At 46.1% G+C, this 288,358-nt stretch overlaps 4 protein-coding genes, 1 long non-coding RNA gene and 1 pseudogene across 13 annotated transcripts; 4 read left to right on the top strand and 2 right to left on the bottom strand.

The window, feature by feature from the left end:
• The first annotated feature begins 39,522 nt into the window (after positions 1 to 39,522).
• On the top strand, positions 39,523 to 44,847 carry WFIKKN2 (WAP, follistatin/kazal, immunoglobulin, kunitz and netrin domain containing 2). Its single transcript, XM_032872053.1, has 2 exons — positions 39,523 to 40,050; positions 42,744 to 44,847. Exons 1-2 carry the CDS (start codon positions 39,850 to 39,852, stop codon positions 44,262 to 44,264), a joined length of 1,722 nt encoding a protein of 573 aa, XP_032727944.1. The 5' UTR covers positions 39,523 to 39,849; the 3' UTR covers positions 44,265 to 44,847.
• An 18,396-nt stretch (positions 44,848 to 63,243) lies between these two features.
• Positions 63,244 to 67,391, bottom strand: TOB1 (transducer of ERBB2, 1). Its single transcript, XM_032872052.1, has 2 exons — positions 67,092 to 67,391; positions 63,244 to 65,197 (listed from the first exon to the last, which is right to left on the bottom strand). Exon 2 carries the CDS (start codon positions 65,050 to 65,052, stop codon positions 64,015 to 64,017), a length of 1,038 nt encoding a protein of 345 aa, XP_032727943.1. The 5' UTR covers positions 65,053 to 65,197; positions 67,092 to 67,391; the 3' UTR covers positions 63,244 to 64,014.
• A 606-nt stretch (positions 67,392 to 67,997) lies between these two features.
• Positions 67,998 to 85,221, top strand: LOC116876079. Its single transcript, XR_004384320.1, has 3 exons — positions 67,998 to 68,274; positions 81,422 to 81,527; positions 84,929 to 85,221. It is a non-coding gene; the product is annotated as an uncharacterized LOC116876079 (long non-coding RNA).
• A 61,023-nt stretch (positions 85,222 to 146,244) lies between these two features.
• Positions 146,245 to 284,587, bottom strand: SPAG9 (sperm associated antigen 9). Of its 9 annotated transcripts, XM_032872042.1 has the most exons (31): positions 284,127 to 284,587; positions 249,624 to 249,744; positions 228,454 to 228,524; positions 222,500 to 222,594; positions 216,690 to 216,840; positions 197,307 to 197,514; positions 196,705 to 196,804; positions 190,622 to 190,743; positions 186,228 to 186,239; positions 184,477 to 184,534; positions 182,464 to 182,616; positions 181,878 to 181,929; positions 180,006 to 180,136; positions 177,996 to 178,052; positions 176,586 to 176,759; positions 175,463 to 175,592; positions 173,112 to 173,201; positions 172,559 to 172,726; positions 171,950 to 172,121; positions 170,533 to 170,751; positions 169,843 to 170,038; positions 168,207 to 168,332; positions 166,938 to 167,018; positions 166,080 to 166,147; positions 163,435 to 163,583; positions 162,095 to 162,266; positions 160,118 to 160,231; positions 158,646 to 158,684; positions 157,532 to 157,708; positions 154,993 to 155,142; positions 146,245 to 149,854 (listed from the first exon to the last, which is right to left on the bottom strand). In XM_032872042.1, the coding sequence occupies exons 1-31, from the start codon at positions 284,427 to 284,429 to the stop codon at positions 149,739 to 149,741; spliced, it is 3,975 nt and encodes a 1,324-aa protein (XP_032727933.1). In that variant the 5' UTR covers positions 284,430 to 284,587; the 3' UTR covers positions 146,245 to 149,738. The 9 variants fall into 9 exon arrangements, with proteins under 9 accessions (XP_032727933.1, XP_032727935.1, XP_032727934.1 ...); XM_032872044.1 differs by lacking the exon at positions 158,646 to 158,684 and having other exon boundaries at positions 284,127 to 284,586; XM_032872043.1 differs by lacking the exon at positions 186,228 to 186,239 and having other exon boundaries at positions 284,127 to 284,586.
• Positions 237,698 to 238,470, top strand: LOC116876076 (cystatin-C-like). Its single transcript, XM_032872051.1, has one exon. The coding sequence runs from the start codon at positions 237,749 to 237,751 to the stop codon at positions 238,196 to 238,198; it is 450 nt and encodes a 149-aa protein (XP_032727942.1). The 5' UTR covers positions 237,698 to 237,748; the 3' UTR covers positions 238,199 to 238,470.
• On the top strand, positions 264,872 to 264,972 carry LOC116876126 (annotated as a pseudogene).
• Positions 284,588 to 288,358: the final 3,771 nt, after the last annotated feature.

Genomic DNA, 288,358 nt, shown 5'->3' with positions numbered 1-288,358 from the left:
TGTCATGATCCCAGGTTCCTGGGATCTAGCCGTGCATTGGGCTCTCTGCTCAGCGGGGAGCCTGCTTCCCACAAACCACTGTCCCCCCCCCACCCCCACAGCCTGCCTCTCTGCCTACTTCTGATCTCTGTCTGTCAAATAAATAAACAAAATCTTTTAAAAAAAAAATCTCTCTTGAGTGTATATACAGCAGTGGAAGTGCCCGGTCATTAGATCACTGTATGTTTAACATTATGAGGACCTTCCAGCCTGTTCTCCCAGTATCCACTCCATCTTGCACGGCTACTAACAATGTAAAAGGGTTCCAATTTATCCACATCCTCGTTCATACTTGTGCATATCTGTCTGAGCCATCCTAGTGGGTGTGAAGTGGTTGTCCTCTTTGTGGTTTTGCTTTTCCCTAATGACGAATGACTTGGAGCATCACTTCGCATTCTTGGCCATCGTATATCTTCTTGGGAGAAATGGCCATCCAAATCCTTCGCTCATTTTTAAACTGGGTTGTCCTTCCATGATTTGAGTCTTGAGAGATTTTTGGATGCATCATGAACACAAGTCCCTTATCCAGGTATATGATTTGCAAATATTTTCTCCCATCCTGTGGATTGGCGTTTGCTATCTTGATGGACGTACTTTTTTTTTTTTTTAAGATTTTATTTATTTATTTGACAGATAGAGATCACAAGTAGGCAAAGAGGCAGGCAGAGAGAGTGAGAGGGAAGCAGGCTCCCTGCTGAGCAGAGAGCCCAATGCGGGGCTCGATTCCAGGACCCTGGTATCATGACCTGAGCCGAAGGCAGAGGCTTAACCCACTGAGCCACCCAGGTGCCCCTGGACGTACGTTTTTATGTTATGTTATTTGGTGCACGGTGCATCCTCGGGGGTCTTGTCCCCCCCTCAGCATTATAAAGAGATCTGCTTTGTCACATGTAATTTCTTCTGAGTTGAATTCAACTTCGATCTTCGGGTCGTGACCTTGGTTTTCTTCTGGTTCTCTTGCGTCTGTGTATCGAAGCCTTCGGTCAGTGCTCAGTGAAGGTGGTTTTCCTTCCTCCTGTCTGCCCTCAGAGAATGCCCCTCCCCAGAACGAGCCCTCCTGGAGTAGCCACTTTGTCCAGACCCCACAAGCACCCAACATGTGGCCTGTCTCCGCGCCTCTTCCAAGTCACCCCTCTACTCCCCGCTCAGGGTCCTGGGCACGGTCAGAGCCACCGGGCTGCTGTTCTCGTCACGTCCACCAGGGGCCGCCCCGCTCCTGCCAGAGTTCCTTCCGAGAACCTGCGCTGTAATTTACCTCGTCCCTCCCAGGCCTCCCATCTCCCAGCAACACCTTCGGGTTTAAAGCCCCAGAGCAGTTTTCCCGGTTACCCCAGGAGCCCACTTTTGCAGCTGCCACGATGAAAACCGTCCTGTGGGAGATCAGCCCGCTGCATCCTGTCTCTCTCATGCAATACCTGTGTGCCAATGGTTTTCTCATCTGTGGAATGGGAATGATTTCCCACCTTGTTCAGAAATAACATGGACAGTCTTAGCATGGTGCCTGGCATACAGTAAGAGCTTAATAAAAGCGAGGTCTTTCTATCAAGCCTTCAAAGTCTGTCGAATGTCTCCGCAGCCCTCCTTAAACAGCCCACAGGAAGATCTGTTCTCCCTTTGTTCTTGTGGGCAGTGACTGTGGTGAGGTTCTGTGGCGGGGGGACTTTGCAGTCAAATGTGTGGACGCTTTTGTTTCCCATAACTGACTTTATTTTTATTATTTTTTTAAGATTTTATTTATTTGAGAGAAAGAAAGCATGCACGAGGAGGACGAGGGGCAGAGGAAGAGAGACTCTCCAGCAGACCCTCCCCCCATAATGAGGGCAGAACCCCACGCCAGGCTGGATCCCAGGACCCTGATACCATGACCTGAGCCAAAACCAAGAGTGGATGGTTTAACTGGTTGGGCTTTGGCCCCACTGGCCTGTACGAGCTGGTGTCTGTCCATGCTGGTGTCCACCCCCGTTGGTGCCCACAGCTGCCAGCATTCACCAAGAAGGCCCGTGCTCCCTCCAGCCCCCTTTGTCATCGTATCCTGCAGACTCCCGGCCCCTTCTGGCCCCAGAACCCTCTCTCAGCCACTTCTGTGGGAAACGGGGGAGGGGGCCGCCTCGGGCCCTCTCTGCCCAGGCAAGCCACGCTACCACATCTGCTTTACTTGTAAATACATGTCGGGCATTCGAAGAGGGTGACAGCTCTACGCCCTCACCCAGGCAGCAGGCCCCTCTCCTGCCTGAGTTCTGTGTGCCCCCCACTCTGGCCTGGAGGACAGGATGGAGTGGGGTGGGAAGAGAATGCTTTTGCAGGGTTGCTATTGTTCCTGAGGCCAGGACCTTGGTTTTGAAGCTCGAGGTTCAAGACCTAGCTGCTTGCGCCTCTCTCTATGTCTCCTGGGAACAGCCCTGCCCTGGAGACATCCTCACTACCGTCTGCAGCCAGCTGGGGTGGGTTCATGTACCAGGAAAGAAGTCTGATGGATATTTCCAAATATCAGCCTGCCACACCCCTTCCCCTGTGTTCTGGGGACTCTGAGTACTGTACAGACTGACTCACGGCCTGGAGCTCTCCTGGGGAGTCTTGTGCTCCTGGTAATGCGTGGGGTGGAGTCCAGGGGGGACGGTGGAGGTTTTCTGAGTGTTGGTGCTCAGCCCCTTTGGGGAGGGTGGACGAGTCAGAATTCCTACTTGCAACAATAGAAAACAACTCAAGTGAATGACGGCCTGAAAGGAATTCTCTGGAAGGATAATGGGTGGCCCATCGAATCATAGGACAGGCTGGAGAGCCAGGCTCATTATCTGGGCAGGAACGCAGGAGTCTGGGAGGCAGAAGCACGGGGAAGGACTAATGAGAATGACAGCCACCCCCTGCCCCTTGGTGCCCGGACACCAGAGGAGTGACATCTCAATGGTCCGAGCTTCTCCATGACCCTCAGTCAGTGACAACATCCTCTGTGGGATGAGCCCAGGTTGAGTGCCCCACGCTCTCTCTGCAGTGATCTGGGAGAGGGAGTCTGGCCTCACTGGGCTTCCGTAGGGGAACCCTGCCTCCCGCCCCTCTAGGGATTCGTGCCCCACCCCCCACACGGGTATTTGGATGCTAAGCAACCGAAAACAACAAATGACATACATCTCTCTTATTTCTCCAAATGGGAATTTGCCAAGAGGCAATTTCAAACCTGCCTCATCTAGGCAGTCTGTACCTGGAGTGCTGCTTGTTTATGGCGCTCAGAGAGCTTGCCAAATATAGTTAAATCATGTAAACAAGACTACGTTCTTCTAGATAATTCTTACAATGGGCTCCTTTCCATGGCTAGCAGAATAACTAAAGTTTGTGGAACGAAGGCCTGGGCACCGAGCTCAGTGCTTTATGTCAATGATCTCATTGGGTCTCGCCCTTAAAGTTGTTGCCATGTTTTCAAGGAGGAAACTGAGGCCGGTTGGTTCAGTGGCGTTTGCAAATTCACACAGGTTTTAAATGGGAGGAACAGACACTTGAATCCAGGCAGCCTGTCTCTGGAGATTGGCTAGGAAGGGGCCATGCTACCTGTGGTCCAATGGAGACAGACATCAAACCAGTAAGCACAGGCTAATGTATATTATTACAATGAGCATGGGAAAGGGAAAGAGCAGGGTGGAAGGAGGAAGAGCAACAGGACAGATAATCTATAAAAAGGGGTAAAAGGGGCTCCCAGGAAGGTCTCTGTGAAGTGCTTTTAAGCTTTGACCCCATGATGAGATTTAGCCAAGCAAAGACCAAGGGAAAGATTCAACAGTAAGTGCCAAGGTCCTGAGGCAGGGGAGAGTTGAATGTGTTTGCAGAAGGAAAAAAGGCCAGTGGAGAACCTCTGGGTGGGACCGCAAGGCTGTTCAGGCAGGATGTCCCGGCTGTCTTCAGCTCAGAACTCCTGCCGCGCTCATGGACTCACCTCCACCTTCAGTCCCTCTGCAAATCTTCTAAGCTCAGAGCTTCTAGCACACCAGGAATCCGGTCTCTTCCCCCCACCTCCACGGTTGCCACCTTGGTCTCTGTGCGACACCCCCGGCCCCCTGGTTCCCCTGCTCCGCATCACCTTGAACCTGCCTCCTAGCAGCACTAAAGCAATTCATTCAGACCCCTAGGTCAGATCACACTGTCTTGGCTTCTCAGCTCACTCAGAGGAATAGCTTGTGTCTTCCAAGAGTCTACAAAGCCCTCGATCATCTGGCCCCCGCGACCTCGTAAAGCTGTGCCCTTCCTCACGGGGCTGCAACCACACTGGCCTTTGTTCTTTCAGACACATGGGGCGAGCTCCTGCCTTGGGGACCTTTGCATTGGCTGGTCCCTTGGCCCAGGATGTTCTATCCCACATGCTCACAGGTCTCTCATATCCCGCAGGCTTGCCCCGCTCGCCGGAGGCACGAGCAGAAGGAAATTCGAGGCTCCCTGCTCCTGTCTTGTCTGCTGGCATCCTACTGGCCAAAATGCCACATGGCTGAGGCCATATCCGGGGTGGGAGTGGGGGTAGGCACTGGGAGCACGGATGGCCCACGGTGAGGAGGCAAGGAGGGAATGACAGGTGGGGGTGCGGGCTCTTGTGCTCTTGACCTGAAATCCAAACCCCACCCCTCCCTCTGGTGCATAGGGACGTCGAGGATGTCTCCTGTTCTCACCCAACAGCTGTCTGTGGTGCATTTGCAGCCGGGGACACAGCACACAAAGTTCCTGCGTTTGGGAGCTTATATTTTAGAGGTTGTGACACACAGTAAATGGAGAAACAAAGTCCAGGAGGTGCTCTGGAGAAGCGGGAAGCAGGGATGGGCCCTGCTGTAGACAGAGAAGCCAGAGAAACCCTTGCTCATGAGAAGTTTGGGCTGGGACTTCATGAAGTGAGAGGGTGAGCTGCAGGGATGTGTGGGGCAGAAGGTTCCAAGCCGGGACAACAGCAGGTGCAAAGGCACGGAGGCAGCATGTGCGTGGTGCACTTGGCATGCTTGTGGGGCAGCAAGAAGCCCGGCAGCTGGAGCAGAGTGTATGAAGCAGAGAGAAGGAAGGAAGATTATGGAGATAACGAGGGCCAGCCACATGGGGCTTTGTGGGTCTGGGGAGCCCACGCCTTCCAGGTGTGAAGGGAGCTGGCAGAGAGTGGCCAGTGGGGTGGTGAGGCCATCTAAACGCCCCTTCCCGAAGGCCGCTCTGTCAGGGAAGTGGGGAGCCCTGTGGGAGGTTGCCGCATTTGTCAGGGGGAGTTGGTGGTGGTGACGGGTGCCATGGGAGGAGGTGGGAGTTCAGCACATACCTGGAAGACAGAGCTGATACCATCACACAGGAGGAAAGGGAGGCAGGAGTAAAGAGGACCAACGTTTTGCTAAACAGATGGGTAAAGGGGGTCACTGTTTCTTGGGTGGGAGCTGGGAGAGGGGCTGAGTCTTGGGTATGAAAATTCCCTGATAGCAAAGGATATTTGGAAATGAAGAGTGACGGGTGTGTGTGTGTGTGTGTGTGTGTGTGTGTGTGTGTGTAGGCTTGTGGAACCCCACCTTCCATGGGGGAAGCAAGAGGCCATCAGAGTGTCACTAGCCTCTGCATTCATCCATCCATTCACTCACTCATCAGCAAATATTTATTTATTTATTTATTTATTTATTTATTTTAAAGATTTTATTTTTTATTTGAGAGAGAGCGAATGAGCACAAGCACAGGAGAGTAGCAGAAGGAGATGGAGAAGCGGGGTCTCTGCTGAGCAGGGAGCTTGATGTGGAGCTCAATCCCAGGACCCTGGGATCATGATCTGAGCTGAAGGCAGACGCTTAACTGACTGAGCCCCCTGGGTGCCCCATCAGCAAAAATTTATGGGGTGCCACGGGGAAACCAGATACCTTCCTGGATGCTGGAGAAGCAGGGGAAAAAAGGGACAATATTCTCGTTCTAGTTTGGTATCTTGCTTTCTAGTGGGAAGACAGGTGATGAGTAAGCACACGTATGTTTAAGATAAGATGATTTCAGAGAAGGATGGGTGTCACAGGGAACCCCTTGGAGAATGGCAGAGCGTGACCAGGGGAGTCAGAATTAGACAGAATGGTCCTCCAGGCAGCACTGAGGACCAAACCCAGGTTCTCCAGGAGGACCCTGGCCCAGTTCGGTTTCTTTTTGTCCCTCAAAGGGTCATGAGCAGGGGCAGAGGAAGGAGTGGACCTCCGGTGACCCTCAGGGGTCTTTGGGAAGGGTTTTGCCCTCGAGGAAGCCTCTGGGACAGCTTCCCTCTGTGAGAGCGTCCCGGGTGTCAGGCTGTGGGAACTAGGCATCTCGGACAGACAGAACAGGTGCGATGAGAGGCAAGGGGACCGAACCCAGGAGAGGTCCATGGCTGCATCCCTGCAGAGCAAAACAGCTCGGACCATGGTAAAATTCTTCCCTGAGGGTGCAGAGGGGGCCGCTCCCCTTGTACTGCTTTGAGAGTTTCTGCTATGCAAAGAATTTTCTTTGTGCTTCCTGGAGGTTTATCCTGCAAAGAATGGGGGAGTGGAGCGATGGGGCTTTGAAGGTTCATAAGCCGAAGTTCCCGCCTCAGTTCGGCCATTGCATAGATGGGTGGTCAGGTGACATGCCTGCGTCCTTCGGGACAGCACGGAGTTCATGCAGGGGAGTCGTATAGGCCCACCAGGTTTTGAAGACGCCAACCCAGAGCACCAAGGGCCAGCTTTAGGGGTCGTTAGGGTCCTTGCTGTGAGTGGAGAGGCTGACCCAGGCGCCACGGCAGGGTACAGACAAGAGCGGGGCCGGTGGGGGACATGTAAGTTGAAGTGCACGTGGAGAGCATGGCTGTGGGGCGGAGGGAACGGGAAGGTCACAGGCAATCCTGAGTTTTCTGGTTTGGGCCCTTCGGTGAGTGATTTCCGAACCGCAGCAGGAGAAACAAGAGCTGAGGGAGAAGCATCAAGTCCTGTTGGAGGACGGGGAGCGTGAAGCGTTGAGCTCCTGGCTGGAAATACGGATCTGTAGTCAGGAGCCCCAGGGCCTGGAGGGCCCCAGAGACACTGGTGGGGACTGCCCGGGCGATGACTCTGCCTCGTTCGTTCCTCGGCCTTCTGGGGGCACGCTGAGAACACACTTGCCAACCTCTCTGACCAGGGCTGGAGGGGGGGGGGGGGGGGCAGGTGCACGTGGCTGAGTTCTGCCCAATGGAACAAGAGTGAAATCATAATGGCACTTCCAGGCCTGGGCCCTGGCCCCTCAGAGCGCCAGCACCACCCCTCCCCCCGCCGCAGGGGTTGGCAGACGTTTTTCCTGCGAAAGACTGGATAAGTGACTGCTTTAAGCTCCGTGAGCCCTACAGCCTCGCCCGCCCCTGATCAGCTCTGTCCCTGGAGTGTGAAAGCAGCCCTAAACCATATGTGAACAGATGGGTCTGGTCCTGCTCCAGAATCAGGCTCACCCCGGCTCTGCTCCTGTCTCTGTGCCTGGATCCTGAGGTTCAGGTCTCCCTTAGAAGCCATGTACTGAGAATGGCCCCGGCTCAGTTTGTCTGAGTCATCCAAGGGCTGTAAAGAACAGAGGGCCCTAATCCCTCCCCCCGCCCCCATTCTGCCTTTTATGCGAGTGGAAAAAAAAAAAAAAAGAGCTTGTTTAGCAAATAAAATTTGGGGGTCTCTCTTACTTTTTTTTTTTTTTAAGATTTTATTTATTTATTTGACAGACAGAGATCATAAGTAGGCAGAAAGGCAGAGTGAGAGAGGGGCAAGCAGGTTCCCCACTGAGCAGAGAGCCCGATGCGGGGCTCGATCCCAGGACCCTGAGATCGTGACCTGAGCCTAAGGCAGAGGCTTTAACCCACTGAGCCACCCAGGCACCCCAGAAAATGTTACTTTAACAAAGAGGGAAATTGGTACTAGATGCTGGGTGTTACCATGATGGGGATCTAAAATGTAGGGTATTGGTTTGGAATCAGGGTCTGGAAGGGAGGAGAACCATCCTGGGCGGTGACTTGAGGTAAGCAGGACCGCTGTCCTCTGCGCCTGTCATTCCCAGGGAAGAGGCTGTGTGACACAGATGGTCACAGGCAGCATCTAGCAAGGTTATTCGGAGACTAAGATGAACCCAGGCCGGAACTGGCCAGTTTGCAAGCACGACTAAACTGAAATAGTACAATTCCAGAAATGTGGGGCCTCGGTTGGGAAAGTAGACCGCTTCTACTTGCCAAACAGAAGGAAATCACATGAGCGGCGAGAGCCCATTAAGCCTCAGCCCTGTGCAAGGTCAGGGCGAGGGAACGTCCTCCCTCCCTGGCCCGTCTCAGGATCGCCATTAGTGCACTGAGAGAAAAGAGCCCGAGGCCAGGGAGGGGAAAAAAAAAAAGCCTGGAGAACTGTGTCTCAAAATGAATTTTGCATGTGGTGCCTGGCACCTGGTGCTGACAGGAAGCAACGAGAAGGCTTCTCAGGTTCTAAGGGAACTGTATTGTCCCATAAGCCAGAAACCTGAACCAAAGACAAGCCTTTAACCCTTTGGGCCTTAAAACGAACTTGGGGCCTCCCAACTTTGACCCACTGGGGCGGGAGGCTTCAAATGATGAGCGGCTCCCAAGGAGGGCCCGTGCCCACCACACCCACTTCGCACCGGCCCTTGGAGCAAAACGGCAAGAAGCTCTGGAAGGTGGAGTGTGGGGTCCCAGGGAGCGGGAACTCCTGCTTAGGGTTCCCCTGCCCCCGCAAATGCCTGCGCCCATCCTCCGTTCTTCCCCTTCGGTTGTTGTGTTGTGGCTTCTCTGAGCCCTGCCATCCGGTACTGCCTGTGCTGCGGGCTTGGGAGGGAGGACAGGACGCCGATAACCTGTCCTTTCAGTTCATGGGTTCCCCGATCCCAAGGACACACAGGGAGCCCAGAGGGAGAACCACGCCCCTCCTGGAGGTTCCGGATTGCGGTCAGATCCCGGGTGACAGTGAGGGCAGGGGACTCGGCTGTCTCTCTGGGGAGCCATGAGCGTGCTCCATGCAGGAGAAGGAGAGGACAGTGGCTTATCAGAGACCAGATGGGGAGCCTGTGGCGGGGACTCACTAGCCTCCTGCCCAACCTAAGCCCTTTGCCGCGAACGCGCCCCCCTAGCTTCCTTGTAGTTAGGTGTGCCATCGGCTGTAGGCTGAATGTTGTGTCCCCCCTGCCAGATTCATATGTTGAGGTCCTAACCCCGGGTGTGTTGGGATCAGGAGCTAGGGCATTTGGGGGGTGACTGGACCATGTGGGTGGAGCCCTGGTGAATGGAGTTAGTGCCCTTAGAGAGAGACCCCAGAGGGGCTCCCGGCGCCTCCCGCCTGTGAGGACGAAGCACTTGATCTTGGCCTTGCCAGGTTCAGATCTGTGAGAATAAAGGTCTGTTGTTTATAAGCTGCTCAGCCTATGGTATTTTGTTGCAGCAGCTCAAACAGACTAAGGCAGGCGGAGATCTGGCTGATGGAAGGCGGGTGGGAGTGAGGTACGGCTCATAAACCCTCCTCGCCCTCCGTGTGCTCTCCGAGCTGCTGGACGTGAATGCCCAAGGCCACTTGGAAGCCACGTGGTAAAGATGGCAGGGCCTGCTCCTGGATGGCTTTGCGGAACACAGTGCCAGTTGGGTTTATGGGAAAAAAGGCAGTTCTATTGTGAGACCTTGCGGTTGGATGTCAGGGAGGCTGGAATCCCTCCACCGAGATCAGGCTGAAACAATGGAAGCAGAGAAACCCATCTGGGGAGGGGGTGGCAGGAGGCGGGCAGGGAGTGAGGCAGGACTCTGGGGAACACTGGTGCTCTAAGGGCCGGGGGGAGGCCGGCAAAGGGAGGTAGAGGCAAAGGAGACTGAGAAGGAGGCAGGAGGTGAAGGAGGGCAGTGTGGGGTCAGGGAAGGGACACTATTAAGACTGTTTTGCAAACGAGTCCTGGGTCTGGCTGCACGATGCGGGGCTGGAGGGGAGAGCCTGGGAGAGATGCTCAGTGCCAAGAGGGCAGTGTGCTAAGACCCAGGGTGCAGGGACTTATGCGGGCGTCTTGACTTCTGGACCCCTCTGCAAACCAGAGAAAGACTAAAGACCGTCCCCTCAGAGCAATGCTTACAGCAGGCACACACTATTCTCCCTCCAGCCCCAGTGCTCTCGTGGACGCCAGGAGGGAACAGGCATGTGGGTGGGATGAGCTCAGAGTCACACAGCTAGTCATAGAGCCCGGGTTTGAAGGCAAGTGCTTGTGGTCCTCCTCCTGCTCTCTTTACAGCACATGATGGGGCCTCTTCTGCTGTCCCGAGGCACTGCCACCGCAAAGACGCCAGGAGAGGGGCCCCGGGTAGGTTGTGGCGAGAAGGAGATGTCTGGGCTCCGCTGGTGGAGCAGACACAGGAGAGAAGCCAGGGCTTGGAGATGGGCAGTGCCTTGCTCAGGTCATGGTAGACACGGCTAGCTCTGGCCTAAATCTGCAACCCATGAGATGGGGCAGCCCTAGGGGGACAGGAGGTGGTCTGTGTGAGGCTGGGGCAGAGGCCGCACTGGGGCCAGGGTGGCGGGCTACAGGCATGAGAAGACGCCGGCCCTGGTGTGCCCACTGCTGGCTTTCTCCTCTCCGTAAACAAGGAGTGGTCCAGGGGCCTGGGATCCCCAGACGCTCTGCCTGGCAATTCCATTACTTGGCCTTTGCCTCTGTTGGCTTCACGAGAAAAACAACTGGGGACAACAATGTCCCTAGATGTTCAAAAAAAAATCACTGCAGGTAATCAGAGACATCTCCCCCAAATCCAAGACCTGCCCTTTGCCCTGTGTCTTTGGCCCCAGGGCTGAGGCAACAAAGTCCCACAAAGTGGGTGACGTCAACAAATAGAAGTGTGTCGTCTCACGCCTCTGGGGTCAGACTCCTAGGTCAAGGTGCTGGGGGTGCCCAGCTCCCTCTGTACCCTGCTGCGGAGCCTCCTTCCCTCCCCCTTCCTTGATCCTGGACTTGCCGGCCCTCCTTGTGCTCCTGGGCTTGTGGCAGCAAAACTCAGTCTCTGCCTTCGTGTATCTGTCTCTCTTCTGTTCTTACAAGGACAGCAGTCATCCTGCACGAGGGGCAACCCTACTCCAGTATGACCTCACCTTACCTATTACACTGGTAACAACCCTATTTCCCAATGAGGTCACATTCCGAGGACTGGAAGTCAAGATGTCATCATATCTCTCTGGGGACACAGTTCAGCCCATGAGCTCATTTGGCCTTCCCTAACAAGCCCTCACCCTGAACACCCTCTGGACGTTGGCATCTCCCTTCCCCTCCTCCCTGCCCCCACCCCAACTGCAGGAGGTGGGCAACCACGGACCCTCCCCCTCCCCTAGGAGGAAGGGTGGGGGAGGGGCCTTACCTAGGCCTGGGGAGGCGGGGAGCTGTCGTTTGGGATGACTACTGAGAGGTGGACGGGGCTCTCCTGGAAATCAAAAGAGTGGAGACCCAGGTGCCTTCAAGGGCACAAATCACTCTGAAGCCTGGAAGAACCAGAATGAGGGCAGGGCCAGCAATGCAGGTGAGGGTGGAGGTGGGGTGGGGAAGAAGAGACAGGAGAGGCCAGATGCTGAGGACTTCTGGACCCTGGACCCTGGAATGAGTCCTCTTGGGCGATGGGATGGCATGCAGGGGTTTGAAGTGGCCTGAAAGACTAGATCCAGTTTGTGAATGAGCTTATCCCAGCTGCTGTGGGCAAGCTGCTGGGCACTGGTAATGACCTTGGAGTCATCGGCGTGTGAGGTCACCAACCCTGTGGAGGGGTGGGATCATCTGGGGAGATGCACAGAGGAGAGAAGAGGCCCAAGGATGGGTCTAAGAATGTCAGCATGGAAAGGGAGGGTAGAGGAGGAGGGGCCGGCCAAGGAGGCTACGGGAGTGTCTGGAAGCGATAGGAAGTGGCATTCACGGGGCGCCTGGTGGCTGAGTTGGTTAAACGTCCGACTCTTGATTTCAGCTCAGGTCTTGATCTCAGGGTTGTGAGTTCGAGTCCCTCATTGGGCTCCACTCTGGATGTGGAGCCTGTGAAAGAAAGAATGAGTGAGAGAGGAAGGAAGGAAGGCAAGCAGGCAGGCATTCCGAAGGCAGGAGGGAGCAGTTTGGGCAGACGTGCTTGTCAGCGGCTCATCAGTGAAGGTTAAGAAGTGAAGTGTCTCTGGGTTTGGCAATTGGCAGAGTGGTGGCGGGGGAGGGGGGGGTCTCAGAGCTGCCTGGCTTGTCATAGGCCGGTGGCGGCTGAACCTTGTCCTTCCTTGCACGACCGTTAGAAAGTGGGGGAACGCCCCCGTGGAGGAAAGGGAAGAAGACCCAGAGAGTGGGGCCACACAGGAGCCACAGCTGCCTGGGGACTTCCTCTCTGGCCAGAGGTCCGCGTGCACGGTCATCTCTAAGCCTCGAAGTGCGCCCTCTGGACGCAGCCAGGAGCCCCCAGCTAGAACAGCAGCCCCAAGCCTGCAGGCCTGGTGAGCACCTGGCTCCGTTCACGCCATCTCCTCCTACTCTTGGAATTCCGTACAGAGGTATCATCCCCCTATTTTGCTGAGGTTTGGCGAGGTCAGCAGCTTGAGCCGAGAGAGCCAGCTAGGGAGCGGCAGGGAGGGCGTTCGAAGTCAGGATTCCTCGTAGCCAAAGCTCTTTGACTTTATCCCACTCTCGCCTCGACTCCTGAAGGATGTGGCTGAAGAGTTCTTTTTGGTCATTGGGTATTGGATAGTGAGTAGTGGATGGGGGAATAGGCTTCTCCCACCTGGGGTAGGAACCGTGACTTCAGGTGGCTGGAACATTCGTGGAGAGAAAACGTTTCCACAGGGCAAGTGGCATTGGCGGGAGGTTGGCGGGGGTCAATTGGGGGATGGGGGTGCTCTCAGGGTGGTGACATAGCCATGGAGCCGGTGGAGTGTGGATGAGAGGCTCATCAGAAAGCCCTTAGCCATGGTACCCTAGAGCAGCTCTCCATTTGGGGTCAAGGTCAAGGCTCACAAGCACTCGACTGGGTCCTACATGAAGGGCAGGGCATCTAGAATGAGAACCTAACTGCTCGGTGTTTATGCCATTAGCATTCTTGGGTTGTTTCCTGCAGCATTAACGTAACCCAATAATACTGGCGGCCATGAAGCTCGAAAGCCACGAGATCTCTTAGCTTCTGTCCTCAGCTCTTCTTACATCTGCTTCCCAGCTTCTAGCCGATGGGGAAATGTTTGAAGAAAGGTGCTGACCTCACTGGACACAGGCCAAGTCCCTTGCCTAGGGTGGCTGGGCTGTGGTGGTCTGATGTCCCATCTTGGGGTGGAGGCTCAGGGCCCTATGAAATGGTCCATCTGCCCTCTGAATGTGACCTGAGTTCCTCGTACCTGGGACCCTGACCTCGTCGAGGATGGGCTGTCTCCAAAGAGACAGTACACCTGTGCTTGGACCCTGTTGAGATCTTTTGTCACCAGCAACGCACAAAAGGCACCACCCTCGGTGGGGCTAGCTCAGAGAAGACCAGGGGGGCACAGATGTGAACAGATGTGAACAGACTTCCCAGCTCCCACTCCCACCCCTGGGGGGCCTGTGGCTATCGCTCAAGGCTGGGTCTCCTTGTCGGGGAGACTGGCGATCGGGCCGTAGGGCTGTGGGAATGGTGGCAGAGTTTCTCTTGTCTCTGTGGATCCCCAGAAACGTTGGGGTGTCTTTGACAGGATCTACTCAAACTGGTCAAAACAGAGCAAGGGACCCCTGTTGGTAGGACAATGGGGAGAGCTCCAGAGTAGCAGCAGCCGGGGCATCTCTGAAGAGCACGGCAAGGGTGTTAGGGATGCCGTTCCGGTGGGGGGGGCATGCTTTCAGCAGCCCCACGCCCGCCAAGCCTTCCATCCCCTGCCGCTGAGATGTCGGGGGCAGAGACAGGTCCTGATGGGGCCGGCTTGGCAATCACTGTAGCCAGAACGGGGTTCAGCCTGTGGCACGGCGTCACCCCGCAGCCTGGGCAGGGTCTGGGTGAGGGAAATAAAAGCTTTGCTTTCACTAACATTCAAAAATAGCGAGAGGCACCTTTATTCTAAAACCAGTATCTGCAGATAATAGCAGACTCAATTGCTTTTCTTCTCGATCTTTCTTAGTATGTGAAACAAAGGAACCTAGTTTAGATGGAAAAAAAAAAAAAGGAAAAGCATCTAGTGAGTTCCCTGAGCTTCTTTTTGTCTGAAGCGATTGGCAAAAGCTGTCGTTCATGAACAATCTTTGCATCCTGTCCTATCCATGTATTATGATTTTGTACAATTATCAAAACTGTGTTTTATAATCTTTTTTTTAAGACTTTATTTATTTATTTGACAGACGGAGATCACAAGTAGGCAAAGAGGCAGGCAGAGAGAGAGGAGGAAGCAGGCTCCCTGCTGAGCAGAGAGCCCGATGTGGGCCTCGATCCCAGGACCCTGGGATCATGACCTGAGCCAAAGGCAGATGCTCAATGACTGAGCCACCCTGATGTACCCCCCCCCACAACAAGGTATGGTTCTTAAGTGATGTCTGGTTCTTAAATCCTCAAAATATTCCTATGGAGTAAGTAGGAGCCCCTACTTCTCCCATTTTACAGATAAGGAAACTGATGTGTAAAGATATTAAGATTTATATTAGTAAGGAAAAACGGGGGCACCTGGGTGTCTCAGTTGGTTAAGCGCCCCACTCTTGATCTCAGCTCAGGGTTGATCTCAGGGTTGTGGGTTCAAGGCCCGCATTGGGCTCCATGTGGACCCTACTGAAAGAAAAGGAAGGAAGGAAAGAGGGGAGGGAGGAAAAGCAGACTCTAGAAAAAAAAATGACAACAAGAAAATTCTCATCTTTTTAAATAGAGTGGTGGGACAACAGTCAGTCTCTTAATGACAGAGGGCAGAGAAGAATCTCCTTTAATTGTCCTTGGGCCCTTTGTCTGCTGAGTCAGATAATCAGGGCTCTCTGGAGTCTATTAGCTCATTAATATTCTCCAGCTTTTCTCACTAGCACAAAGTAAGCACACTATTTTAATAACCACAATACTTCTTTTTTGGGGGAAGCCAAGGAAATTGCTTGATCCATTGTTCCCTTTTAAAGAAAACTAAATGAAAGAAATTTCTATAATTGTCGTTCTGCACTTCTCGTCTTTAAAGGGAAGACTTACACTTTCTGATTTCACAACTCGTTACAGGGAGAGATGGGGAGGGTTGCTGATCAAAGGCAATCGTGTGGGTAGGGAATCCACCTCAATACCCAGCTTTAGGCCCCAGCTTTTCCTGGAGAGGCCCTGGTGAGACCCAGCAGGGCCCAGGGGGTCAACATTTGGGACCCACAGGCCTGAGGACTGGTTGGCTCAGAAGCCCCCCTGCCCTGGCCTGGGACTCCTTCAGGTCACATGGGACAGTATCCAGGGAGTTTCTCTGGGTGCATGGTGACCGATTGCAAGGTCCCATTTGTTACCCATTAAATAACATGAGGACTGGGGGGTGGAAAAAGCTTCGGAGTTCTGCATCAGTAGGACTCTGGGAGGGCACAGCAGCCCCACTAGGACTACGGGGTTGGAAGAAGGGTGGTTGTTCACTGAAGGAGGGAATGGGGAGACCGGAAAGGTGGGTGTGTGTCTCAATAAGGCCATGTTATCATGGCCACACTCTTTGTGTTGGATTAAGGTCAAGTCCTGTTTGGCACAGAAGCTCCCGGACCTATAGGCAATAATACTGCCCTAATTCAGGGGTGGTGGGTGTAGGGTCCTGTGGGACTCTGGGGTTTCCAATCAGGAATGACCAAATGTAGAAAACCACCCAGGTGTCCATCAACTGACGAAGGGATGAACAAAATGTAGTCTTTACAAACAATAGAATATTATTCAGCCATCAGAAGGACGAAATATGGAAATGTGCCACTATCTGGATGAACCTTGAAAACATGACGCTAAGTGAAAGAAACCAGGCACGAAAGACCAGCATGGTACAGTTCCCTTTGTAGGAAATATCTAGAATAGGCAAATCCATGGAGAAAGAAAGCAGATTAGGGTTGCCAGAAGCCAGGGACAGGGGACAGGGAGTGACTGGGTCTAGCTAATGCTGATAGTTGTGCAACACTGAGACTGTCCTTGATGTCGCTGATGTGTACATTGTCACATGGCTAACACGGTAACATTTATGTTAGATGTCTTCTGGCTCAATAAGAATAAGAAGATGAGCCTTCTTCAGACAAACACGTGGGGGCTTAAAGCATCAAGTCTTGGATGAGGATGGGAGTGGGGATTTGGAGTGGGGCTCCAAATGGACTCCCTGCCTGGGGAAGTTGAGGAACCATGGTGCACCAGTCACAGGGCCTATCATGGGGCGAACGTGGGGTGGGGTTGGTGGACTGCCATTGGATGGGCCCTTATATTTCCAGAAGGCCTCATATTTCCAAGAAGATTCAGGATGTTCTCTTGAAGCAAGGTTGTCCATGCAGGAGCAGAGAGGCACGGGCAGGACTGGAAGATTCTTGAACAACCTTGAACCACAGCACCCCCAAGAATGAATACACTTTCCTAGTCCTATAATCATCTGTGCGCAGCACTGTTCTGGTGCAGGCTAGTTTTAAGAGGTTGAAGTCTGTTGTTCACTGGTGTGTGGTGGGCTGAATGAAGGGTCCCCAGGAAATCATGTCCTAATCCTTGGAATGTGTCAATACTACTTTCTCTGGCACAGAACGTGATTAAGCTCAGGATTTTGATATGGGAGATTATCCTGGATTATCGAGGTAGGCCCTAAATACCAGCCCAAGTATTCCCATAAGAGGGAGGCAGCAGGACTTGAAATGGTTCTGGCCTCTGAAGTGAGAGACAATAAGTTCTGTTGAGTGAAACCACTGGGTGAGGGGGTCATTTGTTACAGCAGCCACAGGAAACTAATACAGCGACACAGAGTTATCATTCAGTCCCAACTAGTAAAATACGCTGTTTTACCGGAAATGCAAAATTGATGTAATTTTGCTGCAAAAGTTCTGACATTTTGCATCTCTCAAAACAGCATCAATTTTTACACTTCTGGGACATTGCTTGTGTGTGTGTGTGTTTGTGTGTGCGTGCATTGGAAGTAATGATTTAAGAAAGAGAACATTTAAAAAGCTGTCGTTTTAGAAACTTTGTTTGGATATTTCTTGATTTTTAAAGTAATAGATTGGAGCCTCAGAGAAGGGAGGTGGCCTTTCCCTCTCTGGACCTCTTAGAGCCCTGCCTGGTCAAGACAAGTGCCCCCCACTCCGACCCAGGGTTCGGGTAGGACAAGTTTGTTGAGGGTAGAACAAATGGGAATTGAGAGACCAGGAAGGTGAGTCAAGCCTGGTGGTTCAGAATGGAGACTGTGAAATGCCTGGCCATACAGAGGCTCCATGCAGTTATCCCGGTCCTGGGTTATTCACAGAGCCTCCACTCTAGTCCCAGCTGGTCACACTAAGTGCAGGGCTGACCCTTAACCTCAAGGCACTGACTTTTTAATAATCCACACTTCTCTATCTGCAGAGCCCCATCACAGCACTTCTGATGCCCTTAGCCACTCTTCCTGGCCCATCTGGATGAGTGCAGGGGATGTTTTCTCTCCCCCAGGCCCTGCTGTACTCCCAGGGATGGGGCGGAGAGGTGGGGGGTGAGGGGGTTCTTTGCTTTGTTTCCATACCACTCCTAGCCACAGCAGGGGCTGTGAGGTCCACCTTGACTTTCCACGTGAGTGACAACTAGAAATTCTTCCCATTGTACAGGGTGCCATCAACTCCAAGTTCACCCCCCATCTGGCAGCAGCCCCACTTAACTATTTCATACCTGGTGTATATACCTGGAACTTCGCTGTGGTTTCCCCCTTGTCAAAAAGAGAGGGGCAACTGTGATGTCAAAGCCAGTCAGCATGGGGCAGGGGGGAACGCCTGGGTGTCTCAGTCATTTAAGCATCTGACCCTTGGTTTCGGCTCAGGGCATGATCTCAGGGTTGGGAGATCCGGCCCCGCCTTAGGCTCTGTGCCCAGCATGGAGTCTGCTTGAGAATCTCTCTCTTCCTCTCCTTCTGCCCCTCCTGCTGGGGCTTGCTCTCTTTCTCTAAAATAAAATAAATAAATCTTAGGGGAAAAAAACTGGCCAGCGTGGGGGGGGGGGGTATTTGTGTGCGCACGTGTGTGTGCAAGCGCACGTATGTGTGTGTGTGTCTGGTGGGGGCTGTAAACAAGGATGAGCAGAAGCAGCTGCTACTAGAATGACAGCCAACAGGGCCCCGAAGGCCACAGGTGGGGACTGACAGAGCAAAAGAGAACGGAAGTCATCTGCAGGCCAAAGAACCCATGAGACGTTTGCCATGGGAAATACAAGCCCAGCTCCAAAGGGGCCGATCACGAGGAAGCCCGTGGGTCCAAGGCTGCTAACTCCAAGGGTTATCCTCTCCCATCTCCCCAGGACTCAGGCTGGTTGCTTGTCTCCTCTGCCCCACTCCCTTGCCTGCCATCTTGGATTCCTCCCCTGGGCTCACGAGACAGACTCTGCAGGTTCATTGGCTGGAATGGCTTCGCCTGCCCCTGCCTGACCAATCATTTGGCAAGAGAACTCACCTGGACCGCTTTGGACCAATTAAAATTCATGGGGGGTTGGGTGGGGCTTGGCAGATCCCAGCCTCCCCTGCACATCATGGCTGTTTGAACCAAACTGGGGTCCAGCCAGCAGGAGGACACAGACCCTGGAGGCACTGGTCAGGCAATGGTGTACGACATGGAGAACAAGCGGGTGGCCTGGGCGTTTAGAAACAACACAGGAGCTGCGCAGAAGGGTGGCGCTTGCGGCTGAGCCAGAATTCCGTTCACTGGGCATCGCTTTGATCCCAGCTACTGTGACTAAGGCGACGAGGGCTGTGGTGATCATCCTGTCCCAGATTATTCCAAGGACAGCGGGCCACTGAACGCCCTCGCTCAGTGCCACCCCTGAAAGTGGTTCTGAGTGAGTTTTGTGGAAACATGGCTGCCACCATGTTAAGGCAGGGCTAGTAGAGTTTGGGGGAAATTCAAGCATGGTGGTGCTGGTGAAAGAAGGAAGGAAAGGAGCCAAGGGGAATGGCCTCTTAGGTCTGTGGGTTCCAAGGATTTGGGGGGAGCAGCTGGGGGATTTGAAGACCCATGAGCATCTTTGCCATCCAACCCAGAGGGGCCCCAGGCACCTTCCCAGAGCAGGAGCTGTAGAGAGAAGACCAAGTCTTATGCGGGGGAGAGAAAAAGGCAGGCACAGTCTGCTGAATCTTTCTCCAGCTTCAGGGGACCCTCAGATCCTAACGGTGACCCCTGGAGACCATGCTTGGAAGACACCTTGAAGCCGGGGACCTGAGTGAGGCTGACAGGATACTGCCTCCATGGACCCCGGGGATGTCCACATCCTAATCCCCAGAACACTTGTGTATACAACCCTTGTGTATCTTACCTGGTACAAGGAACTTTACAGATTAAGCTAAGGATCTTGAGATGGGGAGATTCTCCTGGATGACCCAGGTGGGCTCAGTGTGATCACAGAGATCCTTATAAGGGAGGTAGTTCAGAGAGATGACACGCACTGGTGTGTGAGGAGGGAGGAGGGAGCCAGAAGGCAAGGAACGTAGGTGGCTTCTAGAAGCTGTGAAAGGCAAGGAACAGATTCTTACTGTACTCGTTTCCTGGGGCTGCTATAACAAATCACCCCAAATTCGGTGGCTTAGAACAACAGAAATGTCTTCTCTTACAGCTCGGAAGGCCAGAAGTCCAAAATGGCGGTGTTGAGATCAAGCCCCCCTGGAGGCTCTAGGGGAGCTTCCGGTCTCTGCCACTTCTTGCTTCCCGTGGCTGTGGACACTGTTTATGGCCACATGGCTCCTGTCTCTGCCTCTGTGCTCACTGTGCCTTCTCCCTTCTCTGTGTCCTCCTGTCTATAGGTCTGTTTTGTAAGGATGCATAGGATGGCACCCAAGCCCACGTGGAAAAGCCAAGAGAAGCATCTTTCAAGGTCCTTAACTTAATCACATGCATTTCCAGAAAAAGTTATTGCTATTCCTTCTTTTGCCATATATGGGTCTCTGTGAAGGTTCCAGGAGTTAGGACATGGACAAGTCTTTTAGGGACTACCATCCAGCCCACTGTACTCACTAAGAGATTCTGGGAGGAATCTCTTGCTGATAGCCTGATTTGACTCCTATAAGATTATTTTGGATTTCTGATCTCCAGAATGGAAGGAGAGTGAGTCTGTGTTGTGTATTGTATTATACTGTATATTTTATTTTACTTTATTTTATTTTATTTTAATTTATTTTAATTTTTTAAGTAGGCTCCACGCAGGGCTTGAACTCAGACGGTGAGATCATGACCTGAGCCGAGAACAAGAGTCAACACTTAACCGACTGAGCCACCCAGACACCCTGGGTCTGTGTTGTTTAAAGCCAGGAGATTTGTAGTAGTTTGCTTTAACAGCAGCCACAGGAAATACGTGGGATGTGAAAAGACATGCTGTTGGGTGACATTAAGGCGGGACACTGCGTGGTCTTAGAGCAGGACCCCGTTGATCCAATAGACTGTGGGTGGGCTGCCCTGGCTGGGAGGCGGAGTGGAGGTGGAGACCCTGACGGGCTGCTGGCTTGTAACCCCCACCCCTCTGGTCCTCCTTCATCCTCCCACCTCTTTCAGAAGATATGCATGGATGCCCTCCACCTCCCCAGGTTCTATTCCTCTCTTCTCTGCCCTCCTCAATTCCCCCACATTTCCCCAGGCCACTGGGGGAGGGCAGCAGGCAACAATGAAGATGAGCAGGGACAACGTGGGCCATCGAGGAGCACGTTAGGAGGTGGTCCACTCTGAAGGGTGCCCTGCTTCTCAGCACCAGGGAAATAGGTCCCAGGGGCAGACCTTCTCCTTACCTGCTGTTTCCCAGTCCGCATCCCCCATCTTGATCTTGCTGAACCCACTCCCCCCAGGGGGCTGCTACCTCGTGAGTGGGGAGGGCAGGCCCCAAGGCCTGGGTTCTGCCCCTTCCCACAGTGGCGGACCCAATGAGCAGAGTGCTCTTTGCTCCCCCTGATAACCTTCTCCCACCTGCACGCACCAACCTGATCCCCCTCCCTGGGAAAGCTCCCAAGTCACAGATTTCTCATGAAGGGACTCAAGGCTCAGCTCCCCCAAGAAAGCTGCTTCTGGGACCAGACTCGCCGACTGCACTGGACCATTTCCAGTTCAGAGGAAGGTGTTGAGAAGAGACACTCGATTTTGGAAGAGATGGGTCCCCCTCCTAGAAAGGAAGGGCCCGTGTGCTTCGGGGTGCCACGGGGTGCCTCGGGGTTCCCAGTGGGGCCAGCCAGCAGCGGACAAAGTCTCTGCTGTACTCATCCCACAAGGGCCTGCTTGGCTTAAAGCAAAGCTTCCACTGGCTTTTAGAGAGAGGCAAATTTGTCCAACCCAAAGGCAGACAATTTTCATTTATTTAAAAATTCTTTCATGGCCGATTAGGGGGTGCGGAGACGGGGCTGGAGAGTGACAGCTTTGTGGGTATAAGGTTTCCATTGGGAGAGATGAAAATGGAACTCAACAGAGACGGCGGTTGCACATTTGTACTAAATGTCACTGAACTGTTCACTTCAAAATGGCTATTTTTATGCTATGTGTGAATTTCACGTCAATTTCAAAAATTATCCTTTTCTTTTCCAACAAAAATTTGTCGCGTGTTGACTGTTCCAGGTACTGTTACGTGTCATGGAGACATGGTGAGAGGAAGATACATAAGATGCTGAGCCCCACAGAGTGTAAGATCTAGTGGAACATACAGACAAGAGTAATACAGTGAGGCAGAACTTGGCACAAAGGAGGTGACCAATGAATATTTATTAAATAAAATATAAGTGGATATGGGAGCTCATAGGAGATCCATGTAACCCAGTTTGAGGATCACGGGGGGCTTCCTGGAGGAAGTGGCACCTAAACCAAGACCTGACAGATGAGTAGGAGTTCGCTTGGCTAGGCTGTATGATGTGCAAATGTCCAGGGGTGAGTGTGAGTAAGGCAGGTTCCAGGAGTGGAGAAATATCCAGGAAGACTTGGAACTATTGCTGAGGGAGGGGGGGAAGGACTGCGACAGGAGGCTTGAGGCATAGGTGGGAGTCGGCCGAGAGGCCTCAGAATTATGCTATCATTTGTTTGCATACCTTTCCTTCTGCCAACAGCACCTTGAGTTTTCCTTTCAGGAATGTATTTCTCCCCCATCCCCAACCATGTAGTAGAATAATCAGGAAATGATCCATTTTGAGTATTTATTACCTTTATGTGAGTCAAATTCATTATAGATAGATGAACAAGTGAGGTGTTGGGCGGGGAGAGATGAGGACTGGTTATTAGCCATTTGCCAGCACACCCCTGTCTGTACGGGTAGAAGACACGGCTCAAAACTGATATAAAGACCCATTTGGTACATGATTCTGGGCTCCCTGTGTGTCCCTTCCCAGCCGATGCCGGAGTTGCTTCTTGAGTAAGGGAGAGTTGCAAATCCCCCTTCCACCATGAAGGGCGAAGGGCACAGTCAGAGTTGGGGTTTGTTGGGGATGGAAGCGTGGCAGTGTCCAACTCCAATCCCAGTACTAGGGGAACCAAGCCAAGAAATGCATCAGCACTCCATTTCTGCGAAACTGTTGGCAGGATGCTGTTGAAAAGAGAAAATCGACAGAGCAGGAGTTGTGGGCGTCTGGGATGACTCTCTGGATGAGGAATGTGTGGTCTGGGCACGGGGCCGCCGTGACATTCAGGATGGATGCTGAAGTGTGGCCAGGGCTGGAGGATGGGGCAGGGGTCTCCATGCACCTTCGGTGAGAGACGCTGCAGCAGAAAGCCTGTGGGCCGGGGCTACATGTCGGTGGCACCCAACAAAGATTTTTTTTAGGGTGGATTTGCCCTGGAGAGGGGAGGGAGCTTTGTGAGTAAAATGCAGAGTTCCCCCGGAAGTCATGTGACCTGCTGCTTCCTGCCGATAGCTGTCCCCGCCTTCTTACCAATAAAGCTTGGGTTCTTTCTCATGTCAGCAGTCCTGGGCTTCATGGGCTCCTTCCCAGCAGGGGAATCATAATGTCTCACTCCTTGGGGCAGTGATTAATTTAGGCTCGGGACCCGAAGAGAAGCCTGTGGACATGCCTTTGGGAAGGACTTTCTCCTCTTCTAGAAATAGCTGTTGAGGGAAATACCCCAACACTTTCTGGGTGTTTTAGTCTCTGTGGGGGGCTGGAAAGGTTGAAGTTACTTGGTGACCATGAGGAGTCAAGGCAACATGGCAAGTGCAGGTGACATCCCATCACAGCCTTGATCTTGGAGCCATCCCTGGGGGATGGGGGGTGGGAAGAGGCCAAGAGGCCTTGGGGCTAGTCAAGGGGAAAGCTACGAAGGCTACGGCAGGGAGGCTGAGTGCCCTCCACGGAGCCAGAAAGGAGATAAAGCGAGTAGAGGAGCCACTCTTGGATAGAACGAATGTGTCGTAAACCAGATGCATAACAAGGAAGAGAGAGAGACCTGGATACGCAACAGGTATCTTGGAAGCAACTTGGTAGTCACTGGACTAGAGAGGATGAAGCAGAGAGAGTCCGGTTTCCCTACCGCAAAGAGCAAAGCCCTCCTCACCGTGGACCCACCACACAGCCCTGTCCTTCATGGCTCCAGCCCATCTTTCCCCCCTCATCTCCTTGGTTCCTAGAATCCAGTTGAGTTGTGGACATCTTTTGGTTTCTCACAGGTTCCTCTGCTCTCTGTCCTCAGCCTGGAACACTCCACTCACCCCTTACCTGCCAGACTCCGACTCACCTTTCAACCTGCTTCCTCTGCAGGGCCCTGGACCACCCTGGTCTGGCTCACCTGCCATCCCAGGCTTCCCCAGTGCCCCCTCCTCTGTGACAAACCTGAGTCTGCTCTGTCCAGTCTGCTGCTCCCTCAGAGCTCTGCAAGTGCCCCAGTGCCAAGGTCAGCTCCTGAAAGACTCCCACCAGCCTCCCGGGAGGGGAGGCTGTGGATTGAGTTCATCACTAATGGCCAATGACTCACTCAAGCCTGCCCAAGTAATGAAATCTCCATCACCCCTCACTGCAGATTATGGGATGGGCAGGGGGTTCCGAGAGCTTCTGGTGCTGAGCACATCATGGGCTGGGAGGCTGGTACTGTAGGCGAGGGCACAGAAATCCCTCTGTATCTTGTGCCCTGCGTCTCTTCCGTCGGATGGCTCCTGAGTTGTATTGTTGATAATAACCCAGGAAGAGTAAGTGAACTGTTTCCCCGGGTTCCGTGAGCTGGTCCAGCAAATTCTCCAGCCTGGGGAGGGGGTTGTGGGGACCCCCTGAATTTATAACCGTTCTGTCCTGAGTCCTGATGGTCTAAGTTTGCAACGGGCATCCAGATTAGGGGCAGTTTTGGGGGACGGAGCCCTTAGCCTGTGGGGTCTGATGTGACTACAGATATTCGTGTCAGAATCAAATTAAATGGCAGGACACTCAGCTACAATGGTGTTGGAGAACTGGTTAGTCTGGGGACCTCCCCACACACATTTGGTGTCAGAAGTGTTCTGTGGGTAGAAAGAAACCACGGTCATGGGTGACTGGGAGGCACGCTGGTGTTTTTGGCTTCTGAGAGCCCTGGCTGCCGCCCTGGTTTGGGGAACCAAACCAATGCCTGGGCTGAACTCCTAAGCTTCTGAGCTGCCCAGTGGTGCCCAGCCCTGGGGGTTCTCACAGAACCACGGGGTGTCCAAAAATGGTGTTAAAACACGCATAACATAAAAGTTACCATTTGGGGGCACCTGGGTGCCTCAGTTGGTTAAGTGTCTGCCTTCGGCTCAGGTCATGATTCCAGGGTCCTGGGATCAAGTCCTGCATCAGGCTCCCTGCTCCGTGGGGAGCCTGTTTGTCCCTCTGCCTCTGCTTCTCTCTGTCTCTTGTGAATAAACAAATAGAATATTTTTTTTTTAGTTACCATTTTACCCATTTGTAAAGTGCTCAATTCAGTGGCATTTAGTACATTCACAATATTGGGCAACAGTCACCATTATCTGGTTCCAGAACATTTCCATCACCCCCGAAAGGAAATTCCATGCCCATTAGCAGTCATTCTCCGTTCCTCCCAGATCCTGGCAACCACTAATCTGCTTTCTGTTTCTCGGCGTTTGTTCTGGACGTTTTATTTAAATGGAATCATGTAACACATGACCTTCGAGTGCAGCTTCTTCCACTTAGCATAACGCTTTTAAGCTTTTAAATGCTTTTAACACCCATGTTAGAGCACACTTCCTGTTCTCAGGGTTCAGTGATCTTCCATTGCATGGGTAGACACCGCATTTCCCTGTCTGTTCTGGAAGTCACTGGAAGGGAGAAGAGTGTCCCTGGCAGGGCAGGTGTATGCTGGGGGCTGGTGAAGACAGACAGGAGCACCATGATCCTGGAAGCACCTTTGAACCCCGCCTTGTCTCCATGACTTACTTGAGCCTCCTAGGAGGGATAGGAGGTCTCTTTCCCCACCAGGGGAGGCTGCTAGATCTGTGAGCCCTGTATGCCATCTGGGGCCTCCCTTCTGTGCCCACGTGGGGTTTCCCCACCCCAGCAGGGGGCGCTGGGACAAGCTTGGTTCTAGAAAGTTGGCTCCTACCTGGGCTACTGAAGAAACTCCACCCTGCAGTGTTCCCCGCCCCCCTTCCCCCAATTTACTTCTCAAATATCTGAGTGATGGAAAGGTTGCCCTTGGGAAGTTCCAGGCTGCTCCTCAATTCTGGTCTTCAGCTGGTGGGAGTGTGTGAAAAGACCACTCCCCTATCCCGGTAGGATCTGGACAAGTTCTGCAAGGCCTCCAGGTGATTCTTCCGTGTACCAGGCTGGGGATTCTCTGCAAGTCCATCCTTCAAGTTCATCCCCAGAGGAGGACCTTATACTTTCTGCAGATAATATAGGCCAAATTCTAGCTTCGAGGCTGAGATCTCATGTCTTCTCTTTATGAATCCAGCCAGGGAAACCAACCAGATTAAGTGCCTTATTCTGTGGGCTACACCTGTAGAATTTTATTCCTCTATTCATTATTCAACAAAACTTTACTCCAGGCACCATGCGAGGGGTGGGAGACACAGTAGTGACTAAGGCACGGTCCCTGCCTTCAAAGATCTTGAAGTCTGGTGGGGGAGACACGTAGTCCCATTCCAGGGTGATGACTGGGACTGGCAGGATGAGCAAGATGGTTTCCCGGGTCAGGGAAGTGTGAAGCAGAAACCAGTGACGCTTTTTTTTTTTTTTTTCCTTGAGAGAGAGAAACTGAGAAGCAGCAAACTACACCAATGTAGTCAAAGGCATTTTAGCATTCTAGATTTGTTTCATTGTGATCAAGACATAAAAATGATCCCTTTGGGGCTGCCTGTCTAGCTCAAGGGGTAGAGCATGTGACTTTTGATCTTGGGGTCATGAGTTCAAGCCCCAAATTGGGCATAGATCTTTCTGGAAAAAAATAATAAACTGGGTTCTGGACATGCTGTTAAGGTCTTAGGCCAGAGAGGAAATATCTTCCCTATTAGTCCATTATGGAAGATTCCCCATAGATGAAAAGGAGAACAGTATGACCTTAGTGTTAGAAGAAGCTTTTGGACTCTGGAATGGGTGGTAAGCTGAATTGACTTCCTATATGAGAAGACATCTGGCTAGATGCCTTTGGGGAACCAAGAATATTTCTGGATGTCACCGGGTTGGCAGAGATGACTCTGAAGCTTCCTGGCATGGACATGGTCATGAAGTTGTGGCATGAAAGGTCACCTAGACAAGTGGCTAGAAACCCTGGCTTGCCTTCAGAATCATCTGGGAGCTTGAAAGCAGTCACATCTGCGCCCTACTCTTGTGACTTTGAGTTAATTAGGGTGGCACTCAGGTGCTGGTACTTTTCAGAAGCTCCCAGATGATTCTCCAGGGCAGCCTGGAGGGGTGGGGGGATGGGGTAGCACTGTGTAAGAGGAGGGGTGCCGAGGATGCCCATGGCCTTGACATACCCCTCTGCACAACAGTGTGGGTAGTAAGGAGAGGGGGGAGGGACATGGGTGGGAAAGAGAAGGGGGGTCGTAACCCTAGAGCAAAACATCAGAAGGTCACACGCTCTAGAGAGATGGAGAAAACCAAGTTGACTGTATCATTTAGGGTCACGGCAGCCCCTGGTGCAGGTTCATTGGCAAAGTGTATGTGGGGAGCTGGATGGGAGCTTGTGGACTCGGGAGGGGGCAAGAAAATGCACATAGAAAATGCAGACTGGCTTTGCAGGGGTGAGAGGCAGGGTTGTGGATGGAGGGGGAATATGGGGTGGAGGGAATGGTTTCCTTGTTTATGATAGATGAGACTTGGGGGTGTCCGAATACTAATGGAAATGATCCAGTAGAGAGGAGGCATAACTGATGGTTCCAAGTGGCTAAGAAGGTGCAGGGGGAGGAAAGGGAAGGAGGGGAGGGGAGAGAAGGGGAGGCATCCACGCCCTGGGGGCAGTATTAACCTTAAATGGAGGGTCACCGCATCTGTTGTGACAGGACTGACGATGGAGAGGACGGGACAAGAGAGGAAGGTGGTTCATCTTACGGGGGAGCCCCAAGAACACTCATTCACACCCAGCTTACTCAGGGATGGGGTTATTTACTAAGGCACTTAGCCTTGACACATGCCCTCTCTCCCCTTCTGTTCTTCCATGGAAACAGTCTCTGGTCGTTTCTCTTTCCTTTCTTGTCCCCATTGGCAGCCAGACCAGGAGCCACTGTCCCAGGATGGGTTAGCTGGTGGAGGCCCCTGCCGATCCCCCTTTCTGGCCCATCTTGCCCACCTGCATCTGGGGGTCCAGTGAGTCAGCCCCTGTCGACCGCGCGGTGCGCACCCTGGGGAGGAAGCTGGGAGGTTGAAGCCTGCCCTGAGGCTCCTGGCCGGAGCTCCCTCCTCAGTCAGGCTCTACTTTACTAGGGATTCTCTGCAGACAGGAAGGGGCTCGGGCACAGCCCCTAAGACACTAACATTGATGGTCGTGGTACTGCACTAGGTCTTTGTCTTTTGTGCGTGCAGTCCCTGGTCGGAAAACCCCAAGGGGAGGAGGGTTCAGCCATGGAACCCTCATCCCGACATAATGCCCTCTGCCCTCAGTTGGAGCGGTCTTTGCCTCCTCTGCTCCTGGGATACCTGAGGCCACACTGGACAGACATGCAAATTCAAAGTCACTGTCCCTGGGCTTCAAGGCTGCTGTCCCTGGGTTGCAACCTGAAGTTATGGAGGGTCTGACTCCCTTAAACAGGCATCCAGTGCTCCCTCTTCACCTTCTGGCTCACCCCCATGTCCTTGCTGCTGACTCCCAGGAGCATGAAGAGTTAGGAACAGGGCCTCCCAAATCTTCCGGGAAGCGCCCCCCCACCCCCATCTTCTCCCAGATGCAGAGACCCCCGTGGGGCGCAGTGTTCAAGAGGCACCTTCCTCCAGGCCCCTCGCTGGCAGGGAGTTCTCCTGGTGGCTCCTGACAAATGGGCCTGGTCCCCTTTCTGCCCCTACCCTGTGTCCAGCTGACCCCAGCCTACTTCATGCTCCTGGGAGATTCCCAAATACTGACACAGTGAGCGGTCCTTACATGTTCGATCGGCCACAAGCTAGAGTAAAACCTACGCAAGAGGTCTCCTGGGGTCTACCCTTCACTCAGCTGCACACTGGGTTTGCTTCATGTGTTTGTTTTCTCAAATTCCCACCCCCACACCTTCCCAAACGAAATCCAAAGTGCAAAGGGAACATGTTTTTAAATGGAACATGAAATCAGGGCCTCCTTCCTGGTGGTGGTTGTAGACATGGGTTAGAGACTCTCTCCTCTGAATCGAGCCCATGGAGACCAGTGTGGACTCCCTCCTCTCCAGTCTCCATGACCGTCGTCCTGTTCTTGAATGTTCCATGTGGGTCACCTGCCACCTCACAGCCTGCGTGTGCACTGTTCTCTCCTTGCCTGACTCCCCATGGCTCATCGTTAAGGAAGCCCGACGTCCATGCCACTTCCTCTGGAAGCCCTTCCCTGACCCCAGCTCCGAACTGGAAACAGGGATCCTAACCCCTGACACTTCTCCCTGGAATCTGAGCCAGCCAGGTGCTCGGTGGCGGCTCCCGCTGATCCCTGCGTACGTGGAGAAATGGACCAGGACGAGGAGGCCGGCCTGGCCCCAACAGCCTGGTAGATCAGGCACCTTCACGCACCCCCAAAATGTACCATTCACATCGGGTCGGCATTTGTCCAGGATCTGGCTCCTACTCCAAAATTCCGAATCCACGACCAACGAGGCCATTTCTTTGACTCCACCCGTCTGCCCGGGACTGAGGACAGCACAGGACACAGCATGACCTCGCAGAGATGCTTGCTGAGTAAATAGTGAATAATTGTCATCTGAGGGGTGACTTGGGTCTGTTGGCTCAGGGGCTATTGAAGGTTAAAAGGAAAAATAAAAGTTGTAAAACTCTGGTTTCCGTTGTGTGTACACACGTGTGTCCCAAATCACAACAAAGAATGCGTTTCTTGCTGTGTGCTTTAGTCAAGACAATTGGGGGTCCCGGCCGTCAAGCAACTTTCTTCCCCAGGGGTCACAGATGGCGGGAAGGCTGGGTCTGGAGCTGCCTCTTCCTCAGCAAGGGTCTCCAGAAAGCCTGTTGGAGGCCAGCAGCCCTCTTGCCCTGTGGGATAGGTCAAGGCCTCCCGCTGTTGAGCTCAGGCGCGACTGCTCTGGCAACCCACGTCCTGCTGGGGGTTTTTACTTCAAGACCGTCTTGACCATGGGTTTCTGTTAAAGAGGAAACCTATGATGAGAACACACCCCAGGGAAAGCTATGAGTTGAGTCGTCTAGGAGGAGCTGAAAGGGGCTGGTCCCGGGGGTTATGCGAAGGAAGCGTGGACCCCTGGCCTTCTGGAGTGGGTAGCCTGGGTCCACGGGTTTGTATAGAGTTGATTTAAACAAGACCCATTGTCTGCTGGACAGGAAGGTCTTTGGTGAGGCCTGGCGATGGCCTGGCATCTGAGTCACTCGGACCCCATGGTCCTTCCTGAGCCTCGGCTGCCTGGAGGGAGTTGTGAGGAGACCCTCCCATTAGTCTTGACTGTCCCAGCAGAGTGCCATCCTCCACAGATCATGTCTCTTCTTTGCTTGTGGGGGGCAGTCACATCCTCCTCCTCGTTCCCTTCCTCGCCTCCTCCCCTTTCTTCCCCATTTTCATGAACTGAAGGAAAGCGATCCTGGGCCTGTCAGCCAAGCCTCTCCACTGAGCCACTTCCCTGTGGGCCCCGGTCATGGACAGCACACGGGCCATGCCCCAGCACCCCTCCTTCTTCTCCACTGTCCTTCCGGTCTTGCCCAGAGCAGAGAGCCCGCCTTGCCCCCTCTTCTGTGGTATGAACCCCGGGCCTCCCTGAGAGCATTCTGCTCCAGGCCCTAAGCTCCCCCACTCTCTCCCCATCACCTCGTGGCCACATTGGACCTTCACCACCTTTCAGAGTCCCGGTGGCATAGTCCAGCCTTACTGTTGAGTCTAAACTCCTCACCACCATCTCTAAGCCCAGCAGGGTCTAGCCACTGCCTGCCTTGGCAGCCTCAGCCACTGGCTACTCCTCTCTCTTTCTGGGTTCCAGCCGCACCAGCCTTGCCATGAACCCGGTTAAGTCTCTCCTCACCTCAGTTCAACCCTGTTTCCTCTGCTTGACCCACTGCTTCCCCTCCCCAGATGTTCCCAGCCTCCTGACCTCCTTCCTAGCATGCACCACTCGTAGTTGGATTCCTGAGTCCATAATGGGCTGCTCCACACCTTTCCCTCCACCTGGACTGTCCAATTCCTGAGTGCAAAGGTTATACCTGGTTCATATCCCCAGTGTCTCATAAAACACCTGGCACCAGCAAGTATCAAATCCATGTTTCCGAGTGCATGATTATTGAATGACAACCCGTTTCCCTGGGGCTGACCCCAGACCCCCTCCAATTGTCCCAGTGTGTGGTGTATTGTGACCTGCCCAGCAATTCCGCTCCCACCAAAACCACCTTCCCACCACTTGCCTTGGTGTCTGGGGCTGTCTGGACTTGGCAGCACAGACTTGGAACTGTGGACTTGAACACACCCCCAAAACTCTGCTCTCACCTGCCACTGGCCTCCCTTCCTTCCTTAGGGCAAGATTCAGTTGTGAGATGGTCGCTGTCAGGGTGGGCTAGGTCCCTTTCCAGGGACCTCCTTTGCTCAGCTTCTCCTGGGGCTTGCAGTCACGAGAGAGCTCTGTTTAACAAAAAGTGGGTCCTATCCTCTGTGTGCAGAGCACCCTACGCACTTCCGCTTCCAGGGCCTTTGGGGCTGGCTCCACCCAGCTTTATGGGGGCTCACCAGTATCCCACAGAACCGTGGGCCTCTCTGAAAATCCACACCCATCCTTACCTAACAGCACACTGTCCTTCATAGCAATGGACCAATCTAAATGCAGAGGGTGGTTCACAGGGTAGCCAAAACCAGGAGCTGCAAGAAGGAGAAACCCCACCAGCTAGCGGGTCCCAGGAAAGGCTGCTGTGGCGGATGCTGGGGATGGCGCCCCCACAGCCACAGAGAACTCCTTTCTCCCTTGTTGAAAGCCAGAACCATCACCTTCTGGAGTCCCGCACCGCTAGAGGCATGTGAGGCGGTGTCAGCCAATGTTTGGCAGAGGGTGGGCTCTCAGGACATGTCCTCTCCCCAAAGAGATACATATATTTCCACGAGCTTTGGCTCTGCCCCCTAATGTGGGTCCGGAATGAGGCGGTATCTAGGGGAGCAGCCATCATTGGATATGAGGGACAATGGCCAGGTGCTAAAGGTGACAGAAAGGATAGGAGCCAGGGCCCTGAAGAGTAACCCAAGCAGCTTCCGACTGAGAACAGCGAGCTGGGCACTGAAGCCACAGGGCTCAGAGTCTCTGTTAGATGCCGCTGGGTGCACTCCTGATCCACAGTCCTTCTGACTGTGGGTCTCTAACCCTCCAGATCATGGGACTCTGGCTGCCCGAATGCGTGCGCTCATGCCTCCCCACTACCCAGTGGCCATGGCAGTGACTCCCGCCCACCGTCACTCCTCTGTCTCCGTTCACCTGCACCAAGGCCAGCTGCCACGGTCCCCACGGGGCCGGAGCTGCACTCTGGCGACCAACCTGCCCCAGGCCTCTCTTTCCCTTCCCTGCAGCGGGGGCCCGAGTCTCTGCCGCCAGCCGACTCCGGGTCCCTGGCAAGATAAGCAGAGTCTTCAAGGTTCTCCGTGTGTCCAGGCCTGGGCTCCTGGAGGCTCACTTCTCCAGGTGATGTCCTGCAGGGGAAATTCTTGGACATGTTGGGCCAAGGGAGTGGCTTGAACGACAGTAGGGACAGCAGGGCACACACCGGTGAGCTGCTGTTCTTTGCCCAGGATGAAGGCGTTTCCTGGGAGACCAGACTTTCGTGCTAAAACTAAGCCGGGTGCAGACCGTCCAGGAGGGCTGGTCACCTTAGTGGGACATTGGGAGAACACGAGCTATTCTGTCTAGCGGGACCATCCCCAGTGAGGCCGGGGAGGGGGCAGGAGCACATCGCAGGGGGCTCTGGAGGTTGTTCATTTCTGATTGGTAAAGGCCTCCAAAAGGTCTAGGCAGGTATTCGTTTCCTGGGGTGGAAATGAATTTGTCCCTGCTGTGACAAATCGCCCCAAGCACAATGGCTTAGACCAACAAAACGTGCTCTCTCGAAGCTCTGGAGGCCAGAGGGTCGAAGTGAAGGTATGAGCAGGCTGCGGGTTCCCTGGAGGCTGTAGGGGAGGATCCCTTTCTTGCCTCTTCCAGCCTCCAGTGGCTGGGGCGCCCCCAGGCTTATGGCCGCCTCACTCCCATCTGCCTCCGTCTACACTCCCGTCGTGGGCATCTCAGCACTCCCTCAGCCTTTCTCTTAGGAGGGCAGCTGTCCTGGATTTAGGGCCCTCTTGGATAATGCAGGATGATTGCATTTCAAGATCCTTAATTCCCTCCGCAAAGACCCTTTTCCCAAGTCAGATCGCAGTCACCGGTTCTGGGGGTTAAGACATGGAACATATCTTTTTTGGAGGCACACCGTTCAACCCTCTAGAGCAAGGAAAGTGACATGTTCGAGTTTGGAAAAGATTGCTCTGGAAGCAGGGAAGAGCATGGTGGGAGAGGGTCTCCAAGCAGCCGGGGAAGGAAGAGCGGCATGGGGGGTGTGGTGGACCCCACTGGGGCGCCTCCAGGGCTGTCCACGTGACGCCCGAGCCTTCTCCAACCAAACAGCCCAGGGCTGCCCCTTGAAGACTCTAGGGTCCTTCTCACCCAGACTGGTTGGTGGGGCCCAAGGATGGCCATGCCTTCCCTTGCCTATCTCCCGCTGGTCTTTGGAGTTCTGGTTTCCTGCCCTGGGACAACTGGTCTCTCTCGGGGAGGACTGTCAGCGGGGATACTCACCCCTGCTCTGCAAGGGCGCCATCTGCTCGGCGGGCTCATCCATTCATTCAGCGTACGCTGGTTGAGCGCATGCTCTCTGCCTGCCCTGGGTTCCCAGCCCGGTCCGGGTGAGAGAGGAGGCGTAAGTGATTTCGACGCCATGTAAACTGCACCTTGAAATTTCATAGGCAACCCCAGGAAGGTCACGGTCTCAGGCTGCATTCACAAACTGCCTCAAATGTGAGTTTTTGACATTTTGACATTGTCCCCGAACCCACTGACACCCACGCGAATGGCGATTATGTCCCGAGAGCCAGCAATGGTTAAACCTTGCCACGGGTCTTATAACCCACTTTTGGATTTTTGTTTTGTTTTGCTTTTTCATTGTAAAGACAATACCAGGAAACACCCCTACCCCATCTGAGAAGTGGTGAGGGCCTTCTGCAGCCTCTGAGGTCAGGGAGGCCTCCGGAAAAGCTCGGGGCTTCCAGGACAGGCTGAGGAGTTGGCTTGGAGAAGGGAGAGTGTCCATGGCAGAGGACAACATCGGAAGGGCTGAGGGGGAGAGAGAGTGTGGAGCTTTTAAAGATCTGAAAGAGAGGGGTGCCTGGGTGGCACAGTGGGTTAAAGCCTCTGCCTTCAGCTCGGGTCATGATCCCAGGGTCCTGGGATTGAGCCCCGCATCGGGCTCTCTGCTTATCGGGGAGCCTGCTTCCCCTCTCTCGTTGCCTGCCTCTCTGCCTACTTGTGATCTCTGTCTGTCAAATAAATAAATAAAATCTTAAAAAAAAAAAAAGAAGATCCGAAAGAGCAACGTGGCAGCTTCCAGGGTTTGAGAGAAAGAGGGGCAGACGGTAAGGCTGGGGAGGGAAACTGAGGCAGATGTTCATGGTGGTCTATGTTAAGTGCTTTGGCCTTCATCTTGAAAGTGTGGAGAAGCCTTAAGGAAGCCATCTTTAAGCCAGAAGTCTTGACGTAATGGTCTGTCAGGAAAAGGCCTGCTTCTCGTGACCCCACCCCCACCGTGAGGTATCCCTGCAGCGGGGATGGAATGTGTCTGGTTTTGGAGCACCCATGCGCAGGTGAGCAGGGAGACCCACAGGTCTGAGACCCTCTCATTTCTCTCTCCTCTGGAGGAAAAAAACAGGAAGGCAGAAAGGGAGGGGGCTTGTGGAAGGAGTCGCCAGAGGAAGCTTCTAGGACAGGCACCGGAGCAGGAGGGAGGATATGCCCCAATGCGGGGCGGTCCCACGGAACCCCCAGGCCTGGGAAGTGTGGAAACGGGCTGTTGCTCTCCGCCAGCAGAGCAGAGCAGCGGACCCGCAGCAGCCCTCCTGCCCCGTGGCCTTCTGGCTTCTTCACTCCTGTGTTTATCTTGGCTGAGAGCAGCTCGGGGCTTTTTGAAGCTGAGTCTGTCCGTGAAGGTGAAGCTGGAGGAACTGGGACACGGGATCACAGAGGAAGGAGCTGGAAGGGGCCTCAGATGGGGAAGTAGAGGTTGTCGCACAGTGGGTTGGTGGCGGGCCAGGTTGAGAACCTGGAACTCCTCGCACAGTGCTCTACCTGAACGCCACAGAGCTGCCCATGTGGGCCAGGGCTCTGACACAGGGCGAAAATATCCACAGAGCACGTGCTGTCCGCCTTCTTCAGGAAGGCATGTGGGGGTTCACAGGTGCCCACAGTTGTGTCTCCTCTTCTTGCTTTCATGACACACAGATCTGTTCAGACAGACACCAACCAGCTTCCAGGGACTTGGTGCCACCATCAGGGCACCCCCTCAGGCCTGGGCGGGGGGTTCTAAGGAAGCCTGGCTGGCCCAGGGGTTGAGGCCAGGCCTCACCACGGCCAACCCCGTAATTCTCAGATCTCGATTCAGTGTTGCCTCCCCCGAGGCCCAATGGGGACCCTCCCGTGTCCCACTCTGCACAGATGCCGGCAAGTCACGTGTCCCACAGCTGAAGGCCGCCCCTGTCCACCTCCACCATCTGCTGAGGCCCTGTAATTATTCCAAAACCCGGTGCAGTCTCACTCGGAGGGGAGAGTTCACACAGCCCTGTAATGTAACCCAGGCCTGCGGCCGCTCAGGCAGGAGGTCCCCAGCTGGGTAATGAGCTGCCCGCTTTATTGAATTCCCTGGTTGGGGTCTGACTGATCGCTGCCGTTAGCCGAGGCAGCCTGGGCCTTCTGAGAACCCATCTGAGCTCCCTTGCTGGGGCCTTCCTCCTCTCTAGCCCCCCCGATTCTTCTTACATTCTTCCTCCTCCCCAATCCGTTGAAATTGAGGATCAGGGCAAGGGGGCTCTCAGAGGGTTGGCCTCCCCCAGCTGTTTGGGAGAACGCGTGGCTGCCTCGGGTCTGGGGGCCCACGCAAGGTGGACCAGCACGGGCTGCTGGTCTGACTTTGCTGGGGCCGCCCCAGGCAGAAGCAGGACCCGCAGCTCCCACCCCCACCCCGTCTCCCAATTCTACTGACTTTCCACTCACCTCCCCTTTCTGGAGGCCTGGGCCCTGCAGAGGGAAGGCCTTGGCCAAGGAGGCTGCACTGTGGGCCAGGCCTTTCCGAGGGGGGAGTGGACGAAAGCGCCTGCTGGGCTCCGTCTCGCAGACTCCTGCTCAGGCTTCAAGATGCACCCCACCTCACGCCTGCAGCCCAGGGCCTCCCTCCCCCTGCCTGGCCTCCCAGCCCTCATGGGCCCCTCCAAGATGGCCTTCACTAACCTGATCATTTGTTTGCATGCTGTGCTTTTTCTGGGACAAGGACCGTCGTCTCCTCTGTGTACCCAGAGTACTGAGCACATAGTAGGTGCCTTAAAAACCATCCAGTAAGGAAGGTAAGAGGTTTGGTCCGTGCGTGAGGCTGGCGTGGCACCACTGTCGTCCCCTCCACATGTGCGGCTGGTCTCCAGAGGGGAGAGGCCTGGCCGACTGGGAAAACGATGTTCGCTATGTTGTCCTGTCCAGGCCCCAGTGACTGGGAAGCTGTTATGTGAAGGGTGAACCTGAGGTCAAGGGTCACACAGAGTCCACAGTCTGGGGTCACCTCCTGCAGCTGCATCTAGAGCTGGCCTTGAACCCGCCCTGGAGGGTGTGAAGGGGCCATGCTCCCTGCATGGCGGCGGGAGCTGGAGGGAGCTCTTTGGAGGCGAAGGCAGAGCCTGGCCCTCTTGTGACCACACTGTGCCCGATGTCCTGGGGGGGAAAGGGAGGTGACAGCCTCAAGGTCAGGTCACCTGCTCCGGTGACTCAGCCCTGGGTCTACGTCCCTGATGCTCGTGCTGGTGGGAGGGAGGCCTGGGGGGGCCGCAGAGCCCCCCTTCAGCACCAGGGGTGTGGTGAGGGTGAGGTGTCTGCCACCCTCCAGGGAAGACCGAGGCAGGGCAGCCAGATCTGAGGAACTGGGGGAGGGGCCCAGGAGACTTCAAAGTGCTCTGAGAACAGCTTAGAAACACGCTGGGCTGGCGGGGTGGCGGGCGGGGGCCTTTCTGGAGGTCCTGGAAGCAACAGTAGTTTGTGTGACGAGCACAGGACTGGCATCTGGGGTGGTGGGGGTGGGCGGGTGTGAGCCGCAGGGCTCTGAGCAGGCCCAGCTAGCCTCTCCGTGACTCGGTTTCCTCTCTTGTGCAGGGGAGGTCCCAGCCACATCTCCCCGGCTCCCTCCCAGGGCTGGCGGGAGGGTCAGCGGGATGATGTAGGGGAAAACGCTGTGTGGGCTCCGAGCCCTGATCAGATGTTATTTATTATTCTGAGCTGTGTTTTGGTGGGAGTCTTGGAAGCGCTGAGAGCGAGAGCCGGGATGTTCTAGGCCCCTTCTTCCCCGATGCTGTTGTGAATCGGAGTGGAATTGGCCAGAAATGGGGCCCTGGGTGGGAAAGAGGCTGGTAGCTCTTGACACGGCTGAGCGGGGTGGATGGAGGCCTTTCTCAGTCAACCCCGACAACAGAGAGAGAGAGAGAGAGCGAGCGAGGAGTGGTGGGGTGGACGAGCTCCCCCTGCCTCTATGCCCACCCCTGCCTGCTGCCTCTGCTCTGCCTGCCCCCAGCCCTCCCAACACCTCCAGTGGTCTCAGGTGACTCCCCAGAGATCAGCCCTCCTCTCCCTGGACACTTGTCCTCACGTAACAGGGCTGTGACAATTTTTCTAAGTCCTGCTTAGAAATGTGTCACCATCCATTCCCCTTTGTGATTTCAAAGAAGGCGGCACAAGCTGCATCCGTCAAGCATGGGGCTGAGGCCCTGCTCTGAGCAGCTGGAACACAGGTTTATGAAATTACAGGGAATTCAAAGCAGCCAGCGTCGCCCGCTGTCTGGCTTCATTACCGGGCCCCGGCCTCGGAGTGAAGTTTATTCCAATAATTTAGGGGATTAGGATCTGACACCCTTCATTAGCTCTTTGACATAAGCAGAAAAGACAGATCTCGCAGAATTGACCCACACGATGGGGAAGGATTGGCAGAGGCGGGGAGAAGGCGGCACACCACCCCTGGGGTGGGGGGGTAGTCTGCAGGGCCGAGAGAAGCCTTGTGCTGCCTTTTTACCTTCAAATGTGATGGCGAACCCTAGCCCTCAAGGGGAGAGTGGACCTGGAAGAGGAGGGGCCTGCGTTCAGGACTCAGTTTCTCCCCCCTGTGAAATGAGAGCACTGCCAGGTCTCTTCTGGCTCTGACGTGGGCTGGGACCACCCCATCTACCATCCCTGGGACACAGCAGCTCGGTTACTGCTCCTCAAACCCTCTGTGGTTTGGCCTTTGTGAGGTACCCGTCTCTGGCAGGGATCGGTGTCCCCACTCGCTCACAGCCTCCGGGGGTCATGTGGCCATGCAAATACGTTCAGCCAGCTCACTTTTCGGTGCTGTTTGAGGTACCTGACATTTTCTGCCATAGGGGGGAGAAATAGCTCCCTCCCCCTCCAACGGAAGCCTCCTCCTCTTTCCCTGATCATTTCCCCACCCCACCACACGGCATCTGATGTTTCCACAAACTTCTTGTCCCGCCTGTAAAAACCGGAGTTGAAGCTGTACCTTGACAGCAGTGCTGACACCCAGGTGGGCAGGAGGGGCGTCCCAAAGGCCCGTGCCTGCACCCTGCAAGCTAGCATTTCCTGTGTTACCGGTGGCATCCCACTGCTGTGCGACGGGGTTGGGGGGGATGAGTTGCTTAGCCTCTCTGGGCTCCTTTCCCCCCAGTCCACAATAAAGGTCATTTGTCATGAGGATGGAGTGCCGTGATGCCTGGAGAGAGCCCGGCTCACACGAAGAGCCCAGTAAATATGAGGGACAACTATCCCTGTCCGCAGTGGCTGACCTCGGGCAAGTCACTGGTCCTCTCTGGCCCTGAACCTTCTCCTTTGTGAAGTCAGGGGGAACCCAGGGGACGGCTGAGGTGCTCGGCGCACGACAGAGCTCAGGCACCACCAAGGGGTCGTTCTCGAGGGCAGCCGCCCCCCCAGCACCGTCCTGGGACACTTACCCCGTGGGTTTTCTGGGAGCCGACGAGTGTGTCGATCGAGGAGCGAGGAATGTGATACGTCCCGGCAGCTGGGGGAGCCGGAGCATATCTGGTATGTGTCTCTGGAATGATTTGGGGAAAATTCACCGAAGTGGGAACTTGAGACGCGAACGGGCCGGGACTGAGAGATAGGGAGCTGTCCGTGCGCACACACCCCCGCAGAGGGACCGGGTGCGGGGGTGGGAGGCCGCGGCGCAGCGCTGAGGCTCCGGCCCGCCCTGGAATGGCCGTGAACTTGTTGTTTTTCCACGTCATTTGCTCTCAAATGTACTATCGGGCCAGGCGATGCTAACCCTGCCGCGGCAGGTCCCTCCGTGCAACAAGCGATCGTGTGTTCTTCAGAGGTAGTCACGGGGAGGAGGGGGCCCGGCCCGAGGAGGTGGGGGAGAGGGAAACAAACGCCCCTTTACAGGGAGCTTGCGTGTCCTGCAGCCAGCTCCCCCCCAGAGCACATGCCATTTCTGGCCCTTGAAGGGGTTAAAGGCCTCCTGGAGTCAAAAACAAGCAGGTGTCCCACCGTGCCAGATACGCCGCTAAACCGCTTCCAGCTTTTTTTTTCCCCTTCTGTAACAAGTCTGTGATCAGCCACGGGACAGAGGAGCCAGCAGCCTGCCTGTGACAGGCATGAGGTTAGCTCGCTCCCACTCGGGTGGCGCGCCCAGGATATAAATCCAGGCTCGGGCCCTGCTGCCGCTCTTCTCCCTGCACACTCAGGAGAGGGAGTTTCCTTGCAAAGACCTTCCCTTTATCTGAAGCCGCACAGCCCAGCGGGGCTGCGCTGACTTGGTGGAGGGGGCCGCGGCGGGCCGAGAGGAAGCCTGCTGGGGTGGGGAGGGCAGGTGTCTGCAGCCCAGAGAAGGAGAAGGCCCTGGTGGGCCCCAGCCCCTGGCCTCGTCGTAGGGGAGGTCTCGAGGCACCGCGGACCACATCATGTGGGCCCCGGGGTGTGGCCGGCTCTGGTCCCGCTGCGCGCAGGTGGCGGTGCTCCTGCTGCTGTTTGGGGCGCCCCTGAGGGGCCTGGCACTACCGCCCATCCGCTATTCCCATGCTGGCATCTGCCCCAACGACATGAACCCCAACCTCTGGGTGGATGCCCAGAGCACCTGCAAGCGGGAGTGTGAGACGGACCAGGTGAGTGGGAGTCCAGAAGCCTGACATGGACCACGTGAGTGTGTCAGTGAGGGCACGTGGGAGCCTTGGGGTGGGGAGACTCAGGAGCCCCCCTGCAGGATCTGGGAAACGAGAAGGAAGTTGGGCCCCAGGCCACAGAAATAGGGTGTGATGTCTGTCCAAGTCCAAGGTCCAGACGAAGAGGTGGGTGTGACATCCAAGTTCATCAGGGACATGGAATCCTGGGATTCCTGGTTTCATGTTTGCTGAGAGCTGCTCCCAGCCAGCACTAAGCCAGGCACACTGTGGGGACAGCCCCGCTGCGACAGGTGAGAGCAGACACTCAGGGCATCTCGACGAGCAGCATGTGGTCCCATTGCCAGGGATGGGAGGGTGGGCTTGGCACCTGCGTCTCTCTGGCAAAGCTGAGGCCTCCAGGCCACCCCCCCACCCAGGGGTTCGCACCCTGACCCTGAGATCAGGTCAGGCTGATGGGGAGAGTGGGTGGAAACAGATTCTCCGGTTGTCCCTGGGAGGGAAGTGGGCTAAGTTTCAACCTGCCAGATTCCTCCGTCCTCCCTTCTGCTCTCATCAGAGCAGCCTGGGGCAAGCCGGGCAGGCCTGGCGCTGGAGCAGTTCTCTCCCAGCTCCCGAATCCCAGGGTCGTTCCAGCCGCTCCCCATGGGTGATGAAGACGAGACTGCTGGTACCCAGCTCCTGCCTGGACACAGGCACTTGCTGTCGGCCCTGCCAGTTCCTGGGTATCCGGGCCGGGCAGCACCAAGGAATACAAGAGCTGCTCCATTTGCCAAACACATGTACTCTACGGAAAAGCCCAGGACTGCCCCGCAGTGAGTGGTCTCTGGCCCCACAGTGTCCAGGGGACGACTGTCAGACCTCTCTGGCCAGATGCTGCCAGTGAGCAGTGGTGGTGCTCAGGAAAGGGAAGATGGGGGCAGAGCGCTCCCACTCCGCTGAGGTCATGAGGTTCTTTGGCTACATTTGCAGGGAAGTCTGTTCCCCTGGCGCGGGCTGGTGGGATAAACCAGGTAGGGTAAGGGACGGTGAGCCTGGCAGATGCTGTGTGTCTTGAGGAAAAGGCTAAGGACTCATTTGCCTAGGGCTACAGTCTGGGCCCTCAAGCAAAAACTTATAAGGATTCCTTCTAGGTTTCCTGTGCCCAGAGAATCCTTCCCCCCATCCGCCCAACCCCGACTCTGGCGACCCAACCTTTCATGGACCTCGGGGTCCTAAAGAAGCTTCCTGGGCCCGTCTTTTAAGGAATTTTATGACCCTCGGGCCGAAGAGCAGGTTCTCCTGTCTGCTCCCCGTCCCTCCTGCCCTCCATCCCGCTCTGGGTCTCTCGGCCTCAGACCCCAGCTCTGAGATCTGCCCATCCCTGTCCCAAAGCCTGCCCTGGGGTGGCCTAGAAGCTTATGCCAAGCAAGGACGGCAAAAAAAAGTCCCCATTCTGGGCCGAGAGGGGGAACACAGTAAACAAGCCGGGCGGGCAGGCTTCACACGGCTCCAGAGGGGCATATTTCCCTGCTCTTAGCTGATGTGGAATGTCCAAGAGGCTGGGATATAAAAGTCAGAGCCACACGACGCCAGCGCGAGTGGGGAGCAATTCCCAGAGCTACTACCAGGACGCAGGATTAGGACCGTTGCCCGCCTGCCCAGTGGGGACGAGGTGTTATTGTCGAAAACACCACGTGAAGTCCTTGTTTGTGCCGGTCCCAGAGCATGTTGCTAATTTCGAGGAATTAAACTAATGCTTTACGTGGCCCCACAGAGAATCAAGGGGAATTACAGCCCTAGCAAGTCCTCGCTGACGGCTTGGCCGACCTTTGCCACCCAAAGGGCTGTTTTCCTTGTTGTTGGCCCCCCATGAAATGCCGCACACGTCAGAGCGGAGCCCCTGGGCCTGGCACAGCCCTCCGTGGTAGGACCTGGCGTCCCGGGCCTGTCCTGCCTGCCCTTCCCCTTGGCTCTGAACAAGCATGGGCCCGCTCTGTGACGCGTGTGTGGCCGGCCTCAAACTTCTGTCCTAGAGCTGTCCAGTGTTCCCTTCTTAGGGTTTGGTGTGAGCTCTTCAATTCGGCCAGGGCATCCCGACCCCAGGGGAGAAAAGAGAGAAAGGCAGACTCCTTTGTTCCCACCTAGACCTCCTTTGTGGCAACCCTATGAAGACATGGAAGAAGAGATCTCCTTTCAGAATCCCATCCACCTGGAGCTCAGAGCCCTTTTCTGTCCCTTGCCAGCTCTTGGGACAGCTCTTGGGTGTCTCTTCTCTTGAGTCTCTGCATTTGCTTCTGTAAAATGGTAGTCAGAGAAATGTCCCCTCTGGGAGGCGCATGGCCTACCTCCTCTCACACTACCAGCTGTGTGACCTTGGGCAAGTTACTGCGTGTCTCTGTGCCTCTGTGATCACTACCTGTGAAGTGAGGCTGATGGCTGTGCCCAACTCCTAGGGCCTGCCGTGAGCAGGAGAGATGCTGACAGGTACAAACATTCTCAGAAGAAGGCCCGGCAAATAGCAGGGGCTGCATATCTGCCAGCTCCTGTCATCATCCGAATGGGTGGCTGGCCACAGGCGGTGAGCCCGTGACCGTTCCTTCCACAGACACCGGGGGTGGGGGGTGAGAGGTGGAGGGGAAACCTGGGTCCATGTCCTGCTCCCCCTTGCTCAGACCTCTCCATCTGGCTCCCCGCAGGAGTGCGAGACCTATGAGAAGTGCTGCCCCAATGTGTGTGGCACCAAGAGCTGCGTGGCCGCCCGGTACATGGACGTGAAGGGCAAGAAAGGCCCGGTAGGCATGCCCAAGGAGGCCACCTGTGACCACTTCATGTGTCTGCAGCAGGGCTCCGAGTGTGACATCTGGGACGGCCAGCCCGTGTGTAAATGCAAAGACCGTTGTGAGAAGGAGCCCAGCTTCACATGCGCGTCCGACGGCCTCACGTACTATAATCGTTGTTACATGGACGCCGAGGCCTGCTCCAAGGGCATCACGCTGGCTGTCGTCACCTGCCGCTATCACTTCACCTGGCCCCACACCAGTCCCCCGCCGCCGGAGACCACCGTGCACCCCACCACAGCCTCCCCGGAGACCCCAGGGCTGGATACGGTGGCCCCGGCTCTGCTCAACCACCCTGTGCACCAGTCGGTCACCGTGGGCGAGACCGTGAGCTTCCTCTGCGACGCGGTGGGCCGGCCCCGGCCGGAGATCACCTGGGAGAAGCAGCTGGAAGACCGGGAGAACGTGGTCATGCGGCCCAACCACGTGCGCGGCAACGTGGTGGTCACCAACATCGCCCAGCTGGTCATCTACAACGCCCAGCCCCAGGACGCTGGCATCTACACCTGCACAGCCCGCAACACCGCCGGGGTCCTGCGCGCCGACTTCCCGCTGTCCGTGGTCCGTGCCGGTCAGGCGGTGGCCGCGTCGGAGAGCAGCCCCAACAGCACAGCTTTCCCCGCCGCCGAGTGCCTGGAGCCCCCCGACAGCGAGGACTGCGGGGAGGAGCAGACCCGCTGGCACTTTGACGCGCAAGCCAACAACTGCCTCACCTTCACCTTCGGCCACTGCCACCGCAACCGCAACCACTTTGAGACCTACGAGGCCTGCATGCTGGCCTGCATGAGCGGGCCGCTGGCCGTGTGCAGCCTGCCCGCCCTGCAGGGCCCCTGCAAGGCCTACGCGCCCCGCTGGGCTTACAACGGCCAGACCGGCCAGTGCCAGTCCTTCGTCTACGGCGGTTGCGAGGGCAACGGCAACAACTTCGAGAGCCGGGAGGCCTGCGAGGAGTCCTGCCCCTTCCCTCGGGGCCACCAGCGCTGTCGGGCCTGCAAGCCACGGCAGAAGCTCGTCACCAGCTTCTGTCGGAGCGACTTCGTCATCCTGGGCCGCGTGTCCGAGCTGACCGAGGAGCCTGACGCGGGGCGGGCCCTAGTGACCGTGGACGAGGTGCTCAAGGATGAGAAGATGGGCCTCAAGTTCCTGGGCCGGGAGCCGCTGGAGGTCACCCTGCTCCACGTGGACTGGAGCTGTCCCTGCCCCAACGTGACGGCGGGCGAGACGCCGCTCATCATCATGGGCGAGGTGGACGGCGGCATGGCCGTGCTGCGGCCAGAGAGTTTCGTGGGCGCCTCCAGCAGCCGGCGGGTCAGGAAGCTGCGCGAGGTCCTGCACAAGAAGACCTGCGATGTCCTCAAGGAGTTCCTGGGCTTGCACTGAAGCCCCGCTCCCCCTCGCCCCTCCCTGGTTCCCTCCCTGGCCCTCGTCCACCTCCCCACCCCCCACGCCCCTCAGTCTGCAGACTGGGCAAGGTCAGGCTGGACAGTCGGAGGCCAGCGGGGAACAATCCACCGGAGATTCTTAGAACAATTTCTAGTCTTAGGCTCGAGAAGGGGTCTGTATCTCCTGTAGCTGTGGGGGACAAAAGGAGAAGCCAAGAGACACCTGCAAACCATTCCTGATGACTAGTTGGCTCGGGCATTGCGACCCTTTCTCTTTGCCGCCAGTCCCTTCCGGTGGCTCTCCAAGCCCCCAGCCGGCTCCCAGCCAGGCAGCCAGAGATGGCATCTGCATGGTCATGGGAATCATGGAATGAATCTGTTTGCAAAAGGGGTAGGTGGGGAGAGAAAGGAGGGCCCAGGGACTCTTTGGACAAATTCCCCAGAGCCCCCTAGATCATTAGGAACAGAAACACCTTCATGTTAGGGCTTGTAGGAAGCGGGGGTGGGGCATGGTCTGACCCAGCACACACCTTGCCCTGAGGTGGTGGTCAGCCTGTGCTTCAGTCAAGGGTGCCCTGTGGTCTCTGAGGCCACCATGGCACCAGCAGAATACACATTCTTCGTATTTCTCCTTGGCTTTATTGGTTGGTTTTTTTATTGTTTTGATTGTTGATGTATTGATTTAACTCTGTTCAGTCCGACTCAGTGGGCATTTTCTGAACAATTACTGGGTGCCAGGCGCTAGGACACAGAGTTAGTCACTGCCCATCTCCTAGTGACTGAATGTGAGTGTCCAGATCCCAGGGTCCCACTCCCCGGACCCCCATTCCCCCAACCCTGGCCCCCAGAAGCAGACCCATGGCTGGTCTTCCCAGCTGTCAAATGGTCCCATCTGATGGACAGTGAGCTTTCATCTGCCACTGGCCTCTTTGGACAGAAAGCAGATAGAAGCCCCAGGATCTGTTTTGGTGGGAAGGGAGATAAAAGAAAAGTCGGGGTTGGGGTGGGGAGCGGGGTGAAAGGAGGGAGAGAGGGAGGAGGGGAGTCAGGCTTGGGAAGGAAAAGGAATGTTGCTCGATGCTTCCATCTGGTGGTGGCTTTGGGAGCTGCAGGGACCTGAGGGAAGCTCTGGGTGAGATGTGGGAGGGCAGGTTTGGGGATGTGGCACCTTGCTGGTGACTTCTTGTTTATGGACTTCCTGTGCAGGTGCAGCCACCCCCCCCGCCACACACACACACTAGATAAAGGACTTGGGAAAGTCACTATCAGCTCTACATCTGCGCCCCCCCATTCCCTCCTCAGCCTTTCCTTCTGTCCAGGCCCCTCCAAAGCTGAAGAAGGTCATTGTGGAGCATCCTTGTTTCTTCCTCAAATGTAGGGAGGAAGATACCAATTAAAAGTTCATAGTATCAACAGCCCTTCTTGTGTGATTTGTTTGGGTTAATGTAGGTGTGCGGGGGTGAGGGGGTTACTGTCATTTGCTCTGGTGCCCAGGAGGGAAGTCTGGCCAACAGGACCATGTCTGGGTGATGGAAGGACACAAACATTCATCCCACTTTGCAGCTCCGAGGCTCCTTAACTGTGATGCTCCCCACAGCTCAGGAAAGCTGAGGCCAGAGAGGTGAGGTAACATCCCCAAGAATAGAGAGGCAGGAAGATGGGGGACTTGGGCCCACATGTTCTAACTTCTGTCTCAGGTCCCCTACCCATCAGGATAGCATGGCCGGCCAGGGGCAGACTCCAGTCCCTGCCACTGATGGCACAATGGGAAAGAGGTGGGCCACCCAGCTCTAGTTCCCTAGGGGGCCTCTGGGTGCGGCCTGGTCCCAAAGCCCTATGTGTGCTCAGAGCACATGATTCGGTTCCCAGGATGGGACAGCAGCACCTTTGGTCTCAGGAGTTGGGGATAATTCCGGAGATCTGTTTGGGAGCCTGTGACCAGGGTGGCATGCCGCACAGCTTGCCTGTCCCTCAGGATGCAAGCCAGCCAAGCTCAAGAGACACCTGTCACCTGTCCACTTCCCTGGATCTTCCAGGGCCACACTCCAGGGAGGAATGCACAGCCAGCCCCGCCCAGCCCAGCCCATCTAGCCAATCTGTCCTTAGAGATAGTTCCTGCAAGAAGGAGGGGGCTGGATCGGGAAGACAAGCTCCTCCTGGGGCCAGAGGAATGGGAACTTCTCAAGTCACCTTTGGGGAAATGCTGAGCAGAGCACTTGGCTACCAGGAAGGAATGAGTTCTGGCCACCGGCCCTCCCTGCTTGGGTCAGGGAACCAGGGAGCTGAGACTCAGCGCCTCACCCACCTTAGAGGCATGGGGACATCCTTTTGCCCCTGACGGGTCAAGTGTCCATCCACATGCTAGCTCCTGCCACCTCCCTTCTTGCATGGCCATGGGGCCTAAGCCCTGCAGCTGCCTGGTGGAAGTGTGACATTCAGGGGACACCAATGGCAGGACTCCTTCTCGTCAGCTCGCAGCACACTTACAGCCCCAGACCCCGTCCCTCCCACTCCAGCCCCAGCCTGGCAGAGTGAGAAAGCCCGGCCGGTGCTATCAGACCCACCTTGGTCTGCATCTGGGCTCCGACACTTCCCCGGTGTCTCTCTGCGCCTCTGTGTCCTCACCTGTAAAATAGAGGGTAGGAAGTGCACTTCCTGGAGATTTGGGGAACGTGGCCCTATTAACCTTGCCAAACTGAAAAGCCTAGGAGACAGAGCCTGGCACAGAGGGCTGCCCCAGCGGCCCCTCCGGGCCCTCAGCAACCAGCTGGCCGACAGCGGGCCCCCAGGACCCAAACCCCTCGCCTCCTCCTGCTGGGTCCAGGATCTCACAGACTCCATGAACATACACGGTTGCAGATATTTTATTCTGTTGCTCAAAGCACATTGAGACGGATCACCCCACATGTCTGGGGGGGTCAGAAAATACAGGCACTTAGGGAATGGGCGCTTATCATAATGTTGGACCTACTACATGGTATGTATTTCTTGGTCCTTGAAACCACGTGTGAGTGTCTGGTCTGTGTTATCCCGGTGTTTCACAGTCACTGACCTCTGGTAGGTGTTCTGTAGAGGTTGGACCAAATTCGCAGGGCCTGGTTGCCTGGGAACTTGGGGAGGCTGCCCACCAAGTTTGGGAGGTGTGGCCCCAGTCTGGGCCCCGGGACACAGGGGGATGGAGCCCCCCCTATAGGTCTGAGGCCAGACTCAACCTGCCTTCCTGTCTACACTGGACACTCACTCCTTCCCTCCTTGCATCTGTTTGTCTGCCCCCACCCCTGCCCCCCGTCCTCCTCCCGCTCCAGTCCATCTCTCTTGGCCCCTTCAGAGGTCTGCTCTGGCGCCGGCTGTCTCCGGGCCGGCCAGAGGCCTCTGGGGCAGGACAGCTTGGCTTTTTCCATCCTCCGCCTCCCCCCGCACCTCCACCCTCCTAGGACACTCTGCTCCATTGTCTGCCCAGCTGCTCCATAGTCTGATGTCACCCCCTGGACAGCGGGACCAGAGAGCCGGGACCAGGGGCAGAACCTGAGGAAGAAAGGAGGAGAACAAACACACAGCCGCATGGCCATTTCCTCAGGTGGGGGGTGGTGGGGGCAGAGGGCCCAGTGTCCAACTCTACTGTTGGAACATCAACACTGAGCAGCTTCTCACCATGGGACAAGCACCAGTCGTCATCTCTTGTCTCCGTCAGGACTCTACAGGACAGAACGCTGTTCTGTGTTTGAGGAAACTGAGGCTGGAGGGGACGTGAAACTTACCCGAGATCACCCAGCGGCCACGTGGCAGAGCCAAGACTTGAATACAGGCGGTTGGCTTCTCTCAGTGTGTGACACGCACGTGTGCACACATGCACGTGTGCCCAGACAGCCCGCCCGTACACCCCGCTCCGGGCTGGGCAGTGTGGAGTCCCATCAGGGCCCCAAACCTCTCCCAAGAGCCTGCCTCCCATCAGCCTCCCTGGGGCTGGCTTCTGACCTTGTCCTGTGACATGCTATCTTGATCACCCACAGAAGCAGTCATGGCCTACATTCCTGAGGGAGACATCAGCCTTATGCCTACTCATCCTCCTGGACCCAGATCCCCCGGGGAGCCTCTGCTGTCCCCTGGCCGCAGCAAGACCCTTCCGTTGTCTGTCTGCTTCTGCGCATGCGCCACCCAGGCCGGAAGTACTGCCGGGGGGCGGGGGCCCAGAGGTCTGCGGGAGCCCATTCCCCACGGCTGACAAGGGACTCTCTGGATGAACTAATGGTCCTGGGACCAAGGGCCACAAGGTGCCCTGGGAGGCCGCAGGCTGTGGAGGGGTTTCTCCGGGGTGTTCCCTGCTTTTCCCCAACTCGACTTCCGGATGCCGTCTCGTCCTCCTCCTCCCACTTCCTCAAGGAGTCTGAAGTCTCTCTCCCGCTCTGGGAATGTGTGATTAATATAGGCGGGATGGGCGGCAGGGTTCCTGGGTCCTATTCTTGGCTGTGGCCTCATTCTGGAATGTGCCCTGAGGTCAAGTGACACTTATCTCGCAGGCTGTGTCAGGAGGAAGGAAGGACAACCCTCCAGCTGGCGGTCTCCCGAGGGAGAGGGAAGGGCTGGCAGGTGGGTAGGCCTATACCGTCCCTCTCCTTCCCGCCTCTCTGGCTCCCAAGCTCTTCAGCACTATTTCAGGGGTGGATTAGAATCTCTATGTCCACATCCCCAGTTACCCAAGGACAGGGACCTGCGATATCCGGGTCCCTCACAACACCCTGGCCACACTCAGCCCCACTCAGGTGACGGGGAAACAGGACTCCGGTCTGACACCTCCCAGACTGGACCCTCCTGAATGAATGAACAAAGCAAGCCCTATAGACCTTATGAAGGAAGAAACACGTCGAAGGGATAATTTTCCTCCGTCTTTTACAGACACTGAATCTGAGACTCTAAACGTTTACAGGAATCTTGCCCCAGGTCGTCGGGTTCACAGATGGAAGAGACAAGATTCCAACCCAGGCCTATCTCACTTTAGTGCCTATATCCTTCCCAGGGTGACATATATTTTAATCATAGTGGCTAAAGACTAAAGACCCCAAACAGCACTTCTCCTCTTGAACTTCCGTAACCCCCACTTCTAACTGGTCCCTGACCTCTGGGAGTCCCAAGGCTTCACAGAAAGCTTATAAACCCGCACTCGCCCATACAGTTAGTACTGAATTTGTGTCAATGAAGTCACATGGAATTAAATTTTAAATTCGGTTCATCAGTCCCACTAGCCCTATTTCTAGGGCCATGTTCCATGTGGTCGATGGCCCCCGTATTGGACAAGACGTGCCCAGAAATTTTCCATCACCACAGAAAATTCTCTTGGCTGTGGCTCTCTTACAAAGGATTAGCACATCGTTCTTGTTTTCTCTGGAGCAAGGGGTCTCTCTGAGGTGGCCCCTGACTCCTAGCTCCTGGCCTGACAAGGACTCCAAGGGCAGGTGCTGGTTTTGGTCCTGTTGTCTCACAGCAATGACCCCACTGTCTCCGGACTCTGAACTCCGCCTGGAAATCTCCGCTTTTCTCGAGGAAGGCTCACAGGCCCTCATGCTGATGAAGTGCTTGATCTCCCTGAACTCCTCAGGAGATGTGTGGACTACGAGTGTGGGCCACCTGCCCGTGGCCCCGGTGGCCTGACCTTGCCTGGCCTTGCTGCCCCTGCCCGCCTTCGACCGCGCCAAGAACGCGGCGGTGGCCTGACAGTGGCTCCTGGGCTTCCCGGGCTGCGTTTCCACGAAGGAGGTGGACAGGCAGGTGCTGGGTGAGCTGACCCAGCAGAGCAGCTTCTCCGGCGTGTGGATCCCAACATCTGTGAAGATGGCTGTGAGCGATATTCCCCACCCCACCCCCACCGCGTGGCCTCGAGGAGGAGGCCGAGGTCGAGGAGGAGGCTGAGCTACTAGGCCCCTGACCCCAGGCCCCACCGGAAGCCCTGCTTCTCTTCCTGTCTTAGCCCACGAACCCCACTTTGTCTCAAGCCCTAGCTGACTGCTGACCCTTGTGCCCCATTCCATGTCCAACCCCCTCGAGCTCTTCTAGCTTGGACACAGGCACTCCCTCTTTACCGGTGACCTAGCAAGCCCCATGTTTAACCCCATGAGCGTTCCTTCACTCTGACTTCTCCTTCACCTTTGACCTCCCCCATGAACACCAATGTGCCCCCAGACCTATAAGTCCCAGTTTACCATCGACCCCTTCTGCCGGCCTCCCCTCACTTCTGACCTTGCCTCACCTTTGACACCATGAGCCCCACCTCCCCTCAGACTGCCTTGTCTCTGGCTCCCATGAGCACCCCTCCCTTTTTCCTCCAACTCCCTCCCCTCAGCTCTTGCCAACCCGGGTTTTCCAGGGGAGCCACTACGGGAGAAAGCAGGATGTGAGCAAAAGACACTGTGCCCTCATCCCCCCGACACTTCTCTCTCAATAAATAAACTGTTGTCCTGCCCCCCACCCTGAAGAAAAGAGGCCTACAGATTAGCACCCGCACACACAGCCCCATCGGGTGATGACACCAGGGGACACTGGGTTTATGCTTCCAGCTAAATGTGATGGAGAGGGACGGCCCATGAGGAGGAGACAGTGGGAACTAGAGGCCACATCCTCTCATGGCATGGCACGGTGCCCATGGCAGTTGCTGCCATGCGCCTCCCAAGAATCGGACTACCAGCAAGTCAGTCACTCCACAGCTCTTCAGAGACCCATGCTGCAGCCGCCATCTCGTTTCTTGTGCGGAAGATCTGACCGAAGGTCTAAGAATTGTTTTGTTATGGTCATTGCTGCTCTAATTCAATCGCATAAAAGGGCACCAGATATTTTAGGCCTCAGGGTTTCCAAATCTCCTTAGTGTCCAGGGTGGGTGGCAATGAGGAAAGGTCAGAGTGCTGGAAGGGCCTGGGCGCTTGAGTCAGACTGCCTGGGCTCACACACTGGCTGTGTGACTTCAGGTAAGTTAACCTCCCTGGGCCTCAGCATCTTCATTTGCAAAATGGAATAATAATAGCAAAGTCAGTCCCGGGCCTGGCTGCTCCAGTTCCGGATACATGCTCTTTCTTGTTCCTGCCCATGGCTGGAGCAAGAACCTGGACGTAAGAACAGCCTCCTTTCCCCAAAGCTGCCCTTGGACAGCAAAGAACAGATGCACTCTCTTCTGCGGACAAAGGAAGAGTCCAGGATGAAGGTGGCTGGAAAGGAGGGGAGAGAAGAAAGAAGGAGAGACAGAGACTCTAGGTTGTGCAGCCGGAGACCAGGAAGCAGAGACAAAGTCTAGTAATGGCGTCGAGTAATGGGGTCCATGGAGGCCCTGAGAGCGTTTCCCAATCCTTCATTCCTGGCTCCAGAACCTCAGGGCATGGAGCTGGGCTCTCACCGACCTCCTGTCTCAAGTATCACACCCCATCTTAATACACCACAAGGGGCAACAGAATAGAAGGGTAATGGCCTTGGAGTCTTGATGTGACCAGATGACTCAGACTTGAGGCAATCCTTACGATCATCACAACCAACAATTTCACCTCATGACCCCAAGAAGAGGAGAACCCTGGTCTTCCTGGGTGAGCAGAATGCAGCCTTAGGGAGACTTACACATCTGGTGACCCATGCCCACCCCAGAAGTTGTTACCAATTAGATGCCTGGCGGCGGGATGAGTCATTTCTGTTACTAAGAATTAACAGCACCGATACGTGCTCATAGAGTATCTCACTAAGTCTTCACAGCCCTGGCAGGTGTGTATTATTTTCCACCATTTAGTATTCTCTCCATTTCAGAGATGATGAAATTGAAGATCACAGAGATTAAATCATTTGCCCAAGGCCCCTGGCCAAGCAGGGAACCAAGCCTAGGTCGGTGTATGTGACTCCAAAGCCCGTGCATTTAAGTGTACGCATTGGGGCGCCTGGGTGGCCCCATTGGTTAAGTGTCTGCCCTTGGCTCAGGTCATCATCTCAGGGTCCTGGGATCGAGGCCCACATCAGGCTCCCTGCTCTGTGGGGAGCCTGCTTCTCCCTCTGCCTCTCCCCCTGCTTGTGTTCTCTCTCTCTCAAAACAAATAAAATCTTTTTTTAATAAAGATTTTATTTATTTATTTGACAGAGAAATCACAAGTAGGCAGAGAAGCAGGCAGAGAGAGAGGGGGAAGCAGGCTCCCCGCCGAGCAGAGAGCCCGACGCAGGGCTCCATTCCAGGACCCTGAGCTGAGCCGAAGGCAGACACTTAACCCACTGAACCACCCAGACACCCCCAAATAAATAAAATCTTTTAAAAAAAATGTACAGCATCTTCCAACACAGAACAGCACCTATGGTTTCCTCTCACTTCTGCTTCCTTTCTTCTCCTGGCTAATCCACAGGGCAGTGTCACTGCATAGGATTCTCCTGCAAATGCATATCTTAAGGCCAGCCGTCCTCTGCTAAGAAGGCTGAGCCCATGCCCTTGAGGCTAAGCCACAGGAAGAGGGGGGAGCATAAGGGGTTCAAGCCCCATCTCACAGAAGAGTAGAGAGAGTCCAGTGATTCCCTACAGGGAAGAGGATTAGGTTTAATGCGCTCTGTATCTTACATAATCCACACACTGCCCGAAACAAGCAGGACTTTTCAGATAGGAGATCTGAGGATGAGTAGGTTTAGCAGGACATGGCTATTCAAGGGTGCGTTGGGATTCAGTTCAAAGTGTTCCTCCAAAGCCCATTCTTTCTTGTGCAGGGTTACTGGGAATAATTTTATTTGGAGGCTTAATGAGGCCTCTACACTACTCTAGAAAATTCTTACTTAGTTCTTAGCAGTTACCAAGGATTCTGTAGGGGAAGTTGAGGGGCCCAGACCTCCATCCCTGCTGGGGAAAGTGGGGTGAGACAGGGATCAGACACTGGTATTTTCTGTTTCAAAGCAAGATACATCCTTCTTTCAGAGAAGTGATACTCTCTGAACATCACAGGTCACGTGAAGGGGTTTGGCCAGGTTGCGGCAGTATTTTCAGAGGATGACAGAGTGCTCAGCCACAAAGGAAGCCTGGGGGAGCCTGGGGGAGCCTGGGGAAAGGCATTACCCAGGGAAAGTGACCCAGGAGAAAAGTTATTTGGGGCTGTTCATTTCTGGCTTGGATTTATATTAAGCTTTTCCTTCAAAGCCCCATTCTTTGATTTATGCTCAAACTGGAAGATACTGTAAGTATCCAAAAAGCCAAACTGGAAAACGGAACAGTTGAGCTCTGAAAAGACTGGTTCCCTTGGCTAGGAGTAGAGTGTGGTGATGGCAGACGGCAGGTGGGAGTGCCCCGGGGGTATCTGAGTTTCTGCAGTGAACATGTGCATTCCACCAACACCAGCTTCTGGGAGGGTGTTACCTGCTGTGAACCCTGATACTTAACAAAAACAGAATTTTGTCTCTAAAGGTAGGAACACAAATGCAATGACCCCTAGAGGGAGCTTCTAGCCTGAGGAGGTTTCCAGGATAAGCATCTTGAGAAGATAATAATGAGAACCATCCCTCCCAGGCCACTGCTGACCACCCCCGCCCCTCCCTTGGACTTCTTACTTAACGTCCCCATCCCACCCCTGGGCTTGATGAACAGAGTTCTAAACCAGCTCTCTTTCACAGTGTCTTTCTGTTCAAAACTCGGAACAATGAAAAAAAAATTAAAATACCCAAAGTCCAAGGCAGTTTCTCCTGGGAGTGATGGGTTGGCAGCCAGGCCTCTTGTTCTGGTTTCCTCGGCTTTTTCCCTCAAGGGTTAGCACACATTCTTCCCGCTGTGGATACATCTGATGGAGAAAAAGAACCAGGACCAGGTTTTTCTGCCACTGAGGCTGGAACTGGGAGGGACCACGTGCCTCCCTGCATGACCCCTTCTTCACGTGGTAACTCCCCCTGCGATCTAGAATCCCTCAGAAGGGCACGCGCGTTCCTTTTTTTGTTCATACCTCCACATTCTCCTGTGTCTAATCATTAGGGCATGTGGGTTATCTTTCCTTAGAACATAAGCTCCTTGAAAGGTCCTAAAGGTTTCTATGCATCACCACGGGTTCCTAACCTAGTAGATACTCAATAAATGTACTGAGTGGTTGACGTGGGGATTGGTTCAAATGATATCTCCCTCTGTCTGAGGCAATCCAGGGACCTGAGTGGAATCTGACCCCAGAGCAGCTACTGAGTCAGCCTCACCCTTGTGCCGCCCTAAGTAGGAGGAAAACCCAGGACTGTAGACCTCGGGTGTGGGTAGTGCCAGTGGTGATTTTCTGCAGAATCTGAGTGCCCAGACAGCAGCAGTGATGTGGATAAACACTACCAGCCCATGACCCTCCAGTTCTCACAGCCTCTTCCACTGGGTTTTCGCAGCACAGGCGATATTAAAATGAGGTGGGGCCTGTTGAGCAAACCACCCCTTTTAGGACCACGCTGGGCGCTCCCGGGGAGCTCTGTGCAAAGTGCATTTTGGATAACGTCCCCTGAGTAATTGAGGGCCATGCAAGATAATGGGGAAGGACTGCAGACTTCGGAAACAGAATCCCACAGCTCAAGTCCTGGCCTCCCTAGCCATATCCATCACAAGTTCCCTGCTTCCATTTCTTTAAGTATAAATGCGGGAAACAGCACAGCCTTCAGAGGGCTCTTGTGAAATTACAGGAGTTGAAACATACAAGTGTTCTGAACACTATCTAGCACGTAGTAAATACTACAAAGCATTGGTTGTTATTACTGAGCTTCTGACTTTGGTTGTTCCCTCTGGACTTCTGCCGAGTCCAGATAATGCCAAAGTCATGATCACTCAAAGAGGCAGCATGCAAAGTATGGGTATAGCCACCCTCCTTCCAAGTCTGGAAAAAACCACGCAGACGTCAGGAAAGTGTGGTGTCCCCGCACTAGGGGTATTGTCCTGGGGCTCCGGATTTCTGCAAAGCCTCCCCTAAGGGGAAATGATCTCCAGGACAAGTCCCAATGGGTGTACAGAGGCTCCCCCTGCCCTGTTCTCTCCCCTTTCCCGGATCCTGTAGGAGGGACAGATAGAGGAGACACACCCTCGTGTGTCCTCACAGACCACCTGCTGCCAGATCCTTCTCCTCAGGCAGAGGCTCCTGGGGAACGTAAGGTCTCACCTCCATCTGTCTATTCCCTTTACACAGAATCCAAAAAGTTCTTTGAACTTTTGTGGTTCAGATAATAAACAAGTCTCCTCCCAAAAAACATTTCTTCCTAAGCTACAAAAGGAAACAAAAAACAAAAGCAGCTTCTCCCACTGTATCACATAATTCAGAAAGATGACATGTCCCAGGTAAGATTCTTTTTTTTTTTTTAAGATTTTATTTATTTATTTGACAGAGAGAGAAAGAGATCACAAGTAGGCAGAGCGGCAGGCAGAGAGAGGGGGAAGCAGGCTCCCTGCTGAGCAGAGAGCCCCACGCGGGGCTCGATGTGGGGTTCGATGCGGGGCTCGATCCCAGGACTTTGGGATCATGACCTGAGCCGGAGGCAGAGGCTTTAACCCACTGAGCCACCCAGGCGTCCCCCATGTAAGATTCTTTATAGCCCTCTGAAAACTGGGTAGTTCCCAGAGTCTTTAAAGGCCCTCTGGTGACACCTCAGTTTCTAGAAAGAGTGCCTAGGGACTGCAGCTGTCTTAAGCTTTGGACTGAAGTGCTTTGGAGATCCCATCACGTTTCCTGGAAATGGAAAGGAGTTAGCAGAAAGGAAGTCACTGGGGCTCCGCTGGAACTTCACAATGACAGGTAGTTTGAAAGACACAGAGTGTTCTTTTTGGGAACAGAGCTCTGGGGTCAGTAGGCAGATCTGGATAATCAGAGTGGGAAAAGACCAGGCACGCCCATTACAGAACAAATCAAAATCCAACCTTCATCCTTTCTAGCAATGAACTAACTGATGGATGGTGGGGGGGTGGCGGGGGGGGTAGGTAGCATGGAAAAGCCAACTGAAAGGGGCACCTGCATGTAGAGGAGGGGACGTGTCCAGAATGACCAAGCCCGTGTCATGGAGCATCCGGGCTAAAACGGACAACGTGACTCCATTTCATAACCCATACCGACAGAAGGGGTATCCAGCATTCCCTTCCATCGGTATCCAAAAGGCATTGATTTATACCCGTTTGCTATACACCAACCTTGTGTGCTGCCATGTCCATGTTTGTCACATTTCTTTCCACATGCTCCAGAAGGGGCCATGGCGCCATGCTCCCCCGGCTCTCTCAACAGTGCTCAGGAAGGAAAAGGAAGCTCCAGATCTGTAGAAGGGCACACGGAGCCCCAGTGTTTGAAACCGGCTGCAACCTGATGGCTGGGAAGGAAGTTTATGCTTGGCTTTAACATTTAGTACCTGAATACCATAAAAGCAAGGTCTAGCTTATTTGGTAAATGTGGTTTTTCCACAATTATCTTTGAAAGACTTGGGTGTATAGACAGAAGGGAAGCGACCTACTGTATATGCCAAGGTTTGTCTAAAAATATTTTACACCTGTTCTCTGTTCTGCACAGTGGTCATATTTTATCAGTGAAGTAAAGTACTCATAATGCCAGGCAGAATGTGTTTTTCCTTCCAAGTTCTCAATGTTTTTCCCTTCTGTAAAGCAAACCTCCTCTTCTTTTCTACCTGCACTAAAATAAAGCTAGCACCATTCTCTGTAGTGGGACACGCCTCTCACCGGAACTACCTTTAACTCCTATGCCCGAGCCAGTGCTGTTTAAACAGCAACCACCATTTCAATACTTTTCACAACAGCACGGACACTTCGGCCTCATTTTTGGCTGCTCTCAAAAGGAACGTCAACTTGTGTTCTGGGTTTAAATCAACTTGCAGATTGGATGAAAAAGAATGCTGAAACACGGTTTCCCCACCAGTGCCTCAAAACCAGACACATACACTCAGTGCTATTTATCACTGAAACATGGATAGAGTAGCTTTTAGGATATTGCCGTAGAGTTTTTAATTCTCCGTGGATGCAAATAACAGATGGGACAACAAAATGTCACTATAATAAAGGCGGTTGGGGGTCTGCATTTCCATTTCCGATTTCAAAGGTCCACAAACCGAGGGTCAAAGTCTGGACTTCGTGTCTTCTAACTACTGTAAACCCCTGAGAACATATGTTCCATGAGCTCACTGACAGCGCTTCATAGCAAGGGGATTAGCACCTCAAGAACTGCCTGGGGAAGTACCCGGATCCCACCCTACCCATTCTGCAGATGGAGAAACTGAGTCATCAGAGCCAGATCACTTATTATGCTTAAGGAAGGAATTAGACTCCCTTTCAAAGAGCCTCCACACATGAACTGTCCCCTCACGGTTTTCTTCTAGGGTTTGTGAGGTGATCTCAAAGCTCCACTTATGGGTTCTATATAAAGCAAGTCTTCCAAAATATAAATCTTAAACCCCAAATATTGAGAAATGGTTAGTAGACATTTACTACTTCACGTTCCATTAATAAGATGACTTTTAGCCCAAGCTAAACTTCGAAAGGCCCAGACAAGGGTTCAGCAAATACTTGGTCCAATCAAATTCTAACTACCTCCAAATCTAAAAGATTGGCACCCGGTATAACAAGATTTAATCCACATAGAAACTACCAAAATTATTCAGAGCCATTAAAAAATGGGTTTTTCTGTTTACTGTGCAGTTTTTGTTTTGTTTTTTGAGATTTATCTGAGAGAGAGAGAGAGAGAGAGTGTGTGTGTGTGTGTGTGTGTGTGTGTGTGTGTGTAGGGAGAAGCAGCGGGAGAGGGACAAGCAGATTCCACACTGAGCACAGAGCCTGACTTGAGGCTCTATCCCATGACCCTGAGATCATAATTTGAGCCCAGCCAAGAGCTGGACACCTAACCTACGAACCACCCAGGTGCCCCCACTGTGCAGTGTATACACATCCCCAGACTCATAGCAACACCAATGGGAATGTAAGTTCACCCGTAATAGCTATGCTTTTAAAATGTGACTTTTTAAACCAAAATTTATTTTTATTTTTTTCAAGGAAGGCTTTCAGAACCAGCTTGAAATAAGAGGTCATTTGACGTCTTTAATGTTTTAAAATAAGCGTAAGAAGACCATTTACCACATCTATACATACAGAAATCATGTATTTCCAAGTAACTTAGAAACAGATCATCGGTACTTGTTGGAAGACTATTTTGGTGACTGACTTGACCTTTCCTTTTGGTGTTTATCAATAGCACAGGTGAGAAATGTATGTGAAAACAGCTCTAGGAGGCCAACAATTACAATTTTACTTAGAAGGAATGGGGCCACTAAGTCTGCAGTCCTTATTGTCTGAGGGAATCATGCAGTGGTTCTAAAATGAGAGAAGTAATTTACACAATTGAATTAAGAAAATCAATAAAATTAAAGCACTGACTTAATGATTTCTAAAAACATTTCCATGTGGCCACCAGAAATATAAAATATCTCCCCCAATATATCATCATGACTTCTAAGCATGGCCAAGAGCCTCCCATTAGATTCTTCTCACGAACACTCCTGTAGATTTTACCAGTCATGTGGCTAATACATCAAAAATAGTCTTATTCCCCTGACTTGAAACCAGAAGAACAACTAATCCCAGGGAACAAAGCATTGACTTGAAGAGCATAAACTCTGGAAGTTTACTGAGTTGGAATTCCAAGTCTGCCACTTACTGGCCATACAATCGTGGGTGAGTTAACTGTCTGAGCTCCCCTTCTGTAAACTGTGTTGGAACTGTGCATGGTACATAGTAAGTGCTGTGTGAGTATTTGTTAACCAAATGATTAAAAACATTTTTTTAAAAACAGCTTTAATGGAAGTGTTGGACTAATTTTCCAGTTATATGCACAGATATCAATCCAAGTTTCATTAAACATGAAGATAGTGTCTTCCTAATCTAATATCAAAAAACAAAAACAAAAACAAAACAAAAGAGGGGCACCTGGGAGGCTCAGTGGGGTAAAGCCCCTGCCTTCAGCTCAGGTCGTGATCCCAGGGTCCTGGGATTGAGCCCCACATTGAGCCCCACATCGGGTTCCCTGCTAAACCAGAAGCCTGCTTCTCTCCCTCTCCCACTGCCCCTGCTTGTGTCCCCTCTCTCGCTGTGTTTCTCTGTCATATAAATAAATAAAATCCTCTCCTGGGGCAAAGAATACATTATATGCTAATAAAAATAAAAAATTTTTAAAAATTAAATACTCTCAACAACACTAAATAAATAAATAAATACATACATACAATCTTTAAAAAATGCATATAACCATGTATATGAGAATGAAATTAACACCAACACATATTAGAACATTTTAAACTCAGGGCACCTTTAATTTCACCAGAAGTTAATCACAGTAAATAAAGATTATCATTATTTTTAAGGAGGCATTTTGACTGAAGGCCTACATTTGTCATCTAATATAGGTTGAAGCTATTCAAAGGAGATTTGACAATATACCTGATTTTAGAGAAGATGGGCAGTAAAGGAATATTTGAAACCCAGAGAGCTACTTTTTAGTACCAACTTATTCACTCATCAACAACCTATGCCATCTGTAAGGCAGTATTTGGGACACCAGGATCAGGCTGCCGCAGTGTCCATATTTACAGAAGTGAAAACAATGGGAAAGACCCGTGAAGATAATTAACTCATCAGGGGCACCCGGCTAGCTCAGACAGTAGTACATGTGACTCTTGATCTCAGGGCTGCTGTGTTTAGAGATTACTTAAAAATAAAATCTTAAAAAAAAAAAAAAAGATAATTAACTCATCAAATCGTCAACCAAAGCATTTTCCACAAAGGAACCAAAACGTGGTAGCAGAGTGAGAAGTGAAAGATTTGGGGCCAAGATGTAAGTAAGCTTTTCTAAGGCTCTATAAGGAGTGCTAAGCAAATCACCTTTTGACTCTTTTTTTTTTAAGATTTTTAAAAAAATTTTATTTATTTGACAGAGAGAAAGAGAGGTCACAAGTAGGCAGAGAGGCAGGCAGAGAGAGAGAGGGAAGCAGGCTCCCCGCAAGCAGACAGCCCTACGAGGGGCTGGATCCTGGGATGCGGGGCTCAATCCCAGGACCCTGAGATCATGACCTGAGCGAAAGGCAGAGGCTTAACCCACAGGCCACCCAGGTGCCCCACACCTTTTGACTCTTAACTACAGGAAAGAAACTAAGGGCTGCTGGAGGGGAGGTAGGTGGAGTATGGGGTAACTGGGTGACAGGCATTAAGGACAGCGTGTCATGTGATGAGCACTGGGTGTTATATGGAACTGATGAATTCCTGAATGCTACTGAAACTAATCTGAAATTAATGATGTACTTTATGTTGACGAACTGAATTTAAATTAAAAAAAAAAAAAAAGCACCTTTTAAAAAAATTTCCATTCCTGAGGATGCTTGACTGGCTCACTCAGTGGAGCTTATGACTCTTGATCTCAGGGTTGTGAGTTCGAGCCCCACACTGGGTGTAGAAATTCCTGAAAAGTAAAATCTTAGGAAGAAAAACTGCCATTCCTTGGCTAAAATCGTGTTGGCAAGGATGTGGAGAAAGGGGAAGCCTCATGGTGGGAATGTAAACTGGTACGGCGACTCTGTAAAACAGTATGGAGGTTCCTCAAAAAGTTAAAAATAGAACTACCCTATGATTCAGCAATTGCATTACTAGCTATCTATCCAAAGAATACAAAGTCAAAGGGATACATGCACCCTGACGTTTATAGCAGCATTATCTATAGTAGCCAAATTATGGAAACAGCTCAAGTGTCCATCGATTGAGGAATGGATACACACACACACACACACACACAAAATATGGAATAGAATTCCACCATAAAAAGAAAGAAACCTTATCATGTGCAACGACCAACATAGAGCTAGAGTATAATGTTAAGTGAAAGAAGTCAGTCTGAGAAAGACAAAGATTATGTGATTTCACTCATATGTGGAATTTAAGAAACAGAACAAAGGGGGGGAAAAAGAGAGAGACAAACCAAGGGACAGACTCTTAACTGTAGAGAGCAAACTGATGATTATCAGAGGGGGGATGCAGGGTATCAGATAGATGAAATAGTTGATGGGGATTACTGGTGATAAGCACTAGTAATGTATGCAAGTATTGAGTCCCTATATTGTACACCTGAACCTACTAATTCACTGTATGTTAACTGGAAATAAAATAAAACTTTAAAAACACCTTCCTAATGAGCAAAAAGGACATGAAAACAGTCCCTGTTCATTCTTTAAAAAAAAAAAAAAAAAAAAAGTCTTCAAGGGGTGCCTGGGTGGCTCAGTGGGTTAAGGCCTCTGCCTTCAGCTTTGGTCATGATCCCAGGATTCTGGGATCAAGTCCCGCATTGGGCTCTCTGCTTAGCAGGAAGCCTGCTTCCTCCTCTCTCGCTCTGCCTGCCTCTCTGCCTCCTTGTGATCTCTGTCAAATAAATAAATATAATCCTTTAAAAAAAAAAAAAAAAGTCCTCAAGAATACCAAGCTCTAATTAAATGGATTTTTTTGAAACCGAACAAGATTCAAGCACCAAACCAACAAACATAGCAATATGACATTTCTCCAATCTTTTGGCACTATGCACATCCCTAAGACGTGGAGGATATTCCTATTTACATTAAGCTCAATTATTTAAAATCTGATTGTATTAGTGTTCCAGACTGTTACAAATTCTGTGTACCTACTAGCCAGCTGCTTTAATTCTGATTTTCAGAAAGAGCATGTTGTCTTTGTAAAAAGGCAATTATCTGTTAAGCCTATGATAACTTCACCCCGAAGTCTCTAGCAGAAACTAGTGCTTAAAACCATGATGATTGTTCTTACAGCCATTCAGACTTGGGGATCACAAAAGCACGTCATTGACAATGCTGGCAGACCAGCTCTCTGCCTGTTCCACTCACTATCCCAGTACCTCTTCATAGCCTCATTCTGTCCACTCAAGGACAAAGGCCTCACCATGGAGTGGATGAAACAGCTCAGCTCAGTTATTCCCAGTGCTTCTTTCCTTAAAACTTTTTATTGCTCTAAACTGCATGGATAGCAGACAAAAGGCTTTTGTACACTGGTGTCCAAAAAACTCATTTAAGACCAAATTTATTTCACCAGTATCCTAGACAGTGCTGGTTCCTTACTATACATGTAGTTTCCTTCCAATTCCAGGCAATTTTCTCACCCATACTATGTCAACACTATCAAAGGACATTTAAACAGTGAAATGACTCATTTTACTTTAAAAATAGTGCCTCCTACTTCCAACTCATCACTTTTTAAAAATTCCATCCCTACCAGGCCACTACAATTTGATACATTACAGGTGAGTAACCTCTGAACCTTGCCCTCTTCTCCCAAAGCAGCAGGTTGGCAAAACAATTGTATTTAAAAAAGAAAGAAAAATAAACTTTCTTACTGGGAAAACACACACAAATACTAACATTTAGCACCCTGTCCTGAGCAGATTTTGATCATCAATTCTCCAGCTAAATATGACTGAACTTTAAGTGTAAGGATTAGTAAACAGACCTAATCTTCTTTTTAAATAGTTAGGTCGGCTGCTTTGTCCTAGCAAGGGTTCTGAGCTATTCATCTCCCATGCAGAAACAGAAAACCGATCCAGTGGTCTCCCCATATACATTTCAAATAAATCCTCTCCGGTTACATGAGTGAATTTCATCATCGGACTCTTAGATGTCAGCGCAACACAATTTAACACATGCCGTAAAACATGGTAGCCTAGCCTTAGTATAACCATTCCTATTCACAGGGAGACAGATGTGGGCTGAATAAAGTTGCTTAAAAATATGTAAATAAAGCCATCCCAAGCATTGGTCAGGCTGCGCTGTTTTGACAAGACGTTGTAAGTGGCCAACTGCTACTATCTGGTGCAGTACAATGGCTTTTCCACCACTCCTTCGTGATTCTGGGAGTCAGACCTCTCGGCAGTACGGCAGTACTACTAGCATTTACATCCTAATTCCAGAGGGAGCTCTTGGCCAAGGCTTCAAAACAAAGACCACGATAAGCGTTTTTAATTTTAAAGAATTTTAATACAAACTTAATATAAACTATTTCAGTCCCTCTTAACATGTAAGACACTGACTCAAAATACTTTTATACCGTTTTTTTCAAGTATTGCACAATATAGGTACAAAATTAATATTTACGATTACATTTTCTTCCATAATATATAGCAAAAATCTTTAAACCTTTAACAGAAAATACATTTTTTTGAAAAAGCAAATATTCGTACATTTTAATTCCACCACTAAAGGAATATCCTGTACACAATTTTGAGAATAGTTGATGTCTTTAAGATGGATATTTTACAATTTCAGTAAAAAAAATACATGAAGCTGCTGCTGTCACAGGTCACTGTAGTAAAAAGATAGAAATGCAATACCGTGTCGTAGAAACAATATATATATCCTCTGATATTTTACAAACTTTGTACTAAATTAAATTATACAATTAGAAAAGACCAATAAACCCACTTATTAGTGCCAATTTTTTATAAAAAAAAAATCAGCCATGTCCTTGCTATATCTTAAATACTGTAAGAGGCCGTATCTGAGAGTATACTTTAAAATATACAGTCAGTATAAAATAACTTTGTGCTTGGTTGGCAAATGAAAAATGATGCAGGTTTTATTTTTGTAACCAAGCTTGAATGTATCCTTACTATGAGCTTAAAAAAAAAAAAAAAAAAAAAAAAAATCTCAAGGAGGTGAAAAAAAAAATCCCCCTTGGGCCCGTGCATTTTAACTTGTAGGATTCTTTTTTTTTTTTTTTTCCTTTTTTAGTTAGCCATGACAGGCTGGAATTGCTGGTTAGAATACTGCATGTTATTTAAGCTAAAATTCAAGCCATCTACAAAAGATTTCTCGTTGAGGCCTCCATAGGCCGCAAACACATCAAAGGCATTACTGTACTGGAGAGGACTGAGGTTAAGGGGGCTGTCACCTGGGAACATTCCATTGGTACTACTACCTTGACCCTGCATGTTAGGAAAAATAAATTCCTTGGCATTGGGAGAAAGAGCGGAGGCTTTCTGCTGCGGCTGCGGCTGCGGTGGCGGTGGCGGCGGTGGCGGCTGGGAAGGCTGCTGCTGCTGCTGGGGCTGCTGCTGGCTGCCCAGGCCGAGCCCGTACAGAGAGTGCATTGAGGAAGAGATGGCTTTCTGCTTCAAGAGGTCATTCACATTCAAGCCGAGGTTGATAGGAGAAGTACGTGCAACCTTGTTACTGCGGCCACTATTCTTCATTTTGGTAGAGCCGAACTTGGTGGCAGCAAAAGTGGCAGTGGTAAAGGTTAAAGGCTGAGTGGACCGGGGCATGAAGGTAGGGCTTACAGCAGCAGAGTGACCAAAGGGAGGCGACGGAGAGCTGGACACTGATGAGGCTGGGTCACTGATGGGCATAAAAACCTGGGCCTCTGGGTTAAAGCTGTTTTTGATCTCCTTATCCAACTCACATCCATTTTCATTATTATCATCCACATAAAGCACCTTCACTGGTCCCTTTTCACCAATTTGGTAGGAAACCTCAAATGGGTCGATCCAAACACTAAGATCCTGTGGCAGATTGCCACGAACATCATCAATGTCCAAACCACTCTCTTTGGATGCTTGTTCAATCACTGGGTCCACTTTCTCCCCTATGTGTATACATCTAAACCCTGATCCTTTGTATGGCTTTTCAGGATACCAGTGCCCTTCATATTTCTTCTTAAGAAGTCTTTCAAGCTCTTCACCAAAAATGTTGACACGTCTCCTGGGAAGCTTATTGTACAAATATGAAATAATAAAATTTAGTGCTACTTGGATTTCAAGCTGCATAGCTGCTATGCCACAAAGTGAGGTTTGTGTTTCAACTTCCCCCCACACACGCACACACAAGTGTTCAGTTTGTGGCAGAGAAACAAATTTTCATTCAAAGTGCTGGTACTTTGTAGATTATCCTTCACCTTCAGTGGTCTTGCTCCTTAAAGAAAAACAAAACAAAACAAAAACAAACATGTCCAAATAAGAGAAATCTAAGTCCCACAACCTCTTCTTACCCCCAGAGTAATTTTACTTTTGAAAAAGTCTAATAGGCTGAAAGTCAGAAAAATATAATCAGCACAAAATAAAGGAACATACAATAGAAAATTGTTTATTAAAGTTCAAAATCTCACAGGACAATTTAGGATTTACAGTTAAAACAATGTATTTAAAATCCTATTATTTACTTCTTTTTTTCTGAATACAACTCTAAAATATACATAGATATAGATATATATCTGTATCTATATATCTCCAGCATATGAAGTGTGTTTCTTCCCTCAGTTCTCAAAAGAATATTTATTGGAAACTCTACTCCGCACGCCCATCCACCCACCTCCACACACATATGTACCAGTTTTAGAAAGCGATCATATTCCTATTCACTAATTTAGAAGTGAATTCTGTATTTCTGTTCATACTGGATAAATGCTCCTTAGATCTGCTCTATCATTAAACGTTCAGACACTGGAGAAGTTAGGAAAATTAATTTCCGAAGTACATGATGCTAAAATTAAAAATACTAAATGCTAAATGAATTGCCATCCTAGTGAAGGATAATTATGAACCAAATTATCCTACATAGCTGCCACCTTAAATACACTAAGGGCATGCAATGTAATAATCGAGCTTCTCTCTTCTTCTCAGTGTGTATTTTTCAAAATCAGAAAATACCTCTTTGGCAGCAAATGTAACAAAGGCAGCAATTAATTTCAAAACCCTATTGATTATTCTCTTTAAAGGCCGGGGTTTCTGAGTTCTATTCTGATTTTCAAAACCACCTCCCTCCTTCACGATAAGAGGACCGCCTGAGAGGCTTGTACGATAAGGTCGACCTTTAAACGTTTGCTGGATCAGCACTGGGTGGGGATAAGAAAAGATCAAGGGCAAACAGAAGATATTTGCAAAAGGGATCTATTTGTACACTGAGGTTGATTTACAAGGACGTTTTAAAAATCAAGTTGGTATTAATCCATCTGTTCCATTTTCCATCCTCGTGGTGACAAAGAGAAAAGGATCTCTGGCTGCCCTCAAACTACACTTTGCAAGCCCGAAGCCTGAGCGCCGGCAGAGGCAGCTGATTAAGCCAAAACGCTTGACGGTGCAACCGAGCGAAATTCAGGCTCCGCCGAAGGTAGTTTTAAAGCAACGCCTTAAGACAGGAGTGTGAAGAATTACATAAACAGCCAGTTGGGTCTCATTAGATTTCTGCTCACAGCCCTCGGAGCCCAAGCGCTGGAGCAGCAGCAGCAAGAGGAGGAGGAGGAGGAGAGGAGGAGGAGGAGAGGAGAGTACAAGTCTCCTCCAAAAAGGAGGAGGAGGAAGGCCACGAGAAATGGCAAAGCAACTACTCGGGGCCGGGCACCGGGCAGATCGGGGCGCCCGCGGCTCCGGGTCAGCCGCTCCCCTCCCCCCGCCGTAACCTGACCCGTCGCTCCCGCTCCCGCCCCCCGCCCGAGGCTCCTGGGACCCGGCCAGAGCCCGGGGAGCACCGGCTCCCCCGCACCCTTTTCGGTCCCTACGGCCACCAGCCCCGCGGACCCCGCGGTCCCCCTCGAGCTCGCCGATCCTCCCCGGCGCCCCGACCCCCGGTTCCCGGTCAGCTCGGCCAGGGCCGCCCTTCCCCGTTTACTCTCCCGGCCCCGGCCGAGGCCGACGCGCCGGCCGGCCCCGCCTCCAGGTCCCCGGCGCGCTGGGGCCCCTTGGAGCCGCTCCCCTCGGAGCCGCTCCCCTCTGCGCTCGGGCCGAGAATCCGCCGTCCCCGAGGGCCCGGGGCTCGACGCCGCCGGAGCCCCTAGGTCCCCGGACCCCGCCCGCCGCCCCTCGATACTTACGGGCTGCTTCCACCACAGAGCCGGCCGCGGGGCGGGGGAGAAGGGGCGGCAGGGCGGGGGCTCGGGAGGATCGGCAGCGGCCAGCAGACTGAATGCAAGACGGCGTCGCCGGGCGGAGGACGGGGGCCTCGGCGTGGGCCTCGGGAACTCGCCCCCTGTGGCTCGGGGTGACGGGGACAGGTCAGGCGAGCGCGCTCACTTCTCCACACAGCCCGGTGCCCGGCCCAGCATCCCCGTAGTATGACCACTGCGCGCCGGGCCAGAGCTTCGCTCCTTCTGCCGCGGCGCGCGCCCCGCCTCTCGTTTTATAGTCTCCTCCCCGCCCCCATCCCCTCCCGTAGGGGTGCGCGCGCGCCCGCCTCGCGTCACACAGCTCGGGGCCGCGTAACCATTCCCCGCCCTCCCGCCCCTCACCCCAGACCCTCCGCGGCGGCTCCGCCCCTGCCCTGCCCCTCGACGCCATTGGTCAGGTCCCGCCTGCCCATGTCCCGACGGGCGGCGGAGGGCCCGTACGTAAGGCCACACCCCTCGGTCTCCACAACGGCCAATGAACAGACGTCCTGGAGGCTCTGCGGGCGGGACTAAGAGAAAACTAGGAAAGGGACTGGAGGAGAGAAGTGCCAGTGAGGGCGACGGTGGTGGGTGGGGCGGCTGACGCTAGGTCTTGGAGGAGAGCCCCAGAGAGAAGGGGGGAGGGGAGCGAGGCAGGTGGCCGAGCGGCGCGGAACAACGGGGAGAAGAGCCCGAGGCCTCGAGAGGGAGGGGACAGTTTACAAAAAATGCCCTACCCGAGTGGGACTGTGGCCCAGGAAAATCCCACTCGTGGACGAGCTACCAAATTGGCCTCCAGTGCACCCGGGAGAGCCTAGAGAAAGGGCGAACTCTGTGACAGGGACTCGAGCACCCGGTTAACTGAATATTAATCACCTCCGGGGCCTAGGCCAACTGCCACCCAGAGAGTGGCAACAGCAGAACCCAAAGCGGCCGTGCTAGGCTGGGGGTGGGGAAGGGAGTCCACCTGGCCACACCTCCCGCCTAGGTGACAGTTTAACTGCCTCCGCATCCCACATCACAACCTCCCCGTGCGATCCGGCAGCAACTTGGACGTGGGAGTGGCCTGAGACTGTAAGAAGAACCACATTTTGTTCCCAATGTCCCAGCCTAGGCCTCCGTGCCAAACTGCGTACGTATCTAAGTGTATATATACATGCGTGTATTTCAAGTGTCCTTTAACATCAATACACACAATACACACGGTGCCTTCCTGTAAGGTGCGTTTAGGATGCTCTTCGATTGAACTACAAGCGGGTAAATAGGGAGCGCGGAACGAGAGGGAGTCTAGGGAGGCCGGTAAGCGCCCCTTTTCACAACCTGCGGCGGAGAAATACACGAAGTTGCCTGGGCGTAGAACCGAGCGGCCCTCTCTGCTAAAAATATTGCACACAGGTAGCAACGACGCCTGATTGGCCGCGCTTCTCCCTTAGCAGCTAGGCGATTGGCTGTCTGGTATCCAGGAGACCGACGTCAAACTCGCAAGGGGAAAGGGGAGAGAAAGTCTAAGGGGAGGGAAGGGTGGAAGGGGAGAGAGAGGAGCAATGAATGAAACGCCCAGCGCTGGCCTTCTCCTCCCTTTGCTCTGCACTCCAGAAGTGCTTCCTGGAAAAACACCAGTTGGGGCTCCGCCTTCCTCTAAAAACTGTGGGGCCTGCACTCTCAACCTGCTATAAGGAAGTTAAAGCGCAACTCCCCGCGGAGTAGGGTGTCCGCGGAGCTGGCTGTGTAGACCAGCTGTGCTCCTTGCACACGCACCCTCTGTAGGTGTTAGGCCTAGAGGCTTTGCGCTTTAGGGATGCAAGATCCGATCGTAGCCTTTTTCTCCACCCTCTCATGCCCTCGTGCCTCCGCCCCCACCCCGTTCCCCTTTAGAAGAAACCCAATCAATAGAGGATATATCTAAAGTCCCCGATGTGTGCGGGAGGAGGAGGGAAGGGTGTGTGCGATGGGTTGAGGGTGGGAGTGGTCAGGTGGCCGATTTCGTGTTTATTGCACGGATTCCTAAAGCTCAGGTGGCGTGTTTTAAGAACATTCAAGTTTTACTCAAAGACTCTTTAAATTCCGATTTTTTAGTCTTTGGATTTTTTTTTAACAAGGAAAAGTGGAATTTGATTGCGAAAGTGTGGATGTGTTTTATTTTATTTTATTTTTGGAAACATTTTAAGTTAAATGTTTCTCTGCATCAAGATATATTCTTTCAGTGTTTACTACTTTTTGCTCAGTTGTATTTTTTTTGTTTTCTAAAATGAATATCCACTCCATGTTGTTATTAAAAAATGAGTTATTTTTAATTTTATAATTAGTTGAGGGCAGAAGTTACAAGAAGTAAGATAGGATATTTTGGGAATGGCCTATCAAGAGAAACATTTCATCTTTCCTGTGCCCCAAGGCATAATTTCTCTTACAATTAGGCAAATAATATTTGCTGTACCAAACACCCAGCATTGCAGGACCTTGTGTCTGGCCATGTGTCTTGATATGTAATTTGGAAAGTATATCACTATAATTAGAGGAGTATATTAGGCTCAGCTGAGATTAAAATGTCTAACCAAAGATAGATGAATTGTAATTTTGTCAACCTTATCTATACTTTCCACAAATTCTCAAAGGGAAGGCACAAATTCTCTTTTCTGAACATCCCCAATCTATAATCTCGGGCTTAAAATTCAAGAGCAGACATCTGATAGGTTCTGATTAATTAGTGATAGCGGTAAATTGAATTTTTTAAAAAAAGTTAGACACCAAAAATGTATGAGTTATTGCAGCTTAGTCCAAGGGTATGAGAATGTTTCAAAACAAATATGAACACACACACACACACACACACACACACACATATTGAGGCCCCATGTCATCTGAAGGGCAGGTGTTGGGAGATCTGAATTTTATCCATTTCTATCAACCTTCAGTTCTCTCACCTACAAAAAGGGGTTGGATTATATAATCTCTAACATCTCTTTCAATCAAAAAATTCCACGTTTAAAACTCAGTGCCCCTAAGGTAAACAATGTAGTTGTTTTAAAGATATAGATTGCAAATAAGAGGGAAACCAGATTCATATACTTCCAAGTCACAAGGGATAAAACTCCCTTTATCCAAGTTTTACACTTTAAAGACCCCCTTGTATGACTTGTTACTATTTCACATTTACTTTGAAATTGCACAGGGGACTGGATTACCAAATGATTATTTTGATTTATGGAGGGGAAAAAAGCATTGATATGAGGCTCTGGGTGGTATCACAACAATAGGAATTCCTCTCTGTGGGCAAGTAATAGTCACTGAAAAACACAGCCTTTGCCTTTCCCTGCCTGTGTTCCACACGATTAATTCCTAGAGCAGTGCCTCACACTGAAGCTTATGATTCTTTGGTAAACGAACGTGTTTCAATATCATTGTGAAATACGGTTCTTGAAAGTGCTCTGAATTATTATCTCATTCACACATAAACACACACACACACACACTCACACCTGGATTTCTGACAAATGTGTCCTAAACCTAAACCTTCGAATTTGCATTCTGTTTCTTTGTAAACTGAGGATTACAGGAGAGTCACCATCACCTAATGTGTCCTTACTAAGGGTTGTTTCACTTCTAGAGAATCAGCCTTGTATCTTTACTTGAAAGAGGACATAACAAGCATAATGTTTTTATCTTTAATGTCATTGATTTCTTGTGGACAGTCATGTAACCTGAACTATACAAAATTTTAAATTATTGGCAAGGAACAATTATAAACTAATCACTGACTTATTAAAAACCAAGTAAGCCCACTTTTCCCTAAACATTTTTCAAAGAAAGTTGCACATTTACGACTAATGGAACCTCAGTGTGGTTTCCTATGGCTTCTCATAGGGGTTAGTGAAAGAGGGCCACACATTCTCTAAGAGATGGGTACACAGATATTTGGAATTGAAAAATAACTAGATAACCCTGAACAAACCCACTTATCTTTGGAACAAGCATTTCCACTGAAGAATTGGTCGGATAGGAGAACATGTCCTTATAACTTTCTTACTCCCTATTATCTTTTTTTTTTTAACTCCCTATTATCTCAGTGAACAAAAATCCAAGCCAAATCTTTGAATTTCTTTCCATTAGCCAAGGAGGAAGAGATTGTAATTGCAGATTCTGGGAGTGATACAGTGTTCGCAACAGTCTGCACACCAAGAACATTAATTGATTTACATTGATTAATAATATCAGAATGCTTTAACTATATGAATTCTAGATCTCACCTATTGTGCACTATGTTAAGAAAAACTGAAAGTGCTCTATTGTAATAATACATAAACTTAAAGCATAGATTGCATCTGTTACGCAGCTCTGCTTACTCAAATAAATTACATACACCAAATTCTAGTTTATACAATAGATACACGGTCCAGAAATATATATATGGTATTTGGGAAAGAAAATACACGCTCACACCCACGCACACACACACCGACCCATGCACAAAACCGTAAGAGCCAACTCCATGTTTTCCCAGCCTTCACTGCAGCAGGGTGACATTGTGACACTGCTGTACCAACGTGACGTAAACAGAGGTTAGCCGGGATGGTTTCTGAGAAAGCTTTGCTCTTCTTATCAAAGGAACTTATTCCAGTTGCTACTGCTACATAACACACTATCCAAAACTTAGTAGCATCAAACACCCATTTGATTGTGTTCTGGGATCCTATAGGTCAGGAATTCAGACAGGGTACAGGGAACAGATGGCTTTTCTATGCCCCACAACATCTGGAGCTTCAGCCGGGGCGGCGGGGCGGGGGGGGGGGGCTCAAGCACTCAAGAATCATCTGGAGTAGATGTGTCTAATGGAACTTTCTCTAATGATAGAAACTTGCTGTACCTATATTGTTCAATAGGATAGCCACGAGTCACATCTGACTATTGAGCCCTTGAAAGGTGGCCAGGGTGACTGAGGAACTAACGTTCTCATTTAATTTTAATTAAATGTAAATTGAAATAACCACAGGTGGCCAGTGGCTCCTGAGTTGAACAGCATGAATCTGGAGGCGTTTTCGCTTAATCTGTCTAGCACCTGGGCTGCAAGATGACCCAAGGCTGGGCTCAGTTGGCACTGTCCACTGAAACATCTGCAAATGGCCTCTGAACTCTCCCTGTGGCTTGGGCTTCTCACAGCGTGGCAGTTGGTTCTGAGAGGAGGCATCCCAAGGGGGAGGGCGGTCTCTGAAGAGCAAACATTCTAAGAGAAGGACATGAAAGGTCCATGGCCTTTTATTGACCAAGCCTTGGAAGTCACAAAGCACCACTACTGCCATATCCATTGGTGGAAGTAATCATAAGCCTGTCTAGAGTCAAGAGGAAATCACAGAGACACCCCCTCCCCACCTCTAAAGGGAGGAATGTCAATGAATTTTGCACCAATATAAAAAATCACCACTGGGAAATTTTCAGCTTTTTTTCTGCCTTAACACGAATCTGGTAGCAGGAGCTACAGCTGCCTTTTTAGCACCATGAAGAGGATGCAAGATAACCACAGAGATATAGGCTCTGACCAAAGCTAGTGACTACCTAGCTCTACTCTACTTTTTAACCCACATGAAATGCTCCATGACTGACAGCTGAAAATATACTCATCAAAAATACTGATTTGGGGCGCCTGGGTGGCTCAGTGGGTTGAGCCGCTGCCTTCGGCTCAGGTCATGGTCTCAGGGTCCTGGGATCGGGTCCCGCATCGGGTTCTCTGCTCGGCAGGGAGCCTGCTTCCCTCTCTCTCTCTCTCTGCCTGCCTCTCCATCTACTTGTGGTCTCTGTCTGTCAAATAAATAAATAAAATCTTAAAAAAAAAAAATACTGATTTAACATCTTTTAAGGAAACCTGAACTTGATTCTTTAAAAAAAAAAAATTATCTAGTCTGAATATTATCTAGACTTTCTCCTTATAAAACCTGGAGGGGTGTCTGGGTGGCTTATTTGGTTAAGCATCCACCTCTTTTTTTTTTTTTTTTTAAGATTTTATTTATTTACTTGACACAGAGAGATCACAAGTAGGCAGAGAGGCAGGCAGAGAGAGAGAGAGAGAGAGAGAGAGAGAGAGAGAGAAGCAGGCTCTCAGCTGAGGAGAGCCCGATGTGGGGCTCGATCCCAGGACCCTGAGATCATGACCTGAGCCAAAGGTAGAGGCTTAACCCACTGAGCCACCCAGGTGCCCCATTGGTTAAGCATCCAACTCTTGATCCCAGCTCAGGTCTTGATCTCAGGGTCATGAGTTCAAGCCCTGCACTGGACTCCATGCTGGGCATGGAGCATACTTGAACAAACAAACAAAAAAATGGTCATTGTAGAAAATTTGGAAAACACAGATAAAGAAAATAGCGATCACCTTTCATCTCACCATGCAGTGATGATAACCATTGTAAGCATCCTACTCTGATTCTTTATGAATGAATTTCTACCACATTTGTAGATTTGTATCCTGCAGTGCACTCAGCATTGTGTTATTTCTATTTTCCCCTGACACTCAACATTGTCATAATTATCATTGATAAGGATCGCATTATCTGATTTAGAATACTTTGATTGTTGCTCAGCATGTGGGTTCTTAACAATTCTTCTGTATAAAAACAATTGTATTTAACAAACATAAAAAATATTTTAAATTTATTACCGAAGTAGATTTGCCATACAATGTCGTATTAGTTTCAGGGGTAAGACGTAGTGATTTGACAGTTCTATCGACGTTACTCAGTGCTCATCAGGATAAGTGTAGTCACTGTCTGTCACCATACAATGTTATTTTTTTTTTTTTAAGATTTTATTTATTTATTTGTCAGAGAGAGAGAGAGAGAGAGAGAGTGAGCACAGGCAGATAGAGTGGCAGGCAGAGGCAAAGCGAGAAGCGGGCTCCCTGCTGAGCAAGGAGCCCGATGTGGGACTTGATCCCAGGACTCGGGGATCATGACCTGAGCCGAAGGCAGCCGCTTAACCAACTGAGCCACCCAGGCGTCCCTCACCATACAATGTTATTACAGCATTGACTATATTCCCCTTGTACTTTTCATCCACCTTATTTATATATTTAGTTTTAAAATTTTTTTTTTTTTTTTTTGACAGAGAGAGATCACAAGTAGGCAGAGAGGCAGACAGAGAGAGGGAGAAGCAGCTCCCTGCTGAGCAGAGAGCCCAATGTGGGGCTCAATCTCAGGATCCTGAGATCACGACCTAAGCTGAAGGTAGAGGCTTTAACCCACTGAGCCACCCAGGTACCCCAGAAGCTTTTTATTTTGATGTCATTCCAACAGTTTATGTTTGCTTGTGTTTTCCTTGCCTCCAGGGACCTATCTAGCAAAAAGTTGCTACAGCAGATGTCAGTGAAACTATTGCCTGGGTTTTCTTCCAGGATTTTTTATGGCTTCAGGTCTCACTTTAGGTCTTTCATCCATTTTGAATTTATTTTTGTATTTGGTGTATGAAAATGGTCCAGTTTCATTCTTCTGCATGTTGCTGTCCAGTTTTCCTAACACCATATGTCGAAAAGACTATCTTTTTCCCATCCGATATTCTTCCCTGTTTTGTCAAAGATTTACTGGCCACATAATTGTGGGTTTAGTTCTGGATTTTCTATTCTGTTCCATTGACCCGTGTGCCTGTACCACATTGTTTGGATGACTACAGTTTTGTAATGTAACTTGAGGTCCAGAATTGTGATGTCTCCAGCTGTACTTTTCTTTTTCAAGATTGCTTCAGTTAGTAGGGGTCTTTTGTGGCTCCATACAAATTTTAGGACTGTTTGTTCTAGTTCTGTGAAAAACACTGTTGGTATTTTGGTAGGGATTACATTACATGTGTAGATTACCTTGGGTAGTATAGACATTTAACAACATTTGTTCTTGCAAATCATGAGCCTGGAAAGTCTTTCCATTTCTTTGGGTCATCCTCAGTTATTTTATTTATTGATTTGACACAGAGAGAGAGAGAGAGCACAAGCAGAGGGAGCAGCAGGCAGAGAGAGAGAGGGAGAAGCAGTCTCCCTGCAGGGAACCTGATGCAGGACTCGATCCCAGGACCCAGGCAGGGATCATGACCTGGGCTGAAGGCAGACAACTAACTGACTGAGCCACTCAATGCCCTTCAATTATTTTCATCAATGTTTTATAGTTTTCAGAGTACAGGTCTTCCACCTCTTTGCAGAACCTTGATTTCTTTTTTCTTTTTTTTGTCTTAAGATTTTATTTATTTATTTGACAGAGATCACAAGTAGGCAGAGAGGCAGGCAGAGGGGGGGGTGGGGAAGCAGGCTCCCTACTGAGCAGAGAGCCCAATGTGGGGCTCGATTCCAGGACCCTGAGATCATGACCTGAGCTGAAGGCAGAGGCTCAACCCACTGAGCCACCCAGGTGCCCCTAGAACCTTGATTTCTTATCTATTGTTTGACTTTTTAGCATTTGGCCCGATTCGAAGGTTATCAGTGCTTTAAAAAAGCAACAACCACAGTTCTAGTGATCTTTACTCAATTTTCTTTCTCCTTAATGTTTCTGCCCCAACACCCTGTTGAGTGGTGACTACTTGAAATAGTCCCCCTCGGGGCGCCTGGGTGGCTCAGTGGGTTAAAGCCTCTGCCTTCGGCTCAAGTCATGATCCCAGAGTCCTGAGATCGAGCCCCGCATGGGGATCTCTGCTCAGCAGGGAGCCTGCTTCCTCCTCTCTCTCTGCCTGCTTCTCTGCCTACTTGTGATCTCCATCTGTCAAATAAATAAAATCTTTAAAAAAAAAAAAAAAAAGAAAGAAAGAAATAGTCCCCCTCACCTTTGTGCACTCACGTGCGGACACAGGATGTATCCAGCATTGCGCCCACCTTGTGGCTACCTCAGTTGTAGCCAAGTGCAGTGGAAACATGAGGACCTGGAAAAGAGAGCGTCTGTGTTTAAGTCCTATTCTGCTGAGGATGAGCCTGGTGCGGCTGCATGGAGCCTTGGCCCTCAGTTGACGTATGGAAGCAGTAACTCCTGCTGAGCTGTGTGAAGATCGAACGAGATCATGCCTGTGAAATCGTTTGGAGAACAATCAGGGTCCTGCACCTCCATGTCAACTGGGAAGTCTCGAGGCAGGAGGCCAGTGACACAGGGTGAGCTGGGAAGCTGTCCGATTGAGTGGCGAGAAGTTAACCAGAGCCTTGCGGCGCCTAGAAGGAGACATCTAGAAGGAAAGAAGGTGAGGCCAAGAGAACCTAAGCGTGCCTAAGAGGCATCTCGTGTTTTTTGGCTAAAAGCAGCTGTGATAGGTTTCTACATAAGCAGTCTTGTGTTCACAGCTTCCATCTCCCCTTTCCCTGGACTGCGGTAACACTCAATGCCTGGGCCATTCATTTGGCAGGAAAGTGGTGCTGTCCTTTGGTTACTTAACTATATGAAATCAGTGCAGGTCCTGGCTCTCTAAGAGGTCTGCGTGGCCACCAGGGCAGGGCAGAACCTTCCATTGCCCTGTGCCTGTGCCATTCACAGAATGCTTCGTAACTATTTGGCTGAACTGACTTTTTCCATTTCATAAATTTCAGCCTTCTGCTATTTGGCCACTGGCACCCCAGCGTGTTTCTCCCAATGTATGCTGTGTTTTTTTAACTCGTTAAAAATGTGTCACTTGGGCAGTACTTACACAATGGATCACCACATGACTTCACACGCCCAGTGGCATTTGGATTCTAAAGTTAAATCACTGTTCTTCTAGTCTCACTATAGTTAATATGAAAAAAATACTAAGCGACATGCAGAATAGCTCTAGGATATTCAATAATGACCAAAATTGGAATTCCGGAAGTTAAGAGTGAGGAAAACAATCAGAAGGAAATAATTAAGTCATAAGCAGAAATTGATTTATTAATTAGATAAAAAGTAAAGGTTTGAGTTACACGTTTGATTCGGTAGAAGCCTGTATTCTTATAGGACTTGCCAAGGACAGACGTTCTTTTCAAGCATCCGTGGAGAAGTTTAAATTTGCCTGTGTAGTAGATCACAAAGAAGATTTTCATAAATTGCCCAGAGTAGAAACCTTCTGACCCAAACAGTCCACAGAGACTTAATGTGAGAAATCAACGAAAAATGTAGCAAAAAAAAAAAAAAGAAAAAGAAAAAGATAAAAAAAGAAAGAAAAGAAAATCTATCCATTTGCAATTTTAAAGCAGTTTTTGCAGTAGTTTTTGCATTAAAGAGGAAATCAGAACCAAGATTTCCGTAATCTGTAGTGAAATAGGAAATCAAAGCTGAAACATGGATCACTTTAGAGTAATGACAACATGGACACTACATGCCAAGTTCTATATGATGCAGAGAGAGTGGTAATTGGAGGGAAATTTATTACCTTAAACATTAGAAAACAAGAAAAACTGAAATTAAGTTATCTAAGCACACAGTTCAGGTTGCTGGAAAAAGAGAAGCGAAATAAACCTAACTCAAGTAGAAGATAAGAATTAATAAAGACAAAATGGACGAAATAACAAATATCAGGTTTCTCAAATCAAAAGCTGATGATTGATAAAATAGATAAGATTTGTATAAGTCTGATTAAGGGAAAAGGGCCCAAACTGATGATTTTAGAAACAAGAAGAGAACATGATTATGGAAACAGATGTGGTTATTTAGAGAATCTTGTGTGCAACTGGATTAAATTGGGGTGAATATTACAATTCTTAGGGAAATTATAAATGATCCCAATTGACTCGATAAATAGTGTCAAGTTCAAGTAGACCACCCAGAATGGAAGAAAACAGTTTCCAATCTGCCCACAGTGGGACACCTGGCTGGCTTAGTTGGTGGAACATGTGATTCTGGATCTCAGGGTCCTGACTTGAAGCCCCAGGTTGGGCATAAAGCCTACTTAAAAAAAATTTAAAAAGTCAAATCTAGGGCACCTGGGTGGCTCAGTGGGTTAGGCCTCTGCCTTTGGCTCAGGTCGTGATCTCAGGGTCCTGGGATCGAGCCCCACATCGGGCTCTCTGCTCGTCGGGGAGCCTGCTTCCTCCTCTCTCTCTGCCTGCTGCTCTGCCTGCTTGTGATCTCTCTCTCCATCAAATAAATAGATAAAATCTTTAAAAAAAAAAAAAAGTCAAATCTACCCATGGAAAAGAAATGAGGCCAGTGTGTTTTTATGGTAAGATCTCACGATCTCATTCCATGACGCTGGCATAATTCTGATACAAAAGTGGACAAGCACAGAACAACCAAGAAGGAAAGCAAAAGCTAAATTTGCTTATAAACACAGATTTTTAAAATCCTAAATGAAATGTTAGCAAATCGGATCAGTGTATTCAAGCAATGCAAGGATGGTTCAACATTAAGATATTTGTTAATGAAATTCACTACTTTATTATATCAAAGAGAGGAAACTTCTGATCATTTCAACTGATACAAAAAAAAAAAAAAACAGAAAGCAAAAATAAAAAACCTCTACACACATTTAAGAAAATACAATACCATTTCATGATTGGAAAAACAAAAAACAAAACAAAACAAAACAGAAAACCTTCTCACAAGTGAAGTGGGAAAGAAAACATCTTTGGGGCGCCTGGCTGTCTCAGTGGGTGGAATGCACAGCTCTTGATTTCAGGGTCATGAGCTTGAACCCCACACTGGGTGTAGAGGTTACTCAAATAAATAAACTTAAAAAAAAAAAAAGAAAGAAAGAAAGAAAGAAAGAAAGAAAGAAAGAAAGAAAGAAAGAAAACATCCTGAACTTGATAAAGTCTCCATCAGAAACCTACAGCTACAGAAAATGCTAAACCTAATGGCAAAGTATAAGCATTTTCTTAAAAGGCAGGATTGAGACAAACCAAGTTGAAACTGTTGTTATTTTTTTTTAAGATTTTATTTATTAATTTGAGAGAGGGAGAGAGAGAGAGAGAGCATGAGCAGGGGGAGCAGAAGATGGAGAGGAAAAAGCAGGCTCCCCACTGAGCAGGGAGCCCGAAACGAAATGGGGCTCGATCCCAGGACCCTGAAATCATGACCTGAGCCAAAGGCAGACACTGAACCGACTAAGCTACCCACATGCCCCAATACCATTGTTATTAGTACACTTGCCTGAAGTACCCAGTCATTGCAGTTAGATGAAAAAATAAGAGGTAGGGGCGCCTGGGTGGCTCAGTGGGTTAAGCCTCTGCCTTCGGCTCAGGTCATGATCCCAGGGTCCTGGGATGAAGCCCAGCATCAGGCTCTCTGCTCAGTGGGGAGCCTGCTTCCTCCTCTCTCTCTCTCTGCCTGCCTCTCTGCCTACTTGTGATCTCTGTCTGTCAAATAAATAAATAAAATCTTGAAAAAAAAGAAAGAAAAGAAGAGGTACATATCAACATGGAAAGAGACAAATAGCATTATTTCTAGATGTTATGATTATTCCTGTAGAACCTCCAAGATCAACACCTCGAAAAATAATTATGGCTTACAAAAGAATCTTACAAGGTGGCAGATTAGAAAGGAAACATACACACACACACAAAAGCCAGCAGCTTTCCTATATATCAGCAATAATAAATTAGGAAATATGATAGAAAAGAGATATAACTCGCATTAATAATAAAAACAAAAAGGTACTTAGGAACAAATTGTCAAAAATGTACCGGAGTTATGGAAAAAAAAACTTATGAACTTTATTAAAGGATTTACAGATATAGACTCTATAGAGAAAGAACTTATCTTCTGAAAATGATGAAAAAAGTCAGAATTAAAAAGATATTAATTCTCCTCTAAATTAGTTCCTATTGACATCCCAGTGGGACTTTTTATGGATACGCTGATTCTGAAGTTCATCAGGAAGAGTAAACATACAAGAATAGCCAAGAACATTTTGAAATAGAAGAATAATGAGAAGAGCACCTCCTGTTATATACAGCAAGACATACAACGAAGATACCAAAGATGATAATAATAAAAAATGAGGTATTGTCGTAGGAACAGAGTCCTGAAGTATGTCCTGTATAAATAGGGACTTAGTTTATAAAAATGATGGCAATCACAATTTAATGGGCAAAATGTTGGGACAACTGGTTATCAATTTGAGGAGGAAATTCAAGGTGGTTTAAAAATCAAAAATTTTTAAAAATTTTTATTTACTTATTTGACAGACAGAGATCACAAGTAGGCAGAGAGGCAGGCAGAGAGGGGGGAAGCAGGCTCCCTGCTGAGCAAAGATCCCGATGTTGGGCTATCCCAGGACCCTGAGACCAGGTCCTGAGCAGAAGGCAGAGGCTTTAACCCACTGAGCCACCCAGACTCCCCCAAAATCAAAACATTTTTAAAGCCTTTAAACAACAAAAGAAATGTAAGAACGTGTTTTTTAAATCTTAACTTGCTGTAGGCCTTTCCAGGGAAGGCTTCAATCCCAAAGGCCATAAAGAAAAGATTAACAGATAGACTATAGATAAACCGATTTATCCATTAATAAGCAGATTAACAGATAAACAAATCTCCGGTATACCTAAAGAAACCATAAACAATACTAAAGGACAAACACCCAAGAGAAACTATTTGCGACTTAAGCAAAAAGCAGGAGATTAATGCCTAATATAGAAAGAACTTCTACAAATCAACAACTGAAAGATATAAACTCAATGGAAATTGCCCAACATTAAAATGGAATCAATTCACTGAAGAAAAAAAAAAAGCCCCACAACTTATTAATAAACATATAAAATGATGATCTCATGAATAAAATGGGCAACACAAAGGACAACAAGGAGATATTTTTTTCCCCCATTGGTTTGATGAAACTTACCAAAAATTGCTGATTGGTAGCATTGACAAAAGCGTGGGGAAAGGGATCTCTGACAGGAATTCGAATTGGCTCAGTACGAGGGTAGGAGTGAACATTGATGCCATTTTGTAGTAAGAACATGAATTCCCACACGTTTGCAGAAAGACACATCTTTTCTTCTTCTTTTTTATTTTTTATTTTATTTTTTTTTTAAGATTTTATTTATTTGACAGAGAGAGATCACAAGTAAGCAGAGAGGCAGGCAGAGAGAGGGAAACAGGCTCCCTGCTGAGCAGAGAGCCCGATGTGGGACTCGATCCCAGGACCCTGAGATCATGACCTGAGCCTAAGGCAGCGGCTTAACCCACTGAGCCACCCAGGAACCCACATCTTTTCTTTTTAATTTATTATTTTTTAGAAAAAAATTTTACCAGAGAAAATTATTTTACTATGAATTTCAATGTCTAATCCCAAGGATTAGTTTTTAATCCTCCGTACTGCTGTTTTTCAAAACATTTTTTAATTTAAATTCAATTAATTAACATGTAATGTATTATTGGTTTCAGAGGTACAGATCTGTGATTCCTCAGGAAAGACACATCTTTAAAGATCCTTTACAGATAATTGCGGTTTAGAATTATGAAGGAGATGGAATCCATCCCCAAAGGAGAGGTGAATAATTTCGATTCATCTTACACTTGGAAGCTGTCCTGATGCGGGAAGATAACGGATGTACCAAGCACTGTTCTCCATGCTTTTTGTCTATTTAATCCTTCCGGAAGCCCAATGAGGAAGATACTGTAATTTGTGCTATTTCACAGATGAGGGAACCGAGCACAGTGGGGTGACTCATTCATCCAAGATCACACACGTGGTTGGCAGAGCTGGGACTTGAACCCCAGTGATCTGGCTCCAAAAGCCTGTGGCTTGACCATAACCCTAAGTTATGCTTCCATATGACTATGACATGGGGAGAATATCAAGTCACAGAAAGGTATTAAACAATCTCATATTTATGAAAAGTGGAAACATGTTTTGGTGCATAGAAAAAAATGGTGACATTTGATGAGAGAGAGTTTTGGGGGTTGGAGAAATGGACCTTCACTTTGACAACGTTCTTTATATATTGCTGGAATTTCTCACAGCAAGCAGGTACTACTGCAATTAAAAATAATATTGTATTTAAAAGAATTTAAACAAAGAGGGGCACCTGGGTAGCTCAGTTGTTAAGTGTCTGCCTTTGGCTCAGGTCAAGATTCCAGGGTCCTGGGATCGAGCCCTGCATTGTGTTCCCTGCTCAGCCAGAAGCCTGTTTCTCCCTCTCTCACTCCCCCTGCTTGTGCTTTCTCTCTCGCTGTGTCTCTCTCTTTAAAAAAAAAAAAAAAAAAAAAGAATTTAAACAAAGAAAAAAATAATATCATATTAAATATATTTAATGTTTATCATATAACATAGTATATCTAGTTTATATCATCAAATAGCTTAATATTTAAGGCTTCCTTCTTTGTTAATGTAGTGTTTTTTTCCCAGAAGCTTCCTTTAGTTCAAACTATTATCTTGCAAAAATGAGAACAGAATGCTTATGCCCCACCTATCTGCCTACATTCCAAAAGCATTAATTTATCACTTTGGAAGGAATCTGATTTTTGTGCATTTGGAAGTACCTGTTTGTTACCAGGATTCTGTAAATAGTGTGGCTAAAATGGCTTGAAGTCAACACCTGACATTCTCCCGAATAGAGAGATTTTGCCCATTTGTTCCCTGGTGTCTGGATGTCCCTTCCACAAGCTCTTCATAAGATGCTATGCTGGGTGCAGAGGCTTGAAAACTTAGTAAAGCCCAGGCTAGCAGGAGCACAGACCCTTCCTGATGCAGAAACCAGGGAGACATCTTGGACACCCCCTTTTGTCACCTTGTCCCTATTGCCAACCTGACCATCAGTCCGACCTCCCACCTGTTGATCTGGTCCACCCACCAGGTCCTAGACACTGGTGGGTGGACCAGATCAACAGGTGGGAAAGCACCTCTTTCCTCCACTTTTCCAGCAGCCTCCTGCGGGCTCTCCTGTTTCACTCCTGCCCCCATCACTGACCACTCCACGTGCAAATCAGTCATGTTCTCATCCCTCCAGCCCCACCAGGCTAAACCCCTCAGTGTCTCCCATTTCTCCCAGGAGGAGGACCAGAATCCTCACTGTGGTCTACCAGGCCCACAGCCCAGAGTCGACACAAGCTTCCCCCCACTTCTTTTACTTCCTGAAGTATATATCAGGTTCCCTTCCACTTTGGGGCCTCTCACCGCCCCCCACCCCTACCCTCATTAACCTCTATACAGCTTTCAGCTGTTAATTTTGCTTCTTCATGGGAGGCTGTCCCCGTGCCCACTTCGAGCTCTTTACCCCCATGACTCCACACCTTTCTGTGAGGGGGCCCTGTAAGAGAACAGCGTCTCTTTTGTGGTATCCTTGTAGGACCAGGCACAGAGTCTGGCTCACAGGGGTGCTCACCGAGCACTTGTTGAAGGAAGGAAGGAGGAAAGGAGGGAGGGGAGGGACCCTGCTGTGTCACTAGAGAGAAGGGGCCAAGGCGGCAGAGGAGGGAGACATGAAGAACAGAAGGAGGCCTTGAAAGGTGGGAGGAGAAAAGGGCATTTCAGACTCAGGCCCTGTGGGCGGGGCCTGGTATGGAGCCCGACGTTGTTGTTGTTGTTGTCGGGTCCAAGGGAGGAGGCAGAGATTAGACTGAGCTGTGGGGCAGCCCACCTGGCAAGAGCTCTGCACACCATAAAAGGACTTGAACTTTATGCTGTAGGTAATGGAAGAAGCTGGGTGGGTTGTGGGGAATTCCTCCCCACTCCCTTCCCTTTACCATCCCCTCTTCCTTGCTTCCCTTCCTTCTGCAGACCAGAAACAAAGTCTCTGAGGGCCAGAGAGCATGCTCTTGGTTTAAAGGAAGTGGCAGGGGATTTGGAAGGGGCATTGTTCGAGAGGCCCCTTTTCCTGGCTCTGTCCCCAGATATACAAACCAGTGCTAGAGTAGTAGAAAGAGCGAGAGACACTTCCCAGAGCCCTCACATTCACCCAGAGAGGTTCTGGGGAGCCCCTAGGGCCTCCAGGGCCCTGTGCCCCAAGGGTGCAGGCGAGAGGGAGGAGATGGGTCAAGGTGAGACCCCTCAGGGAGAATGACAACTTGCCTGGTGTCTGGGGGAGGATGCCGGGGACACTCCGCCTTCCAGGGTTTCTTCTACTCTCTTGGCTTGGCCTCAGGACCGTGGAGGGGTTGACTCCAGGCTCCAGGTCTCGGCACAGGTAGGCTCCACTCTGCCCAGGCCACCTCTCTCTGGACAAGGTTGGTGAGTAAGGGGGCTCCAGGGGGCACCACGGTCTGAGGATTTGCAGCCCCACTTGTCCCGGGGCAGGGCACGGACTCGTGCCGAGGGTGGTGCTGGGGAGCCAAGTGCTTGCAGGACCCTGCCTGCAGCCATTTCCAAGAGCCCAGACCTCTGCTCTCTGGACCCCTCCACAGACATTTCAAACCTTTCAAAATCTCAAAACCGTGGGACATACTGGCTTCTATGTTCCCCACCCTGTTCTTTGGGCTTGAATCTATACTTCACTGTATAAATTCACTGAGTGTCTGCCGTGTGCAAAGCCCCATGCTAGGCTCTTAGTCAAAAAGATGAGCAATTCATGATCCCTGCTTCCAAGAGGCTTACAGTCTAGGGAGGGAAAGCACATTGAGAACGATGTCAAGCTCTAGCTTGATCTACCTGGCTTTTTACTATTTTTTAAAAAAGATTTTATTTATTTATTTGACAGAGATCACAAGTAGGCAGAGAGGCAGGCAGAGGGGGAGGGGGAAACAGGTTCCCTGCTGAGCAGCGAGCCCGATGTGGGGCTCGATCCCAGGACCCTGGGATCATGATCTGAGCCAAAGGCAGGGCCTTAACCCACTGAGCCACCCAGGTGCCCCACTTTTTACTATTTTTATGTTACTGACATATATAGGGCACGACCTATGTGTTTGCCCCCATGTTCTGTCATCTTTCCAATCCTTGTTTATTTTTTCCCTTAGGATTCTTTTGGGATTTGAAATTGTTTTGTTTGGCTACAAAGAAGGTTGGATGTGCTTCAGTGTCTCCTCACAACTTCCTCTACTTTACCAACCATCTGTCTCCTCTGAAGTACATCTGCCCCATCACCTTTGCAAAGTGAGCTGAAAGCTGTCAAAGGATGTGCCTTCTGAAGAGCGGGCAGGAGGCTCCCAGGCCAGAAATCCGTCCTTGACAAGCGCCTGCAGTCCCACTGTTAAAAGGTTATTCCTTTGAAGGTGCAGGAGCTCCGGGGAGGGTAGGAATAACAGCTTAAATAAATCCTGATCATTTATCAGCTCTAGAGGGGATTCATTTATAGATGGGGGGTAGGGGTTGTGGGGGACATCATCCTTCCAGGCCCACTGATGTCTCTAGATTTTGAGGTTGTTTCAAAACACTGTGATTTATTGCTTCTCACAGCGCTGTGGGTTGGCCATGTGGGCAGTTCTGTTAGTCAACCCCGTGAGAGCCCATGTGGCGAAGGTCATCTGACCAGGGTGGGGGTGTCCCAACATGACCTCTTTCACATGTCTGGTTGTTGGGGCAGCTTACCAGTTCTCCCAGTGGTCTCTCATCTCCCAGTGGGCTCAGGGAACTTCATCAGGGCATGGCGGCCTCTAAGTTAGGAGAGGGAGATGGAAGAAGCTACAAGACCCCTTTAGACCTAAGCTCCAGAATGTGCATGTTCTTTCTTTTTATTTTTTTAAAGATTTTATTTATTTATTTGACAGAGATCACAAGTAGGCAGAGAGGCAGGTGGGGGGACGGGTGGGGGGAAGCAGGCTCCCCACTGAACAGAGAGCCCGAGGTAGGGCTCGATCCCAGGACCCTGAAATCATGACCTGAGCCGAAGGCAGAGGCTTAACCCGCTGAGCCACCCAGGCACCCCTGTGCATGTTATTTCTGCCGCATTCTGCTGGCCAGAAAGGTCACGAGGCCAGTCCAGATTCAAGGAGATGGTGAAGTAGACGGGACTGCTCAGCAAGGGGAGCAGCAACACCCCACCGCAAAGGGGTGCAGACACAAGGAGCTGCCGCTCCTAGGGGCCACAATTCTAGCACTCTCCCGGGGAGGTCTACAGGATGTAACGTTATCGAGGGTTTGCTTCAGGACAGCAGGCTAGACAGAGGAGGCGTAAGTCCCCACTCTCTGCCAACATCTATTTCCATGATCTTGCCCGGGGTTCTGTCATCCTTTGCCAGCAGAGACATACCTACAGATGGAGTTTGCTTGACTCCACAGAGCCCATCAAACTACGTAGCAGCATTTGGCTGACCCTTCCCCCTACCCTGAGTTGTCAAAGCCCATTCCTCACCCGGACTTCCCACTCCCCCACCCTCCTACCCCCTCCACCCCGCCCCAGGATGTGCCAGCAAACTCGATCCTGGTGGGGGTGGGGTCCTGACTCGTAGCATCTGCCAGATGCAGCCAATTGCAAGCTACTGATGTGACATTGCTGAATGAGTTTGGAATAGCTATGAGTCATTGATTTTTGGCCCCGGACAAGCCAGCTCCACACCTCTTCCTTATCTTTGGAATTTTCTAGAAAAAGCGAATACAGATTAAAAAAGAAAAAAAAAAAAGATGAAGAGGAAGAAGCAAAACCTTTCTTAGTGCCAAAAGAATAAAACGTGTTGAGAAGGCAGATTCTTGTTTTGGAAGATGGGGGAACTCCACAGCCACTAGGCAAGCCGTGGGAACCCTGGACTCGAGACAGGGCCTGAGCGCACCCAGTGATAGCTTTGTGTGGGCAGGGAGCATTTCTGAAAGGGTGCTCCCCTAACAAACAGTGGTTATTTCTGGAGCTGGTGGTGGGTGGGGGTGAGGGACCTGTCTTGAGATATTTCTCTGCTACCTTTGCTTTCTTACAACGAACACGCATTCGATTGAGAATTACATAACTAAAACTGAGGAAGTGGATATTCTAGAATCCTTGAACATTACAGACTCCCTGAGTCAGATAAGTGAGGGCATCTCCCCTGCTCAGGGGCCCAGCCAAGACTCCTAACTTTGGGTTCAGGATGCTTCCCCACACCCTTGGGCTGCCCCCACTCCACACAGGTACAGATTGGAAAGAAAGTGATCACTGTACCCCCCCAAAGCTCCTGGAAGTTTGGAGAGCCTTACCTTGGGATACTGGAAGGAGATCAGAAGGCAGCCTCCTGGGAGTAGCTTCCAGAACCCCATGGGGATGTGCCCCCAGCCCCCGTAGGAAGTCTGAGCCACCGTTACTGTCAGTGAGCAGTAAAGAGCAAGGTATGGAAATCCCCGCCCTGTATCATTGGCCTGAAGGGTCCCCCCATCCCACTTACTTTTAGATTCTCCTCTTGGGAAACCTCATCACTGTTCTAAACCAGCTGATTGAATATTCTTTTTTTCTTTATTTTTAAGATTTTATTTATTTATTTGAGAGAGAGAGAGTGAATGAGAGAGAGCACAAGCAGGGGGAGTAGCAGAGGGAGAGGGAGGAGCAGACTTCTCGCTAAGCAGGGAGCCTCATGCGGCACTCCAGGATCATGACCTGAGCTGAAGGCAGACGCTCAACTGACTGAGCCACCCAGGTGCCCTGAAAATTCTTTTTTTTTTTTTTTTTGGTTGAGAATTTAGTGTTTCTTTGATTTGTTTTCCCCTTTCTTGCGTCCTTTTGCTCAAACAAACTTCGGCCTTCGACAGTCAATACAAGGCCAGCCCAAACTCAGCATGAAAACAAGCGTCAGTAAATGAATGGAAACACAGAAAGGGCGCCCTTATCTTGCAACGGGAGACATTTGTTTTTAAGGAGAGGTTTGTCGTGTTCAGGATGAGTGTGGGAGGGGGTCAGGAAGAAAAACACCAGGAGACCAAGGTGGGGACAAAACCTCTCTGGAAACAAAACAAGGTGGTTGCACGGTTGCAAGGCTAACTCGCCCTTGGCTCAGAGCTGTGTTCAAGGCTGAATGGGACATGTTTGGGGCCCCAGTGGGGAGATTGCTTTTCCAGGCTGGGCTGACCCGTATGGGCCAAACCACCCAAGCACTTAGAGGTGAAACCAGTTCAGCTCAGCCTTCAGGCTTGTTTTGGAAATATTCTGTATTTTCTATTTCATTTCCAGTTCCATGGCCATGGGTCCTCCTACTCGGGAGGCTGAAGGCTCCTTGAAGGCAATGTCCTTATCTGCTTTGTCTTGGTATCATTCTTGGCAGGCTATCAGTAAATGTGTATTGAATGAAAGAATCAAATTCAAGGCAACACATATATTTCGGATGGCCTTTACTAGCTGGTTTTTGGGGAGGGGCGGACATTGGGAATTGGGGATGAGTAGGAAATAAAAGAGTAAATAGAAGATGATCAGGGAAGGTCCCCACCGCAAAGAGCTTACAGATATCCAAGAGACAAACGGACACAGTGGTGGGTTCATTACGCATGTAGCTCCTTGCACTGGGCCTACTGATTTCTATAGGTTGTGAGCAAACCTGAGACTCAGCCTTCTCCTTCTGTCCCTCACCCGCATGGGGAGAGCAGGAGCACCAGGGTAGAAGGGCTGGGTCCACACTACAGTGGCTCTGAGGGCTGATCTTCACTCTGACATTCCGTGTAGATCCTCAGCCATTGAGGACAAGGGTTGAGGCTGAGGTCCAGGGGTGAGAATGGGACAGGGTGTCCCCTGGGCAGGCTGGGCAGGAGCAGGAGGGGCAGAAGGCAAGGTTCCTGCCAAAGCCCTTAAAAAGTGCCAACAGTCCAATGGAAGACAAGTTCAAGTGTCACATCCAAAGGGGAAGCGGAGGGCTGTAAGGGGAGGAAGAGGACCCAGGTGGCCGTGGAATGGAGTGGGGTCAGGCTGGCCCAGAAGCCAGGGGCCTGGAGGGCCTGCACAGGACAGCAGAGATCCAGCTGTGAGCATGAAAGCTCAGGGTCAGGACAGACACCTTGTACATGGCTACAGAGCCTTTCTCATGTTCCTCGAAACCAAAGCCCACAAGGCAGCCCAGGGCCCAGGAAGGGGAGCCCAGGGCCCAGGAAGGGGAGCCCCGGAGTGGAGGAGTACATCGCCCTCTCTGCTCTGCCCAGCAGCCGTGCTCCAGACAAAGTTTCCCTCCATCAGCTGCACCCTGACAAAAAGACAATGCAAGTGAGCCTTTTGCAAAGTTAATTTTCCATTTCTAATTTAAATGTCTATTCTGAGATTACTCCTGTCTTCCTTTTGGCAAGAAGATGGCTCTTCTTTTATGAAATCGTGGTGATGGTAGCTGATGCATTTTTTGGTTGTTTAAAAGGTCTCGCTTGGCTAAATGAGAAAGTGGGCAGTATCGGTCCCAGATTCATGGAGGGAAGTAATAAGGCATCAAAACCCCGTCTGGTTACTTCTGCTCACAGATCCTGACCATCAAAAATGACACCATCACTACCAACACATGCATCGCATGGCCTTTGAACCTGGTGCTACCCTAAACTTTTGCATGTGCTAATTGCCTCCTCCCCTTGTTTTGACCCCCTTGGCCCCCCCTGTATCTACTTAACATCTGCACTTGGCCTCCCTAATGTCAGCTGAACCCCGGTTCTGGTGGCTTCCTCCCACAGGCTTCATGATCTCTTCCTTAACCCCCAGCCACCTGGAAAGGAAATTCCTTTCCAGGTTGCTGCCTCCATTCCGTGTTGCCAAATCCTTATCTTACACTGACTGCCTGCTCCGACCTCCTGAATACTGAGCACAGGTCCTGGAAAGAGGTTACCCAGCTGCTTAGCTGTGGGTCCCCCCAAAATAACCACCAGTCCAATTAGACCCTTCTGCACTTACCTGCCTTTGAGCCTCCTGGGACCTCATTCTATCCTCCTACCAGTCTGAAATTACCATTTGCTTCTGGCTAGAATCTTCCCCAGACAGACGTCCCACCACCCTGTCAATCTTCTGGTTTCTGGGTATAGCCCTATCCTGCCTCCTCTAGACAAAGCAAACCTTGAGTCAAATCCTATACTCTTGCCCCCGGCCTGGAGCTGTCACTCCAATAGCCACGGAGAGCACCCCATGAGCACCTCACCATAACCTTCCGAGGTAGGTAGCCCTGGACCTCCATTTTACAGATAAGCAAACCAAAGCCAAGAGAGGTAAAGTCACTTGCCCAAGGTCCCACAACTGGGAAGTGACAGAAATGGGCTTTAACCTCAGGTTCTAGAGGCCTTGCCCGGAGCCACCGAATTGTCTGGCTTCTCCAAGAGATCTGAGAAACCCTGCATTGGGAACTTTGCCATGAGATGAGCCTCTTAGGCTTCGGAGCTCCATGACTGTGGGAGGTCGCCGGTTCTCTGAGTCTCCCTTCCCGTGCCTTCCATGGGTTTGTAAGGACCCACACTCAGCGAACACACCTGTCACTCCCATCCCTTCCTGAGGCGAAACCCCAGTGACATGGCACGCTGGGAGTGGGGCCTGAGGTACTGAACTTGGCACTCTGGGGAGGTCAGTCATGACTGAGAAAAACCCACCTGCATATCTTGGTAAAGGATTTCGCAGCTGAGGGAAGAGGTGAAGGCGGCAGGGGTCTGACCTGTGGAGGTGTGGAGTGTGTGAGTCTGGCTGCACAGAGGTCTCCATCCAGACTCTGCGATTTTGGGCAAGCCCCTTAACGTCCCCGTGCTTTCGTTGTCTCATCTTTAAGTGGGGGAGCAGTCATGGTAATACTCACCTCGTGTAGAGTTGCTAATGAATATAACACAATATTCTCTAGGTACATAGAGCCCTTCGAACAGAGCCTGGCACCCACAATGAGCTCTTCATAAGGGTCCACTCGTAGTAGTAGTCTGCGGGGCCAGAGAGCGGGTATGTCACCACCATTTTGCAGTCAAACTAAGACTTTGAGGGGTTGAATGAAATGCCCAATGTCACACGCCTTCTGCTGAGGGGAGTCTGACCGAAACCCAGAGCCCCTGAGGAAAGACCTCTCCACAACTCGGTTTCTTCCAGTAGTTTCTTACTTCCATTTCGGAAGTTGGCTCTGATCGCCAGGCTAGCCACCAGTTTCCAACCTCATTAATCTGCTCCTGCAAAAATCAGGCTCCTCCTAAGGACAGGGCGGCTGCCCCCAGCAACCCTGCCACCACCACCCCCGCCCCCACCCCAACCCTCCCCGCTGTCCACCTACACCTGGTTGGAGAGCCTGCAGAAGGGAGGCTGTGGGCGGGGAGGACACTCACCTCCAGCAGGTGCCTGATAATCCAAATCCCCCAGCTCCCAGAGAGGAAGCGGGGGAGGGGACAGTGGTTGGTCAGCCTGGGATGCTGCTTTGTCGCAAACCCGGGGGCAGGGAAAGCCCAAGGGGGTTAATCCAATTCTCCTATGACTCGTCCCAGGTGCAGACCGCCATGGGTAATTAAGCCATCTTGGACCTTCTCTCAGGTCCATGCCCCCAGGAAGAACGCTCTCAGTTTGTTTATCGGGTCTCCAGCAATGGGCCACTATTCTCCTTCCCCACACCCCAGTTACATAATCTTTCACCGTGTCTTTCAGCCACCTACCGACACATCTGTGCGCTGAGCACTGACTCCCCATCCCTCCACCAAAGGCCAGGGTATGTCCTCTTGGACCTACTTCCCCACATTCTGAAGTTTATCTCCATGCCCTTCCCTCCTTGCTGGGGCACCCCTGACAGTTTCCCCCGCCCCCAGCCTGGTATATTGGAAGTAGGCAGATGCCATTTTTTAAATGAGGATCTACTACAGAATAGGCTCTATTTGTTCATTTCTAGACTATGGAGCTAGATGGTGAAGTCTGTTTCTTCATGGCAATGTCTTGCCTGCATTTCTAGAATGGTCGCCCTTCCCCACCCCCACCCCAGGGTCGCCTGTCCTCCAGCCTCCAGAGTGAACAGAACAGGACACTAACATCACCAGTTCATTCCTCTGCTTTGCCACCTTCAATGGCTTTCCATTACTTTCAGGATAGGCCCGAGAGTCCTTAACCTGGTGTCGGTCGCTCTTTGTGACACGAGGCCACCTCGTTTTTCCCATCTCTTCACTTGCCTCCACAAGAAGGTACACCCCCTCCATCCTTGTCAGGCAATTTGCTCTTCATAGAATGCGACTGCTTCTTTGTGCCCCAGGATCTTTGCATCTACTATTTCCTGCTCCTGGAATGAATTTCCCTTCCCCCTCTTTTGTCTGGATAATTTCTACTCTTCCTCCAAGACTTGGTTGAAGCATTACCTCTTCCAGAAGCCTCCCTTAACTACCTTATCTGCAGTCTTGTCCCATCTCAGTGTAATGCTTTCCCTCTGTGGATACATCACATTACCTGGAGAACTTGTCTTATGACTAGAACTCCATCCTGTCTACACTATGAGCGACATGAGGACAAGGACCCTATTTTTTTAATCTGTTTTTGTAGCCGCTCACAAAATGTCTGGCCCACGGTACATTCTCGGTTCAAAAGCTTTTGGGTTTTTTTTTCACACCAGAATGTAAGAATGAGGAAGATACCCTGTAGCTGCCCAAAGTTATTGTTGCTCAAGAAGCGAGTATTTTTATCAGCTCTGCGTACAACATACGTTTCAAAATTGATCCAGACACTAAGTTTGCACACACCAACGATCTCATGCTTTACTTTGTGTAAATTATCCCATTTAATGTCATTTCAGCCTCACAACGATCATGTGAGTTAGGGATTATCTCCACGTCACAGGTCAGTGAGAGTCGGGAATGTCTCAGCATCTCGTAAAGAGTGAATAACAGGATGAGAATTTGAACCAAAGTAAAAATCATGATCATTCTCCAAAGAAATGATTGGGATTCGATGGTCTTTAAGGTTTTCTGGTTGCAGAGATTTGTTTCCCTATCTGGTTCCTTGGGATCTAGCAGCTCAGTAATCGTGGGTGCACATGCCTTCTCAAAGGTAACCAGGCGATTTGTGATGGGATTGCAAATTGATGGATGACCCCAGCACTGTCTTCCTGAGGACTTCTCACCAGTGTCACCTGGTTGCAAAGGTCCTGTTCTTTCTTGTTCTTCATCTGACAAGCATGACAAGCTTACTCCAGTCATCTTTCCTTTTTTCTTTTTCAGGGACTTACTTATTTGGGGGACACCTGGGTGGCTCAGTCGATGAAGTGTCTGCCTTCGGCTCAGGTCATGATCCCAGGTTCCTGGGATCGAGTCCTGCATCCGGCTCCTTGCTCCACAGGGAGCCTGCTTCTCCCTCTCCCTTTACCTGCCTCTCCCCCTGCTCGTGCTCTCTCTCTGTCAAATAAATAAATAAAATCTTAAAAAAAAAAAAAAAAAAGATCTTAACAGAAAGACTCTGATACTGAATGCTCTTTGTTGCCGGAAAGTCCCTTGCTAGACTGTGTAGGCTCTCGCACTCATTCATTCAAAAAACACACACAGAGGGCCAAATAATCCCAATTAATAACAGTAGCTAACCTTCACTGAGGGCTTAATATGTGAGAAGCATTGGCCATAAGCTTTACAGGTAGTAACTCAAGTTATCCTCATTGTTGGAGATTCCCCTCAGGCGGGAGCTATTAGGACAGTTTTGCAAATGACCAGACTGAGAGACAGAGAAGGTAAGGGAGAGGCCCAAGGCCACACAGCCTATCACAGACTGCCTCTTCTACCATGCCCCAGGCTTTCTGCCAGCTTTGAGTACAGGGAGGTGAGTATGACCACAGGCTCTGACCTCAAGTGGCTTCTGTGCTCATGCAATAGAAACGGGGAGTCAAGGACTGCAAAACTCTGGTCTTTCCCTGTGCTGGACGAAAAGACACAGCAGAAAAGGCTGTTGGATGGCCTGCTGACGACATCAGAGGAACCACGGAGAAGGTGATCAGCTGGGTCTTAAAGGACTATTGCAAGGTCCATAGACCAGAAAGGGTGGGGTTTCTGGGGAGCACAGCTTTTGCAGAAGGCACAGATGATGCAAAGCAGGGAGTGGAAACAACATGCTAGAAGAACAGTGAAAAGTTCGAGGAGTTGGCTGGCTCCCAGCGTCACAGGGGAACACAGCAAGAAATGGGCCAAATAGCAGGTTAGGCCAAATCATAGGGGACCTAAAGGAATTTTTTTTTTTTTTAAGATTTTATTTATTCGAGAGAGAGCACAAGCAAGGTTGGGGGGGGCAGAGGGAGAAGCAGACTCCCCACTGAGCAGGGAGCCTGACATGGGTCTCGATCCCAGGACCCTGGGATCATGACCTGAGCCGAAGGCAAACGCTTCACCGACAGAGCCCCCCAGGCACCCCAGGAACTGCACTTTATTTCGTGAGGAATGGAGAGGTAGTGACGATATTTAAACAAAGGAGCAGTGGGGAAGAGGGACGGGTGGGGGAAAGAGTTAACACGGAAGCCAGGAATCAGTGAACCAATTCTGGTTGGAATTAACCAAGCGAGAAATGCACAGTCCCCCAAAGGAGGCATTGGCTGGAGGTGTGTTTTAAGAAGCAGATCAATGGGACCTGATGGGCTAAAGCTTCTCCCTTGGGCCTTATGTAAATAGGCTGACGTCAGCCTCAGCAGGGAATAAAGGACGGAGAGCTCCTTCATTCATCCATTTCTTTGTTCAACAGAGACTTGGTCAGAGCCAGAACCCGGACCAGGTAGCGGGCATCCAGTGGCCAACCAGACATAAAGTGCACCCTCAGAGCCACGGTCTGGTGGGCGGGCCCACCAGGAAACAGACTGATCACAGTACAAAGGGGTGGGCAGGCCACCCACGGAGGCGAGTCTTTGAAGTCTGACCGTGAAGGTCTTGACCACAGTCTTCACAGGCATGACCCACCCTTGACGCCCTCGCCAGTTTCCTCTCTGCCCCTCTGCTGGTCACTCTAAGACCTTCCCCTGGATTGTCCAGCCTGGCTTCCCCAGGGCAGAGGCCAAGAGCCTCTGCTGTGGATATCTGGGGTTGGCAGAGCCAGGGGACAGCTCAAGTTACAGCAGGTGGAGAGACGGGGGGCCATCCCACTGTGTGAGCCCCATCAATGCCCATCGAGGAAATGCAAGAGCCAAAGGACAGCAGGACAGGATAGAAACCCCTCATCCAAAGGGCCAGGGCTGGGGAGGCAGAGCCAAGAGTCAGCAGTTGGGCTGATAAGGGGCAAAAACAAATCAGAATGAGGCACCTGGGCGGCTCAGGGGGTTAAAGCCTTTGACTTCGGCTCAGGTCATGATCCCAGGGTCCTGGGATCGAGCCCCACTTTGGGCTCTCTGCTCAGCAGGGAGCCTGCTTCCTCCTCTCTCTCTCTTTCTGCCTGCCTCTCTGCATGCTTGTGATCTCTGCCTATCAAATAAATAAATAAAATCTTTAAAGAAAAAAATCAGAATGAATGGATGAAACCCTGGGGGTGGGGGGATGTCCGGCTTCCCCACAGGGGTGGTATGCATGCGATGCTTGGGTTCTGGGAGCTGACAAAAAGGGTCAGAGGTAGGACACCAGCCATGTGCCTTTCCTACACCCTGCAGAGAAATGGCTCTGTCTCAGCATGCTTCCCTGGGCTTCCTGGGTAACCCACCCATTTTGTGTGCTGCGATCAGAAGGAACGAAGATCGACTCTAACTGTTCAGCAGAAGGCAAGGAGAGATAGAGAAGCCCCATGGCCCAGACAGCTGGGCCTGTGAGAGACGGTTGTCCCCCACCGTCCCTCTCCAGTTTCCACTCTTTACAAAGAGAAAAGGAATGAACGGGGTCAGCAAAAGCCAGAGGCTGTGTTTAAGCTGTCCGAGCTGCTGAGCCAAGCGGACAGTGCCTGCCTGACCATTTGGGACACCCACAGAATCCAGGGCCCCTCTGAGAGCATTCAGGGCTGACGGCCAATGTCAGCCACAGGGTGAGGAGGTGGGTAGAAAGAGAGATCAGGGGAAACCAGAGACGGACCAACAGCCAAGGGAGCAGCGAAGGGGAACAAAAGAGATTGAGGAAGGAGGGCAGAAGGGGAGGCCCTGTTTCCTGTCTCGGCTTCTTGTAGCTCTGCCTGCCTGGCAGCCTCGGTTTGCAAACACCTGCAGCTGGCGTGGCCCCCAGGCCAGGCAGTGGTGGAAGAGAAGGTCTGAGGCCTGGACTAGTGGGGTGGGGGGTTGGGGGGGGACCCACCGGGACCACCTGAAGCCTGCCAGGCCTGAAGGGAGGCGACCGCATGTGGACAGGGACACCACCCGGGGAAGGAAGGGGCCTAGGCAGGATAGGGAGGTGTGCGAGGCGGCGGGGCGGCCAGCGTCCCGTGATGGTGATCGTGATCGATCGCTACAGGCTTCTCAGCATTTGGCTGCGCTTGCTGGATCGGCTCTTCATTTTATTAACTTTAATTTGTAACTGGGTCGATCAGCAATTGTTCTTCCTGGAGGGTGTAATTAGGATTATAAATAAAGCCAAGTGGAGGGTTTGGACGACCCACAGCTGTGCATTCTGTGCGGTAATGGGCCCCCCTCGGCACCCTCCCCGGAGAACCCATTTTCCAACAATAGGTATGTTGCTTCACAGGCTCCAGGGGAAACCAGTCGCCTCAGAGAATCCTCACACCTCACTGTTGGGAAGGAATCATCTTGGCAACCTTGATCTTCTAGGGACCTGTCCGCTTGGGGATTTCCTGGAGGGGAGCCCTTTGAATTTGGTGCCCATAGCTCTACATCAAGTCCAGAAGTCACTTCTCCTGCATGAAACTTCCCATGCGCCCAACCCTTGCCATCTGCCCGGTCCGAGCTGGACCCATGAGTCCCTCAGACCCACCCCTTCTCTCCAAGCCCAATGTCCAGGCTTTAGTTTGGGGCAACTTGGTTTTCACCTATATCATTCCCCCCTCCTCCTCGCTGTTCCCCATGGCCTCCGTCTCATAGTCTCTAAAGCAATCTTTCTAAAATGCAGATCTCTCCACGGCTTGCCACTGCCTGTAAGGCTTCTGGGAAAATTAGATTTCCGCCCTCCCAGCACAGCACAAAGGCTTCCGCAGTCTGGCCTGCGGGACCCCTACACTCCTACACTTCAAGGCAATCCCAAACATGGCCAGTCTCTCACACCTCTGCGCCTTTGCACACTGAACTCCCTACTCTTTGAATATCGCTCTGCCCTTTTCACAGGGAAAACTTCTTTACACCCTTCAAGGCCCAGTCCAATAACTCCTCCTGGACATAGTCAACTACCGCAACCTCCGCCCTCACGTTCACTTCTCTCATTGCTGTCTTGCGCCCTTATATGTCTGTCTTTGCTTCGTCTAATATTGGTCCTCCGCTGTCTTAAATCCTAAGTGTCATTGTGTCCTTCTGGAACTGATGCATTTTGGGCAAGGATCACTATCTCTGAGATTTTTTTTTTTTTCTTAAAGTCTCAGCCCACATAAGGGCCCAATGTAGATGGTGAAAAAAAAAAAAAAAAGTTCTAGGGACACCTGGGTGGCTCAGTGGGTTAAGCATCTGACTTCAGCTCAGGTCATGATCTCAGGGTTGTGAGATCAAGCCCCATGTCCGGCTCCCTGCTCAGCTCAAGAGTCTGCTTCTCCTTCTCAACTAAGAGAGCTACCCCTGGAATGGGCAGTGGTATTTTCCCAAGCGAGGGAGAATGCTTTCCCAGGTGTCCTGAAATCTGAGGGAGATGAGAGCCCAAGAGTCATACAAGAAAGAAGATCTTAATTTATCCCAAAGGAGCCACTTGTGGGCCCAGACCTAAAAACTTCAGGGCAGGGATGGGGGTAGGCCCAGCTCAGGAGATGCGCAGCCCAGGCCCCTGGGTTTCCTTAATTCCTGCTCTGACGGAAGAGCCTTTGTTCTCTTCTGTACTTTCTTTCTTTTCTTTTTTTTTTTTTTAAGATTTTATTTATTTATTTGACAGAGACAGACACAATGAGAGAGGGAATACAAGAAGGGGGATTGGAAGAGGGAGAAGGAAGGTTCCCGCTTAACGGGGAGCCCCATGTGAGGCTTGATCCCAGTCTCTGGGATCATGACCTGAGCCAAAGGCCGATGCTTAACGACTGAGCCACGCAGGATCCTCTCTTCCCTACTTTCACACCTCTTGGCAATTAGCAAGGAAGCTTCACCACTTCTCTCCGGGCAGCTGTGTCCTTTGGCACTGGGGAGCCCAGAGCTCTCTGGTGACCGATGACCGATGTGTGGAGCAAGGTGACAGAGGCGTGAGAGCCAACGCCGGCCACCAACTTGGCAAAACAGCCAAGTTCCTGGAGCCATATACATCGTCTACCCCACTGGAGAGAAGGGGGTATCCAGGCCAGGAGCACTCAGATTCCCTGGGACTTGGAAAGAAATGACTTTACCTTGGGGCGGGGAGGGAGTGGCAGGCAGGGGATTGGGGTGAGGCTGCCAGTGTGGCTGGTCTGTTTGAAAACACTTGCTTGGAATGGTGTGAACGAGCGAAAGGAAAAGAATTAACGGCATTTTAGCCAACAAAGCATCTGCTTAAACTCAGGTACTCAAGCCCTCCTCTGCTGAGCACTGCCCCTTGAATCTCAACGGTAAGCTGCCTCGTGGAGGGGGCAGGGAAATGTCTTCTGGCAAGGCAAGGGGGCCCTCCCCGCCCCCTAGAGTGCCAAACCACCTCAAGGCTCTGCTCAGTCTCTGGGGAAGAAAAAAGGCCAAGACAGGGAAGGGCAGCATTCCAAATCCCTCCCCACTCACGTGCTGTAGAATGGTACAGCCGCCCCGGGAAGCACGGCCGGCGGGGATGGAAGGGGGCGAGGGGGGTCGGTTCTTAAGGAACCAACAAGCTTCTCCGCTGACCCAGCAGTCTCCCTCCCCCTCCTAGGGACTAAATGCAGAAAAAGGAAAACATACGTCCCCACAAAGACCACAGATGTTCGTGGCAGCCTTACTCATAATAGCTGCAGGCTGGAAACAACCCGAATGCCCCCAAGCAAGGGAGCCGGTCAATAATCTGTGATTTAGCCACACGACGGAATATTACTCAGCAAGAAAAAGGAAAGAACCGCCTACAGACACAATGATATGGCTGAATCTCGAAATTATGGTGCAGAGAGGAAAGACACGAGGGTCCAAACTGTATGTTGATATATATGGGCAAATCTGGTCTATGGAGACAGAAAGCTGATCGGTGGCTGCCTGGGGCGTGGGAAGAAGACGCATGGGAACATTTTTGGCCGATGGAAATGTTCTATGCCTTGATTACTGTGCTGGGTACACAGCACATACGTTGAGGACTTCTCAAACAGTACATCTAAAACGGGTGCACTTTACTGTATGTAAATCAGTCCTCAATAAAGTTGATTTAAAAAGTCATTCCTTCCCAAGGGCCTGGATGAGGGGTTGGAGGCTTTGTGCCAACTGAAGTGGCCACAAGCCAGCCAGTCCCTCCTACAAGGTGCAGACAAACGCCTTTCCAGAAAGCCCAATCAAAGATCAGGGAACTCTCCCTCCAGGCCTGGTGATACCACCAAGCTGGAAAAACAGCTCCCTGGCAGCCTGGAAAAGGTCCCTCTCTGGCCCTTGATCCTTAAAAGGCTGGAATTTCTGGCTGAACAAGAGGGCCTGGGCCCAGTTGCCTGGGCAGGACGCCCAGACACCCTCACACAGGTGCAGGCCTGCTGCCCAAGCACAGGACCCGAGGGCCCCAGCGGGTCCCCACAGCCCTGCTGGGGGCAGAGGAGAGAGGCCACCTGATGCCCGGCCCACGCTCTGCCCCCACCTCCAGCAAAGCCTCTGCCCACACAGCAAGCTCTCAGGGGAAGGAAGCAACACCCCAGCTCCCACCCAGCTCCCCAGCCAAGTTCACTGCTGGGCCAGGGAGCCTGGAAGTCACTCGAGACCTTTACTCTTGAGTGGGGATGGCTGAATGAACCCCAGAGTGAGTCCGGGAGTCGGTGACAGGACAAAGCCTGGAGCCTTGGACTTTGAACTCTTAGCCCAGTGCCCTTTCCCCTACACCAGACTGGGTTCCCAGTTAGTTGCTGGGGAGGGATTTTTTTAATGGGGCTGGTTCTGAACAAGAGTTCTCCGGGGCAGGGCCTCTGAAACAAAGGGACCATCAGTCCCCCAGTGGGGCTGGGGGGTGGGGGCAGGGGTAGGAGGGGGAAGTACTGCTGCTGCTGGTTTGTCAAAGGGCAACCCTGCCCCCCAGGTGTGGGCATCGCCCTTGCCCCCTGGCTGAGGCCAGAGCCAGCTGACGCCAAGGTCCTCCTTTCAGACCTTTCTTATCATGCACTTCAGGGCCCTACGGAGAGGGCGGGTCTGAGACCAGGTCCTGCTCACTGTGGGATCTGCCTTCCAGGGCCACGGACTTACCTCCCCCTCTCTGCCTGGTCCCAGCCACCTTTCTTTGTCTCTGTTTGTTTCCCCTCCCCCATTTACCCGTTATCACCTGCACCTGTTTTTCTGGTCTGGCTCAGTCTCTCCAATCCACAGGCTGTGTATTCCCAGGGGTCCCCTCCCCTTCTCTTCCAGGCAGCTGCAGGCTCTGGCCTCAAGGTGCAAAATTAGCTAGCCCCTCCTCTACTTCTACCCTCAGAACCGCAGGTGAGCCATCAGCCCAGAGCTCCGGGGAGCACCCAGGGCGAGGGGCTCGGGAAGTCCACTCTGCACCCCCGTTCTCTCATCTATAAAATGAGAACATCTTCACTGTTATTATCTCAGCTCTGCCCTCCAGCGCGGGCGCACTCACACACACACGCGCGCACACACACACTCCATGTTTTTTAAAGTTTAAGGCTATTAACTTACATGCATCCCATTATCATTATTTCGGGAGCAGATGTCATATGAAACAGAAGCAATCAGAGTTTCTGAGCAGCATACCAGGGTTTTGTTTCATACAAAACAGAGTTTTGAATTAGCAATGACTGAAGAAATGTACATTTATCGTGTTCCCTGTTATAATTCCAGCAAAGAAACTTGACATTTTAGTTAAGCCTGTGTAGCCTTCGTGCAGATAAATGTTCTATTTCTGCTAGGCTTTTCAAAAGATAAAAAGTCAGCCCCAGGTCTGTTCCTCCCCACTCTTTTCTGGTCTGATGAGAGCGGTGGGGGGTGGGGAGCCAAGGCCAGGTGATCTTGGAGACCCCTTGGTCACTGGGTTAGGAGGCCCAAGTGTGTTCCATTGGCCAGCACATCAGTCACTCATTAAGCACCTGTCTCATCGGTCCCGCCTACCCAGGCCAGGCCTCTGATTGAGTACCAAAGAAAATGGCCAGAAGGACAAGGGCCTGGGCCCCAAGACCTCCTCCAGCACAAAACTCTGTTCCTCTCCTGCCTGCCCAACTCACAAGAATTCAGAGCAGCGACATGGAAGCAGAAGGGGCCAAGGTGGGGGCAACTTAGGATTTTCCTAAGGGAAAGAGAACAGGTGTCTTGGCAAGGACTGCACTTGGGAACAGGGGCTGTTCTCCAAGACCATCTCCCAGGGTTTAAAGCCAAGGTGCAGGACAGGTGGTCCCCTTACAGCCCTGGTCAAGACCTCTCATGCCGCAGAAGGGGGAGAGCGAGGCCCAGGGCTGTCACTTCCATGTCATTCTCTGTTTCTGTCCCCTCACCCCACGTCCCCATGGAATCAGTCAAAGGCCCTGAGCTGGACTGGATAACCTGCATTTCCAGTCTTGGCCCCATCTAGCAACAACCAGACCAGGAACCTTGTTCCTAACTCCCTTCCCTATTGAAGACCCCACCACCTTGTCTTACAGGTGCTTCCAAATCAATGTGTACTCAAATCCCCATAACTCCCTCTCTGGCAAGGGGAGCTGTTCCTCTGGCTGGGTTCCCCAGCTTTGCAGCTAGCCCCCAGTCACCCAGATGCTGCTTCTGACCAGGGAATCCCTGATTCCTCCTCCTTCTGGTCCCTCCTCCAGACCTCCAGACCAGGGTTCCAGGCACAAATAGTGTTTTCTCCTTCACGGCTCTCGGCCCACCCCCCCCCACCCCTGTATACCACCCCACCCCACCCCACCCTTCCACTCCCTTAGCCCAGGCCCCATCTAGCCCTCGTGGACTACGGTGCGGCCCTCCCATCGTCCCACCCACCTCCACCTCCACGCTTTCGGGGCTTTTGCACTCTGCCTGGGACTGATCGTTTACAGCCACGGTCAAAACCTTCAGTGACCTCGTCACACAAAGACTCAGCCCGTGTGGGACGGAGAATGAGAAGAACGAAGCGGGTAACTCAAGTTCTCCAAGGGAAAGATGGGGAGCCATCCATCGGGTGCAGAGACAGGAAGTGACTGGCTCAGGGGCACCCAGTAAGGCAGAAGCAGACTGGTGTGTCCGTGGGGGCCGTAACACTCTCCCTCTGACCGCTCTCCTGGGCCCCCACAGGACACCGAGCTCCAGCCACACAGAGCTTCCGGGTGCCCTAAACCTGAATGCTCTTTCACAGCTCTGCTTCCTTCCTCATGCAGTCATGCCCTTCCTCTCTCCGCCCACCTCCACAGTCTTAGCCACTTGCCCAAGCCCAGCTGAAAGGCTGCCTCCTCCAGGAAGCCTTCCCTGAATGCCATCCCAGCGTACCTCCCTTCACGTCACTCAGGGCTCTCAGACTTAGGTTAGCATTAATCCTGCACATGGCCCCTAGGAGGGGCGGGACTCATCTTACTCACCTCATAGCCCAAGAGCACCCTGCGTAGGGCCTGGCCTGGCCCAGGTGCTCCACAGGTATTTCCGGAAGGAATTATCATAGTATTTATTGTTGTTATGAATGGCTGACATTGACAGAGCCCTCATTTGAGTCAGCCATGGGGCTCAACATGCGAGTCAGAGTACATGCATCTTCACAACAGCCCAGCTGACAAGCCCCATTCCGCGGATGGGGAAACTGGGACTCAGAGGAAGTAAGAAGCTTGCGTGGAGGCTCACTGCTGGAAGGGGGCAGATTTAAAACTCAGCCCCAAGTGTAGCCTAGATGCAGCCCTGTGATTCTTGATCTCTGTACCCTGGTTAGTGCCCAGGACTCCACCGGCCCCACATGTCCCTGCCAGCCCCAGTGACCCTTGTGGCCCAAGCCCTGAGGACAGAAACCCCTCCAGGGGTCACAACAGCCTCCCCTCAGTCCTGCTTTGTCAGTGACCCTGATGGTTTAAACCATGCTCCGGAATCCCAGCCCAGCCAGCCAGTGACAAGAGTTCCCTGCTGGCCCCCTGCCACAGGGACACAAAGTCCCTTTGCACATAACCTCTCTTTGTCCCCCCTGTTGGTCACGGCAAATAGGTCAGGCCCAGGGCAACATGGTTAGTGGCAGAAGTTTCTCTTAGACTGTGCTGGCAGGCTCTGTCTTCTGTTTCCTTTCCACCTAGGGTTTCCCGCTGGCTGACCCGTCCCCGTGCCTCAGGCTGGACGCTGGGGGCTTAACCCTTTGTACCCGAGAGCAGCATGCAAGGACTACAGAGGGGACTGCAGGCTTTTCAGGGAGATATGCAACAAAAGTGGGGGTTCTCCTTGCTCATGAAACCTGAGCTGACCTGCGGTGAGTCCCCAGGACAGCCTGGGACTGTGTCGCCCCCTGAGTGCCCCCCAGATCACAGAGCTCAGCGGGAAACCTGCTTTCTGGCTTGTTTCCCTTCCCAGGATCTGACACCTCCCAGGTAGGGGGCTGCGCAACCTCGGTTCCTGCCGCCACTCCTGCACCCCCCAGGACCGGCCTGCTCCCGTTCACCCGCCCATGTGTGTGACCCGCCCTGGGCCTTTATCGGACCCGGTGCCCGAACCCCTCCCCACCTGACCGAGGAGGACACTGCTGACGAGGCTCAGAGGGGACCACACGCCCAGTGTGTGAGCAGCTGGGATTTGAACTTTGGTCCACGTGGCTGCCAAGCCTGTGCTGCCCTGAGCCCCCTCTCCTCCCCCTGTGGCCTGTTACCCTAGCTGCCCATCACAGGGTGTCCCCGGGGAGCCCCGGCCAGCCAGGGACAGGGGAGCAGGGCTGTCCGGCACTGCGCTTCCATTCCAGCCACTGGCTCAGCCTGCCTGGGTCGGTCCATTCCTGCCTCTGTGACCGTGACCGTGGGCGGCATAACAACCTGACCCTCCCTTTTCTCTTTTGTGAACTACCAGCTAAAAATACCTATTTCTGGAGATTCTTGGGAGGATTAAACGGGATAATCCAAGCTGAGCGCTTTGCACAGTGGCACATGGTAGGTGCTCAAGAAAACCTCGATGTCGCTGTTGGGCCTGTGCCCCGCATGGGGGCGGGGCGGGCAGCGACACCCACAGGAAGCTTCATCACGGAGACCGACAGCATATACAGGGGAAGTAACAAAACCAGAAGGAAAAACCTTAAAATTTTGGCTGAGCAAAGGCAGCGGTATAATTACCGCCATTTGTAAAAACTGCTTCCCATTAATGCCTAATTCCCGTGAAGCGCAACAATGATTATCTCATTAACTATGTGTCAGATCAACTTTGTTGTAGGTTTTATTTGATTAAAACAGTGAACTCTCAACACGTATGCTCATTCTTCATAGTCTGTGGTTTCTGGAGCACGGGGCTCTGTTGATGACTTTTTTCTAAATTAGAAAGCAGATTACCAGGGACGTGTCTTGTAAAATTTGGTTATTTGGATGGCCCAGAGCAAGGAGGACCAAGCTGGAGGGAGATTCCCCAAAGCTTGCTACCAGCACCCACCCCTGGATTTCCAAAAACCAGTGATGAAAGGTGAATCATTTTTTTTTTAAATAAAGATTTTTAAAATTTATTTGACAGAGAGAGGGATCACAAGTAGGCAGAGAGGCAGGCAGAGAGAGGGGGAAGCAGGCTCCCTGCTGAGCAGAGAGTCCGATGCAGGGCTCGATCCCAGGACCCTGAGCAGAAGACAGAGGCTTAACCCAGAGTCATCCAGGCGCCTCATGTGTCAATCTTTAAAAAAAAAAAAAAAGCAGCTTTGGTATCATTTGAATATTTCACGATGTGCATATGCATTATTTTGTAGTAGTGGAGGTTGCTGGGGTTTTGTTTTTTTTTTTTTCCCCCAATGGGTTGAAGACTCCAAAGCCGTTACATCCTGGATTCTGTTTCCCCCGTTGGGAGGAAAGGTTGCTATTTGTCATATGCACTTAATAAAGCGCCTGATATGCTTCTCATTTTCCCATAGGCGGTGCCACCCCACCCCCGCCGCTCCTCACCCCTACCTTAACAGAGAAAAGCTGCTGGCTGACAGCTCCCAGCTGCACGGGGAGATAGCTGAGAAGTTCCAATAGGGAAGTGTCATGCTTTGCCAACTCTGGGGACGACAGAATAATTGGCTGGAACCACAGACCTGGGCGATAGTGTGGGGGTGGGGGGAAGATTGTCCTCGGGGAAGGCGTCCTGGGGGAGGGCCAGGCGTCTCCCATGATGCCAGATGCTGGGGTCCTTCAGTGGCCCCTTCTCACCCCCAGGAGCCCTGGAGTGTGCCTGCTGCCATGGGGGGCCGGGCGGGGGGGAGGTTCTGCATCCCACACTAGAGCCCGGGGTCCCTCTCCTGGAGGTCAAGTGGTGCATGTGGGAGGTGGTTCAGGGGGAAAAGTCTGGTTCTAGCGCTCAGCTTCCATGGGGCAGGGCAGAGGGGGTGGGGACAGCAAAGACCCCTGTCGTCATTACAGGAAAGAAAGGCCAGCGATATGCAAGAGGGGACTCACACTGTCCCAATTCCCTAGAGTTGGCGCAGCCCAAAGTGGAGGGTGGGAATGCCAGGGCTCTCAAGAAGGAGAGGGCAAGCCTGGCTCCCGGAGGACCAGGGCAGGAGGACCTCAGAGAGGGGAGCCCTGACCGCAGGGCAGAAGGGCAATTGCATGTTCCATCCCCTGCTGATCAGAATCCTGCCCCTGGGGTGGATTCTGTGCAGTCCCCCCAGCTCAGGGCTCCCGGTGTCCGTCCTTCTCCAGCTCCAGCCTCGATCTCCATGGTCTGACTGCTCTGCCTTTGACCATAGGATATACGGCCTAGGGAAGTGCTGGACAGCAGAAGCAGAATGCTAGCACATTTATAATTTTATTTTATTTTATTTTATTTTTTAAGATTTTATTTATTTACTTGACATACAGAGATCACAAGTAGGCAGAGAGGCAGGCAGAGAGAGAGAGGAGGAAGCAGGCTCCCCGCTGAGCAGAGAGCCCGACGTGGGGCTCGATCCCAGGACTCTGGGATCATGACCTGAGCCGAAGGCAGAGGCTTTAACCCACTGAGCCACCCAGGTGCCCCCACATTTATAATTTTAAATTTGTCTATAGCCACGTTCTTAAAAGTGCAAAGAAACGGGTAAAATTAATTTTAGGAACGTATTTTGTCTAACCCGACGTATCCAGAATATTATCATTTCGACATGTAATCAACATAAAACGAATGAGATCTTTTCCATCCTTTTTCCACACTAGATCTTTGAAAGCCATTGTGTAGCTCACTGTCGCAGAAACTTCTGGTTTGGATTAGATCCCTTCTCAGGGCTCAGCAGCCACAGGGGGCTTGTGTCTGCTCTATTGGGCACACACGCCCCAGGCTTTCCTCGTGCCCTGTGATTCTCCAAAGGGGTGGTGGATTGGCGTCCTCATAGGCCCCGGCCCAGACTGCTTTTCCTTTCCCCAGTGGAGGAGCAAATCAAACTTTGAGGCTGGGGACTCACCTATCCTTCCTTTGTTTAACAAGGAAGACCGGTGGGGAGGCTGAGAGCCCTGAATTGGGCATCAATGGGCACTACACTCGAGCTGCTGTGTGACCTTGAGCAAGTCACCTGCCCTCTCTGGGCCCTACTTACATCCTCTGTCAGGAGGGGGGTTTCCATTACACTTGTGATTTCAAGCAGTGGAACCTGTTTTTCCAAGGAAATTTCACACAGAAGCCCAACCTATAAATCAGAGGAGAGAGGTGCCCCTGTTTGAAGAGGGTGAGAGCTTGGGCCCTGCCTCCTGCAGCCCCAGCCCTAGAGGTAATTCATAGGCCGGGCCCCAGAGGACCAAGGAGGAAAGCCCTGCTCTCCCATTCCAATAGCGTTTTATCAGAACATCAGAACGGCACTGTGAGTTGTTTACGGACCCTTACCTGTAGTAAAAGTATGAAAACGCACATGGAGAATGTATCAGTTTCAAGTTCAAGGCCTCCTCTGAAGAGGGAGGAAGGACATAAACTAGGGATGACACTTGGGTTCAAGTGTCAACATTTAACTTTTCGACCAGAGGAGAGCTAAAGAAAACATAGCATGATGTTAACATTTGTTCAAGCTTAGGGTCGGGTCTGTGGCTATCTGCTCTTCTCTGTATGTTTGAAATATTTGATAATTTAAATGTACTTAAAATATTAAAAAAGGTAAACATATATGATCTGATGTCACTTTAGGCAAAGAATTTTTTTTTTTTTTTTAAATAGTAAGGGAGGGGTACCTGGGTGGCTCAGTCTGTTAAGCATCTGACTCTTAACTTCAGCTCCAGTCACGAGATCTGGGTCAGGAGTTTAAGACCCCGCTTGGTCAAAAAAAAAAAAAAAAAAGTAGAGTAAAATGTAAGTTCCTTCCCACACTCTCCTCAACCAAAGGTTGGGGCTTTGGGGAGAAGAACTAGAGCCAAGCAATTATTCTATAAGCACCGATTATACTTATGGGTATAAGACATGGGGTGGGGGAGGCCCTGGGATGATTAAGACCGGACCCTGCTTCAGGAGGAACCCAAGCGGGGAGACCTCCCAAGGCAGACCTGGCCTTGGTTCTGCAGTGGGAGGGCTGAGGTAGGAGGTAGGATCTGTACCTTCCCTGGCCCCCATGGTCCCCAATCTGTAGACTCTGGGGGACCCCCTTCTCTCTCGTTCTTGCTGCCTCTCCCCCTCCTGTCCTAGCCTATCTCTCCCAGACTCTTAGATTGCTCTGGGCTGTCCAGCAAAGTCTGGAGGACACTGCTTCCTTCCCCCTTGGATATCTGTGTGTTCCCCACAAGCCCCATGTCTGGTTCCTCCTGGCGGCCCCTCCCCCCATGTCCCCTGTGACACATGCTAGATGCTAGGGAAGGCCAGGAGACTTGGCAAGGTCACCTTGCTGGGCTGGGCCCTGCAGGAGGTGGAAGGCTGTAGGAGGGCAGCCATGGACCAGGTCCAGTGGGGTTACTGCACCCCAGCAAACAGGTCCTGCTGGTTTGCCACTTGGTGAGTTTGGCCTGGTTAAATGGTAACTTGTCTTTGGTTGTGCAAAAGTGACGGGGAAGGAACAGCCAGCTGTGATGAGGTGTGGTGTGAGACCCAGCTAGCTCTGAGTGCTGGACTGCGACTGAAGCTTATTTTCTTTATTTCTTATTCTTTTCTGGATGCTCCCCCTTTCACATATCTTCCTGGGCTGATGAGGAAGCCTGAGGAGCATGGTGAGGGTAATAACAGAGGCCCATAGCCATCAGGGGCCTTTCATTGGAGGATCGTTTAACCAAGAGCTGCTGTGCCCATTTTACAGAAGGAACCACAGAGACCAAAAGGAGTGAGGTCACCATGAGTCACTGGCCTTCCTGGCCTAACTCAGGCCTGGCTCCACAGGGTTGAGTCAAAGGAGGCAGACCAGGCCAGGGAGGGGAGAGAGGCCTCACCTTACAATCTCTGGTTCTTCCAACAGAATTGAATGTCCTCGTTGGCCTTTGATCCCCTCACCTGTGTGGTCAGAGGGAGGGGGCCGCCCTCCTCCCTTTGTTCAGTGCCTCATTACAGGGCCGGGCCCACAGGATCTCATCTGCCCCCGCAACAACCTTCTTCATAGGCCAGGCCGGTTTTACGGACAAGGAAATGGAGAGTCAGCGAGATTAGGGCCCTGGTTCAAAGTGTCCCAGCTGGTCAGCCCAAGGGAGAGCGGGCCTCCAGACGCCAGCCTGGGACGCGCACCTGTCTGCGGTTCCCTGGCTTTGCCTGAAGGAGCCCAGGACACAGAGTCTCTGGTCTGAGGGTTGGCTGACAGGGGCCAAGGATCTGCCAAGGTGGGTCTCCGAACGGATGGTCACTTTGAGAGCCAGGATCCAGAACCGCCCTTCATTCGGCCCTTACAGGCTGGGTTAGGCTGCCTCGGGCCTGGGACGGTCCATGGGCTCACTCCCTGTAGGCTGTCAGCGCCAGCTGAGTCCCTGGTCGTTCTCATGGCACTTCCAAACCAGCAGGGTCTCACCTGTCACCATGTGCTCTCTTGATGGCAACACTCCAGTGAGAAGGAGGAAGGAGGAGCACAGAGTTTTCTCCAGCTTTTGGAGACCTTGGGGAGGCAGAAGCCCACCCACTGACTCTCAGGTGGTCCGTGTGAGCCCTGGGGGGCCCAGGGCAGGCTGTGCTCCCTGGTCAGAGATGACATGGAACATAGGACAGGCCTGGGGCCTCCGGTCTCCGGGGAGTAGTAGCTGGGGCACCCGGTCCTTCTTGGTACCCTGGAAAAGACACGACCTTCCTCGGCAGGTCCTGGGCAGGGACAGTGGCATGATGGCATGACGTGTGTGAAAGAGGCTTCCAGAAGCCCCGGGACTTCCCCAGGGAGGGAGCCTGGCGTTCTCCCCCTCGGCAGCTGGCTCCAGCTCCCTGCAGGCCACAGGATGCCACGCTGGGGCCAGAGGTTAGTGAGGGGTCTGTGGAGGTCAGGGAGAGGCGGGAGCCAGGGTCACGGGGAGGCGGGCCAAGGCCAGCCGCCCACCGCAGGCTGCAGCGGGGGCTCTACCCACACTGAGGGCAGACTTGGTTTTCTCCTTCAGAGCCATGTGGTGTAACTCAGTGCTGGGCTGAGCAGACTCAAGTCGAAGAGTCCGGAATCCAGCCCCCTAGGGTGTATGAAGGCCTGGGCCAGCTGTGGGAGCCTCGCAAAGCAGTTCCCCAGCTGTTCCTGGGAGCTGGACCTCAGGCCCCGGGCCCACCTTTCCCTGCGGAGGAGGCCACAGGAGGCAGCCTTGGAAAGCCCATTACTTGGTTTGGGAAGAGCTGGCCTCCTGTCAGCTGCTTCCAACTTTTGACCCAATTTCTGTCTCCCTGAGGGAAAGCCAGACCGGGGAAGGGTGTGGCTGGCGTCCCAGGGGCCCAAGTCCAGCCCCAGTCCCCTTGATGGTGTCAGGCAGCTCCCTTGTGCTGAGAGACAATGTGTTTCAAGTGGGCACCGAGTTCTTCTTTGGGGGTGGGGTGCTTGTTCCTCTATTTCAAAAGGGGCATTGGGTCTCCCCAGGCCTTGGGCCCTCCCACTCCTGTCTCCTCCAGGGAACCCCCGTGGATGACTCCACCCTTACGGAAACTGTTGGAAGCCAAACGGTGTCATGTCACAGTCTGTCTGAGCAGGAGACCACAGCTGGTGAATATGTCAATTTAGGGCCCTGAGGGATGGAGGGTCCGTAGGGACCCAGGGGCAGACCATGGCCTGTGCATATGGCCGGCTTCTTCCTGTCCTCTCCTGGGTACACGGCCTGGCAACATGACCCCAGCATCTCCCTTCTCCCCCTGTGACCCTACCTCGGCTGCTAGGCAGCCCACGCCCTCCTCGTCCCAGCGGCAAGCTGGGTCCCTCACCCTGGGAGGTGAAGGAGGGGGAAGGTGTGTTCACAGAAGGAGGGGCTGCAGCCTTCCTACTTTTAGGTCCAAATGGCTAGTCTAGAACTCACAGAAGCCTCCTGAAGAGGCAGGGTGTGAGGTCTGCCCTCCCTTAAAGGGAGCTGAGGCCTCCCCTGGGCACAGGTGTCTATATGGAAGCTAGGCAAAGCCCGGAGAACCGGGGGTCCAGAGCCCTGGCCTGAGGCCGAGTCTTGTGAGTGGGAGAGGCCCCAGCGCTCCCCTTGAAGACAGAGATCATGAGGCGGGTCTGGACCCTGAAGGGGAGGGTCTGGAAAGGACAAAGCTCGTGGTGGGGATGAGCTGGGGGGCAGCAAAATCTGTGGGCCTCTTCCTAGAAGCGCCCTCACCTTGTGGACAGGGTGGGGCGGATAGGCTGAGGGCACTGCTAGAGGACAGACAGCACCTCTTGCCAGAGCTTGGGGTGGGGGGGTAGGCAATGGCCAAGAGAGCCTTCTGAACATGCTGGAAAGAGCCCAGAGGAGGCGGCAGCCAAGAGGAAGGCCTGTGGCCTTTCTCAGCCCCCAGGGCCCTCCTGCCTTCCCACTGCACGGGGGTGAGGGGTTGTGTGAGCTCCAACCCACACTTCCACCGCTCTCTGGAGCTCACACCCTCTCCTGCCCTGTGCTTCTGCCTCCTGGTTTCTGGGGAACCAGCAGTGTCCTCCCACCACTGTGTGAAGAATAGAGGTGGTTCCCCCCACCCAAGGGCCCACCCGCAGGGCACAGGGGTACCCTTCTCTGCCTCCTGACACCCTCATAACTCAGGGTATGATGGGGCCAGTCACACCTACTTTCTGGACCCCAGCATCCGTGTGAACCCTGGGAGGGGGAAGCTAAGATGAGCCCCGAGCCACCATCCAGACCAGCAGTCGCCCCATTCCACGGCTTTCCTAACCAGAAGCCACCCCCTTGCCCTCCCCTCCCCCCAGGGGAGCTGATGAATAATCCTGCCTTCTCCTCCCCAGTTCACAGGCTCCTCTCCAGGATCCTACAGCAAGGGGCCTGGCAGGCAGGGGGCTCCCCTGGATATCACCCAAAGTTGCCACTCACCCCAGAATAGGTTCTACATTTTACCACACAGCCACATATTATCTGTGATTTTGTGTATGCCTCACTGCAGGGTAAATATTATTAGCTCTGTTTCAGAGATGGGGGGGGGTGGTCTCAGACGGGCCTGTGGCTTTCTCAGAGTCACCTGGCAATTCAGGGCCACGGCTGGATTTTGAACCCAGATCTGCATGGGGCCCAGAACCGGGGAAGGCCCGCCCCAGCATCACGTCGAGCCCCCGGTCGCCCTCCTACGTGGGGCTGCAGCGTGAACACCCAGGCGCCTCCATTCAGGGCCTGGCTCGGCAGACAGCTGAGCCCGGTGATGTCAGCGTTGCCATGGAAACCCCTCCCCGGGCATCGGGCAGGACCAGCCTCCCCGGCACAGTTTCCCTTTGTGTGGACTTTGCAATGCGTTGCCAAGGCAGTGGGGCCTGCTGGGCGGGTTGGCAAGGGGTGGGGACAGCAGACAAAAACCCACATCGCATCCCAGCAACCAGCAGCTCACAACAGGGTGCCATGAGCCCTCGGGAGGGAGGGGCTGCAGGCCAGGCTTTGAGGGTGGCAGGGACAGCCTGCACGCCTCCTGCAGGATCCCTGTCTGGAAACAGCCTTTTAGCATCTTCCGTGCTCTGCTGGGGGTCCTGCTGCCTCACAACCACCTGGGCGGGGGTCTTAGGAACAAGGCAAAATCAGCCCTTCGCATAGCCGCTTGGCAGGGCTAGGGAGGAGCTGTGGCTTAGCTAAGTCCCCAAAACAACTCCGATGGGCAGTCCATTCTGAGAACCACCCTTTAGGGGAGAATGAGGTTTATAGAGCACCTTTTCCCTAATTTATCTTGCATAATCCTCTCAGCCATGCTGAGAGGGGGAGGTGAACAGAGGGAAAAAGTTTGGAGTTTTGTTTTGTTTCAAATCCACACTGCACGGGGGAAGACAGTAGAGCTCAGAGAGCTTAACTCTTCTTGCCCACGGTCACCAAGCTTGGATGTGGCAGAGTGTGGATTCCAACCCAGGGGTCCGAGGCCCTACGGTGCTGGCCTCCCAATTGGCAGGGGCTGACAGCCTGGCATTGTTAGCTTCCTCCTGCTGGTTTTCCAGGAAGAATCCGAAAGTACTTTTGTAGAGGGGGCCAGCTCCGTCCGAAGGTTCTCACTGGCTCCCAGATCCAAGAGGGGCTTGAGCCGACAGAGAACCTCAAAGCCGGGCCCCTCCGCGGCCACCAGGCACCCTGCCCAGCCCAGCCCAGGGAGGAAACCCTGCCCTTTCCCCACCCATACCCACCCCCGCCCCCCCTCTGTCCGCAGCCTGCCAGGGCCTCCTGGCTCTCTGGAATGGCTCCTGAAGTCCCTGGTCCCGCCCTCTGCCCCGGGGTAGGTGGCAGCTGACCCAGTGCACAGAGATGCCCTGATTCTTGGAAGTCTCCAGAAGAGAAACTCTGCGACCTTTGTTGGCCTGGCTGAGCCTCAGAGGGTACAGCTGACTGTCCTCCTGCGTCCAACCCCCAGACCTCTGCTATCTTTGAAGATCCGTCCCTTTGGCTGAACACCCTCTCAGGGTGCTCAAAGGGGAGGACCCCCCACTTTAGTCCTGGGGTTCTATTCTGCCTGAGAGGAGGCCGAGACCCTGGGTGACCCCACAGCGCCCCCTTCTCTGACCCAGGTCAGGGCTTCTTCTCTCCACCTGGATCTCTCTCTAATTAAAGGTCTACAAAGCCCAGCGATGCAGGCCAGGGCTGAGGGAGCTCAGGCCAGGGATGCCAGGAATGGCTGGACGGTGAGCGGCGAATGGGCCGTCTCCGCCCGGAGCTGGACCCCACTGACGCCAACCAGTGTTCCGGCCCCAGCCATGACCATGCTGTGCCTGCCACTCTTTCATTGAACAAGTATTTCCTGAAGTCTGTGCTACGGACAAGGAAGGATTAAAAAAAAAATTCTCCAAACAAGCCAAGAAAGGATGGAAGGGATACAAACAGCCCCAGATACCTGTGATCCTTCCCCCTGGGGAGGAATACAATCTACTTGTGTTCATATTTAACATTGCTTGGGGACAGAAAGGCAAGAGACCTCCAAACACTAACCAGGGTCCTCTCTAGCCCGTGGCATCACGGGTGACTTTTAAATACCTTTGCCAAACCTTGAAGGTGTAAGTTCTGGAAATAGTTACCCCCAGGAAACAGGAGTGTTTTCTGGGATCCCCATGGGTACCTGCCATTTCCAGCGTCTGGGCTGGAGGATGGGTGAGAGGTCAGCCGCTCCGTCTTCTCTCAGGAGAGGGGCACGCCCAGGCAAGTCGATAAGGTTCCCCTGCCTCCTTCGGCAGGGTGGCTGAGGCTGCTTGGGCTGAGTCCAGGCCAAGGGGCCCCCTGAAGACTCTGACCCCAGGTGGAGAACACTGAGCAGCCCAGGCACCGGAGAGTGATGAATGGGCAACCCCCATCATGGGCCTCCGAGCCTCTGCCTGGCCCCCCGCCAGCCTGGGCCAGCGGAAGGGAGTCTGGGGGGTACAGCTTTCCTGCAGGGGAGGGACACCACTGGAACCCGGCCTCTTAGAGCTTCAGCTTACTCATGTGTAAATGGGAACAATAGTGCCTCTTGCATAAGCTGCTGGGGAAACTAAATAATGAACCCCCTGGGCCCCCAGAGGGAACCAGCACATAGTAGGCAGTCAGTAAGCACCAGGGACCGAACACAGGAAAGCACACGCTGGCTCTTCTCCTGTTGGGTTGCAAACCAACCCCCCCTCCCCCACACCCGTGGACCCCACAGTTGTGAAACCTCCCGTCTTTATGATTTGGGTGAGAAGCTTTCTCGGCTCCTCAAATTCTCCAGCACAATCTGCAGCCGGAAGCCCACGGCTGAAACAGCCAGGCCGCCTGGCTCTTTGGAAACGTCTCCCAGAGCCCCAGGGCCCAGGCAGCCCCTGTTGGAACTGCCACGTCCAGTCCCACCACACCCCAAACAGAGGCCACAGGAATGAAAAGGATTATGGCTGTTTTGTAGGAAATTGAAACACTTAAAAAAAAAAAAGAAACAAACAAACAAAAAAACCAGGGGAGGCCAAAAGAGCCATCTGCAGACTACAATCTATGTTCTAAATTTTAGCATTGATCTTGCTGAAATAACACCTTTACATTTTAGGGGGGTGTCTCTGGGGAATGATTTCCTCCAAAGGGAGACCACAGTAAGGGGTGAAGGAACCTCAGGCCTTTTGGCGGTCCCTGAGTCATATCGGGTGTTTGTGCGTCCTGGCTGACCAACCCTATCTCCCGAAATGAATTCACAGTCACCGGTGGGTTCAAGACTTTCAGCGCCTGTGTAAGGCATGTGTCTTTGCCAGCCGATAAGGCAGAGAACTTTCTGGAAGCAGAAGCTGTCATCTGTGTTCTGCACTCACCGAGGGCCTGCTACAAGGCTGTGGGCTTGGGATTTGGGGGAGAGGGGTGTCCCGGAAACACCCCTCTTCCCAAACTGAATCAGATTAGGGTTGCTACTTGCTCTTTTCCTTCAACAATCCCTGCATTTGATTCCCTAACGAGCCATGAACCCGGCCAGGCAGAGCTGTTCACAATCCCCTATTACAAGTGAACAAATCCAAACCCCAGGAGTAACTTAGCAGAGGTTACACGGGCACTGGAGTCAAGCGCTAAGACCTAGGGCCATGTGAGAGCAGATTTCCCAAACACCATGTCTTGTCCTATCTCCCCCAGGTGGGACTCCTTTCCTTCTGTAAATGTTATCTTGTAACCCTGACACAAAGCCTGTGGGAATGCCCGTGACGAGGATCCCCCAAAGAGCACAAGACAGTCTGTAGCCCACGGTACCCTTCTCTAGTGCCAACACATGCTCCTTTGTGGGGCAGTCCTATTACATCGCCTCTGAGACATTTTTTTTTTAAAGATTTTATTTATTTATTTGTCAGAGAGAGTGAGCACAGGCAGACAGAGTGGCAGGCAGAGGCAGAAGGAGAAGCAGACTCCCTGCTGAGCAAGGAGCCCGATGTGGGACTTGATCCCAGGACGCTGGGATTGTGACCTGAGCCGAAGACAGCCGATTAATCAACTGCGCCACCCAGGCGTCCCTGAAAGAGACACTTCCTACCTTTCTAAAATACAAACACATTTTACAATTGACATATACACGTCCTGTGCTTGTATCTTCTTTTCCAACCAGAAGAAAAAACAAAAAAGCTCTTGGCCAGTCTCCTGTGTCATAGCCTCGAGGGACCGTCATCTTGCAGAGATGGGGTAAAATCGGCCGTGTGGTCGGCCTCCCACTGTACTCAGCATCAGCAAAGGCCAAGGACAAACCCCGACTGGATGAGACCGAGCGTTTCCTAATCCCAGCCAGCTGGCCACCCCCACACGGGACACTCGGGCAACGTGAGGAAGGCCAGCGTACATCAACACAGCAGTAGGACCTGTGGAAGGCACGGCTTTGTAAATTCCAAGGTGCAAAGGGAAGGAACAGAACTGATGTTTAGTGAGCATCTACTGTGTGACAGCCTTGTGCTGGGTCCCAGGTGGGCAAGGAAGAGATGGATGGTGACAGTGGGGAAGGTTTCCAGGTGAATAAAGAAGAAGAGCCCAACCCATAGGGTTTTCTGACCCTTGGGAATTAATAAAACAGAGTAAGAATTTTTTTTTTCCTTTCCAAAAAGCATCTTTAAAAAAAAAAAAAGATTATTTATTTGACAGACAGAGATCACAAGTAGGCAGAGAGGCAGGCGGGTGGGGTGGGGAGGAAGCAGGCTCCCTGCTGAGCAGAGAGCCGGATACGGGGCTCGATCCCAGGACTCTGGGATCATGACCTGAGCCAAAGGCAGAGGCTGTAACCCACTAAGCCACCCACCCAGGTGCCCCCAAAAAGCATCTTTAAATTGATGGTGTCTCACTAAGCTGCTTGTTTTCAGATGCGACGAGGTGTGGGCAGGCACCTGGGCCTCACCCCTCCTCGGCCTGAAAGGACGAACCTCAGTATCACCTGGAGGGCTGGTTAAACCGCAGATCGGGGCCCCACCCTAGAGGCGCTGATTCAGTGTTCTTGGGCGGGACCTGGGAATTTGCATGTCTAACGAGCTGCCCCGTGATGCTGATGCGGCTGGTCCACCTGAAGATTACGTGAGGAGCTCTTGAAAAATGCTGGTGCCTGGACTCTGCCCCAAGACTCTGATTTAACTGGTCTGGGTGCAGCCTGGGTGTCAGGATTGTAAAGCCTCCAGGTGATTCTGAAGTATTGGCAAGACTGAGAAGCACCCGCTTTATGGGAAGAGCCACCAGGCCTAGTTTAGGGGTCCCCGGGTCTGGAGGGTTCCTTGGCTTTCACAGATGGCCTCCTTACTTTTCCCAAAAGGGGGCGTGCCGGGCAGCAGATGTCCAAGGGCCGGAGGGCAGCCGAGCCATACAAACCCCACTTCCATCCTTGTACCTTTGAGACCAGGTAAACTGTTTGCTAATGCTGGAAAAAATGTGTCAGCCTATTACCAATGTTTAAGTTAGGAGATGTCATAAAACCAAGCTTTCTGGTTCCTCTGGGCAAGCATGTGGGCATGTGACAATGTCGCCGGAGCCGGGCTTACTTACGTACACACCTGCCAGCTGGCCACGGTCCCTGTCACTTCCTGGTGCCTTAGCTCCCCTGGGCCTGAGTCGCTCGCTGGCTTTAGCTGCAGAAAGCCGTTGACGCCCGTCCCCTCTTAGCGGGCAGGTGTGAATGGACACGCGAGGTGCTAGTGGGAACTCGGACTGATGCCTTCGACTAGAGACAGGAGACCCGGGGAAAGAAGTGTGTCTGTGCGTGCGTATGCATGCTGGGTGTTGGGCAGTGAAGCTAGGCCCTGCTTGCAGCCTGGAAAACCGGGGGATTGGGGGGTAGGGTGCAAGGCAGACACTACCCTGAAACTCAGGGCATCTGAAATTTCATCTCAGCTCGGGCAGCGCCTGGCAAGGTGACCTGAGACAATTAACACCCTCTCCCTATGCCACAGTTTCCTCACCTGCAAGGTGACCTCCGGGATCCTTTCCTTTAGGGGAGCCAGAAAGAAGAGTGCACGTCCAGCAGTCGGGAGCTGGGAGGAGGAGGAGGAGGCCTAGGGAAGGGGGATGGCCAGGCTCAGGCTGGGCATGATCGTGGCTGGTACCTCGTCTCCCCACAGGCCCCCCAAGCCGGGCTCTCTGGGTCTCCAGCCTGTTCCTATACCAGCATAGTGTGAGGCACTGTGGGTGGCCAGATGGGTCCATTCCTGTGGCTTTGCCACCTCCCTGGCAATGTGGCCTTAGGCAGGTTACCTGACCTCCAGAAGTCTCAGTATTCTCATAAGTAAAATGGGTTAGTAAGGGGTTGTACAGAGGATCAAAGAGCCGGAGTGTGGAAAGCATTGAGCGCAGAGCCCCGTGTGTAGTAGATACTGGGGGGTTACCATCACCATCAGGAGGAGGTACCCAAACCCTGCCCTGGGCCCCGTTCATCCCCTGAATTCTCTACTCCAGCCCCGGAGACGCATCTGATAACAGAGATCGCACTGCCCTCTTAGCGCCCTATTGAGTCTAAGTTCCCTTGGATGGGGATCTGGCCAAACCCAAGGTCACCTTGCTGGTTCCTCAGCCTCCTTGCAGACCCAGGTCCTTGGAATCAGACCGCCCTCTGTCTTCCAGCCCAGCCCTACTCTTTCCTCTGCCAGTGGCCATGCTTTGGTGCCCCGAAGCCTGCTGGACGAGTGACTTCACCCTTCACCCGCTGTGTGACTTGGCACACGTTCCTGAGTGTCTCCGAGCTCTTGTCAAATGGAGGTAATACCCTCCGCTTCACACTAAGCTCCACGAGGGCAGGGACGGTGTTTGTCTTAATGAGTATGTTTGTGCCCAGCACCTGGACCAGGGCCTGGCATACAGTAGGTGCTCAACAAATATTTGCTGACTCAGTGAACAGTTGGCCTAAGGATTAAACTGCATAACCTCTCTAGAACATACTCCCAGGCCAGGTCAGTGTCAAACAAATGCTTCTGGGACCTGAACGTACCTGAGTGCCTGGACTCCATAGGTTCCTCCTCTCTCTTTCTTGTGGCTCACCTGTTGGGACACATTCTGGGAACTTTGACCATAGGTCATCAGGCCGGTGGTTACCACACTTGGCTCCCACCTACACCTCCCCAGCCAATTTCAGCAGAACAGGCAGCCCTGGGGCCCATCCCCTTAACACCACGTTCCACATAACTAACTCAACGGCTTACCTGGTGCACATGCACAACCCCCCCCCCCAACCATCCAGGACCCTTGCCGCCTGCCCGGGTGTCTCCTCCCCTCCACCACCTGTCTCCGACTTCTAAGGAGCCCCCCCTCCTTTATTATTCTCTCTCTCCTCTCTGGGGCTTACTCTTGCTACTCATCTGGCTAGGAAACGCCTTTCCTCCCTCGCCTCATCTCTTACCTCAACCACCCTCATTCACCTTTCAAAGCCAGTTCAATGTCACCTCCCCCAGGAAAACTTGCAGACCCCACCCAGCCTAGATTACAGACTCTCGCTCCGCTCTTATATTACCCGTGCATGACTCCATCCTTGCGCTTACCACATTATTTTATAATTATCTGCTTATGTGTCCGGCTTCGCCATTAAATTGTTAGTTTATGGGGGGCAGAGACCATGCTGATTCATCGTTCTACTGCTCTGTGCACGGTGCCTGGCATGGAGTAACCCTCTTTTCAGATCTGACTGCCTTGTAACAAATCACCCCACAACTTAGTGGCTTAAAATTGCTCTTTCTATTTTGAAAATGGTTTTGTGAATCCAGAATCTAAAAAGTGCTTGGCCAGGCAGTTCTCACTGGGGGTCTGCCGTGGGCGGCCATCACCAGAATGTTCTACTAGGCGGGATGAACAGGATGGCGCATGCGCGCGGCTGCCACTGGCGGTGCTGGGGGTTCCCAGGACTCCGCCGGGGGCCGTGCGGTCTCTTCCTCACGGCAGCCTCACGGTGGCCAGCCTTCTGATGCGGCGTGGCTTCCCCCAAAGCAAGTGTCCCAAGACAGCCAGGAGAAAGCTGCACGGCCTTTGCTCACCCAGACTTACCCTGCTTTCTGTGGGCTCACTCGGGGGAGCCCAACTTGAGGGGAAGAGACAGAGACCCCACTTTCCGACGGGAAAAGCGCTGAAGAATTTGCAGACATGCTTTAAATCCACCATAGCCCTCGGCGTGTTTGTGAGAGGGTGGGATGGATGGATGTCCAACTGTTCCCCACCTCTCCTGTTCCCTCCTTCCTGCCTCCTTCTCCTGCACCCCCCACGACCCCAGCATTTCTGAGAATTGGTGGCAGCAAAACCACAGGCTAACGACCCACGGCTCCCCGCCTCCACGCGGCAGCTGCCAGTTGGTGTGGGGTGTGGGGCGCTGGGGCCAGCCCCTCCCAGGGCCTGAGCCTTGGTTTCCCTGCTCAGATCTTAAGGGGCTGGGCCAGACGCGTCTCCAAGACCCTCCCTGCTCTAACAATAGGCACGTCCAGACCTTCCTTCTTGCTTTGGGCAAAGCTGGCTGGAGGCAGAGTCTGCCTCCCAACCTTCACATCTTTGGGGGTTTCTTTCTAAATAACACAAGCACACAACAAGCGAATTCCCCATGACCTTCCTTTATGCCCTGCCTCCCTCTGAAGGGGACTGCCCCAGTCAGTGCCCTTAACCAGCCTTGTGCCTTCCCCCGCCCCGCTTTTTAAAAGGCATTCCCTTTTATGTACACTGCAGGTGTGGAGAGAGGGTTCTGCAGGGGATGTGCTGTTTGTTTGTTTGTTTTGTTCTGCTCTAGAATATGCCATAGTTTGTGGGCTCTGTAGGTCACCTGCCCCTTCTCACTATCGAACATTTTCTAGCTTCCAATTTCCTGTTATCGCCGACAGTCCCACAGTGTGCATCCTCGGCTGCGTTCAGCGCTCCCCCGGCGTGCGGGGCTGTGGGACACTCCATTTCTGCGCAAGGACGTGGGAGCTCAGGTCTGGAGCGACAGTTCCGAGTCCCGTGGCCCGGGACTACTCGCTGGCCTTCTTGCAGACCTCTGGGTGGAGCAGGCTAACGCCAGCGCCCGCCTCCCCCAGCGGCCGAGTGGGGGCTCCTGCCGGCCGTGCGGTCTAGCTGGCAGGTGCAGAGGCGGAGGGCCTGGTCCGGCTCGCTGCCGCGGCTCATGCGAGCGGGCCCGGGCGCCGGTTACGTAACTGGGCCGTTAATGCTGCTTTCCTGGTCGATGGAACCCAAATTAAAAGAGGAAATTATTCTCCTGATGCTCAGCTCGCCTAATCCCCATCTGTCTCTCCCCTGGTCCCCCGCGCTCACATCTAAAGGTCTTGAAAGCGCTCCAGATTTCTAATTTAGTTTGCTTATGCAACCAAAAATATTATGGCCGCGTTTCCTGGGGGTGATTAAGTCTATATTCTGGGTTCCAGGCACACTAAAAACAGCAGCGCCAGGGCCCCGCGCCACTCGCGCGCACACCACGCGCTGGCTTTTTTTGGTTCCTCTGAGGCGCGGGCGGCTCTGCTACCGCGGGGGCCGCAGGCGGGAGAGTGGGGGCCGGACCGCTCCGGAGCGGAGGCGGGGAGAGCCTGGGATGGCCAGGAGAGGAAGAAGGGGAGTGCAACAGGGCGGGCCTAGGGCGCCTGCCCACGCTGAGGACGTTGTGATAAAGGGTGCTTGGGGTCCACTCGGAACCTCAGCCTCCTCCCCGATCTTTTCTTCTCAGGCTCTGACTCCTGTGTGTCAGGTGTAGGAATCCATCTTTCCCGCATACAATCAGAATCTGTTCTCTCCCACCCAGAGATTTGTTGAAAGATGTTTGTTACACCATTGTTTATTCTAGAATAGCAAAAAAAAAAAAGGAAAGAACACATCTGTCAGTGGGGAGCGATCCAATAAATGAGTGGAACATCAATGTTCCAGGATACTATGTAAATGATTAAAAGAAAATAATGGGATAGATTAAGATGTCTTGACAAGGACCAGATTCTTAAATTTTTAAAAAAACCAAGTCACAGGGATGCCTGGGTGGCTCAGAAGGTTAAGCATCTGACTTTGACTTAGGTCATGATCTCTGGTCCTGGGATTGAGCCCCCCCGCCCCAATCTGGCTCCCTGCTGGATGGGGAGTCTGTTTCTCCCTCTTCCCCTCCCCGCACTCATATTCGCTCTCTCTTTCTCTCTGAAATAAATAAACTATTTTTAAAAATTAAAAAGCAAGTCGCAGAAAATACAGAGTATGTTCCGCTTGTGTTGTTTAAAATCCGTAAGTGTGGAAATGGGAGGATCCATGGGACTGTTAACATGGTTACCGCTGGGGTGGGGATGGGGTGGGGGAGGTTAAAGAGACTTTTGGGTTTTCCTTCTATATAATTTGAATCATATAAAGAGACTGTGTGTGTGTTTTTTTTGTATCGCTTGCTTTCAATGGTATGGGAGAGGGTGAGAGAAGAGCAGGGCGCCTCCCGGACTTTCCCGGATTCTCTGGAAGCAGTGGTCAGATCAGGAGTGGGACTGGCTGAAAGTCACCGCTCTCCACCTGCCCCTGACCACTGTACTTGGAAAACTTGGCTGCTGGAAGCCTGGGGGCTGAGGAAGGGATGGGCACCCAGGCTGGCCGGGCATTTGCGCAGAGACAGAGCACTAGACCTGGAGTCAGGAATGTGGCTTCTCCTCCTGGAAGTTTGGCGTGGATGGCCAGGTCTCACATGTACCTGCTTCTCTGGCCTCCTCGGCCCTGACAGCCAGGCCACGGGGCCCTGGTGGCAAGAAGACATGGCTGCCAGGCCACCAGCTCTGAGGCCTGGGGCCAAGGGTGAGGACTCAGGCACTTCCAGAGAAGGGTCCCCCGTGTAGGACGGGGCATCTCTAGCTCTCTAGTGCCCTGCAGACGTCCCCACCGGTGCACCGATCCTAGCAAGGTGTTATCCTTTCAAATCGGGTTCTAAAGGATTCCAGGAAATCCTGTAGGACGCTAACTTCTTCAGGTTTCTTTATGTCAGGACTTCTCTGGGCATTCAGGGTGCTCAGACACATGGACACTCTCCACGCAGTGGACTAAACGCAGCTTTTACCAAATATAGATGGCTCTGGATCCCTTGCCTTCCAGAGCCTCTCCGGGGGCCTAGAGAGCCACTAACCAATGAGCCAGTGAAGGCAGGAGACCAGGCACGGAGGGCAGAGGACAGTTATGGGCACAGGCTGAGGACACTTAGGACACGGATGGTTAAGTATGAGGATGCATGGAAAAAAGAGAGGTTCCCTCGTCTGTAAAGATTCAAAAAGGCAGCCCTGTAAACAGGACGTGGGTGTGGGTAGCTGCGGAGGGGGGGGGTCTGTTTTCTCGGGGCTTGGGCTCCGAGCAAGGACACGTAAGCGCACAGGCCTGGGCAGACCCCAGGGGGCACGCACACCTCACCAGCTCCCACACGGGGACAGACACAGAATGCACACAGGTGTCCCCCTAAGAACACACACACACCGCTCTTCACCGGAGCACACCCACTCGTGCTCACTCACACACACCAACTCGCAGCTGCCCGCACATTAAGAAGGAGAGCCTGCGCCCCGCACACCCCCAGGGCTGCCCGCGCACAGACCCTCGAGCCCAAACCCAAACCCGTGGGAGCTCCCCTGCCGGAAGGGAAGGCGCCAAAGACACCGAAACTCAGACAGAAGCACGCGTGTCCAGAGCACCAACACCCCACGTTTCCTGTGCACACCCTGGGGCGCACATGCAGAGAAATCCAGGTGCCGGCAGGCGTGTGCTCAGAGGACACACCTGCTTGTACACACTCATGCCCTCCCGCACAGTGTTGCTCAGCGCCCCTCCCCCCACCCCCCCAAGGTCCCTGCTTCTTTCTGCGCCTAAGTAGGGCCAGCTTTGGGGGGCGGGGGGTGGGGTGGAGTGACGCCGTGGCTCACAGGGAACAGCGCATTTAGCAAAGCGGTTCGCAGAAGGCATGTGTCCTTCGAGTATTTTTATCTTTAGCACTCTTATGTCTAGCAGAGTCTGGGCGGCTCCATATTGCTACCAGGAAGGAGGGCAAGTGGCTGCATTGTAAAGCAGATGGCCTCAGAGTGCAGAGGACAGATGCCCCTTGCTGCGTGCCCCCCTACTCTTCACCACAGTGTCCCCTCCCCCAACACACTGGGCTCCCCAGAGCCTGGTCAGACTCCACCCTTCACGCCAGGAAAAGGGCGAGCAGCAACCTACCCCCTCCTCCCCCCAGGGGAACGGGGAGAGGGTCTGCCAGCCCCTAATCCATGCCCCCCCCCCCGGAGCTCAGCTCTCCATCAGGCTTGGGTCTGGGCCATAGCCCCCTGTGGGACACCTCTCCCCAGGTCCCCCACACGTCCGCAAGGATGGTGCGCTCCACGATTTCTGGTCTGGCTGAAGGTCTGGGCATGTGCCCTGTGGCCCGTTGGCTGGTCGCAGACAGGCCGGTGGATTTCGAAAGCTATTTAATCCCTGGGTTCTGACGCACCCGTCTCACCACCAAGCAGGATCTAGTTAGTGCCCACGGATCTGATGTCAGGGGACGGCCCTGGCATGGCTCCATCCTTCCTACCCACGTGGCAGAGCAGCAGAGCCTTCTCGGGAAACACGACCATTCTGCTTCCCACCAGGCCTGCAAACTCCAACCCCTTCTCAAAAAACTGCTGTCATAAAGACTAATAACCAGGAAAAACAATCAGGAGCTAGGGAGTGAGGATAGCGATAAGCAAGACCTTATAAGTTGGCATTTCTTTTAAATCAACAATAAATGTATTTAGGCAGAGGCAAAAAACTGGAAAAACTAACAGTGGCTATCTTTAGAAATTAATCATTCAACAAATATGTATGGCACACCTACTCTTTGTCGGACTTGATCTAGGTGCTGGCGTTCTAACAGTGAGGGACAAAATCCTTAGGAATCTTATAGAGAGATAACAGATAAGAACAGATCCCGAAGTTCAATGTATCCTATTTTTAAATGGTGACAAGTGAAATGGGAAAGGGGTGGGGAGAAGGGATATGGGGTATTGGGGGGGGTGCTGCCATTTTTAATTGATTTTTTTTTTTTAGCAGGTTTAGGTCTATAGAAAAATTAAGATAGTACAAACAGTTCTCCCAAAATACTTCTACATGTGGCTCCTCTGTTATTGACTTACACCATCTCTTACATTTTAATGCTGCATTTGTTACGATTAATAAGCCCATATTAATACATCATTATTGACTAATGTCTGTAGTTTATTCACATTTCCTCGGTTTACCTAACTTCCTTTTTTTTTTCCAGGAGTCCATCCAGGAGTCCATTCTACTTAGTAGTCTTCAGCCACAGCTCTTGGCTGTGGCAGCTTTCTCAGACTTCCCTTGTTTTTGATGACCTTGACAGTTTTGCAGCGTACTGGTCAAGCGTTCTGTACTGGAAATGGTTTCATGTTTTTCTCATGATCAGACTGGGGCTCTGGGTTTCCAGGAGCTGGATTGCAGAGCTCAGGTGCCATGTTTGTCACCTGTCACATCAAGTGTACATACTAGCAACGTGACTGGTAGCTCCTGGCGCTGACCGGGAGTTCACCAGGTTTCCCCACTGCAAAGTTTCTCCCCCGCATCCCCCTTTCTATTGCTGTCCTCTCGGGAAGGAAGTCGCTGTGGGCAGCCCACACTTAAGGAGCAGAAATCATGCTCCCCCATTTCGGGTGACGTATCTACATAAATGATTTGGAATTCTTTTGCACGGGAGATTTACCTCTTGCCCATTTATTAATTGATCCAATCACTTATTTATAATGGACTCATGGATGTTTATTTTACATTTGGGTTATAATGCAATAATATGCCATTTGTTGCTCCATTTCCTCTAGCTTTGCCTTTTGGGACCTCTTTCATCTGGGTCCTACATCCCTCCTTAATTTATTTATTTGTTTATTTTTTTAGCATTTCCTTACTTCTTGGCATTACAAGATGCTCTGGGCTCATCTTGTGTATCTCCACCCTCAGTCCTAGAATCAGCCATTTCTCAAGAGTCCCTGGTTCCTTTTACTGGAGAATATGAGAAAGTAAGATCTGGTCCCTCGGTATGTTCTGTAATTTTTAATTTGGTAGTTAGTAAAAGCTTCTCCAAGAAGGTAATATATAAGTGAAACCTGAAGAAGGTGAGGAGCAAAGCATGGAGACATTGAGGGGAGGTTTTCCTCTACTCCAAGCAGAGGAACCACAAGTGCAAAGGCCCTGAGGTAGGCGTGTACACTTTATACACAAAGAACAGGAAGTCAGTGTGGCTAGAACCCAATGAGAGGCACAGGAGATGATGTTTGGGTGCAGATGGGACAATCAGAAAGGACTGTGGCTTTTTCCCCAGATTCACCAGGGTGAAGGTAGGAATGTGACATAATCTAACTTACTTTTTAATAAAAATCACTGGCTACTGTACTGGGAATAGAATGAAGGGGATGAGACCAGATGCCATTGCAAGTATCCCAGCATTGATGATGTTGGCTCAGATCAGGTCACAGCAACGGGGCGGGCCAGGGGTGATTCCCAGGCATAGTGACAGCATTTTCTGATCGATTGGCTGCTGGGTGAGAGCTGGTAGGGCTGAGGTTTGCCCAATTCTGGAAGGAGGCAGTTGCGGGGCAGACTGGAGGAGGGGCAGGTTTGGAGGGGTTCCAGGAGCTCACACATTGGACGCACTAGTTGAAACTCCCTTCCTTCACGCAGTCTGGAATTTAGGGCAGAGCGGGTGGGAAATAAGGAATGAGACCAAGGCCCAGGCGAAAAAGCAGGTCCCCAGCCTCCCAGTCCTCTTCCCCAGCCACAGGTGGCCTCAAGACAACAGGTTTAGGCCCGTGTGGTCCACACCGGCTGATGCCCTCAGGTGGAGCCGAACATAGGCCCAACAAGTCAGCCCTCCACCATGAGCAGAACCCTGTGGAAACTGGCTTGTGGTGACACAAGAGAGAGGGCCGGGGACCTGCTGAGGCCCTGAGCTGATGAGCAAGGGGAGAGTGGGATGGGAGATGAGGAGGATAAGGAAATGTTTCTGGGCTGTCCCAGAAGGATCTGGGGCCTGGGAGGCTCTGGAGCACGGGGCCGAGGAGCAGGCATGAGGAAGGGGTGAGGTTCAGCACTACAGGAGGGCACGGGGGAGGCACGGTGGCATCGCAGCTCTGCAGGTGGTGGAATTGGCTCTGGGGAGGTTGTGGTGAATTTCTCCATGTTTAGCAGTTTCCACAGAGCTCTGAGAACTTCTGAGAGCTAGGTTGGTTATCCCTGAAGAGGCAGGCAGGCCTGAGCCATCTCTAGAAGGGGAGAGGGGGTTATTCATTTATTCAACAAAATATTTACTTGTGTGGGGGTTGTTCCAGGTGCTGGGGATACATCGCTGGGCACAACAATTGTAGTGGGAAAGACTTCAAGAAACATATAGATAAGGTGGTGATAAGTCTTGAGAAAAACTAAGCTGGGTGTAGGGGATAGGGAGTGACAATGGTGGAAGGGAATCTATTTCAGTTAGGGTGATAAGCGAGGGCCTCTGAGGAGGTGTCTGAGCTGACACCTGAAGAAAGTGAAGGAATAAGGCACTTGGATAGTTGGGGGAAGTGGTCCAGGTAGAGGGCACAGCAAGTGCAAAGGCCCTGAGGCAGCAATGCTTAGTGGGTCAGAGGAACAATGAGGAGGCCAGTGTGGACTGGAGTTAGGACAGGAAGTTGGAGGGAAGGCTGAGCAGGGCCAAGGGGAGGCCTTTCTACTCTGCGGTTGAGGGGAGAGCCTGTGAGGGTTTGTGGTGGGATGGCCTGATCTTGTTTCAAAAGGATCACTTTGGCTGCTCTGAGAACGGACCGTAGGACACGGGGGAGGCACATGTAGAGGTTCAAGTCAGAGAACGTGGTGGCCTGACTAGGGCGGAGGCAGTAAAGATGGCAGGAGGTGGTCTGACTGTGTGTGCATCATGAGGGTGGGGCCCATAGTGTTTGCTGATGGGCCCATGTGGATGTGAGGAAAAGGGAGGAGGCCCAGAGGCTGGCTGATGGTTCCCATTCCTCAGCCTGAGAAGCCTGAGATGGGCCCAGGGCTGCCAGCCTCCACCATCTCCCCTCTGCCCTGAGTCTCCTCCCAAACTTTCCTCTCCCCTTATCTCCTCACCTCACCTCTCTTCTGCCCTCCCCCCCACCATCTCCATCTTCTGTTTCTGGTTGTCTTGTGGCCTCATGCTGTCACCTGCCTCAGGCCAGACACCCTGCCCTCAAGAATATGGCCTTCATTCATTCCGCAGTGCTGATGACTGTGGCCAGGGACCCAGAGGCTGGGAGCTGTGGAAAAAGTAGACTTGGCCCCCAAGCTCCACCCTGGCGCGGGCAGGGCACCCTGCTGGAGAGAAAGCCGATTCTCCACTTCAGGGCGTTTCCATGACCTGAGCCCCAGATGTGCACGGTGAATCCTGGTCTAAGCAAAGCCAAGGGTTCTTTGGGGGCTGAGCCAGCACTCCCTGGGATCTGGGGCCAGGTTTCTCAATGCCTCCTGTCTGGGACAGCCCAGAAACATTTCCTTATCCTCCTCATCTCCCATCCCACTCTCCCCTTGCTCATCAGCTCAGGGCCTCAGCAGGTCCCCGGCCCTCTCTCTTGTGTCACCACAAGCCAGTTTCCACAGGGTTCCAGAGCAGTGTTGCTAACGAGTACACCTGACCTGCTCCCTCCCTGCTTAAATCCCTCCTCTGGTCCTCAGGATAAAGACCAAGGACCAGCTGTCTGCCTCTGGCCCCTTCGCCTCTCCTGCCTCCTTCCCCTCTTTTCTTTTCCTCAGCCCCGGCACCTGCCACCCTCCTATCATCGAACGCCACACAAGTCCTCTGGTCTCATGTGATCACAACTAACTGTGTTATGGTCACTCGCTTCCCATGTTGGAGTCCTGGGGGTGCAGCCTGGCCGCGGGGCTGGAGGTTTCTCAGGAAACTTGTGGGTGGGATGAAGCCAGCGGAAGCCGAGGAGGGGCTGATGTCCCCTGGTCTGTCCCTTGGCTCCACTGCTGACCGGACCCGCCGCCGTATGCTCCACGAGGGAGGACCTGGGTCGCTCTCCTCCGGAGTTTGACACAGGAGAGGCTCTTAGGAAAATCTCTGTTGATTGGTTGAATGTTCCACTCTATAGAGTAGTTCTGAGTGATTTGTTTTGTTTTGTTTTCTACATGTCGGTATTTTCTTATTAAAAATCGCGGGCGCCTGGGTAGCTCAGTGGGTTAAGCCTCTGCCTTTGGCTCAGGTCACGATCTCAGGGTCCTGGGACCCAGCACTGCATCAGGATCTCTGCCCAGCAAGGAGCCTGCTTCCCCTTCTCTCTCTGCCTGCCTCTCTGCCTGCTTGTGATCTCTCTCTCTCTGCGTCAAATAAATAAATAAAAAATCTTAAATAAATAAAATAAAATAAAAAATCATGTACTTTCCTCATTTTTTGTTTTATTTTATTTTTTTTAAGATTTTATTTATTTATTTGTCAGAGAGATAGAGTACCGGCAGGCAGAGTGGCAGGCAGAGTGGCAGGCAGAGGCAGAGGGAGACGCTGGCTCCCTGCGGAGCAAGGAGCCTGCTGTGGGACTCGATCCCGGGACGCTGGGATCATGACCTGAGCCGAAGGCAGACACTTTACCGACTGAGCCACCCAGGCATCCCTCCTTCCTCATTTTTTAAAGTGAAAAAACAAACAAACAAACAACCCTTTCCTTGCAAAATCATTCTTTTATTAAAACACTGGTTAAAAAGTAACTCTTCCTGTATCTTCCGAAGCTGAACAGATAGAGTACAGGCCCAACAGAGATGAGCCTGGAGATGCCCAGAAGACAGGAATGCAAATATTCAGTGACGTTATTCATGACAACCAGGAACTGGAATGTACCCAGATGTCCATCACCAGTAGCACAGGGTGAAAATGTTATGATAAGTCACACGGTGGCCAGCTACCGGTGAGGAGAACAAATGCCCTAGATACGGGCAAACCTCACCAACCTGGTATCGAGCAGAAGCAGCCAGACACAGAAGACCACACAGTGCTCGGCTCCAGCCAAGGTCAGCTTAGAAGCAGGCCGAGGTCGCCCAGGGGGTTGGGGGTCGGAGAGAGGTTTCTCTGGGGGTAGTGAGGGAGTCCCAAGGGGGCTTCTGGGCGCTGGGTCCATGGGTATGTTCAGCTTCTACAAATTCATCCAGCCATATACTTACGAGCTCTCTCTCAAATTAATAATTAAATCTTTAAAAAAAAATAAGTTAAAGGAAAAAAAAAAAAAGACATGAGTCCTGGAGCAGGTAAAGCCCATCTCTCTTTTCTGTCCAGAGGGAGGTGGGGGGCAGGTGCCCACAGTCCCTGTGGCGTCCTTGTCCCTCATCTCTGCCACCAGAGTTTCTCCCCAGTTTCTGAGAGTCCGAAAGCCCCATGCTGGGGATTCTAGTTCCACAGAGCCTCAGGAATGCCAGGAGCGGGCGCCCCGGTGGGTCATTCATTAAGTGTCCGCCTTCTGCTCAGGTCATGATCCCAGGGTCCTGGGATCAAGCCCTGCATCAGTCTCTCTGCTCAGCGGGAAGCCTGCTTCTCCCTCTCCCACTCCCTCTGCTTGTGTTCCCTCTTGCACTGTCTCTGTCAAATAAATAAATAAAATCTTAAAAAAAAAAAAAAAAAAAAGAATGCCAGGAGCTCTCAAGTCCATTCCCAAGGCAAATCCTGCATTATACTTGCTCTAGAAACAGGGCTGGGAATTCGGACCCTGCCGTCTCTCCCTCCTGGACCCCCAGCCCCCAGCCCCCAGCAGCCACAAACCACAAGCTGGGAGGCAGGGCTGTGGGCCGTGGGCATGCTCGGTGTCGGAGGTCAGAGCCCAGGGCTAAGGGCTGCCTAGGTTATATCTGGGTTATATCCCACAAGCTGTCTGCACCCTCGGGTTCCTGGGGGTGGGGCTGTCTCTGCTACAGTGGCTCCCACCCCACCCCCAGCAGAGACCCAGCGAGCAGGGCCACCCTCCTCCTCTCATGGGCAAGGGAAGCCCAGGGTGTCCCCCATCTGACCTTGCGCCTCACCCTCAAAGTTCATACTGCATGCTGGGTCTTTTGGGGGTTCTAGATGTCGCAGTTGGGGGCAGGGGCAAAGGTCCAGCGCTGCCCTCTGGGGCCGGGCCAGGCTTGGTTATTTATAACCACGGGTTGACTTACCTCCTGACCTTCAGCTGGGGCTAGCAATCCGGGGCGATTAGCATCTCCTGCCGCCCACTGAGACCCAACACCCCCATGTGCCCTCCCAAGGCCTGGCCTCCCCGAAGGGCATTGCAGGAAGCAGAATGTGGACCACAGTCCGTGCCCTGTGGCTCCCTCAGGCAGACCTGCCATGTGTGAGTCAGGACAAGTGGGTGCTTCTTGGGGAAAAGCCACCAAGAAAGACTCAGAGCTACTTGGGTCCCATGGCTTCCGAGGCTGAAGACGCTGGTGGTCTGTTCCGGGTGGCTCCCCAGCCTGGGTCTGCTCAAAGGGCTGCTCTCTTCAAAGGCAGGGGCGAGGAGGCCCTGGAGACTGACCCCCCCTCCCCCAACGTGGTGCCTGGGATCACAGCAGATGAAATGCATCCCTCCCCCCTCAGCAGCGGCCCCTCATTCCCGTGTGACAGCTGAAGCTCAGGGAGCAGGTGACCGGTCCCAGCTGACATGGCCACCCATGGACGATGCCCAGCTCCTGGATGATGGGAAGCCACCGGATGGCAGGCGCCCTGAGGGTGACAAGGAGGAGCCATTGTAGGAGGCTGGCAGCGGGGAGGGAGGGAAGGAAGGAGGGACCCATTCGTTCCTTCAACACATTTTTGTTGAGCACCTACTAGGTGCCAGACCCGATTTCAGGCAGAAATCCTTACCCTTGTGGAGCTGATGGTCTAGGGCACAGAGGCAGTCCCCGGAGACACAGGTCACGCCACGGCTGAGGGGCTTGAGCCCTGAGGAGGGAGACTGAGGCAGGAAGCAAGAAGTTCAGGCTGAGGGTGCGTGTGTACTGTAGCCCGGAGCTGAATGTTTCCTGCAGGCGACAGAGCCCACCCAGGGGCTAACACAGCAAGCCCAGGCCGGTTTTGCCTCAACAGTGGGTGCCCTCCCCTGAGCAGCTTCCGGTGACCTTCACCCCGGGGCGGAGGACGAGAGTCTCACACAGCACCCAGTCTTGGCGGCCATCCTGGGGGAAGCCATTTGGCTGCTTCTGCCCAGCACAGGGAGGAACTGAGTCAGGGAGCTTGAGGAGGGTGGCAGTGAGGGAGGGAGGAGTCTGGACGCTTCCTTCCTTTTCCGTCAGACGCTTGGAAACACTTGGAACTTTGGCTGTGTGGCTTGACCATCCCCTTGCCCTCTCTGGGCCACAGTTTCCACAACTAAGAACAAAGGGGCTCAGCTGGGATGAGCCACCTGGGCTCCAGCTGCCTGGGGTCCGGCTCACCAAGTGTGGCTCCATCTGTGAGTGTCCCCCTTGGCGCAATGAAGCCCAAGGGCACAGGCCTGTGGCGGGTGGCGGGTGGCGGGGGAGTGAAGACAGGAGAGCCCGGGGCTGGGTAGGAAGTGCCCATGTGAGGTGCACACGTGTGTGGCCGTGTGTGAGCAGGACCCGTTTGCCGCCACGTGTGGGTGGACCACAGACACAGGTGGCGGTGTGTAGCTTGGTGCGTGTGTGGGACAGTTTATGTGGGACCGGAAAGGGGATAGTGTATGTGCAAGGGTGGAGTGTGTGTGTTGCGAATCACACAGGTCTAGGTCCAGGTATGTATAAGGAGAGTGTGTGTGCACGTGTGTATATGCGCACACGTGCGTGTGTTGTAGGCATGTCTTAGGGGCTGGGGTTGGCTTGGGGTGGGGGCTGTGAACCCCCTTGGCCCACATGGTCGGCCTGTAGCCGACAGGCCCTGACCGGTCCGTGAACTCAGGGACTGGAAGAGTCAGCGGCTTTTCCAGACTTTTTGCCAAATGGGATGTCAGCACGGGGGTGGAGGTGGGGGAGGTTGCAGGCTGGGGAAGGTGGCAATGACTTCATGACCACTGGCTGCTGAGCAGCTGGGGGAAGGGGATGGAGAGCTGGGGCCTGGCCTCCCGAGGAAACCTGTTGGCCCCCCCCAGTTTGAGGTGGGGCCTGGGGACCCACACGGGGTGGAGGCGGCAGCCCAGCCACAGGGCTCGTGAGTCCTGGGGACTCTTTGGCTCTTTCTGTGGGGGCTGTGGCTCTGCCCAGGCTTCAGGGGAAGGCGGGCAGGGGCCCCCTGAGGAGTGAGCGCCCTTCACATGGTCCCATATAAACCTACAACAACCCCATGAGTTAGGTACTCACTATTTTCCAAATGAAGGCACAGGGTCCCAGAGGCAAAGGACCATGTCTGAAGCCGCCCAGCAGAGGGGAGAGGTCGTGCTGGCCTGGGACCTGGTTGGTTTGTTTCCTGCTCCATCTCCCAGAAACGGGCTGGGGGCCAGGGGGCATCCACTAGATCTGCACTTGGATGCCTTGAAGCTTAGGTGTTGGGCTTTCTCCAAGTCCTCAGCCCCAATGCTCCTTAGCCCTCCCCAAAGGGCCTCCTTCCTGGGGAGGCCCTCCACGCACTTCTCTCCAATTTAGGGGGTGACAGACATCCGTAACCATGTGGGGGCCACCACAAGTATACAGAAGCCTTTGCAAAGGGCAGACGCTTTGAGCATAGGCCATAGGCCGGGCCCTATGTCAGGCAGGCCAGGCTGCCTTGACTCACAGGGATCAGGCTTGCTTGGCTCCTTTGTGGGGCTGGAGGGGCCCCAAGATCACAGACCCGGGGGTGGATGCGAGCACTGTCTTTGCACCCAGAAGCTGAGATCAGCTCTTGGGGTGCTCTTTCTTCAGCCATTTACTAGTTTCTCGTATAATAATAACCACCCCTGCCCAAGCTTTATAGGCCACAAAATACTTTCACACTCTTTCACTTCATCCCACCGGCCTTGTGATGAGGAGCCAATATACCCATTTTACAGAGCAAGAAATGGAAGCTCGGGGGGCAGCTTCAGCGACTCATCTCAGATCACAGGCCAGGACGTGGGCTCTGAGCCCCTGTCCAGGTCCGGTTCAAAGCAGCGCGGCGACGGTGGGCTGACGTCTCCAGGGCCCGGCTGCTCCAGAAAACAGCACCGTGACCACACCGCTCCCCAGCCTCCCCTCCTGCAAGTACTGGGGCTGGGGGTTGCTGCTCCATGAGAGAGTAGGAGAGGGTATAGGGGGGGTCCTCTGCTGCCCCAGGCCTTGGGCCCAGGCAGGGACTGCAAGGGACCCGTCGTTCTTGGAATATGAGCCCATCGACAGGGTTGTCATGTTCTCATCTGCCCGTTGCAAAGTGAAAAAGACAAGGACAGTACAGTGAGGTTTTCACAGAGGGAGACCCACGATGTGAAATGCGGCCCTTTCACTTGTACTGTGTTCAGTGGTGTGTGTGAGCACACACGTGTGCGTGTTCAAAAAGACCTTTCCTCTGACATTTCCTTTTACTGTCCTTAACTCAGCAACATATGGACGGGGTGACCACGTCTGGTCCTAAGTTTTTTTCTGGAAATGTTGGTGCCCTGAGAAACAGGACAGATGGGAGCCACCGACCTAGCTCTGGTCCTAGGTGAGACCTGGCATGGAGGAAGTTGTTTCTTAATTGAGGGATGATGTCTGAATGGCTGGAAAAAGCCACGGGAAGAAGAGGCTGGGGTTCCTGCCCGGACAGCCCTCGCAAGGCCCCAGAGCCCAGGCATCCCCAGGAAGCTAAGCCCATCTCCTTAGCTACACGGGGAATTCTGAGAAAGGTCTCAGGGCCGGTTCTCCATGCCACACACCCTCCGCCTCTTCTCTGACCTGGAGCCAGGAGGAAATGTTCCCTTAAACCCACCCCACCCTCCTCCCCATCCCCCCAAGGCTGACTCCAAAATAGCCCAGGCCCCAGGAGAAGACGTCATGGGTCCGGCTGGCCGCCCGCCCCTCCAAGAGGACAAATATAGAGGGATACTGGACACCGACAGGAGCCCCGGGACCTGGGGAGCCCCGCTCCCTTCCCTTCCTAGCCCTGCACCCACTAACAGGACAGCTGTGAGGCCAGCGCCTCCTGGCCTGGCCAACCCACCCTGGGACGTGTCCCAGCAAGCCCGGACCGGAGCTGGAGGCTGGCCCAAGGGGACACCTAGCCGAGCTGGCCGTGCGCATGGGACACCTCCTCTATCGTGGGGGGGGGGTCCTCAAAGCACTTTTATAAGCGTCAGTGCCCACAGGCTGCTCCCAGGAGGGGGAGACCAGAAGAACCCCGGGTGGCTCCCAGGTGGACCGGCTCGGCCTTCCGTTCTTCCCAGCTTCCCAAGGAGGCCAAGGCCGTAAACCTGGGGGTGTGGGAGGCCGTCTGGAGGGTAGGCAGCCAGGCCAAACCCCAATAAACTGCTGGTTGAATCGAATTACAAATAATTAGTCCGATCACCAAAGCTGCCTCCACCCTCCACTCCCGGGAATTAAAGGTCAAGGGGCAGAGCTGCTGACGCAAATGTCAGGGGAGCCATGCGATTGGGAACAGCTGGGCTCCTGCTCCCAATGGGCTCCGCTGCCTGAGGTCGCTGGCCCCCAGCGCCCTGGACAAGGTGTCCCTTGCGGCTGGACCCTGAGAGCTGGCACTCGCGGCTTGCTCAGGGAAGGGGGCTCCGTTGCCTCCTCTCCTCTGGTTCTAAGGTCTGCGGGAACTTGCTGAGGGTGGGGGCGGGGCGGGCGCAGGGTGGGGGTAGGGGGGCTGTTAACAGAAATTCCGGTGAAATGGTGTTGCCACATGTGTGGGAGCCTGGGGAGGAGGAGTAGCTTAGTGTCTTGTGAGCCACCCCCTCCCCCCTAAAACAAGAAGAAACCTCTGCCTTCCTGGCCAGGGGCAGCCTGTGATGTTCCCCTAGGTGGACCCTATTACAGGCCCGCCCCAGCAGCACCGTGCTCTGTGCGCCAGGGGTGACCCCCAGCGGTCAGTGTGGGACTTGAACTTGGGCCTTGGGCAAGGCTACCGCAGACCCAGGCTCGGCAGCCTCAGCACAGGGCTGGGGACTCTGGTGGTTCAGTTTTGGTAAGGGGGTTGCTGGCGTTTGGCGGTATTTTTGTATGCGCTGAATTTTCCTCATTGTACTGGATCTCGCCCTAAATGTCCCGCTGTTAGCAAATCAGCTTCTAAGAATGCACTATCATCTAGTCCTAAACCGGCCCCTCCTCCTGACTTCCCTGTGTCTATTAATAGCAACGCCACCCTCCCAGTCCCCTGGGGCTCCAAACCTGCGAGTCATCTTCCACTCCTGCCCACACTGGGCTGGGCGCCTGGTCCTGCCCCTCCTCACTCTGCCGTCACTCTTCCCATCCTTGATACTCACTGCCACTACCCAGTCAGCAGGGCTCTCACCTATGCAACTGCTGCCCTCAACCATGTCACTGGGTCGGACCTGGGTATGAGCCCAGCCCCCTCTGCTTACTTGCTGTGTGACCTTGCGCAAGTTACTCAACTTCTCTGAGCTCAGCTTCCTCAGCTGTAAAACAAGGATAGTAATCACAGCGCCTACTTCATGGAGCATTGCATGAATTCTGTGACAGGAGGGACACAAAGACCCTATCATATAGGACATGCTCAATGCTCATCAATGATCACAGGCCCTCCTTCAGTTCCAGGCCTCTGTTCAGAAAAACCAAGGCCAGAGAGCTGGAATGTGAGCTACCATTGGGTGTTGCATTCCAGGTGTCTTTACAGCATGCTACAGAGCAGAGGGAGTGGAAGTTCCTGGAGTCTAGAAGCTTCTCTACCGTGGCCTCCATCATCACATTCTAGAACCCAGAACCAAAGGCCAACTTCTGAAGGCATTGGTCCCATCCGAGGGCCTTTGGGGCCAGTCTACCTGGGTAAGTGTCATGGTCATTCGGCCACAGCAGACACTTTCTGGAATGAGACAACTCCGGGTCACGTCCAGTGGCTGTGACTCAGGGCGACCCATCTGCAAGGTGGTGGGTGAGGACACGCACACTGGCTTGGCATAGCCACCTGCCCTCCTGTGGGCAGCCGGCCATGCAGGGGCGGGGCCACCCAGCTGGTGCCTCCCCCTGCAACTGCCCAGCAGTCAGGTCCCTCTCCCAGCTCACACTCACCCCACCTCTATTTATTTTTTACTTGAGAGCCAGAGAGAGAGCACAAGCAGGAGGAGTTGCTGACAGAGGAGAAGCGGGCTCCCCGCTGAGCAGGGAGCCTGAGGCGGGACTCGATCCTGGGACCCTGGACCATAACCTGAGCCCAAGGCAGACGTTTAACCGACTGAGCCACCCAGGCGCCCCTGATAGAGAGATTTTCAAAGGAGACTGAGGCACCAGGAAAAGCAGAGCATCCAGATTCAAACATGGGCCTGTCCTCCAGTCTCTGGATCCACGTACCGTGTCAGACAGTTGCTCTCCAGGGGGGCCAGCTCTACTCCTGAGACATTTGGCAACGCCAGGAGGCATTTCTGGTTGTCGAAACTGGGGTGTGTGCCTGAGCTACTGGCATCTAGTGGGTAGAGATCATGGACGCTGCTAAATACCCCCGGCCCTGCCCCCGGGGTTGATTGTGCCTTTGGTGAGCAGCTCTGGTCCAAGAGTCATCGTCCCTGCCTCACAACTGCCTTGAGAGCTAAGGAAAGTGATGCTTGTCCAGGATCCAGGACTGGGCCTCATTCCTGCTCTGTTCAAAAAGGACCCTCTCGGGGTGCCTGGGTGGCTCAGTGGGTTAAGCCTCTGCCTTTAGGTCATGATCTCAGGATCCTGGAATCGAGCCCTGCATCGAGCTCTCTGCTCAGCGGGGAGCCTGCTTCCCTCTCTCTCTCTGCCTGCCTCTCTGCCTACTTGTGATCTCTGTCAAATAAATAAATAAAATCTTAAAAAAAAAAAAAAAAGAAAAGAAAAAAGGACCTTTTCCTGGCCTGGGACACCCCTCTGGTGGGCAGAGGTGGGGTGGACATATATGCCGACCAGGAGCATTTTCTGAAATGATCTTGGGGTTTCTGCCTTACCCTGACTTGGGCAGAGTTTCTAGAACAGTCCAGTGCTCACTTACCTACCCCTTCAACAAAGGAAAAGCAGGCCCTGGAAGGAGGAGACTGCCCGCCCGGCAAGTGAATTGTGTTAGAAGCCGGGTGCAATTTCTCCTCTCAAGCCCTGGTCTCCGTTAGTCTCCCTGGGATCCATCCGCCCACCCCTTTCACTGGCATTTGGAAGGTAGAGACAGGAGAGAGGACTGGAGGCAAAAATGCTCCTTCAGAGCAGTCCTCGGACTTAGCAGGAGGACCCCAGGCGGGGAGGAGGACTGGTGAGGATTTGTGTCTGGGGAGCCCTGGGCAGAGGCAGGGGCATGGCCAAGAAGACCTTGGAGGGTGGTGTGGAGCCGAGTCCAGGAGCTGGCAAGGCCTCCCTGCCACTCATTTCAGTGGGCACCTGCTTCTCCCTCGGCCTCAGCAGCCCGGTCAAGTGTCTTCTCTACAAAAACCATTCCCAAATAAGGCACTGCCTTCTCCCCTGGGACAGGGCGGGGGTGGGGGCCCAGGTCAGAGCCCTGACACCCTGGGCAGAGCAAGGCCTTGCTGGTTTACCTGCCTCACGCAGAAGAGCTTGTGGGATTGTGCAGGAGGAGGGCGCAAGGGTTGGGCCCGCTGATAGAGCGGACCCTGTGAATCCCTTTCTGGCACTGCTCACTTGCCGGGACTGTGGGAATCCAGGGGTTTCAAACCACACTCGCCCTCTCTGGGCCTCAGCTCAAGACACCTGTTTCATGTGGGGTGGGGTGGGAGCGGGGGATGGGGGACCTTACCACCTTCCAAACCTCAGCATAGGTGTCAGGCAGGGATGGGGCCTCCGTCTGGCTCGGGAGGGCCAGCTGACCCCGGGACAAGCCCAGACACGCAGCTGTTCCTGGACAGGAAGCAGCCGTGGTGGGGGAGGGGAAGCAGACGCCAGACCCAAGGACGTCTGACTGGCTGAGTCCTGTAAAAAGGGTCTGGATCCAGTCTCGGGAAGGGAGCAGCCTCCTGCCACGGGAGTCTCTTCTCTGGGGCAACATTTTTGTCTTTAGTGGAAATTTCTTGCTGATGGCTTGACACCTGACTTTGACCTTTCCTTCTCTAGCTTAGCTCTGCCACTGGTGGGCTCAGGAACTGCGCCCTCCTCCGAAGTCCCCCACACTCGTTTCTTCCCAGGGGTGCTCAGAGGCTACAGGGCCTCCCACCTCCAACAATCTTCTCCTGCGGAGGCTCCAGGGCCAGCCAGGGGGCACCTGGGCCTGGTGTGATTCCACCATGAAAGTTCGGGGCCCCGGGCCCTAAGGAGAAGGACCAGGCAGCCTGGTTGTTGCTTACCAAAGGTTCCTCCCAAGACCCCTCATCCCGCGGGCTGTTCCCACTCCCATCCAGCATCCCTGCCATCCTCCCCACTCCCACCAAGCGCGGATCCCAGGCCCTTCTTTCTGTGACCAGCTTTGCAGGGCACACTCCCTGAAGCAGCTCTGTGCAGGAGGCTGGGGGAAGGATGGAGAAGCTCTGAATGGCGAATGGAGTGTGGGTGAGAGGAGCAGTCTTCCTGACCCCAGGGGAGGGAGGGACAGAAGCTGTTGGCTGCAGTTTGAGACGTTTGTCCCCATGTGAAGAGAGCCCTGGAGCAACCCTGAACTCTCTCAGGCATCGAACTCCCCAGGCTTGAGGATGGCAAATGCTGCTGTGAGACAAGCCCCCCCCCCCCCCCCCCCCCCCCTGTGTGCGTGTGTGCAAGCGCATGTGCGCGCGCGCACGTGCAGGGGGGCACTCCAGTCTAGAGCACCCAAAGGCCGTGGAGGAGGCTGCAGCAAGGGACCTGGCTCCAAGCACTCCCAGGCTGGCCTCACCTCCCTCCCTGGGGCCTGCTGCCATTATGCTTAACGTCTCAGTCCCCCCAACCCCACCGTCCCCACCAAGAGGATCCAGTGACTTCTTGCAACTAACTTCAGCGGAGGTGGTGTGGTTGGGAGGGGTCCTAGGTGGCCCTAATGCTTTCTTGCTCCTCAGGTTTCAAGTCACGGGGTGGACAGGAACCCTAGAACTCCTCTCATCAAACCCTGTCATTTGACAGAAAAGAGAGAGGCAGGGAGAAAACGACCCCTTACGCTGCTGGCTCCTCAGAGCAGTCGGGGACAGGGGTTCATGCTCCTGGCCGAGGCCCCTGGGGAGGCCAAGGGCTGGCTGCAGCATCGGTGTGGGCTTGGGGACGGGCTCCAGCCACTCGGCCCCCTTCCTCTAATCCTCACCCCTCCTTCCCCCCCTTTCAGCAGCAGTTACAAAATCTAGGAAGTAAATGTGGATTGATGGCCTATAAAGGGCTTAGTTAGTGCTGTGACCTGCTGAGTTATGTAACTCCCATTTATTACTGGCCTTGGACAAAGTTTCTATTGAAGCAGCTCACGAAGCTGATTCCATGACATTTCCTTTAGGCTTATTCCGTGGCTGCAGCCGAAATTCCTCCGTAGCTTCAAAGAGCAGCAATGGGGGTGTGGACTTTCAAAAATCCCCTTCTCCAATCCGTGGGCCAATGTTGCTCTCACCCTTACCAGCCTCTGCTCACCTCAGCAGGCGTCGCAGGCTCTGGACCACCTGCCTTCCCTTTGCGTCCCTGGGCTGCAGGCTGCCTCGGTGGGCAGGCGGAGCAAAGGTGTTTCCCCCATCCCCGGTCAATGAAAGGAGAGCGACTCGGGGCTGGGAGAATCAAGATGCGGCCCAGTAGAAAGAACAGTGGACCAAGAGTCAAGAGCTCTAGTCACATGTCTGCTATTGGAATAACGGCCCACTCGGGGCCTTGGCATGCTTGTTAGGAAAATGGAGTAGTTTCGCTTCTCTGTTTAATTGGAACCCCCAGCAGGTTCCAGATCGGACCCTCCTCAGTCCGGTCTGGCCTGCCTCTCTTGGGGGCGGGGGGCGGGGATGGGGTGGGGGAGCAGCCTGGGGAGGGCGAAGGGGAGGGATAAGGGAGGGGCTGCCAGTCTTTCTTCCGGTGCGAAGGCAAGTAAGGCTAATACCAACACGATGCCACCTTGTGTTCAAAAGGGAGCAGAGCCCAGCCTCTCTCCTTCAGGGGAGCTTTCCAAACAAGTTCATTTCCTCTGCCACCACCCCTTTTCTGCTCTGGGAAGCCAAGGATCCTTCCTAATTGTCACCTCTCCGTCCTTCTCTTCCCTCCCCAGGATGCCAAAGGGGCCCCACAGAGAAGTTCTCTGAAGGGCCAGCTGCTCAGTGGACTTTTGGAGACCTCTTCCCAGTTCAAGAAGGAGAAGATGGACGCCCCAGGCAAGTTCAGGCCGCAGGGAACTCCACAGTATCTGTCTTCTTCATTAAGACACACAAGTATTAAGATCACAGACATCATGCCTTGATGCCTCAGGGACAGATCGGTGCATCGGGGAAGCTGGTTTGTACCAAGTGGTATAGGCTACAGGAGTTCCCTCCATTAAGGACCTGGCCAGGCACGAAGGCTGCTAGCTCACACAACTGCACATGGCACAGATGACTCACCCCTGGAGAATGTCACCTTGGAAGAAGCCTTCGCTCCCATCCAAGCCCAGCCCTGGCTTTTCCAGGTAAGGAAAACTGAGGGTCCACCGTGAGAAGAGGACTTCTAACGGATCGAATGACAGAGGGGGACTAGAACAATTCTGCATTGCGACTTGGTTTTTGAGATGCTGCTTTGGGCTCACAATGTATCACACCAGAAAGGTCTTTGGAAAAAAGGGCTGTCACCTGGGACCCCAGAAACATGGCCTTAATATGGAGCAGGATGGTCTGATAAACCCTCACTTGAGGAAAGCCCAACACTGGGTCTCTAACTCAGCCAAGGCTGCCTCCAGGCATCTGCCCAGTTTCTGCTTACCGCTGGCCAGCCTCCTCCAGGAAGGACAAATGCTCACAATACAACTCAGGATCAATACTGGAGTCTTTTCTAGTGAAAAACGTGCCGAGGGGCGCCTGGGTGGCTCAGTGGGTTAAGCCTCTGCCTTCAGCCCAGGTCGTGATCTCAGGGTCCTGGGATCGAGCCCCACATCGGGCTCTCTGCTCAGCAGGGAGCCTGCTTCCTCCTCTCTCTCTGCCTGCCTCTCTGCCTATTTGTGATCTCTGTCAAATAAATAAATAAAAATTTAAAAAATAATAAAAAAAAAAAAAAAAACGTGCCAAACTTTTGCTCCTAGTGCCTTTACTTACAGCCCAAGGTAAACTCCCCAAGATAGAAAGGGGGAGTGCCTACAAAATAAAAAGCCCGTTTCCACAGAAGCACAGCAGACCAACACACAGCAAAGGGCAGCAGCTGACCATTCACTCTGGGCTAGGCCACTGTCTGCGCTGGCCAAAGGTCAGGGAAAACAGGCTTGGGGAAGGAAGACAGGAAAAGAAATCGAGACCTCAGCGTGGGGAGGATACCAATGTTTGTCTACTGTGGAGTAGTACTTCACGCAATCTCATTTCCCCTCCAACAAGGCTGTGAATGACATTTTTAAAAGACGGCTCCACTCTTTTTGAATATGTCTGCACTTGAGAGGTTCTGCAAAAATCTTAGCAGATGGAGGTTTGGGCTCTTGCCTGGACAGAGCAGTGCTCAGCAGCCTCTAATCCTTCTTGCCACCATTCCACACCCGGCTGTGCACCTGGTGGTAATATTTTATTTACTTCCGTAGGTCTGCTCCCAGCCTGTTTACATGCAGTGACTGGAACTTAATTCTTTTTTTTTTTTTTTAAGATTTTATTTATTTATTTGACAGACAGAGATCACAAGGAGGCAAAGAGGCAGGCAGAGAGAGAGGGAGAAGCAGACTCCCCGCTGAGCAGAGAGCCGGATGCGGGGCTCGATCCCAGGACCCTGGGATCATGACCTGAGCCGAAGGCAGAGGCTTTAACCCACTGAGCCACCCAGGTGCCCCTGGAACTTAATTCTTACCATAAAACATCATGAGCAACAGACACTGAATTCGTATGTTTTGGGGGTATCTCAAAATGTTAAACTTCCCACTGTTTCCACCCCTCAATCTCTCCCTCAGCGTGCCTGCACAGAATGAAATGAACTCATAGATGCAAGAGAGACCACGAGTCTCCTGGTTGAATTTTCATGGAGAGCTCCCTTTTCCTTCAGTTGGGGAGGGCAGAGCAACAGAGAAAGTTATTCTCTAAAGCTCTGATAGGCCCACGATACCTCCGTTTCCTCACCTACTTCTTTTAGGACAATGTCTAGAACACTTATAAATAGACTGGAAATAGGATTCTGCATTAGGGGGTGCCTGGGTGGCTCAGAAGGTTAAGCTTCCGGCTCTTCGTTTCGTCTCAGGTCGTGATCTCAGGGTTGTGAGATCGAGCCCTGGGTCGGGCTCCACATTCAGCTGCAGTCTGCTTGAAGATTCTCTCTGCCTCTGTGCCTACCCCTTCCCAAAATAATAAATCTGTTTTTGAATATTGTGCATATATAAGCACTGAAGACCGATTTCTCTTGTGTTTATCACATTACAAAATAGCCAAAGCAGACACCATACTACCAACAGCATTTGCTCCATTACTAATGCGCCGCCACCATACCGGGCTCCTCTTCATCCCGTGCCTTCCTCCCTCTCTCACCCCAAGCTCCCTGAGGGCATCTCCCTCACCCTCCTGCCCTGGCCCTGGGAAGCTCCAGTCTGCTGCTGGCTGCCCACAGGGGCAGGGGGGCCATTGGTAGCTACCGCAAGCGTGACTTCACTTTGCCATCACAAGAACCCTTTGGGGTGTTCCTCTCTTGTTCCTTTAGAGCAAAGGAACAGGTCAGTGACTAGTGAAAGGTCACAAAATCTGGCAACAGGGGACCAGAATTCTAACCCCGGTCGCCTGACTTGAGACCTGTCTTCTCCCAACGCCCCTTGCAGGAGCCTCTAGTGAGGGGTTGTCTGGTTACAGCCCTGGCGAGGGCCTGGATCCTTTACTCATCTCAACCGGGCCTGCTCACCACGGGGCAAAGGCTCCTCCTAGGGCCAGCTGGGCCTCTGGATCACCTGAGAATGATGGATTCATGAATAAATACTTTCAGAAAACCACTGGATGTTCTGCAAATGCAAGCCAGTCATGGTAACATCTGAAGGGCTTTTAAAAATTTATTTTTATTTTTGGAGCGCCTGGATGGCTCAGCGGGTTAAAGACTCTGCCTTTGGCTCAGGTCATGATCCCAGGGTTCTGGGATCGAGCCCCACATCGGGCTCTCTGCTCGGCAGGGAGCCTGCTTCCTCCTCTCTCTCTGCCTGCCTCTCTGCCTACTTGTGATCTCTGTCAAATAAATAAATAAATAATCTTAAAAAAAAATAAAAATTATTTTTTTTAATTTTTTATATTTATATTTTTGTATTATCATTTTAATTATTTTTCCTATGAAAAAATAGCCTTACCAGCTGCATGGTAGATGAATATTCCCTTTACACTTTTAATGTAGCCGTAAGTTCAAAGTACCCTAAGCTGCCACTATCCATGAGTCAAAAAGTAAAGAGTAATGGGCTGAGCCTGGGGTGGGTGAGCCTGCTGACAGGAAACCACGTGCTGGCAAGCAGCAGCTAAGAAAAGGGACGCCGGGGTGGCAGCCTTTGGCTCTGGTCATGATCTTGAAGTCCTGGGATCAAGCCCTGCGCTGGGCTCCCTGCTCCGTGGCGAGTTTGCTTGTCTCCCCCTCCCCCTGTTCATGCTCTGTCTCTAATAAGTAAAATCTTTAAAAAAAAAAAAAAAAAAGGAAAGAACCAGCTAAGAATGAATGAAGCTTTCTGCTCCTGGAAAACAGATGTTTGTGAGTCCAGCTGGGCTTGTGAGTCCCTCTCATGCAGCTGTTCCGATGCAAGACTCCGAATCACCTGGGTAACTGTTTCTCCAAACACTCCAATAGAATAGGACCCCCTCTGGCAGGAGAGGAAGGAGGAAGTGATTTCCAGAATAGCTATAGCAGGCAACTCCGGCCATACCTCCCCTTCTGGCCTGGTGGAGAACTGCAGCCACTACAGGAAGTTGCCAGGCCCCCAAGCAGGGCCCTGACGCTCCACCTCTCTCCCCGCCTTGAGCCTCAGATCAAACAGTAACTACTTCTTGTCTGTGGCTGGGAGTCAAAGTTCTGCTGGGACATGAAATCGAGAAGCTGAACTATCTGGCTCCTTGCACACATTTTAAGTCATTAAATTCCCCCCACCAGGTGTCTGGGCCTCATAGGGGCCTGGGGCAAGCAGGTATGGTTGGTGTTTTTACAGACAACACATTGAGACCAGTTAGAGCCAGGCTCAAAGGGGCTGGAGTGAGGGCTTTTTGGATTGCCTGGATAAATCACCCTCCACCCCCGCCTTAAATGCATGAGAGACCTAAGGTTCAAAGATGTTAGAGCAGTATTCCTCAGCCTAAGCCGCATATCACACTTACCTATGACACTTCACAGATGCCTGGGTCCAGATCCACAAGAGTCCGAATCAGTAGATCTGGGGTGGAATTTTATGTCTTTCTGAGTGCTTCTGGGCTGCTGTGTTTAAAGTGACTTCCCTAGGGTTTCTATAGGGGCAGAGCCTGGCCAGGTCTAGAGCCTTCTTTCCTCCTATATACCACTATGTGTCTAAAGGAAATGAGTTTAAAACTGAACTGTACAGGGGCGCCTGGGTAGCTCAATTGGTTGGGTGTCAATTTCAGCTCAGGTCACGATCTCAGGGTCGTGGGATCCAGCCCTAGGTCAGACTCTGTGCTCAGAGTCTGCTTGACCCTCTACCTCTGCTCCGCCACACCCCTACTCCTGCCACTCAGTGCTCGCTCTCTCTCACTTCCTCTCAAATAAACAAAATCTCTAAAACTGTATTATTATGAAGTATTTAAGACATTCTGAGAAGTCGCCTAACTACAAAAACTTTCCTAACAAACTTGCCACTGCAGAAAAATTAAGCTTGTGCCCTATGTGGTCGCCAGGGCCGTCCAGCCTAGGCAGACTGGGAGAGGCCTGAGGGCTGGAGGAGGGGACCCTCAGGGGCTCCAGCAGCTGTGCTCCCCTAGGGCGTGGATCACAGGCCACAGTCCCTGTGCTGAGGTCAGTGCTCCAGTCCTGTTGCCTCAACAAAACTAAAGGGAACGTGTCCTTTCCTGTCTTGCTTCTCTGGCTTCTTCCCTGAGACTGGTAGGATCAGTAAAAATGACTGAATGAGGCTGGAGTTTCCAAAACAATGACCTCGCAGGCCCCAGAGGACTGAGGGGCAGGAAGGTAAGGTCCTGTAAAGCAGGAATAAGCCAGACTATTAATTACACTCCAGAGGATCCGACCTCCACTGGATGGACGGCTGTGCCTATTAATATGCTGATCAGGGCTACTTTTACTGTCCTATCAGAGCCCCATGTTTCCTGTAAACAAAATATACTGGATTGGACTAAATACCACTGCACTGAATATGGACTCACACTGTGCTCCCGCAGGATGAGTTCTAGAATCATCCTTCCTTCCAGAGTCTCTCCCAATCAAACAGGTCACAAGTAAGCACGCTGTCTTATTAACATCTACATTACGGCCTGCCTCTCATTACTGAGTCAGCCTGGCAACTGGTATGCCCTGTATCATATGTGGGTTGTTACTCAGCAGGCCCACATTTCTAGAAAGCCCTATTGTCTATTACTCATGTCTCATTTGAACATGTGAACCAGGCAGACATGTTCTTCATGTATTCCCCACTGCTCACCTTCAACCAGTGCCAAATGGCGACCATCCTTGCCCTCAGAAATGCCTGCCGTGTTTGATGGGGGAAGATTAATAGACTATTGAACAAAAACCAAGTTCAGGCCCCTAGGAAAGGCAAAACCAAAACAAAATACACTGGGCCTCATACATGTTTCATATACATATTTATATATATTTTTCATGTACAAAGTTACATTCCGAACCCCAGGGGTTCCATAATAGAAATAAATACTGAAATAACTACATTGCTAATTGAGCTTTTTGCTCATAGAAATGAAGCCTCAGCCTCTAAGAGACAACAAGTGGGACATTCTAGAACCCATTTTTCAGATTATAGAGGCCAGGAAAAGCCTGGATAAAATGTCTAGGACAAAAAACAAATTCAGAACATAAAATGGTTAAAATATATTCAAATATATTGAGAAACGTACGACAAAATTAATAATAAAAACTTAATTTTTTAAGAGAAAGAAAAAGACATTTAGTGTTACAAAATAGCATAACCCTGTTAGAAAAGCATTTATGATTTCCACATTTAATTCTCTCTTCTCCGCTCTTCCCATGTTATAAACTGGGGCCAAATGAGTCCCTTTCTCAACATGATCAATTAAGAAGAGCCCTAAATCTGCTTGAGTCCTTTGGTAACGATCATAATACTCACAAGGAAATAAATATTCAGTTCCACAGCATTTGCAAGAAAGACGCACATTCTTTAGGACAGTTAATATTATGAGACAACTGTTTTGCTTTGTTTCGTTACTAAGGCAGCCTATGTTAAAGGGTCTATTCTCAAATGTAGTTAGACCTTTACAAGAAATGAACAATACAGCAACTGAGAGAATGTATTTTAATCTTCTCTATGCAAACACACTTAATTTGAAAAGTTATGTGCTGCATACTTTGTGCTCAAAATGTTTTACACTCTCAACAAGCTGCATCTACTAAGATATTTCGTTCCTATTTAAAAAATTCAGATCCACACAGGTTGGAGAAAAACACTCTCAAAACAGTGTTCTTCAAGAATATTCTCCCGCTGCCTCACGGGGATTTCAACCTGCATTTCATAGTGAGTGTTAGGTTGGCGTACAGGAAACTGACATTTTTGGACATCAGCAATGGTTGCACATCGGCAGTTTCACACGGGTCGACCTCATACATAACCCGAGCATAACAAAATGAGAACGTTCTCGGGTATCCCTTATTTCTTCCAACCAGGGACATTCTATATTTTTTTACACGGAGAGACCAACCCAAGGGATTCGAGACTCCTCTCTGTCCTTGAGTTGGTAGGTACAGGCAGTTTATACCAACCACTTTGCTGCTTTCAAGAAGCTTACATTTTGGTTATTGAAGTGAATGTTACCACCCTGACCAAAGTGAACATTGCAAGAATATAAGCCTATTACTGGGGAAAAGGGGGAAGAAAAGCAATCTGCAGAAAATATTTAAATGAAATTAAAAATATAAGGACAAGCCCTTAAAATAACTCATACAGTAATTTCTGTACTCTCTCTAGTCCCTGAATTAACAGGGCGACAGATAATCTGACTGCTTTAAATGAAATGGCCGCACCCCTATATTCCTTATGTTAAAGCCAGTAAGTTCAAAAAGACCAGTCTGAACCATTGTAACATGTCTGCATCTTTCATCTTTAACTCCTCATTTCCCAAATTACATTTGGTCATACAAACACGGTAAGAGACTGAAGAGCAAATGGGGTCTGACTCTGGGATGCTTACTTCTTGGGACTAAATATTCCCAAGCACTTTGGTGTCTCCTTTTTGTGAAGTTATACAACATTCCCCAAAAATGTTTAAAATTGTGGGCTTTTTGTTTGTTTTTAGGTACTGCCAAAAATGGCTCAGATTTAAATTAAAAACATAGCTTCTAAGCCACGGATAAGTGGCCCAAGTGTTGATGCCTTGAAAAAAAAGTGTCTGAGTAACTCAAGCAAAAAATTATCCTTTTAGTACAGCTTTCACCAAAGGAGTTTTTCCTTCAGGCCATCTAAAGTGGCCACAACTTTACTGAGTACACGATGTGCTTAGAGAACACATGTGGCCAAACGGATCCAAAGGCCTCCTCCAGCTCATTAAATCCCACGTATTTATGATCCAGCTGACTCTGTAGATGCTTGAAGGACAGTGGCATACTTTTTATAACTAAGTCTGCATGACATTCAGAAAGAACAAATCCCTGGCACGTTAAGAACACGTACACAGTCTCAGGTCTGTGTTTGCTTACTTTTCCTTCAAGACGTCGTTCTGAAAACTGGGGGTCTTTCTTCAACAGGCTTAGATTTTTAAAAATAACACTTAAATTTATATTTAGTTTTGCTACAAGAAATGGTAAATTACACATTTTCAAGAAGCTGGAGAGGGAAAAACTGCAGCATAATGGTTTTTGAAAAACTTACGAAACAAGAAAATCAGTTAAACCCAGACTTGGTTTTTTAAGCGGGGTCCATGCAAGAAGATGAACATGTCAGCTTTTACTCTGGTATCTTGGCTTTGTCTTCTTTCCCTTCGTAGTTTTCCTCTTTGAAGATGGCATTTTAATCTCAAAAGAGCACAAGAGCTTAAAGGTGGCATTTACATACAAAATATCAAGTGCTCGCTGTTCTGCAGTTTTACACAGAACAAAAGAAAATACTGTTTCTCACCGAATCCCTTATTCGGTTCATAGGCCATTCTATCACCACTGCAGCTTTGTTCTAACTCACTGGTAAGACCAGTACGAGAACAAATGGTCAACAGGTGAATTTTTACATGGAAAAAGAAAGTCAACCAACCACCACCATTCACAGGATGGTGACAGAGGAACCCAAAACACAATTTCCTTTAAAAAAAAAAAAAAAATCCTCCCATTGTTGAAGCAATCTTCTGAGCCTTATAAATAAACGTTTCAGACATGTCAGTATGAAAATGAGTGAGACTAGTCTCAAAAAAAATAATAATAATCAGAATATTCAGAGAGCAGGTCTCATAAACATTAGAGCTCTAATAAGTCAGAAACAGGAAACTTTTATTTAAATAGTGTTGTCTTAATTTCTTTAATAGAAAACCCCCCCAAATCTGATGAAAACAAGGTTTTATATACCATATAAACAAGATTTGTCAGATTTGAAAGTGAAAGTAATTTACAGTTAGCTTTTAGCCCCTGGGACATTTAGAGAAATCCTGATAACCCATCTGATCCTAGTTTGTGTCAATTTTATGATACATTGGGGAAAACTTTAGTATTGTACTTAATGGGTACAATTTCACTTATCAAGTGTTCCCATTAATTCCATTATTAGTGACAGCTAAAAAGTGACCCCATCAAACAAAATGAGTGACGTGAACCGTGGCAGAGTGAACCACACTGGATTGCTCTCTATAAGTCACCAGCTGGCCTCGAGGAAACATTCTTTGATTTGTTCCTAACGCGCTGCAGTTGCCTAGAACAGTGGCGCAGCAACACAGCTCGCTCCCGCATTGTTATGGTAGGACAGTCTCTGTAATGTAAAGTTAACAGGGGAAAATGCTCACACAGTATGTGGTGAAACTTCTTTCACAAAGAGAGCATTAAATAAAAGGGCAAAGGGAAATGAAACCATGCAGAAGAGACAGCTGCCCTGTCTCCATCTTTTTCCGACGTGCTCACTCACTGCCGTACATCACTTGCCACACGATCAGGTGACTCCTTTCTGCTTTGGCGACAGAAGGTTCAAGTGGAAGATCCTCTCCAAGAAGTTCTGATTCTCCACCTTCATCACCTGGGGGATGATAATAGGAACTCAAGTTAGGCTGAGCATGGAGTACGCAGGCTGACAGACAGCAGGTGTAAGGCTCATGGTTAGTCTGCAAACAGGACACGCAAAGCTTGGCCGACGCCCATGGCAGAGAACACAGTCCAAGAAATGCCAGGAGTCAGAACCTTCACTTGCCCAACTTCTGAAAGGGTCAATCCATTTTTCAGATTACATTTATGAAAGCAAGCTTACTGTACTACATTAGAAACTTATCCCAGTATGTCTGCATACTGAGGTTAACAGAAACGAAAAGTGAAGAACGCAAAGCTGTCCAACCCCATGTTCATCCAAATGGACAGTCTTCTCTCGTTTATGTCAAACTGAGAAGTGAGACTAGATAGGCCTATAAACGTGGAAGTGTGGAGACAGAGCCCATGCACCCACGAATGAGCTAAACCCAAACACCTCGTGGTGGTTGTCAGTGACAGTAAAGCTCTCCAATCAGAGATAACCCACAGAGGCACATGGAAATAGAAACTGACTCCCTCCGGCGCAAGGAGTGGCAGATTTATCACTCAATATACTGAGTTTTTTGTTTTTTAAGATTTTATTTTTTTAATATTTTATTTATTTATTTGACAGACAGAAATCACAAGTAGGCAGAGAAGCAGGCGGGGTTGTGGGGGAAGCAGGCTCCCCGCTGAGCAGAGAGCCTGATGCGGGGCTTGATCCCAGAAACCCGAGATCATGACCTGAGATGAAGGCAGAGACTTAACCCACTGAGCTACCTAGGCGCCCCAAGATTTTATTTTTAAGTAATCTCACACAACGTGGGACTCAAGCTCGCCACCCCAAGATCAAAAGTCACATGCTCCACTGACTAAGCCAGCCAGGTCCCCCTAAACTAAGTTTTTTCTTCCCATGACTTTCAAGATTAGGACAGATTATGAATTAATGGTGTATAGTGGAGATGAAGAAATGAAGCCAAAACCATAGACAGGCTATAGGTTCTTCTAGAAATAGTTGAGTCAACTGGATAAATGAGGTCCTGGTCAAACATACTGCTCTCCAAGGCCCAGTGAAAGCAAGCCACACTCCTCTCTACAAGGTGCATCCCTGGTTTTGTGATGCAGAACAGGGTTATTCTGACAGAACTCAGTGACAACTGGCCTCATGGGACAGATTCTTCAGCAGAATCCTACATACTGGGGCGCCTGTGGCTCAGCTGTTGGGCGTCTGCCTTCGGCTCAGGTCATGATCCCAGAATCCTGGGATCGAGCCCTGCATTGGACTCCCTGCTTGGCAGGAAGCCTGCTTCTCCCTCTCCCACTCCCCTTGTCTGTGTTCCCTTTCTCGTGGTCTCTCCCGTCAAATAAATAAATAAAATCTTTAAAAAAAAAAATCCTACATACTTATATACACATACAAACACACATATACACCAAGGGGCAAAGATACCCTGCTGATCTGCTAGTTTTGCCGTGTGTCTCACCTGAATTTCAGCTGGGCAAAAGAAAACATTGGTAATGTCAACTAGAAACAGTGGCAGAGAAAAAAACTTGAAAGTTGGCACTTGTCAACAGACACACGAAAAAGTGCTCCACATCACTCAGCATCAGGGAAATACAAATCAAAACCACAATGAGACATCACCTCACACCAGTCAGAATGGCTAAAATTAACAAGTCAGCAAACGACAGGTGTTGGCGAGGATGCGGAGAAAGGGGAACCCTCCCACACTGTTGGTGGGAATGCAAGCTGGTGCAGCCTCTCTGGAAAACAGCATGGAGGTCCCTCAAAAAGTTGAAAATAGAGCTACCCTATGACCCAGCAATCGCACAACTGTGTATTTACCCTAAAGATACAAATGTAGTGATCCAAAGGGGCATGTGCACCTGAATGTTCATAGCAGCAATGTCCACAATAGCCAAACTACGGAAAGAACCCACTGACATCCACTGACAAATGAATGGACAGAGAAGATGTGGTATATATATACATATACACAATGGAATACTATTCAGCCGCCAAAAAAAGCACACAAGCAAGAAAGAAATCTTGCCATTTGCAACAATGTGGATGGAACTAGAGGGTATTATGCTAATAAGCGAGGTAAGTCGATTGGAAAAAGACAATTATTGTATTATCTCAATGATATGTGAAATTTAAGAAACAAGACAGAGGATCATATGGGAAGAGAGGAAAAAATGAAATAAGACAAAACCAGAGAGGGAGACAAACCATAAGAGACCCTGAATCTTAGGAAACAAACAGAGGGTTGTTAGAGTGGAGGGGGGCAGGGGGATGGGGTAACTGGGTGATGGACACTGGGGACGGAATGTGTTGTAATGAGCACAGGGTGTTCTTTAAAAAAATGAATATACCCTAAAAAATATATGATTAGAGATTAATTTCCCTGTGAAAAGAGTATCTACTCTGTAATTCTTCAACATTTATTGAGACCTGCTTTGTGACAAGAATTTTTTACAAAATGAATTCAGCAGTTTTGGATATTGTTTGTGTGTAGTCACTTAGCTTTTAGGTATTCCTGATCATATTTTCTTAATCTTTATAGTCTTTGTTTTTTTATTCTTTTTTAGGCATATTAAAATATGAATATTACTCAGTTTTTCCTTTATATATTTTAATATTTAGTTATTTGTAAAACTTATCTGCATATTTTCTTCTATCTTTGTCTAGCTTATTAATTTTCTTGTCATTGTCATTTGCATCTAATCAGTTATTAAACGTATTGATTAAAAAAAAAAATTGGTACTTTTCTCTGTAGGCCAAACTCTCCTTAACCCTGTGGCCCTTTCACAGCAATGTCAAACTGTGAAGTAGAACATGCTCTCAAAGACTCAAGACAAAATCAAAGAATGTAAAAAACAGTTTGGTTTTTAAATTTTAAAAAATTACAATGAGGGGCGCCTGGGTGGCTCAGTCAGTTAAGTATCCAACTCTTGATTTCAGCTGAGGTCAAGATCTCAGGGTGGTGAGACCAGCCCCACACTGGGCCCCACACTGGGCTCCACGCTGGGCGTGGAGCCTACTTAAGATTCTCTTTCTCCCTCTGCCCCTCCCCACCAAAATGAATAAATAAAAATCATTCAAAAAAATAAAAAAATTACAAAGGTAATGACAAATTAGTTGGCTGAGATCAAAAGTTGTTGGTATTTGAGTTGTTTTGTTTTGAAGGTTCTGCTGTTTAGAACATCCTACTTAATTAAACCACTAAACTAGAAGACTGGTGGTGAACAGGTGGAGGGGATGAAAAGTGCACCTGCTGGGAAGGGCATGGGTGACATATGGAAGTCTGAGTCACTACCGTATATCTGAAACTTTCACAACACCGGAAGTTAACTACACTAGAATTAAAAACAAAACGAAAACAAAACCCAAAAAACATGGGATTGTTGGGATCAATTTTCCATTGTTAAACTATTACAGGAAGTGGAAATGGAATAAAAAAAGACCAAATTCACTTTTTTAAAAAAGCATATATACATATTAGAAATAACCTATGCATTTTTTTTTTAGAATTAACCTATGCTTTAAGACAAGTCTGCTTTTCAGGCTGGATTAACTAGAGATACTGACAAACGTGGTTAAGCAATTTTTATGCTGTTTCCACCAGGCTCCACAATGAAAGGAATTTCTAGTGGATATGGAAAAATCAGAGAGATTTTATTAATATAGTCCTCAGTATGGTTCTAACTGCCATGTTGCACTCCAAGGAAAAGTGGCCCTAATCACTCCAGCTACCTGGAGTCCCTTTCTATCAAGGAATTCTACACCAATAGTCAATTACTTAAAATATTTTAAAGTAACTTCATTCCCGCTGACATCACCAGAATTAATCAATTCCTAAACTTCACATTAACATCTCCCCTTAAAAACGTGTAAGTCTTTTGCATCAGATATTCTGATTTATACTAATGTATGTGGCCCACTGTCCTTTACAGGGCCCTAAATTTCATTCTACTTTCTTACAGAACTTATAACATATAAAGTATAAGTCACCAGTCTACATTACATTCTCTAAACCCTTATGTTTAGGAACTTTCTGAATAGTTGTGATTTCAGGCACATCCAAGGATCCCTTTATTTACAGCAAATAAGTAAATTTACATCAGAGTCTCTTAAAGTTTACAAAGCACTACACTTTCCCGAACATCAAACGTCAGGTCTCTGCTTTTGTGGTCCCCCTCTGGCCATTCTTTCTCAGATTCTTTCATAGGCTCTAATGGTTTTTCTTAAATGGAATAATAATACAGGGTTCTCTATCCTAGAACCTCTTCTTTTAGCCCCTGCACACTCCCCTTGGGTAGCTCATCAAACCTTGTGGTTTTTAGCACCATTGGATACAAATGGTCTCCAAATCCCTCCCTTCTGAGATATAAAATTTTTTTTTTAAGATTTTATTTTTATTTATTTGACAGAAAGCGAGAGAGCACAAGCAGGGCGGGGCAAGGTGGGGGTGAGAAGCAGACTCCCCACTGAGCAGGGAGCCCCATGCAGGACTCAATCCCAGGATCCTGGGATCATGACCTGAGCCAAAGGCAGACACTCAACCATCTGAGCCACCCAGGTGCCCTGAGATATAAAATCTTTATAACTCAAAGATCAGTGGCCATCTTCCACCTTGACAACTCCCAGCTTCCATGTTCTTCATCAAGGTGATGTCCAATATCAAATTCTTCTCTCTCCCTCCAGATCTCCCTCTTCTGTTCTGATAGTCTTTATCTGAGTAAATGGATCACCGCCACCCCCCTTTCTCTACATGCTATTAGTTACTAATTCCCCATCATACTGTTTTATCTATTCCTTTTTTTTTTTTTTAAAGTAATCTCTACACCCACTATGGGGTGGGTGGCTTGAACCCACAACCCCAAGGTCAAGAGCTGCATGCCTTCTGAGCCAGCCGGGCACCCCAAACCCTGCTATTTTCGAATGCTCCTTCAAACAAATACATTGTGGTATGAAAAGAAACTGAAAAAGAAAGAAAGAAGGAAAAAGGAACTATGAAGTCCTTTTGCAAGTAAAGAATTGAAAGAAAACCTCTTAGAAATCCATTATCAGAGTAGTTTCTTGTTTACTATGAGTGAAAATTCAAGTTACAGGACACAGTGGAGACCGAGCTCCCAGAATCCATGTCTTACCCATTCGGAAGTCAATGTAGCCCTCTCCTCCACTGATGACGAGCATAGACTTCAGGGGCGCCTGGCTGCCGGGCTCCTGTGTAGATGGCCCTGCCTTGTCACCTGTTAGATCTGTGCCACTACTGCCAGTTTGTGGGCTGACAACTTGACCTGTTTGTGCAAGAACAGAAGTGGATGTTACTTATCAGACTAGGGTGGGGAAGACTCGTTTTCTCTGAGTATTTTCAGAAAGTTGAACAAAAAGGTAAATATATTCTGGTACAACCAAAGTACTGGGGCTGCTAGAAGCCTCTACATGATCAGAAAATATCTATAAAGGTCTTAAGAACCCAATTTGAAAATCTAAGTAGAGCCATTTTGTACCAAAGCAGGAATGGGTCCAAGACCCATTATGAGATCTGTGTATGGCCAGGCTGATCTTCGCTGCCTGCTTCAGACTATTACAATCTACATCTTTTTGACCTGAGGGACAGAGGAAAGGGTACATGTGCATTTGTAAAAGAGATAAAGTCTTCAATGCAAGCCCTATGAGTTTGGATATTCATAATTAATATTTAAATGTATTTTGAATCCATGGTATTCCTCTCATATTTAAGAAAATTACATCTTATTTATAATTTAGCTTATTCAAATAAAATTACTAGCAAATGTGCCACTTATTCTAAATTTAAGTTCTAAGGTAGAATACTTGCATGAGATGGTTTGAAAACCTTTAATATGCATAGTTAAATGAACTAGATTTTTAGGTATAAACATTAACAAATTAAAAAAAAAGCGGGGCGCCTGGGTGGCTCAGTGGGTTAAAGCCTCTGCCTTCAGCTCAGGTCATGATCCCAGGGTCCTGGGATCCTGCTCTCTGCTCAGCAGGGAGCCTGCTTCCCTTCCTCTCTCTCCACATGTCTCTCTGCCTACTTGTGATCTCCATCTGTCAAATAGATAAAATCTTTAAAAAAAAAATAAGAAGTTGAAGAATATATATGAAACATAACTAAGTTCAAAGATACAAAAAAAAAGGCTACACATTGTTTATAGATTTGTTCAAATGTAAAAATATAAAAACATGGGCAGGATACTTGTCAGTTTCAGGACTATGGTAACAGATGGAGAGGAAAAGGGGAACAAGTTGGGATTAGAGGAATACAAAGGAGACTCAAAGGGGATTCTAGGACTCTTTTTTCACAAAAGCAAAAAGATAACTGCTATCAGCAATTCCATTTTTAGGAATTTATCCTAAGGAAATGACTATGTAAATATACAAGGTGTATATTTCAGGAAGCTCATTACCATGTTGTTAAGAATACTGAGTAACTGGTTAGGGTACCATGTGCCAGCTATGCACACTGAATCACTTCATCTTTGGAACACCCTCAGGAAAATGAAGACAACGGTTAAGTTTATGTGCCATCCTGACTAGACTCTGGTGCACAGACCTGTGGGCCAAACTCCCGTCTAGGATATTGCTGTAAAGGTATTTTTTAGATATAATTCACACTTAAATCAGTGGACATGAGTAAAGCAGATGATTCTCCATAATGTTGGTGGGCCTCATCCAATCAGCTGAAGACCTTCAGAGGAAAAGGTCCCCTGAGGAAGAAGGAATGCTCTGGACTCCAGCTGCAACGTCAACTCTTTCCTGGGTCTCCAGCCTGCAGGACTCCCTGCAGATTTCAGACTTGCCAGCCCCCAGAATCACATGAGCCAATTCCTTAAATTAAATCAATCACTTGTTCTCTCTTATACCTATTGGTTCTGCTTCTCTGAAGGACCCTAACACACTGAAACACTATCATGTCCAATGTCATGCAGCTGGTGTGGTGAAGTCAGAGTTGAACTTTGTAGAGCTCCCAAACTTGTGTCTCAAGAAGGAAAAGAATTCAAAACGTGGGTCCTGCTTGCACACGGTCAGTCACATCAGTTTAGTATTCTTAATGGACAAAACGTTTTTCCCTGGACAGCACCACTAGCACCTTTCATCTAGATGGTGCTATACAGTTCCAGAGTACTTTCGTTAATTTTCACAAAAATGAGGTCAGCAAAGCAGAGATTAGTCATGTCCACTTAGGAAATGAGGACGAGTCTCAGAAATGAAGTGACTTGCTCAAGATAATTAGGCAAGTGGCGAGGCGGGGACTCCCCGTCTGCTGCCCTTTGCCACAACACTAAGAAAGGCACCAGACCTCGGTCCCTTCTCTTCCTGTATATGACCTTGACGAGAGGGGCTTCTGTCTACCATCTCCTTTATTGGGCCATGAGTGTTTCTGATATTCTGTGGTGACAAAATAGTACCCCCGCTTTTCAAAAGGGAGCAAGTCTCTTAAATAAAAATCGGCAAGTTTGTTTTCGGGGAGAGAAGAGAGATTCCAAAACAATTTCATTCAAATATCCCTATAGTGCTTTATCTATGCCTCCATTATAACTTTTCATATATTATACTGGAATTATTTGTAATGCCAGTTCTTAGCATTAGACCAGGCAGTGGAACCAAGGGATAGAGGAGAGACAGTTACATGCAACCTCTTGCGAGAATAATCTAACTCACCTGGGACTGCCACAAAGAATTTCACAGCATCCCGGTGCCCATGGAAGCAAAGCTGTGCATGTGCCATCGAACAATAGGGTATAAATGTCCCCGGAGTCACTTTATCGCTGTTTTCATCACCATACACGCGGATTACACTGCCGGGACGATTTCCTGGTGCTCCTGAGGTTTTATTCGCTGCAACAGAAAAACCAAACACCAAACATTTTCCCACTGGAAGCAGCAATGATGTAGGATGTTACTGGTTAATCCTTATGAAAGTATCTAAAAGCTACAGCCAGTTGAGGTGAAAACAATGGCAGCAATGCCAACTCAAGACAAAGCTAGGAAAAAAAAAAAAGGTGACATAGCATGCTAGTTATTTTTAAGTACCTCAGTAAATGGAGCAGGGGATTTTGCCAGTCTAGCAATAACTACACTTACTTTTTAAACACATCTATTACTTAAAACAAAAACAAACTTAGTTTTAAAAAACCAGGTTTGAATCTTAGGTATATCTGCTTTATTTTTACTCATTTTTTAAATCCCCATTTTAGAAAACTAACCAGTTATACAGTTTGAAGTAAATGGGTAGATTATTAAATAAAAATTTCAAACTTTTATCTTCTGATTTTTCTCCCCTGTGGTAAGAATATCGCCCTTGAGCGGGTGGTAAGAAGCTGTGTTTCAGAGGATGCGGCCACTCCAACAGAGCAGCTTTTATCTGCACCGGACTGAGGGCTTGCTGCATTACTGCAGAACCAGACTCACAAAACATCCCCATTCCATGGGCCAGTAAGTGAATGAAAGAAACATGGTTGGTAATAAGAGTAAACAATGGAGATTAATGACAGTTTTGAGAGATGCGTCGTGTTTTTACTGGAAGGAAAACAAAGTCTGGAAGAAAGTTCAGCTGCAACGAAAGATGATAAATACATGAAGCTGCTGAGCAGTAGTTTGGTGGCCGTGGGACAAATGTTAAAAAATAAAACCAACAGAGAACGCCTGCTGCGATGCAGTGATTGTGAGAGGATGGCACTGAGGAACATTCAAGAGGGCATCTAGAGCTGGAGGACAGCCTCCTGGTGGCCATGAGAAGCCAGGAAGAAGAGCTGGGTTCAGGATCTGCACTTACCCCTCAGCCCCAGTAAGCGTCCCTGGTGGAGGATTACGGCTACAGTGAGAGAGGAGGAAAGGGACATGGAGAGGTGCATGGCAGGGGGGACGAGCACTACCATGAGCCTCCACTCTTGAGGCTTCTCTTCTATCTGCTAGCTTGGCGCTCTAAGCTCTTCACTACAGTAACAGAATCCAACTTGGTGTGATACCAAGTAACATGGAAAGTTCTTACCAAAGCTTCTGTAGACCATCTCTGCTCAAAACGGACTATTTGATTCACTGTGATTTTGCTTTTCTTAATTATAAAGCGATTTCAGAGAATAAGAACTTAACAGGGAGCATTTCCTAAATGCAAATATTTCCCCCTTTTCTTTAGGAATCGGGTTCAGGGGTGCCTGGGTGGCTCAGCGGGTTAAGGCCTCTGCCTTCGGCTCAGGTCATGATCTCAGGGTCCTGGGATCGAGCCTTGTGTCGGGCTCTCTGCTCAGCAGGTAACCTGCTTCCCTTCCTCTCTGCCTACTTGTGATCTCTGTCTGTCAAATGAATAAATAACATCTTTAAAAAAATAAAAATAAAAATAAAGAAATCGGGTTCAAATAGCTATGCTAAAATGGAATTCTCTTTTATAAAGAAGGGAGATGAACTCATGCAGATTTATAAGTAATTGCACAAAAGACAGCTGGGATTAAAAACTTGGGTTCTTCAAAGGCTCCAGACAGACCACCTTCCAAGCATCTCCCCTTCTCCCTGAAGAAAGGCAGGCAATTCCTCAGAATTATTTTATCTAATTATCAACTTATTTTCTGGACTTATGGCACTTGTTTTCAAACCATTCCCGGCCCATGAATTCTGTAACACAAAAATGCTTATTTGATGAATAATCAATGTAATGGAACATAACATGAAAAACATACAATGTACACTTTGTTCACAAAAATAATAATGAAACATAATATAAAAACATACAATGTACATTTTGTTCACATCCTTTTCACATACAGGAGAGACGGCTTGTCTCCAGCATCACAAGCACTTGCTAACCTAAGAGACCTTCCCCACATTTTCAAAACCTCAAATAAGCCAAGTGGAATATCCTATAGTAACTGCCAGAGGGATGTGAAGAACCAGAATGATTCTAGGCCCTGTTTCTGGACGTTGATGTACTAACCCTTAAGAAAGCCAGACTTCAGCCTTTATTTAAATAATGAAATAGGACTGTGATCCCTGAATTATGAAGAAAAGCCTCCCACAATGGAACATTTTTAGTTATAAAGGTTGGTCCCAACAGACACTATTAATTCGCTACAATGTATACGTTTTGTAGAAGTAATGAAGGAACAACAGTTAGGTCTTTGTCATCAGTTTGAGTTCCTGGATTACCACAGATTTGCCAATACCAAAATCATTCCCTTTGACTGAATTCTGGACACAACTACACCCTGCAACTCTTCTGTCTGCACTGTGACAGTCAGCTAAAAATATACTTACTTTCTGTCAGTGGGATGGAGATGATGACTCCGTTTCCTGTCCCCACCCACAAACGATTGCAAGACACCATAAGAGCTGTGATCCTCACAAAAGAGAAGCCCAGTTTTCCAGTACCTGTACAGTGGGTGGGAAACATTTTTATTGAGAAACTAGAACAGATGATGTCTTAAGCTCCAAATCCCTTAGAATGGCTAGATTAATACAAGACAGAAGAAATGTGACCAGAGCTAGCTGGATGTTTCCTGAAGGTGCACACCAAAGCCAACTTTCATTGGGCTTTATCACCTGTCTGATAACTCACTGTTAATGGAAAAAGAAAATTCTACAAGTGGCTAACATTACATTATCATTCAGAAAGAAAATACTGTTAATCAAGAGGTCTGACACAAGATTTAATTAAGGAGCTGCCAAACCAAACCAAACCCAAAACAAAACAAAACAAAAACAGAGTTTGCCAGATTGGAAAACCCAAGGTCCTTTGTTTTTAAAAGCCGAAAGAGTTCCACTTTGCCTTACATTTATTTGCATAGATAAAAACAATCTTTAATGGAACTTACAGTCTTATTTACACATTTTGATTCTAGAGCAGTTTTGAAATTTTAGGTTATCACAGGCATGTAATTTAGGGAGAACAGATGCACTTTTTATATTTGAAGGGAATTTTTACAACTGATTTTATTTTCTGAGACTTGAAAGGAAAATTCTTAAACAGATAATCATATGTCTAAGACAAATAACATTTAGTTACTCACAAGTTCTACTTACAAGAACTGAGAATATGATCACAAACAGCGTTAGAAGCCTTAACTACCATTCAGTCTAAGCTAGAGATCTTTAACCTATGGTCAAAATATACTCCTGAAATTGGGGGGCCTAGGTGGCTCAGTTGGTTAAGAGCCGGACTCCTGGTTTTGTCTGAGGTAATGATCTTGCAGTCCTGGGATCGAGCCCCCAATGGGCTTTGTGCTCAGTGTAGAGTCTGCGTTAGATTCTTTCTCTTTCTGCCTCCTCATCTAACCCCTCCCTGCTTGTGCACGCTCTCTCTCTCTCTCTAAAATAAAGTTTTTAAAGAAAAGTATATTCCTAAAATTAGTTTGCATTTATGACATTCCTAATACTCAGAGTGCTAGATTAGGGACTAAGGATATAGGATGGAACACGCCAGAGATGGTCCCAGCTCTTTGTGGGTCTTCTGGTCTTTGGGGCAAGAAAGACAACAAACTAGAATCAAGTAATACTGATGCAACCACAATAATAATCCCATGAAGAGAAAGCATGAGAGGACCTTTATCAAATTGGGAAATCAGGCAAGGTCTGTTCTCCAGGTGACATGTAAGTTTCAGTGGGAAAACCAAGTAAAAAGGGACCAAGAAGAACTTCTCTGGCAGAGGATATAACACATATGAGGAGCCTGAAGAGGGAAGGAACCTGGTGAGCTCAAGTCAGTGTGAGCAGACCAGAGTGAGTGAGGAGAGTGGTACAGGTCCCTGGACCAGTTCTTCTGGTGTTGTCACAAAACGTCACCTCACCTAAGGTAGGAATATTCTAAAAGTGGCTAGTGTTACGTAAGTATGTCACGGTGGTATTGGCACATTGGTTACTATGCAGCAAACAGACTGCAGTGGAAACACAGAGACCGGTTAAGAGCTTCACGGTTATCTAGAGGGGTAAGGATGGTGGCCTGGCCTACAGGGATAACGGTAGAGATAAAGAAGTAACTGATTTAAGATATTTTTGGAGACAGACTTGACAGCTCCCAGTGATGGATTAAGTGTGTGGAATAAGAGAGGAGTCAAAAATGATCCCAAATTCCTGTCAGGAGCCACAGGGTACATGGAGCATCTGCCTGACACTTTGAGTGATAAGAGCTCACCAGTCCTGAGGCAACTTATTCATTCGTTCTACCTAGCATTTGAGACCATTTAAAAATAAAACATTTTCTTCAACGGACATAGATAGAATGCTTTGGAAGCTTACCTAACATTTTGCTTACATAAGGCTCAATGTCCACATCCTGTAGGTGCTGGTAAGTGTGTGCATGATAGAGACGAAGTGTGGAATCCAAACGAATGGAGACCCACACACCGTCACCCACCCATGCAAGCTGCCGCACCTGGCTCTCCTTCCTGGGGTGCGCGTCAAACGATTTCTAGGAAAGATTGTTCGATCACAATGTTATTTTGATTAAACAGGAGTTCATGTTTAAAAACTGTGCTAATTTACACAGCAATCTGGCAGACCATGTATTAGAAGAGGCGCGTAAATACTATTTACTAAATAGGATGCCTCTGACATACACAAATGCTTTTATCCCAGACTGCAGAACAATACGCCGAACAAAGAGCTTCAGGACGCTAGACGTGGGCACTGTGCAGGTATCAACTTACCCAAGTAGCACTGGCATATCCAGACTCTGTAACAGTGTTCAACAAAAAGCCTAAATTTGATCTCGGGATTTTGTATTGCTGCAGAGCAATGCATGAAGTAAAAGCCTATTTAAAATTAAACAAAAAGGAATCTACACTGCTCTGTGTGTGTGTATCTCTGCATGCAGGAACTAGATTTGGAAAAAAGGGATAAGGACTTTTACCTTAAATTTTTCCTGCCCTTTTTCTTTAACAATTAGAATGAATTTGTATATTGCGGCAAAACTTTTAAGAGAGCAATGCTAAGAGGTTTTTATTTTTAAAACAAGTTGGCAATTGCAATCTTATTTCTCAGTCTCTGACACAGGTATGGATTTTCCTGGATCCATGTGGAGTGACAGAAACAGGGGAAACCTGCTCCCACAAAACCCACGCTTAAGTACACATATCAAAAACCAAGAATCCCAATAATACACGTGTTACATCTATGGATATTCAGACACACATTTAAACATTCATGTGTGAATCCTCCTTCCTTAAAAAAAACAAAAACAAAAAATAAACAAACAAAAAAACCCATTTCCCACCATAGTCAAAAGTGGCAAGAGAAGTGAAGTAACACAGAAAACTGTCATCCAGGGGCACCTGGGTGGCTCAGTCGGTTAAGCCTTCGGCTCAGGTCACGATCCCAGGATCTTGGGGATGGAGCCCCATATTGGGCGCTCTGCTCAGCGGGGAATCTGCTTCTTTCTCTCCCTCTGATCCTCCCCCCAGCTATCTCTCTCTCTCTCCAAAAAATAAATTTAAAAATCTTAAAAAAAAAAAAAAGCTGTCATCCAATCCATCACTGATGTGCCCTTTAGACTCAGAAAACAGTTTCTAAAGAAGTTAAATATAACTATAGTCTTCAGAAAAGGCAAATTCAGTAACTAAAGCAAGCATATAACTTACCTCTATTTTCATAGCCTTTGGCTGAACCACATAGACTTTGTTCCTATAGCCACACCAGACTTTGTCGTGTACCACAGCCATACACCGGACAGAATGGTGAGGCCGCCCAAGGTCTAACAGGTGATAGTTGGACAAATCCCACTGCCCATCTTTAAAATAAGAAGTAAATTATTAGTTAATGCATATCACCTTTCACTCAATTTTAACATAAGAAACATTGTATTTGGGTGCATTAATACAATTATAGGTGATCACTGCAAAATACTGCATAGTTTATCTTTTCTTTGCGGAGACTGAATTCTCTCCTTTTGTCTACTTACTGCACAGTTGGGGAAGATGTCCCATGAGCCACCCGTGGCCTGGATCTCCACATTCACTCGCAGTGATGTGATAAATCAGATACCAGTTATCCGTTTGTAATAACAGTTTAAGAATCAGAATGGATTTAGTATTATTTTCTGGATAATCTTTCTCTTTCTCACTTGCATTTTGATTTATATTGTAAATGTGAAGGACAACACATTGCTAATAATACTAACAGTTCAGGAATTACACACCCAATAACCTCCGATGGCAGAAATACAAATGGGAATCAGCCACTGAAAGCTTGCTTTTGTAGAGTCTGCTTGAACAATTTCAGTGAAAGAAAACGTACTGCCTCACAAAGCGGCTGTTCCATTTTACAAAAGCTGTAACTGTCCAAAAAATACTCCCCACACCTAACTAGTTGAATCTAGAATATCATCGCCCATCAGTCTGTAGCTTTGTGCAATGGGCACAGAAGAACTCAGTCCCACTTCGTTACTGCCCTATGTTTTCTCCTTTCAAAATGAAGCACTCTTGGGATGTGCTCTGTATGTATTACAGTTTGCAGACCCTTCATCCTAACTCCACTTCGTCTGTTGGTTTAGCATGCTGTCAGTCTACCGCAGTGGAACAGGCTGATCACCAGTCCTGTTCTGGACACAGGGTTCTAGGAGGCTGAAGGTGTTCAGTAACTTGTATTAAGTTTGGGGTCGACCTTTAGATACTTCTCATTCTTCAGACATGTTGCCCCCTTTTTACTCTTCTGAGCCCCAATGCAGAACTTTACATTTATACTTATTAGGTCTTTTGTCTGTTCTTCAATGTAATTTTGGGTTCAGCTTGCCAAAACATTTATTTTATTTTAAAGATTTTATTTATTTATTTGACAGAGATCACAAGTAGGCAGAGAGGCAGGCAGAGAGAGAGGAGGAAGCAGGCTCCCCGCTGAGCAGAGAACCCGACTCGGGGCTCTATCCCAGGACCCTGGGATCACGACCCGAGCCGAAGGCAGAGGCTTTAACCCACTGAGCCACCCAGGTGTCCCCCAAAACATTTATTACCACATTTTTTCTAGGCTTTTGTACTTATTAGCTGACTGACCACGAAGTGACCGAAAACCTGTGCCTCCAGTTTCTTTCTTCATCTATAAAATGAGGATGACAAAAGAACCTTCTTCATAAATTGCTGTGAGGATTAAGCTCAGAGAGTCCACAAAGGGTCTAAACAAGGCAAAAGAGAGCCCCCTACCTCTGATGATATCAAGTCATTAAGCAGCAATCTCTAGGTACCAGTTAGTTGCCAAGACACCTAGTCATCATCTACTCTTTATTTCTCCAAGCCCAAAAACATAGGAGACTTGCTAAAAATTTGGATTTTTAGCTTATGCTTATCTATGCTTATGGAATATTTTCCTGCTCTAGCAATCTAGCAGGTAGGAAATGAATGATCATTTTGATACATGTACCAAGGAGTTAGGAAGTGTCATATGCTCACTTCTCTAGTTCCCTTTTAACTCAAGGAACGTTTTCGGACCTTGACCACCCCTCCCATCTGCAGATGATAAATACACTGGTTTTAAAGAAGAAGAATAAAAATAATAGGACACGAAAATGACTAAACCATATCCAATTAAAAACTTTTTAAAAAACTTTTCCAATATAAGTGGATGCAAATTATCTTAAAAATGTTGAGCAACAAGGGCGCCTGGGTGGCTCAGTGGGTTAAGCCTCTGCCTTTGGCTCAGGTCATGATCTCAGGGTCCTGGGACCGAGCCCCACATTGGGCTCTCTGCCCGCCTCTCTGCCTACTATCTGTCAAATAAATAAATAAAATCTTTAAAAAAAAAATACTGAACAACAAAAATGCCAACCTTCCCTCTCATTAAATGTCTCCTAACTGAAGAAGTGTATGAATGAGAAACAAGTGCCCCCATCTCACATTATGCCAAAGTATCCTGAAACGATAAACACGTGCACTCACTATCTACTGAAGTCATATACTGTTAGTGTTCAGTTTAAACCTTTATTCTCTCTTTTTTTTTAAGATTTTATTTATTTATTTGAGAGAGAGACAGTGAGAGAGAGCATGAGAGGGGAGAAGGTCAGAGGAAAAAGCAGACTCCCCGTGGAGTCGGGAGCCCAATACGGGACTCAATCCTGGGACTCTGGGATCAGCACCTGAGCCGAAGGCAGTTGCTTAACCAACTGAGCCACCCAGGCACCCTAAAGCTTTATTTCTTCTCTTATTAGGTATCGTTTCTTTAAAACACAGGCCAATCTGCTAGAAAATGATTTTCCAAAGCAACAAATTGGGCACATCATATATTCATAACAACTCACCAACTCCTCTGTGAAAGATTGCAAGGGTGCCATCAGCCAGGGCCACTAACACAATTCCTTTCACGTGTCTGCAAACAGGAAAAGGGATTTCAGGACTCTCCATCTGAGAATGCGGGAGGGACCACATGCTACTGAACTAGTTCAGAGGCCCTCAGAGGGCCAATCCATGATATTCCAGATATACCGGAACCTAAAGAATATATATTTTTTTAAGTCATCTCTATGCCCAGTGTGGGGCTCAAAGTCACGACCCCAAGATGAGGAGTCACATACTCTATACTGACCCAGCATGGCGCCCCAGAACACACTCTTCTTGAGAAAGTCTTGCTATGAAAATGTCAGCTGAACTAAACAAAAAGCCTGTGCAGTGACTTTCTTATTTCACTTTCCAGCCCCAAACTGCTCTTGTCACAGAAGGGCCACAGACCCGAGACAGGTGCCTTAAATGGAACTAACAGTCAGCTCTGTGGACTTTGGAGTTTTTGATAGAGACATACAGGAAAGGACTAGTGAATCAATGCCCCAGTCCACAACTCACCAATTCTAAAGACTACCCTCAAACAAACAAATTAATAGGTATTCATTGGTTCTCTCCCCAGAGTACTATAGAACTCACCTGACAAGTTGGTGAGGAATCAACCTGACAAGTTAGACTTAAAGCTCTAAACAGGAATTATTTTACTTTGTAGTAAGTAAGAGTTTCAATCTCATTCAGCTTCTCTGATTCCACAAGTGGGAAAGAAAAATCTGGATACTGACTTAATCATGAAGCACATGTAAGCTTTAACAGTCTTAAAAAAGATAGCTTATACCGAAATACATATTTTTGAAAGGAAGAATTTCTAAAATAAAACTTACACAATACTGAGAATCGAATCTTTAAGTTTAATAGAATGGAGACATTTCCTCCACTGGGCTACAGATGAGTGCACATACAAACTGCAAGAACAAAATCGAGACTGGTAAGGCACAGAGAACAGCAAGTTGTTGCTTATATCTAATAATGACCACAAAGTTCCCTTAGGAGGTAAGAAGAGTAACACAAAAATCTTAGGAAATAACAACAATGAGAGTCGAACGCAAAGAAATAAGCTGCTTACGCAAAAGGAAACACAGAAGAGGGCAAAGTCAGAACTAGACTAATGCACAGTCCGTTTCAGGTTCCCACAGACTTCGGAATCCTTGGCTAAAATCCGTTTTAAAAAATGACCTTACTCTTCTACTACACCAAACTGTAACTGTCTGATGACACACTAGCTTACATCAGAAAGTGGCAAGCTATGGCCCGCAGGCCAAATCTGTCTCCATATAGTGTGCGAGACAAAAATGATCTTCACATTTTTAAAAGCAAGAGTATCTGTGGACGTCTGAGGCTTTCAGCATCCACACAGTGTTCTAGGAGCCCAGCTGCGCTCCGCTACGTGCGTGCTGCCCGCACAGTGGCTATCTGTGCCAGCACGCCAGAGCTGAGAAGCTGCGAGAGCTCATATGGCCACAGAGCCCCATACATTTCTTATCTGATGCTCCAGAGAAAAAGCTGGTTGACCCTCCACTCTGTAGTATTGACTCCTAAGGAAAAGATGCACTAGTGACCTTACTTAACCTGTGCAGAAGCACAGTTTTCGGAGACGCCTCATCGTACTAGAATGTGAACAAACCACATAATGTTCGTCATCATCTCCTAGGCTTTCAGACTGGGATCTGTCTGGTCTCCCTAGTGTGTTTCGCAGTTACGTTCAGAATGAACTGGGCCTTCTTGCAGCCAAACAGATTAATCATTGGTATTTCCTGAATACACTCTAGCCTATATAAGCCTACTGTGCACCCATAATTCTATCTCTGGGCTGTTCAGGATCTCCTATTTCTGGATCACCCAGATTTTCAAGTTTTATTTACCTCTTCTTCCAAGAATATTACATAAAGGGAATATTCTGTGACAAAGAACTATATGATTTAGCACTCATAAACAATGCAAGTCCAGTTTATGAGGTAATTAGACTATCATCTCAAAATTTCTAACTACATAAAGTTCTCTGCTTTAATATGCACTTTTTGTTGTATGCCTATGCACCACATTTTACTTATTTATCTTGATTCCAAAAGCTGGTATTAAGAGTTGGCACCTACCAGCCATTTTGAGCTCCAAGCCACATAGTTGGTAAAAGGCTACTCATCTTCTGAGCTTCTTCTCTCACCAGGTCTTGTTCATTTGGCAATACTGATAACTGATCTTTATATGCATCCAAGTCATTACTAGCAAGGTGGGGAAAAGGAAAGCATCTGAGTATGCTTAGCTGCAGTTTTTAAGGACTGAACATTTCCACATTTTAGTTTTAGATTAACAGTTTGAAAAAAAAAAAAAAAACACCAGCATTCCAGAAAAACCAAATTTAAATGCTTATCATAAATATTTCAACAGCTATACCAGAAGTAACATTAACATACTAAAGAGAACCAAGGTGCAGACAAGGGAGTTAAGACATCGTAATACAGCAGTTAACATCCAGACTTATAATTACGGTTCTCCCTTAGGGTTATTTTGAATTTTTAAATTTTTTTTCTTAGGGAAAAGAGGAAGGCATGGTTTGCTATAAGACAAAATACACACACACACACACACACACACACACACAGAGAATGAGTATAAAGAACTTTCTAGGGGTGCCTGAGTGGTTCACTAGGTGAAGAGTCTGCCTTTGCCTTAAGTCATGTCTCAAACCCCGCATCAGGCTCCCTGTTCAGTGGGGAGTCTGCCTGTCCCTCAGCTCATGCTCTCTTTTGCTCTCTCTCTTAAATAAAATCTTAAAAAAAATTTTTTTTCTAAAATAAATTATTGTGCTAAAACACACTCATATTCTCTCCTAAGACCTTCCTTCTTTGGATTGTCAGAACATTTTTAGAAAAAGGTAAGTGGGCTATGAAATTCAAGAGAGAAAAACTTGTTATTCCTAAAAAGAGGACTTTTTTTTTTTTTTTTGAGATTCTTTTTATTATTTGACACACAGAGAGAGAGAGAGAGCATAAGCAGGGGGAGTTGCAAACAGAAAGAAGGAAAAGCAGGCTCCCCGCTGAGTAGAGAGTCTGACTTGGGACCCTGGGATCATGACCTGAGCTGAAGGCAGATACTTAACCGACTGAGCCACCCGGGCACCCAAGATGACTTTATTTTTATACTGACAAATGTTAATAGACACAAACATCGCTCTATAAACAAGAGGAGGAATATTAAATTAAAAAAAGAATCACATTTAGACAGATCTCTATCAGCTTTCTATAAAGGCCTAGAGGAGGCAGAAAATAATGAATTCATTAAATGGGCCTAGATTTCCTATTGCTTTAAGGAAGAGCTATTTGCCAGAAAACAAAATTTTAAAAAGTCATCCAAACCCACACGGGAAATCTAGACTGTGAATTTCACAGCTAACTGGGGTTGGAGTGAAAGGAGGGCTGGGGAGGAAAATGGCACGGTTACAGTTGGAATGGGAATGCAAAAACAAATCATATCAGAGGAGAAAAGGACAGGAAGATTTTGACTACTGAACCTATAGGCAAGGGTTTCTTCGTGTGTTTTTCTCACCTTGTTTTGTTTTTAAGTTAGAAGGAATAGAGAATGTAAGGGGAGCGGAGTGGAGGGGAATCCAGAGCAGATGCAGTGGAAGGAGAGATGGAGACCTAGTGCAAATACTGTGGCTGCTTGAGAGGATTTTGTTCCTTTCCTGTGAGCACTTTCCTGGTTTCCTAAGTTGCTGACCCATCTACATACCTTGACTGATACACCGGCGAGAGGTCTTCCGGGATTTGAACTCCCAGAGGATCTGTGAAGACGTGTTCCGTGTACACGCCGGGCTGGGAGATGTCCACGGTGTCTTCAGTTGACCCTGCATTGCCTTCTGTGGCTTCCGTTGCCTCTTCTGCTGTCGGGACGTTTTCATCAACCTCACTATTTTCTGCTTCCTTTTCTACAAAATAAATGAAACATGCTAACTACTCTGAGTTTGAGCTTTTCCCCACACAAACCACCGCTACAGAATTCCACTCCACCTACCCCATCCTCCTCCACCCTATGCCATGAAATACAGAATTCTTGGGTTTGTTTTTGTTTTTAAAGATTTTACTCATTTGACAGAGAGAAACAGCGAGAGAGGGAACACAAGCAGGGGGAGTGGGAGAGGGAGAAGCAGGCTTCCTGACGAGCAGGGAGCCCAACGTGGGGCTTGATCCCAGGACCCTGGGATCATGACCCGAGCCGAAGGCAGACGCCTAAAACTGAGCCACCCGGGTGCCCCGAAACACAGAATTCTTGTTTTAATAGGCATTACAACAGTATTACAGTGTCTTCTTTTGAGCTTTTCACCCTCATTACTTGAAGATCTAAATCGAGTAGGAGTCTGTAATGAGGCCTTTGGGATAGGCTCTGACTCCATACTGATGACATGAAAGAGGAGAGTGATACCTGGTGGTTTTTCCATCACTGGAGAAGCACCGTTAGTGCTAGGGGAAGTGGCAGCTGCTGTCACACCTTCTGTAGAACAACCAACCACTGTGATGCCCCCCAACAGGCTGTCCGTCTCTGCTGAGCTATTGCTGGTCATGCTGCCACATAAAGACGCTTTGTCTACCTGTCCAGATTCTGAAAGCTCTTCTCCCGCAGGGTAGTCTGTTTCTCTTGCTCCTGAAAAACAAGATAAACCTTTTTCTAATAGCTAAGTAAGTAAGGTTTGAAATAAGAGCGTGCAGATGGGACAACTACTTAAATACACCACGAGCATGGTAACTTTAGATTTTATTTAAATTAACCTTCACAAAATGAGAAAGCAACTTCAAAAATTAAGGTAATACTTCTATTACTGCAAGCATAACTAAACATGAAAATGTCAGAAGTGACACTTCTGTTCTTACTGAGTTCCTCAGCAGCCACCTGAGGTTAAAAACAAGGAAATCTAATATCCGACGAGTCAGTAAAAATAATTTTTGTTAATTATCAAGTATACTATTTGCAATATGGACTTCCACCACTATTAAAAGCTCATCGCCCTAGGTGTACACAGTGTCTTAAGATATTAGTAATACATTGAAAAACTTAGCATTTACCATATAAAGATAAATTTCTTGTTTCCTTTATTCAGAAGGCTGTTCTTATTCATAGCACATTAAAATATTTTGTTGCAGTAAAATATACATACGTAACATCAAATTTGCCATTTCAACATGTTTAAGTGTACAAGCCAGTGGCATTATTTATTTACACAATGCCATGCAACCACAACGATTTATGTCTGAAATTTTTCCAGCACACCTCGGAGAAAATGTGTCCTCATTAACCCTGTTCCCCGAGCCTCCCCCGCCCCTATTCCTATTAATCTCTAATCTACCTCTGTCTTCATGAATCTGCCTAGTCTAGATGGCTCATATAAATGGAATCATAAACATCTGTCCTTGTGTGTCTGGGTTACTTTGCTTAGCATGCTTCCAAAATTAATCTATGTTGTAGCATGTAACAGAATTACATTCCTTCTTATGACTAACTAATATTCCACTGTGTAGACATATCGTGAGCACCCATTTTAAACCAATGTTTTAACATTATGTAATATTCAATCCATAACTTCAGAAGCCTTCTCTTTCTCATCAATCTAAATAGTCCCTTGCTCTTTGTCCACCAGGCATCCTCTCGTGTTACCACTGTTTTATTCTCTTCATAATATTTGAAAATCTTATTTAGTCATTTACTTCCAGTCTGTTTTTGGTCCTCCCCAGCTAGAACATAAACTCCATGAGAGCAGCGCATAACTGTACCTCCAGCAACAAGTCAGTTCCTGTCAGTAAAAAGGTGTAGATGGTAGGAAAAGAGGGACATGGCTTCCTCTTACCTGGTACACTTGCTATACACAGAACATGAGAGTTGCAAACAGTGAAACTGTCTAGGATGTTGCCTGGTTGAACAGCATCAATAATGATAACTTTTGTAGCTGAATGAGTGCTGGTACAGATCCAGACTAGACTGGATAATTCTTCTTGATTTTTTAACTCCTTCTGCTGTTCCTATGTGTACAGAGTAAGAAAATGGATGTTTAAAATGGTATGTATGTGTACATATTCATACAGCTATGCTATGACAGTAAAGGGTGCTACTGTTCTGCATTTGTTTTCAGATTATATGAGGAGGTTAAAAATACAACCATCTTTCAATATTAAATAGTAAAGTAAAAAATAGCAGTTGAAGCAGGTTAATGATAAAAATGTTCTGTATCTTGATTTCGATGGTTCTTAAACGGGTATATACGTTTGTCAAAACTCTTCGAACTGTACCCATTTCAAGTGTATATACCTTATCATATGTAAAATACACCTCAGTAAAATGGATCTAAAAGAGAGTGTAAGGAACCTGCATAGTAATCCCAATTAGAAGCTGGACCAGAAGTTAAGTTTTGAACCAAAAAGCTACAACCAGGAGGTCAAACATTAGTGCATACACTTACCTTGAGTTCCTGGTCTAACTTGTCTAAGCTACTCTGGGATGCACTTCGCTGTTTACTGCCTTCTGTATCCAAGCCAGCAACATCCTTGTAAAATACACTTGCTCCAACAACAGAACCACCATCTCTGGTCTTCCCACCTGATAAATTGACTCCAACAGCACACCACAGCTTTTTGGGTTTGAAAAAAGGCGGGGGGTCGGGGGGGTAAGTAAGTCATTTTCTTTCTAAAAACATTTAGAACTTTTCACATTTCTTTAAAAATTTAATGATTATGAATATAGGTCTTTTTGTTGTTGTTGTTCCTTTCTTTCAAGTAAACTCTCCCCAGTGTGGAGCTCAAACTCAAGACCCGGAAATAAAGAGGTGAACGTTCTACTGAGTCAGACAGGTGCCCCGTGAATACAGGTCTTTAATATTCAAAGTATCCCAGTTTAAAATTATAAAATAAACAATAACCTCACCCACAAAAGCAGAATTTCAACTTTTCTGGTTTCAGAAAGAAAATCCATCCAGAGTTTAAGAAATATTTCCTTTAACTTCAAAATTAATTTACCTTCATTGATGTATCTTTCTCATCTAGAGGTCTGAGATAGACGGGCACAGGTAGATTTTTCATCTTATTTTCCCCTTGGCCATTGGTCACCTAGTAATTAGAGAGGGGAGAGAGAAAGACACATTGGTAAGTCTCATCAAAAGTGAGCTCACAGAACCACTGAGCCATGGGCAAGCAATGCTGGTACATCCTTCCTCTTTGAAATCATGTCCAAGTTAATTCTGTTATTCTTATTTGAAAAAAAAGCAGAAAGTCAAGTGGCAATTAGAAAAAATAAACAAGATACTATGGGAGCTCAGAAGAGATACACTACTTCAGGTACATGTTAGTATGTTTGTGCGTGTGTATGTGTACTCATGTGTGAGTCTTTCAGGGAAAGTGAATACGGAAGTAGACAAGTAAAGCTCGTGTAAACCTGAACTGAGGTTTAAGTCAACAGTTTGGAAGGTTACATGACAATGGCTTCTTAAAACTTCTAAAAAACAAAGGTTTTTCTGAGTACCTGGGTGGCTCAGTCAGTTAAGAGGCTGACTCTGAATTTCGGCTCAGGTCATGATCTCGGGGTCCTGGGATCGAGCCCCACATTGATCTCCCTCTCCCTTTGCCCCTCCCCTCTCCACTGCTCACCCTGCGTGTGCTCTCCCTCTCTCCCTCCTTCCCTCTTTCTCACTCTGAAATAAATAAATAAATCTAAAAAAGATATATATATTTTTAAGATTTTATTTATTTATTTGACACAGAGAGAGAGATCACAAGTAGGCAGAGAAGCAGACAGAGAGAGAGAGAGAGAAGCAGGCTCCCTGCCAAGCAGAGAGCCTGATGTGGGGCTCGACCCTGAGATCATGACCTGGACTGAAGGCAGAGGCTTAACCCGCTGAGCCACCCGGTGTCCCGAAAAAAGGTATTTTTAAAAAAATGAAATCGTCAATTAAAATACAGCAAGATATACATGCAACTCAATAGCAAAAACAAACAAACAGATTAAAAAATGGGCAAAGGATCTGAATATTTTTCCAAACAAGATACAGACCGCCAAAAGGTATATGTAAAGATGCTCAACATCACTCATCATCAGGGAAATGCAAATCAAAACCACAATGAGGTATCATCTCACACCTGTCAGAACTGCTATTATCAAAAAGACAAGAAGGCAAGGATGTGGAGAAAAGCAAACGCTATGTACTGATAGTGGGAATGTAAACTGGAGCAGCCATTATGGAAAACAGTACGGAGGCTCCTAATAAATAAAAAATAGTGGCGCCTGGCTCATTTAGTTGGTAGAGCATGCGACTCTTGATTTCAGGGTCATGAGTTCAAGCCCCACACTGGGCACAGAGATGACTTTTTAAAAAAAAATTAAGACTAGAACTACCACACAATACAGCAATTCCACTTCTGAATATTTATCTGGAGAAAACAAAAACATTAACTTGAAAAGATATAGGCACCTCCATGTTCACTATAGCATTACATACAGTAGCCAAGACATGGAAACAACTTAAGTGCCCATCAATAAATGAATGTGTAAGGGAAATGTGGTTTATAAATACAAAGGAATATTATTTAGGCATGAAAAAGAATGGTAGTTTTCCGTCTGTGACAACATGAATGGAACTTGAGGGCATTATGCTAAGGGAGGTAAATTCAGACACAGAAAAACAAATACTGTATGATCTCACTTCTGTGTGGAATCTTAAACAAACAAACATACAAAGCTCATAAACACAGAGAATAAACTGGTGGCTGCTAGAGGCAGGGGTGAGAGACAGGTGAAATGCTTCGTAAAGGAGGTCAAAGGTACAAACTTCCAAAATCAGTCCTCGGGATGTAACGTATGGCACAGCAACTCTAACTAGTAATACTGTACTGCACAATTAAAGCTGCCAAGAGAGGTTAAAGTTCTCACCACAAGGAAAAAAATCTGTAACCATGTTTGCTGATGATGTTAACTACAGTTACTGTGGTGATGATTTCACAATACATAAAAATATCAAATCATTATGTTGTGTACCTGAAACTAATATAATGTTGTATGTCAATTATCCCTCAAAACAAAACAACAAAAACCAACAAAAAAAAACCAATGGATTACGTCAAGTCCGCGCACTTGGTAAACCTCCTGTTGACCCCCTGCCTCCTCACAGACTCGGGCATTTCTTTTGAGTTCTGAGGCTCCAGAAAACAGCCTGAGAACAACTACCATCAACCCTTATGCAAGTGTGTGCCAAGTCCATGAACTTAAAATGAGCAGGTTTGAGACAGGTATCTAAATTCCTTCATGCCCAGACATACTCCTCTCCCCTCTCCCCTAGCACTTCCCACTAGATGCTCATACCATGTTCACACCTTACCTGTTTGTACTTCTGAGGCAGACTCCAGCCAAAAGCCTGCACTCTACCATCTTCCTTCTGAACGTGGGCCTTTACCTGCCGATACTGTTCTCTCTTCTGTTCTCTGCGTGAGGCTAAGCTAGCTTCAGTTCTAAAATGCAAAGAAATTTCCCTTTTTAATTAAAGGAATATAACAACAGCAAATCTCCCCTTTTCTGCTGAGACAGCAAAAATGACAACAAAAAAATTACAAAATTTCAGTTAAGATTACTTCAGAGATCTGCCTTTCTAAGAAGTGTTATCCTAAAGCCGGCCTTTTAAAGTTGTGCAGTGGGTATAGCAGTCAAACTTTAACAGACTGGCAAGCAGCTTACTTTATTATGTTGAATCATCAGCCATCCGATTTCTATTAGGTTTCAGATTTTGGCCACTTGAAAGGGAAAAATTCTTAAATATTTTTAGTTCCTCCCCTTTCTTTGTTCATTCAGCAAATACTTACTGAGAATTTTCTCATGCCAGAGAATGTGCTAGAAGTGACTAAAGATCAATAAATCCATATATTCTTAGGAAGATAATAAAGGTTAATTTCTGGACACCACTGCTTTGTTTCAGAAGACGGAAACACAAACTAACTTGCTGTGTATGTCTTAGTTAACAAATCTGTGTGTCAGGCACTTTACAAACCCTGGGTAATTTAACCCTAGTGCCTCTGAGAGGCTATCATACTCAATTTACAGCCAGAGAAACTGGGGCGAGAGGTTAGTTTGTCCAAGTTCATCATGTTCACTTAATGAGCAGCAGAGTCAGGAGGGAAAATCAACTTCTGACACCAAAGTAAATGTTCAAACATTTAGGATAAAGGCTTATATAGGCCTTTAACATTTTGCTAATATTTATCAGTGTTATTGAGCAGCAACAAAGAGATATTTTAACAACTTCTTTTTATGAAACCTGTGAAATGCAATTTTCATACAAGATATTGACTACAAGTACTTAAAGGTAGGCAGCCACATTACTTTATAGTAATTTTTTATAGGCTTCTTTATAGACTTATGGGCACCTTACCACTGATCTGATAAGGGACAAGAATGTTCTGAACTATTAACTTATTTGGAGCATAACTACTAGTCTGCAAAATACTTACTCTTCGCTAAGGAAATCAAAGGCTTTGGACTTATCCCCAGGGAGCTGAGATAAGGTGCTGCTTCTTTTCTTGACAGAAGGAGTAACATGAGAGGTGGGTGCATTGTATTTTAAATTAACAGGTGGTTCAGGCTTCTTAGTAGTATTACTTGAGGAGCTGAAAAGTCGGCTGAAACTAAAAAGAAAAAAGTGAGAGAGCAAGAGAGAGCAAGAGAGAGCACCCACTAGAGAGTGTTATTACATGCACTATAAAAAACAATCCATAACTTTCCATAAATTCCAGAGAGCTTTTACAGAGCCGTGAGTTGGAAACTGGCAGAAAGATTTTTTGTAGTCATACGCTGCATCCTTAGCAATAACTCACAGCCAAACTCAGACATTCAGGAAAGAGGAACTATTGCTTAGAATGGCAGATCCTCGCACTTTAATTAGCAATTCACATAATGAAAGGAAGAAACGCTGAAGTACAGGGAACTTCTTGTAATGAAGGAGTAAGATGGGTCCTAGTAGTTGTTTTTTGTTTGTTTGTTTTTCTTTTTTTTTTTTTTTAAGATTTTTACTTTTTAAAATTTTTTTATTTGACAGAGATCACAAGTAGGCAGAGAGGCAGGCAGAGAGAGAGAGAAAGCAGGCTCCCAGAAGAGCAGAAAGCCCAATGTGGGGCTCCATCCCAGGACCCTGGGATCATGACCTGAGCCGAAGGCAGAGGCTTTAACCCACTGAGCCACCCAGGTGCCCCAGTAGTTGTTAAACAGCAAGGTTATAGCTGCATGGTTTGAACAGAAGCTTAGTTTGCCAGTTCTAAAAGTAGTAAGAAAGTACTGGAACACTTACTATCATTTTAACACACATTTTAAACATTTTCTCATTAAGCTCAAATTATATATCTACCTTCATATCCACTTAAAAGAATTAACAGTTCTATTAATAGCAGATTCACCAAAAAGGGTAAGTTTAAAGTATAGTAAGTGTGCAGTTCTTCCGGCATGAACATAATTCAACTCTGAAACACACAAACACACTGACCTCTCAAATCTACAGACATTAATTTCTATGCTTTCCTTTGCAAAGTTCCTTACAATCACACAACCAGTGAATCCATATAACCTATTTACTGAGGATCCACGTAATTATCACTCTGAATAATTCCCCATAATTTTTATTTAATTTAGCAGAAGATTCTACCAAGTGCATAAGCAACAGGATGCAGCTTACGACAGCATATGTTTGTCCTCAAGAATAGCCTTACCGAGCTGGCATGCTACATATCAAAAAGAAAAAAGTTCAACTTAGCTATATACTCCAAATTTTAAAAAGAAAGGAGACACAAAATCATTCTCAGAAATATATTTTGACTATAATCTTGTCTCAAAGTGTTCTCTAATGTTTTTATGTGTTTTTAGATACTTACAACTGCCAAATGCTTGACCTTTTTTTTTCCTGCATGGCTGGATTTTCTCTTGATGCACTATATTTAAAAAGAAAAACAAAGAAAGAAAAAATGTTTGATCAGTGAGGTGTTTTAGCTTTTTATCTGAAGAACAGGGGACCCATCGAAGAGTTCAGTCCACTGACCAAGACAAGATTGTCATCTCTGCTGAACAGATAGCCAACATGCCTGAATATTAAAAAAAAAAAAAAAAAAAAAAGATTTATTGAAGAGAGATATCTTCAATAAAGGTATTATCTTCAATAAAGGGGAAAAGCTATTCTCCCTTTTGTCAAAATATTGTCTTGTGAATCCTTAGCTTTACATAAAGGTCTCGAACGTGCTCATGTTCCAGCTCTCATAAGATAACCTGTACCTTTACTATTCTGATGGGTCATTTTTCATAGGACTAATACTTTCCATTACTGAAAAGATGACCAAAGAAAGGGATAAACTGGATTGATAGGTAGTTCAAGAAAATTTCAGAAAATAAGATGCTCCAAACTAATTTAGTAAGGTAGAAAGGATTCTGTTCTCATTATCAGGGCTCACTTTTCACATTTTTTAAAGGACTAAATTGAAAACATCTTTTAATTCAATGGAAAAGTTAAAAAAAGAAAAAGACACCACTTTTTTTTTCACTTGTGGACTAGCACATGGCTGCTAGAATCAAAAATAGCAATGAAAAGTAAAGCCTGCTGGGGAGCCTGGGTGCACAGTTGGTTGAGCATCTGACCCTTGGTTTCAGCTCAAGTTGTGATCTCAGTGTTGTGAGATTAGGCCCCATGTTAGGCTCCATGCTGGATGTGGAGTCTGCTTGAGATTTTTCTTCCTCTCCCTCTGTCCCTCCCGTTCGTGCTTCTCTAAAACAAATCAATTGTAAAAAAGAAAAAAGGAAAGAAAATGAAGCCCCTCTATATACCTCAATTTTTAAGAAAGATTTAGTTATTTATTTGAGAGAGATGGTGGGGGGAGAATCTCTAGCAGACTCCCCACTGAGCACAGAGCCCGACGACACAGCCCAATCTCATGTCGCCGTGATCATGACCCGAGCCAAAGCCGAGAGTCAGAGGCTTAACTGACTAAGCCACCAAGGTACCCCATGTCCATTTTTAAAATATTTATTATTTATGTAAAATCCGTTAAATGTTTAAGAACAAGCTTCTTAGTACATTAGCTTCTTGACCAATTAATGAAGATTAGAATACTGATCTCCTTCCTTCTCAGCAGCAATTACAAGTTTAACAAATCATAAATGTCCTATACAAAGTACTTTCATTCTAGTATGACACCAGTAAAGGACATACAAACTGTTAAATAAATAATGTGATCGCAAAGTAAAAGTTGGAGGTTAAAAAATATGTTCATAAACTTTAAAACAATGTGTCAGTGTATCTGTACTATTATTGGTAAATCTGACATGGGAATCTAAACTCAAAAATACGGGCAAATTCGGGGGCAGCTAGTTCACGAACATTTCATGAGCTTTTCCTGTTACTGAGAATACGGCCATTAGATGGCAGCATTAGATGAGATCTAAGATCAGATCAGTGAAGATGTCCGCGGAAAGTACATTTTGTATAAACAGCCAGAAAGGGGGTGGGGGCGGGGAACTGGACAAGAGTATTTTACATAAAGACAGAGTAAAAATGACTTAGTTTTCTGGGTGGCACGTGAAATTCGTATCTTTCTCTGGCATTACTGTAAAAGTAGTATCAATTTCTATATTCTTTTGAAAAAAGACCATCATTCCTCAGTAATAATAATTATAGAGGTCATGGAAACATTCTCCAAGCGCCCTTTACCCACAAAAGGCACTCATTTTGACCATACATACTGTCCCTAATTCCTAGCGTTATTTCAGAAAGTATTTCCTAGTAAACAGAGTACGAGGTTTGGATCCCCAAGACTGGACTCCAGTTCTGAGTGAACGAATATTCAAACCTAGGAAATAATATTAGAAAAGCACCAAGAGGCACGTCTCTCACGAACCGAATCATCTCTGTCCATCGAACAGCTTCCTGAAGCTCCATCAATCTCTCCTTATATTGGTTTCTCTCCATTAGAACGCGGGCCATTTCTACTCTAGTAAACCGCTTCCTCTGGGCTGTGGGAATATCACTCTATAACAAAAAGAACACTGCAGATCACTCTGGGAGCCTCTATCTGTTTTTGGTGTTATGTTAACTTTAGCAGAATCAAAGCTTTGAAACATTTCTTAATTTCTCATCTACTGGATCATTTAATGAAAAACAACCTAGTATAAAAATAAAATCAATAAAGAGATTTTAGTAATTACTTATGACTGAAAAGAGGTAAACAATTTAATTTCTGAATAGAAATTCAGATATTTGAACATACTATAAAGGAAATACAAAGACCAGTGTAGATTCTGAACTAAAACCAAGAAAGATGACCAAAGTTAATCTGCTGACATAGATTTAACATGCTTGCCTGGAAATGTTCCTCTAACAACATTATTTTAAGTTGATATTCTTTAACAAATACTAATTATTCAGCAATTTTTTACAAGTTAGTTTTAGTTCCGAAAAGGGTTAACTTATCTCAAACTACCCATCATCTACATATATTGGCTAAGTACCAAGGCACCCAATGGAAATACAAGCTGAAGACAAGTGTATTAACTATAATTCTTCTTAGAGAGAGTGAAGGATGTGAGTGTGGTAAGACTCAAAGAAATATGCTCACGTCAGCTTCCTTCTACTGTAATTCCTAAATGCTCTTCTGAGGAGGAAGACTGGTTTAATTATAGGGCTTTTGTTTTGCAAGTGTGAATAAGAAAGAGGCTGAGTTTAGCCCTTGGGGACCTACTCCTCTGTCCTCCAGCAACAACTTTGCCTCTCCTTTAAAGGAAGTCAAACAACAGAGGATTCAAGGACTGAATATTTTCAAACATAATGCTGAGTAAAAGTAGTGGATCTCTAAGTATGAAATAAAAAACAATGAAAAATTAAACCATATTTTATAAGGATACATATATGTGTGACATGATAAAATTATTATTTTTTTTATTTTAAGTGAGCTCTAGACCCAGCGTGGGGCTTGAACTCACCATGACTCCAAGATCAAGAGTTGCACGCTCTACCAACTGAGCCAGCCAGGTGCCCCCCCCAAAATCCTTTTTTTGAAAGGTAAGAAAATGATAAATACAGGATTGTGGTCTCTTCAAGAGGGGAGGTAGCTTCAATGTTTGATAATGTTCTAGTTCTTAGATTAAGTGGTGGGTTCATTATGTTAATTTATTATGTTTCATAACTTACCTATGTTATATATATTTTTGGTATGTACCAAGTATTACATATTTTTTAAAAAAAGCAAGATTGCAGGGGCATTAAATAATCATTCTGTACAGGACACCCTGTACAGGTGCTGTGATGCTAATTATATTGGTAAAAACTCATATTTAGTCTTTTGTATTTACATATGTTGAAAACAATATAAGCTGACTGCCTATTACTAAAGTTTTAGAATTCATCTTTTTTATGTTTAATACTATTAAACAACTTTTATAATACTATTAAACAACTTTTATAATCAAGCTTTCATATTTCTAAGTAAAAATTTGAGACAAAACAAACAATACTGAAATCCAAAATATTGCGGCTGGTCCTTGAGCTTGACCATGCAAACAAGGTCACAGCACAGAGCCACAGAAAAAAAATGAGCACACCACACATAGCCAGAAAGCTCAACCTCCAGATACCATGTGGGAGAGTGCACTGTCCTACTCATGACCACAAAGTGATCTTCTATCTTTCTGTAATGCTATATCCAAAGCTTCATTAGTAAGCTTTCTTAAAAACCAAAAAGGATTAAGAAAAAAATCTGACATCATAAACCTACATCATCATCATCTTTTGCTTTTTGCCGTGCATCTTCGGCTTCTGCGCGAGCTCTGGTAGGGGAAAAAAAAAAAGAACATGTTATTTGAGTTGCGTTCATCTTTTCAAGGAATAAAAGAGTAGGTCAAAATTTTTAATTGACACAAAATGATTATTCTTCTCTTTCCAGAGTATTTAGTTCCCTTCACCTAGGGGAACATTAGTGCGGCACTGTTCTCAGAAAAAAGTATTAAAGAAAGCTGGGTGAAAGGAAAACAATGTTTCTAATTTTCTTATGAGCAAATTTTCGAAAGGTTCTAAGTTTTTTCACTAGGATGGTGACAGCCACAAAAAGGGACAATGATAAGGCTGGGCAAGCAGAACGGTGTACTTACAGCAGAGCCACAGGGTACTAGGCTCCCTTACCCTCCCAGCACCGCCTGCTGCTCCTGAATGGCTGGAAAGGGCCACCCACTGGGGCTGGAGAAGGCTACCAGTGGCAGAGCTGGCCCAGCAGCGGTGGGAGACACACTTGTGACCCTTTGTGGCCCACCAGCAAAGACCGGTCAAAGACAGCTGGGTTCAGGGCTGCCAAGGCTTAAACTTACTTCCTAAGCTCCTCCTCCAGCTCCTTGTTCTTCTCCTCGAGCTTCAGCTTGGCTAGTTTCACAGCCTCCAGCTCCCCCTGCAGCACGTCCTTCTCGCAGGTCAGCTCGTCCACCTTTGCGATCAAGTCGTTCTTCACTACATTCAAAGCGTGTCTAAGAAACACGTATTTCGCATATATCGTTACAAACGGATACCCTTCCTGTCTTCAGCTTATTCTCTTACAGATGAAAGTAACTACACAATCAAAGCTGACTAACTTAATATTTTGAAGATCTTCTACCCCGTGTTGTTTGTAGATAAAGATAAAAAAACACACAACCATCAAAGTTTTTCCTCTTCCCACTTAGCGAAGAATAAACAGGGAAAGCAGAGCAAACCACCAACAAAAATACCACAATTAACTAGGATGAAACTTTTACAAAATAGCATCCATAAAGGTACTATTGTTAAACTCAGGGGGGAAAAATCAGCTAGTTAACAAATTTATCTTTGAATTTACCTTTAATAATTGATGAGAAAAAAGTATAAACTTGGGGTGGAAATCTGGGGGGAAAATTTTTTTTTTCTTCTTAATTTAAATTCAATTACCAAAGGTATAGCATTGGTTTTTGATATAATGTCCGTAGAAAAAATAGATCTAGGAAAAAATAAATAGATCTAGTTCTTTTGCATACAGGTGGGCATAGTGCCTCATTAACTGCATTCTATTCTGGATCTACACAATTGTCCCAAAGTTGCTCTGACACAGCAAATTCACAAAGGGAACCAGGCTGCTTTTCCACAGGACTCAGGACCTGCCCCACTAACCAAGACTCCCGTATGTTTGAGGTTCTAAGGCCCCACAAATCACACCTGAAAACCGTCAACTATGGAGGACAGCTGGGCGGGGGATAGATCAAAACATTTATGTAGAACTAAAGAAAGCCCAGGAGAAAAAAATAATAAAATAGGCATCCTCGGGGAGGGAGCAAAAAAAAAGCGTATCAACTATCCAAGAAGGTTAAGAAAAAGACATGAATATCTGTAGGGTGGAAAGGAGATGAAAATCTATTTCTGCAAAAACCAAAGCAAAAAAACCTATCCATCAGGGAAATCAGGTCCTATTGCCCATTTACTCCTGTGTGCACACAAACCAAACACACGGAGAAGGAGAACAAGACAGGGGAGCTAGACTGTAGTCATATGCTGTGTTAAACTGAACAAGCCGCTGACTAGATGAGAAAATTCAGTATCTTACATTCCTTGTTAAAAATCTGTATATATTGGGGCGCCTGGGTGGCTCAGTGGGTTGAGGCCTCTACTTTCGGCTCAGGTCATAATCCCCGGGTCCTGGGATCGAGCCCTGCATCGGGCTCTCTGCTTGGCAGGGAGCCTGCTTCCCTTCCTCTCTCTCTGCCTGCCTCTCTGCCTACTTGTGATCTCTGTCTAATAAATAAATAAATAATCTTTAAAAAAAAATCTGTATATAGGGGAACCTGTGTGTGTGTATATATATATATATATATATACACACACACACACACACACATATATATGTATATAGGGGCCTACTTGTGATCTCTGCCAAATAAATAAATAAATAAAAATCTTTTTTAAAAAATACATTTAAAAAAATTTCTGTATATAGGGACACCTGGGTGGCTCAGTGGGCTAAACATCTGCCTTTGGCTCAGGTCAGGATTCCAGGATCCTGGGATCGAGCCGCATCAGGCTCCCTGCTCAGCGGGAAGCCTACTTCTCTCTCTCTGACTTCCCCTGCTTGTGTTTCCTCTCTTGCTATCTCTGTCAAATAAATACATAAAATCTTAAAAAGAAAAAATTGTGTATACTGGGGCACCTGAGTGGCTCAGTGGGTTAAGCATTTGTCTTGGGCTCAGGTTATGATCCCAGGGTCCTGTTCAGCGGGGAGCCTGCTTCTCCCTCACTCTGCCCCTCCCCTCTGCTTGTGTGTGCATGCTCTCTCTCCCTCATATAAATAAATAAAATCTTTTAAAAAATTTGTATATACTTACTTTGTTTCCAACAGTTGTGTATTTTCTAATATAAGATTCTCAACTTCACGACCCATTCCTACCAAAAAAATTTCAAAAAATAAATAAATAAAACCTTTCAAAAAATTATCCAAAATTATATAAATTTGCATTATAATAAACTAGATACCCAAATTTTAATTTATAAATTGTATCTATCCTTTAGTATTTTTTCTATAATTTCTTTTGATATATCTACTTGCATAGGTTATAAAATTATAATTATCCATCAAAAAACAAAGATTTTGTTAGCCAATTCTTTGTAACAGTCTGTATTTTGTTTCTCATAATTATCTCAATTGATCAAGACTTTTCTGAACATTCTAAAAAGTAGCAGTAAAATATTTAGAGGAAAAAAAGTGTAAGCATTAATACAGATCAGAAATTATTTCCAAATCACAGCTGGTATTTTAGGCTTTTGCCTAATAATTAGGTCTTACTAAGAAAGAACAGGCAGAAACAAGCCAAAGAAGGACGGAATCCCAATGCAGATGAAACCTTACCAAAGAAATTATGGTCTTAAAGCCCATGCATTCCATGTAAAGCAAAAACAAAGAACAAGAAATGTTTTATGTAAGAAACAGCATGAAAATAGATTATTAATCTGTAAAGTTTTATGCATGATATGAAATACACCTGGAATCACAGTGTTATGACTTAATGCATAATGATGTGCAAAAGATAGAAATTAAGATGATTTCTTCCATTCATAAGGATGCTCTCTGACATGTTATACCTAAAAAAAATGCTTTACCAATTCTTTTGTGCGATGAAACTGAATAATTGGATTGAAAATCCCACATCAATAATACAAAGTTTCCTTCAAAGTGTCACCTCTGAAATAATAATCAGTTATTACTTTACAGAATCCTTTTAATAATTTAATGAGGACTGTAAGGCAGAGTATTCAATGCAAGATTCAATGTAATGATCTTTAGGGAGAAGAAAGTTATTTAATTTGCTACTTATAAGAAACTGAAGAAGTAAACCACCACACTAGGGAAGGTATCTCAAAAAAGTTACAAAAACAAAAAGGCAAAACAAAGCAAAGACCCACCATTGACTTATCCTAAGGTAATGTTGAAAAACTACATACAATGGAAGAAATATTATTCATATAACCCAGCTATACAGGAAGTCCTAAGAAAACTATATAAGGAAAAGGAGTTAATGTGTCCCTTGATTTTTTTAAAAGGTAGTATTTCAAATGACTTAAAAGATAATTTAAAACCAACCTAGGAATGCTAAAAATTGTATACTCACATATGAACTCATACTCTGTATTATAATTATCTCAAATATTCTCAAAGATCAGTGTACTTCTACCACGAAGAACTAAATATCACATAGTAGCTTATTTAATCATCTATGTATTCTCCAAAAGGTGAAAATAAAGACAAACTAAAAAACGTTTCCAAATTCCAAATCCAAAATGAATTTTGGCAAGATATGCTGAAATATTTGCTTTTGACTAATGTTAACTTTCAATAAAGCTATACAGTCAGAAGAAATAGGTTTAGATTGGTTGAAAGAAGCTTATGTAATGACTATGTTTGCCATAAACTCTCAAGCATGTAGGGAGATAAGCATAAAAGCTGAAAATATATGGAAGGCAAAAAAAAAAAAAAAAAATTGAGCAGAAAAAAATGATGAGAAAGCATTGCATGAGAATAGCAGCCAGGAACACCTTGCTTAAAAAGCAGTAATAGTAAAGTATTTAAAAGCATACACACCAGAATATTCCCCTGGGTAAGCAGCCCAAGAGAAAAATGAATGAGAATCACAATTAGATTGTTTTCAGAAAGCAAGATCTCTGCTCATTTATTTCAATGAAAGGAGACAATAAAATTTAAAAGACGTAGAGAAACAAACACAATAAAGTGTAAATATTATAAATAAGAGAAAATTTTGAAATATGTATTCTATGGGAATCGTATCTGAAAATGTAGGTTCTAAAGTTTACACACACTCAGTGAAGAATTCTCTCAAAATCTCGGGTATAAATTTAATATATATGTCAATAGGATTGTCCAAAATTTTCATTTTGAAATGTATTGATAAAAACTAACTCATAACTATAAGAAAAACATAACTTGGAGGTAGCCCCACTTCTATCCAAGGTTTCAACCAAACATAAACTTAGGTCTGACATATTTGGAAACTTTAACTATTAAAAACATGCAAAAAACTGCCTGGCAGATTTTAAAGTCATGGAAGTCTCATTTGGATTTTAGCATCAACCCTCTAGCTAGGTTCATAGTTGGGCCTCCAAATTATCTGTCAATCCCTTGAGAAAGTATGCACAATTTTATCTACCTATACATGCATTTTTTCAAAAGTACACTGCTTTCTTACAAATTCTCCCATAAAGGAGTTTTAATCCTAAAAGGTGAAGAATCACAGAATTACAGGGGAAATAAAACCATTAGAACTATTTAGCAATCCATTCACTTAATTGCTGTGCTACGGTCCTAAAGACTCAATAGAAAGCAACAGACAAAGCTGTCTTGGCCACATTGAGCTCAGAGCCTACCCAAAGAGGTGAGTACATACAAAATTACAGTAAAGTCTAAAGAGTAGCATAGTAAAAAAAAATGAGTGGAATGAGGATACATTTCAGGGACAACTAAGCTTTAACTAGGGGATCAAGGCGGAATTCCAATAGGAGGATATGCCATTTAAGTAAAGGCAAGGAGATTTATAAAGAGATATGCAGTTTTTGTTTTTGTCTTTTTAAAGAAAAGGGAGTAAACAAGCCTTGGTGATTGCTTCTGAGAGAAGAGGGAGAGATTCCGAACGGAGAACTCAGTGGGTGGTGAGGCATTCGCGCGGACAGTACCCGCTGGACTAAGAACAGCCCTGAAACGGACAGTACCCGCTGGACTAAGAACAGCCCTGAACACAATAATGAACATAATGAACTGAGCTGTAGGCACATCAAATGTAAAGCCCTACAAATCAGCTGTTTCAAAAGAACAGTCTGGGGCTCTAGAAAAAGATGCTGAAAGGAGATAAACACTGCGGAGCTATTTTTCATGAAAGCCTAGGAACAAGGGCAAATAAGATTTCCCAAAGAAGCGGGCCTGGGATACTGATATCCTCAAAGATGGGCAGAGGGAAGAGGATCCTACAAAGACTGAAAAAGAATAGTCAGAGGCAGAAAAGTCTGTTATCACAGAAATCCAGCAAAGATGGTGTTAAAGACAAATGTTATCTGAGAAGTCCTATGAAAGAACAGAGAAGGAATGCTGGATATAGTAAACAAGGCTGTTTCACTATATGTGAGTGCGGGGAAGAATGCCCATATGGAGTACAGGGGGATGAGATGCAAGTGGGAAAGGGGAAATCCTGACAGTTAAAAGCAGCTACACTTTCAAGAAGTTTACTTTGTTTGATCATGTATCACAATCATCTAGAATAGTGTCAGACACACAGCAGATACCTCCTTGGTATTGCTGCATAAAGGTGTGACCAGAAATGGAAGGAAAGGGAGTGACAGGACACGAAGGTACTGAAGATAGAGGTGCAGAGGAGGGCAGTACTTTCATTCCCAAGTGGAAAAGATTTGAACATGCTTAAATGACAAAAAAAAGAAGTAAAGAGAGTGAAGTTGAAAATATAGAAAGATAATCAAGAGAAAGAAAATCCCAATAGGAGAATGTATGCCTTCCAAGTTCTAGGTACATGACTAAAGTGAATGGGAAAAGGATCAGTGAAAATAAGAAGTCAAGAGACAAGGACAAATGGGGGGTGGGGAGGGCTTTACCTCTTTTATATAATTAAAAGCAGAAAAAATAATCTAAGTGTGGAATATATGCATAATGATTGCAAAAATGTATACCCTCAAACAAGAGAAGAGTTTTACAAAAGTATACTACAATAACATAGTAATCAAGAAAATGAACAGAGTTACAGAAATGGGACTATGTATTTATCAACCCAAGGTCAATTAAAGAACTTTGGGAAATGATTTTGGTGGTTTCACTATCTTCTATTTCCTCAACCACCATCATGAAATCGTACAGAAGAGAAGCCAGGGAACAACTAAGTGCCTTGGAAATTTCATTTACCACCTTTGACCAAAAGGTATTCATGAAGGACTAAGTCACTACACTTAAGGTGACATAGTAAAAACTTCTAATCTGGAACATTCTAGAGATAAATATATCAATATCTACAAAAGGAAAAAGACACTAGTTTACACTCTATTTCTTATTTTCAAACTAGAAAGAAAACCAGAGTATTAGGATTTTGCTTTTAACCTATTCATTATGGTTAATTCTCTGACTTAAAGAATGGAAGTTTTCAGAAAACACAAGATTTTAAAAGACCACAATTATTTCTAAGTACTCTGTGGCTTCTTAACTCTTTACAAAAAGGAAAGTTTGGGATCATCAACCTCAAAAGTTGTATTATTCAATACTGGAATATGAAGTAGCAGAATATACAAACCAAATTAAAAAGGATGCAGGAATTTTGGGGGGGGTGTATATTGATTCTGGTGATTATACAACTCCATGCTTTTGTTAAAGGTCAAAAAATTCATCATAAAGAGTCGTTTTTTACTGTACATAAATTCAAATATAAATTCAAATACTTAAAAATTCTTCTTTCCAGCATTTTTTGCACCTACTGTTCAAATATGCCAAGGGACTCAGTTTCATAAAAGGAACTTTTCATTCACAATTTAATGTTAACTAAAGTTAAAGTGTAAATTTAAAAATGGGGTGTTCCTTAAGAATTAATCTTTACCCCTCCTTGAGAAATGCAAACTCATTCAATTGCCTCCAGTACTTAACTTATACTTTAATGTGGGAGTTTATGTCTAATTCAGGAAGTTTTATTTATAATAAACTTTCAATCTCTCTTACTAGATAGACTGTGAGTTCCATTTAGACAGAACTTATGTTTCCTTCAAAAAATACTTGAAACTTTCGAGAACATAATGGCAATCAATAAATTTAACACAAAATAATGCAAGGAATCCCCACTCCACAGTCACAAAAATTGACAAAAAGCACCTTTTGAGAACACTGTAGTCTGTATTATAATTACACTAGCAGACACACAATAGATACATAAATTTCTTCAAGGCTGGTATCTATTCCAAAGGCAAGGGTTGTTAATGCCATAAGGTTTTCAATCTCTGTAAGATCTTAAGTTATAAAAAGATACGCCAAAGCTAACTGACATAAGTCAAAATCATTGTTCAAAGAGACTTCAGAGATCACCTAAAGCAGGAGTCTATACATTCTTTCTGTAAAGGGTCAGATGGTAAATATTTTAAGTCTTTGTAAGCCAAAGGATCTCTGTAACAGACTACTTAACTCTGCTGTTATGTGCCAAAGCAACTACAGACAATAAGTAAATGAATGAGAGTGGCTGTGTTCCAATAAAGCTTTATTCATACACACAGGAGATGTGCTGGGTGTGGACCCATGAGCTACACAGTTTGCTCAACCCCTAAACTTGAATCCGGCTCCTTCATTTTATACACAAAGAAACTAAGGCCAGGAGAGGTTAAGCTCTTTGGCAAAGGTCACCAGATAAATAACGGAAGAGCCAAATGCAGTATTTTTTTTTCAAACCAGTTGTTCTTCAACAACACAAATGCTAAAATGATTACCTTCCCCATATAGCTAAAACAGAATATTCTGTGAAATCTCAGAAAAAACAAGTATTATGTTTTCTTTTTTATTAATTAAAGTCAACAGAATTTAAAGAACTCTATAAGCCAGGAACTACCTATCAATCTATACATCTACACATCCATACATCTGGACGCACACACACACACACACACACACACACACACACACAGAGATATACATCACTGTGCTCCTTATGTGTAATACAGTTCTTGGACTACAGCACGTGTTCAATAAAATGTGCTGTATGAATTTCAAAATACAAATTAAAGTGCAATTCCACTAGAGGGATATCCATATATAAAGATGCTTTCATTTAAAACTTTTATGATCTCAAAGAATATATTCCTATTAATTACCTGAAAGTGTAATAACTGTGTGCTACTGATCAGTTAGGGACATTTTAAAGGAATTTTTAAATAAATCATTTTAAAAACATATTTCTAAAACAGTATACTTCTTCAGATAAGCTATCATACCTAGTAAATCTGCTCCTTCATCCACATCTCCAATTAGGCCTGAGCCAGCTGAAGACAGTTCTTCAAAGAGAGATTCTGTATTACGATCAAAAGCTTTGTTTTCTATGCCTTTGGTGGGAGTGCTGTGCAACAGAAATAACACAACCAAATCAACATATATTACAGACTTTATCAACAGTGTAAAGTGAATATAATAGGCAAATAATTGTCCACTTGTTATTTACATTTAATACAAAATATAATTTTAAAAGATTTCTAAAAGGTTTCCTACGGAATTCCCATTAAACTCCACTGAAAGAACTGCTGAAGAAAATACAGAATGTTTATTTTTTGGCCACATCCCCAGTAAACACAAACAATAAATGGCAGCTAACAGAGCACAACTCTGCCTTGTATCAGACATTATATAAGCACTTTACCTAGATTTCCTTACTGAATCCTCCAACCTACTCTACAAAGGAGGTACTATTATCCCAATTCTATAGAATAGGAAACTAAAGAGATGAAGGAATTTCCCAAGATCATCCAGCAAATGCGAGAAAGAGGAAGGATTCAAACCCAGACAGCCAAGCTTCAGAATCCATGATATTAACTAACTGCCATGTTTTATGTTGTCTGGATATAAAATGGCATGGGCATTTTATTTTTAAGGGCAATTATAGTATCTGTTAAAATTCAGAATACAAATACCCTCTGATTCAAGAATTCACTGTCAAAAAAAATCCTACAAAAATCCTGTCCTAAGAAAGTAATTACGAGGGGCACCTGGGTGGCTCAGTGGATTAAGCCCTCTGCCTTAGTAAACTCAGGTCATAATCCCAGGGTCCTGGGATTGAGCCCTGCATCAGGTTCTCTGCTCAGCAGGGAGCCTGCTTCCCCATCTCTCCCTCTGCCTGCCTCTTACCTACTTGTGATCTCTCTGTCAAATAAAAAAATAAAATCTTTAAAAAAAAAAAAAAAAGGAAGTAATTATGAATGTAAAAGGATGGTCTGAGCAGCATTCTTATAGTAGCTAAAAGCTGAAATGACCTTAATGATCATTTATAGGTCAGAGATAAGTTATGGATATACATAAATGTTAAAGATTTTTAACTAAAGAAACCCATTATAAAGAGGTGTGTTTTTAAAAAGCAAGGGGATGCCTGCGTAGCTCAGTAGATTAAATATCTGCCTTCTGCTCGGATCATGGTCCCAGGGTCCGGGGATCAAGTCCCATTTCAGGCTCTTTGCTCGCCAGGGAGCCTGCTTCTACCTCTGCCTGCCTCTACCCCTGCTTGTGCACACACATTCTCGCTCTCTCTGTGACAAATAAATAAATAATGAAAAGCAAGTTACAGCACAGTGTATATAAGCCCTTTACAGCATGGAATATGCAAAGAAACGGGGAAATGTGTATGTTCGTGCTTTAATGTTATATTAATAGAAAAAAGTTGGGGTGCTGGGTGGTGCAGTTGGTTAAGTGTCTGACTCTTGGTTTTGGCTCAGGTCATGGTCTCAGGGTCATAGGATGGAGCCCCATGTTGGGTTTTGTGTTCAGCACGGAGTCTGTTGAGGGTTCTCTCTCCCTCTGCCTCTGCCCCCCTGGCTTTCTCTCTAAAATAATAAATAAATCTTAAAAAAAAAAAAAAGTTTGCACAGGACTTCCAGTTAAACTTGGTCGACTAAACATAGTCATTTTCCACCTATAGAACATAGGGAATAGAAAAAGAAATTGCAGCAGATGGAATGTACACAAAACTGTGTAAGATGGAAAACAGGCAAACAGGAGAAAGTGATTTGACCAATCAGAAAAAGCTGAAACCTAAGCCACTAGCGTTTAGGGAGGAACTCAGCATGCTGCCAGACCTCTGAAAGGGCCAGGCACTGAAGCAACCAGCAATCTACAGAAAGATGCATGCAAGGGAGAACATAAAACAGAAGAATGGAATGAAAGACAGCAAAAGAAGCACTATGAGTGAGATCCAGTCCTCCAGAACACAGACCACCCTCCCCACAGCATTGCTCCCTAAACAATGGATGCCATATTTACATGTTAAAAGCTGGAAACCAGAGAATCAGCATCAATTATTTCAGTTCCAGCAAAACAGCCACGGAGCACAAGACCTTTAAAGAAGGCCTTTATTATAAAATAAAGAGTCCAAAAACAAATGCACTAAGACAGAAGCACTTAGAGCAAAAAGGAGACAACTCAAGCAACAGGAAAAAAAAGTAGAACAACAACAACTAATTTTTTTCAGACTAAACATTGTATCCACAAAAGAAGAGCAGGATGTTACAAAGAGTAATCCTAAAAATGTTTAGGGGGGAAAAAAAATCAATGAGGGTTGAAAGATAAAGTTGAAAAAATCATATGAAAGTTAGGACAAAAAAATAGAAGGGAGGAGGTGGAATTATGAGGGTTAGTCCAGGATGTTCAATAGCTACCTAACAGATATTCCAGAAAGCGGAAAGGACAACAGTAAGGAGAAATAACAAAATTTCTCAGAACTGGGAGATATGAATTTCCAGATGAAAGAACTTACCACATATAAGATACAAAAGAAGACCCCTCGTCAAGCACACAATCAATTTTTTTAAAGATTTTATTTATTTATTTGAGAGAGAGAGAGAGAGAGAGCATGAGAGGGGAGGTCAGAGGGAGAAGCAGACTCTCCATGTAGCTGGGAGCCCAAAGCGGGGCTCGATCCCAAGACTCCGGGACCATGACCTGAGCTGAAGGCAGTTGCTCAACCAGCTGAGCTACCCAGGCACCCCATCAATGAATTTTTAAAGGGGAGGGGCACACGAGGGATAAAGTGAAGATCCTAAAAGCTTCCAGAGAAAATAAACAAAAAAGCAAGAATCCAAATGGCAACTCTCAAAACTCAACATGATAATGAAGCAATGTCTTCACAATTCTGAAGGAAAACTTCTGAATATTTTCCAACCTAAAATTTCTGTTAGCCACTCAGCACCAAGTCTGAGATTCTCTCTCCCTCTCTGCCCTTCCCACTTGTGCTCTCTCTCTAAAATAAATAAATCTTAAAAATGAAGCACCAACAATAAGATGACCAGGGATCCTGGAAACAGAAGATACAACATAGACAGAGGTGACGCGAATTCCCAGCGCGATAGTGAGGTCAAACGCTAGGACCAGAGCCCATGACACCTGGGCTGGAAGATGCGAAAAGAAGACCCCAGGATAGAGGGTGCCTGGAAGCTGGCTTTGCATTTGGCCATTTTGAGAGCGTTTACATTAATGATTCGCAAGGTACCTCTCCTTGAACTAGCAATCGGTATGCAGAAGCCTAAGCAAACAAAACAAAACAAAAATCCAAGAGGTTTTACTAATTCCAGAAAAACAAAGTTGCACAAGATAGGAAATATAATCACAGCATATTCTGTGGCTAACCTGTGATCAGTATCTATATAGTCATAATGATTTAAACAATGAATGTTAATGTAACAAAAACTGACAATTATATTGAGAGGATGAAAGGAAGGATGGTGGTTTAAGGAGCTGTACCCTTGTGATCTTTCACTATAAGGTCCACAGCTAGTATCACAGCATTTCTAAAACTAGAGTTCCTCATCTGATCCACAGAATACAGAAAAGGATCTAAGTGACAATCTTCTCAATGCTACATGCACAAGAGTGCAGCTAATTCATTATACAGAAGAAGCCTTGGGGCATTAAGACTTAATTTTCTGGGGCACCTGGGTGGCTCAGTGAGCTAAGCCTCTGCCTTCAGCTCGGGTCATGATCTCAGGGTCCTGGGATCGAGTCCCGCATCGGGCTCTCTGGTCAGCGGGGAGCCTGCTTCCTCCTCTCTCTCTGCCTGCCTCACTGTCTACTTGTGATCTCTCTGTCGAATGAATAAAATCTTAAAAAAAAAAAAAAAAAAAGACTTAATTTTCTCACAGAATCCCAGCTGTGAATAGAAGGAGCAAGGAAAAGAAGCACAAGGATATGACTTAGATACCTGAGGAAAAATAGCAAAAGAGAACTAAGACGTGGCTGCCGCCACCGCCACATCCACAGTCATGGGGAAGCACGAGTTCTCCGTGGACATGACTTGTGAAGACTGCTCTAAGGTGGTCAGTCAGGTGCTCAACAAGCTGGCAGGAGTTGAGTTTGACAAGGACCTGCCCAACAAGAAGGCCTGCATCAGCTCTGAGAGTGTGGACACTCTGCTGCAGACCCTGGAGAAAGAGGAAAGGCTGTTTCTAACCTTGGCCCAAAGTAGCCAAGGTCTGAACCCCTGGGCCTAAGAAGGACCAAAGGGGACAGAACGCTCACCCTCTCCTGACCTCCAGACAGACCTGGGGCCTGGCAGTCCTGCTCAGGGACGGGTGTTCCTGCAGACACCCTCCTTTAGCCTGCTGGCCCTCCCTAGCATCCCTGCAATGAAGCTGAGCCACTTTTGTTGAGGAAAAAAAAAAAGAGAGAATGAAGTGAGAGACACTGCCTCTTGAGAATGGGACTAAGGGGTGGGTAGGGGCAAGGGACTACTACTGCCCTTCATATTCTGAATTATTACCATTTGACCTTACTATTATACATGCGTTAGTCTAACAAAATTTATTGTTTCATTTTGAAAGAGGTTCAGGATGACAAACTGAAACTGCTAGTAAGTGGCTGAGGCTTAGGAAAGGACAGATAAAAAGCAAATTTCACTTCTCACACTCTGCATTGTTCTCTTTTTCTTTCTTTCTTTTTTTTTTTTTTTTAAGAGAGAGAGTGCAGGGGCAACTGGTGAGAGAGGGGGAGAGAAATAGAGAGAGGGAGTGAAAACATCCCAAGCAGGCTCCATACCCAGAGAAGAGACTGACACAGGGCTCACGGCTCAATGCGGGGCTCTGATCTTACAGGCCCTGAGATCATGACCTGAGGCAAAATCAAGAGTCAGACACTTAGCCAACTGTGCCACCCAGGTGCCCCTGCATTGTTTACATTTGTAAATAAATAATGAAAAATATTTTCACAGGATAAGGCCTTTGGAATCAGAGTCCTAGATTGAATGGCAGCTCTACTTGCTGACTAGGTTATGTCTGCCAAGTTATTACACATTCCTGAGCTTCCTTACCTGTAAAATGGGGATGAAGACATTGACTTCATAAGGTTGTAATTAAAATTATATTACATGATGGTGATGACGACAATAATACAAACATTTATTAAACTGGGCCCTTTGCCAATGATTTAACATACCTTGATTGATTTAATCATAATCATCTGAGGTATTATCACATTTCCTTTTTATGAAGGAGAAAATACATGTCAGATTCAAATCCAAGGCAGTATTTGAACCCACACAGTCTTACTCTAGGTTCATGCTTTTAACCACAACTGTAGTGATCAATAAATGGCATGTATTTTTATAGTCATTATTATTAAAGGATAAATGTTATGGAAGAAATTAAAAGAAACGCAGTAGCTCCTGCGTGAAATTCCTGAACATCCATATGCTTTAGAATACCTTGATTAAGATGATAGGTAACAATTCTCTTCCCAACACTAAACAGGCTCACCATGTAATGAAACTAATTTCTTCCAATAATGAGATCATTACAGTTTGACCTTTTTTTGTTTTGTTTTTTTGAATAGGCTCCACACCCAACATGGGGCTTGAACTCACAATCCTAAGATCAAGAGTCAACTGCTCTACTGACTGAGCCAGCCAGGCATCCTGAAACCATTACAGTTTTGAAGCAAGTACATATGCTTCTTCCTGATCTGGTGGAAGGAACAAAGGTTGCTCAAATTGTTACTTTCCCTACTCCTGTTTCTGTTTCTTCAAATTCCAAAAAGTATTGGTTACATCTGGGCTGTCTTCTCCCCCTATCCTTCTATATGCTCCTAATCCCTGATGCTGCAAAGGCAACATTTCACCACAAAACATTTCGACCACATACAATGTCCAGTTACAAAAATGGAAACTAGAATATAATACTAATATTTCTTCAGCAAAACACTTGAATACCCTTGTTTTCTGGCAAGAGACCAGAAAATAACAGTATGCTTCTGGGAGAGGGGAAAGAAAGGATAAAAATGTCTTCATCTAAAAAAAAAAAAAAAAGTCTTCATCTGACACTGACAGTACCTTGAACCTTTATATCCACTGAGATCCTTGTCCATATCCAACTCAGGAGTGGATTCAATGATTGCTTGAACTTCTGACTTCTCTTCATTTTCAGCAGAGCCTTGGGAAAAGGACAAGATGATGTAAATAATGCATGTATCACATACTGACCCTAATATGAAAATCCTGTTGCTTCAATGGTTATAAATACATCATTTGATCATAAAATAATTTTAAGGTTGGGTTCTAGGAAACATGGGGTTAGACAAGATATCATATATTCTAAACAGTGAATATCAGAAACTGATAAATAACCAAAGTTTTTACTTATATTTCTTGGGACACAGTCCATTTTATCCCAGGGCAGAACTCCTTGTTTGTTTATTTACTAATTTAGGTGTGAAATACAGAGAAGTTAAAGATGAAGACTACTGTCCTACCTTTCAGGCTCTCCATTCCCCGAGCTCCCCAAATCTGTCTCTCAAAAACACTGATCATCATCCCTTTTAAGCTTACTTATAATTCAGTATGATTTTATAAATCTAAAGCAGTAATACCCCTAAGTTGTATCTTTTCACACCCACATGATCTTTACCAGAAAGTAAAGAACTAGCATCCCTTACCTGTTGATACATTTCTAGTTTCTTGGGCTACCTGTACTTCAATATGCTTGCTTATCTCTGATTTATTTGGTGTATCTGCAACCTTCACAAATCCTTCATTATCTTCCTTTAAGGGAGTATCAGTAGGAAGTGTGGCCACATCTGACGCAGCTGTTGATGCTGGAGTAGTAGCTTTAGATCCTCCTTGGCTAACATCAGAAAGTTCATCCTACAAATAAAAAGAATTATTGAGGCAGGTTGTGCCTGGTTGGCTCAGTCAGTTAAGCGGCCAACTCTTGATCTCAGCTCAGGTCTTGATTTCAGGGTTTTGAGTTCAAGCCCTGTGTTGGGCTCTACACTGGGCATGGAGCTTATTTAAAAAAAAAAAAAATCATAAAAAAAAATCATGGGGAAATCTTTAAATGATTAATTTATTTTAAACCATTTTCTTAAATGAGCTAAGAAAAAAACTTGCAGAGAAAAAAAATTCTATGAAAAAAACACTAATAGAGGCACCTGGGTGACTCAGTTAGTTTAGCATCTGCCTTCAGCTCAGGTCATGATCTCAGGATCTTCGGATAGAGCCCCAAGTTGGGTTCCCTGATCAGCTGGAAAATCAGCTTCGCCCTCTCCCTCTGCCCCTCCCAACACCACTCACTCTCATGGTCTCTCTCTCAAAAAACAAAATCTTAAAAAACAAAACAAAATCAAAAAACAACAAAACAAGCAGGGAATAAGAAGATTCTGAATCTCATGAGAGTATCAGTAGGAAGTGTGGCCACATCTGACGCAGCTGTTGATGCTGGAGTAGTAGCTTTAGATCCTCACAAAACTGTAATGGTTTCAGGATGCCTGGCTGGCTCAGTCAGTAGAGCAGTTGACTCTTGATCTTAGGATTGTGAGTTGTGAATCATGAGAGATTCAGAGTTTCGTACTCTACACAGAAACATCCTGCATTCAGATCATCTGAAATACTGTTAAAAGGGCAGATTCTAAGGCCAACTCCAATCTTTAGGCAGTGAGACCAAGTAATCTGCATTTTAAAAAGAAATCCAGGTGATTTATATACTCATCAAAATTGATAATTACTACTCTAGGGTCCACAAATAGTCTTTAGGAAGGACACGTTCAGACTGCATTTTATGCAAAAATTTGTGGAGAATACACTTTTCTGGAGGAAAAAAATCTACGTCTATCAGGTTTTCAAAGACGTTTAAAGCCCCCAAATAATTAAAAACAGTTGTCCAAAAACTGAATTGCTAGGTGGCATATCTGAAACTAATGTAACATTGTGTGTCGATTAATAACAGGGGGGGGAAAAAAGTGAGGGAGGGGATTAAAAAAAAAAAAAAGAGGGGCACCTGGTGAGCTCAGTTGGTGGCGTATGTGACTCTTGATTTCAGGGTCATGAGCTCAGAACCCATGCTGGGCATAGAGCCTACTTAAAAAGAAAAACAAACACAGTTGTGCAATGGCTACCGATAATGAGGTAGTTCTTTTAGAGCAAAGTACCCAGGTCTTTAAAAAAATAAATAAATAAAAGAAAAGAACCTAGGGCAACTGGGTGGCTCAGTAGGTTAAGTGTCCAGCTCTTGGTTTTGGCTCAGGTCATGATCTCAGGTTCCTGAGATAGAGCTCTGTGTTGAGCTCTGTGCTAAAAGTGGAGTCTGGGATTCTCTCTCCCTCTCCCCCTCAAATAAATCTTAAAAAAAAAAAAAGGGAGAGAGAGAACCTGACAAAAAGTTTACAAGTAGTAGGAGGAGGAGCAAGAAGAAGAATTAGGGTAAATTAGTGAGTTTACCATTCACTAACTGTTCAACCTTGGGTAAGTTACATATTCTTTCTGTATCTATTTCTTATTTGTAAAATAGAGATAAGGTACCTAATTAATAGATTATAAATTATTCTACATAAAGACTACAAAGTGTTCACACGTACTGAGTGTTCAAAATGTTAGCCACTGGGATGCCTGGGTGTCTCAGTCAGTTAAGCATCAGCTTCAGCTCAGATCATGATCTCAGTGTTCTGGGGATCGAGCCCCACATCAGGCCCCCTGATCAGTGGGGAATCCTGCTTCTCCCTCTCCCTCTTCCCTCTGCTTGTTCTCTCAAATAAATAAAATAAATGAAAAACAAAAGCTTCACAATTATTATATAGCAAATAAAACAATATGTTATGCACAACTGAGAATTTTGAAATGCATGCTTCTGGCCTAAAGCAAAAAGAATATATAAACGTATTAAGTTATGCTACTATGGTAGAGGATGATTTTTAGTGACTTTTATTTCCCTCTTCAAAATTTTATTTAACTTTTAAAGCACATTGTTAAAAATGTTACAGCTACAAAAATAATGAAACAGAATCCATATCATTAAAAAAAACACTATACCAATCAAGATTACATATATTATATATATATTGAAAATATTATATTTATATAATTATATAATATTATATATTATATAATTATATATAATATTATATTATATATATATTATATATATATATATATAATATAATTATATTATATGTAATTATATATTTATATTGTGCAATCTGGGGGCACCTGGGTGGCTCAGTGGGTTAAGCCTCTGCCTTCAGCTCAGGTCATGATCTCAGGGTCCTGGGATCGAGCCCCACATTGGGCTCTCTGCTCAGCAGGGAGCCTGCTTCCCCCTCTCTCTCTGCCTGCCTCCCTCTCTCTCTCTGCCTGCCTCCCTGCCTACTTGTGATTTCTCTCTCTCTGTCAAATAATTTTTAAAAATCTTAAAAAAAAAAAAAAGAAATTCTATATTATGCTATCTGAGGAATTTGTCTTAGGTCCTGAGAAGTCAGAGAGTGTTCAAATTAAAATTTATATTTTAAATTCTATTCAAGTATAAGAAAACATTTTCAGCATGCAGTCAACTACCTGTGCTATGGTGGAAAGAAATGACAATGAAAGCAACCACACTTGGGGAGCTTATCACCAAAATACTTAGCTTTATAACATTAAAACATTTTCATGTTTCGTCTCCATTCATTTACTATCATGAATTTTGATGGGAGCACAAATTTCACTATCAAGAGTGGCTGAATGTGGGGCACCTGGGTGGCTCAGTGGGTTAAAGCCTCTGCCTTCGGCTCAGCTCATGATCTCAGGGTCCTGGGATCGAGCCCCGCATCGGGCTCTCTGCTCAGCGGGGAGCCTGCTCCCCCCCTCCCCCACCTGCCTCCCTGCCTACTTGTGATTTCTGTCAAATAAATTTTAAAAATCTTAAAAAAAAAAAAAAAGTGGCTGAATGAATACAAAACCAATTACCAGATGAGAATTCAGGGTGACATGAATTATATATTTGCTGTGGCAAATCAAGAGCTCTTCATCTAGAAGATGTGATTGAGAGAGAGATTTTATTAAAAAAAAAAAATATATATATATAATGGAATATTACTCAGCCATGAAAAAGAACGAAAACTTGCCATCTGCAACAAGAATGGTAAGCTACAGAGTATTATACTAAGTGAAATAAGCCAGTGAGAGAAAGAAAAATACCATGATTTCACTCATACGTGGAATTTAAGAAACAAAACAAATGAGCAAAGGAAGACAAAAAAGAGAGAGAGAGAGACAAACCAAGAAGCAGCCTCTTAACTATACAGAACAAATAGCTACCAGAGGGAGAGTGGGCAGAGGTATGGGTGAGTAGATGGAAGGGTATTAAAGAGTACGTTATCCTGAGGAGCGCTGAGTAATATACGGACTGCTGAATCACTATATCGTACATCTGAAACTAACAGAACACTGTATGCTAACTGGAATTAAAAAAAAAAAAAAAAAAAAAAAAAGACTTTTTTATCCCTTCAACAGTGCCCCACAGCCCACTCTTCAACCCTACCCCAGACTCTGAGGGTTGTTTTTTTTCTTGTCTATTTGTAAATGATGAGAGGTATAGAATGTCACAGAATGTGAATGCCATACCAGCATGAGTTACCCACTGAAGAGGCTGAGTATCTTGGCCCTAATGACGAGCCTGAGCTCTAACATATGGATAGAACCCAAGTGTTTACCAAAGACCTTCATCCTAGAAAATTCCTGCTAGTCTCAACTTCTGAGTTTATATTATACTTGGACTTGAAAAAATAACTGGTCAGCAACCAATTATTTTATTGCTCATCATCATTTTAAGAAACACACATATCCACAACCGATAATGATCCATTTACCAAAAAAAATTTCCCCTGAGATTTTGAATCTATCAAAGGAAAAATAAAATAGTATACCCATGTTAGCATATGACACTTATCTAAAATGAATTTTCAGTGGCATGGGAAAGTCCTTATATGTTAAATTGGAATATATATATATATACTTTTAAAGAAATAAAATGTATATATGACATCATTTATAACAGCAAAAAACTGCAAACAATGCTCCAAAATAGGAGATTAAGCAAACTACTTACAGATCCATAGAAGAGAATAGTATGCAGCAATTAAAAACTGTGCTGCAGAAGGTTATTTACTGAATGGAAAATATTCAAAATATTTTGCAAAGACGCTGGGGATTAAAACAATTCAGTATGGGGGCACCTGGTTGACTAGTCAGTTAAGCACCTGCCTTTGGCTCAGGTCATGATCCCAAGGTCCTGGGATCGAGCCTCACGTCAGGCTTCCAGCTCAGCGGGAAACCTGCTTCTCCCTTTCCCTCTGCCACTCCCCCTGCTTGTGCTCTTGCTTTCTGTCAAATAAATAATAAAATCTTTTAAAAAGTAAAAAATAGTAGTAATAATTTGAGGTCCATTTTTTTCTTTTCTTTTCTTTTTTTTTTTTTAAAGTAAGCTCTATGCTGGGGTGCCTGGGTGGTTCAATTAAGTGTCTGATTTCAGCTCAGGTCATGATCTTAGGGTCCTGGGATCGAGCCCCACATCAGGCCCCCCACTCAATAGGGATCTGCTTCTCCCTCTCCCCTTGCCCCCCCACAAGCTCATGCTCTATCTCAAATAAATAAAATCTTTAAAAATAAATAAAGAAAAAAGTATGCTCTGTGCCAAACACAAGGCTTGAACTCATGACTGTGCAATCAAGTCACATGCTCCACTGACTGAGCCAGCGAGGTGTGTCCCTTCAAGTCTATCTTGTACTTGTCATTTGTCTCTCAAGTAAAAGTCAAGAAATGATTTCCTCTTCCTCCCTATCACCCCACCTCCAATGTCTAGTTACTTCAACCTTACAAAAAAAATTACTTAGTGGGGCACGTGGATGGCTCAATGGGTTAAGCGGCTGCCCTCAGCTGATGACACTGCAGTCCTGGGATCAAGCCCCATGTCCAGTGGGCTCCCTGCTCCGTGGGGATTCTGCATCTCCCTCTCCAACTGTCCCGCCCCCTGCTCCTTCTCTTTCTCTCTCTCTCTCACTCTCTCTTTCTCAAATAAATAAAATCTTTAAACAAATTTACTTAGTAATTAAACAGTTCACAACATAAAAAGTTTGACAAAAAGTCTTCCTCCCCAAATGCCTCTGTGTATCTGGGAGTACCAAATAAAGCAAACAAGAGAGCTGAACCTAAACCAGGAAAAGGACTGGACCATCTCAGGGATTCTAAAGGTTTGGGACTATAAGGAAGTGGTAAATTAGGATCTGCTTAGAAGAAAATTTTAAATTTGTCATGGGCTATCCAAGTAACATGAGATTTATTTATCTGTAACTTACCTTTTATAGTTTTACCATATAAAAATATTTTATACTCATTAAAATAGCTCACTGTGTGGGTTGTACTTCTGGATCTCAGGGAGAGCTGAGGAGAGAAAAGCTCTGAAATTGAAAATCATTTTCAAAAGAGGCATTTCTCGTTGGTCTCCCAGGCAGTGGTGACATAATCCTCCAAGATTAGTAGGAAAGGACTGACATGACAAGTCTCTGCTACAGTGTTTGGTTGGAGGCACCGTATTCTTATGTGGAAGAAATTATGTCATTCTGTCACTAACAATGCCTCCAACTAAGAAAGAATGAAGAAAGACAAATCTAAATGTTAATCTTTTAAAAGATAAAGTGTATCACTTTTAGTCTCAACAGTAAGCTTGTAAGATACCAAGTGCAAAATAACAGAAAATTCTTGGGGCACCTGGGTGGCTCAGTCGGTTAAGTATCTGCCTTGGGCTCAGGTCATGGACCCAGAGTCCTGGGATCGAGTCCCCCCACACCCAAAATCCCTGCTCAACGGGGAGCCAGCTTCTCTGTCTCCCTCCACCCCTCCTCCTGCTCATGTTCTCTCTTTCTCTCAAATAAGTAAGAGTAAAAAAGAAAAGAAAGATGGTAAATTTTATTCTGTATGTACTTACTACATACAAAAAAGAAAATAGGTGTCATTACTTTTAGCTTCACTTGAGATACTATAATGAAAGCTATCTGGCCTTTGTGCCATTTTCTTACTGGCTTTAGATATCAGGCTAAAAGTCTATAAGCCTTTACAAAATATTTTCAGTTTTTCCATTCATCAAATGCCTCCCTCGTGTGCTCAGCCCTGCACAGAATATTTATGTCATGTGTTGGTCAGCATCCTGTAACTATTTATGTTCTGAGAGACCATAAGTTTAACTAAAAAAGAAATTATCTACGACAACTTAGAAATGCAGGGAGTGGGGCCTTGAGGTGGCTCAGTCAGTTTAGCATCTGTCTCTCGGTTTCGGCTCAGGTCATGTATCTCTGGAGTTGTGAGATCGAGCCCCACATTGGGCTCCACACTCAGCATGGGGTCTGCTTGTGATTCTCTCTCCCTCTCCCTTTGCCCCTCCTCTCACTCCTGCATGAGCACACTCTCTCTTGATTAATAAAATCTTGACAGAAGTAAAGAAAGGCTCCAGTGTAGAGTTTTCCTAAGTAGCCTGTCTGCCTTCATTTGAAATAAGCTAAATAAAGGGGCAAGCAACTCTATTACATAAGCCTGTTTTGTTTTTTTTTTAAATATTTTATTTATTTATTTGAGAGAGACACAGTGAGAGAGAGCATGAGCGAGGAGAAGGTCAGAGGGAGAAGCAGACTCCCCGTGGAGCTGGGAGCCCGATGCGGGACTCGATCCCGGGACTCTGGGGTCATGACCTGAGCTGAAGGCAGTCGTCCAACCAACTGAGCCACCCAGGCGTCCCATAAGCCTGTTTTTTATGATTCAAAGATTTTAGGCCTAATGAAGGAAAAGACAAAATTACAAAAACCAGCCCCATGCATCCCCACTCTAACATTTAGCACCTTATATTTTAATTTTTATGTTTATATTTCTTTCCCCACAAGTAAAAGTAAAATGTCTAAAGCAGTGGTTAAGCTCTTTTGATTTACAACTCTATGGCATAACAGAACCACAAAATTCTATATGTACATATATTTTCTGGAAAGTTTCATAACTATGATTCCTAAAGGACTTTGTTACCCAAAAAACACTAAGAACCCTAATTCTAGACACAATTAGATGAAATTAATCTAGATGTTAATTATACTGTAGGTTTGAGAAAATTCTGATTATTAAAGGAGAGGTATGAATTTCCTAACCCGGAGGGTATTTTTGAAGAAAGGGGACACTTTCACTGTCACAAATCAGCTAAGAGTTTCCAAGGACCTGGATGGGCAGGGGACCTAACCCACAGTGAGTGGGGAAAAAGCCTTGTTTTTATACCCCTAATGCCCAGGGTATCAAGCCTGACATGAAGAAGGCTCACAACAGATGTTTGCTGACTAAAGCTGAACAGTGCCCTGACTGAAGCTTAAGAAATCTGTTCAACCAGGGAGACAGTCGACAGTATAATGACACACTGGGGCTGTCTCCAGGATACGTACAAGTTATATACATTATGTCCTGAGGAAGGTATTTATGCAAATTTGTGCAAGGGTATTTGTGTGTCCCCTACCTAAAGCTGGATAGATGGAAACAGGCTGAACTTTCATAGGATTTACTTATATTTTCTCTCCTTCATTTTATTGTTAAAGATTTTATTTATTTGACAGAGAGAGAGCATGCATGTGCACAAGCAGGGGGAACAACAGGCAGAGGGAGAGGGAGAAGCAGACTCCCCACTCCCCCCGACATGGGCCTCCATTCCAAGACCCAGGGATCATGACCAACTGACCGAGAGGCACCCCCCTCTCCTTTATTTTAAAATGCTGTCTTTAGGGGAGGAGTAATTTATAGGTTACAGTAAAGAACTAGCAACCACCACAGAAACAATGGTTCTCTTGTATTTCAGTGAAAAACATCAGTAGTCTTTCAAACTGAGCACTAGATGTCTTAATAATAGCAGCTGAATAAGTAACCAATAGTTAATTGAGTTTCTACACTTTTTGTACGGTGAGTTGAAACACCATTCTCACCTCCTGTTCTACAGCCTTCAGTGGTTCAGGACTACTGCTGACCTGGAAAGAAAGAAAGCATATACAAGAGAAAACAAGATCCTGTATTTACTAGGTGTTAGCATATTTCTAAGTTATTTTTGGCTTGCTCTAGCTCTCAGGATAATAAGATCTTTGTAATCTACTATGTTAAAGTGAGGGTCTGGGGGGTCTGTTTTGATTTGGCTTAAAAACATCTCCTTCAAGCTCCTCAAAAAGTTGAAAACAGAGCTACCCTATGACCCAGCAATTGCACTACTGGGTATTTACACTAAAGATACAACTGTAGTGATCCGAAGGGGCACCTGCACTCGAATGTTTATAGCAGCAATGTCCACAATAGCCAAACTATGGAAAGAGCCCAGATGTCCAACACCGGATGAATGAATAGAGAAGATGTGGTATGTGTGTGTGTGTGTGTGTATGTCTATATATATAGACACACATACACACACACAATGGTATACTACTTAGCCAACAAAAAATGAAATCTTGTCATTTGGAATGATGTGGATGCAACTACAGGGTATTATGCTAAGTGAGGTTAAGTCAGAGAAAGACAAATTACCATATGGTTTCACTTGTATGTGGAATTTAAGAAACAAAATAGAGGAGTATGGGGGAAAGGAGGGAAAAATAAAGTAAGACGAAATCAGAGAGAGAGACAAACAACAAGAGACTCTTAATCATAGGAAACAAACAGAATTACTAGAGGGGAGAGGGTGGAGGATGGGGTAACTGGGTGATGGACTTTAAGGAGGACATGGGATATAATAAGCACTGGGTATTATGTAAGACTGATGAATCACTGACCTCTACCTCTGAAACTAATAATACATTATATGTTAATTAACAGACTTTAAGTTTTTAAGAAAGTACAAGACACACACACGAAATAAGATAAAAACACCTCCTTCAACCCTCTAGTTTAAAAGATATGGTTCAGGGGCCACATTTTTTTTTTTTTTTTTTAAATTTTATTTATTTGTTTGACAGAGAGAGAGAGACAGAGAGAGGGAACACAGCGGGAGTGGGAGAGGGAGAGGGAGAAGCAGGCTTCCTGACGAGCAGAGAGCCCGATGTAAGGCTCCATCCCAGGATGCTGGTATCATGACCTGAGCGGAAGGCAGATGCTTAACCAACTGAGCCACCCAGGTGCCCCCCGCCCTTTTTAAATACTTTATTTATTTGTGAGAGAGAGAGAGAGAGAGAGAGAGAGAGAGTCAGTCCATGCACAAGCAGGGGGAGCACCAGAGGGAGAGGGAGAAACGGGCTCCCTGTTGAGCAGGGAGCCTGATGCAGGGTTCCATTCCAGGACACTGGGATGACGACATGAGCCACCCAGGCGCCCTGAGACAAATGTTTCTCTTAAAACACAAAGCAACCAGAAGCTCTAAATATTCTAGGTCTGGAAACTCATCAAAGTCTTCTTGAAAGATTAAAATATGGCTGTGGGCTCTCTGTTAATTCTCTCAAAAAGCCACAGATAAGCAAGGCATGATTCACTTTATAGAAATCAGACCGCCTCTCAAGGTTTGTTTATATGATCTCTGCTTCTGGGTTATCATCATCTTTAACCCTTCTCAACTATTCAATTTATCAAAAGCTGGTGGGGGGATTGGGTGGCTCGCTCTCTCTATAGAAATGGAAAGACCGCAAACACACATTTTTTCATGAAAAACAAAAAGCAAGCAGTAGGAAAATACTTAAAGCATATAGCATTTATCTTACAAAGATATTATGAGTGTGTATTATCTATGTGCATATGTAAAAGAAAAAGGTCTGAAGGATAGATACACCAACTACTCATAATGCCTGGGGGGAAAGTAGTGGAATTTAGAGTTGGAGAAACTTTATTTTTGGTCTAGATTGTTTAATATTATTTAAAATTGGGAAACTGCATTAACATTTAAAAATGTTATCCTGTTTTATAAAACATTTGGATTCTGAGAACACTTATAATATCACTTCTAGTATCTGGCATAGTGGGCACTCAATAAATATTATATAAGGCAAAAAGAAGGTAATTTGTTTTCAACAGGTAATTATTAAAGTTATTTTTCCTATTCTAAAAGCTTGTTTAAATATTTAATATCAATAAGAATATAATAAATGCTTATGTTGTCAATTACTTCAAAAGAAGCCACCTTTGAAACATAGCTTTAAAAACCATCATTTTAAGGGGCGCCTGGGTGGCTCAGTAGGTTAAGCCTCTGCCTTCGGCTCAGGTCATGATCTCAGGGTCCTGGGATCGAGTCCCGCATCGGGCTCTCTGCTCAGCAGGGGGCCTGCTTCCCTCTCTCTCTCTCTCTCTCTCTCTCTGCCTGCCTCTCTACTTGTGATCTCTGTCAAATAAATAAAATCTTAAAAAAAAAAACCATCATTTTAAAATAGTACTATTTAGATACTTACCAATTTCTGTTCTCAACAAACATTAGCATCTTAGGCAACACACAATCCAGTAAATATGTCAAAAAGAAAAAAAAAAACTCACTTTAAACACCCACTAAGAAAGATCTGGTTCCAGTCTCCTGTATCTTACAATTTTGTCAATTATACTTCAACAAAGATGAAGGAATGAATGAACAAGTGAATAAATAAATAGGGAGAAAATACTAAAAAATTAAAAGGAGTATACTTGCAACCATTTCTCTCTTCAAACCCCAACCCAGAGCTGTGGATGGTTCCTGAACTTATCAAATGAGGATATATGTGAGTAATAAAGTTTACAAATAAAAATTGAAGTTACAGAAGAAAATCGTTATCCTTTGTCACAAGCAAAATCATGAAATATTAAAACATACAATCCATTTTTCTTAAAATTCTATTTTTATTTTATCCTATTCTAAACACAAATACAAAAATCCAAAAGGACATAATACACAACAGAAATGAATGGAAAACCACAACATAAACATCAAAGAAAGAGCCTAGAAACAATCACATTTCAAGCAACAAGCATATTTAGTGCCTAGATATTGGTTCCTAAACACAAGAACCAGGGCTCCCGGGAGCAGCGGCAGACTGTAGGGCTGGGACACAGAAAACACTAAGAGCCTGGAGCATCTTATGGTGCCAGGAAAATACTCAAAGTATGGAGTATGTTGAAAAGATACGTAAGTCTACCTGAAAAAGCTCCTGATTCCAAAGCTGGAACAATTAGAGCAATAAAATAATTGACAGTCACATTCTATTAACAATTGCCTTTGTAGGAGACCCTTCAAAGAAGAAAAATATTTTGAAGGAGTATATATCCAATCTGTAGCCACTCATACACACATCCATCTTCAGGCATGCGCACGTGCATACACACATACAGGTGCACACACATCCATGTGTGTATAACCTACAGAATAAAATAAATGTCCGTGAGTTCAAACAAAAAAAGAAGAAAGGAAAGAAGGGCCGGAGGAAGTCCTCACATTTACAGAAGAATTCCACGAAGAAAATAGAAAATAACCATTGGAACATCACAGTAATAACTGTTAAGATCCAGTCACGGATACTAAAATAAGTGGATAAAAGTTTGAAGAAAAACACGATATTCGCACATTCTCGGAGTGTATCTACCAAGATACTTTAAAAAAAATTATTAATTTAGAGAGAAAGAGTGTGCACACGCATGCACAAGAGCAAGGGGGAAGGGCAGAGGGAGAGAGAGTAAGAGAATCTCAAGCAGACTCCCTGCTGAGTGCAGGGCCAGCTGTGGGGCTCAAACTCACAACCCTGAGATCACGACCTAGGCCAAAACCAAGAGTCAGAGGCTTAACCAATGCGCCAGCCAGGCACCCCACCCCCAAGATCCTTATTAATTATAAGGGGAAAAACAGTACCTACAGCAGAGAAATCTAGCACACACCAGCTAAACCAAGCAGTCAAGGTTAATAACCACCATGAAGGCGTATTGCTTCTCGCCAAAAATATATGATCTCAATCTAGTCATGAGAAATCATTGGAGAAGGTCAACCTGTGGTGCATTTTACAATATAATTAGCCAATGCTCCTTGTGCCCCAAGATCAAGACTGAGGAACTGTCACATGTTGGAAGAAACCGAGAAGACAAAGCTCAGTGCAATGTGGGATCCTAGACTGGATCCTGGAACAGAAGACAGTAATAGGAAAAACTCATAAAACCCAAATATAAGCCTACAGTTTAGCTAATAATACTGTACCAATGTCAACTGTCTTAGTTTTAATAATGGTATACACTATGGTAGTTAACACTTGCTGATGATGGGTGATGAGTACAAAGGAACTCTGCACTGTTTTTGCAACTTTTCTTAAAGTCTAAAATATTTCAAAAGAAAGTTAAAATACTGAGAGCTCTAATGTTTTAGAAATGTTTAGTTACACATTTTATAATAGGAATCTTAATCACAAAAGAAACAGGAGTAAGTTTCCACTACTATAGAAATCCAAGTTTGGAAAAACTAAAGAAATAGGAACTAAATTGTTAGCCACAAATGGAGGAGGATGGAAAATTCTTCTGAACAAGAATGCTGGCTCTGTTTAGCCATTTCCTGTTCTGTATGCTAAGCACATCCCCTGAAGAATGCAGCACACATTGACCACTGGCTTTACATACCAAACCCTGCTGACAAGAGCTTCTCACAGCCTTCTACTCAAGTATTTCAAGTCATATGGTTTTAGAATAACTCTTAAAATTCTGACAAGTAGGCATCCATCCAATTGCTTTTTATTTGAAATTATTTTTCTCAGTTCTAAAAGTCACATTCTACTAACAATCACCTTTGAAGGAGACCCTTCAAAGAAGAAAATATTTTGAGGGAGTATATATCCAATATGTAGCCACTCACACATCCACCTTTAGGCATGCATAGGTACGTAAACACATACAGGTGTACACACATCCATGTGTGTATATGTGAAACTAGATGGTCGGGGCGCCTGGGTGGCTCAATGGGTTAAGCATCTGCCTTTGGGGGGCGCCTGGGTGGCTCAGTGGGTTAAAGCCTCTGCCTTCAGCTCGGGTCGTGATCCCAGGGTCCTGAGATCGAGCCCCGCATCGGGCTCCCTGCTCGGCAGGGAGCCTGCTTCCCACTCTCCTACTCCCTGTGCTTGTGTTCCCTCTCTCGCTGTGTTCTCTCTGTCAAATAAATAAATAAAATATTAAAAAAAAAAAAAAAAAAGCATCTGCCTTTGGCTCAGGTCATGATCCCAGAGTCCTGGGATCGAGCTCCGCATCGGGCTCTCTGCTCCGCGGGGAACCTGCTCCCCCCGGCCCACCCCCGGCGTCTACTTGTGATCTCTGTCAAATAAATAAATAAATAAAACCTTTAAAAAAATAAAAAAAGAAAGAAAGAAAGAAAGAAACTAGATGGCATCTGTGAAATCACTGGCAAATTGATACCAACCAAGGTCTGGAAAACAGCATGAAAATTCTATGTACAGGATTCTTAAAATGATACCTAAAACACGTCATTCTCTTTCCATATCTGGACACAAGGAAGGGCCATCTGAACTCTAAACGTGTAAAGCGATAAAGAATTTGAACAACATCGCTGGGTGAAAGGACAAGTGGGTTTTGGCAGGCAATTTGGCATATCCATCAAAATCTTAAATACACATTTTGATTCCGCAATCCCACTTACGGGAATCATAAATACAAGTATATAATTATGTATAATTCAATACGGCATTGTTTATAATAGCAAAGAACTAGGAAAAACTGAGGTGTCCCATCAACAAAGTAGACTTTAGTAGATCACTCCCTCCACGATTCTGATGTGTCATATCAGTGATCGTCCTTCACTCCCTTGTTTTCAATTTCTCTTTCTACTGGACTCTTGAAAGCACACAGAACAACCCAGAGTCTCCCATTCTAAGAGTAGCATTTCTACCACTCTCCTGACTCAAGTTACCCTTTTCCCTCTTCCCATTACAACCACCTGTCTGAGTCCTGACACTTTTTATGACTCATGTTCACTCCTGTTACTGGTCCTGCAACTTAAACCGCACAAACCTATACCTACAAATTGACAAATTCAATCCTCATGGTACTTGACTTATCCATACCAGATGACCCTGCTAACAACGGCTTCCGTTCTCAAGTTCTCTGGTCCTTTGCATTTCTGAGGCCACAGTCTTTTATGGTCTCTCTTCTCTGCCACTTCCGGCCAATGCTCTTCTTTCCCTGTACATCTTCTGCTTCTCCATTCCAGGTTGCCCCCCCATTCCCACTCTGTGGATGCTCCCCTCCTCATCTGCTCAAGCTCCCACACCCTATGCCTGGACTGCCTTTCCTTGGGGAAGCCCTCATCACCCTGATTAAGATGTAACACCCTCATCACCCTGATTAAGATCTAACACCCAGGCTGCCCCTTCGCATGGATGTCCTTCAACTGCTGGGGCCCTGACTCTACACCAGCCTATCCCTAGATGGATATACTCCTGGACCTTGCTCAGGTTATATATACCTGCCCCCATTCCCACCCCACTTCACCCTATGGATGCTTAACCTTGCTTTGCCCTACCAACCAGCTTCTGGGCTGAACTGTGCAGAAAGGAAAGAGGAAGGGCAGATAATGCAATACTACAACATGTAAGTAATTACAGCTTTATAGGAACCTTTAATATCTAGCAGGGCAAGTTCTTTTTCTTATTGTTCTTCTTCAGGACTGTCTCAGGTTATTCTTGGCCTTTTCTTCTCCAATTCCTTCCTTCTTTGCCTCTTATTTGTGAATATAATTCAGTTGGATGAACAATCCTACCTTAAATGTTTTTTGCTCATTCCCACCTTTAGCACTTTTTTTTCCCCAAAGATTTGATTTATTTATGATAGAGAGATCACAAGTAGGCAAAGAGGCAGGCTCCCTGTTGAGCAGGGAGCCTGAGGCAGGGCTCGATCCCAGGACTCTGAGATCATGACCCAAGCCGAAGACAGAGACTTAATCCACTGAGCTACCCAGGTGCCTCCACCTTTAGCACTTTTATAATACATTTTAGACAGAACCACAGGGGTGACTCAACACAAATTGCTTTTTACCTATTTCACTAGAAGTACCCCCAGTAAGACATCTCTGCTAATGATGCAATATAAACTCCTCTGCTTCCTACTGATCTCTAAACTAGATCTGAGGGCCGTTAATGAGGTGTCAGATGAGGCTTCGTGTAAGCTGTGGCATTTTGATTAGCCATCAAAGAAGGTTATTTCTACTAGTGGTGACCTAAGCAGGACATAAATATATATGTGGGAAAACTATAAAAGAATGCAAATGGATTCAGCAGCATAGAGCTCAGGAAAAGCATCAGGGTTGGAGATTCAAATTGGTGACCAATGTATGGAGGGCATTTGCAGACCTGAGCTACCCGGATTATGTAGAGAGAAGCTTAAAGCTCTGGGGAACTCCAACTGAAGAAGTCCAGGACCCATAAGGGGATGCAGTGTCCTGGGGGCAAAATGAAGAGAGCATTTCAAGAAGCAGGAAGTATTCAAATGTGTCAAATGACGCTACAAGGCAGGGTGGGAATGAGAATTTCCAAGTATATTTAGAGGGGAAACCTGACAAAAGGCATGTCAGCACAGCAGTTAAGACTAAAAGTCTCAAAGGAGAGGATGGGTGAAAACAACCATTTCTCAAACATTCCAGTCTGCCCCTGCCACAGGGCCTTTCCATGCACTTGTACATCCCTCGTGTCAGGGTGCATATCACCTTGTCCAAGAAGCCTTCCTTTTTGCCACCCTAAAGCAAGCATTCCACCCTACTTACTCTCGCCCCTTAACTTGCTTTTTTGAAACAGTACATCACACACACACACATTCACGTGTGCACACACACACAGCAGTACATCTCAATATTTTAAATCTATTGCTTTATTTATTTGTTAATCTCTCCCAGAAGAATATGATACAGGGAGGCACAGTATGTACGAACACTTCTTTTTATGCGTACACTTTTCTAGATGTATCATTCCTGGGAGATTTTCCAGTACCTGAAGATACAATACCTTATAGGCTACAACTCTTCTCTCACAGTGAGAAATTTGCAATACAGCAACAAAGAAGGACCATAACATTACAATCATTGGCAAATCCCCTCTATTGCCACTCTTATGGCACAAAGCTTCCCGTAGTTCTATTTCCTTAAAGGTTATAACCCCATCATATGATTTTCTCACAGAACATTTCACCTTAACCTTACCTCACAGGAAAATGTGCTAGTAAAATTAATCTTAATTATAATTCTCACCTTCAATTTTTTCATAACAAAGGCAAAGCATGCCCTAAATATAGCTAGGTCATCCCCAAAATTCTCAGAGAAATGGAAGTTGTAGAAAACTTTAAATCAGACTAGCCCACTTCCTATCACACAAGGACACCAAGACCAGTGGGTATAAGAGACATGGTCCATAAGTGAACTCTTTTTTTTTTCTTTCATAAGTGAACTCTTAAACCCAACTCCTAGCCTTTCATAAAGTTAGAGAAAGACATCTCATTTATAACAAGAGGCCAGGTAAATAATAAAGTATGTCCTAATTATTAGACATACTTTACAAATCTGACTTTTGCTGTTTTGTAATACACCACTCCGCTCCTAGGAATTCATAGTTGTTGAGCCTTTATCTCATTTAGTGGCTCCGTGATCGGAGTAGAGAAAGAGAGAGAGAGAGGATTTTATTCTAGAAACTCTCTGGGAAATACTTGTCTTCATATCTCTAAAGAGGATACAAATAAAACCTCTCAGGCTTAAGTGCATATTAACAATCTGTTAATCAGTTTATAACTTTCAATAAAGTTCTGTCACAGCATGTTGCTGGATTAAAGCAACAAGAGAATTATAATAATCTTCTCTTTAAAGTTCCTTTTTGGAATATAATTAAAATATAGTTACCATATGGTATACATTTTTGATGTACTAAAAGTATCCCTCCTACTTAATTTTGTTTTGGGAAAGGGATATGGCAAGTAGGCGAATTGAGGGATGGGTGTTTTGGAATACCTAGTAAACCTAAAGGCAGGTTTTTAAAAAGAAGCCAGTGTGGCAGGAGGAGTAAAGAATTAGAGCATTTCCTAGCAGCATCACTGAGGACTGATACTGAGCAGCCAGCTGCATGATTAGCTTCTCATAAACTGAGCAACAAAGAAAAGAGCGGGGGAAAGGGGGAGGTCAGTCTTACTGTTAAAAATACTTTTCAGGGGGCATCTGGGTGGCTCAGTGGGTTGAAGCCTCTGCCCTTCGGCTCGGGTCATGATCTCAGGGTCCTGGGATCAAGACCCGCATCGGGTTTTCTGCTCAGCGGGGAGCCTGCTTCCTCCTCTCTCTGCCTGCCTCTCTGCCTACTTGTGATCTCTCTCTCTCTCTGTGTCAAATAAATAAATAAAATCTTTAAAAAAAAAAAAAACACTTTTCAGGGGGCGCCTGGGTGGTTCAGTGGGTTAAAGCCTCTGCCTTAGGCTCAGGTCATGATCCCAGGGTTCTGGAATCAAGCCCCTCATAGCATAGGGTTCTCTGTTCAGCAGGGAGCCTGCTTCCCCCTCTCTCTCTGCCTGCCACTCTGCCTATTTGTGATCTCTCTCTCTCTGTCAAATAAACAAATAAAAATAAAAAAAAAAATACTTTTCAGTGGGAGAAAAGCTATCAAATATTTATTGATTGCTTACTGTTTTGAGCACATTTCAAAAGGCAGTGAAATGATTCAAAATGCATCTACCTACTAGGGCTGACAGACCATTTATATTATCCCAAAAAAGTCTTCCTAACATATAAAACTAATTCATTCAACAAACACCTTCTGAGTGGCCACGACTAACTGCTACAGCAGTAAATAAACCACATGGACATTATTTTCTGAATGGAGAGAAAGAGACAAAGTAATTAAGTAAATGACTTAGTATTTTAAAAGTAGAAGGGCTTGGGGCGCCTGAGTGGCTCAGTGGGTTAAAGCCTCTGCCTTCGGCTCAGGTCATGATCCCAGAGTCCTGGGATCGAGCCCCGCATCAGGCTCTCTGCTTGGCAGGGAGCCTGCTTCCTCCTCTCTCTCTGCCTGCCTCTGCCTACTTGTGATCTCTCTCTCTGTCAAATAAATAAATAAAATGTTAAAAAAAAAAAAAAAAGTAGAAGGGCTATCTTTAAGCGCTTAGACCATAATAAGTACTTTGGAAAAAAAGAAAGGAAGAAAAGGAGGTAAGATGTAATTTATTTGTATTCATTAGAGGTGGCCTGTTTTATGATAGATGTTATAATACAACAAGATTCTTTTATAATCAATATTCTCTTTACAAAAATTGACTTTATAAGATATAGAATATAATTTTAACTTTTTTAAGTTTATGTATGTATACATATATATGTGTATGTATAATGTAATCTCTAGACTCCCATCATGGGGCTCAAACTTAAGACCCCAAGATCAAGAGCTGCACGCTCTTCTGAGCCAGCCAGGTGCCCCAACTTTAAATACTTTTTAAACTATTAGTATATCTTCCCTCTTAGAGTATATTATTAATTATACTTATATTCGATGGTATGTTCTTAGTCAGAAGTATAATATATAATGAACTAACACCAGGCCTTTTTACCTAAACACAATACTTTTGGATATTGCTTTATGAAGAGGTTTGAGGGGAAAAAAAAAAAAATCACGTTTGAAAAAAAAAAAAACAACAACAATGAAGCCTTACTAAATTGTGGAGCTTCCAACAGTGAGCCAAGGATTTCTGGTACCAATGATTTTAAATTCTAAAAAACATTATTACATTCACTAGTTATCCCACTTAAAACTTGTATGACCAAATAAATATCAAATAGAAATTTTGGTAATTAGTGTTATTAGTATATTAATCAAGATATAAAAATGCTTGACTTTGTTTTCCTATATAACTTGAAAAAGAATAGTAAAAACACAACTCTTTGGGAAGAACTCATTTCCAATTTAAAAGAAAGGCAAAAGATAAATAAATAAAAGGCATTAGTTTTCCATGATAACATGTATACAAACTTTCATTTTATTATGTTTTAGCTATCTAGTACTTCAATTTGGATACGAAAGTTTATACAATGTAAATTGAAGATTCGGCAGCATGAAGCTTACCTTCAGGCTAGTATGAGAACGAGGTTGACTTAATTCCTGAAATTTCCATTGCTCTGATCCAGGGGTCTCACCACCTTTCTGAGTGTCAGGTGTAAGCAATCCGTCTCCAGCAGGTAATGGGAAAATCCCTAATGATATAGGACGTTCTTTTCTATTGAAAAGGGGAGAAAAAAATTAAGCATTCATTCATTCCTTTTTAATTTCTGTTCATCATGACTATAAGTAATAAGCCTGGGATGTCACTGTTTTAGAATAATCACGCTTAAAAAATAACATCTGCCTATCTAGAGAAGTACACTTATCAAAGAAAAAGGATACTCTCAGAAGTTCAAATTAGCCCCAAGAAATTAACTAGGAAAAGTAGTAAACTAATAGTTTAGGAAATCTTGCAAGTTACCGATGAGTTCTTCCCTTAGGGAGCAGTCTCTGGTCTGGTTTCACAGGGACAAAAGCTACTAAATTTTCACTCATGCTTACATTAGCCCTAGGAAAACTGGCAACCTCCTCCTTTGGAAGTGAATCCCACCCTTGCTTCTACACTTCCCAAATCCTCAAACCAATACCTAGTTATTTGCCCAAGCCTCTTCGGGGTGCATCTTTTCTGCCTAACAGAAAATTGATGTATAATTTAAATCAGGACTACTGATTAAGTGGTAAAATAAACTCCAAGAGTTTTAATCCTTAACAGCAGGAAAGCTTTTCTACAGAACCAATACATGCCTTCCTTTCAATCACAGTTCATGTGGGAACACCATTGTTAGTTTTTCCAAACAAGGTGGCCCCAAAATTCTACAAAAGACTGTAGGGTTTCCAATGTTTTGTGGGAAATTTCAATGAACAAAAAGAGTTACAATTTTAATACTAACAGAATTTCAACAAGAAACATATCCTTTGGTGATACCTAGATTACAAATAAAAAAGGGCTTTTTAGAGGGTGGCAACCAGCCTAGGAAGAGCTTGTCCTGGGTCATTAATCCAAAAAAGTAGAAACTGGCAAAAAAAAAAAAAAAAAAAAAGAAGACACTAAAGGTTTGGAGCCTCCTGGAACACATACCTCTACTGGTAAGAATATAAATTAGAACAGAAACACTGAGATTATAAATAAACATGGGGGGGAAAAAAGTGGGAAAATATTCAGTTTTGCTAAATAAGTCCTTTATTCTGAAAGCTCCTTTTTATAACAAGAAACTTAAGTCTCTTGAAATTGGCCTTCACTTAACACAAAGGATATGCTCTCCCATTCCTAATTACATTAGCAATTAGTAAAACTGTCAGAACTCCTTCTTAAAGATTGGGTGAAGGGAAAGGATTGAGAGATTGCGTCTGGTTAAAGATGTGCATACACAAGGAAATAAAACAGGACTTTTCCCTATTAGCTAATTATTCATCATTTCTTTACACTTGGGTACTTTACCTATTTGATCTAGGAAAATTTAAATGCAGGTAGGCTGCACAGTAAAAGGCTCGACTTTAAAAACAAATATAAGTTTGTGTCTATGAGCTTCCAGAAAAAGCAAATGACAAAAAGTGAAGTAACTACTCAGCTAATCTGTTTAGACCAATAATTCCTTAAGGCTGGCTCATCAATAAAGTTTTCCTAAGTTCATAGTGAAGAGACATTATTTATTATATCCTTATTGGATGATATAGGCCATATTGTACACATAAACATTTCCATATATCACAAAACCTGTTCTTTCCTGAGAATGATGGATGGACCTTTTCCTACATCTTTTCTGCTACTTTGATTTTGAATCTCTTTCTTTCATCAAATGATGATGACAATGACTAGAAAGCAAATTTTGTTTTAACGTCCATACTTGACAAAATAAAAAGTTGTTGTCTGATGTTTATCCCTCAATTTGGGGTGGGGGGGGTATTTTGAGAATCAATAATATAAAGATCTAAGAACTACTAAATGGCTTTTTATTTTTTAACATATCTGAATAACTTAAGCAAAAACGGTATGAATTTAATGGGATAGTTTAATGGAAAGCTCTCTAACCCAAAAAGCAAAGACAAGCAAGAAGATAATACAGATTTCATGCAAATCCATCACACTGCTAACAGAAATCAAAACACAGGCCAGTCATTAGAATTATCTTCCTATAAGAATGACAGGAAACACATTTGTTTTCACACACATCAAATGAAGAAAAAGTATAGAACTACCGGATGAAAGAGTCTGCTATGGAGCGAAGTTTTGCTTTTCCACTCCTGTTAACTAAGCGTACAATCCAAAATACCAGTAGAATTCACGCTCCTTTATACTGCTTGTGTTAATCATTTAGAAACTGCTCTAGAGGAAGGGCATTTTTCTTCAGACTATCAAGAAGGCCCTGATGCTCTGGGTCACACTGTTTCAAAGCTTGAAAACGATATTACCACATACTAGTTTTTTCTCCTTATTTACTAATAAGAAGTCATGAGTTGAGGGGAGAGAGGACATGTAATTATCCAAGTCAGTTAGAATCCTACTTTAAAAAAAAAACCCTGAAAGTTCAATGTTTATGTCCTAAATTATGTTGGTGCACATGTTTAGTACTGTACATATGAAGTGCTTCAGTGAAACTCACGGAAGAAACCAAAGAATGGGGATACATTTGGAGAAACATCAAGTAACAGGTTTAAACCCTGGGGGTTTCAATATGTTTCAATATGCTGCCACTGTTTAGAAACAAAGCCATCTTCAAATATCAGAATCCTTGTTGTATTCTTTTAAAAACTTAGTTCCAGGGACGCCTGGGTGGCTCAGTTGGTTGGACGACTGCTTTCGGCTCGGGACTTGATCCCGGGACTCCAGGATCAAGTCCCGCATCGGGCTCCCAGCTCCACGGGGAGTCTGCTTCTCCCTCTGACCTTCTCCTCCCTCAAGCTCTCTCTCACTGCCTCTCTCTCAAATAAATAAATAAAATCTTTAAAAAAAAATAAAAATAAATAAAAACTTAGTTCCATATATTCATTTTTTAGTTGGTTATTTAAATGTAACCTGTGTATAAATAAATTCCCAATTATGTTTTGAAACAGCTTCTTGGCTCTATACACATTTGAAACAAATAACCATTAATAAAATTTTAAAAAGATTGTTCAATATTCACAATGTAGCAAGCACAAAAGATGGTTTAATTATCTCATTTAATCTTCATATGGAAATAGGGATTATTTCCCGTTTTCAGAGTAGGAAAAGTGAAGTTCAGAGACATTAAGCACCAGTAATTCACCAAGATGGGGCTCAAAGTCAGACCCGTTGCCCTCCAAGGCCCACGTACTTTCCTTGGAACCTACCTATTTCTTGACAATTTAATCTTAATATTGAAGACTTTGATATCTTTATTCCATTACATCATCAGCAAATTTGTGTCAAGGAACTTTTTGAATTTAATCATAAAGTATTTTATCAGTAAAATAGTCAGAGTTCTGGAAAACAGTTCTGCTAAAAATGGGGTGCATATACAAATGACCACAAACTATTTACTTGTTTGGCTTACTAAATATCTTGCAACGGATTAAATAAAAAATAATCATCTCACACTTGATTTTTAAAACTATCCAAAGGGTAAGGACATCAGGGGAGGAAACTTGGGTACAGAGATTTTAAGCGACTTGCCAAAGGTCCTACAGCTCCCATGTGGAAGAGCATTTCTAGCCTCGGGGCCCAGCTCCAAAGCCTCTTCCCCTCCGCACGGCACTGCGTGGCACAGCACAGCACTGCCGTCTCCAACAGACCGAAACCTTACACAGCCCTTTCAAATTAGTCTTATTTTAATCTTACATATTCTTGAGTTAAGGCCTTTTTAATTTCCTAAAAGCCTAAATATACATATAAACTAATCTTTTGTGTATTAAATATACAAAAGTGGTAAGATTTCTTTCAATTTTTACAAAATCAGGAAAGAAAATAAATGGCCAAGTATCTAATTTTAGATCATAGATGAAATCTGACTTCTGGGCCTTAAACTGATGTTAAACACCAACCGACCAATGAATAAAAAGAACACCTTGAGGGAACTTACTAGTTTAATTCCTCTTAATTGATCTAAATCCACAAGCTGAGGATTTTAAGTAAACATTTAAATAATAAAAGCTCAACACCATGAACCTTCCTTTAAAACCGGCACAACGCGGAAATCTGAACAAATCAGATGCCTTTAGTTTAAGGAGTTGGAAAACAAAGGACCCCCAACCCTGAAATCGAAGATGCAGAAGACGGTTCTCACGGAGCGGAGTGAGCAGCCGCAAAGCTCCAGAGATTAATGACTACCCCACGAGCAGGCACGGATATTTGTCACCCAAGTCTACAAAGAAAGGGCAACATCTGACAAAACAATAGTGAATAGGCTTTGTAAAGCTTTCACAACTTTGATGTGTAAATAATGAGGGGAAAATGCATTCCTGGCCCTAAAAGGTTTAAATCCTTTCACCTTAAAATACATTTTTTTAAGAAAGAAAATATTTAAATTGTCAGTTCCCGGGAGTTACTATCAAAAATTTCAAAAATGATGCCTAAGTGTCCATCAGAGGATAACGGAACAAAATAAATACCTACGGCCTGTGTCTACCTGACTATAAGTCTCAGCATAAAAGATACTGGCCCCCAAAGGCTCAGATGCTAAACACAGAGGTTGTATAAACTTGGACCAATGTTTTACTCTTGCTCTCCCTTTACTCTCTCAACACTCTGCCTAAAACAAAACCACACTGACCTTGTTCTAGTGCATAAGTACAATATGAAAATCCTTTTCTTAAGTCGGTAGTTTCCAAAGACAAAGCCGTATCCCTAGGTGATGGCCTGGAAATGACTACAAATAAGAAGAGAAAATCCTAGCTTCAGGCCATTTTCCATTGTTTCAATCTGCAACAGAAATGGTTACAAAGCAGACCGGTGAAGCTAAAAATGTGAGAAAGACCAACTAAACAGGGGCTTCGAAGAGAGACTAGAGTACCTGAGGATCCTTGGTAGGTTCTGCGTCAGAGCGGGCACACCGGTAGAAATAGAAAAGTGCACAAGCAGCAAAACAGAGAGAGAGACTAAGACAGCGGAGTTAATGACCACCGCCCCGCCAACGAAGCCAAACACAAACAGCAGCATGCAGCCGGGACTCATGGCGCTGCGCGGGCATGGTGAAACACCCGAACCAGGAGGCCTACACAGGGGCCAAAGGGCTATCTTTGTAGTGAGGATCTGTCATTCAGCTGCTGCCACAAAAACAATGCCATCAGCAGCAGCTTTCCACTCCATCCTGCAGCAGCTCCAAAGCGATGACGTCATCCTGCTCATAACCATAGAGCTGCTGCTCCCCGCATTTATGCAGCAATCCAGAGCCACAGCCCCCGCCTATTAACTACTTTCCTCTCCACTGAGAGTCCTGGCTTAGCTCATTGGCTACAAAGCTTGGGAGATCTACATAATTTATTCACACTCCTACATCAGACAGAAGTCTAACCCTTTCAAACAGGCCTCTCGGTAATAAAAAGGACTTTAAACCAATTGTACAGGAGAAATGACAATTCTCAGCACCCCCACAAATCAGAAAAATTTAAACCTAGTATAATCTCCATTGAGCATTACAAAACAATCAAAATACCTCGATACACTGCTTAGATGGCATGGCTCACGATTTACCTTTTCAATAGTGAGGGCTGTTTCTATTTTTCTATGCTATTCTCTCCTATAGCATTCCAACCATGCTTTTTGAGAGAGAGCTTTGCGAATCAGCCTAACTATTGTTCCAGGATTAAAGAACAGGGAGAGACAGAAACAAACAGATTATTTCGATTTTTCTCAAGGCAAAATGTTTGACAAAGCTTACCTAATTCTACTATGAGCTGTGGATTCTAGTTGTTCACTCCCTGAGAGCTGATGAAGTTTTGTTCTTTCTAAGTGTTCCATATAATTATGGATCATCTATTTTGAAGAAAGAAAAAAAATATGCAAATTTTAAGGCTATTATCTGAAATAAAAACAGTGTTTTAACAAGGGAAACATTTTTGTAGAAATTTCATACTTATCAGACTACCCACAGTTCCATGCAAAAGAATATTAAAGATGAAAAAATTTTAAACGGCAAAGGAATATATGCAAATGCTTACATTTAAGGATGCTGGTGCCCAAAGAAGTAGCCAACATGTTGCTTAGCATAGCAAAAACTTTTTTCAACAATATGTGATACTATTAAAAGATATAATTTTGACATAAATAACACACGTTAGGATATAGGCATTGGGAAGGAGGTGATAAAAGACCGCTGATAAAAATAAAAGGTTGTTAGGGAAATCCATTCACTAAAATGGGAAACAATAAAGAAATTAACATGAAACTTAAGAAGAAACCATACTCTGATGTGATGTTTTCCCATTTTACAAAGGATTCACAGTAAATATCACTTTCAAATTAACTAAGTAATTTCATTTAACTTAATACTAAGATGTTTATTTCCTGTGCCTACAGATTTCGTTAAAAGAATGCTAAAATATGGGGCACCTGGGTGGTTCAGTTTGTGTCTGCCTTTGGTTCAGGTCATGATCTAGGTCATGATCTAAGGGTCCTGGGATTCAGCCCCATGTAGGGCTCCCTGCTCAGCAGGAATCTGCTTCTCTTTCTCCCGCAGCCGGCATCCCCCCCAAACACACACCCTTCCTCTCTCTCTCAAATACATAAATAAAATCTTTAAAAAAAAAAAGAAAGAAAGAATGAATGCTAAGATATTTTCTCTTACATTTGCTTGTTAATTTGTTGGTATCATTACTTAATGTAATCATCTATTAGCAAATAAAATGAAAAATCAGAGCACCTTGATTTTTTTATTTATTTACCTTTTAAAGATTTTATTTTTATGTACGTGGAGTTCAAACTCACAACCCTGAGACAAAGAGTCCCATGCTCTACTGACTGAGCCAGCCAAGTGCCCCATCAGAGTGCTGATTTTAAATCTTGGATAAGGAGCCTTAAGACAGGCTGAATATGGAGGTAAAAGCTTCAAGAATATCAAGTATATAAACTGATAAGAAATTCTATAATCCTATTTAGTTTTTGGTAATGTACAGTTCGACTTTTACATTTACATGGCAATAAAACATGTAAAATTCAAAATTTCAATCATAAATTCAAAAGGCCTTTGCTAGATACTAACATGATAGGATAAGAAAAAATAAATTTTAAAGAGTAAGAAAAGGTATGTTAGCAATCTAAAAGAATGTAAATTTGAAAAGTAGACAAGAAAACGTTGACGACTTTTCTTGGGACTTTGAATTCTTAAAATTTGAATATTCCTTGAATGCTTAAAAAGGCATGGAACAGCTATGGAAGTTTCTAAACTTTAGCTGTGTGAACATGGATTTCAATTTCAATATAACTTGAAATATGCACTGTAGCATATTAAAAGCATAACTATTGAAAGAAACAAGATTTTGAACAAACATCAAATTTTTAAAAAGCACATTTTTGTTGGCAAAATTTTACTTGGCATGTATGTAGAAAAATTAAATACGTCAATCTGAAAGTGTTTACTTCAAATAAACAGAAAGGTGAAGTGATGCATGAATTAAGACAAGTAAATATGGGGCGCCTGGGTGGCTCAGTGGGTTAAAGCCTCTACCTTCTGCTCGGGTCATGATCCCAGGGTCCTGGGATGGAGGCTCTCTGCTCAGTGGGGAGCCTGCTTCCTACCCTCTCTCTCTCTGCCTGCCTCTCAGCCTACATGATCTCTGTCAAATAAATAAAATCTTTAAAAAAAAAAAAAAGACAAGTAAATCTATCAAATCAAATATCATAAGAGAATTAATCAGGCTGTTTCCCAATTAGGATTGTCTAAATAAGAATTTTATCAGGCTAAGTAAAATTAATGTAGAATTACAGGGATATAGTATATGAAGGTATTTTTTAAAGTTTTGAATTTACATATCTTTTTTTTTTTTAAGATTTTATTTATTTATTTGACAGACAGAGATCAGAAGTAGGCAGAGAGGCAGGCAGAGAGAGAGGGGGAAGCAGGCTTCCTGCGGAGGGCTCGATCCCAGGACCCTGAGATTGTGACCTGAGCCGAAGGCAGAGGCTTAACCCACTGAGCCACCCAGACGCCCCTACATATCTTCTATTTTAAATTTATATTTTCTCAGGGCATCTGGGTGGCTCAGTGGGTTAAGCCTCTGCCTTTGGCTCAGGTCATGATCTCAGGGTCCTGGGATCAAGCCCCACATCTGTCTCTGCTCAGCGGGGAGCCTGCTTCCCCCCCCACCCGCTGCTCTGCCTACTTGTGATCTCTCTGTCAAATTAATAAATAAAATCTTTTTAAAAATTTATATTTTCTCTTTACCCCCAATTTAAAGAACATATCTGCAGAAATACAGTTCTTTGTGTCAGCAAGTCAGAAATAATGAACTGTTTTCTTCTGGAATCAAGAAGAACTTTAAGGAAAAAAACAAAAATGAAACTAAAGTAACACAGTGATGGTTGGGCCAAAGAGATATAAGCTTAAATTTTCAAAAGATTTTAGAAAACCCAAGTTGAATTTTTATATACTGGATAGTAATCATATGCAATTGATTAGCTCAGATGAAAAGAATCTAAGTTTCCTTGAGCACTCATATGAAGAAATTAGAAACCTCCCCCACACTGCCTTGATAGTGTTCTATTTATTCAATATAGAAAAATAAAAGTTATAAATGCAAAGGCAGAATCTACCCCTCCTAAATAGTCCACTCTACGGATTGATTCTTGTTTTAAACGATTCAGGTTTTGGTTTTTTTTGTTTTTTTATTAATTTATAAAATGTTGAATTCTAAACCTTCAAAAGACCGATTCCTTCTTCAAATGATATGTCCCACATATAATTACAAAATGGTCCATGCAATGAAGTTGGTTCCAACCCAATAAAACTAGCACTCTGTAGTAGAGAATAAGAAAATGGCAGCTAACATTTATTGAGCATAAGTCACCCAGTGCATTTAGAGCCAGTTTCATTTTATCCTCACAACAATATTAGAATTTTATGAACTCCAGCTTAAGATTAAAATAACTTGCCCAATTTGACCAGCTACTTAATGATCAACTGTGTTGTAAATGCCATTAGCTAGCTGGCTTTAGGGTCAGAACTCAAGTCCCTCTGACTCAGTTATCAAAAAGTTAAGCATTCCCGGACCAGTGTTGTATTTGTCCTTTTAGTCAATTCTCTAGGCAGGCGATAACAGGCGATAAACTCATTGTTCTTTCTTCCACACACCCACAAGAAAACCCCACACCCTAAAGCATTCCTGACGTCTGAAATAAAAAATGCACTATATTCTGTATATTCTGTAAATGTATCAAAAAAGTAGAAATTTAATAAATTGTACATAAAATTTTTTAATTTAAAAAATTTTTAATTATAGGCTTCACAATATAGCTCTGCTTTAAAAAAAAAAAAAAAAGTGAATGGGAGGCCAGGATCAGTGGGGCCAGACAACAGAGAGAAAGATGAGGGGCGCCTGGGTGGCTCAGTGGGTTAAGCCTCTGCCTTCAGCTCAGGTCATGATCCCAGGGTCCTGGGATCAAGCCGCGAATCGGGGCTCTCTGCTCGGCAGGGAGCCTGCTTCTCCACCCCGCCTCTACCTGCCTCTCTGCCTACTTGTGATCTCTGTCAAATAAATAAATAAAATCTTAAAAAAAAAAAGAGAGAGAGAGAGAGAGAGAGAGAAAGATGAGATAGTAAAAGAGGGCATGCTTTAGATAATCTACTATTGGGTCCACTAGCCCCATCCCTCCTCATCTCATAACTACAACTCTGCATTTTCTCAGGTATATACATTAATTCACACTTATTCAGGAGTGGCCTCAGCAACAAACACTTGGCAGATCCAGAAGGATCCCAAACACACTGTCTAGAAAACCCCTACTCTCCTCCACATAGAAATATCACAGCAGAGGCTGACTGTCAGCTCAGCTAAAATGGGGAAGTAAGGCAGTAAGTGAGGTTTTGGAGAAAAATGGCCCTTTAATCATGTTGGCTATGCATTTCTCTATGCACAGCCCAAGAATCATATATCTTAGAGCTGCAAGGCCACTATTCTTTTTTTTTTTATTACCACATAACGAAAGGATTTTATTTATTTATTTGACAGAGAGGTAAGAGAGAGAGAGAGCGAGAGCGCAGGAGCAGGGAGGGAGAAGGAGGCTCCCCTGCTGAGCAAGGATATGGGAATCCCAATCCCAGGACCCTGGGATCATGACCTGAGCTGAAGGCAGACACTTAACCTTAACTGAATGAGCCACCCAGACGCCCCTATTCTTAAGGTTTTTGCAATGCCAGAAAGCAAAGAGGCACAGAAAAATTTCTAGTGCTTTTAATGCTCATTATGTTCCATAACCTGAAAGTGTTATTGAAAATCAAGGCAAAAGAGTATGACAGACCTAGGTTCAAATCCAGTCATATACTAGCATGGAATTTTGAACAAATCACTTCATATTCCCTTTCTAAACTTCAATCTCTAAAATGGGATGGAAAAAAATAGTAATAAAAATAGTAATAAAATGGGGATGGATGATGGAGCTTGGTCGCTTAGATGATACCACGAGTTGGTCACTTAACTGACTGAGCTACCCAGGTGCCCCATCCATCATTTCTGAATAGTCTTAATATCTACTGATTGCCATCTAATCAAAATGTGGGTATTCTTCTCACACTGACAAGGCCCCTGTTTAAGCTATTCCTGTCTTCCCAGGGCTCCATGGTTCCAAATCTCTGTAGCCAAACTTTTCCCTCCACCACCGAATATCAGTTCTTCACAGGTGGCTACAAAAACCTAAGACAGTAATAATCAAACCTCCTATGTCAGAAATTCCAACCCCTCCTCAAGAAAGTATTAATCGTATGATGCCAAAGCAAATCCTTAAAAGCAACAATATAGGTTTCCACCACAGGCAGGATAAGAGATCACAAATTAATGAAAGAAAAATGGAAGCTGAAGACTGGAACCATCTGTATCCTGGGAGATTTGGATAAGAAACGGGGAAAGGAAAAAAAAAAAGAGGAATTATTTTTTTCATGTAACAAATAGTGCTTGAGTCTATGAAAATTCTATTTATTGAGGTTTGTGATCTCCCCCCACCCCCACCGACTGACCATGAAACACAAAAACAATTTTCAGAGTCAGGAGACAAAGGCAGGAGATGAAAGGCTCACAGAGAATCATAAAAAGGTAAAAGATGGCTTGGGCACATTTTCTAATTTGCTTTAAAGAGATTATGTACTAGAGTTATTAACTTAAAAATACTGAAATTTCATGCAGAAAACCTATTTTAGAGTCATTCTGATTTAATACACAATTTGTGTTTATACTATTTGTTATGAGCTTAAAGCAAATAAGCCCTTTATAGTAGATTTTAAATACAGAAACTCTTACCAACAATTTACCAATCCATCATTTCCCAACTGGTTAACAAAATAAATTAAATCAATTCTGTCATATTAGCATCATCTATGCTTTTTATGACACACACATTACTTTGTACTTAGCTGGCCAAAGAAACAACTATTGGAACTGCCTTAGTAATCACACTATTTTGTGGCACACTAATTCTCATCCATGAATAGTTAATTCCAGATAAAAAACAACAGAAGTCAACATTTGGTAACAAGGTAAATGCTACACGAAATTTGATGTTTTCTGCATATAATCCCCAGGAATTATATTAGCTGACTTTCAAAGAAAAATTAAGATATAAATATAACTTCTCAGGTCAATTCCTTTAGTTCAATATTAATATGGTAAGAACAACCCAGAAACCCACCTCAGTGTGTCTCTGATGTAATGCGTTATATTCCTTCTTCAATTCTGCTTCTCTTTCTTCAAGTCTGCTAACTGAAATTAAGATACATATATTTAATCAGAACAAAATATAAGAAATTTACTTTAAAAAATTCCATCCTTAAAACCTGGAACAGGTTATCCATATTTCTTAGCAACTTTACAACTCAGTACTTCTCAAAATAGAGACCTCACTTCACCTTCCTTAATGAAGAATTCAGGGAGGAGGGGATAAACTGGGTTAAAAAAATCCCCTAAACACTAGATTGCTTCTCCTAATATGCATATGTTTATCAGGTCATCCCCCTTAAATAGGATTCTAAGGTGATACTCAAAAATATTTCACAAATCCCCTCATGTAAGTTTTAGGCTGGGGTTGGGACCCAAATCATTCATTTCTAACACTGATATTCAAGCTCTTTTTCACTACTGGACAGTATGCGAAAACGTCCTTGTTCACAAGTACTTCTGCTTCAGGGCTTCCTTCCAAGGACTCATCTTCTTTTATTTAGCTCCCTCTGCTGATGGAGCTTGTGAGTGGCACTGATTTGGGGGTAGTGACCAAAGCACAACTATGTAATACACTTTTTAAAGCTGGATTTCATATGAAATAAAACTATTAGAGAGGGATGACTCTGAGAGAAGGTGGGGTCCAAGCAGGACCACAAAGAAATTAAATTACAGTACTCAAGACAGATGTGAAGAGCATACGGGCACTGCTACCACCGAGAAGGGAACACACAACTACGGTGGTGGTGGTGGTGGTGGTGGTGGTTGTGGTGAGAAAGAGGGGAGACTGGCCAGCCTGGAGGAGCTCATGCTGCCTAAGGAGCAGTGAGGAACAATCTTCTGGAAAGAAATGACGCTGGTGCTACAGGAGGTGTCAAGATATTCATTTAAGTTTGTTTAAAAGACTTAGATTAGTTGGAAATGTTCCGCTGGTCTAAGGGTCTGCTAGCTGCAAGCATGCAAGACTGCTTGTTAGCCGAAGCCTGTGGCCCTGACAGATGGCTGTAGAAGTAACCACCATGAACAGATGGCCGTAGAAGGAACTATGAACTAGCAACAGGACACACGCGAATGTTTCCCTATACCTAATGTTAACACACCAAACACCACACAATGCAGAACTTGCGCTGCCCAGTAAAGTCATTCTTGATTTGCAGAGCTTTACTTGCTACCTGGTTGAGTATCTTGAAAATATGTCATTAATTAGAAAAACTGCAGCTCTGTGGCTGAATACACAAACTTGTAATGCAGATGTATCGTGACACAATGGGTATTAAAACTGTAATAATTTTTAGGGCTGCTTCTGTGGTTTTTATTTAAACATAGGAAATCCAAGCAAAATATGGATTATTTAGCCACAATTTCAAAACAAATGTTTTCTACTACTTCTTGTCAATTAAGCTGATCTAAAACCTTAACCCTGAGATTACTGGGTAAACCTTACCTATTTGTAATTGTTCATCTGTGTGTATCAAGATTTTCCTTGGTATTATGCAACCAAAACAAAAAAATGGAGGTTGAGTCTAAAGTAAAATTGCAACTATCATTCATGAACTTCAATTTCAAATCTGTGTTCAACAAGAGTCTCGTTATTCTTGTCAGCTACCTTGACATCAATTCGTAAAATAAATTTATATCACCATCACCACCACTACTGATAGCAACTAAAATTTTATAGTGCTTACTATATACCACGCACTGTGCTACATGCTATATATAAACTTATTTGACCCTGACATTAACCTTATGATGAAAGTATCATTACTACATTCATTTTAGAGTTGAGGAAACTGAAGCAAATAGAAATTAAGTAACTTGCCCAAAGTCAGTTGTGACAAAACCTAATTTCTAATGGAGGAGTCTGGGCCCAGAATCTGTTTTTGTCTTCTAAGATGCCATTTATTTATTTGTCAGAGAGAGCGAGAGCTAGAGAGAGCATGTAGATTTATAAGCAGGGGGAGTGGCAGGCAGAGGGAGAAGGAGGCTACCCGCTAAGCAAGGAACCCTCTGTGGGACTTGATCCCAGGACACTGGGACCAAGACCTGAGCCAAAGGCAGACGCTTAAGTGTCTGAGCCACCCAGGCATCCCGCCCAGAATCTGTTTTTCATTACTATGCTATGCTGCCTCTCAATAAATACTCCTTTTAATCTGTTCATATATTGCAGTCTACTTTAAAACTTCACTTGGGGGGTGGTGTATAGACAGTTTTCCTTTTTGCTTCAAACAAAAAACTCTCCGTTTTTCTGGAAAGAACCTAGTCACAGATATTGACTCAAAGGTAACAAACTGCCAAGAAAAATACATATCTAACTTTATTAATCATCAGGGAAATACATATTAAAACCAAAATGCAACAGTCATTGCATACCCATCAGAACAGCTACAATGAGAAACACAATATACGAAGTTTTAATAGAATACAGAGCAACTTGGACTCTCATATGCTACTTGTAGGAGTAAAAAATGGGTGCATCAATTTGAAAACTGGTGAACAAGATTTAATAAAGTTGCATATTTACCAACTCTATGACAAAACTAGGAAATACATATACATGTCCACCAAAAGGCCTTTAAAACAATGCTCAAAGCACCACTATCTATAATCAATCAAACCTGGAAACACCCCACATGTCCATCAACAGCAGAATGGATAAATATTCCTGTACTGGAACACTAGAAAAAGAACAAATTATTGCTACACATCATGGATAAATCTCACACACAGATTGAGGGAAAGAAGCAGAAGCAAAAGAATACAAAGTTCAAAAGACAGAACTAATTTAAAACTAAAAAGTATCAGAAGTGAGGGTAGTGGTTACCTTTGGGAAGGAGTTAGTGACCTGATTAATTTGCGGTGTGTGCAGCCCCACCCAACCCCAGTCCAAACACACTGAGCACCAACTCATGTAGGCACTTTCTTTGGCTTGAATGCTCATTCTTTATGTTCTCCAACAACTTCTGAGTTCAACATTTAGCAGAAGATCTAAACAGACTTTAGAACCATTACAAAAAAATTGTGCCAATTCACCATTAAAATGCATAGGGAGATGAACAAAAATGTTACCAGATTGAAGAATTATAAAAAGAAAAAAAAGAAAAAAGATGGGCAATATGAGAGGATAAATTGGAATTACTCTTTTGAAGGTTGGTAGTTTGTTGGTGACATCTAATAAAATAAGCAATGTGTATATCCTTTGACCCAGTATTACTACTTTTTAAAGATTTATTTATGAGAGAGAGAGCAAAGCAAGCAAAAGAGCTTGAGGGGGGTGTGGAGGATGTGCGCGTGGGCATGGAGAGAGGGAGTAGCAGGCTCCCCGCTGAGCAGGGAGCCCGACCCAGGGGTAGATCCCAGAACCCTGGGATCATGACCTGAGCTGAAGGCAGATGCTTAACCCACTGGGCCAACCAGATGCAGCCCTTCCCCAACAGTATTACTATTCTTTTTTTTTTTTTTTTAAGATTTTATTTATTTATTTTTGAGAGAGAGAGAGAGAATGAGCTCAAGTATAAGTACAAGCACAATCAGGGGAAGTGGCAGAGGGAGAAGCAGATTTCCAGGGGAGCATGGACCCCAACATGGGACTTGATCCCAGGACCCTGGCATCATGAACTGAGCCAAAGGCAGATGCTTAAATGATTGAGCCACACAGGCATCCCCAGTATTACTATTCTTATTTACGCCATGGAAACACATCAAAGCCTGAAGATGTGAAAATGGATGTTCTATGCAATACATTTTATAATAACGCCCAAATTGGAATCATCCCTAAATTTGTTGTTAGGTGGTTGGTGAAGTGAATTATGATAGTTATATGATGGACCACAATGCAGTGACTTTGCTACTTCCAAGTTCTCTAGGCCTCAGTTTCCTTATTTATAATTGAGGAATAATGACAGTATATTAGAACTTATTAGGAATAGCACCTGGCACACATGTGTTTTTCAAATACAACAAAGGTACTGCTAAAAGGAATGCAGTGTGTATGTGCTGACATAGGATGGTGCCTAAAACTAAATGCAAGGATGCTGAATATATCTTTTTTTTTTTTAAGATTTTATGTATTTATTTATTTCTGAGAGAGAGAGAGAGAGAGAGAGAGAGAGAGAGAGCACAAGCAGGCAAAGTGGCAGGCAGAGGCGAAAAGAGAAGCAGGCTCCCTGCCAAGCAAAGAGCCTGATGCGGGACTCAGATCCCAGGACCCTGGGATCACGACCTGAGCCGAAGGCAGTGGCTTAACTGACTGAGTCACCCAGGCATCCCTTGAATATATATTTCTATATATGAAAATAAAAAACAAAGGTCATAAAGGTGGAGTCCTAATCCAACAGGACTGTTGTCCTTTTTTTTTTTTTTTAAGAAATTCTAAGATTATATTTATTTATTTGACAGAGATCACAAGTAGGCAGAGAGGCAGGCAGAGAGAGAGGTGGAAGCAGGCTCCCTGCTGAGCAGAGAGCCTGATGTGGGGCTGATCCCAGGACCCTGGGATCATGACCTAAGCCTAAGGCAGAGGCTTTAACCCACTGAGCCACCCAGGCGCCCCAGGACAGGTGTCCTTATAAAAGCTTTTTCTCCCCACATATGCACAGAGAAAAGACCATATGAGGAGAGGGAGGGAGGGAGGGGGGAGAGAGACAGAGAGAGAGAGAGAGAGAGAGAGAAAAGGCAGCTATCGGCAAGCCAAGGAGATCTTGGACTTCTGGCCTTCACAAGAGTGTGAAAATATTTCTATGATATTTTGTCATGGGAACCCTAGCAGAGTAATACCGGAAGCTAAGGATCGTTATTCATCCTCTTGGGGAAAAAGCTTAAAGTTTTGTTTATCAAGTGACTTGGACAGAATTGGGCTTGTAGCTAGCAGGACCTCACTGATTTTATGGCAATTTGCTTATCAGTGTTGGTTTGAATGGCTTTGCTGCTATATACTACTTAACAGCAAGGATTGTGGGAAAGGAGATATAAGACCCTAATATATATCACAATTACCAGAGATTTCCTATATTTACCTAAATGAACATGACTTGTGTTCAAACTGGCTTAGCTTCATCTATAAAATTCCTTAAAAGTTCTATTAATTATTTTGGTCCTCTTAAACATCCAGGATTATTCCTAGCTATAATTCCTTAAGCCTCTACCCACAGCTTTCTAAACCCATTAGAGTTTCTGCTTAATTTATTTCCATTTGACTTTTTTTTTTTTTTTTTTTGCCTCAAAAATAACATCTGAGGGATGCCTGGGTGGCAGTCAGTTAAGCATCTGCCTTCAGCTCACATCATGATCCCTGGGTCCTGGGATCCAGTCCCACATCGGGCTCCTTGCTCAGTGGGAGCCTGCTTCTCCCTCTGCCTGCCGCTCCCCTTGCCTGTGAGCCCTCTGACAAATAAATTTACTAATTTCATAGAAACAATCTGTATTTCTATTTTTCTTAGCATACATCACACAGAAAAGGTCATTTAGAACATGCAAACTACATATGGTTACAAATGACCTGCCCCTTACCCTGTTTGTTATTTTTATTAAGCAACTTTATTTTTTTTATAGCAGTTTTAGGTTCACAACAAAATTGAACAAAAAGTACATTGTGCTAATATACCCTTTCCTCCCCACACACCCACAACCTCCTCCACTATCTATATCCTGCAGAAGAGTAGTACATTCGTTACAATCAATGAGCCTACACTGACCTCAGTACCACCCAAAGTCTACAGAGTACATTAGGATTCACTCTTGGTATTAAATATTCTATAAATGGACAAATATATAATGACACACATCCACCATTATAGTCTTCATACAGAACAGCTTTACTGCCTTAAAAATCCTGTGCTCCACTTACTCATCCCTTTTCCTTAACCTTGGCAAACAGTGATCTTTTCACTGTCTCCATAGTTTTGCCTTTTCCAGAATAACCACGAACTGGAATCACATGGTATGTAGCCTTTACACATTGGCTTCTTCCACTTTGTAATATGCATTTGGGGTTCCTCTATGTCTTTTCATGGCTTGATAGCTCATTTCTTCTTAGCAGCAAATAAAATTACATCATATAGATATGCCACAGTTTATTCCTATCTATTATTTTCCTAAGAGCAATGATCTTAAATTATAAGCCTAAATGCTCAACATCTCTTCTAAGCACAAGTTAATTTTCTTAATCCACATAAAGCGGTACTGTAAGAGAGTTCCAATGAGTTCTGCTGCATATTATAGACTTGTATTCTGACAGATGATTTCCATCTTTCCACTACGCTTTCTTCTCTTTCTAAAAAAAATTTTATTTGAGAAATTAAATTAAAATTAAATTAAATTTATTATTTGAGAAAGTGCAAGCATGAGTGCAGGGTAAGATGGAGAGGGAGAAGCAGACTCCCCATTGAATAGGGAGCCCACCACGGGGCTTGATCTTAGGATGCTGGGATCATGATCTGAGCCAAAGGCAGCTGCTTAACCAACTCAGCCACCTGGGCACCCCTTTCCACTATATTCTCAATACAAAATAAATGACAAGTATGGTTAAACCTGTCTTAGCTTTTTATATAAATATATATTTTACCTGTTACACTATTTAACACTACCAGTTTTATTTTTTCAGCAAAAGATCCAGACTAAAAGTAGAACACATTCATCTCAGAATGTAAACTGACAATACTAATGGTCTGCAATTTATTGCAGCCTATATTTTTTGTTAGTCTGGTGCATCATTACTATATTCTAATTTTATTTCTCATCTATAACTTTGCTTTTCAAGACCCCAATAAAACCTCCAACCACTTAAGAATAAATGACAGTCTTTAAAATTTCACAAATACATCAACAACCCTAACAATACTGGAATATGTTCTGAGGTGGTATCATTCACAAAAACACAAAACTGAAATCCACTGGTCTTCTACCTATTTAAGACCAAAATCTCTACAGTTACACCATCTCCCATTCTGTATGCCTATAATGTAAATATACCCCTTTTTTTGTATTTATTTAAATAATTTTTACAGCTGGGACGCCTGGGTGGCTCAGTTGGTTGGACGACTGCCTTCGGCTCAGGTCATGATCCGGGGATCCCGGGATCGAGTCCCGCATCGGGCTCCCAGCTCCATGGGGAGTCTGCTTCTCCCTCTGACCTTCTCCTCGCTCATGCTCTCTCTCACTGTCTCTCTCTCAAATAAATAAATAAAATCTTTAAAAAAAAAAAAATAATAATAATTTTTACACCCAACATGGGGCTCGAACTCACAATCCTAAGATCCAAGAGTCACATGCACTTCCCACTGGGCCAGCCAAGGTGCCCCAAATAGTCCCTTAAAAGGAATTATAAAGATGGTTCAAACATTTAAGTAATTCACTTCCCCACTTATAAACTGGGAATTAAACAAGCCAGGATGCCAGTGAGAAATCCAAGGGATATCTTCCCAAAGGGGTTTGTCATTATGCTCAACTCTGCATAGGCTTTCAGATAACTGACTTAAAGTTCGTTCCCCCCCCCACCCGTTCTCAAACTAGCAACATATAGGCAATCAAAAAAGGCGGGGGCAAAGAGGGATACATAAAATGTAGAATGTCCATATAATGGAATATTATTCAGCATTAAAAAGGAATGAAGCACGGTGGATCCACACTACAACATGGAAGAACCTTATGCCAATTACTTTAAATCTGATTTTAAAGGCTGGAAATTCAGAAAGAAATACCAATACAGAAAGGAAAACTGAAAATCTGAAAACTAATAAACAACTAGTAATATAACTTTGATAAAGCATTTCCCAGGACACAATGTTATTTTATAAAAGCAAGACATAATAGTTTTTTTCCACATCATTTTCATTATTTTATACCACTAAAGAAGATAATTCTTACAATTACCTTATGGTATGATAAAATTCACTAACTTGAGAATGTATCTCATGAATGTATAAAATACAATTTGGAAGAAGAAATATTTTCTACCTTACTAAGGGCTATATGTGTATACTATTTGATCAAGTCCAGGGGTGATCCTAGAACAGTACAGTTCATTTACTCATAAAATCTGAGTGGTAAAAAGAACTCTCTCCAAAATTTACGAGGTAAATTTTTTCCTCATGCCCATTGCTAATTTTCCAAGATAAAATTTGTAGCACATAAACACAGGCATCTTGTTAGCAAAACCTAACCACTGAATCAGAAATTGACTTCCTGGGATGCCTGGGTGGCTCAGTGGGTTACGCATTTGCCTTTGGCTCAGGTCATGATCCCAGGGTCCTGGAATCGAGTCCCACATCAGGCTCTTTGCTCAGCAGAGAGCCTGTTTCTCCCTCTGCTCTCTCTCTCTCTCTCTGACAAATAAATAAATTAAATCTTAAAAAAAAAATAAATTGACTTCCTTTTAAAAAGGAAATTCTAGCACCTTTATATTAATAACCTTCTTTTTTTTTTAAATTTTATTTTATTTATCTATTTGACAGAGAGAGAACACAAGCAGGCAGAGAGGCCGGCAGAGAGAGAAGGGAAACAGGCTCCCTGCCAAGCAGAGAGCCCGACTCAGGGCTGGATCCCAGGACCCTGGGATCATGACCCGAGCTGAAGGCAGAGGATTAACCCACCGAGCCACCCAGGCGCCCCATATTAATAACCTTCTTAAAATATTTTCTATTTTTTCATTCACATGATCTTAGGGACTATTTTCAATAATCAATATTGGGTGTTACATCATAATTTATTAGTCATAGTTACCAAAACATTCTATCCACCTCAAATTTTATTTTATTTTTTTAATTATTTAAGTTCTCTCTACACACAACATGAGGCTCGAACTCAGGACCCTGAGATCAAGAACTGCATGCTCTTCCAACTGAGGCAGCCAGGTGCCCCTATCCACCTCAAATTTTAAAGTAAACACAGGGGCACCTGGGTGGCTCAGTGGGTTGGGCCTCTGCCTTCAGCTTGGGTCATGATCTCAGGGTCCTGGGATCAAGCCCCGCATCGGGTTCTCTGCTTGGCGGGGAGCCTACTTCCCCCTCTCTCTCTGCTTACTTGTGATCTCTCTCTGTCAAATAAATAAATAAAATCTTTTAAAAAATAAAATAAAATAAAGTAAACACAGACAAATGATCTCATGTTTAAAATGTCTACATAAATTAGATTTAAACCTGTAGAAATGATCATCAGTTCCTCTACCCTATTATCCATTTCCATCATCCTCTCCCCGCTAGTTTAAGAATAAATTATAGCCGGCTCGCAGCTGCTGGATCACCGCCTCCTGAGCTTCACTCGCCTCGGAGCACACCATGGCCGGGCACCTCCGCACCCCGCTGCTCCTGCTGGCCGCCCTGGCCCTGACCCAGGCCCTGGCTGTGGCCTTGGGTCCCGGGGCAAGCAGGAAAAATGGCAAGTCTCCAATGGTGGGCGGCCTGTTGGACGCCGACGTCAACGAGGAGGGCGTGCAGCAGGCGCTGAACTTCGCCCTCAGCGAGTACAACAAGGAGAGCAACGACGCGTACCACAGCCGCGCAATGCGCGTGGTGCGCGTCCGCAAGCAGGTCGTGGCTGGGATGAACTACTTCTTGGAGGTGGAGATCGGACGAACCAGATGTACAAAGTCTCAGCCCAACTTGGACAGCTGTCCCTTTCATGACCAGCCACACCTGATGATGAAAACGCTCTGCTCTTTCCAGATACACACTGTCCCCTGGCTGGGCAAGACCTCCTTAGTGAAGTCCAGCTGCCAGAAGGCATAGAGGACCCTGTGACAGGCTGTGCCACTCAACCCCCTTTCTCCCACCCCCATCCCCTTGTAGAGCTCCTAAACTTTAGAAGGTTGGCTTTGTCCAAGTGACACCCCCTCAGTGTGCTAGTCCCAAGGGGCAAATGGAGAATTATTCTGGGACATTTTTTGAACAGCTAAGCAACTGTAACTCCTTTAATTCCTTTCCAAATGCACCAGTATGCAGTACATGTATTCTGTTCTATCTCAATAAAAAGTAACATCAGCTAAAAAAAAAAAAAAAAAGAATAAATTATAGCCTATTGACCTCAGTCTATTTACTTGAAGCCCTTAAATGATTTATTTCTGTATCCTATTAAAATTAAACAGAAAACTTGTTATTTTGTATTGTTATATCCAAATGTATCACTGATAACTAATTATATAAATCAAAACAAGAATAAAATATATTACCTATTACTAGTAGATAACCACAGCATTATAAAGATGGTTCAAACATTTAAGTAATTCACTTCCCCACTTATAAACTGGGAATTAAACAAGCCAGGATGCCAATGAGAAATCCAAGGGATATCTTCCCAAAGGGGTTTGTCATTATGCTCAACTCTGCATAGGCTTTCAGATAACTGACTTAAAGTTCGTTTTTTGTTTTTTTTCCCCCCTGGTTCTCAAACTAGCAACATATAGGCAATTAAAAAAGGCGGGGGCAAAGAGGGATACATAAAATGTAGAATGTCCATATAATGGAATATTATTCAGCATTAAAAAGGAATGAAGCACTGTGAATCCACACTACAACATGGAAGAACCTTATGCTAAGTGAAAGAAGCCAGTTACAAAAGACCACATACTAGATGATTCCATTTATATGAAATGTCCAGAAGAGACAAATATGTAGAAACAGAAAACAGATCAGTGATTGCCAGGGGTTGGGGGGAAGCCGGGAATGAGGAGTGACTGTTAACAGATATGGGTTCCTATTTGGAATGGTGAAAGCGATTTGGAATTAATTAAGACCACTGTGATAGTTGTACAACCTTGTGAATACACTAAAAACCACAGATTTGTATACTCTAAAAATGGTAGATTTTATAGTATATGAATTATATTTATTTTTTTTAAGTTGGCTCTATGCTTCAACACACGACCCTAAGATTAAGAGTCACAGGCTCGGGGCGCCTGGGTGGCTCAGTGGGTTAAGCCTCTGCCTTCGGCTCGGGTCATGATCTCAGGGTCCTGGGATCGAGCCCCGCATCGGGGTCTCTGCTCAGCGGGGAGCCTGCTTCCTCCTCTCTCTGCCTGCCTGTCTGCCTACTTGTGATCTCTATCTGTCAAATAAATAAATAAAATATTTAAAAAAAAAAAAAAAGAGTCACAGGCTCTACCAGCTGAGCCAGCCAGATATAATAGGAGTTATATTTTTTTGTTAAAGAGATGTCATTCATAACCTACCCCTAACACAAGCAACAGAAAATTACATTTTGGGGTGCCTGGGTGGCTCAGTCGTTGGGCATCTTGCCTTGGGCTCAGGTCATGATCCCAGGGTGCTGTGATTGAACCCTGCAGGGAGCTTCCTGCTCAGCGGGAGGCCTGCTTCTCCCTCTCCCACTCCCTCTGCCTGTGTTCCCTCTCACTGTGTCTCTCTCTGTCAAATAAATAAGTAAAACCTTAAAAAAAAAATTACATTTTAATAGTAACCTATCTTTTCAAGGAAAAGACATCAAATGATAAGAGAACAAAAGAAGGGGCACCTGGGTGGCTCAGTGGGTTGGGGGCTCTACCTTCGGCTCAGGTCATGGTCCCAGCGTCCTGGGATCGAGCCCCGAATAGGGCTCTCTGCTCAGCAGGGAGCCTGCTTCCTCCTCGCTCTCTGCCTGCCTCTCTGCCTACTTGTGATCTCTGTCAAATGAATAAATAAAATCTTAAAAAAAAAAGAGAGAGAACAAAAGAAAATCTCAACACTTAGTTAATGTCTGTTGAATACATGAATATGCAGTGAAGAGTTTTAAAGTGCTAACAGCCAGAGTAACCTTGAAGTTATTTAAAAATGAGCCTGGGTGGCTCCGTGGATTAAACCTCTGCCTTCCGCTCAGGTCATGATCTCAGGGTCCTGGGATCGAGCCCCGCATAGGGCTCTCTGCTCAGCGGGAAGCCTGCTTCTCCCTCTCCCACTCCCCCTGCCTGTGTTCCCTCTCTCGCTGTCTTTCTCTGTCACATAAATAAAACCTTCCTTAAAAAATTAGATTATATAAAAGCACAAATGATAAATGCTTTATTTTCACTAAAACTTGCCATTTTTTTCATCCTCAGATAATTCACAAGTAGGAAGAACAGGTAGATGATTGATTGCTAAGCTTTAGGTACATTCACTCCCTTGCCTCAACATTTGAGCAAAATCATGCGCCATCTACTAGAGCTCCTAAGCTGAAGCAAAGACTAGATACTAACCAAAGCAACTTCCTCTTTTTCTTAGACACACTGCTAGATGGCATCCTGCAGCCTCTAGAGTTAGTTTCTGATCGAGTTATGGCCGCTGAAGTAGAAGTGAAAGCTGTGTGCACCACTCCTAAGGCCTAGCCCAATAAAAGCCTTCCACACACAACTGTCCACCCCCTTTCTCCTCCCCTCTTCCTTAATGGACATGAGTATGAAGAACGTGGAGCCAGAAGTCAGAAAGAGCCTGCATCTCTGAAGGAGTTACCCACCTACTGGAAACATCCATTTTAATTTTCACATCAAGAAATAACACATAACATTTGAGTCATTATATATATAATTTGTGGCATGGTTGCTACAGCAACTACAGTTACTTTAACTCAGACATTAGCTTATAAACACGTATTATATCCTCTTAAAAGGCATTCTGAATCATCGAAGACATGTTACCCCGTGCTGATTTTAAACAGTTTGTGAATTTGTTATTCTTGATGATTCTCTGAATACTTTTCTGGCAATGATTCTCTCCCAATATAAAGCTTCCAGCAAGTACCTTGATAGAAACTATCTATGATTATATTTCATGTTTTCTTTACCTCTACTGTGATTCAACATATCAGTATCTATCTTTTTAGGTATATAAGTTAAGCACCAAGATGATGTAACACAAATTCAAAACCTCTCACTTTTCTGAAAATACTTAAAATACTTAGCACAACACAGTCAATGGAATCCCACTTTCTCAAGGCCTAACTCACATGAGATAAAATAGTGTTTAATAGAGAAGTACTTTTAAATCCTGGGAAGAGCCATCTCTTCAAAGTCCCAGATGCCACTAACTAATCAGTAAAGGGAAAAGAAAAGGGAAGTGGAAAAAGCAGGAAAGAAAGGCCCAACTGGGCAAGGATGGCAGACATCCACGAAAGCCTCAAGTACCATAAAGTTAACCTATGCTTATTATTGTTGCATTATATGTGAGGTGTAGTAAAAGATTATTTCTTGTTTAACAGTTCCTATGTAAAACCAAATGTAAAAATTATCTCATGAAAAATCCTAAAACTTTATCATTTTATTCATCAAACTAGCCATAACCTGAGATTAACTGGAAATAAACAAGATTCTGCTCATCCTTCCCTACCCCAAAACAACAAATAAACAAATCTGCCATTCTTTAAAAAAACTGCTAATATTCTGAAGAAAAAAAAAAATCAAACAAACCAGGGCATCTAAAAAGAAAAGGGGGGAGCAGGCAAGAAAAAAGAAGAATCAAAAGACTAATCCAAAGTTTTCCCCTTTTAATAGCTAACAGAGATCATTCGGCCTCATTTTAAATGCTCTTTCTGTCCATCTTTCCAAAGAGCAAGAAGACATGATTAAGGCAGGAAGAGCCACCTGCTCGGCCTGCTCAAAATCAGAGCTTACCTCCTTAGATTGATGGCCTGTGCCAAGTTTGGAACACCTTCCATCTCTGTTGTCTTCTGCCCCATCAGACTGCTGATAGGCCTATGGGGGGAAGAAAGAGAAACACACCTGCTAGAATGCCGTGTCCAACTCATTATTTGCCTTCTCAAAAGGAATCATCAGTTCTTACTACTCACGGAAGGCAGATAATCCAATGGTTATCTGGCCTCAGAGGATTGGCACTGGTGTTTCTGAAGCCTCTCCTTGAACAATCGAGCATCAGAAGTCTCAACAGGTAAGCAAGAATCAAACACTGACTTAAGAGCAAACAAATCTCAGACAACCACATCAAAATAATAAGAGCCTCTCCAATGCCAACTAAGTTCTGCGCCATGTCTCTAAAGTTCCAAAGATTCTCGATAGATGTTATTAATCAAAGACACAATGCGCAATGCTAAAGCGTTCTCACAAATTAATGATCGTATCCTGAAAACAGACTAGAATAACTCTGAGGAATCTCTGTGGTAGAGATCTGACCTAGTCTCTGTCTTGAAGATGTTATCTAAGCCATCCACATCAAAAAGTTGACCACTCTCCTACCTAAAGTCTCCATGCAGGTAAAGTCCATGCTTTCCCCCAGCACACATCCCTATGTACACCTTCATGGTCAAGAAATACTTCCTCATGATCAACCAAAATCAACAAGTAACATTTTCTCTAATATTATCTTCCAAAGTTACAGAAAAACAACTTGGTATCTTCTTTACCTATCCCTTTGTATGTCTGAAGTAATCAAATCATTCATTTTTATTCTGTTCCCTAAGCTGAATCACCATATCCCTTCACCCTTACTAATAAAATTAATTTTCTATGAAACTTTAGCTCTTTATATTAATTATAAACTACAACCTTAAGGTTCTCAATAGACAACACTAGACTACAGGAAAGAGTACAAATACAGATAATGAGACATACAACAGATCCGAAGACCACATAGAGTATTACTTAATGAAGCAAAGTAATAAAATGTGTTTGCATAAATTATCTTGTGCTTAAGTTTTGGCTTTCCCTCTAAAAATAAGTTCCAAAAAAAGAAACCCTTATATAAAGTTTATTAAATATACAAATGTTCTTAATATGGCAAAGAAGTCAAGTTGAATGGACTAAAAAAGTAACTTTTTTAAAGTAACTTTCTATATAATGAATTTCACTTTGTAGGTTTTGTTTTGTTTTGTTTTTTTAAAGTAAGCTCTATGTTCAATATGTGGCTTAGACTCACTTTGACCTTGAGATCAAGGGTTGCATATTCTACCAAATGAGCCAGCAAGGTGCCCCTCAATTTTGTCATTTTTTTAAAGTCAAGGAGATATATGAAACTCCTAAGGTTGCTTTATTAAAAATATACTTCCAACTACAATACAAATAATCAGTTTTCTACTTTAATCACTCTAAAAATAATGCAGAAGGGATCACCTATTGACAAGAAAACATTAAAATGGAAAAAGTGGCCTATTGCAATATTATTTAACTTTTCAGAATATTAGTATGTATTGCAATCACAGAGCATGGTAAAGGGGCTGATAAAGCTTTCTATTGACCTGAAGCTATTTTTTTAAAGTGATTTGAAAAACAGTGACAAAAATATTTAGGGCCAACTATTAACTCTGTCTGGTATGACTCTACACCTGGTACCTTAAAAATGGCTTATTTTTCTTCTTTGTTGTGAAAATTCTCAATTGATCAATCACATCATTAACAGACAGACCTTGGTTATAAATAATTCCCCAAATGGAAGTCTGCTCTAATCCCTTTATTCTTTTAAAATTAAAAAATACTACCTCCCTATGCTTTCCACCTAGCAATATGCTAATTCTTATGACCAAGAAATCAGAAGTGTTTTCCTTCCAATAATAATATATGTTTCGAGGTAAAGAATTCAAGGTATTTTATTAAACTAAGATCTTTATAGCAAATTTTAAAAGCAAATGAATGTTTTATGGGGGATGGAAAGAGCAAAAGATCAGAATAAATCTCTACTACAATGTCATCAACTGTCAAAATAATTTTCCCATTTAACTTAAAAAAGAGATTTTCATTCAAAGGTAGGAAGGCCAGATTCAGAGAAGAGCCCTTAAGTAGCTTAAAATCACTGCCATCACCTCCACAATCAAGGGAAAAGTCACCTATTATAAATTCAAAGAGCTTGAGGGAAACAGTTTTCCTAAGAATCAAATAATAAATGGTTCTACATCAGCTCCATGTGCTGATATGTTGCAAATAATGACCCAAATACATGTTATGAAAAACAAAATGAAATACACTACTAAACCACACTTCTCCAATTCTGTTCACATTAAAAATGACCAAACACTATTATAAACCAGAACCACGAAAATACCTATCTTCTTTGCCCTACTTCCTTAAATATATTCTCAGAAAATTATCAAAATACAGAGACATCTATAGGTTTAAAAAAATATTCACTGCAATATGATTCACTACACTGGAAAAAATGTTCAACTAACCAATGAAACTTTTTTCTTTTTTTTAATTTATGTATATTTATTTTTACCTGTTTCATTCCTTCATTCTACAAAGGATTTGAGATGACAGCTTATTAGAACATAATAATTCACTGTATGTGTATAAAATATAGATCAAAAAGAAAACAATTTAAATATGCCAACCAGGTAAGATCCAAACCAGTCCTTACTGGTTTGAAGTAAGTAAGCTGCACTTCTAAATTAGTTCTGAGTTTCAAGTAGCCAAGGTAAAAAAACAAAGTGGCCATTAAGTAATTCTCACTAGAATAAAGGAGAAAACACACGCCAGAGAAAACAAGAATTGATAATAGATGGCATTAGCTTCTGGATGATGGGTATAGGTAGACATTTAAAATAGTTAAAGATTATACAAGAGAAACAAATAGTGTTAAGGGGAAGATACAAAATTATATGTACACTCTAACTGCAGTGATATAAAAACACGGTATATATGGAAAGGAAGACCAGAAAGTCATACACATCCTTCTCCCCCACAGTGCTGATTTGTTTGACTGCAATGACCATATTATATTCTTCTGTACTACAAACATATTCTCCCCTACCAAGCTAAATGCTAGGCATACAGTAGTATAATATTTTTAACTGTATTAAAATGCCTTTATTTACTTGACTCATTTAAGATAATACCTGGCTTATTAAGATATATACAAAAGAATAATATAAAAAAAATGCCAAACAACATACAAAAGAACAAATATAAAGTATTTTGTGACAAAGAAAGAACCCATTACTGCCACATCATGAATAGCAAGGTTGATTATAGACTCCTTCAATAGTTGTCAAGAACCAACAGGCCTTTCTCAACCCACAACTGTGTTTTTCCACCCCATGTAGGTTTCAGATTCTTTCTTAAGGCTCACAAGATGTTGTTATTGTTACTTCTTGTTAACAAGAAGTGTTATTATTACTCCCAGATATAATATAGCATTTTAAAAAATCCTTTATTCACATTGGGAAAACCAAAAACATATCCTACATAGTTCAAGTTTTGAAAAGAGAGCAACTAGAAATCTCCAAAATCAAATATAACCACAAAACCGTTAACAAAATTTTTATAGACGTAATTTCTCAATATTGTGAAATCATACCACAACCTGATGATTCCAAACTATCAAAAGCTATAATCTATGTCCTTAACTCAGTTCCTATTTCTTGACGTTTCCTTGCTTCTCAAATAGCAAGTAACTACAACCAAAATTTCCCCTTTTAACACAGGAAGTTGTCTTCAAAGTGGAACTTGGACTTTTACTGTGGCTACTTTTTAAAGAGGATATGTGCCCTAAAACAGATCATTAGAATTGACAGACAGTCTTCAAAATTAAAGACTCTAACATACAAATATAAAAACAGAAATTGGACAAGATACTGTTATCACACTGCACTCAAAAAATGTCACTAAACAGAAGAAACTGCACCGATCCTCTCTATTATAAATGTCATTATCAGTAATTTCTATGGCCTTCAAGAAGTGTTTATTTAAAAATAGAAGTTAGGAAAACTAAAAAACATTCAAAACATTTTAAAAGTTTAAGACAATGAAAATAAAAATAGATGTCACATTACAGTAACAAAAAGTCATGATACACTTTTAAAAAAAACTGATGAATAGTCTGATATTCTGTTGCTTATCATATAAAAAAGAATTCACATACTCTGACACACACCTATTTACATTTGTTTTCATCTTTTAAAAAAACATATTCCCAGTCCTGGTTTCCTGAAACGATAAGACATTGGTGATACTTAAAGATTACCTCTTACTTCTACCTTTTTTAAAAATAAGGAGCTTTGACTCATATTAAGGGATTTAAGGGAGGGAAAAGTAAGGTTAAATGAAAAAAGAGTCAAACATTTCTCCCCCACCCACATTTTTTTCAGGTATTTAAATATGGTAAGTGAAGACTTGGAAGAAAATTTTAATTTCATATTAAATTTCAAATTTTAGATTTCATATTATACCCAGTTCAGGCTTAAAGAAAAACAGAAGGAAGAGAGAGAAAAACAATTAGATGGAAGAGAGAAAAAGACTCCAAGGTATCAAAGGAAAAGGATTTATTAATCCAAAGCATTAATAAAAGACTTATTATAGTCTCAGCTCATAGTCCAAGAGATTTAGTGTTATGAATTTTGTGCATCTGAATGGTCAATTTTGACTGACCATGGTTTTAAGTTTTTTAACTGTTATTTAGACACCAAGATTTATTTCAAAATTGGATGGCAAACTTCCAGGGGGGAGAAATTCTTGGTGGGATATTATATTAATAACAAAAGTGAAGTTTTCAGATTAAATTTAGCTCAAAGATTAGATATCTACCTAATTTCCTCATCACTTGCTTAGAGAATTAGAAATCATTTTTAAATGATACCTTATTTTTAAAAATTAAGTTAAGATGGAAAACACTAGTAATCAGTACTTCTGAGAGAGAAATGAGAGGATAGATACCTCAGAGCATAACAATTCCAAAAAGCTGAATATGACTCACTAGTCTGGGTAACAAATCTTAATTAAAAGCCTACTTTATTTTGTTTACATTTACCAGAAAAGAACAGGAAGCAGGTTTTTAAAATTTTAATAATGAAAGGGATAAACTGTATATGGAAAAAAATTAGTAATTCATTCCATTTAGAGACTTTTGTGAAAAAAGTAGCAGTATCTCCTTTGAAATATTTATTTATTTATTTATTTATTTATTTATTTAAGAGAGAGACAACACAAGCAGGGATGGGGCAGAAGGAGCTAGAAAATCTCAAGCAAACTCCATGCTGAGTGTGGAGCCCAACTCGGCCTTGATCTCATGCCCCTGAAATCATGACTTGAGCCAAAATTAAAGAGTCAGACACTCAGGGGCTCCTGGGTGGCTCTGTCAATTAAGCATCTGCCTTCAGCTCAGGTCATGATCAGGATCAAGATCCACATAGGGCTCCCTGCTCAGGAGGAACTCTGCTTCTCCCTCTGCTCCTCACCCAGCTCGTGTTCTCTCACTCTGTCTCTCTCTCAAATAAATCTTTTTAAAAATCTTAAAAAAAAAAAAAAAAAAAAGGAGTCAGACACTTAACCAACTGAGCCACCCAAGGTGCCCTAGAAGTATCTCCTTTGAATGTCAGACAGATGGTTTCAGGTAATTCATCCTATAATATCTCCCTTATCATTAAAACAGATTACTTAATGTATAAAAGGAGTCCATACAAGAAGTTCCCTTCTAAGTTAAAAGAAAATGTCCTTATCCAGAACTTGGTACTCTTTGGGAATCAAGAGGAAAATACAATAAAATAAAACAATGAGGTTGGTTCTGTCCACTCTGCCTTTAGTGTCTGGTTCTAAAATACAATATAATCTCTGATATGAAAACACAATCAAGTTAGAATTAAAACAGTATCTCCAATAGCTCTTTTTCTTCTTCTCTGAGTAGAGAATGCTCAACTCTTGAAATGTACCAAAAGTTAGCAACTGCCACAAGACTGTTTCTCTAGAAACAGTGGTACTCAGAGCAGTGTGACTCTAGTAATATATTTGTTAGTGTTTGGACTGTGGGGTCCATTGTCCAGCTCTCTAAGACCCTAAATTTCTATGGTAGAGTCACAGAAGTCATTCGATATATTCAATGTGAACAAAGGAAGTACTCTAGGTACTCCTACAAGGTATCTAGGTATCTACAAGTCTAAAAGTACAAAGACATGATACACGGCTCATTTTGTCTCACTTCTGTTACCAAAAGTGGCTTCTGTTACCAAACATCCACTGGTTCCCTTCCATGACATTTGCTTAAAGGCATGTGAGATTTCCTTGAATTCTATAATGCTCGAATTCCAGGTTCCCAATGATTTGAGGTTTAGCTCTATTAGGCCATTCCAGAGTACTAGAGGGAGCAGTCAGTTACCACACTCCAAGCCAGGTAATGAGTAAAGGTTATCCACCATGAATTCCTATCTTTAACAGCAGGTGTCACTATGCAGCCTTAATGGTTCATGTAGGAAGCCAGCTGGTCATCTACTGCTCCCGAGATTCTGGAAGTTTACAGCGCTGAAAGGGAAAACTTGAAGGGCTCTCTACCTGCCCAAAGCAAACATGAAAACAGGCCATGAAGTTTCTCCCCATTTCTTTTTCTAATTTTGACTTAATTAGGTCTAATTCATAAGCCAAAAAGAGAAATCACCCTTGGAGTCTGAAACAATAGTTATTTTTAAGTCAAGAATACAATGAAATTATATTAAAAACAAAATAATTCTGAAAAATGATATTCTGTTCCCCTACACTCCCTCAGTTTTTCACTAGAAAAGAATGAAAAAGAGAATTCAGTATTTTTTTTTTTTAAGTAAACTCTGTGCCCAATGTAGGGCTTAAACTCACAAACCCGATATCAAGAATCACATGCTCTACCAACTGAGCCACCCAGGTGTTCCTAGAATTCGGTAATTTTTTTTTAAACGTACTTCAGAGCTAGAGTTTTTGTTACATTTGTAAATTTCAAAGCAATATGGAAAGCAATGGAACTTAGTGTAGTGGATCAAAATGAGAAGAAATGATGCACATGCACACACCCCAGAATCCTGCATAATGGATATGGCATAATGTTAACTGCAAAGGCTGAGAGCTAAATTGAAGAAGGGAGTCTTTTTTTTTTTTTTTAAGATTTTTTTTTTTACTTATTTATTTGTTGGGGGGTGGCGGCAAACAAGTAGGGGGAGGGAGAAGCAGGCTCCCTATAGCACAGGAGTTAGATGCAGGGCTCCAATCCAGGACTCTGGGACCATGACCCAAGCCAAAGGCATACGCCAAACCCACTGAGCTACCCAGGCGTCCCTGAAGAAGAGAGTCTTCAACGTATCTCTTATTTAGTTACTTCTGCAGACATCAGAAACACATGAAGATGTGAGCAAAAAAGAACTGAACCTAGCTTCCAGGTCTTACTCTTCAGTCTGGGATGATGACAATTCCAAGCACATATTTGGAAGCCCAGTCAAATATCAAGATGAGTCACTGTGCTATTAGAGCCCACTCTTTAATGTGTACTTATGACGAGAAGTGTTTTTACTTACTCTGGTCAGCATAGTTTTTTGCTTTGAGTTCAAGTTGTCTTGTTTGAGATTCTAAAGATTCCACTCGGGTCTGTAAATCCTTTTTTTCCTGTTCTTGGGAGTCTTCAAATTCAATGAATTTCTAACAGAAAAGAAAAGTATTATGTTCATTAGAAAAATGAAAATTTTTTAGCATTATCAACTCCTGTGTTTCCTGGTATTAAGAATGACAATTAGGCATTAAGTACTTGGAAAGATTTAAGAATCAGGAACTTACGCTGATTTTCTTTTTTCTTTATAAAACCTTCCAAATACAGAAGGAAAAACATGACCAAATAGTTTATGAAGTGATTCCACTTCATGTAACAGGCATTCCAAAGAAAATACATGCATCCTACTCCAAAATATGAATCCTTTAACTAGCTTATTTGCATATTCATGAGTTGAAGACAGTTTTCAGTGTCTTCACAGTGTCAGACACAGAACAACATATGAAGAACTAAAGGGTGACATGACAATCAATATTAGTTCAACAATTATTTGGTTAATAAACAATCTCTTATACTACCTGAACTATGGAATTTAAATTTCTTTTCTTTTTTTTTTTTAAAGATTTATTTATTTATTTGACAGAGATCACAAGTAGGCAGAGAAGCAGGCAGAGAGAGAGAGAAGAGGAAGCAGGCTCCCTGCGGAGCAGAGAGCCCCATGTGGGGCTCGATCCCAGGACCCTGGGATCATGACCTGAGCCGAAGGCAGAGGCTTTAACCCAATGAGCCACCCAGGCGCCCCTGAATTTAAATTTCTAAGAAAAAGAGCAGTTACTAGAAAGAACTCCACCAAATTTAATTTATTAAAACTGTTCTTGTCAAGATGATTATTTCTTTTTAAAGATTTTTATTTATTTGACAGACAGAGATCACAAGCAGCAGAGGCAGGCAGAGAGAGGAAGGGAAGCAGGCTCCCCGCTGAGCAGAGAGCCTGATGCAGGCCTCAATTCCAGAACCCTGGGATCAGGGTCAAAGGCAGAGGCTTTAACCCACTGAGCCACTCAGGCGCCCCTGTCAAGATGATTATTATTAGGGGCACCTGGGTGGCTCAGTGGGTTAAAGCCTCTGCCTTCTGCTCAGGTCATGGTTCCAGGGTCCTGGGCTCGAGCCCCACATTGGGCTCTCTGCTCAGCGGCGAGCCTGCTTCCCTTCCTCTCTCTCTCTCTCTGCCTGCCTCTCTGCCTACTTGTGATCTTTGTCAAATAAATAATAAATAAAAATTTTTTTAAAAAGATGATTATTATTAAATATGATCATTAAGTCTCAGTCCTCTCCTTAACTGTTCTATCAGCATCATCTGACATCTGATCACTCACTCCTTAAAATGATTTTTTTTTTTAAAGATTTATATTTATTTGACAGAGATCACAAGTAGGCAGAGAGGCAGGCAGAGAGAGAGAGATAGAGAGAGAGGGAAGCAGGCTCCCTGCTGAGCAGAGAGCCCCATGCGGGGCTCAATCCCTAGGACTCTGGGATCATGACCTGAGCGAAGGCAGAGGCTTTAACCCACTGAGCCACCCAGGCGCCCCAAAATGATTTTTTTTAAATCTGGCTTCCAGGACTTTGTTTTCCTTCTACATTATTGGCTGCTTCTCGGTCTTCTTTGTTGCTTCTTCCTCTTCTCCCCAATTTCTTAACATTCACAAGCTCAGTCCTTGGACAACTTTTTCTCTTCATTATTTACTCTTATTTTCTGGTGATCTCGTCCAGTTTCACAGCTTTAAATAGTAACTATATGCTGACAACCTCCAAATTTCTAGTCCAGCCTCTAGCCTAGACCTGAATTCCAGATCTGTATGTCCAATTGCCTACTAAACAACTTTGTTGATATGAGTATTGAATAAGCATCTTAACCTCCACATGTCAAACTTGTTCCTCCCGTTCTTACCTGGATCATTTATTTACTGTGGTCAGTTACACACACTCTAAGAATTTAGCAGGCTTAAGCTGCAGATGGACATCTTTTTTCCAACATATGGAATGAACACGCCTGATAAATAAAGCCAATATAAAGGAAAACAAAGAGAAAGGAAGAAGAAAATCCTAATTAAGATTTTTTTTTTTTTTTGACAGAGATCACAAGTAGGCAGAGAGGCAGGCAGAGAAAGAGGGAAGCAGGCTCCCCGCCGAGCAGAGAGCCCAATGCAGGCCTCGATCCCAGGACCCTGAGATCATGACCAGAGCCAAAGGCAGAGGCTCAACCCACTGAGCCACCCAGGCGCCCTGAAAATCCTAATTAAAGGTACTATTTGAGTCCTAGACTCAGTTGTTTTTACAACCAGCATTTTGGAGTTGTTTTTATTTTTTTTTTACATAAATCGATATATTCCTATTTTATATAAGCTTGAGATGGTTTCTATCACAAGTGACTGAAAGCATCCTAATACAATCATCTACTTTTCTTAAGAGCCATTTGGTTTCCTTTTATTATTAGATAATGTCCTCCTTATCTCTGTAAGATTAAAACCTACAACCTCTGAAACATTGGTTCTTAATCATTCAGGGGTCCACAGGACCATCTGCTAATTTGATGTATCGTGTTTCCCCAGAAAAAAATGCCCTCACCCAACCCAAATTCTGCGTATTTTCCTCAGGGATTCAGAGATCCCTTAAGTTCTTCCACAAACTCCACATTTAGCACCCATGCCCTATACTTTTCTATGAAAACATTCTATATTTGTGAGGCTTCTGGGAAGCATCAAACAGCCACTGTTTACTATTCCAGAATACTAATCTAAAGATAACTGTAAGTAGGAGTAACGGTTATAGTAAATATAAGAAAAGAGGCAAACTGGGGCGACTGAATGGGTCAGTCAGTAGAGCATATGACTCTTGATCTCAGGGTCAGGAGTTCACACCCCAATTTGGGGAAAGAGCCTAGTAAAATTTAAAAAAAAAAAAAAGCCAAAAAAATGGGGCGAGGGGGGGCACTGTGCCCTGGGTGGCTCAGTTGGTGAGCCTGTTTCTTCCTCTCCCTCTGCCCCTCCTCCCTGCTCACATGCTCTCTCTCTCAAATAGTAAAATCTTTTAAAAAATATTGTTTAAGGGGCGCCTGGGAGGCTCATTCGTTGAGTGTCTGCCTTTGGCTCTGGTCATGAACCCAGGATCCTAGGACTGAGCCCCATATCCAGCTCCCTGCTCAGCAGGAAGCCTGCTTCTCCCTCTGCCACTCCCCCTGCTTGTGTTCCCTCTCTGGCTGTGTCTCTCTCTATCAAATAAATAAATAGAATCTTTAAAAAAAATTTTTTAAGCAAGCAAACCTGACAAATCATTCATTCATTCATTCATCCAAAAAATGTCTATTATTTACTATGCACCAGGCACATGAAACAGGACTGTGAATATCATCACACTATCCCTGCCTTCCAAAGGTGTTTTACTAGCTAGAAACTGAATGCAAGCAGCAAATATAAAAGTTATGCTGCAGTGGCATAGTCAGCTGAACAGCCAACTCTTGGTTTTGGCTCAGGTTGTGATCTCAAGGTCATGAGATCTAGCCCAGCATGGGACTCCAAGCTCAGTGCAGAGTCTGCTTGGGACTCTCTGCCCCTCCCCGCTGCACTCTCATACTCTCTTCTCTAAAATAAATAAATCTTTAAAAAAATAAAATAAAAGTTATGTTGAACGGAAAAGCAGCAGCTAGGGGTGCCTGGGTGGCTCAATTGTTAAGTGTCTGCCTTCGGCTCGGGTTATGATCCCTGGGTCCTGGGCCTGAGCCTGCATCTGGCTTCCCGCTCAGTGGGAAGCCTGCTTTTCCCTCTACCACTCCCCTGCTTGTGTTCCTGATGTCGCTCTCTCTCCATCAAATAAATAAATAAAGTCTTAAAAAAAAAAAAAAAAAAAGGAAGACAGACAGACAAAAGAAAAGCAGCAGCTATGTAATAGGATGTTGGTGATGAACTCTGAGTAAATTACTTCAACATTTTGCCAGGGAATATAAAAAAATGTCTAAGAATTAATAAGAAAACGTAATTATTTTTTGGCCTGCTTTGAAAATGATGCTCCCTTGGCTAACTGAACTGCTATATCTGGGTTAAGTAACCGGAAATTTTAGGTTTCTTTTGTGCTATGGATAAAATGTTATTTTATTTATTTATTTATTTATTTATTAAAGATTTTATTATTTTGGGGTGCCTGGGTGGCTCGGTGGGTTAAGCCACTGCCTTTGGCTTGGGTCATGATCCCAGAGTCCTGGGATCAAGCCCCTGATCCGGGTCTCTGCTCACCGGGGAGCCTCCTTCCCCTCTCTGCCTGCCTCTCTGCCTAGTTGTGATCTCTGTCTGTCAAATAAATAAATAAAATCTTTTTTAAAAAACACAACATATAGCAAATGTTTACCAACTAATACTTATAATGATGTGCTACTAAATTTCTAACAAAAACTTTACCACCAACATAATGGTGGTTGCCAGTGGCAGGGGCTGGGGGTAAAGGAAAATGGTAAAAATGGCCAAATGACACAAACTTTGGTTATGAGTAAGCTCTGGGGATATAAAGTACAGCATGGTGACTACAGATAATACCACTATTCTATAATAGTTTTTAAAGTTCCCACCACAAAAATAAAAACTTATTATGTGACATGATGTTAGCTGACCTTATTGTGGTAATCACTTCACAATATGTACATATATCAAATCATTATGTTGTACACTTTAAACTTACACAATGTTATGTAACAATTATTTCTCAATAAAGCTGCAAAAAAACTTTACCACCATTCTGCCTATTCCAAACTCCTGACAGAAGAAACCTCATCATGAGCACACAGCTTTGTGTCTGCTTTGTTTCTAAGCGACCCAGTTTGGCTACAGAAGGGCATGAATAATCCATAAGTTTAGCAGTCACTATACAACTATCTGCTTACTTCATAGGCAAGCAGCACATAGATCTACCTAGAGGATTCATGCTTCAGAACTGTTCACATTTTATAATGACTATGGAGCCTTTATATCTCTATCACCCTAAACCTTAAGTAAATATGGCAAAAGAGCCCCCACCCCCAAATGACGTGACCATTCTTGGACTGGCAGAGCTATTATCTGCAAATGGAAATCTCTTGTTTCTGCAGTCTCCCTTCACAGGAAGGGACTGGCAATAATGAAAATATTCCAAAGCAAATACATAATGCCAGGCCTTTCCTTCAAATTAAAACAGATAAACGTAGAAACTCCAAAACAAACTGCCATCTCTCATAATGGTTTATGTTTTCCTTTCTTATTCTGAACAGTGGATCTTAAATTAAACTTTTGGAATCATGAACTCCTTTGAGAATCTTTCATGAAAATAGATCCTTTCCTAAGGAAGATAAATATATGAAACACAAAACTATGCATTCAAATTCACTGCATCTTCAAGGTCTACAAGAAATCAAGAATGGTTTTCTCCCATTTATAAAAATAGTAAATGTTGATTTCTTTTAAAATAATCTTTTAAAATTCTCTCTGTTCCAAAAATCCCAATTTTAAATGTGTATTACATCTTGGTTTGGAAATGTACAGCTGCCACCCGTTTAAAATGCTAATGACTATTACACAACAAAAGTAAATACTCCTCAGTTCTGCTAAGGCATGTTAACAGATCATAAAAGGGCACTGAAAGCTAGTAGGATAAACACATCTTAAGAGCCTTAAGAGTAATCAATAAAGAGTATAAAATGACTGAAATTTTCTAAATTTGTTACCCCCAAAAAACATCTGTCAAATAAGCTAGTTTTGTGCCATTGTTTTGTGAAATATCCCTGGTAAACATACATAACCTTTAGAATAGAAGTTGCTATAGGACACAGTAGCTCAGGAAATACAACACTGATAAATATGAAAAATTTCAGAAAATGTCCTTGCTCTATGGCAAGTAACAATAATGTAAATGTAGGAAACACAAGAGTTTAAGAAAAAGAGAATTGGAATAGAAATAAAAAAGGTGGCATGAAATTCAAGTAGATGCCAAAAGAGGGCTTGGCAGAAAAAGGTTTAAATTCCTGGTCCTCATAGAAAAGTTGTTTTTTCTGGGTGGGGGTTGGGGATAGAGTACGACGGAGGTTAGGAGAACTGTTTCTTTTTTCTATACCCAACCCTCTCACACTACAGACAAAATAATTAGGGAACAGGTGACATGGGTTATTCTTTTTATTTTTTTAAATTTTTATTTATTTTTTAAATTTCTTTTCAGTATTCCAGAATTCATTGTTTATGCACCACACCCAGTGCTCCATGCAATGTGTGCCCTCCATAATACCCACCACCAGGCTCACTCAAGCCCCCACCCCCCACCCCTCCAAAACCCTCAGGTTGTTTTTCAGAGTCCACGTCTCTCATAGTTCATCTTTCCCTCCAATTTCCCCCAACTCCCTTCTCCTTTCCATCTCCCCATGTCCTCAGTGCTATTCCTTATGCTCCACAAATAAGTGAAACCATATGATAAATGACTCTCTCTGCTTGACTTATTTCACTCAGCATAATCTCCTCCAGTCCCATCCACGTTGATACAAAAGTTGGGTATTCATCCTTTCTGATGGAGGCATAATACTCCATAGTGCGTATGGACCACATCTTATTCCATTTGTCTGTTGAAGGGCATCTTGGTTCTTTCCATAGTTTGGCAACTGTGATGGGTTATTCTTTTTAGATGCTTTCCATTTCTCTTTCCTGCTCAGAGATCCTTGGTGGGTCAGTAGCACATGTGAGTACTGCTGAACCTTATTACTAGTTTTGTATATTACAAACATGACTGGCTCTGGTTTCAAAGTCTTCTTGGGGCACCTGGGTGGCTCGGTCAGTTAAGGGTCCAACTCCTGATTTATCAGCTCAGGGTCCTGGGCTCCACAATCAGCAGGGAGTCTGCTTGAGATTCTCTCTCTCTCCTTCTACCCCTCCCCCATCCCACTTGCTCATACACACTCTCACTCTCTAAAATAACTAAATAAATCTTAAAAAAAAAAAAGAAAGAAACATGTCTACTTTCTACTCCAGCAATTTCAACCTAACACACACACTAATTGAGATAACATAAAAATAGGAACATATCCCATTCTGTCGCTTTTTTTTTTTTTAAGATTTTATTTATTTATTTGACAGACGGAGATCACAAGTAGGCAGAGAGGCAAGCAGAGAGAGATGAGGAAGCAGGCTCCCTACTGAGCAGAGAGCCCGTTGCGGGACTCTATCCCAGGACCCTGGGATCATGTATGACCTGAGCCAAAGACAGAGGCTTTAACCCACTGAGCCACCCAGGCACCCCAACCATTCTGTCACTTTTTTTTTTTTTTTAAGATTTATTTATTTATTTGACAGACAGAAATCACAAGGAGGCAGAGAGGCAGGCAGAGAGAGAAGAGGAAGCAGGCTCCCCGCTGGGCAGAGAGCCCGATGCGGGGCTCGATCCCAGGATCCTGGGATCATGACCTGAGCCTAAGGCAGAGGCTTTAATCCACTGAGCCACCCAGGCGCCCCATTCGGTCACTTTTTAATCAAAGAAAAAAAGGGCCTCTGGGTGGCTCAGTTGTTAAGTGTCTGCCTTTGGCTCGGGTCATGACCCCAGGGTCCTGGAATCAAGCCCCTCAATGGGCTCTGCACTCAGCAGGGAGCCTGTTTCTCTGTGGCCCTATCTCTCTGGTCATTCTCTCTCTCAAATAATAAATAAATCTTTTTAAAAAATAAAGAAAAAAGTCACAATTAAATAAATCCACACACCTATTTTCAATGACTATTCTCCAGATGTTAGGAGTACAGAATAAGGAGTTGGCAGTAAAAAGATATTCATTACAACTATTAAGTAATATTATTTACTCTTAAATAACATACTAAATATAAAACTAAAACTCTTTACCTACCCAACAAATCCAAGCAGTTACTTCATGACAGCCATCAGGAAAAAGGAGTAAACAGTTAACAATATAACACGACAAGTACTATAATGGAAGCAAGTATAAGGAGCAATAGGAACATAGAGAAGTAAGTGACTAAACCTGCTTTTATTTTTTTCTTTAAGATTTTATTTATTTATTTGAGAGAGAGACAGAGACAAAAAGCAGGGGGACGAGAGACAGACAAAAAGCAGGGGGACGAGAGAGAGACAGAGACAAAAAGCAGGGGGACAGAGACAAAAAGCAGGGGGACGAGCAGAGCAGGAAGCCAGACACAGGGCTTGATCCCAGGACCCTGGGATCATGACCTGAGCCAAAGGCAGATACTTAATCAACTGAACCACTCAGGTGCCTCCTAAATCTACTTTTGAAAAGAAAAGCCAAAAGTCAAATTGTTTAGTGAACACATTTCAGCAGTTCAACTTTGTAACAATTATAAATTAACCTATCAAATTTTTCTGGACAATGCCAGCATTTGGGTATTTTTAAAACAAGTAAATTTCTTATTGACAGCAACTAAACAGTGTTCGTAGCATTTTATCACACAGTAGATTCCAATCACTATACTTTTCCGAGTTGTCCTATATGTATGTACCTGTTTTTAATGTTGTCTGTCTTATGTGCTGTTCTTTTAAGTTTGCTACTAAAATACAATAAACTAGCGACTCCTGGGGGTTCGGCTGGTTGAGTGATCGACTCTTGATCTCAGCCCAGGCTTGATCTCAGGATGGTGAGTTCAAACCCCACATTGGGCTCCATGCTGGGCTTGGAGCCTACTTACAAAAAATAATATATTAAACTATTAAAAGAGAAAGAGAGAACAGCCCAGGGCCACCTAGGTGGCTCAGTCAATAAAGAATGTAACTCTTGATGGGGGACTCTTGATGGAGTGGTCAGTTCAAGTCCAGGTTGAGTGTAGAGTGTACATTAATTAAAGAAAAGGAGAGAGAGAACAAGGCCTGAATTTCAGCTGACTATGAAACAGTTTACCTGATGAAGTGGGGTAAAGACATTCCAGGCAGAAATAACAGCACATGCAAAGACAGGCATAAAGACCATGGCATGTCCAGCAAAATACAATTTAGGGTTGAAATTCGAGTAACCCATGTAAAGAATAAACCAAGAGCTAAAGAATAAGTGGAGAATCTCTCCTCTGATTCACAAATGGACTGAGTGGGCAAATAAGATTCCATTCGTCCATCCATCCATCTATCCATCCTCTCAACACACAACTTAAGTTCTTATTGTTCTAAGTATTCTAAGATGCTGGGAAGGTTACAAGACAGCCCTTGTGTCCCTATGTTTCATTGCTTGAAATTAAGCAAAAGAAAACAGGCATTAAACATAGGTGCCTAACAAAAGATGTATTTTTAAAGATCTCACATAATTCAATAGTCACTTAATTTGAGGTTGATGCTGATAGAAGATGGCTGATGTTTCTGTTACTAACCAAGTGACACCAATATGGGATGTAACAGTACAACCTTGGTTTACAATTCAGTCTTGGGTTGTATATGACATAATTCTTTCAAGACTTCTACAATAAGGACTTAACATCTCAAAATCTAAATATGAAATGAGACTTTTAAAAAATCACATAGTGGGATGTCTGGGTGGCTCAGTTGGTTAAGCGGCTGCCTTCAGCTCAGGTCATGATCCCAGCATCCTGGGATCGAGTCTGATTCTGCCTGCCTGTGCTTACTCTCTCTCTCTCTCTCTGGCAAATAAATAAATAAAATCTTAAAAAAAAAAAAAAGTCACATAGTTTGGGGCACCTGGATTGCTCATTCAGTTAAGCATCCGACTCCTGGTTTCAGCACAGGTCATGATCTCACAAACTCTGGATTAGGCTCTCTGACCAGCATGAAAGTCTTCTTCTCCTCTCCTTGTCCTGTACCCCTCTGCTCCTCCTCCCAATCTTGCTTTCTCACACGTGCATGCTCTCTCTCTCAAATAAACAAATTAAAAAAAAATTTTTTTAAATAACATAGCTCAAGTTCACACACAATAATCATGTGTGACACAGGAAATAGTACAAGAGGGATGCCTGGGTGGCTCACTTGATTAAGCAACCGCCTTCAGCTCAGGTCATGAGCTCAGGTCATGAGATCAGGTCATGCCTTCAGGTCAGCTCAGAGTCCTAGGATCAAGTCCTGCACAGGGCTCCCTGCTCAGTGGAGAGCCTGCTTCTTTCTCCCTCTGCCTGCTACTCCCCCTGCTTTGTGTTCACTCTCTCTCTCTGTCTCTCTCTGACAATAAATAAAATCTTGAAAGAAAGAAAGAAAGAGAGAGAGAGTATAAGCTATCAGAAAAGTGTAAAATATGGGGGGACCTGGCTGGCTCAGTCAATAGGGCATGCAATTCTTGATTCTGGGGTCATGAGTTCAAGCCCCACGCTAGGCACAGAGATTACTTTAAAAACAGAGAAAAAAAGAAAAGTGTAAAATAGGGAACTAATGATATGAGAACCTTGAGAAGACATTCCTGAGACATTTAAGCTGAGACCTGAAAAATAAGTGAAAGTTAATCAAGCAAAGACAGACTGAAAGAAACCAAGGACAACCAGAATGGCAAGAGTAGAGAAAAGTGAGAGAGAAGGACACCTGGGTGGCTGTCAGTTAAGCCTCTGATGGTTACCAGAAGGGAGGTGGTTGGGGGTGATGCGGAGAACAAAGGCAAAATAAATACAGATAAAATTAAATTTTCTGGGGTGCCTGGGTGGCTCAGTTGGTTAAGCAGCTGCCTTCGGCTCAGGTCATGATCCCGGAGTCCCAGGACTGAGCCCCACACTGGGCTCCCTGCTTCACGGGGAGTCTGTTTCTCCCTCCACCCCTCACCCCACTTGTGCGCTTTCGCTCGCTCCCTCTCTCAAGTAAATAAATAAAATCTTAAAAAAAAAATTTAACTTTTCTTACAACCTATAGCCCTTTGACAAATACCTGAAGCACACAAAGTATGGCATTCCTTCAGGAAGCCCCAATCTTACATGTTAATGCCTTGCTAGAGGTAAAAGCAACCTTAGTTGGACAATAGCTAGCTAGGCCTCCAGGATCCTGTAAGTCTTCTTTGACATATGAAAATCCTTTTGGAAACTTCCTTTGTCTTCACCTCCCCCAACTCCTAAGTATATAATCAACTGCTTTTCACAATCCCAGTGCAGCTCTTTCTGCCCCTGGGTCCTATCCCCATACTATAATAAAACCACCTTTCTCCACCAAAAATGTTTCAAGAATTCTTTCTTGGCCGCTGGCTCCCAAATCCCACTTCAAATCACATCAGGGGGATGAGTGAAGTAGGTGATGGGGATTAAGGAGCACCCTTGTGATGAGCACTGGGTGATGTATGCAAGTGTTGAATCACTGTACTGTACACCTGAAACTAACACTGTATATTAACTAACTAGAATGTACATAAAAACTTTTAAAAAAGGAGGTAGCTAGGGGTAATATAATAGAATTTATTTTTTAAAAAGATTTTATTTATTTATTTGACAGAGAGAGAGGGATCACAAGTAGGCAGAGAGGCAGGCGGGCGGGGGTGGGGAGGAGCAGGCTGAGAGCCTGATGCAGGACTCGATCCAGGACCCTGGGACCATGATCTGAGCCAAAGGCAGAGGCTTAACCCACTGAGCCACCCAGGCACCCTAGAATTGATTTTTAATATCAGAGGGAGCTACCTGTGAGGTATGCAAGTACACATACACGATATTTATTCCTAAATAAATTATCTCCTTATTTGGAGTGTAACTAGTACAATCCAACTGCAGGTTAGCAATGCGGATCAAAGTCTTTGAAGAATGATGAAAAGTGTTATTTTTTCATACATTCCTTATGGGCTTTAATATAAAACATTACATGTAGCATGATCATAAATTTAAAAACTGGAGGAATAAACAAACAAAAGATTTGGAGGCACATATTAAAATAATGGCGAGGGGTGCCTAGGTGGCTTAATCAGCTAAGCCTCTGCCTTCAGCTCAGGTCATGATCCCAGAGTCCAGGGATTGAGCCCTGCATCCGCCAGCTCCCCGCTCAACTGGGAGTCAGCTTCTTCCTCTCACCCTCTCCACCTCTCGTGCTCTCTCTCAAATAAATAAAATATTAAATAAAATATTTATGGGTGGCTCGGTCGGTCAAGCATCTGTCAGCGGCTCAGGTCACGATCCTGGAGATCCTGGGATGGAGCCCCTCAGAGCCCCTCATCAAGTTCCAGATAGCTCCATGCTCAGCAGGGAGTAGGCTCCTTCCTCCCTCTCCCCCTTGCTCTCTCGGCTTGTACTCTCTGTGTCAAATAAATAAGTAAAATCTTTACACAAAAACTTGAAACAACAACAACAACAACAAAAATCAAGGCAGGAGAACAGCAGTTTTCCAAATTCCAAAAGTACTCAACCCCTGGAAAATTCTGGTTACTCCCCTCCTGCAGAGCAGCAGTTGGTCAAATGTCTCAGGAATGTTGCTGTAGAGCACACACACCCCACCCCCAACCCTGGGTGTCTTTGTCTTTACATCTTCTCTCTTGCCCATCTTTTTTTTTAAAGTGTTGGGTGGGGAGGATTAGAGCCCATGCATGGGCTTTTTTAGCATGTATGATAAAAGATAAACCTCTCTTCACTAAATGCTCCCTTCCCCTCTCACTCACTAATCAGCCAACAACAACATTGACATAACTTCAAACAGTACTCTCCTGGGAGCAACTAGACACTGTTAAAAAAAAAAAATCAGTAAACAATACAGACTTATGTCAGGATCTAAAAAGAATAAGCTTTGTGACGAAGCAAAATGGTTTCAAGTCCAGATGGCTTATAGGGGCTGTTTTGCCCCACTGTTGTGGAGAAAAACAAATGAATACTTTGAAAAGGCAAGCGCCCGAAGTTTAAAAAAAAAAAAAAAAAAAAGTCCCTAAAGACTGTTCCTAATTGGGAGTAAAGATGCAAGAGCCAAAAAAAGAAAAGCCCTTTATTAGTAACTTTGAGTACAGTAGTTGTCTAAAAAATAATACCACCAAATAAAAGGCTGATGACTTACTAATGCTAAGTATCCCCACATTTACTCTGCAGAGTGGGGGAAGGAAAATATTGCATTATATTAAGTAATTAGTATCAAATTCCATTTGATAATACTATCAAATGGAATTTGATAATAATCAGTTCCATTAAATGTATTTTTTTTCAATGTAGTATCTTTTTTTTTTTTTAAGATTTTATTTACTTATTTGACAGAGAGAGAGCCCGAGAGAGGGAACACAAGCAGGGGGAGTGGGAGAGGGAGAGGGAGAAGCAGGCTTCCTGCAGGAGCAGGGAACCCGATGTGGGACTTGATCCCAGGATCCTGGGATTATGTCCTGAGCCAAAAGCAGACCCTTAAATGACTGAGCCACTCAGTTGCCCTCAATGTAATATTTTTAAGAAATGAGAAACCATATATTTTTTAAAGTTTTTTTTTTTAATAAAGCTAACTCTTTTTTTTTTTTAAAGATTCTATTCATTTATTTGACAGAGAGAGATCACAAGTAGACAGAGAGGCAGGCAGAGAGAGAGCGGGAAGCAGGCTCCCCGCAGAGCAGGTAGCCCAATGAGGGGCTGGATCCCAGGACCCTGAGACCATGACCTGAGCCAAAGGCAGAGGCTTAACCCACTGAGCCACCCAGGCACTCCTTTAAAGTTTTTTTTTTTTAAGTTTTTAATTATTTAAGTTATCGCTACACCCATGGTGGGGCTCAAAATCATGATCCCAAGATCAAAAGTCGCATGCTCTTCCAACTGAGCCAGCCAGAAACCCAAGAAGATAGACTATATTAAACAATACCCAAAGGATATGATTTCCCCCTCCAATCCAAAATTTGGAAAATTTTCAAATAAAAATGGTCCAGTTTCTTCAAAACCCAAGAGCAGGAGGGAGAAAATGGAGAGCTGTTAGAGATCAAGAGAAACTTAAGAAACATTAACCAACGTAAATTTGTGAACCATCGTATTTGATCCTGATTAAGACAACCAACTAAGAGTGCTTGGCTGGCTCAGTCTCAGTCAGTAGAGCATGGAGCTCTTGATCTCCGGGGGGGTCATGAGTTCAAGCCCCATTCTGGGCACAGAGCTTACTTAAAAACAAACAAACAAAAAAACAAAAAAACACGGGGCATACAGGTGGCCCAGTTGGTTGCACTAGTAAAAGTTGTTAACATCCCTAATACATCCCCAGTGCCATCCCAGAGCAGCCCGGTGGCCCTCCTGCCTACCCACACAGAAGACAGGAAATATGTTTTCTGAATAAACTCAGTAAGAGATTCTACTTTTTTAAAGATCTAATTCATTCATTTGAGAGAGAGAGCCAGCATGTGAGCCCAAGTGCAGAGGGGAGGGGCAAAGAGAGGAGGAGACATCCCACTGAGCAGGGACCCTCCCCCACTAGGGCCTCAATTCCAAGGCCCTGAGATCACGACCTGAGTGGAAGGCAGGCATTTAACGACTGAGTCACCCACCCAGGTACCCCTCAGTAAGAGAGATTCTAGACAAGGGAATACCACTAACAAGTAAGTGCCGAATGAAAAGAAATGAACTAAGTGAAAATCTATATACCAAGCAGCAACAATGATAGCCCCCTTTCTGTTCTGGCCCTCACCCAGATTCTCATAATGACTAGGCTTATCTACCACTCCACTCCCCATGACATTATCTTTCCTTGGCAAAACTCAAATGCCTCTGAGCAAAAAGACCATGGGATACTGAAATCTGGGTTCCCAATTGGCAATGAATGGCTTCCAGGCACACAAAGCTTCTGGCCCTCCTTTTTTTGGTGCCTCATGCTTAAAACATGAAGGGATAATTAAGGGTTATCAGGCACTTGAAGCTCCAACCTGAAAGAGAAAGACCAAAACTACCAGAAAAAAAATGGGACTGAGAAAACAGACAAAACAGGAACAAATGAAAACTATAATTAATATACTCAAAGACCAAAGAAAAGTCATTACATCCATGAAACCAGAACAGTATGCTATTTTTAGAAAAAGGTTGGGGTAGGGGAAGAACAAGAAGGAAGAGCTCATAGAAATTATAAAAGTATGAGCTGAAGAATATAGCACTTATCCTATCTTTCCTGTACAAACTATACCTTAGGGTAATCAAACGGTTGATGAGGGAGAAGTTCTCTTTTATAAGAAAATTAGGTAAAAAAAAGCTGAAGGAATAACTAAATTAGAAGAGCACCATTTCCCAATTCTTAATGAAATAATACAGACTCTCCAGTCACCATTCAGATTTCGCTGGCTGTCTCCTAAATGTTCATAGCCAGGATGCAAACAAAGTCCCTATGTTGCATTTGGATGATACATCTCTTAGGTCTAATTAAAGTACAGATTCCATGTTAGCTTCAGCAGCACATATACTAAAATTAGAACACACAGAGACTAGCATGGCCCCTGCACAAGGATAACAGAAATTTGTGAGGCATTCCATATTTTTATGTTTACTGTACTGGAATTAAAAATTCTTAAAAATAAAATAATTATGTAAAGGTTCCCCAGTCCTTTTCCCCCAAAGATCTGTTATAGTGGGGGCGCCTGGGTGGCTCAGTGGGTTAAGCCGCTGCCTTCGGCTCAGGTCATGATCTCAGGGTCCTGGAATCGAGTCCCACATCGGGCTCTCTGCTCAGCAGGGAGCCTGCTTCCCTTCTTCTCTCTCTGCCTGCCTCTCTGCCTACTTGTGATCTCTGTCAAATAAATAAATAAAATTAAAAAAAAAAAGATCTGTTATAGTGATCATATAAGGGAATACTATAAAGCCACTGTAAAGAATAATTTAGATTTATCCAAACAGACACAGGTTGCTGCCAGTTATGAGTGGAAACTGAACAGGCAATTCACAGAAAAGGCAAGCAGATCATCAATAAATGTAAGAAATAGCTTAACCACAGTGTGAGCTGAGAAAAGCAAATTAAAAGGCTGTTTCACAAATGTCAGATTAAAAACTAAAACCAAAAAGTCTGAGAGTGTCAAGTGTTGCCAAGACACAGGGCCAGGGGCCTGGGTGGCTCAGTCAGTTAAGCATCTGACTTCAGCTCAAGTCAAGATCTCAGGGTCCTGGGATTGAGCTCATGGGTTGGGCTCCCACTCAGGGGAATGTCTGTTTCTTTCTCTCCCTCAGCTGGTCCCCCCCCCTTCCCTCCTTCAGAGGGTGACTCTATGTCTAAAATAAATAAATAAATCTTTTCTTTAAAAAAGTGAGGTTTCTCTAATAGGCAGGATTCTAGAAGGATTTCTATAATGCTTTGGTTCTGTTTTGTTTATCACAAACAGCATGTGTTTTATTAACAGGAAAAGTAATGGGGCACCCGGATGGCTCAGTGGGTTAAGCCTCTGCCTTCGGCTCAAGTCATGATCTCGGGATCCTGGGATCGAGTCCCACATCTGGCTCTCTGCCACCCAGGAAGCCTGCCCCCCCCGCCCCCGCCTGCCCTCTGCCTACTTGTGATCTGTCAAATAAATAAATAAAATCTTAAAAAAAAACAGAAACAAACAGGAAAAGCAAGTAAATTAAAAAAAAACTTTTAGATAAAATAACCAAATAAGTATGACACATGTAAATTTTACTCACACACACAAAAAGAATTTTACTCACTGCCCAAACTGTCATCCGTAATTGTATAAATGGAATCGAACATGACCATTTATTCCACATGAGCTACACTATTCTTACCTCTGTATATTTCATATTCCTTTTAGTCCTTGTGACTGACTACCACAGCACACAGAGAACATTGATTTTCTACTATCTTACCTCAAAAAACAAGAATAAACCGAAACTCATTGGCCTAGGAAAGAGGCTATCAACCAGGAATTGATTACCACACTGATAAAACCTGAATAGGTGTAGCAGACATGCCAAGTAATGCTTTACCTATGTGTCACAATTTTGTGCTTCTGTAGGTAGGTGATCAATATTTTATACTTCTGACTTTAATTTATAGGTCTTAAAGCTTGACACTGTGGTTTATTTCAAAACTTGACTCCATTATAAAAATATATTTCTATTACTAAGAAAAATCAGAAAATATTATCCTGAAAAGTATATAGTATTGAAACTCTAAAAATTATCTACAAAGAAAAAAACAGTGATGGGCACCCGGGTGGCTCAGTAAGTTAAGTATCTGACTTCAGTTCAGGTTATGATACCAGGATCCTGGGATTAGACCTCACTGCTGGGCTTCTCTTGGGGAGTCTGATTCTCCCTTCCCTTCTCTCTGCCCCTCCCTCCACTCATGTCCGCCTGCGCGTGCGCGAACTCTCTCGGTCTCTCTCAAATAAATAAATAAAAGCCTTAAAAAAAAACAGTGGATAATCTTTTCAGTTGTTTTCTGGGTTTTGTTTTTTAACGTTGTTGGGAATTTTCAAACATGCATAATGGAGAAGAGAACAGTATAATAAACTTCTACATAACATCACCTAATTTCAATAATTATCAGCACATGGCCTGTTTTGTCTGTATTCTTCCTCTTCCTCCAACAAACCTCAGCATCATAACAATCACTGCAAATACTTTAGTATGAATTAAAGATACATTTTATTGCTTTGATTGAACATCATCAATGGCTTCCTACTAGAACACAAGTGTAGACTTCTCAATTCTACCTTAGACCCCATAAGGCCTGAGTGAGCAGCTCCTCCATGATTTTCCTACCTCAACCCCTCCCTTTCCTCTATGCTGGCTGACTCCTAATTTTAAATTGTTTCCTACCTTAGAGCCTCATTTCCTTTGTCTATAACACGCTCCTTTGATGGTCTCCTCCTCATCCTTCATTTCATAACTAAAATGTTTTATGTCCTGTGGCCTTCCCTGACCACCCTACCAAAGAGGGGATATGGTTATTATTTTCACTTTTCACATATGGTTTTAATTATTCGGAGCATACATATGCCTTTTTTTTTTTTTTTTTAATTTATTTGACAGAGAGATCACAAGTAGGCAGAGAGGCAGGCGGTGGGGGGGGGGAGCAGGCTCCCTGCTGAGCAGAGAGCCGGATGTGGGGCTCGATCCCAGGACCCTGGGACCATGACCTGAGCCGAAGGCAGAGGCTTAACCCACTGAGCCACCCAGGTGCCCCCACATATGCCTTTTTTAAGAATTAATTTTATACTATTCAAACTTTAGTTATAAAATTAGACTTGTGTCTTATTTCCAGATGTTACACACACACACACACACACACACACACACACACACTGACCTAAAAATACATCTGAACAGAACTGGCTTATCTGAATAGTTACAAAAAAAGAACTTGACAAAATTCAGCATCTCCTCATAATGAAAACACTCTACAAAGAAGGAATAGAAAGGAACTCCTTCAAAAAGCATCTACAAAACCCCACAACTACATCGTATTCCATGGGTAAAGACTGAATGCTTTCCCCATAAGATCAGAAACAAGACAAAAATTTTACTCCTGCCAGTTCTACTCCATATTGTACCAGAAGGTTATAGTTAGGGTAAATTAGGCAAGAAAATAAAAGGCCCTCAGATTGTAGAGAAAGAAGTAAAACTATCTCTACTTGCAGATGACGTGATAATGTATACTAAAAAATCTTCAAGAACCACAAAAAAACCTATTAGAATAATAAGTCCAGCAGGATACAAGAACAATATACAAAAATCACGTGTATTTCTGAGCATTTGCAACGATCAGAAAATGGAATTATGAGGGTGCCTGGGTGGCTCAGTGGGTTAAGCCTCTGCCTTTGGCTCAGATCATGGTCCCAGGGTCCTGGGATCTAGCCCCTCATCGGGATCTCTGCTCAGCAGGTAGCCTGCTTCCCCTTCTCTCTCTTACTTGTGATCTCTCTCTCTCTCTCTATTTGTGAGCTCCGTCAAATAAATAAATAAAATCTTTAAAAAAAATGAAATTATGGGGTGCCCGCTTTGCTTAGTCAGTAGAGCATACTACTCTTGTCTTGATCTCAGGGCCATGACTTCAAGCCCCAATTGGGGGTAGAGTTTATCTTAAGAATAATTAATTAGGGACACCTGGGTGACTCAGTTGTTAAGCATCCAACTTTTTTTTTTTTTTAAGATTTTATTTATTTATTCGACAGACAGAGATCACAAGTAGGCAGAGAGGCAGGCAGAGAGAGAGAGAAGGGAAAGCAGGCTCCCCGCTGAGCAGAGAGCCCGATGCGGGGCTCGATCCCAGGATCCTGGGATCATGACTTGAGCTGAAGGCAGAGGCTTTAACCCACTGAGCATCCCAGGTGCCCCGAAACATTTTGAACTAAAACAGATGTGATTAAAATGTTTTGGTGCTTCAGTTTTCCTTAAAAATATGGTTATGAAGCCTGCTTCATTTCTTAGTGATACTCACAGCTGATGGTATTAATATTGTTGACCTTGAACATTTTCATTCCCCTCACAGACTGCATTTATTTTAATTAAATTAACTTGGTTTTTTCTTCCTGTGAAAATTTCACTTTTTATAGTTGTCAACATTTTTTTTTTCCTTAAAATTTTTATTTTGGTTAAATATGCATAGCATAGGGGTTCCTGGGTGGCTCCCCTTGTATGTCTCCTGATCCATGAACATGATGCTTTCCATTTATTTAGTATTTTTAGTCTCTTTCAACAATGTTTTGTTTATGTCAGAGTAAAAGTTTTACATTTCTTTTGTTAAGTTTACTTCTAGGCATTCAGTTCTTGTAAATGGAGTTGTTTGCTTAACTTCAAAAAAAAAGTTATTCTTTTTTATTTTGAAATTATTTATTTTTTAAAAAGATTTTATTTATGTGTGTGTGAGAGAGAGAGAGAGAGACACCACGAGCAGGGGAGAGGGACAGAAGGAGAGGTAGAAGCAGACTCCCTGCTAAACACAGAGCCTGATGCAGGATTTGATCTCAGGACCCTGGGTTCATGCCCTGAGCCCAAGGCAGATGCTTAACCAACGGAGCCTTCCAAGCACCCCGGGTTATTCTTTAGAAAAAAAAAAAAAATTATTTATTTGAGAGAGAGAGTGTGCACGTGCACACAAGTGTGCGAGCAAGGGGAGGGGCAAAGGGAGAGGAAGGAAAGAAGCAAGACTCCCCTCAGAGCATGGAAACTGATGTGGGGCTCCATTGCAAGGCCCCTGAGGTGATGACCTGAGCCAAAGTCAAGAGTTGGATGCTTAATGGGGCGCCTGGGTGGCTCAGTGGGTTAAAGCCTCTGCCTTCAGCTCAGGTCATGATCCCAGGGTGCTGGGATAGAGCCCCACCTCGGGCTCCTGGCTCAGCAGGGAATCTGCTTCTCCCTCTCCCTCTGCTTGTGCCACAACCTCTGCTTGTGCTTGTTCCTCACTCTCTCTCTCTCTAAAATTAAACAAATAAAATCTTAAAATATAAATGAGAATACTAGGGGCACCTGGATGGCTCAGTGGGTTAAAGCCTCTGCCTTTGGCTCGGTCAGATCTCAGGGTCCTGGGATCGAGCCCCATATCAGGCTCTCTGCTCAGCAGGGGGCCTGCTTCCTCCTCTCTCTCTGCCTGCCTCTCTGCCTACTTGTGATCTCTGTCAGATAAATAAATAAAATCTTTAAAAAAGAATACTAAAGGAGCACCCGGGTGGCTTAGTCAGTTAAGCGCGTACTTTCAGGTCATGAACTCAGGATCCTGGGATCAAGCACATCACCTCCCTGCTCAGTGGGGAGCCCGCTTCTCCCTCTCCCACTCACCCTGCTTGTGCTCTCTCTGTCAAATAAATAAACAGAATCTTAAAAACAAAGCAGAAGGGGCACCTGGGTGGCTCAGTGGGTTAAAGCCTCTGCCTTCGGCTCAGCTCATGATCTCAGGGTCCTGGGATCGAGCCCCGCATCGGGCTCTCTGCTTAGCGGGGAGCCTGCTTCCCCCACCCCCTGCCTGCCTCCCTGCCTACTTGTGATCTTTGTCAAATAAATAAAATCTTTTTAAAAAACCAACAAACAAACAAAAACAAAGCAGAAGAGTGCCTGGGCGGCTCAGTTGGTTAAGCGACTGCCTTCAGCTCAGGTCATGATCCCGGAGTCCCAGAATCAAGTCCCACACGGGACTCCCAGCTCCATGGGGAGTCTGCTTCTCCCTCTGACTTTCTACCCTCTCATGCTCAATCTCACTCTTTCTCTCGAATAAAAAGAAATAAAATATTTTTTTAAAAAGCCTACTTTCAAAAAAATAAAATAAAATAAAGTAAGGATACTGGGGAACCTGGGTGGCTTAGTCATTTAAGCATCTGCCTTCAACTCAGGTCATGATTCCAGCATCCTGGGAACGAGTCCTGCATTGAGATCCCTGCTCAGGGGGGAGCCTGCTTCTCCCTCTCTCCCTGCCGCCCCTCTAGCTTGTGCTCTCTTTCTGTGGTGTGTCAAATAAATAAATATTTTTTTAAATAACAAGTAAATAAGTAAGTAAATAAATAAATAAAATTGGATTATTATAGGGGTGCCTAGGTGGCTCAGTTGGTTACGCATCTGACATTTTTTAAGATTTTATTTATTTGACAGAGAGAGAGAGAGATAGCAAGAAAGAGAGAGCTAGAGAGAGAGAGAGCACAAGCAGGGAGGAGAGGCAGAAGCAGGGTACCTGCAAGCAGGGAGTCCAACGTGGGGCTCGATCCCAGGACCCTGAGATCATGACCTGTGCATGACACACTTAACCAAAGCAATGGAGCCACCCTGGTGCCCCAGCATTCAACTCTTGGTTTCAGCTCACGTCATGATCTCGGGGTCCTGAGATCAACCTCCATGCCCAGCTCTCTCTCCTTATTCCCCTGCTCCTCAGGCGTATACATTCTCTCAAAACTAAACTAAACTAAACTAAGTAAAATAAAATGAAGATACTATGACTAAGTGCTTTGTCTTTAAATATTTATTTAGTAGGCCAAGATCATGAACTTTATTACACAAAGTTTTGAGACATTCATTTTAGCTCTTCAGAAATCTTTGCTCACTCCCTGACCCTCAGCTAGCTTGGGAGGTAGTTAACACTGAGTAAATTACTGGATGAATTCCTATCCCAGCTTAAAAGTATTCTTTAAAGAAAGAATAAATTTTAAAAAGCTGAACAGAGCCACAAATAAGGGGGTAATTTCTGTTAAACATTTCCCAAATCATATCAAACAAGTTCAAGCAGACTATTTTCATAGTAGAACCATAGACAAACAATAGCCTTTTTAAAAAGTTACCCTTCAGGTTTTACAAAAGCCTGTTTATTTGATGCCACATTTCTGTGCAACCTGTTTAACTTTTTAAAAGGTATTTGTTTTTGAATAGGTAGCAGTAACAAAAAATGAGTCTAGGGCAATAAGTAACTGAAAGAAAATTCAAAACTGAATATTTGATAATAGAAATTAAAAATTTAATTATATAATAACCTAGTAGATGCTTTTAACCAATATATGTTTCAATGCTCAAGAAATAAAATTTTCCCTTTCTTCACAATGAAATTTTCTTCAAAAATAAATGTGGTTAGGGCACCTGGGTGGTTCAGTCGGTTAAGTGACTGCTTTGGGCTCAAGTCATGATTCTGGGGTCCCAGGATCCAGCCCTACATCAGTCTCCCTGCTCAGCAGGAGTCTGCTTCTTCCTCCCTCTGTCCTTCCCCATGCTAATTCATTCTCTCTCTCTCAAATAAATAAATAAATAAATAAAAACTTAGGGGACAAAAGAAATTTCTATCAAAAGATTCTAAGCAAATAGTTAAAATTAAGTTTGGGAGGGGCACCTGGGTGGCTCAGTGGGCTGGGCCTCTGCCTTCGGCTGGGCTGGGGTTGTGATCTCGGGGTCCTGGGATCGAGCGCCGCTCAGCAGGGAGCTTGCTTCCCCCTCGCCCCCTCCCCTCCCCCGCCCCCGTCTCTGCCTACTTGTGATCTCTCTCTCTCTCTCTCTCTCTCTCTCGCTCTCTCTCTGTTAAATAAATAAATAAATAAATAAAATCTTTAAAAAATAATAATAATAAAATAAAATTAAGTTTGGGCACTTAGCCCTCATTTATGTGGAACTTTTATTCAGACAAACTTATTTCTCAAGCAGCAACTCAAACAAATCTAAAATTAATTAAAATACAAAAAAAGCCACATTAAGGGGTGCCTGGGTGGCTCAGTGGGTTAAGCCTCTGCCTTCGGCTCAGGTCATGATCTCAGGGTCTTGGGATCAAGTCCCGCATCGGGCTCTCTGCTCAGCGGAGAACCTGCTTCCTCCTCTGTCTCTCTCTCTGCCTGCCTCTCTGCCTGCTTGTGATCTCTCTCTGTGAAATAAATAAATAAAATCTTAAAAAAAAAAAAAAGCCACATTAAGTTTAAAATAATCACCTAGCTCCTCCCTCAAAACAAACAATACAAAAAAGAAATAAACAAAAAATAAATTCTGAAAAATGAAAAAGGATCACCTAGTCCAATCTTTGCAAATGCCAGGAAGTAATGCCTATGATCTTAATATTTCAATTTAAATATATAAGTAGTTCTAGGGGTGCCTGGGTGGCTCAGTGGGTTAAAGCCTCTGCCTTTGGCCCAGGTCATGACCCCAGGGTCCTGGGATCGAGCCCCGCATAGGGCTCTCTGCTCAGCGAGGAGCCTGCTTCCCTTCCTCTCTCTGCCTGCCCCTCTCTGCCTACTTGTGATTTCTGTCTGTCAAACAAATAAATAAAATCTTTAAATGTGTAAGTAGTTCTAGAATATCTATTATGTATACGACAACGTAGGTAAAGCATCTGCAATAACTATCCTCAGAAGTCTTTTTTTTTTTTTTATACAAAAGTCAAAGGACTTATTGAAGAACTTTTTGGAAGTTTTAGCATAACTTGGCACCAATGGTAAGGACAAATAACTTGAATGCACAAAAGAGAACTTTAAATAGTTAGGCTTAGCAATTTGACCTTTTAGCATTTTCATCCATCCCTCCAACCAACTAACAAGTCTATTAAATACCTACAGCCTCCTAGTAGTTTAGTGGGGGAGTTAAAGCCATAGGTTAGTTTGCTAAAACACTGAAAGTGCTATGGTAGGGAAAGAAAGAGTATGTGGTGGGACAATATAAGATGGGCACGATCCACACTTGGGTGTTCATAAAAGGCGTTCCAGAAATGAAACCTGAAAGATGAATACTGTTACCCAGGCAACAGAAGAGAAACAGAGTGCCAAGCAAAGAGAGGCATCTTTGGGGCACCTGGGTGGCTCAGTTGATAAGCGTCTGCCTTCAGCTCAGGTCATGATCTCGGGGTCCTGGCATCAAGCCCCACATCAGGCTCCCCGTTCGGTGGGAAGTCTGCTTCTCCCTCTCCCACCCACCCTGCTTGTGTTCCGTCTCTCCCTCTTAAATAAATAAATAAATAAATCTTAAAAAAAAAAAAAAAAAAAGAGCCCTAGAGAGAAAGAATACTATTTACAAAACAAAAATAAACTCCAGGTGTTCAATATATGGCTCAAAAAGGAAAAGATGAGGCTGGTAAGATAAGGAATAGCCAGGTCACAATGTCTTGTATCTTAGGACTTCAGACATTTAAGAATAAAGAAAAATATTTAAAAGTTGAAAACGAAAGTAGCAATGGGGATAAAGGAGAAGAAAAAAAAAAAGAAGAGAGAAGAATTGGGGCACCTAGGTGGCTCAGCTTGGTTAACGCTCAGCCTTTGGCTCAGGTCACAATACCACAGTCCCAGGATCAAGCCCGCACAGGGCTCCTTGCTCATAGGGGAGTCTATTTCTCCCTCTGCCCCTCACCCAGCTCGTGTTCAATCTCTCTCAAACAAACAAACAAACGAATAAATAAATAAATAAAATCCTATAAGGATGGTGGTGAGCTATCTGGCCAGCAGACAGTAGTATCCCTTACAAAGACAGGGAACAGAGGAGCAGCAAGCAGCAAGAGAAATTCAGGTTTGGACATGTCAGGAGACAGTCATGTCCAAGAAACAAGAGTAATGTGGATCTGAAACTCCAAAGAGAGATCTGGTCTTAAGGTTCTTAACAGGCTGTCAGCTTCATGAAAGAAAAAACTCGTGTTTTGCTCACCACTATGTCCCCAGTGGACACAATACCAGGTACGCAGTCGGCACTCTATAAGCATCTAGGAAATGAATGAGATATACATTTTGGAATGGTCAACAAATGGTAACTGACCCCATGGGAATGAATAATACCAGTTAGGCAACGTGCAAGTTGAGAACTAGAGGGGACCTCAGAAAGAACTCCAAGGAATGCCAAAGCTAAGAACTCCAAGGAATGCCAAAGCTAACAAAGGAAGAGGAATCCAAAGTGACCGAAAGAGGGAAAAACTGGGGGACCAGGCTGGCTCAGTTGGTGGAGCATGCAGTTCTTTTTCTTGGGTTCATGAGTTGAAGCCCCAAGTTGGGTACAGAGTCTGCTTAAAAAGAAAGAGAGAGAGAGAGAAAGAACGAAAGAGAAGGAAGGGAGGGAGGAAAGGAAGGAGGAAGGAAAGAAGGAAGGAAGGAAGGGAGAGAGACAGAGAAAAAGAAAGAGAAAGAAAGGAAAGAGGAGCACCTGGGTACCTCAGTCAGTTCAGCAGCCAACTAGAGTTCAGCTCAGGTCGTGATCTCAGGGTCCTGGGATTGAGCCTGGAGCAGGGCTCCGCACTCAGCAGGGCGTCTGCTTGAGTTTCTCTCTCTCTCCCTCTACCCCTCCCCCCTTGCGCACATGTGCAATTGCTCTTGCTCTCTAATACATTAATTTAAAAAAGAAAAGAAAAAGGGGAACATCAAGAGAGTTCAAAGTCACAGAACCAAAATATGTTTCTTCACACTCTTAACTCTAAGAAACAAACTGATGGTTACCAGAATGAGGTGACTGGGAGTGGAGAGGGGAGTGGTGAGGGGTACTAGAGAGTGCACTTGTCGTGATGAGCACTAGGTATTGTATGGAAGTGTTGAATCACTATGTTGTACACCTAAAATGAATATAACACTGCATATTAACTGACTGGACTTTAGGGCACCTGGGTGGCTCAGTTGGGTGGACGACCGCCTTTGGCTCAGGTTATGATCCTGGAGTCCCTCACTGGGTTCCCTGCTCAGTGGGGAGTCTGCTTCTCCCTCTGACCCTCTCCCTTCTCATGCTCTCACACTCTTTCTCTCACAAGTAAATAAATAAAATATTAAAAAAAAAAAAGAAAGAAAGAAATAGAAAAAATGCACTTATGAGAGCTCCTTTACTTCTATGAATTTTCAAGAATAACGATTAGGAAAAATTCTAACTATATACATTTAAGGTTTCAGATCTAAGGAAGTACTCTTATGAGATGAATTATTTCCTGCATGGACAGCTTACCCTTTTATAAAGGTGTGTACTCATCTAAAGTGCCTGCCTCTTTACTCTTTATCACATCACCTTTTTTAATTTCCTGCATGGCAGGGCACTTGGGTGGCTGAGTCGGCTAAGTATCCGACTCCTGTTTTCAGCTCACGTCATGATCTTAGGGTCATGATACTGAGCCCCAGCCGGGTTCTGCACTCAGCACAGAGTCAGCTTGGAATTCTTTCCCTCTTCCTCTCCATCCCACCCTGCATGCTCTCGTTCATGCTCGGGCGTGTGCATGCTCTCTCTCCTCTCTCTCAAATAAATAAATACAGGCTGCCTTCCTTGTCTGTTTTGTTCGTAGTTACATTCCCAGGGCCTACAACAGTGCCTGGGTCAATAAATATCTGTTCTTTCTGATCATCTATGGGTCTGTTTATCTTTCTAGCTACCTATGGAGCCAGGATACAGTAGAACCAGATCAAGGGAGCTTTCTCCCAGCTCTTTTTTTTTTTTTAAGATTTTATTTATTTATTTGACAGAGAGAGAGAGAGATATCACAAGTAGCCAGAGGCAGGCAGAGAGAGACAGAGAAGCAGGCTCCCTGCTGAGCAGAGAGCCTGATGTGGGGCTCGATCCCAGGACCCTGAGATCATGACCTGAGCTGAAGGCAGAGGCTTAACTCACTGAGCCACCCAGGCGCCCCCTCCCAGCTCTTTAAAAAGATCAGTTTCTCAATTTCTGTATCTTAGTTTCAAAGGAGAGAAAACAATCCATCATATTTTTGTGCTGTAATTTTAAGTAAAAAATCTTAACCAATTTTCAGTTTTATAATCTCAGATTTAAATTCCTTATACAGAAGTATCTAGGGCACCCAGGTGGCTCAGTCACTGAGCATCTGCCTTCTACTCAGGGCATGATCCCAAGGTCCTGGGATCGAGCCCTATATTGGGCTCCCTGCTTGGCGGGAAGCCTTCTTCTCCTTCACCCACTCCCCCCTGCTTGTGTTCCCTTTTTCGCTGTCTTTCTCTCTGTGTCAAATAAATAAATAAAACCTTTAAAAAAGGAGAACCATGAGAGACTATGGACACTGAAAAACAACCTGGGGGTTTTGAAGGGGCAGGGGGTGGGAGGTTGGGGGAACCAGGTGGTGGGTACTGGGGAGGACACATATTGCATGGAGCACTGGGTGTGGTGCAAAAACAATGAATACTGTTACACTGAAAAGAAATTTAAAAAAAAAAAACTTAAAAAAATATGAACACTTATCTTTATAACCGACATACTGTGCCCTTCATTCAGAGTGCCTCGGTGGCTCAGTTAGTTAACCAACTGCCTTTGGCTCAGGTCGTGATCCTGGAGTCCCAGAATGGAGTCTGGCATAGCCCTCCCTGCTCAGCAGGGAGTCTGCATGTCCCTTTGATCCTCCCCCCTCATGTTCTCTCTGTGTCAAATAAAAAAAAAAATCTTAAAAGAATTATTTCAAATGGAATATTAAATAACACTAAAAAATGTTCTCAATGTAAATAATTTTGTGGTTACATGGTAGAATGCTCTCTTTTTTTTTTAATTAAATTTAATTTTTTACTATTTTCTTTGTTTTTTTTTAAAGTAGGCTCTACACCCTATGTGCAGCTTGAACTCATGACCCTGAGATTATGAGTCACACAGTCCACACTGACTGAGCCAGCCTGTATCCAGGAATGCTCTCGTTTTTTTAAGAGATAAGTACTCTAAGTAGTAAAAGTTGAAATGTTATAACATTTGCAATTTACTTTGCCATGGTTTAGCAACTTAAAAATGTGTATGTATATAAATGTTGAGTGTACGTGTATGTACGTATGTATACACACAACACAACTACTGAATCTAGGTGATGCATATACAGATTATCAATGCACTTTTAGTTTTTTTGTATGTTTGAACATTTTCCTAATAAAAAGCTAGGCGGGAGGAATTTACTGAAGAATTTACTAATTTAAAAAAGAAAAAACAGGGAGAGCTTGAGTGGCTCAGTTGATTAAGTATCCAACTAACTCTTGGTTTCCACTCAGGTCATGATTTCAAGGTTGTGGGATCCAGCCCCTCATGGGTTCCACACTCAGTGAGGTGTCGGCTTGAGACTCTCTCCCTATTCATCCTAGACGCCCATCTCCCTGTACACATACACACTCCCCCACTCAAATAAATTCTTTTTGAAGATTTTATTTATTTGACAGAGATCACAAGTAGGCAGAGAAGCAGGCAGAGAGAAAGAGGGGGAAGCAGGATCCCTGCTGAGCACAGAGCCCGATGTGGGACTCAATCCCAGGACCCTGAGATCACGACCCGAGCCAAAGGCAGAGGCCCCAACCCAGTGAGCCATCCAGGCGACCCTAAATTAATTAATTTTAAAACAATTTTTTGAAAGTTCCTAATAACTCTATATCCTCAATTTGGAAACTTCCTTGTTGTATTGATTAATATGTAAATTTCTGTGGTTCAGTTCAAATATTTTTAGAGGCAGCTACTACACCAAACTACTAGACACACGATTCCTAAGTGAATAAAACTTTCTTGCTTCCAACTACTAACTAAATATCGCTAAGGGGCAGCTGGCTGGCTTAATGGGAAGAGCATGTCATTCCTGATCTTGGGTTCCTGAGTTCTAGCCCCACACTGGGCATAAAGATTACTAAAGAATACATAAATATCACTGGCTAAGATTTCAAAATGTATAGACTTACACACATATGTTTTTAAGAGTTTTTAGTTATTTATTTTAGAGACTGAGTGAGGGGAGGGGAGGGGAGAGACAGAGGGAGAGAAATAGAGAATCTCAAGCAGACTTCACGCTGAGCATGGAGCCCTACCTCGGGCTCGACTGCATGACCCTTGAGGTTATAACCTGAGCTGAAATCAAGAGTTGCTGATTAACCAACTGAGCCACCCAGGTGCCCAACACACATATTTTTTTAAATATCAGTTTTCTGAATACACTATGTATATTATTAAACTGGGTTGATTTATTTTATTTCAACCTAATAGTAATTTATTTAGGTAAGAGCTGTATTCTCTATGAGTGCTAAGCACAGCATTAAAAAAAATGTATTTTTAAGGGGCGTCTGGATGGGTCAGTGGGTTAAGCCTCTGCCTTTGGCTCAGGTCATGGTCTTAGGGTCCTGGGATTGAGCCCCACCTTGGGTTTGGAGAGTACTTAAATAAATCTAAAAAAATAATAAAAATAGGGGCGCCTGGGGGGCTCAGTGGGTTACGCCTCTGCCTTCAGCTCGGGTCATGGTCTCAGGGTCTTGGGATCAAGCCCTGCATTGGGGTCTCCACTCAGCGGGGAGCATGCTTCTCCCCACCCCGCCGCCTGCCTCTCTGCCTACTTGTGATCTGTCAAATAAATAAATAAAAATCTTTTTTAAAAAATTAATAAAAATAAAATAGGTTTGAATTAAGATGTAACGTAACAGTCCAAAAAACTGCTGACCCTTACTCTAACTGACCCAACAGAGAAATTAAGTTAGCACCTCAGTCAATTCTTGAACCAAAAATCTTTAGCTCACTGAAGATACCACAAGATACTGATTTCAAAAACCACTTAACAGGGGCACCTGGGTGGCTCAGTGGGTTAAACCTCTGCCTTCAGCTCTTTCATGATCTCAGGGTCCTGGGATAGAGCCCCACATCGGGCTCTCTGCTCAGCAGGGAGCCTGCATCCACCCCCTTTCTCTGCCTGCCTCTCTGCCTACTTGTGATCTCTCTCTCTGACAAATAAATAAATAAATAAAAATCTTTAAAAAACAAAACAAAACACTTAACAGGGACCACAAAAGGACTTCCCTTTTAAAAGGAGTTTGAAAACTAATAACATGTATATCCAAACACGTAAAATGTCAAATATTAAGACACCATGGACAACAACCTGTTCTTCTATACTGACATGTCACCACTCTCTCCTAATGCTCCAGTGAAATAAAAGAGCAAAGTTAAACTCCAAAAGACACTAGAGTTGACAGAATTAAGGGTAGAAGCCTGAAGAACCATGGCAATATTAATTTAAATAACAGCTGTGCTAAAGACACAAAATAAACTTAGTTGAAGCAGACTTGAAATTTCAGTTTTTCAACTCCCTAACTTCAACAGTCACCATCAACAAATTTAAGTTTTAGGTATGCAAAATTACTTCACTCTTCTTACTTGATAAAAAGTCACAGAACTCATTGAAAAAACATCAAATTTTCCTGTTTAAGTGTTTACTAAAGAAATGAACTTAACTGTCATTGTAAATTAAGCTGCAAACAAATTAAAATTAACTTCTTCCACACTTTTGATTAAAATATTTTTTTATGGGGCACCTGGGTGACTCAATGGGTTAAAGCCTCTGCCTTTGGCTCAGGTCATGATCCCAAGGTCCGGGGTCAAGCCCCACATTGGGCTCCCTGCTCAGTGGGGAGCCTGCTTCCCCCTCTCTCAACCTGTGTCTCTGCCTACTTGTGATCTCTGTCTGTCAAATAAATAAGTAAAATCTTTTAAAAAATAAAAAAATTAAAAAACATATATACGTGTATATATATATATATATATTTTTTTTTACGGGGACACCTGGGTGGCTTAGTCTGTTAAGCGTCTTCCTTCGGCTCAAGTCACGATCCCAGTGTCCTGGGATCTATTCCCACATCAGGCTCCTTGATCATCAGGGAGCCTGCTTCTCCCTCCGCCTGCCACTCCCCCTGCTTGCGCACTCTCTCTCTCTGACAAATAAATAAATAAAATCTTAAAAAAAAATTTTAGGGGTGCCTGGGTGACTCCGTCATTAAGCATCTGCCCTCGGCTCACGTCATGATCCCAGGGTCCTAGGATCAAGCCCCATGACAGCCTCCTTGCTCTGCAGGAAGCCTGCTTCTCCTTCTCCCACTCTCCCTGTTTGTGTTCCCTCTCTGGCTGGCTGGCTCTCTGTCAAATAAATAAAATCTTTTTAAAAAATTAAAAATAAATTTAAAAAATAAAAAAACAGGGGCACCTGGGTGGCTCAGTGGGTTAAGCCTTTGCCTTCAGCTCAGGTCGTGATCTCAGGGTCCTGGGATAGAGCCCTGCATCAGGCTCACTGCTCAGCTGGGAGCCTGCTTCCCCTTCTCTCTCTGCCTGCCTCTCTACTTGTGATCGCTCTGTCAAATAAATAAATAAAATCTTTAAAAAAAAAATTTTTTTTTAATTTTTAAAAAAGTGTTCTTAAACTCATTTGCCTTCTTATCAGAAAAGTTGTGGTAAAAGAATCAGAACTCGCATAAACAAAAACCAAAAACACTAACATATCCTTCCCAAGAATAACATCTCTCTCCAGATCACTGTATAGACAGACTTATGTTTTCAAAAAATCACTGACTGACAGCACACCTGGGTGACTCAGTCATTAGGTGTCTGCTTTCGGCTGAGATCAAGATCCTGGGGTCCTGGGATGGCAGGGAGCCTGCTCCTCCGCTCTCCCACTGCTCCTGCTTGTGTTCCCTTGTGTTTCCTCTCTCTGTTAAATAAATATATAATATCTTAAAAAAAAAAAATCACTGATTGAGGGGTGCCTGGCTGGCTCAGTCAGTAGAACATGCAACTCTTGATCTCAGGGTTGATTGAGTTCTAGCCCCACATCCGGTGTAGAGATTACCTAAAAAAAAAATCTTGGTGGGGGAGAACCACTCTCCTGAAACTCATACTACACCTATGTTAACTAATTTGAATTTAAATAAAATCTTGGAGGAAAAAAACCCACTGATTTACAAATAAACCATTCATAGATTCACAGGGCTTAGTCTGGATAGAGCAGACAGGTGGACGCTCATCCAACTGAGCGACCAAAAACGGTCTTCCCTGGCGCCTGGGTGGCTCAGTTGGTTAAGCAGCTGCCTTCATCAGGTCATGATCCCAGGCTCTGGGGATCAGGGATCAAGCCCCACACTGGGCTCCCTGTTCAGCGGGGAGCCTGCTTTTCCCTCTGTCTCTGCCTGCCACTCCACCTACTTGTACGATCTCTATGTCAAATCTTAAAAACTAATAACTAAATAAATAATAAAATCAGCCTTCCTTTAGGTTGTTTTTAAAGACACAAAAATAGGAGACTCAAACCAAAAATTCAAATAAAAACAAAGAAAAAGGTAAAATATTCAAGATAAGTAACATCAGTAGAATATTTCCGATTCCTTGCTAAGAATTCCTCTAAGTAAGAGATTACAGCACTTCACACCCCCTAAAACATTCTCACCATTTATATATCCTCCTCAAGTTCCACAAAGGTGCTCAGAATTTACTTTACACTTTCTGGTGATGGACAATTTCCAGGCTTTCAAGTACTTTTGCAGTAAATACCCTGAGGCACTTTTGCTATAATAGCAGACTCTTAGGCTCGGCATTAAAGGCCCCAATCGGAGCACTCCCAGAAAATTAAACACAGAATTCACTTGTGCATATTGGCCTAAGAAAGACTTAATTTCTGGAGACTGGGTAAAACTTGATTTATCATCTTACATAAAAAGTGATTAACAAGGTAGTTTTATGTTTGTGGTCTGGGAATTGGCTCATCTAGCATTTCATCAATGTTCTCTATTCTCAGGTCATGGCTCTTTGCCCAAAGATTTCATTATACATAATTTATAGACATATCTGAAAAAGTATAAAAAACAAAAACATTTAACATTTAAAGAGTCATATACTTAAGAAATTAATATCCAATCAGGTGCTTAGCAATTAGTTTTATTTTCTGATTCTGCAACCTGTAGCAGTTATTTTTCTTGTAGCAGTTATATTTTCTTGGCACGTGTGACCCTGGCCTTTTGCTATGTTCACATGGCCCTACTGGAGTTTAAAGCTAGCAGGACCACTTCTTTTATCCAAGGTGATAAGTTATGCTGGGCCTGCTCCTCACCTGTGTATATATATATGTCTCTTCCTACTGCATCGACATACTGGTAAACGCCTGTATGAGGTTGAAGACACAGCATACCATCTCAAAAGTAGTTCATGACCTCTAACAGTGCTAATAAACCACTGGAAACTGCGATCCCATCTTTAGATTTTTTTTTTTTCAATCCCTCCCTCCCTGAAGACTTGGAAATATTCTTGAAATAAAGTCAATGTTCTTTGGCAACTGCAATGGCATTCCTTTGAGGCAAATGGATCACAAAATCAGAACTAAAAATCATCACTACAGTCAAGCTTAAAAAGGAGAATAAAAAGAACTATGTGACCTGGTACAAAGGTATAAATGACAAAATAAAGTTAAAATGGGAGTACTATTTAGTGTTAGGAAATGAGCTGCTAAACGTATCTCACGTCCTAATACCTTTTTTCTAGCATTTTTCAAAGAGAATATGTCGCTGGTTCAATGATTTGTTATTTAGCTCCTTCAGTCACCATGTACTTAGCTAGGTGTACTAGATGCTCAGAAAACAAAGACGAACACTTCACCTGCATTAGATAACTTCCACAAAAATAATGCCAACACAGCCTGAAAGCTTAAATCCTTGACTGCCTCAAGAAGTCCAAGGCCTATCACTTGCACTCCAGACCTCCAAAACGTTCACAGACCCGAGGTGAGGGCACCGAGGTCACTGCCCAGATGCTATCTAGGGTTAAGGGCACCTGTAAAATGCAGTCTGAAAACGGTTGTCGACAGTCACCTACATCTCCCCAACCCGCCCCGCCCCCAGTCCTCTTCATAAATAGAGCGTTTTTAAAGGGAACTGTCCAAGGTGACCACCTGACACGGAGAAACGCTTTGGTGTGTGATATCAACAAAATAAAATTGTACGCTCTACTTACAGAGCGTTGCTATACAACATCTAAACGTTGACAAAGTGTCAACCAAGACACCAAAAAAACATAAAATAAAACCTCCTTCTCAATAGTGTTAAGACGTCACGAAGAAACTGACCGAAAGAGGGAGATCTCTAACTTCCCAAAGCAGCAACCCCCTGGAAAGGTACTGGAACCAGCGGAAGTTACATAGCCAGGACAGAAGTGTGTAAATGCCCCACCACACACACACCATGGTAAAAGTTTGAACTGCCGTCCGACTATCCTACGGTGGTCGGAAACTTCCCTAAACTACCACCGGCTACCGGCCACCCTCATAACCTCCGCCCTCAGCCAACCTCAGGTACCCTCAGGCCAAGCTGAGGCTTCCTCCCCGGGCCTTGCCTCCTCATCTCCCTCCCTTCTCCTGGACACTCACCCGCCTGCCTCGGCTTCCGACGCCGGTCGGGGGTCCCGGGGACCTCACCGCCGCCGCGTCGGTCCGCGGGGCTTCGGCCTCAGGCGCGCCCCCTCCCGGGCCGGGCCGCGATCCCCGGCCCCCCGCCCGCCCTCGGGCCCAGCCCCCGCCCTCTCCGCCGGCCGGCCCTCACCTCCTCGGCGTGCTTGCGCAGCGCCTTCTCCCGCTGGTACTGGGTGATAAGCTGCTCGTTGTCGTCCCGCAGCAGCTCCAGCTCCACCTGGTGCTCCTGTTCCTGCGCGAACACCGAGTCCAGGTTCTCCAGCACGGCCACCACCAGTGGCATCAGCTCCTTGACCACCTCCTCATCGTAGCGCCCGATGAGCCGCTCGAACTCGCGGTAGATGGAACCAGCCAGGCCGGACACCCGCTCCGACATCACGGCCCCGGAGCCGCCGGGCTCCTCCTGGTACACCACACCGTCCTCCAGCTCCATGGTGGCGGGCGGGCGGGCGGCCCGGGGCGTCGCCGGCTGAGAGGGTGTCACGGGCCCGCACGGGACGGGCCCGGCTGGGGCTTGGTCTGGGGTTGGGGCTGCGGCCGGCGGGGTGGGGGGTCCGGGCCCGAGGAAAGGAGGGGTGGGGTGAGCGCACTCAGCCCAACGGCCGCTGCACCAACTGCCGGGGCGGCCGGGCCGCGCGCACCACACGTCACCCACGGGGCGGGACCCGCGCCGCGTCGGCCCGATGGGCGGGGCCCCGCGGGAGGCCAGGCGCGGCCGGGGGCGGGGCCATGCGTCATCTTGCGCCGGCGGAGGGGGCGCAGTGGCGTCAACACTCGGCGCCGCGCGGCCGACCCCTTCGCCAATGGGAAAGACGGCTGGAGGAGGGTGGCGAGAACTGTCAGCCCCCGGCGGGGTTCGCAGGGCGGGTCCCAAAGGAAAGGGAGGGGTTCTGGAAGAGTGACTAGCCGTCCAGAATTAACATAGCTAACATTTCTGTTGCCTTTTTCAGCTCACAAAGGGCTTTCTCATTTGTTCCTCCTGACAGGCGTGGTGTGGTAGACGTTTGGTCTCCGTTTCACGAACAGGGAAAGTAGGCCCAGAAAAGTTGTAGTTCACTCAAGGTCACCCAGCTAGAACGGGAAGGAGGCCGATCTGGAGCTCAAACCAGTTCAGATTAAGAATCTCGGGCTCAGGGGCACCTGGGTGGCTCAGTGGGTTAAAGCCACTGCCTTCAGCTCGGGTCATGATCCCAGAGTCCTGGGATCGAGCCCCGCATCAGGCTCTCTGCTCAGCGGGGAGCCTGCCTCCCCTTCTCTCTCTCTCCCTACTTGTGATCTCTGTCTGTCGAATAAATAAATAAAAATCTTTAAAAAAAAAAAATCTCGGGCTCAGAGAAAAGTGGGAAACAGAGGGAGAGGGAAAGCCACGTTAACTAAGACGAGGTCTCCCTAAGTGATAAGGTGGTCTCGACAGAACTGTTTGGGGATAAGGACAGTAAGGACAGCCTAAAAGAGTTAATGCAGAGCATTCTGGTGAAGGATAAAACTAAAGCCACATCTTGCACTTTTCCAAACTGAGTTTCTGTGCTTCTCCCGTCCAGATTGGGAGGGTGGTATTTCCGGGCTCCAGCCACCCTACTTTCCTCTAGTCTCGAGGGGCGGAGCGGGGAAGTGAGTGGTTGGGGAGTACAGGAGGAAAGGGGTGGAGTCTCTGGGGTGAGTAAGTCCCATGATACGTGAGGTCTCCGCAGCCTGGGAGAGCATCACGTGTGGGGAATGACACAACACCCAAGCCTCGGGCGGACTGAGTCAAGGATCGCTTTCCGGTCTTCTTTAACCTCTGTAGACGGGACGGGAGACACTCCCAAAGATCCTCTCCGGGAGGCAGGTGACTCAGTCGTATTGAGGCCGGTCTCTTCAAAGAATAGGGAAGAGAAGGCAGGACTCGGATAAAGGAAGGTTTAGTGAGGGAGTACGCCACTCCCAGGATCAGACACCCTCAACTTGTTTACAAGTTCCGAGTTTTTTCTACCGAGTATGAATGAGTCTCCCACAGCCTTCCAATCTGGACCCACCTGGAGACCCACAAAAACAGTATGGACGTTGGACAGAGGCCAACCTATAAACTCGGAAGGACAAAAATGAAAATATTAAGACTTAACAGCGGTCTGTATTGTCCCTTTTTCTCATCTCACTGCATACCCACCCTTATATTGTTTGTGTATATGTCTGGGTCAAGACTCTTGGTCTAGACTTTTCGTTCTTCCCTTCCTGAGGGCTGTCATTTAGACATATAGATATAGATATAGATATAGATATAGATATAGATATAGATATAGATTCCGCACCCCCTCCCCGGAAGTCAGACGAGTAGGAGAACCTAGGGTAAGGCTGCATTTTGTCTTTGCACAATATTATCTTACACATCAAAAAATTTAAGGGAGGGGTGCCTGGCTGGTTCAGTCAGTAGAGCAGGAGGCTCTTGATCTCTGGTTCTTGAGTTCCAGCCCCATGCTGGGCACAGATTACCTCTTCTTTAAGATTTTATTTATTTGTCAAAAAGAGAGAGAGATGGGGCGCCTGGGTGGCCCAGTGGGTTAAAGCCTCTGCTTTCGGCTCAGGTCATGATCCCAGAGTCCTGGGATTGAGCCCCACATTGCGCTCTCTGCCAAGCAGGGAGCCCGCTTCCCCCTATCTGCCTGCCTCCCTGCCTACTTGTGATCTCTGTCAAATAAATAAATAAAATCTTAAAAAAAAAAAAAAGAGTATAAGAGCACAAACAGGGGGAGCAGCAGGCAGAGGGAGACGTATGCTTCTTTAGGTATAAATTCGATATAGAAAGACATGAAATATATATTTATGTCTTAATTTTAAGCTTCTGCTAGCTCTCAGAGGTCATATTTGTTTAAAATAAAATCCAGCCAAATATCCATCAGATGTTGAATAGATGAATAAAATATGGTATATGCATATCTTGGAATATTTAGCATTCAACAATAAGCAGAAATGAAGTGCATTTTACAATATAGATCTTGAAAATACTATGCTAAGTAAAAGAAACCGGTCACGAAGGACCACATATGAAAGAACAGTGGCTGGGGCACCTGGGTGGCTCAGTTGGTTAAGCGCCTGACTCTTGATTTTGGCTCAAGTAATTATCTCCTAGCTGTGGGATCAGTCCCTGGGTCCAGATCTGTGCTCAATGGGGAGTCTGCGGGAGGTTTTCTCCCTCTTCCTCTGCCCTTGTCCCCCTCAAATAAATTAAAAAAAAAAAAAAAGAAGAAGAAGATCAGTGGTTGCCTTGAGCTGGCTGGGGTAATGAGGGAAAATGAATGATGCTAATGAGTATGAGGTTTCTTTTGGGGGTAATGAAAATGTTCTAAAATATATTTGTTGAGGGACGCCTGGGTGGCTCAGTTGGTTAAGCGGCTGCCTTCGGCTCAGGTCATGATCCCAGCGTCCTGGGATCGAGTCCCACATCGGGCTCCTTGCTCAGCGGGGAGCCTGCTTCTCCCTCTGCCTCTGCCTACCACTCTGTCTGCCTGTGCTCATGCTCTCTCTCTCTCTAACTAATGAATAAATAAAATCTTTAAAAAAAAAAAAATATATATATATATATATTTGTTGATAGTTACATGACTCTGAATATACTGAAAGTCATTGAGGGGGGGATCCCTGAGTGGCTCAGGTCATGATCCTGGGGTCCTGGGATCAAGGCTGGTGTGGGGCTCCCCACTCAACAGGAGTCAGCTTCTCCCTCTGCCCCTCCCCTCACTCCTGCTCGCTCACTTGCTCTCTCTTTCTCAAATAATAAATTTTTTAAAAATCTTCAAAAGCCATTGAATTGTATACTTTAAAAAATTGAATTGTGTTTTATGTGAATTATATTTCAGTAAAGCTGTTAAATAAAAATTTATGGTTACAATGACTTTATAGTCAGCTCAATAGAAGCATACAACCATGTGATAAAGTGGAAAGAAAAAGATTTTATTTATTTATTAGAGAGAGAGAGAGCGCGCACACATGGGCAGGGGGTAAGGGGGTGTGTGGCCAGGAGAGGGAGAAGTAGGCCCTCTACTGAGCAAGGTGCCCAAAGCAGGGCTGAGTCCCAGGACCCTGGGATCCTGACCCCAGCTGAAGGCAGATGCTTAACCAACTCAGCCACCCAAACACCTTTTTTTTTTTTTTTTTTTTAATTTAAGCAGGTTCCACAGCCTGTATGGAACCCAACATAGGGCTTGAACTCACAACCCTGAGATCAAGACCTGAGCTGAAATCGAGAGTTGGATGCTCAACCAACTGAGCCACCCAGGCACCCCTCTTGCAACTGTAAAATCATATGATTCTCAGGGAGGGGAAAAAATAATAATAAAATAAAGTAACATAAAATAAAACCCTATGATTCTTGTTTGTAGGTGGGAG

The sequence above is a fragment of the Lontra canadensis genome, unplaced genomic scaffold (genome assembly GCF_010015895.1).
Source record: "Lontra canadensis isolate GAN:19392208 unplaced genomic scaffold, GSC_riverotter_1.0 scaffold43, whole genome shotgun sequence".
NCBI classification, from domain to species: domain Eukaryota; kingdom Metazoa; phylum Chordata; class Mammalia; order Carnivora; family Mustelidae; genus Lontra; species Lontra canadensis.
This window is presented reverse-complemented; position numbering and strand designations above follow the sequence as displayed.

What these genes read in the sequence shown, in the direction of transcription:
- WFIKKN2 (XM_032872053.1), top strand. Translation starts at nt 39,850, where the DNA reads ATGTGGGCCCCGGGGTGTGGCCGGCTCTGGTCCCGCTGCGCGCAGGTG. An exon ending in GGGAGTGTGAGACGGACCAG is followed by an intron (nt 40,051 to 42,743) that starts GTGAGTGGGAGT and finishes GGCTCCCCGCAG; the next exon opens with GAGTGCGAGACCTATGAGAA.
- TOB1 (XM_032872052.1), bottom strand. Translation starts at nt 65,052, where the DNA reads ATGCAGCTTGAAATCCAAGTAGCACTAAATTTTATTATTTCATATTTG.
- LOC116876076 (XM_032872051.1), top strand. Translation starts at nt 237,749, where the DNA reads ATGGCCGGGCACCTCCGCACCCCGCTGCTCCTGCTGGCCGCCCTGGCC.
- SPAG9 (XM_032872042.1), bottom strand. Translation starts at nt 284,429, where the DNA reads ATGGAGCTGGAGGACGGTGTGGTGTACCAGGAGGAGCCCGGCGGCTCC. An exon ending in AGTTAGACCAGGAACTCAAG is followed by an intron (nt 172,122 to 172,558) that starts GTAAGTGTATGC and finishes CTGTACACATAG; the next exon opens with GAACAGCAGAAGGAGTTAAA. An exon ending in AATCTTTCACAGAGGAGTTG is followed by an intron (nt 163,584 to 166,079) that starts GTGAGTTGTTAT and finishes CTTATTTTAAAG; the next exon opens with ATGGGCAGTGGGATTTGTCC.